General features: G+C 42.8%; 6 protein-coding genes and 1 long non-coding RNA gene across 8 annotated transcripts; 4 read left to right on the top strand and 3 right to left on the bottom strand.

Annotated features, from left to right (window-relative positions):
* Positions 1–49,211: 49,211 nt before the first annotated feature.
* On the top strand, positions 49,212–51,969 carry LOC116353600 (adenosine deaminase domain-containing protein 1). Its single transcript, XM_031790204.1, has 4 exons — positions 49,212–50,611; positions 51,046–51,215; positions 51,355–51,495; positions 51,734–51,969. The coding sequence occupies exons 1-4, from the start codon at positions 50,574–50,576 to the stop codon at positions 51,940–51,942; spliced, it is 558 nt and encodes a 185-aa protein (XP_031646064.1). The 5' UTR covers positions 49,212–50,573; the 3' UTR covers positions 51,943–51,969.
* A 2,733-nt stretch (positions 51,970–54,702) lies between these two features.
* Positions 54,703–76,902, top strand: LOC116353599 (uncharacterized). The gene is made up of 3 exons (XR_004203045.1): positions 54,703–55,077; positions 76,601–76,690; positions 76,765–76,902. It is a non-coding gene; the product is annotated as an uncharacterized LOC116353599 (long non-coding RNA).
* An 11,155-nt stretch (positions 76,903–88,057) lies between these two features.
* On the bottom strand, positions 88,058–104,716 carry LOC109905248 (interleukin-21). Its single transcript, XM_031791399.1, has 6 exons — positions 104,548–104,716; positions 104,200–104,241; positions 101,892–102,002; positions 101,346–101,384; positions 101,029–101,112; positions 88,058–88,183 (listed from the first exon to the last, which is right to left on the bottom strand). The coding sequence occupies exons 1-6, from the start codon at positions 104,674–104,676 to the stop codon at positions 88,058–88,060; spliced, it is 531 nt and encodes a 176-aa protein (XP_031647259.1). The 5' UTR covers positions 104,677–104,716.
* Positions 104,717–114,746: 10,030 nt separating this feature from the next.
* On the bottom strand, positions 114,747–119,892 carry LOC109905246 (caltractin). The gene is made up of 5 exons (XM_020502518.2): positions 119,758–119,892; positions 116,083–116,238; positions 115,815–115,943; positions 115,555–115,692; positions 114,747–115,454 (listed from the first exon to the last, which is right to left on the bottom strand). Exons 1-5 carry the CDS (start codon positions 119,758–119,760, stop codon positions 115,365–115,367), a joined length of 516 nt encoding a protein of 171 aa, XP_020358107.1. The 5' UTR covers positions 119,761–119,892; the 3' UTR covers positions 114,747–115,364.
* Positions 119,893–120,273: 381 nt separating this feature from the next.
* LOC109905247 (fibroblast growth factor 2) lies at positions 120,274–141,348 on the top strand. 2 transcript variants are annotated; one of them, XM_020502520.2, is made up of 3 exons: positions 120,274–120,997; positions 129,960–130,063; positions 138,630–141,348. In XM_020502520.2, exons 1-3 carry the CDS (start codon positions 120,913–120,915, stop codon positions 138,813–138,815), a joined length of 375 nt encoding a protein of 124 aa, XP_020358109.1. In that variant the 5' UTR covers positions 120,274–120,912; the 3' UTR covers positions 138,816–141,348. The 2 variants fall into 2 exon arrangements, with proteins under 2 accessions (XP_020358109.1, XP_020358108.1); XM_020502519.2 differs by lacking the exon at positions 120,274–120,997 and adding an exon at positions 121,035–123,870.
* Positions 139,067–154,934, bottom strand: nudt6 (nudix (nucleoside diphosphate linked moiety X)-type motif 6). Its single transcript, XM_020502517.2, has 5 exons — positions 154,372–154,934; positions 153,769–153,972; positions 143,357–143,412; positions 140,839–140,893; positions 139,067–140,324 (listed from the first exon to the last, which is right to left on the bottom strand). Exons 1-5 carry the CDS (start codon positions 154,637–154,639, stop codon positions 139,936–139,938), a joined length of 972 nt encoding a protein of 323 aa, XP_020358106.1. The 5' UTR covers positions 154,640–154,934; the 3' UTR covers positions 139,067–139,935.
* Positions 154,935–154,979: 45 nt separating this feature from the next.
* Positions 154,980–286,296, top strand: afg2a (AFG2 AAA ATPase homolog A). The gene is made up of 17 exons (XM_020502516.2): positions 154,980–155,243; positions 156,514–156,638; positions 156,835–156,992; positions 157,405–157,463; positions 157,773–158,435; positions 158,580–158,709; positions 158,850–158,906; positions 159,052–159,175; positions 160,137–160,238; positions 161,342–161,495; positions 179,360–179,514; positions 182,355–182,564; positions 185,017–185,070; positions 185,458–185,537; positions 188,098–188,224; positions 267,048–267,212; positions 284,631–286,296. The coding sequence occupies exons 1-17, from the start codon at positions 155,075–155,077 to the stop codon at positions 284,805–284,807; spliced, it is 2,709 nt and encodes a 902-aa protein (XP_020358105.1). The 5' UTR covers positions 154,980–155,074; the 3' UTR covers positions 284,808–286,296.
* The last annotated feature ends 2,062 nt before the right edge of the window (positions 286,297–288,358 follow it).

The raw sequence follows: 288,358 nt of genomic DNA, 5'->3' as shown, positions 1-288,358 counted from the left end.
GTATAGATATTTCATTATATCGTGGTCCATAACATTGTGCTAGTTGTCACCAGTGGCAATGGATTTGTCATTTATGTATGATTAAAATGTAATGCATGTTTTTCACTGTGAGGAAGAAAATGATTTGTGTGTGTGTTTGTGTGCGGGCGACAAGCGAGTGCGTGTGATTGCATGTGTGCATGTTTTATTATAAAACTGGAGATCTTAAAACGTGATTATCATAACTCAGATTAGCTATCTCCAGCACAAGGCCAAAGAGGCAAATAAAGAAGGGTAAGATGGCTTTGTTTGCTTGGCTTCTGTCTGCCACCGGGTGATGTGACGTATGTGAGTGGGGTGTCTGTTTGACTGGGTCCTAGGGCTCCGCTTCACTGGTCTGGTCAATTGATACATGCTGCAGCTATTGATCTAAGCTGGTATTTTAAGTTTGCTGAAGTGTGATCGAGTTTCCATGCACAACTACTCAGTCTGTTGCCTACCCCATCCCTAGAAACCTCTCTGACATTATGGGTCTCTAAATGCAGGGGGATGGGTTAACCCAGGACTCTAACGGACAGAAGTGGAAAGTAGGGAACACATTTAAGACATATTTTACTTACTCATAGAAACACACTTTATATAGAGTAAGGGGAAAATGTAGGACATAAAGACCACAATGCAAGTCAAAATTACGCTAATGCTTACTATACCACACACATTACTGAAAACAATGCATCTTATGTAGCCTATTTAAATTTGATAATAATGTAACTGCATTAGTGAATTCAATGGAGGTGAAATTTAACATGTTATAATTTAACGCGGTAAAGCAACACCTCTCCATATCTACCCTTCAAACAGTAATAGACATACAGTATTCCTCAACACTCAAATGGCAACAAAAACACACGACTCACGTGGGAAATAAGCACCAACTAGCCTAATGATGGAAATGTCTTAATGCACCTAATGCGCCGGCAACATTACCCAGTCCTCCTCCCCGACAATGGCTGCAGTGGTGTGTTATGTCCATTTGGGACAGCCAGCTAATTTACTGCAGCGAGCACTATACCTCTCAGCCATAATGATCACTAAGCCATCAAAGTCTCCCCCTATCACAATCAAACGCTCTCCAGTCACAACTTCAGCACGAGAGAGCTGGATTAATTTGAAACCAAAGCTGAGGTTTGAAAAATGACCTTCCCTGTTGTGGCACATCAGGCTGTCAGGAAATATGTGGATGGTGAGGAGTCCTGACATTAATGAGACACCTTACAGCTGTGGGGACAGCAGCACAACACAACACCGATCCACTGACTTGGCCTCTCTCAGTAGGAACTGTCTATCAGGGTCTCATTCACAACAGACCAGCAGCCCGATAAGGGTCCATTTGACTTACTGAAGCTAAAGTAACGCATATTTCTAATTGACAACAAAAATAGGGGAAATACTGTAGGCCTACATGAAAGGCTGTTCTCCAGTTACAGTGAAACTACAGTGTATTTTGCCGAAAATAAACGTTCCCTTCCAGGACGATTCGGTTGATTATTAAAACCAATATTTTGTTTTATTATGTAAAAAAATGCCATAAACACAACAAAAAGAGTGTCTCAGAACTGGGAACAAACTTAATGAATCAATAGTGATGTTAGTGATGGTTTTTGCTACTTACAGTTGTGGCCAAAAATATTGTCACCCTTGCACATTTTAAAATAACTCACAATTATCCATGAAAATAAGTTGAATTTGACCAAAGTATATGCTCTCCACAATTCTTTATTTCTTTTTTTTTTTATAAAAAAATAGTAATTTTACCCTGTTTTTCTCCCCAATTTCATGGTATACAATTGTTGTAGTAGCCTACTATCTTGTCTCATCGCTACAACTCCCGTACGGGCTCGGGAGAGACGAAGGTTGAAAGTCATGCGTCCTCCGATACACAACCCAACCAAGCTGCACTGCTTCTTAACACAGCGCGCATCCAACCCGGAAGCCAGCCACACCAATGTGTCAGAGGAAACACCGTGCACCTGGCAACCTTGGTTAGCACGCACTGCACCCGGCCTGCCACAGGAGTCGCTGGTGCACAATGAGACAAGGATATCCCTACCAGCCAAACCCTCCCTAAGCCAGATGACGTTAGGCCAATTGTGCATCGCCCCACAGACCTCCCGGTCAAGACAGAGTTGGGCGTGAACCCAGAGTCTCTGGTGGCACAGCTGTAGCACCCTTAACCACTGCGCCACAGAACCTTTGATTTTGATTCAGAACTTCATATATCCATTTAAATCAGAAAATAAACAGATGGCATTGACAAAATTATTGACACCCTAGACTTAATATTTGGGAGCATAGCCTTTGGTTAAAAATGTGCAATCAAGCGCTTCCTACAGCCATTGATGAGGTTCCTGCATCTCTGTACTAGCAGTTTGGCCCACTCCTCTTGCGCAAACTGCTCCAGTTCTCCCAGATTTGAAGGGTGCCTTCTCTCAACTGCTGTTTTCAGATCTCTCCACAAATGTTCAATGGGATTTAGATCTGGACTCATTGCTGGCCACTTCAGAACAGTCAAGTGTTTTGAATTGAACCATTCCTGGGTGTTTTTTGAAGTGATCTTTTGAAGATCCATGACCTCCGACTGAGACCGAGCTTTCTGACACCGGGTCTGACTTAGCCCTCCGAAATGCCTTTGTATTCTCTTAATTTCATGATGCCATGCACACGTTCAAAGGCACCCAGTTCCAGAGACTGCAAAGCAACCCCAAAAACATCACTGAACCTCCATGTTTGACTGTAGGGAAGGTGTTATTTTCTCTGAAGGCTTCATTTTGTTTTCTGTAAACATAGAGATGTGCTTTACCAAAAAGCTCTAATTTCGTCTCATCTGTCTACAGGACATTCTCCCTGAAGGATTGCAAATTGCAGTCGGAGTCGGAAGTTTACATACACTTAGGTTGGAGTCATTAAAACTAGTTTTTCAACCACTCCACACATTTCTTGTTAACAAACTATAGTTTTGGCAAGTAAGTTAGGACTACTTTGTGCATGACACAAGTAATTCTTCCAACAATTGTTTACTGACAGTTTATTTTGCTTATAACACTAACTTGACTGTGCCTTTAAACAGCTTGGAAAATTCCAGAAAATTATGTCATGGCTTTAGAAGCTTCTGATACGCTAATTGACATCATTTGAGTCAACTGGAGGTGTACCTGTGGATGTACTTCAAGGCCTAGTTTCAAACTCAGTGCCTTTGCTTGACATCATGGGAAAATCAAAAGAAATCAGCCAATACCTCGAAAATAAATTATAGACGTCCACCAGTCTGGTTCATCCTTGAGAGCAATTTTCAAACACCTGAAGTTACTATGTTCATCTGTACAAACAATAGTACACAAGTATAAACACCATGGGACCACGCAGCTGTCATACCGCTCAGGAAGGAGACTCGTTCTGTCTCCTAAAGATGAACGTACTTTGGTGCGAAAAGTGCAAATCAATCCCAGAACAACAGCAAAGGACAAATGTACAAAAGTATCTATATCCACAGTAAAACAAGTCCTATATTGACATAACCTGAAAGGTCGCTCAGCAAGGAAGAAGCCACTGCGCCAAAACCACCATAAAAAACAGACTATGGTTTGCAACTGCACATGGGGACAAAGATCGTGCTTTTTGGAGAAATGTCCTCTGGTCTGATGAAACAAAAATAGAACTGTTTGGCCATGATGACCATCATTATGTTTGGAGGAAAAAGGGGGGAGCTTGCAAGCCGAAGGACACCATCCCAACCGTGAAGCACGGAGGGACTGCAGGAGGGACTGTAGCACTTCACAAAATAGATGGCATCTTGAGGACAGAAAATTATGTGGATATATTGAAGCAACATCTCAAGACATCAGTCAGGAATTTAAAGCTTGGTTGCAAATGGCTCTTCCAAATGGACAATGACCCCAAGCACACTTCCAAAGTTGTGACGAAATGGCTTAAGGACAACAAAGTCAAGGTATTGGAGTGGCCATCACAAAGCCCTGACCTCAATCCGATAGAACTTTTGTGGGCAGAACTGAAAAAGTGTGTGCGAGCAAGGCGGCCTACCAACCTGACTCAGTTACACCAGCTCTGTCAGGAGGAATGATAATAACAGATAATAACAGAGAGTAGTGATGTGCTGGGCCGTACGCACTACCTTTTGTCGTGCCTTGCAGTTGGAGGCCAAGCAGTTGCCATACCAGGCAGTGATGCAACGCATCACTATGCTCTCGATGGTACATCTGTAAGACCTTTTGAGTATCTGAGGACCCATGCCAAATCTTCTCAGTCTCCTGAGGGGAAATAGGTTTTGTCGTGCCCTCTTCTTAATGTCTTGGTGTGCTTGGACCATGGTAGTTTGTTGGTGATGTGAATGCCAAGGAATTTGAAGCTCTCAACCTGCTCCACTACAGCCCCGTCAATGAGAATGGGGGCGTGCTCAGTCCTCCTTTTCCTGTAGTCCACAATCATCTGCTTTGTCTTGATCACGTTGAGGGAGAGGTTGTTATCCTGGCACCACATGGCCAGGTCTCTGACCTCCTCCCTATAGGCTGTCTCGTCGTTGTCGGTGATCAGGTTTACCTATGTTGTGTCGTCAGCAAACTTAATGATGGTGTTGGAGTCGTGCCTGGCCGTGCAGTCATGAGTGAACAGGGAAAACAGGAGGGGACTAAGCACACACCCCTGGGGGGGCCCTGTGTTGAGGATCAGCGTGGCAGATGTGTTGTTACCTACCCTAACCACCAGGGGGCGGCCTGTCAGGAAGTCTAGGATCCAGTTGCAGAGGGAGGTGTTTAAGTCCCAGGGTCCTTAGCTTAGTAATGAGCTTTGAGGGCACAATGGTGTTGAACGCTGAGCTGTAGTCAATGAATAGCATTCTCACATAGGTGTTCCTTTCGTCCAGGTGAGAAAGGACAATGTGGACTGCAGTAGAGATAGATCCAGATCCATCATCTGTGGATCTGTTGGTGTGTTATGCAAATTGGTGTGGGTCTAGAGTTTATGGGATAATGGTGTTGATGTGAGCCATGACCAGCCTTTCAAAGCATTTCATGGCAACAGTTGTGAGTGCTACGGGTCGGTAGTCATTTAGGCAGGTTACCTTAGTGTTCTTGGGTATTGGGACTGTGGTGGTCTGCTTGAAACATGTTGGTATTACAGACTCTGAAAGGGAGAGGTTGAAAACATCAGTAAAGGCACTTGTCAGTTGGTCAGCGCATGCTCGGAGTACACGTCCTGGTAATCCATCTGGCCCAGCGGCCTTGTGAATGTTGACCTGTTTAAAGGTCTTACTCACATCGGCTTCGGAGAGCGGGATCACACAGTCATCAAATCAAATTTCAAATCAAAGTGCTGTACAGAAATCCAGCCTAAAACCCCAAACTGCAAGCAACGCAGGTGTAGAAGCACGGTGGCTAGGAAAAACAGTCATCCAGATCATGCATGCTTTGGTGTTACTTGCCTTGAAGCGAGCATAGAAGGTTTCTGGAGATGGACTTGTAGCCTTGAGACTGTCCGTGCTTGGCTACAATCTTGTGTCGGACCTCCTCAGATAATTCTCAGGTTTTCTTTCTTTTCTTCATGCTCATTGCGGTACACACAGTGATACCAAACAGGAGAAAGAGTCCTTTTCTCTATTCAAACTGGTTGAATGAGAATAACCCACAGAGAATAACCCACTTAAAGTCTAATTATTTCTAACTACTTTTAGAAGGTGGCAATAATATTGTTCGGGCCATTTTAGGATTTCTTTGTGGAATAAGCTAACCTTTAGTACATTTTAAAGATTTTTTTGTTTTGTTCAACTGCAAAACAAAGACATACATACAGTATGTGGATACCAAAATGTTTTTTAATTTCAACAGTTTCTCGAGGAAATGGTGCCTTATTTGGAAAAAAAGTGCAAGGGTCCCAATAGTTTTGGCCACGACTGTAAATCAATAAAGACAAATATTAAGACGAATGTGGATCTGACTGTGAAACCAAACCGTTGTAAAGAGAAGATAATAGATACATATGAATCTAAACGACTGCCTTGCTAAGAAGGTGTAATTGATCATGTGAATGGCTAAACCAGAATAATGGGGCATCGGGTGCGTCTCCCAAAGGCCACCCTGGGGAAACATCATCTCCACCTCACCGCTATTGGCCTTCTCCGTAACGCTATCCACATCAGAGACACTGCTGCATTGATTTAGCACTTAGCCCCACCGTCCCATATGAACGCTTATAATTTTTTACTCCCAGCCAATGTCCAGGTGTCAAAGTTACCAATCAATGCTTGGAACTTTGAAGATGGGGGACGGGGGGGACGGTGGTGAAAAGTTGTTTTCCGTTTGATGGGACAGCAATGGGGGTAACAGGAGGTGGGTTACTTTAAAGAAATAAGGTTGCAGATGGTCAAGTCTCTACCAGTCAATCGTCCATTATGATGGTTTTTGGTTCGACACACCAGATACTCCTTCTGTAACGTTGACCAGTTGCATTAGCATTACGAAATGAAAATGGTCCTGACATTACGTAGGAGGCTGCTGGCAAAGAACATTCCCACAAAGGTGGCTGGGACGGTGACCATTTTTACTGAGCTTGATTGGTACAATTATAGGCAACACCTTTTAGTTAACATTTTGGTAACATAGCAACAATGCCTAGAATCTATGGGAGAGTGAGATTAAAGTATATCAGTGGCAGAATCAAATGTTTCCCTGGTAATGGATGTGACCGCAAGATCCAGTTGCATAAGTTATGAATAATACTACATTACTGTACATGTATTATTCAAACCCATTCCTTCAAATGGCAATTTGGGCATCATGGAATTTCAAAATATGGTTAATGCGGTGTATCTGTTCACTGCATTGATGCATTTATGAAATGTACATGCAAAGTATAGTGAAGGGTTTCCTGTTGCTTCAAATGGACAAAACCAGACGAGTCTCTTCTTTACCCTGTCTCACAGATGAACAGATGTATCCTATAATCAAAGTTCAGAAGAACAATAGGTTACATTATTTGAACATAATATAGATCAGACTCGATTGTCCCCAAAGGAAATACAAAATGATGTGACTAGAAATACTATTTGCAGACACGTTTGGTTTTGAGTAGGCTACCTTAATTATCTTCCCACATTGTCTGTAATTATGTTATTATATCCTCATTAATTAGACGTAATAGTTCGTACAAACAAGATATCCTCTCCAGTTCCAGAGAGGAGTAGCCTACCTGTGTTTTTGTTGTGAACCACAAGCGTTTGACCTAAGTCTAGGGAACTGTTCTGAAATTAAAGGAGAGAGGAATTTATTTACAGGTCTACCTGCCAAAGGACAGACAGAAATCCCATTTATAATGTTGCATGTTAACCTAAACCCTGAGCTCTGGCTTTGTTGACTAACACTAAACACTCATTTGTCTCTGCGTGAACAGTGTCAAGCTTTTAACTGAGAAGTTTCGCTGTCATGCTTGATCAGACATTGAGAGCAAATGTTCAACAAATCTCAAAAACATATAATCTGTGATCTTATTGGGGATTTGGCAACAAAACGTTACATCTGACATTGACAAACGAGGCCTGGTGCCAGGATAAAAGCAAATGCATTACAGTACTTTAAAGCAAATGGCTCGATAGAATGAGCTCACAGACCCGGTTTTCTTTTTAGTTTCATATTCAAGCCCATTATAATCCTTCATTGTGAGTGGCATCCATGTTTTATCGGAAAACGGGAGAGTTGTAGAATGTTTATTTATGTGTATTGCTTTTTTTGTTTGTTGTTGCTCTGTGAGCCCAGCCACCTCCAGGCATGAACCCACACCAGCAGGGGAGGAAAGTATTGTGTAATTACAGGAGCTGCAGCAGCTTGCAGGGCAATAATACGTTATGTGACTATTAATCATTTCTGTGACAAATAACAAAATAAAAGCTGGACGTGTAGTGGTGGAGACATGGATTTGATTGATGCTCTAGAGGCAAGGCCGTAAGTCGCCACGACAACTGGAGGTAGATGTTGAAAGGACATCAATGTTAGTGACAATCGTTACGTTAATCTTCATAAGACAATATCCTTTGATAACTCACTTCATTGTTTTGTCATTCATTTTTGAATATACTTTTTTTTGCAAATGAGTAAATGTGAACTAATAGGAGATGGTTCAGTGACCAATGCTCATGTGAGCAACAACCTTGCCTGCGACCTGAAGAGCAGTGTTCGCTCCCAGGGTTAACGCCTCGGGCTTTATCTCCGTAGGCTAATGTGGTCTTGAGGGGTGTGGACAGACAGCCTAAGTACAAAACAGAAATCCCCCTTTCTAAGATTTCATGTTTCGACTCTTCCGCCTTCCCCACTGCCATGGACTATTAAAGCACTCACGCTACACACTTTATCATTCTTATGACCCCCGTCTTTGACAACAGTGCTGAGGCGGGTCTCTGCCTCCACCTCGAATCCATCATCCTTTATAGAGACTAATAGGCTAGAGGTGACACTAGGGAGAGCCAACCATGATTCCGGGTTGCTGGAGTAGGCCTCAAAATCCCGTCAGAGTGTTTTTTTTCTTCTTCATTTGCCTCAGAGACACGGCGGTATTTATTTGCTGTAATGCACCCAATTTTATCATGGCTAGAATGACCTTCTAGGCTAGCTAATCTTTACAGAACGTGGTCCTGTAGTACCATAGTATCATTTGAGGTAGCCGTTGTCCCTGACCACAGATTTAGGATCTGATTAACAGTAGTTAAGAAGGGGCCATCTACATTGATAGAATGTCAATGAAACATTCTAACATTCTAGAAAATACAATTCTGCCAGAAACTAAAACTTTTGCTGGTTTGCAATATAGCAACTGTGGTAACATTAGCTAGAAAGTATAGTTAGCTAGCATCCGTGATATCGACACCTTGGCTGGCTTATCAATGTAAACAAGGCTAAATAACTTTCACCCATCAGTGTATTAACATGTGAATGTAAGACTGACTTATACTTGATTCATTCTCTACATACAGTGTCTAGAAAGTGAATTGACGTCTTTGCAAAACACCCTTTTTTATAATCTCAAACTATATCTCACCAAGTGTACCCTGTACATCCTCCATCACTGGCTGATTAGAGATAGGGGATGACGAATGGAACCAGACACAAGCTCTCTCTGCAGCGGGGCATGCCTCTTCTCAGGCCTGCCTGGCCAAGTCACAGACATCAGGCATGATCCCTGGTGCCCATCACTCCTGACTGAGCGGTGACTGCACAACCTCAGCCGAATAAGACGGGCATCGGGAAAGAAACCTGTTCACACTGACAGCAAATATACCTCGGAGGGCCGTCAAGAGGAAGAGCTGAGCGAGTGGCACAGTTGATGAGCGCCTCCGGACAGGAAGTCAGCATGTGGTGGAGTGTGCCTATGTGTGTCTACTGTAGGAGTGGGTCTATGAGTGTGTCTGTGTGTCAGAGTGCGTCTATGTGAGAGTGTGTCTCTGTGTCAGAGCGCGTCTCTGTGTCAGAGTGTGTCTATGTGTCAGAGTGTGTCTATTTGTCAGTGTGTCTATGTGTGTCTATCAGTGTGTCTGTGTCAGAGGGTGTCTATGTGTGTCTATAAGTGTGTCTATGTGTGGGATAAGCCAGTGAGCAGTCCTTCCCGCACTGTTTCGATAACAAAGTCCATTACAATGCAAACACTATGCAAGTACTAGTTCTGGACTCAAGTCAAATTAAATTAGATGTTATTTGTCACATGCGCCGAATACAACAGGTGTAGTAGACCTTACAGTGAAATGCTTACTTACAAGCCCTTAACCAAAAATGCTTTAAGAAGCTAAGGAAAATCAGAAAAATAGGTGTTAAGTAAAAAATAGATCAGTGGAAAATAGGAAATAAAAGTAACAAATAACTAAACAGCAGCAGTACAATAACAAGCGAGGCCATGTACAGGGAGAGCTGTGTAATTTGACCAAACTCCAGTGAATGAGTTTCCCTTTAACACTGTTTGTGAAACTGAAATAAATCAAAACAATCCGGGTTACCGACAGCTAAGTCATTAATGCCACCAAGGCTACCAACCTGGACATCCTCGTCACTTTCTCTTTCCCAGAGTGAAGAGGGATTTGATTGCACTGAAAGGCACAGTCTGTACTGGCTAGGCAGTGACACCCCAAGATGGATAGCTAGGGAAAGTGAACTGTCAGGCCAGTGGCTTGATCACACACAATCAAACAGCACATTCATCGCACACAAACTACCAAAAACAACGGAAACTGAACTGCATAAGAGGTACTTTTTCACTGCAGGGGAAGTACGCTGTCTGTGACTTACCCCGGAAACCTTGCAACCAGGTTTGATTGAATTGTTTAATGGCAGCAAAAATGCACTCTTTCTCCTTTTTAATACCCCTACCTAACATGTTAAGAGGTTTGTTGAGCTTTGGTAACCTAATTGATGGTGGGATGTTTTTTTAACTGATACTGTCTATTCTTTAAGCTTCAGTGTTTTCCTTCCTCTAGTCTTTCAGAGCCTCAACTGTCAAAACAGCGTATATGTCTATAGAATGAAGATGGATGACTGTGTTGCTGCTGCTGTGTGTGCAGACACTGATGGAACCGTTTCCTCTGTGCACAATCTTTCCTGTAAGGGCTTTTACAACATACTGGTAACTGCCAAAATAAAGGAAACACCAACATTTAGGGTCTTAACAGGGCATTGGGCCACCACGAACCAGAACAGCTTCAGTGCACCTTGGCATAGATTCTACAACTGTCTGGAATTCTAGGGATGCGACACCATTTTTTCATGAGAAATTCTATAATTTGGTGTTTTGTTGACGGTGGTGGAAAATGCTGTCTCAGGCCCCGCTCCAGAATCTCCCATAAGTGTACAGTTGGGTTGAGATCTGGTGACTGAGATTGCCATGGCATATGGTTTACATCATTTTCATGCTCATTAAACCATTCAGTGACCACTCGTGCCCTGTGGATGGGGGCATTGTCATCCTATCAGAGCATTGCATTGGTAGCCCAAATAATGTCCTGCCCAGGATTTTTATACATGACCCTAAGCATGATTGGATGTAAATGATTAATACATTTAGGAACCACACCTGTGTGGAAGCACCTGCTTTCAATATACTTTGTATCCTTCATTTACTCAAGTGTTTCCAGTATTTTGACAGTTACCTGTATATCTAATGCTTTGCTAACCTTGGACTAAAGTGTCATAACAGTCGCAACACCAAAAGAGATATGTACACTGTCTCCGCTATGGGTGAGAGGCATGGCCCTGACTTAAGCCCTCTTTCCTCGGGAACACCATCCATTAGTGATGACCTTTGACCTGACCCCTTCTGATCATGTGATAGTGGAACATAGATGTCATAATGGCCCTGCCAAGCAAAAAGTGTTGAAGGGTGAAAATGGGATAAGCCCATGTTAGTTTAAAATATCTTATCATTTTGGGAACACAGATTGCTTGTTGAAGGTTAACACCTATGTGTCTTGATCAACCCATCTTTCTATAGGAAAAGGGGAAAGGTTGTTTGTAAATCATGAAAAATTCAAAAGAGTTTCTTGTTAAATGCACCATCGAAATATACTCTCTGAGAGCTATTAGCCCAAAAGCCTTGTATAGAGCCATAACGGAACAGAAGTCATAAACACCTGATAGCTCCAATGAATCCTGCAACGTAATCCAATGAGATGTCAGAGCTGCAGGTAATATTTAGTGACGTTGGTAAATAGCAGTTTTATTTAGATATAATTGTGGTCATTGCAAATGTTATTGCTTTCATTATATGTAATATTTAAAACACTTATAGAGCATTCGGGAAAGTATTCAGACCACTTCCCTTTTTCAAAATGTTGTTCCATTTCAGCCTTATTCTAAAATTGATTAAATAAAAACAAATCCTCATCAATCTACACACAATAACCCATAATGACAAAGTTTTAAAAAAAAGTAGAACTTTTTTCAAAAATGCAAATATAACATTTATACATAAATATTCAGACCCTTTGCTATGACACTCAAAATTGAGCTCAGGTGCATCTTGTTTCCAGTGATCATCATTGAGATGTTTCTATAACTTGATTGGAGTCCATCTGTGGTAAATTCAATTGATTGGACATGTCTTGGAAAGGCACACACCTGTCTATATAAGGTCCCACAGTTGACAGTGCATGTCAGAGCAAAAACCAAGCCATGAGGTTGAAGGAATTATATATAGAGCTCCGATACAGGATTGTGTTGAGGCACAGCTCTGGGGAAGGGTACCAAAACATTTCTGCAGCACTAAAGGTCCCCAAGAACACGGTGGTCTTCCTCATTCTTAAATGGAAGAAAATTGGAACCAACAAGAGTCTTCCGAGAGCTGGCCGTCCTTTCCAAACTGAACAATAGGGGGAGAAGGTTCTTGGTCAGGGAGGTGACTGAGCTCCAGAGTTCCTCTGTGGAAACCATCTCTGCAGCACCATCAATCAGGCCTTTATGGTAGAGTGACCAAACGGAAGCCCCTCCTCAGTAAAAGGCAAATGACAACCCGCTTGGAGTTTGCCAAAAGGCACCTAAAAGCACCTAAACCAAGATTGAACTCTTTGGCCTGAATGCCAAGAGTCACATCCAGAGTAAATCATGCACCATCCCCATGGTGCAGCATGGTTGTGGCAGCATAATGCTGTGGGGATGTTTTTCAGTGGCAGGGACTGGGAGACTAGTCAGGATCGAGGGTAAGATGAACGGAGCAAAGTACAGATAGATCCATGATGAACACCTGCTCTAGAGCGCTCAAGACCTCAGACTGCGGCAAAGGTTCACCTTCCAACAGGACATCGACCATAAGCACACAGGCAAGACAATGCAGGAGTGGCTTCGGGACAAGTCTCTGAATGTCCTTGAGTGGCCCAGCCAGAGCACCGTCTTGAACCCAATCTAATATCTCTGGAGGGACCTGAAAATAGCTTTGCAGCGACGCTCCCCATCCAACCTCACAGAGCTTGAGTGGATCTGCAGAGAAGAATGGGAGAAACTCCTCAAATACAAGTGTGCCATGTTTGTAGCGTCATACCCAAGAAGACCTGAGGCTGTAGTCACTGCCAAAGGTGCTTCAACAAAGTACTGAGTAAAGAGTCTGAATACTTATGTAAATGTTATATTTCAGTTTATTATTTGTAATAAATTTGCCAGAATTTGGGGTATTGTGTGTAGATTGATGGGGATGGAGAGTACAATTTAATCCATATTAAAATAAGGCTGTAACGTAACAAAATGTGGAAATATTCAAGGGGTCTGAATGCACTGTAAATCTCAGCTAACTGAAATTCAATCTGAGAAATGTTTTCAGCACAGCCCATCGTCGCGTGTGTACAGTTCAAGAAGCTGCATTTTTGTGATTCAAGATCTGCACAATAATCAATCGTAAATTATGCCTAAAGAGTACAACAGATCAGATCTGTTCAGAGTGGTTTGGCAGATGTTTATGATGTTGGAGAGATTGGATTTGACTGTTAATGACCACGGTAGACAGAGAGACATGAACCCAACCCTAGGCAAAAGCAGTTACTACAGTATGGTACAGTGCCCTGCGAAAGTATTCGGCCCCCTTGAACTTTGCGACCTTTTGCCACATTTCAGGCTTCAAACATAAAGATATAAAACTGTATTTTTTTGTGAAGAATCAACAACAAGTGGGACACAATCATGAAGTGGCACGACATTTATTGGATATTTCAAACTTTTTTAACAAATCAAAAACTGAAAAATTGGGCGTGCAAAATTATTCAGCCCCTTTACTTTCAGTGCAACAAACTCTCTCCAGAAGTTCAGTTCAAGGGGGCCGAATACTTTCGCAAGGCACTGTATATATGTTTGACTCTTTTGGCAATTCTGATGAGAAAAAATAAAACATCCGGGTGAGTCCTCCTCAGACAGACAAGTCTCCCAACAAATCCTGAGGCAGAACCTTTGCGGTGGTTTTAATGAAGGTAGTTGATGCAAACTAGGCAAGTTTGAAATGCACTCATTAAAAATAACCTCGTTGATCTTTGATGTTCAAATCAAATTGTATTTGTCTCCGGTACCGCTTGCCGTGTGGTAGCAGAGAGAACAGTCTATGACTAGTGTGGCTGGAGTCTTTGGATTTTTTTTTTGCCCTTCCTCTGACACCGCCTGGTATAGAGGTCCTGGATGGCAGGAAGCTTGACTCCAGTGATGTACTGGGCCGTACACACTACCCTCTGTAGTGCCTCGAGGTTGGAGGCCGAGAATTTGCCATACCAGGCGGTGATGCAACCAGTTAGGATGCTCTCGATGGTGCAGCTGTATAACTTTTTTTTTGCTAGCAACTATTTTGTGTCAGGGGGATGTGGGCAAGAAGCAGATGCAGCAGTGATGTAGCTCCTCTATGCCACACTGACATTCCATTAGGTGCAGACGTGTACGCTGGAACATTGGACACTTTGTGGGAGGCAACCAGTCTGGAGACTATGAATGACATGACTTCACTCAAATTGTGAGAGCAAATCTAAGCAGTCACTCCAATGTGGTTACTCCTCACCTGCCATTACAAAGCAGTATATGTTTATTGTTGCTATAATATAAGAAGAGTTTATTTCATAGTGGTTCCCCCTGGAAGGAATCACTTTAATCCTGACTCACAATCTAATCAGGTACACCATGACATATAGCATGGTATACTTGGCATACTGCTGCTATACTGAAAGGCTAGATAGGATATCAGGCTGCAAATGTTTCATTTGTTTGCTGATAGATCCACTTTTGTACTTCTTACCAGAGGATTGTACAGTACTGGGACTTTACAGAACATACTGTAATGAAAATGGCGTCACAAATGACCAAAGTAACTCTCGTGGTATTAGGAAAAACCTGCAAGGATAGGTTGATAGGGGAGAGAAGGATGTTGGCAATATATGAAAAAGAGAGAGATTGAAAGGAGAGGGAGAGAGAGTAGCTTTTAAAAGGACTCTGTCAGTTATTGACTGGTTGCACTCTTCTGCTAATAGGCATTTAAAGATTATGGGCCTGCTGGTGGAAATCAAGGCCTCCATTGTTCCCCTTATTGCGTTCTGGCAGATGGGGGCTGACACAACAACATACAGGCTCCCTCAGGCACACTCACTCGCTGCACGCCGACCTCCATCAGCAAATCTCCTATTGAACCGGCCCTAATAACTGCCCATGCATTATTAATCTACATGCGATATTGAAGGCGAAGAAAGCGGAGGGGCGAATGGGATCGTGGGCCGGCTGAACGAGGGAAGATTGGCGTTCAGGTGCCAGTTGGAGGGAAAAGGTCCATCCAAAGAGTCCCAGGGTGACCATTTCTCGGAACAGGGCGGACATTCCGATAACTGGCACAGGGAGATAAAATATATATTCATTAAATGTCAGATTGCTGATGAAATGAGTGCGATCCATTAGCGGGGAGCAGAACGACCGGCTAATGTTTCCCGGACGTTCTTGGGTGGCTTTTAGCGTAGCAGCCGCTGCTGCTTGTGGGTAGAAACTTCTTGACCTGGAAAAGTTGATGGTGGTTACGTAAGAATGGTGATGAATAGGAAACAAAAATGGAAGCTGTGTGGTGATATTGGGTGACTTGATAATTAATCAGCAAAACTATCTTTTGGGAGTCCAAATTCCAAAGTTACAGTGTAATACAGTCTCGGTCAGTTGTGTGATTGAGAACCCATGAATCCTCTCAAACATGTGTGCATGACATACAATAAGCATTCACAATCTTCAGTTTTATAATGTGGTACAACACTTCAGCACATCCTAACATTCACGTGACTCGGGTGTAATACCTGCAGGATAAGCGGTTAACATTTTGAATTGTTTTAGAAAAGCAGCTGAGGCTTCTCTGTGAGGAAAGGGCCTTTGGCGAAGCTCTTCTCCTTTCAGAGGATTCCGAATTAAGTATACGCAGCGTGCGATTAATTTAATTTCCTTTGTCAAAAGGCTCACATTTGAAAGAAAATAATGAACAGTGCCTGAAGAATGCCCTTTCAGATTTCATTATGAAAAAGGGCCTTTAATTGCAAATAAATTACATTCTTTCACTTCAATATGAGTTCTGGAGCAACCACACTATTGATAGGGTGTACTTTTGGGGTGAAAATCCCTGAGCTGGTATCAGGGTTACCACACGCACAATACTGTAGCATTGCAATTACTGGTCATCTGATGAATCTCTACACAATGTGCAAGCGACATCATCCTGTGTCATACTTCCGGGGTCATGTCCCTGGTCTTTTGAATTGGCTATATCATCAAATCTGTGAAAACTAGGGCATTTATGATACATACAGTCCCTTCAGAAAGTATTCACACCCCTTGACTTATTCCACATTTGTCGTGTTACCGCCTGAATTCAAAATGGATTAAATAAAATTAAAAATCTCACCCATCTACACACAATACTCCAAAATGACAAAGTGAAAACATGATTTTAGATGTATTGAAAATGAAATACAGAAATATCTAATTTACTGTACATAACTATTCATACCCCTGAGTACCTTCGGCTACATCTCTAAGTAGCTTTCCACACCTGGATTGTGCAACAATTTGCCCATTATTCTTTTCAAAACTTCTTCGAGCTGTCAAATTGGTTGTTGATCATTCCTTTAACGTTTTGTCCTCGTGCTTCCTCTTGGCTGTCAAATGCGTAGAACACCGGCATTTGGTAAGTTAATTCACTCGAAAACACGAATACAATTGAATATCTTAAATGACTGTGTTTTCATGTCTTTGACGATGCAAATTTGAGCCTTGTTCTTAGCCTACAAAACAAGGAATACGGAAGTAAAATTGATGCGTCACTTGCACATCACAGGAGGTTGGTGGCACCTTAAGTGGGGAGGACGAGCTCGTGGTAATGTTTGGCGCTCAGTATGTGGAATGGTATCAAATACATCAAACACAAGATTTCCATTATTATGAGCTGTCCTCCCCTCCGCAGCCTCCACTGTTGCACATAGTATTCTGATAGGCTAGCATATCAAGGGATAGTAGCGGTAAGGATCTGGCTGCTTCCTCAAACCTCTCAGTAGGTGAACAAAGAGGGTGCAGGTAGTAAGTAGCCTATACCTCGCAGCATGCTTCAACAAAGCATCACTCACTGTCCTCAGATGTCGATGCCCTCCTCGTTTTACGACCCTGCCGTGATGAAAGCTCACATTTCATCAGATGCACAGACAGGAGAGGAAAGGTAAACTGTAAAAAAAAAAAGTTTTGGCGGCGAGCCGAACTAAAGGCAAATAGCCTTGGGTTGTTTCCAGAGAAAACATGCCACCCCACCCGTTGCTTGCATAATCATCATTTGCACTCCTCCATGAGAAAAGAGGAAAAGGAGGAAATGCCTTCTGCATGCATGGAAATGGACATGGGTTGGATGAGTGGTGCTTGAAGAGACTGAGGAGATGGAGGATACTGAAGTGATTCTCAAAGGGCTGGTTTCAGAAACGTTGCCTGAAACACTGATGCTGAGTGGTCCACAGTCTATAGGAGGGTGGCAATAGAGAAAGGGAGAAAGAGAGAGCGGGGGTGATGGTGATGGAGGATTGAGAGTGGGGGAGAGAGAGAGAGAGAGAGAGAGAGAGAGAATCTTTAGCTTGCTCTGTTCTGATTTACTTCAATGGCACGTTGCAAAAAATCTGCTCTTATTGCAACATGGCTGGCGCTAGTTTGCATTCCCTCCCATCAGCTTTCATCATCCAATGGGAAGAACCAAGTTAAGCATTCTGATTGCATTCATACAGTTTGGTTATGATGCAGTAACAATGACTGAGTAACAATAGAAATTGATTTAGATTTTTAGGGGTCCAAGCCTCTCAATGTTATCTACCAATGGATGCCATAGATACTGTACATAGTTCTGGTTAACAAGTGGCTATTTGCAGGGCTGCAGAGCATTTGACCATTGAACAATTATTAGGCTATAGACTACTAAATATACACTGGGACCCCATCATATAATAGCAAAATAAGAACACAGCAGCCAAGTCTAAGCATCCTGCAGCGGCAATTGCAAATGATCTCAAGAACATAGTGCCAAGAACCAATGAGGGGTGTTTATGGAGCAGCTTTGGATGTGCCAGAGAGAGTGAGAGCAAGAGAGAGAGAGAGGGGGGGGGGGGGGGGTGTTAGAGCCTGCAGGCTGAAAATGAATGGATGGGGTTAGTACGGCAGTGAGAGGTCAAAATGAACACCATCTGGGTACATGAAGGGGGGGGAGCGAAACAAACAAAAGCACCAGTGGTGCCAACATGTAGCCAGCAAGCCCCCCAACTCCACTCACCCCTGTCAACATCAGGTGGAGGCCAGGGTGTAGGCCGGCCATCACTCACGCACAGCCCCCCTTATTCCCCCATGGGCACAGATCATTGCCAAAGGAGCTACAGGCCACTTGCCGGCTGACAGTCATCTCCACTAATGGGCCTGGCTGTTTATTTTGTACTGCCTGGAAGTGGATTAGCAGGGGTAATTATGGTTAATGATCTGCCTGCATCACCCCAGTAATCTGTAGTCACCCATTGTTGGCTAGTTGTGTTGTAGCCACCGGTACATGAATATAGTATAATGTTACCCATTAGCTACTGGAGTGTGGTGGACAATTAGGCAGGTAAGAGAGCAGTTCATCAAATTGAAAGGATAAGAATGGGAGTAGTTTAACTCCGAATCCGAATTTTGGTTTTGCAAGGGACAGTTGGCAAAGGTCCACAATTTTCTTGGTTGATCATAGTACATGCTGGTCAATTGTAAAGGTGGGTTTTCTTTCAATTTTTAAGTTGCTGACATTGCTGTCACAACACCTCCGTCGATCTATTATCTGTAAAAGGGTCGGGTGGAAATAGACGCTAGCAGGTTTATCAATACGTCATTGTTGTTATAGTCGGCACACATTTTATATATCCTTACACGTGTATTTATTTGGGACATATTAGCCTACAGTGGTGATGGTTTACTGGGAAAAACAACTTCATGCGCCGACTTTTGATTGATGACATAATTGTGTTGTTTTATGAACAATCAATCAATCAAGTTGATTCTATTTTTCATTCCCCCCTTCTGTATGTACATTTACAGACGAACACACCTATTGTACGGAAAGTACCCAGTAATGTTGAAGGTGGATGTTTCCGAGACATTTTGAGAGTAATAATGAAAACAGGAAATGTTCCTGTAGCTGTAATGTTAAGCTTGAAGCATATTATAATGCAGCCTTATTGGGAACACGAGACGATCACTTGAAAAGCAACATGCTAGTTCTCCTCAGTAGAAATGGATCAATTGAAAGGGACATCCAAAAAATACATTTCAAAGAACCACTTTTTTTTTCCACGTTCATCCGTCTTCAAAATGTGCTAGTAATAGCAACAAAGTGGTTTCTCCCCCCAAAATGAAGTTTTGTGTGATCGAATCAGGGGTCAGAGAAACATATTTTCAAGTGAAAATGACAGGACACATGAGGTTTATACCCATTACAGCCTGTTAAACGGGTTTTAGTGTCTCCATTTCAGACACATTTTCCTGCCATTTCCAGTAATTTTTGAAAGCCTTCAAGCTGTAATAAAATATCACTTTTTGTGCATTTGTGCATTAAACGCTCATGGTCTCAATGCATTTTTCTCATGATAATCACATTTTCCTCGAACCCTCCCTCCCATCTATTCCCATCTCCATTTAAAGCACTTTGCTCTGTTTCGTTGAAGATGACACTAGGGCTTGGTGTATAACTGTTGAAAATGGAAAGCTTTCGGCTGGGGACCCCTCTCTTCCGGATGGAGTCGCGTGTTGATTTGACTGCGCCAGAGAGGAACCGACCTCCTGGGGACCATTGCAAAGTGCTCTGATGCTTCATAATGCAGATCATTACCCATAATGCCGCAGGAGACCCCAGGCCCCCACTTAGACGTGGCTCTCTCGGAGTCCCCACAGTGTTATGTATCCCTGTAGATCTCTCGGATGCTCTGATTGTCCGTTCCACCCCACCGTCGCAACGCCAATGTTGCTGTTTATGACGCAGAGTTGTCCCTGTAAGACTCTTCTAATGTGTTTGCCGAAGAGGTTTTTCCTTAATGCTTCAACCTGAAGGTGCTTATGTGCCTGCCGTTATTGTAACGCGGGGGCTGTTAAGTCGTCAAAAAATATGCCTCAAAATGTGATTGCGTTGGGTGACCAATGGTTGATCGCAATCAAATCATGGGCAATGACTTCAAAATAAGTATTGCTGTCATAAAACGGAAGGGGGCATGTTGCCATGTCGAAACTGGCAGTCTGCTCCGATTCACACACTCATGTACGTGTCTGGCTGCCAACAGGTTTGACATCCTGCAACCATCTCGAGTTCTCACTAGAAACCCTTTCCCTAGACGCCTCTGGTTGAACAGAGATGGTGCTCCAGGTGTTGGAGAGAGGGGCGGAGCTCGTTTAATGAAAGCCCTGGCATCTGGATCCGATTAATCATCAGTCAGCATCACACCGCCCGCCGCCGTCTCTGCCTCTAACGAAACCCCAGCATGCCTTGCAACGAGGCACTTTAATTACTTTCCGTGGCGCTGAATGGCAGTGGAGGAGACACCCTGACCGTGACAGACAGGTGCAGCGATCCTGATTAATTAAAATAATAAAAACTGGGAATAAACTGGAGGACGGCCTTTGAGGCGGAGTCGATGAGATAGTGGCGATTGGAAGCAGGACAGGGGCGGGGTGTTGATTTGCTGCGTGACAGGGGTGGATTTCCGCCTTCGGGGCCTGACAGAAATTTCTATAGAAAGGGGGGCGTGCTGCTTGTCCCATTCATGTCCTCAGGTCTTTCTTCTGGTCCCAGCGAGGGGACAGAATGCTCATGTCTCCGCAGCTGCACTGACTGACTGTCACATGCTAAACAGCCAGCCAGTGCACGGCTGTCAATAGAGAATTAACTTAATAAAGACACTCTCCAGGGATTCATCTGTCTAATGGCCATATACTGTATCTGATATTGATATATTTAATATTTTGTGGTAAGAAATCAAATAATTAACATGAAAAATGTCAATATTGCTAAATGCTGCAACGATGCAAATCTATAACTTCTTCTATTTAAATGTTAATCTTATACCTTATATTCATCCTAAACTTAAATAGCAAACTTTAAGAATGGAAAACACTAGCATTCACCCCTTTGGCAGGATGAAATCTGAGGGCGGTGAATTTGTGTCTTTGAAAGTGGACCTGCAGTGCCCACATCCTGAAGCTGCCACTTTAGAGTTGCCATATCTCAGCTGAGCGTGTAAGAGCAACACAGATGTGGAAAGGACCAGCATGTTTACTACTGTACCTCCATCTGAAATCAAATACCACAAGCTGCCAGAGGACATTATGAAAACCCAGCATAAACTATAGTAAATGTATTACCTAATATTACTGGAGGGAAAAAAATGTTCATTTAAACTAGATAAATTGTAGTTCTTTTGTTATAAATTCATTATTCCATGACAGAAGCGACATCTAGGTTAATTAGAGATCATCCACATATATTATTTCTTGAGAAACCTTTCCATAATCAAGAATAAAATATGAGATTTAGTATCATACTGACAAAACTGACTTCATGTCGTTTAAAATTGAAACATGATCAACATCTGACAACATGGTGGAAAGCTCAATGGCCTATTCGCTGCAATTAACAGTAGGGCAATCATTTCCAACAAGAGCTAAAAAGCCATCAGTCACAATATGAAAATGCATTTGCTTGGATTATTGAGGATATGATCGCTAGGTAATTATCAAATTGTGCGTTAATGACTTTTAATATATTAGCTATCTAATTAGGCTAAGCTGATGCATAGATCTGAGAGGTGTACCAATGGGTGGTTGAAATGTAATTTGACAGAAATTAGTATTTAAAGATTCAGTCAGTCATTATCATGCACGCAGAGAAGGAGAAGACGCATCCACAAGAAATCATTCATAGAAAGGTTTGTTTGACAGCTATGACCTTTAATTCTCTCATTTATCAATGAGGAACAACTTAAAAGGGACTTTTGCCAATGTGGTTTCTTTATGACTTTGCCACAGAGGCAGATAAGGCATAACATGAGATGTTATCTCAGTCATTGCTGTCTTTATGAGGGTCCTTGAGAATCCATATTGTAAATGCCAAGATAATGCAGAAAGGAGAGTCTACTTTACCTAGCAGAAGGCTGTACATGAGAAATGAGAGTGCTACACGCCACCTTATGGACACATTGCATTGTTCTCTCTAATTTTAATAAATGGCACATTAATTGTTGTTTTACATTTACTGGCAGGTAGAGCACCCCCCCTTATTTTAAGTTTGTCATTTAAATGTTTTAAAATTGCAAAAACTTTACTTAATTCAATTCATTTGCATCATGCAACTTCCCAAGAAAAACACCTGGCATTTCTCGAATAGGGATAATTTTAAATGCTGCTTATTTTCTTCTGAATTGTAATTCTGTGTGTTTTTTCGTCAACCACATAATCAAACATGCTTGGCCATAAAACTTTCATAAAGAAGAAAGGCCAAAGTACCTCATCTGCAAAAGTAAATCACTCTCTCCTGCAACAACATTTTATTTCTATGTACAGTAGTTAGTGTGAGGAAAGTAAAACAGTCCTGTAAAAGTCATGTGCCATTTGACGTTTTCACATCTGATGAACAGCGACGCATAACAAACAGGTCTCTGTAGCCATGATGGATTTGACAAGAGACAAAACAGTTAGATTTTTGTTCAGTTCTGAGTCTGTGCCCATCCCCCAAAAAATGCAATTTGAAGACTGCCTCGCCCACTTTCTTATATGAGACATTCCCTCTACTTGGGTCAAGTCAGGCTGGAGTGTCGGTAATATTAGCTCCCACTTTATTGAGAGATCCATTAATTGCAGCTTCTGCCGGTGAACCCTGACCTCCCAGACTGACCCTTTAACATCGTGTAACATCGTGCGGCCCAGATAGCTTCTGTGCCAGTCCCCTCGGCTTTCATGAGTGGCAGACGCTACTTTTGGAGCTAAATAATTAGGTGGCTATGGAAAAGAGGACCAGGGGAAACCTTTATACAAACACTGCAGTAATATACAGCTTCATATCCATGGGCAGGGTTTCACCAGAGCGAAAATGTATCAGGACATAATTGCATTGCTTTTTTGCAGTTATGATAGAAAATAGTCAAAAATGATGACACTTCTTTCATAGGTGATTTCATAAGACATTTATTTCAACTTTACAAGAGGTAATTTAGGAAGTATCAGGATACCTTCATCCACCGCCAAGCACCGCACAGAAAGAGGACTTTCCGCAAGCCATTGTTAGATGGCTACAACAAACTGCACTCTGCCGTTTAAGACAGCCAACCAAGGCCTAGCTCGGACGAGTGTTGAAAGCAAATACCTGATTGTATTAGTGTCTCCCTTTAAGCTGTTGTCACCTAGCTGACCGATTATGGGCAATTACCTGCTCTGTCGGAATCCCAGCCGAATAGATTGAATTCGGATTGATTTCTGCCGAGGAAAGAGGTGGGAATTTAAAGCCTTTTTTAATTGGGTATTTGGTGTGTGCTGATCTGAACACCATAGCCTTCCCAGGGGATACTTTATGGGGCAATAATGGCATTGGGCTGCAGTCTCGTCTGCTGACTCCCTCCCAAGGCCATAACCCTGCATTTGCTCTGAGTGCTTTTCTATTATGCATTGATAGTTGAGCATCAATCAATAAGGGGAAACAAAAAACCCAGCGAAACCAACTTCTTAAGTGTAAAACGCCTCTTAATACTGGGCCTTTCAAACAACTTAACCTGGACACTTTCTCACTTCTGCTCCCTCAGCGCTTTGAGGACACTTACAGGTGCCTGGCGACAGTATGTTTTATTTAGCAGGCTGGGTCTGTGTTGGGGGTGGAAGTTCAAAACCACAACTTCCTGTAGTTTCATGAGTCATAACGCAAACTGTTAGGGTATAAATCTAACATACGTATGACGGGAACAGTAAGTGCCCCATTCGATGAAAACCTGACCATCGGGTTCTCAGTATGGGCCTCATTTTGTTGGTTCCCCCTAATGGTCACGCTTAAATAACAATACATTTTGTAATTGCTCTTAGTTAAATGATTGCATTTATGAATTTGTATCGTTGTGCCATGTTTTGAAATAAAAGCTTCTACAAAATGATGAAATTATCATTCTAAACAGAGGGCATGTGATGCCATTGGTGAAGAGAAAATATATTATTCCACAACAGTCCTCCTTCACATTACCGTTACCATAGTTCACTAAATCGTGAGGATTCCAGGAAAGCAACTGGCGGAGAACTCCGCCTGCCCTACATTATAGATAAGGAATACAGGAGGATCAGACCTCCCACTCAACCCAACCCCAGTGGAGGAGATAAGAGGGAGACGGTCACAGCTATGACCAGCCACATAATACACAAGCCCACCTCCGCCCGTCTAAATCACCCATCAGTCCCGGTCCCCACCGGCCTGCCTGTCACCACTAATGCACCTTTTCCTTTAGGACAAACCTCGAGATGCCCAGGACGCCGTAAGGTTATCTGGTGCTTTGTGGGAATTTCTCGGAATTGGCAAGTTCACCTTTCCCTGTGTCCAGATGATAGGAGATGATAGTCAGAGGGATCGATTGGCGATATTGTTGATACGTATACTCTAGCTCTTGGTCCGACATTTGCAACCACAGACTGTGAAAAAGAAATGAAATCGGCGAAATAGTAATGTGGGGATGGTGTAACCTGGTTAATGCGGTTTGTTGGGTTGCACCATGATATGATGATCACTGCTTAATAGCAGATAGGCCTATACCCTACAATACATGTCCACCATTTCCCCAATTTACTACACACATTACCTTGATTGTTAAACCAAAATTAAACAATTTGTTTAACTAAGTTAAGGTCCCATTTTTAATAGTAAATAATACATCATGGTTATTGATTGGTGGGGTTGAGCTCATTCACTGGGCTCCACCTAAAGAGTGGATCTTATTGGAGTTCATTTACACAGGCCTCAGTGGACTGTAGTAGTGAAAGCGTCAGAGAGATCTTCAGGAAGAATTGTCCAGAAGGTCTGATCAGTGAGAGTGATAAGCCTGCTCTTAGATGGTCTCTAGTTTGACTCTACTGTATGCCTTAGAAGGCTGCCCAAGGAATAATCTAAGTCATCATTAACGCCAGAAGGGCAATTGTGTAGAGACTTACGAACGTTCAATGCATTCCTACTGTAACTTCACTGATGTGGAGTCAGTATTAACTTGTTTAACACCACTGCTACAGTATCAACATTCTGAGTGCTCTTTTCCTTCATCTGCCATTGATTGAATTGGGGCCATGGTTCAGTTTGTGGGATGTAACATCATCACGTCCTAGTGGCCTGTTGTGATATCACCCACCTGTCAATCTATAGAAATGGGTGAGAATTACAGCTTGCACAAAGAACTGTCAAAAAATATAAACAAAGAACAAACCTTTTCTTTTATGCATCAACGTGTCAACCAATAGCTGAGGAAGTTGTATAATCCTACCATCAATACAAACAGAAACACAACCCTGCTCCTGGAGCACTAAAGAAGTAGAGGGAGCTGCCCTGGTGAAGCAACAAGGCCCTCCAAACTACTTTGGTTACACAAACTTTGTTTACAGCCTCAATACATCAGAGCCCCGAGCCCTCTCCACTCCGTCTACCATCTGCTCGTGAAGAATCTGTTTCACTCGATGAGCCAAGCCCAGCCTTTATTGGTCCTAATGGCACTATCAGCTGAGCCGCCTAACCCAATTACTGCTTAAAAAGGGAGGCCACCCCAGCTAATCATGGCCGCCTAACCTGATTTCCCTGTGATGAAGAGAGGGGATAAAGAGCAGTTAATGGAGGGAGAATGATCTCACAAATACAAAAACTCAATTCATTTCTCCAGGAGAGCAATCTGTCCGATTCAGCCATAATGGAGTGGAGTTTCATTAGACCCCAGGCCTTAGTAGTAACGCCGACGTCCCCTTATCAACCAAATGACAAAAAGATTTTTGACATCAAACAAGCCCCTTTCATAAGTGCCATGTTGGAAAGATAATACAGAAACATTTGCAAGAATCCCATTCAATCCACCCCTAGATGGCCAATAAGAAACTGTTTTCAGCAACTATTGATAGGCTATTCCACAGAACCTTGAAGCACTTCAGGTTTCTCATTCTTCACACAAGGAATTTATACTTTTTTGATACAATTCATGCTAACAATCAGCAACAAAGGAATCATATAATCTCAAGCGATATGTCATAGTCCTATCTGCTGACTTACCTGATGTCATATGACTTATCATTGCATCGTACTTAAAATGCGTTATTTTTTCTTTAGCTACATCCTCCCCCCCAGTGTAAGATGGTGAATTATGCCACATTTGTCAAAGCACCTTACATAACGACCTGTTATCTCGTCATTTTAAGCAGAATATAGCTAATTTGCTTGCTTATACAGGATTTATAGAAGCATTACGAAGGCTTTACTCCATTCAAATTCAAAGTGCTTTTATCATTCATCCTTTATCAAGTATTGCAACCTTGGCATGACCAAAATGGAGTCTGCTTTTAAATAGGCCTAACTGACATCACTGCCCCTTACCTGAGGGAGAATTCAAAAGTATTTGACAACATTGGCAACTCAATAGTTTTTACCACATTGTACGTTGTTCACCAGTTACTGTATGCAGGGTCAGCAGCAGGAACGTTGTCTTGGACATTCAAGGGTTACCAATGTTACCAAGGGTTTTAGGGATATGTAAATACATCAAATTTCTTATGGACATTTTTGTTAAAGATAGAATCCTTCAAATGAAAAAAATAACAAAGCAGACACCCTGCCTCTGTTTTGGTATAAAGCTGATGGATGGGCTTGGAGAAATGTAACCACTCTCAAATTCATAGACAGAGCTATGGATGCAAGGACTGACCATCCATAACATCAAAATGATAGTTTTAACCATGGTTTGAGTCTACATGTATACAGTTTTTGTTTAAATGTACTACCAACATTGGAGCAAAGCAAGCTTAAATGTCGGGTTCTTATGGGATACGACAGCTGAACTAAGCTGAACTCATAAGAAATTTTGTTAAGTTACATTCTTCAAGAAGCAATGGGTATATATCATTATTTTACATGTCCAAAAATTGATGGAGCAACTAAGGATTCCAGCTTTAAATGATGGTGACTCTTTTATTCTGAATGCAATTCTGCAACTTGTGTTGGACTAATTGCACTTGGACGATGAAACGGCACTTACCCTGTATTTTCTTGTAAATATCCTTTCCTATTTATTTGTAATTTTTATATGTGATATGTTTTATGACTGCTACAAGATGAATATGCCTCTCTGAGCACGCACACACACGCACACACACACACACACACACACACACACACACACACACACACACACACACGCACGCACGCACGCACGCACGCACGCACGCACGCACGCACGCACGCACCCACGCACGCACGCACGCACCCACACACACACACACACACACACACACACACACACACACACACACACACACACACACACACACACACACACACACACACACACACACACACACACACACACACACACACACACACACACAGATATGATCCAGAGGGCACTGGTTGGCTAGGGCAGAGGGCCACAACCAGGGTCTGCAGACGGACATTAGGCCAAGCCCGAGTTAAAATCCTATTAGTTTGAGTTGGGAATCGGATTATCGTCGTCGAGAATCACTCGTCTGGCAACTAGGGTCTAATTTACGCCAATCAACGGCAATTATTGAGGGGAAGGGAGCTCCTATTAGAGAGCATCATCCACTTAGTCTAATGAATGGGATAGATTCAATCTCTGCTGTGGAGAAGGAGCATTGGGGAGCAGCAGCTGGGGGCGATTGCTCCAGGCTGGAGAGCCAGTGCTGTTATTTATCAATGAGGGGGTACTGTCAGGGCAAACATGAGCTAGGGAGAGGGCCTTCTAGAGTAGGGGGCATTGCAGAGGCTAATGGCATATTTTTGTATTTCTCTGGTAGAAATGTTTTACTCCTAGTCTATGTGGTGATGCATCAAGGCAAAATGAAGATGAATTTGCAAAAACAATTCACAACCATAATAGTTTTCCAACAAATCACATATGTCATGTCATGATATGACTCTAAAAGACAAAAGTCAACCAACTGCAAAATTGCAGGTTGTCAATTACTTTCTGCTGTCCACAGTAAATTGGTACATATAAGCTGTATTGAAAACAGTTTTCAAAAAGGAAGTCATTTAATATTGGTTAAGTATTGCCCTCTAGTGTCAGAGTTGCAAATAGTATGACTTAAAAGCTCTAGAAAAACAAGAGGCCTAATATTTTAACCAGTAGTAACACAAGAAAATCAATAACTTGTCATGACGTGAAATTTTGTTAATCATGTCAATAAAATGTCATTTTCTGAAATGGCAAATTTAAAAATCATACTGGCAGACACAATCTTGCTACGATGCCCACCCAATTAATCAATTAGCCACAGCTGGAATATATGACTAGAGATGAGCATTCGTTTTTCGTGGGTCAAAATGTTTCCATGATGCTACTATTTTTTCCCATGCTGCTAGGGTAAAGCTAACTCAGAGATATTTAAGGCCGTCTTATACCCTGAAACCAGCTGCAAACACCTTCAAATGACCCTTTCTCAAATGCCAACCCAAATCTTTATACCGTGGCATTGTTGAATACTCATTTCTGATTGTCTTGAAGGGCATTCTAGAGTGTGGATTATTTCCCTTTATACCGGGTAGTTTGGATACTGGAAGCTGATTGGCTAAAACAGGATTCAGCCGTGTGTAAGACGTATACAATGACTATGACGTTTTCACCTTGACAATAGTTTGACATGCCCATGTAGAAGTCTAGATGAAATTGAGAGAAACTCAAACAAAAAGAACACAGTGAAACAAACAAAGTGGGCATGTATATACTGCTTCACTGACTGGTGTGCGGAAAAAGGGATCACAAAATCATCCCAAAAATAGAACACGTAAGAATGAACTATAGCCATTGAATTCTACCGTGCAAATATACCATACGTTATTGGGAAATAATGCGCGAGAGAAAGACAATAGTTGAACAGTTTTGAACAAATTATTTTCTTCTTAAATGAAGGAGAAGCGAGAGAGAGAGAGAGAGAGATTTCATATTTCACTGTCCATATGTCATTGTCTCTCACCTCAACATTTGCTCTCGACCTGTGTGCAACTATGTTGTAAACTTTCATTCATAGGCTAGGTTGTAGCAACCTCATGGTGGGTATAGGGACAATTCGACTATCATCTAGTAGTAGCCTAAACCTATCGATGTTACATTGAACTGGGTGAATGGAATATGAATGACAGTCATCCAATATGCTGTAATAGAAATAAGGCCATGCTCATGAAAAAAAAAATGGTCCTCCCTCATCTTAAACGGCACTGACTGCCACTGGGCGGCAGTCCTAAATGCAAAACGTGGGAAGTCTTCTTCTGACGACATTAGTTTTGGAAGAAAACAATCAAACTTTACTCGGAGTGGTGCTGGTTGGGCTGAGTGCTGAAGAAGGGCAAGATAAGTTGTGAGGGGAGCATGGAGGTGAGGAGGAGCATAAAGTGATTCTGAAGTATTAGCATTAAAGACAACTTGAGAGGAGGCATTCTAGTGAATGTTAAAAAATGGCAAGCAACAGTGGATGGAGTTAGGGTAGATAGCCCATCTACTATGCTACACTTCAAGGGTAGGGTATTGCCAAATAAAGTAATCATAAGATTTATTAGTTATTATGTGAGGGCTTATGTACCAAAGCCTTTAAGATGTAACTGCCAGAGGTTTGAGCATGTGGCAACAGTCCGTTAAGAGAAAATGAGGTGTGCCAGGTGTGTAAGGGAGCATGTGTATGGGAATTGTGGGGCTGGTGTACAACCAAAGTGCTGCAGCTGTGGGGGAGCTCATAGTGTGGCATATGGTGGATGTGAGGCAATGAAGGAAGCAGTGGAGGTGCAACAAGTGAGAGTAGAGAGAAAGGCGTCATATGCTGAGACAGAAAGGGTGGTCCAGGGAGATACAGGTTCAAGGGAGAGATGAGCAGGAGCATCTAGACCGGGGATTACGGGTCAAGTGGGCGGCAATATGGTATACATTTATGAGAGAAAGGTGGTGACGTTCATAGTAGGAGCTATCAATAGCACAGCTAAAATAGAGAGGATTCAGCTAATAGTGAAAGTGGCTGGTAGACATGTGAGTATGACAGGGTTGACATGGGAAGAGGTTCGAGATGACCTCAATCAGCCATGTGGAGTCATGTATTACTGGATCTTAGTTATGGTGGTAATACTACAATGAAATGCTCAAAGCCTGTTGGCTAATGGGCAGGAGTTCAAGCAGTTCATTGTGGATATGCCAGCTAAGCCTGATGTGATTTGTCTGCAAGAAACATGACTCCAACCGACTTTGGACTTTATCATACAGGGTTTTAAAGGGGTTCGTAGGGACAGATGAAGAGGAAAGGGTGAGATGTGCCACCTTCAAGAAGCAAGGACTTCCTTACAGGATGCTAGGCAAAGGTATTGAACAGGAATATGTGGTGGAGGAGGTGTGGCTTAGAGGAGGGTGCTACTGGTAGTGGACTACTATAATCCTTGTCAGATATTGGACCTGGTAGTGCTGGAGAGGCTAGAGAGCCAGGATAGAATTAAGGTAATGGCGTTGGGATTTTAATGATTGTTCAAGTGCATGGCTCATCAAATCTGTCAGAGGAGGGGCAGAGGGGGAGCGAGAGAACGAGAGAGGAGCACCCTGGAGTGCTGGATAGAAGGGAGGAAGAAAATGATGTGTTGAATGCACCATTTACCATGGCAGAAATGAAAAGGTCAATAGACAAGACTTGGTTAACTTCACTTGGGAAAGATGAGGTGTGCTATGTTATGTTGGCCCATCTTAGTGATAAGGCACTGGATAAGGTATTGGTGTTGTACAACAGAGTGTGGGAGGATGGGAAACTACCAGGCAGCTGGAAGGAGGCAATAGTTGCACCAATCTGGAAGTCAGGAAAGGACCCAACAAGGCCACAAGCTATCGGCCAAAATCCGATATGTACGGTTGAAGTTGGAAGTTTACATACACCATAGCAAATACATTTAAACTCTGTTTTTCACAATTCCTGACATTTAATCAGAGTAAACATTCCCTGTCTTAGGTCAGTTTGTCACGCCCTGACCTTAGATAGCTTTTTTATTTCTCTACTTGGTTAGGTCAGGGTGTGATTAGGGGGAGCGTTCTATGTTTTCTATTTCTTTGTTTTTGGTCGAGTGTGGTTCCCAATCAGAGGCAGCTGTCTATCGTTGTCTCTGATTGGGAATCATACTTAGGTAGACTTTTTTCCACCTGTGTTTTGTGGGTACTTATTTTCTGTTTAGAACCTGTTACCTGACAGAACTGTTCGCTTTCGTTTTGTAACTTTGTTCGAGTGTTTCTTTGATAAATAAAATCATGAACACTTTCCACTCTGCGCTTTGGTCCACTCATTCTGACGAGAGCCATAACAGAACTACCCACCACCAAAGGAAGCAGTGTGAAGCAAGCAGTGTGGTCAGGAGGAATGGACCTGGGAGGAGATCCTAGACGTGAAAGGACCCTGGGGGCAGGCCGGGGAGTATCGCCATCCGAAGGAGGAGATAGAAGCAGCGAGAGCAGAATGGCGACGTTACGAGGCGTTAAACCATCGAGGCAAGCACGAGACGGTTCTGCGCACGATGCCTTCAGTGCGCATCCACAGCCCCGTGCGCTCTGTGCAAGCTCCCCGCAGTTGCCGTGCTAGAGCGGGCATTGAGCCAGGAGGGATTGTGCCGGCTCAGCGTTCCTGGCCTCCGGTGTGTCTCTTCGGCCCAGGTTATCCTGCGCCAGCTCTACGCACGGTATCCCCAGTTCACCAGCACAACCCAGTGCGGCCTGTTCCAGCTCCCTGCACTTGCCGGGCTACGGGGGTATCCAGCCAGGACGAGTTGTGCCAGCTCTGTGCTCCAGACCTCCGGTGCGCCTCCACGGTCCAGTGTGTCCTGCGCTGGCTCTATGCACTATGTCTCAAGTGCGCCGTCATAGCCCAGTGCGTCCTGTGCCAGCTCTCCACACCCACCGAGCTAGAGTGGGTATCCAGCCAGGACATGTTGTGGCAGCTCCACTCACTAGGCTGCCAGTACGTCTCCTCAGTCCTGTGAGACCTGTTCCAGTTCCACGTACGAAGCCTCCAGTGATGATCCATGGCTCGAAGCCTCAAGTGATAATCCATGGCACGAAGCCTCCAGTGATGATCCATGGCCCGAAGCCTCCAGTGATGATCCATGGCACGAAGCATCCAGTGATGATCCATGGCACTAAGCCTCCAGTGATGATCCATGGCACGGAGCCTCCAGTGATGATCCATAGCACGGAGCCCTCCAGCGATGGTCCAGTGATTAATGTGGGGATTCAGGTTCTCTGTAGAGAACTCAGACTGTTCTTTACTAGGAGGAAGGTGGGAGATGAGGTATGCTTGAGGTTATTTGGGAGAAACTTGTAGAGGGTGAGGGCCTTCAGGTTCCTTGGGTTATACTTTGACACTAGGCTGACCTTTGCAAAACAAATTGAGAGAGTGATGGGAAATTGTAAGAAGGTGCTAAATGTGATGCGCTGTCTGACGGGGAAGGAGTGGGGGGCTGGGCAGTCCTCATTGATGACTATGTATGTTGCATTGATCTGTAATAGACTATGGCAGTATAGCATATGGTTCGGCAGCCCGGACCTCATTGGAAAAGCTTGCAGGGGCAAGGACATTTCAGACCTCCCCAGTGTCTGCACTACAGGTGGAGGTGGGTGATATGCCATTGCAGATTAGGAGACAGCAGCTGGCAATTAATTATTGCTTCAACCTACAGAAACATGGGGTGTGTCATCCTGCAAAAGGAGTTTTACAGACATGCTGGGAACATGAGCGAGAGAAGAAGTACAGTAGATGGCATGTGTCCGAAAGTGATTGATTACCTATTTTATGTGTCACGTGGTTATTCCCACTTATGTACATCCTGTCTGGATGTTCTCATGCTATCGAGTGAGTGTTTATGTAACCTGATAGTGCAGTTGTTTTGGGTAAAGCATGTGTTTGCAATAAAGCTGTCCTTAAGATTGATAACAATGACAAAACCATTGAAGCCATTCTTTGTGATGCTCCTGATTGTTTTAATGGTGTGATGGATATGAGTGACGGACATATGGGGTACATTTTTCAACCGGATGATTCAACGGTGAAGACTTTCACAAACTGCTGCCTCAACACCCCATGGCAAACAAAAACAGGAAGTTTTTCTCCTGTGTTGCGGATGAGAGAATGGCTTATGAAAAGTGCTCTATGTCAGATCGAACAGGCCCTGAGTGGAACATCCTGGCCGGGGTACGCATCGGAAGAGGAAGTCTGTGGGTGAGAGGATTTGAAAGCCATAAGAATCTCTTCAGTGGCATATAGTCCAGACTCCAAAGTGACAATTTTAGGTTGTGCCGAATTCAATAGTTAAACTGGAACCAAATCAGTTAGTTCATATGTATTTTCTAAAGCATGCATGGAAGTCAACTATTTTGGGCCTGTCTTTAGCTTTAGGGGGGAGATTATTTTATTTATTTTGATACAACAAGGCATTGCACCCCATGTAAAAGCCCAAGGTAGTAAAACCCTGTGTTTTCTAGACCCTGCCTTCAACCTGAGATGCATTGACAGTTTAAGTTTCTTACCCATGAGATTGACTCAAATGTCAGAGGCCTTGGGTTATGAAAACTCGGTGAAAGGTTGGTTTCCTCATTTCTTCACATCTGAGGAGAATTTACATTATATTAAATCTGATCCCAGTACTGAAATGTATGGGTGTGATCAAATGTCTCCCAAAGAGCGAGAGAGATTCATGACTTGGTATGAGAGAGTACGTCAAAATACCTTTGATTTCCATAAAGAAATGGAATTCTACTGTGACAATGATGTAGTTATCCTGCGTGAAGAATGCCTCAGATTCAGAGAGGAGGTAATTAAAGATGCCGGCATTGACCCCTTGTAAAGACATTATTCGTCCTCCTCTGACGAGGAGTATGAAATGTCGAACCAATTGTATGTGCTCATGATGTGTTCACTGGGCTGTGCTGGCGAACCGGGGACACCGTGCGTAGTGCTGGTGCCATATACTCCGGGCCGAGGAGACGCACTGGAGACCAGATGCGCTGAGCCGGCTTCATAGCACCTGGCTTGATGCCAACTCTAGCCCGGCCGATACGAGGTGCTGCGATGTAGCGCACCGGGCTATGCCTGTGCACTGGGGACACCGTGCACCTCACGGCATAACACGGTGCCTGCCCGGTCCACCTCTCTCCACAGTAAGCACGGGGAGTTGGCTCAGGTCTCCTACCTGACTTAGCCACACTCCCCGTTTGCCTCCTCCCAATACATTTTTGGGGCTGCCTCTCATCCATGTTGCGCTGCCGTGCCAACTCCTCAAAATGCCGCCGCTCTGCTTTGGCTGCCTCCAGCTCTTCCCTGGGGCGGCGATATTCCCCAGCCTATGCCCAGGGTCCCTCTCCGTCCAAAATCTCCTCCCATGTCCAGGAGTCCAGAACTCGCTGCTGCCCGATACCACGCTGCTTGGTCCTTGGTTGGTGGGTGATTCTGGTGATTCTGGTGGGAAAAGGTTACTTAAGTATGATTCTCAATCAGAGACAACGAACGACACCTGCCTCTGAGAACCATACCAGGCCAAACACAAAACCACAACATAGAAAAAAGGAACATAGACTACCCACCTCAACTCACGCCCTGACCAAACTAAAACAAAGACATAACAAAGGAACTAAGGTCAGAACGTGACACCCCTTGAGTTGTAAACTATTGCATCGGCATGCATGAAAACCCTATCGTACACACTTCTTACCTCCAGCATCTATTGCTATTCCATCGCCTGACATCTACCGCCGACAATTCAAGTCATACTCTAGCGGCTCCATTCAATGGTTGGAGTGCTTGTCCCAGGCTGAAATGGGACAAGCCCAGGCTTGTCATGCTTTGAATAAAGGGGAAAAAAGATTGGACCCTACCATGTAGATGGTTACACACATCTTGACGGTGATGAGGCAGTGTATGAGTACAACGGTTGTTTCTTCCACGGTTGTAAATCTTGCTTTGTGCCCCGGGCCATGTGTGTCTTAACCCAAAATACTTTTGGGGATATGTACCAGGAGTTCCAAGACAAATTGGAATCTTTACAGGCTGCTTATGGGGTGAAAGTTACGGTGATGTGGGAGCACGAGTGGACAGAACTCACAAAGTCTGATCCTCATGTGCGAGCTTTCCTTTCCACCTTTGACATACCCGAACCCTGCCAGGACTTGTTTGGAGGTCGTACCAATGCTTAGACATTACGGTATATAGCACAACCTGATGAAAAAATTGGATATGTAGATTTTACTTCCCTTTATCCTCATGTAATGAGTTCCTCTTGTTATCCTATGGGGCATCCTGACATTATTCACTGGGACTTTGACTTACCGCAAAACTGTTTTGATCATTCAGATCAAGAAAGAGCCTTGACCGGTGTATGGGTCACCGTTGAATTCTCTAAGGCTATAGAGAAGGGGTATTGTGTGGCCAAAATCTTTGAAGTGTGGAACTTTCCCAGGAATTCAGACACTCTTTTTAAAGAGTACATCAAGACCTTCTTGAGATGCAAGCAAATGGCTTCAGGGTATCCTGCATCAGTCACAGATCAAGAGAGCAAAGAGAGATACATTCAGGACTATCATGAAAATAAGGCATATGTCTTGACCCTGACAGAATAGAGTTCAACAAAACCAAAATAAATGTATCAAAATTATTTCTGAATTCCCTTTGGGGCAAAATGGGCAAGAGAAGCAATATGTTAACAACATCGATCATTAAAGACACTGAAGAATTTATGAAATGTGTTTTTTCAGACCAAATTTTTCGTTCTTGAGTCAAGTCATAGCCCTGGTGGAATGGAGACATAACAAGAAGTGGGTTCTACCCCCTGGTAATGTCAAAGTATTTCTTACAGCATTTCCCACTGCCTATAGGCGACTTGAACTATACACCCTCGTGGAGCAGGTGCAGAGGAGGGTTCTTTACCATGACACAGACTCTGTGGCCTATGTAAGCAAACCTGATGATTGGAACCCCCCTCTTAGCAACTATCTGGGTGGTTTAACGAGTGAACTCGAAGATGGTGACCACATCATAGAGTGGTCATCCTGTGGCCCCAAAAGCTATGCTTTTATGACTAAAAACAATCACGTGGTGTTGAAAGCCAAAGGCGTTACACAAAACTATGAAAATGCCCCGCGTGTAAACTTGGAATCAATCACACGCTTAGTCGAGGGGTTCATAAACGACCGGAATAGGGTATTAGAAATGTTGAACTCCTACAAAAAGATTTTTAGGGATAAAAAGGGGTTACATCTATGTAATGCCCCACTTACTAAAATATTCCGGGTAGTCTATGACAAGAGATTGCTTTTACCTGATGGGACCGCCTTGCCCTTTGGTTACTGACTTGTTACAAGCCCTGTGTGTCTTAACCCTTAAGACATCATGGCTGCTGTTGAAGGTTTTGATCCCAGGTTGCAACTACCATTTCCGGCCTTAATCGCAGGCCCATCCAATAGCGGTAAACTTATTTTGTAAAAAGTATTTTTGAGAATTCTGAACATGTATTATCTCAGAAACCTGACAATATTGTGTGGTGTTAGTCATGTTATCAACCTTTGTATGATGAGTTGTAGAAGAAAATTTAAATAAAGTTTGTTGGAAGGAATACCCACATCCCTGTCTGATGATGAACTCTTAATAAAAAACTATCTGCTGGTTTTGGATGATATGCTTTTTGCAGGTAGTGAACATCCTAAAATAGCGCAAGCTTTTACTCAATATAGTCATCATCGAAACCTGTCAGTGCTTTACTTGGTAAAAAATGTGTTACACCAAGGTAAAAATAGACGTACCATTAGTTTGAACGCCAATTTCTTGGTTTTGTTCAAAAACCCTAGACAGACTACAAATAAACATTCTGGCTCAGTAGATGTACCCTGGAAGGAAATCCTACTTTATGGAAAGGTATGAGGACGCTACCAAAGCACCATTTTCTTATTTAATCATGGATTTCAAATCAAATACTCCAGAACACCAGATGCTCCAAGCAGGATTGTTTCCATGGGCGTGGCCGACAGTTTACATTCCAAAAAATAAAAAATGTCTCTAACCGATGTGAAATGGCTAGCTAGTTAGCGGGGTGCACGCTAATAGAGTTTCAGTCAGTGACGTAGTTGACCTTGAAGTAGTTGTTCCCCTTGCTCTGCAAGGGCCGTCCGTGACTTTTGTGGAGCGATGGGTAATGATGCTTCGTGGGAAGCAGTTCTTGATGTGTGCAGAGGGTCCCTGGTTCTAGCCCAGGTAGGGGTGAGGAGAGGGACGAAGCTATACTGTTACATCTGTGTAAAAAAAAAAACGAACAAATCAAATCAAATCAAATTGATTTATATAGCCCTTCGTACATCAGCTGATATCTCAAAGTACTGTACAGAAACCCAGCCTAAAACCCCAAACAGCAAGCAATGCAGGTGTAGAAGCACGGTGGCTAGGAAAAACTCCCTAGAAAGGCCAAAACCTAGGAAGAAACCTAGAGAGGAACCAGGCTATGTGGGGTGGCCAGTCCGAACACTCTTGAGATCCCTAGTTGGGGCTACACATAAAGAACGTAAGGCCATCTTGGGTCATTATTCTTCAGATCTCATATTATCACTATGTGAGATTGCTTTGAATCTTTTCAAAGGACGCATTCCACTCACCCTGACCCAGGGTAAAACAAGGCAAGAGAGACACCAACCATTTATAGCTTTCCCTACAGGAACCCTAAAAGGATGAAGAGCATAGAGAGAGCCATGCCCCTGGACCGGAGATTTTACAGGTTGAAAATCAAATGCATGTTGAAGATAATGTTATCCATGACATGTTGACACATGTTCCAGCACGTAACAGGAAAAATGTTAGATACATTATGAACAAAATAAAAGACTCAATGGGGGCCGCTACTTGGAATGACAAAGGAGAGTTTATCTTTCAGGGGGATGTTGTCAGGGGTCCTCATATGATGGACTTGCTTAAAGGTACCACTGCATCCCACAAGATTGCTGATGATAGAAAACCTCCTGAGGGGTGTCAGTTTCTTAAAGCCCTGGCAGTTCTCAACTCAACTTCCACTCTCGGGTGTACCAAACTATAAGCTTCGTCAACAGATTCAAATTTTAAAACAAAACCCTTCAAAGAGCTACAGCACTACTAAAGATGTTATTGGAACCCCTCCCCCATTTGAAATGGTTAAAAATAACTAATTTATGGATGAGTCCTCACCCCTGAATGCCTCCGGACCTTTTCCTAATCCTGATCTCTCAGGGTGGTTAGACTTTTGAATGACTTTTGATAAAATTCAATACATTTAATTTTTTTAAATAATACAATTTAACATTTGTGACATTCTTTAAACATTTGATATGAGCATACACATTCATTATAGGGTCTTACAAATTCTTAAGGCTAGGGGTTCTGTTAGCGGAACCCCCTTAACCTTCATACATTCACTTAACTTTCATACATTCACAAGTGCAATACACCAAATTAAAGCTTAACTTCTTGTTAATCTAGCCATCATGTCTGATTTCAAAAAGGCTGTACAGTGCAAGCACACCATACAATTATGTTAGGTCAGTGCCTAGTCACAGAAAAACATACAGCCATTTTCCAGCCAAAGAGAGGAGTCACAAATAGCAGAAATAGAGATAAAAGTAATCACGAACCTTTGATGATCTTCATCAGATGGCACTCATATGGCTTCATGTTACACAATACATGTATGTTTTGTTTGATAAAGTTCATATTTATATCCAAAAATCTCAGTTTACATTGGCGCGTTATGTTCAGTAATGTTGTGCCTCGAAAACATCCGGCAAATTTGCAGAGAGCCACATCAATTTACAGAAATACTCATCATAAACTTTGATAAAAGATACATGTGTTATGCATAGAATTAAAGATATACTTCTCCTTAATGCAACCAATGTGTCAGATTTCAAAAAAGCTTTACAGAAAAAGCAGACCATGCAATAATCTGAGTACAGCGCTAAGCCACAAAAACAAGCCATACAGATACCCGCCATGTTGTGGAGTTTAGTAAAAGTCAGAAATAGCGTTATAAATATTCACTTACCTTTGATGACTTTCATCAGAATGCACTTCCAGGAATCTCTGTTCAACAATAAATGTTTGTTTTGTTTGATAAAGTTCATCTTTATGTCCAAATACCTCCTTTTTGTTAGCGCGTTTAGTTCACCAATCGAAATTCACAAGGTGCGGGCAAGTCCAGATGAAAGTCCAGACGAAAAGTCAAAAAAGTTATATTACAGTTCGTAGAAACATGTCAAACGATGTATAGACTCAATCTTTAGGATGTTTTTATCATAAATCTTCAATAATGTTTCAACCGGACAATTCCTTTGTCTTTACAAATGAAAAGGAACACAGCTCGCTCTCACGGCCGCACACGGGACTTAGCTCAAGGCATTCTGCCAGACCCCTTAGTCAAACAGCTCTTATTCGCTCCCCCTTCATAGTAGAAGCCTGAATCAAGGTTCTAAAGACTTTTGACATCTAGTGGAAGCCTTAGGAAGTTCACTATGACCCCATTTACACTGTATATTTGACAGGCAATGAAAAACTACAAACCTCAGATTTCCCACTTCCTGGTTGGTTTTTTCTCAGGTTCTCACCTGCCATATGAGTTCTCTTATACTCACAGACATCAGTCAAACAGTTTTAGAAACGTCAGAGTGTTTTCTATCCAAATCTACTAATAATATGCATATATTAGCTTCTGGGCCTGAGTAGCAGGTAGTTTACTCTGGGCACGCTTTTCATCTGAACGTGAAAATGCTGCCCCCTATCCCAAACAGGTTAAAGGATACATACTTAAACACTTTTGATATTTTCTAACAAAACAATCTACGGTGCTATCATGACTTCTTAAATCATCATTAAAAAGAGACATAACATCTTTAAAAGAAACTCCACGGTGTAAGGGATTTCCTCCTCATCTTCCGAAGAGGAGAGGCGAAACGGATCAGAGGACCAATATGCGGCGTGGTAAGTGTCCATGGTTCTTTTAATATGTAAATTTACTCATGAACAACTGATACAACAAAACAAGAAACGTGTGAAACCCTCAACAGCCCTATCTGGTGCAAAACACAAAGACAGGAACAATCACCCATTTACACACAGTGAAACCCAGGCTACCTAAGTATGATTCTCAATCAGAGACAACTAATGACACCTGCCTCTGATTGAGAACCATACTAGGCCGAAACATAGAAATACCCAAATCATAGAAAAACAAACATAGACTGCCCACCCAACTCACGCCCTGACCATACTAACTAAATACAAAACACAGGAAATAAAAGGTCAGAACGTGACAGTACCCCCCCCCCCCCCAAAGGTGCGGACTCCGGCCGCAAAACCTTGACCTATAGGGGAGGGTCTGGGTGGGCGTCTGTCCGCGGTGGCGGCTCTGGCGCAGGACGCGGACCCCACTTCACCATTGTCTTAGTCCGCCTTATTGTCCGCCTCCGTGGCTTTCTCACCATGGCCACCCCTCTCAATGACCCCACTGGACAGAGGGGCAGCTCGGGACAGAGGGGCAGCTCGGGACAGAGGGGCGGAAGCTCTGGACAGAGGGGCAGAAGCTCTGGACAGAGGGGCAGAAGCTCTGGCGCCTCTGGGCTGAGTGGCTCTGGCGCCTCAAACTCCGGCAGCGGCGCCGGACAGGCGGGAGACTCCGGCAGCGGCGCCGGACAGGCGGGAGACTCCGGCAGCGGCGCCGGACAGGCGGGAGACTCCGGCAGCGGCGCCGGACAGGCGGGAGGCTCCGGCAGCGGCGCCGGACAGGCGGGAGGCACCGGCAGCGCTGGAGAGGAGGGAGCCCCTGTAAGGATGGGCCGGAGAGACAGCCTGGTGCGGGGGGCTGCCACCGGAGGGCTGGTGCGTGGAGGTGGTGACGGATAGACCGGGCCGTGCAGGCGCACTGGAGCTCTTGAGCACCGAGCCTGCCCAACCTTACCCGGTTGAATGGTCCCGGTCGCCCTGCCAGTGCGGCGAGGTGGAATAGCCCGCACTGGGCTATGCAGGCGAACCGGGGACACCGTGCGCAAGGTTGGTGCCATGTAAGCCGGCCCAAGGAGACGCACTGGAGACCAGATGCGTAGAGCCGGCTTCATGGCACTTGGCTCGATGCCCACTCTAGCTCGGCCGATACGCGGAGCTGGAATGTACCGCACCGGGCTGTGCACCCGCACTGGGGACACCGTGCGCTCCACCGCATAACACGGTGCCTGCCCGGTCTCTCTTGCCCCCCGGTAACCACAGGGAGTTTGGCTACCTGGCATAGCCATACTCCCTGTGAGCCCCCCCCCAAGAAATTTTTGGGGCTGACTCTCGGGCTTCCATCCGCTCTGCCGTGCTAGTTCCTCATAATGCCGCCTCTCTCCTTTTGCTGCCTCCAGCTCGGCCTTCGGGCGGCAATATTCTCCTGGCTCTGCCCAGGGTCCTTTACCGTCTAGAATCTCCTCCCAAGTCCATCTCTCCAAATAGTGCAGCCTCTCCCACTGCTGCTGCTCCTGCTGCTGCTGCCTCTGTTGCTTCTCCTGCTGCTGCTTTTGCCGTTGCCCATTACCACGCCGCTTGGTCCTTGGTTGGTGGGTGATTCTGTAAGGGATTTCCTCCTCTTCTTCCGAAGAGGAGAAAAGAAACGGATCAGAGGACCAATATGCGGCGTGGTAAGTGTCCATGGTTCTTTTAATATGTAAATTTACTCATGAACAACTGATACAACAAAACAAGAAACGTGTGAAACCCTCAACAGCCCTATCTGGTGCAAAACACAAAGACAGGAACAATCACCCACAAACACACAGTGAAACCCAGGCTACCTAAGTATGATTCTCAATCAGAGACAACTAATGACACCTGCCTCTGATTGAGAACCATACTAGGCCGAAACATAGAAATACCCAAATCATAGAAAAACAAACATAGACTGCCCACCCAACTCACGCCCTGACCATACTAACTAAATACAAAACACAGGAAATAAAGGTCAGAACGTGACACACGGCCTCTTTGGCATAGGTAGAATTCACAGTGTTTGACCATATGTATAGTCTTTTTAAAGTAAAAATCACAGTCCTTATCCTTGATATTATACCAACTATGTGGGTATGTAATCTCACTGAGACCTACTTCCCAGCTCTCTGATAACTCTATAGGCGTTGGGAAATTGGTTGTATAATTCAGAATTTTGTTATTCCTATATACATCTGCAGACGCATTACTGGGGAGAGTCAGGTAAAATGGAGGTGTTTTTATCATGCATGAGGGCTCAAGTTCACCCCCACTTCTTCCACCACCTCTTCCTTTAATACCAAACTGTTGAACTTTTGTGGCCAGTTTATCCAACGGACCAATACCCATTTCTTTTACCCTCTTTTGATCCAGAATCTCCTCCACCTGTTAGACTTTGTCTTTACCCTTCTTTACCTTCTGGAGTTCCTTCTCATAAAAGGAACCCTCTATAAGCTCCCCATCATAATCTTTTAACTTGTAGACAGAAGGTATACGTGGTAGACATTCAGTAACTGTGAACAGCTCATCGCTGTAACCTTGCTCATATTTGTTGTAAAAAAAAAAAATTGATATACGTACCAAGTCACCCACTATGAATTTAAAATCATTTTTTTTCTTACGGTGAATGGAGAACAAACCATACAGATTTTTAAAGACTTGAAAAGAGATTTCAGAAGAGACCTCGGAGGGTTTCACACGTATACTCTTATGGTAGCTGTAGTTATATAACCAAGTTGGAAGTTTACAGACACTTTAGTTGGAGTCATTAAAATTAGTTGTTCAACCTCTCCGCAAATTTCTTGTTAACAAACTATAGTTTTGGCAAGTCGGTTAGGACATCAACTTTGTTCATGACACAAGTCATTTATCCAACAATTGTTTACACACTTATAATTCACTGTATCACAATTCCAGTGGTTCAGAAGATTACATACACTGAGTTGACTGTGCCTTTAAACAGCTTGGACAATTCCAGAAAATGATGTCATGGCTTTAGAAGCTTCTAATAGGCTAATTTACATAATTTGAGTGAATTGGAGGTGTACCTGTGGATGTATTTCAAGGCCTACCTTCAAACTCAGTGCCTCTTTGCTTGACATCATGGGAAAGTCAAAAGAAATCAACCAATACTGCAGAAAGAAAATGGTCAATTTCCAAATGCCTGAGGTACTACGTTCATCGATACAAACAATAGTACACAAGTATAAACACCATGGGACCACGCAGCCGTCATACCGCTCAGGAAGGAAACATATTTTGTCTCCTAAAGATGAACGTACTTTGGTGCGAAAAGTGCAAATCAATCGCAGAACAACAGTAAAGGACCTTGTGAAGATGCTGGAGGAAAGAGCCACAAAAGTATCTATATCCACAGTAAAACGAGTCCTACATCGACATAACCTGAAAGGCCGCTCAGCAAGGAAGAAGCCACTGCTCCAAAACCGCCATAAAAAAAGCCAGTCTACCGTTTGCAACTGCACAATGGGGACAAAGATCGTACTTTTTGGAGAAATGTCCGAAATGGGTGTTTGTGAGCCATAAATTATTTCCACATCCTCTCCTTCAAAGTCCTAAAGCGTTCAACAACTGAAGCGTTCAAATCTTAACCTGTAGCAAAATGTATGATATTGTGCTTCTTCATGAGTTTCTGAAAATTATTCTTTAAAAAAGTATTTACCACCGTCAGTCTGCACTTTCTTGGGTGCTCCTCCTTCCTCCAAGATAGAGTCAAAGGCCCGGGTCACCTCTGCTCCACTCTTAGTTTTTAAGATCCTTACAAATGCTATTTTAGAGAAAAAACGTTAGCATGTGTCAATTTCCATCATTTTAATCGGCAAGTGCCTGCGTGTCACATACTAAGTATCTAAACAAAACATATGATACATGTTACAATTAAATGATGGTTCATACAAATGAACTAAAATCTTAGACAAGGATGTTTCTAGTTCTTCAGAATCATCCACAAGACGTGATACCTGTTGTGACCAGTGTAGAGTCTCCCCCATATGTCTTACATGACTCAAGATGTGTTTCATTTTTAACACACGCTCTGCATTAACCCCTGTCTTGTTGGATGTGTAGAGCGATACACTGTCCACTTTATTTTCAATAATTTGTTGAATAAGAGTTCTAAATTCTCTCAAAAGAATTTTTTTATTTATTCTCTTTAACATAGCATGCACATAGTTACCCATTGCTTAAAACTTCTTTGGGATAGGGGGGCTGTATTTTGGCGTCCGAATGAAAACCGTGCCCAAAGTAAACTGCCTGCAACTCAGGCCCAGAAGCTAGGATATGCATATAATTGGTAGATTTGGATAAACACTCCAAAGTTTCTAAAACTGTTAAAATAATGTCTGTGAGTATAACATAACTTATTTGGCTGGCAAAACTCCAAGGACAAACCATCCAGGAAAGTTTTTTTTTAGTTCACCGTGTTTTCAATTAGTTTTCTATGGGAATCTAGATTTCTGAGGCATCTGGTTGCAGTTCCTATGGCTTCCACTAGATGTCAACAGACTTTCGAAATTGGTTGATGTTTTTCTTTTGAGAAATGAAGAAGTAGCCCTTTCCTTTCTGAGTATCGAGCCAAGTGGACTGTTTTGTTTGAGGCGCACGACATGGAGCTCGCTCCACTTTCATTTTATCCGCTATTGAACACAATATATTCCGTCTTAAATTTGATCGATAATTTACATTTCAAAATACCTAAAGTTGGATTAGGAAAGTTGTTTGAAATGTTTGGACCAAGTTTACAGGTAACTTATTAGATCATTTGTAGTCATGTTGGGCGAGTTGGAACCAGTGTTTTTCTGAATCAAACGCGCCAAATAAATGGACATTTTGGGGATATAATGATGGAATTCATCGAACAAAAGGACCATTTGTGATGTTTATGGGACATTTTGGAGTGCCATCAGAAGAAGATCTTCAAAGGTAAGGCATGAATTGTATCGTTATTTCTGAGTTTTGTGTCGCGCCTGGCGGGTTGAAATATGATTGTCATGTGTTTGTATGATGTGGTGCTGTCCTCAGATAATCGCATGGTTTGCTTTCATCGTAAAGCCTTTTTGAAATCTGACACGGTGGCTGGATTAACAGGAAGTTAAGCTTTATTTTGGTGTATTGCCCTTGTGATTTTATGAAAGTTAAATATTTCGAATGATTTAATTTGAATTTGGCGCTCTGCCATTTCACCGGATGTTGTAAAATCGATCCCGCTAACAGGATTTGATCCCTAAGAAGTTTTAATATCTAACTTAAAAATAAATAATGTTACTCGTTTTCTTGGGGTTTATTGAGCCAGAAAGTCAGCACATCAGCCACCAAAGCTTCCTTGTATTTGTTGGCGTCCACCATACTTGCCTGATTCCTTTGAGTTTTTCATGGATGAAGATCACCTCCTTCAGTTCATGTAGGAAAGACTCTGTTACACCATAAACCCTAGGAATAGATGTCACAAGACCCATAGATTCCAGGGCTCTGACCATCGATGTTATAAAACGGCCGGACCACTGTTTTTTCACCAGTACTTCAAAGTGGTTGAAGAAGAAGTACTTGGGTGGGTCATATAAACAAGGATGTCGTCGCTGGCTGGGGTGATTGATCTCACAACCGGGGCATTTTCCTCTTATATACTCTCCAATCACCACATCTAAAAGTGAGGCTACAGAGGCCTTGATGGTATCTACAAAAATAGTACTGACCACCCCATCAAACGCATCCTCATGCTGTGTACATGTAGGGGGTGTCGGGATGCATGCCTGGGGGGAGTAGAAAGGAGAGCTGTGAGGCATAGAGTCCTTAGGGTCTGGTACCCACAACGTATTGGAGTCCTCATATGGTATATGAATATCCATGGTATAGGCTGAAATGAAGAATCATAAGAGTTATGGTCACCCCTTTTATTGTTGAAACATTCCTTGGGGATTGGGACGTGGTTAACGTAATACCCACATACTTTGTTTTTTTCAGGGGATGACCCTTCTGGGGGTTCCTTTGAATCAACATCCTTAGGATTCATACGTATAATGCACTTCCTTAGTTGAACAATTCTCTGCCGGCGTTGGCTCTGTACAAAGAGAGCATCCACCAACTCAAACATGTTCCATTATATCCCAACCTTTAAAAGGTATAAGCATAGGCAACCTATAATCCTCGGTCAGTCCACCATCAAGGATGTTACCATTGTGATAAAGAACTCCACGCATATACAACTCCATGGGGTGGCAGGTAGCCTAGTGGTTTGAGCTTTGGACTAGAAACTGAAAGGTTGCAAGATCGAATCCCTGAGCTGACAAGGTTAAAATCTGTCCTTGTAGCCTGTGAACAAGCTAGCTTGAGCTAACTCTTAGTTCAGGACACACCCCCTTGCGAAACACATGCCAGTCTTCAATCCTGTAGTCCACTCTTAAGGTCTGGTCTGTATATTCTTCTCCTTCGGCTATGGTATAGAGTTTCACTCTACGGGCAGGGTAATCAAACATATACCCCCATAGTTGTCCATTAGACATCAACACTTTATCTTTCAGCACAATTACGGGAGGTATTTGGGTTCTATACAAATGTATAAAACTATTTTTTGGTGCGTCGTATATTGCTGATTTATACTTATCTCTTTCTCTATGTTTTAACTGGGGTCCTGCTTCCGTTGTTAAGGTCATCACGGGCGTGTCAGTACTTAACCAATCCATGTTTTATTTCTTACTTTTTTTAGAGTCTTCTGTGGTTTATCTCTCTTGAGATTTCTTGTCGCTCGTTGTGTTCACACCTCTTACTTATACTACGCCATACCTACCCCGGAAATGACTGTTTCATACTCAAGATCACTAATCAGCAGAGACATAAGTTCACTACAAAATTTCCCAACTCATTCAAATGTTCAAACACATTCCACAGTTCAACAAGGTCACCACACACCAATCACCAGGATAGCTTTATTGCAAACACATGCTTTACCCTAAACAGCTGCACTATCAGGTTACATAAGCACTGACTCGGTAGCGTGAAAACATCCGGGCAGGATGTATATAAATGGGCATAACCCCCATGACACATAAAATAGGTCATCAATCACTTTTGGACATATGCCGTCTACTGTATTTCTTCTAGCGAGGAGTGAACACAAACTTTGGGTGGGTGGGTGGGTAATACCCAGACAAGGGAGATGGAATTGTATATGGAAGGGAGTTTAGTCCAACGGTAGCTATTCCTATAAACCCACCATGGCTACTCCCACCTCCAGTAGTTGACCTAGAAGTGTTGGAGAGACTACAGAAAGACAGGGTGTTGATCCATCTGGTTTGTTTAATAGACGTCTGGATACTGTGTATCAGGATTTTCTTCAGATGAAGAGGAGGAAATCAGCCGTAACACCTCTTCTGGCTGTGCCGGGTGGAGATTATAACAGAACATGGCCAAGATGTTCAAATGTTCATAGATGACCAGTAGGGTCAGATAATAATAATCACAGTGGTTGTAGAGGGTGCAACAGGTCAGCACCTCAGGAGTAAATGTCAGTTGGGTTTTCATAGTCGATCATTCTGAGTTAGAGACAGCAGGTGTGGTAGAGAGAGAGTCCAAAACAGCAGGTCCGGGACAAGGTAGCATGTCCAGTGAACAGGTCAGGGTTCCATAGCCGCAGGCAGAACAGTTGAAACTGGAGCAGCAGCATGACCAGGTGGACTGGGGACAGCAAGGAGTCCTCAGGCCAGGTAGTACTGAGGCATGGTCCTAGGGCTCAGGTCCTCCGAAAGAAGAGAGAAAGAAAGAGAGACTGAGAAAGAGAGAAAAAGTGAAAGAGAGAATTAGAGGGAGTATACTTAAATTCACACAGGACACCGGATGAGACAGGAGAAATACTCCAGAAATAACAGACTGACCCTAACAGACTGACACAAACTATTGCAGCATAAATACTGGAGGCTGAGACAGGAGGGTTTGGGAGACACTGTGGCCCTGTCTGACGATACCCCCGGACAAGGCCAACCAGGCAGGATATATTGACAGTGATGGTGCAGAGATGGCAGGAGCAGTGGAATAGAGATACTAAGGGAAGGCATTTATTTCAAGTACAAAGGAAAGTTGGGGAGGGGAGGACAGCAGTAAGGGACAGAAGAGAGGAGGCTATTGTTACAAGATTAAGGGTGGGAGACAGACGCTTGAATAACACTTTAAATGTGATAGGAAAGCATCCAACAGGAAATTATTACCAGGATACAGACCATGGAGAATGTACTGATACAGTGTGGGCAGTATGAGAGGGAAAGAGAGAGGCTGAAATCTAGTATGAGGGAGAAGGGGATACAGGAAATTAGTTTAAATAGTATATTGAGTAGAATGTCTTTAGATATGGTCTCAAATATTTAGTTATATATTTTTTAAGAGAAACGGGGCTCGCAGTTAGGATTTAGTTTCTCCCCGTCTCTGGCCCACACTCTAGTAGATTAGGTGGCAGTAAGGCACCATAACTTTGGGTGCCAACCACCGAGAAACCCCACCGAAGAAGAAACGCAAACTGTAGCTCAACAGAAAGTGCAAGTGTCAGCTGTCATGCTTGCTGTTTCAAGTTCAGCAGCCATACGTGCGAGATCAGGTGCGCATGTCATCTCAATGAAATAGTGTACCCTATATCCCATGCATGGGTGTAGATTCTACGCCGTAGAAGCACCGGTCAGTTATCTTCCCAAGGAAATGTACTTCCTAAATATGATTAGGCTATAGTTTACTACGTTGCCTAGAAATAAATATTGATCACCCATATTTCTCTGCGTAGCCAAAAAAACCGTCATATGTGTACTGTATATCCATCTGTCTAATCCTGCCATAGCGGGACAAGAAAACAAGAAAGAGAGCATGACCGTAGGTGTTGCTATGGTGATTTCAGTAAACAATCAGTGCAAATCAACATCCGGTAGAAAACAACGCTATGGCAAAAGTTTCAAGATTTGAACTTGGACGGCAAGTCCGTCTACCGTGACGGCTATCACCGCCAGCCTCAACGAACGGCATTTACCGTCTTGCTCTCATTTAAAACAATGAGGCAGAGAGCTTCTGTAAAGGAGGGAAATGTGGTGGAAGCGGACGTTGATGTGGATCTTGAACTAGTGGCAGTGGAATCCAGGAGAATTAGACTGTTGTCCAAAAGAATGGAAAAGCGTACAGTGCTGAGAATGTCCCTTATCTCTTCGGAGTAAGGTTTATTTATGAGGAGCAGTTTACCAATCTCGAAGAATCCATTTGAGATATCAAAACTGGTGGAGAGAGTGCTGGGTAAAGTGAAGGCTGTGAGGATCGTGAGAGGCAGCCGTGTTTAGATTTTTTTTTTCATTAGACGTTACACGATTTGAGAAGTTTGACGTGTTGCGTTTGTCTCTTCGGAAACAGGGCACTCCTCAAGGGGGTAAAATCTGGCTTCTCAATGGAAGTCGATGTTACAGAGATGAAAACTTTTCCTAGAGTGATTGATGCACGTTGGATGAATCGTGTGGTGAATAAAGAAAAAGTGAAGAGCATCTGTTCTTTTTTAAAATGTTTATATGGAGTCTCTCCCTACTCAAGTGCAGTTGGGGTATATAAATGTTTGCAGAGGGGAGAAGCTGAGATGTCCAAGTTGTGAAAAAGATCATATCATGTGTTTTAAAAGTGATGAAAATGTGACATGTTGCAATTGTGGTGGGAACCATAAAGCTACTTCTTTGGAATCCTGACAAGGGTAAAAGAGAATGTGACATGTTGGCTAAAGTGGCTAAAGCCAGGGCTGTCCAGAGCATATCATATGCAGCGGGTGTTAAAAGGACTGAGGGTTCGAATGGTATTCCTGAGCAGTCCATGGTGGTGGATAGGCCTTCACTGCAGGCTGCAGTTAACTTGCCTTTCACTAACAGGACCCAGATATTTTAAAAGTTAAGAATCGACTTTGTGACCTTTTTTTTTTATAGCTATAGTGATTAATGGCACTGCCAAGGTGGAGAGGAAGTCCAGGAAAATAGATATTACCATGGCTGTGGCGGAGCGGTTCCTCGGACTGAAAGACTTCTCAGCGGAGGAGTTGCATGGAGTATTGTCACAAGCCGTACCACCCTCTCAGTCCCTAGAGCCTGAGAAGGGAAATACGTTGATTTGAAGGAAGGAATAAGTCTGAGTTTTGTTTTTGTCAACGTACTATTTTTATTTGGTTGCATTCAGTTAGTTTTCCCTATCAAATGGATGTTCTTTTTACCTTGTTTTTTCAACCCTGTCCAGTTGGCAATACACCTTTTTGGGTTGTAGTTTGCCATGAAACCTACAGAAGAAGAAGAAAACAATGACATCAGGTTTGCCGTCTTCCTCGTACCATGTAAACGCTGCATAACGTTACTTGCCTAGTGCTGGCTCAATTTACAACGTTTGTCGTTAGCTAGCTAGCTACCGTATCTCTGCGGTTAGCATGATTTCAATCCACTTTTACTTGGTGATACTTTCTCCTCGATTTGGACGGCTCCAATGTCAAATAGTCCTTTTAAATAGTTCCCAGTGGAACTTCGATAAGCAAACTATTTCTAATATTTTTAAATCCAAATTTTGTGGCATGAAGTAATATGTGGCCATCTATCTTGAAACGACACAACACTCACGTGTCTTGACAGGAAAGAAGAGAAATCGTAGTAACAGTTTTGTACCTAGTAACACTTGAAAAAAAAACATTTTGGGGAAATAAGATATGGCTGCAATCTTAACTATCAATAATAGACTAATATTCTATCTACAGTTTCCAAGATGGCTTGGACGTTTCGTTTCGTGGTTCCAGGGGGGCCAGCTTTGCCCAAATCCTCAATAAAATTATTTGTGCCCCACTTGGATTGGCGGTGGCATACATTTCTCTGGCTGTCTCAGAAGCTAACAACAACCTCCTTGACCCAGCATGTAACACACCCAATGGTAAGCCTAAGTATTCTTGTGAAAGAGATTGTGTTGGTTTCTGTGAGCACAGTTTGTGAGGGCCTGAGCATGGTCACCCATCCCACTTCGACACTAGCACCAGAAGCTGATATTTGGTTGTGTTGTTGTTCTACCACAGGTGGTGGCATCAGACCGAAAAGCATTCCCCAAGAGTTAATTGACTGGTACAAGCGAAGTCAGACCCACGCGGTGTCAGCTCTGTACCTACTTTCTCAGGTTCTACAGTTTCAGCTTGAGTTAAAGGAAACGGTAACCACAGGTAAGTTCTCATTTTACAGGCTTAGAGATCAGTTTACAGGCATAGAGATCCATTCAGGAAGAGACATTTATGGCAAGACATTTTAATTGTTTGATTTCTATGTTTCGTAGTTGTTGGAAAGCACATTGTCATAGTTGCTTACAGCTATTTGATGTTGATCGCAAACAATGACATTTTAAGGGTTGTTTCTGAACATTAAGCAGTGATGGTATTGTTTCCCCCTTTTACTATACTGCAGGGCGTAAGAACCCCATCAACGAACATGTTCCCCAGACAGTGAGAGAGTTGCTGAGTAAGATGATTGACAGCTACCCCGAGTTCTCTGTCTGTGGGAGCACAGTGGCAGCATTTGTCACGCAGTCATGTATGCAAGGAGGCACAGTCTTCTACTATGAGAATTCCAAGAGTGTGCAAAGCTGTCATCAATGCAAAGGGAGGCTACTTTGAAGAATTTAAAATGTAAAATATATTTCAAATTTGGTTACAACATGATTCCATATGTTATTTCATAGTTTTGATGTCTTCACTTTTATTCTACAACGTAGAAAATAGTAAAAATAAGGAAAAACCCTTGAATGAGTAGGTGTGTCCAAACTTTTGACTGGTACTGTATATTGGCTACATTTTCATATTTGAGATACTATTAGTTACATATTATATTCATTTTATTGGTTATGTTTTAAGTAGCTATTATGAACATTGCTGGGGAATGTGTTCTGTGTGTGGCCTATGATATTCCATCCAGCCATGTGAATCCCCGTGGCCATTGGAACACCAAGGAGCGCGCTACACCAAATGGACGGGTTCTTAACGACTCCCATGTAGTGGTAACGGCAAGCAGTACACTGATGCGTTACGTTTATCTCAATTAGTTTATTCATGATTTTAAACAATTAACAAACAACCCTTCAAAACACCTTGAATACTCATTAATATAACAAAGCTTGTTATATTTTACACGACCTCTCTCCCTACACTGTCCCGTGGATATTACTTTTTGATTAATTAAATGAATTCACATCCTCATACAATGTTCCCATACGTTAACCTACACTTTCAAATTACTTTCAGGTGTGTCTACTCCTATGGGGTTTTGTTTGCAGTTATCTGTACAGGCACTTGTTGCTGTTCTTCAGTAAGGATCGCAGGACGAGAACACCAAGTTGCTCAGTCTGAAAAGCAACATCAGGCTCCACCTGTACATGAACCAGGTGCCCAAATGAGCCGCTCAGATCCCTTCCAATCTGTTAGACTGGCACCTCTAAAAGTCCTTATGCACCACCAGTACTCAGCTAAATCAAAAAGGCATACCTCAGCAGGACATATGTGAAAATAATGGGTTGACATGATGCCCTTAAACTACAAGTTATTTTTGCACAGCCTGCAAGGTTGTGTATTTTAAAAACAAAATGGTTCAATAGGTCCCCAGAAGAGGAATTAGGTTTTATTATTTTCAAAAAAAGCTCAGTTTTCTGAAGGTGTATTGCAGAAATATATTTTGCTGATTTGCAATTTAGTTCTGTTTGCAGATACGGAATTGAATTGAAAGAAGAAAAATGTTTTATATCGAAGAAAAATATTTATTTATTTGATAGTGTGCTTTATGACAAAGAACAAAGTTGAAGATAATACTTTTTCTTCTGTAATATAGCCAAGATATTGTATGAAAAAGTCCAGTCAACTCTTGATGAATAAATAAACTGAAGTATGCATGCATCCAAAGCAATTACAAATAATATTCATGAATTTAGACTAAGGATATGCAATGCAACATTAAAGAATTCGATGTGCTCTTATCAAATCAAATTTATTTATATAGCCCTTCGTACATCAGCTGATATCTCAAAGTGCTGTACAGAAACCCAGCCTAAAACCCCAAACAGCAAGCAATGCAGGTGTAGAAGCACGGTGGCTAGGAAAAACTCCCTAGAAAGGCCAATACCTAGGAAGAAACCTAGAGAGGAACCAGGCTATGTGGGGTGGCCAGTCCTCTTCTGGCTGTGCCGGGTCGAGATTATAACAGAACATGGCCAAGATGTTCAAATGTTCATAAATGACCAGCATGGTCGAATAATAATAAGGCAGAACAGTTGAAACTGGAGCAGCAGCACAGTCAGGTGGAAGTTGAAACTGGAGCAGCAGCATGGCCAGGTGGACTGGGGACAGCAAGGAGTCATCATGTCAGGTAGTCCTGGGGCATGGTCCTAGGGCTCAGGTCAGTTGAAACTGGAACAGCAGCATGGCCAGGTGGACTGGGGACAGCAAGGAGTCATCATGTCAGGTAGTCCTGGGGCATGGTCCTAGGGCTCAGGTCCTCCGAGAGAGAGAAAGAAAGAGAAGGAGAGAATTAGAGAACGTACACTTAGATTCACACAGGACACCGAATAGGACAGGAGAAGTACTCCAGATATAACAAACTGACCCCAGCCCCCCGACACATAAACTATTGCAGCATAAATACTGGAGGCTGAGACAGGAGGGGTCAGGAGACACTGGCCCCATCCGAGGACACCCCCGGACAGGGCCAAACAGGAAGGATATAACCCCACCCACTTTGCCAAAGCACAGCCCCCACACCACTAGAGGGATATCTTCAACCACCAACTTACCATCCTGAGACAAGGCTGAGTATAGCCCACAAAGATCTCCGCCACGGCACAACCCAAGGGGGGGGCGCCAACCCAGACAGGATGACCACAACAGTGAATCAACCCACTCAGGTGACGCACCCCCTCCAGGTGAGAGAGCCCCAGCAAGCCAGTGACTCAGCCCCTGTAATAGGGTTAGAGGCAGAGAATCCCAGTGGAAAGAGGGGAACCGGCCAGGCAGAGACAGCAAGGGCGGTTCGTTGCTCCAGAGCCTTTCCGTTCACCTTCCCACTCCTGGGCCAGACTACACTCAATCATATGACCCACTGAAGAGATGAGTCTTCAGTAAAGACTTAAAGGTTGAGACCGAGTTTGCGTCTCTGACATGGGTAGGCAGACCGTTCCATAAAAATGGAGCTCTATAGGAGAAAGCCCTGCCTCCAGCTGTTTGCTTAGAAATTCTAGGGACAATTAGGAGGCCTGCGTCTTGTGACCGTAGCGTACGTGTAGGTATGTACGGCAGGACCAAATCAGAGAGATAGGTAGGAGCAAGCCCATGTAATGCTTTGTAGGTTAGCAGTAAAACCTTGAAATCAGCCCTTGCTTTTTATCAGAAGTAGTCAGAATGCACCTTGACATTGCAATTGAGATGGAAGCAAATTGCATATCGAAGTATTATCAGCTTGTATGAAGCCATGTTATGCGTGTTCTTAGAGGTCCTTACATTATCTCACCTTGTTTGTACCGTCAGTGGCTTTCACAAGTTGGTCCCACCATCTAAGAACTAACACAGTGTCTTTTACTATAGACAGCCACACACAAACAGGAAATGCTATGGTTTCCTGTGCAGGCAATGCAGCCGATATTGCTCATTCTTTTAACGTTTACACAGCCTTGTTGATGTATTAACCTGGCTTCTTTTTACTTCCTTGTACACAGGAAGAGTCTCCCGTACATTAAGGGACCCGATGCGCCAGGATCAAACGCCTGAATAGTATGTATGAACCACTCTAGATTTGAAGTTTGTGCCATGCCTGTATGGGTTATCACAGAAAGCCTTTGATGTAATGCAAATATGGTGCAAGGCTGGATGCAAAATTGTACATGGTGAAAGTGTCAACATGATGATATGAATGACGTTTTAAACATGAATTAACTACTGATTATTATCAAGGCTTTGTTTGGATGCATGGAATTGCACTTTCATGATGATAGTATATAGAAGATACTGTGGTGTTTCATGCATTTGGTTATTGACATATTCAAGTCAAGGTGGTTGTATACACGGGGATGTCCCAAGACTCTGCTTGTACACACAGGGTTGGCCAGAGTGACCCTTTCTCTGATTTCATTATTCATAATCTGATTCTGAAATCACCAACTTCCAAACAACTGATCCAGATATTTGTTATCAGGTGTGTAAATCATAGAATTAGAATACTGGAATGGACATTAACCTTATGGTGGGATAAAGCTCAGCCATTTTGGTGAGGGAGTTGGTAAACCATTGTTTGCCAGTGCTGTGATAAGATATTGTGTAAAATAATTCATTTTGAGGCCTCCCGAGTGGCGCAGTGGTCTACGGCACTGCATCGCAGTTGCTAGCTGTGCCACTAAAGATTCTGGTTTGAGTTCAGGCTCTGTCGCAGCCAGCCGCGACCGGGTGGCGCACAATTGGCCCAGCGTCGTCCAGGTTAGGAGAGGGTTTGGCCAGCAGGTGTACGGTGTTTCCTCTGACACATTGGTGTGGCTGGCTTCTGGGTTAAGCGGGCATTGTGTCAAGAAGCAGTGAGGCTTTGTCGTGTTTCAGAGGACACATGGCTCTCGACCTTCGCCTCTCCCGAGTCCGTTGTATAAAAGTGATAATGCCCTGAAGCCGGTGTTTCGTCTCGGGCCTAACAACACCCGTGCTAATACATCCTTCAAACACCGCCTTCTCGGGTATCATCAATTAAGTATTGACTGCATTGTTTGAATGGAATGTTGGCATATTGGCAGTTCATTTGAAAAAATGTATGGAATCGTTGCTCTAAAACTGGCTGGCTATGGGTTCCCAACATATTCAAATAATGATTGACATATTTTCAAAAAACATTATTTTGATCAATTTATTCCTGACACAAATTTAGAGTTGTTACCCAAGCCAGCTGGTCGTTCGTTCTATCGGTTTGGTTGCCAGAGATACGACTCGGTCGTTCAGTCTTTTTGCTCTGTATCTAAAGAGGCGACCCAGTCGTTTGTTCTAAATGTTCCATTGCCATACTGGCTGACAACATTCTTATCCCTAGCTTGCTAGCTAGCCAACTAATGCTAACTTACAGTCACGTCAAGTGCAGATAGAATAACAGCAAAGTATTTGCATTTGTTAAAGCTGTTTTCTGTGACATTTGGACAAATCCATAACATTTCACCTGGCATAGAAAATGTGCTCAGCCGTCAGGTCTCTGTTGTTCAGAGGAGCTAGCCAACAACACAGAACACAATCACTTCAAACTGAAGCTGGAAAGACTGCAAACCTTTTTTTTAAAATTACATTTATTTGTGTATATATCGATAAAAATGATACCAGCTGATTCAGGATTTCGACTGGCTAAGAAATGCTGCCTGTCTGTCTCATCCCGACTCCCGACATGTTCATTATTATAGGACAGCTGGAGATCGAATTTGAATATGGAAACAATGTTGCAAATGTCGGAGAGACAGACAGCAAAGTTTATACAAATCTCTGCTGTTGAAAACTAAATGTTAGTCTAAATGAAATGTGAGATAATGTCTAATGCTTTTTATAGTGGAGATCAAGTTTAGAAATTGCTTGGATGTGATGATGAAACAGTGGATTGCGCAGTCAGATGGAACAGAGTAAATGGGCCTTTTAATGTCATAGATTTAGCCGGTGGTAACATGTGGTATAGACACCGGCTGGAAAGCGGTTTTAACCAATCAGCACTCAGGATTAGACCCACCCGTTGTATAAACAGCCATACACTGGCCAAAATCAGTTGAGGACTTAGACAAGTTGTAAATGCAACAAGTAATGATATTGTATCATATATTAATAGCACAGCTTTCCAAGAAAACAGAAACATGTAGACATTTATGGTCTGGTTACATGTATTTTAGAAGCTATTTATAAAGAAAATGTGTATAAAACCCTTATAAATGGCCATTACACAATTTCTGCTGTATCACATGCCTTTTTATTTTCCTGCCATTCAATCCAATTAGACTGGTTTAGATTTCTTCCTGACCATTATGGCCGCCATTTTCACCCCATTCAGGGAACTTGAGTGTTTATGTCATAGCCCCTCTAGTAATTGAATAGGAACTCTATGGTGTGAATAAAGTTACACTATATATATAATAACTCTACCTACATGTATAACTAACCGGTGCACCTGCACATTGACTCTGTACCGGCACCCCCCTGTATATATTGTCATTTTTTACTGCTGCTCTTTAATGACTTGTTACTTTTATCTCTTATTCTTATCCATATTTTTTGGAAACTGCACTGTTGGTTAGGGGCTCGTAAGTATTTCACTGTAAGGTCTACACCTGTTGTATTCGGCACATGTGACTAATACAATTTGATTTGATTTATATACAAAAGTATGTGGACTCCCCTTCAAATGAGTGGATTCGGCTATTTCAGCCACACCTGTTGCTGACAGGTGTATAAAACCGAGCACACAGCCATAAAATCTCCATAGACGTTTGCAGCAGAATGGCCTTAATGAAGAGCTCATTGAATTTCAACACGGCACCATCATAGGATGCCACCTTTCCAACAAGTCAGTTCGTCAAATTTCTGCCCTGCTTGAGCTTCCCCGGTCAACTGTAAGTGCTGTTATTGTGAAGTGAAAACGTCTAGGAGCAGCAACGACTCAGCCACGAAGTGGTAGGCCTCACAAGCTCACAGAACTGGACCGCCGAGTGCTGAAGCGCGTAGCATTAAAAATTGTCTGTCCTCGGTTACAACACTCACTACCACTAATACTCCAAACTGCCTCTGTAAGCAACGTCAGCACAATAACTGTTCGTCGGGAGCTTCATGAAATGGGTTTCCATGGCCGAGCAGCCGCACACAAGCCTAAGATCACCATGCACAATGCCAAGTGTTGGCTGGAGGGGTGTAAAGCTTGCCGCCAATGGACTCTGGAACATTGGAAACGTGTGGAGTGATGAATCCTGCTTCACAATCTGGCAGTCCGACCGACTAATCTGGGTTTGGCAGATGACAGAAGAACGCTACCTGCCCGACTGCATAGTGTCAACTGTAAAGTTTGGTGGAGGAGGAACAATGGTCTGGGGCTGTTTTTCATGGTTTGTGCTAGGCCCCTTAGTTCCAGTGAAGAGAAATATTAACGCTACAGCATACAATGACATTCTAGACGATTCTGTGCTTACAACTTTGTGGCAACAATTTGGGGAAGGCCCTTTCCTATTTCAGCATGAAAATACACCTGTGCACAATGTGAAGTCCATACAGAAATGGTTTGTCAAGATTGGTGTGGAAGAACTTGGAAGAACCCCATTGAACACCTTTGGGATGAATTGGAATGCCGACTGCGAGCCAGGCCTAATCCCCCAACATCAGTGCCCGACCTCACTAATACTCTTGTGGTTGAATGGAAGCAAGTCCTTGCAGCAATGTTCCAGCATCTAGTGGAAAGGCTTCCCAGAAGAGTGGAGGCTGTTGTAGCAGCAAAGGGGGGACAAACTCTATAATAATGCCCACAATTTTGGAAGGAGATGTTCGACGAGCAGGTGTCCACATACTTTTAGTCATGTAGTGTACTTGTCACATCAGCTCTGTCGTAACAGATGGAGATGAACAGGATTCACATCTCTTGATGTGGTTCCACACCGCTTTTTAGATCTGCCTCTCACTTGAGTGGCTAGATTTAGGTCATACAGCCCATATCAAAAATAGTACTGTACATTTCATACACTCATGTTTGAGGTGTGTTACGTTCCCCGATAAGCAACCCAAAATGACAATGAGTTTTCTTTTAGGCCAGTTGCAGAAGTCCAGTCCATCTTAAACATGAGTCAGTTGCCTGTGACACTATTTTGTATGAGGTCATTTTCCATCCATGTACTTTATTGGTTTATTGCCCTATAACTGACAGGGAATTTCCCCCTCCTACATGTCACATATAGGAACCCTCCTCTCATCATTGAGACGTCGGCCTGCCGTTCACTCTCAATTCAGTATAGACATGCAAAAACTTAGTATGACACAGTACAACTACCCATAGTACGCAGTCCAATATTTTCATATTAAATTTAAACATACAGTAAGAGAGGGGGGGATGCTCAGTAGAGGTTCATTTAGATGCAATTGAGTCGGGCTGAGAGCCCCAGATCCTGACACCTCAGAATTTTTACCACGTGCCAATAATCAATTTATGCTGGTACAATTAAGTGGTCCCACGAGCCTCATACGCAGGAACCCACCTATGTCTTGGCGATAAGGATTCCAGATTCGGGTGAAAGGGCATCCGACTCGTGGTCACACTGTTCCGGACTCTAATTCACATAAGCAACGGTAAAACAAATACACAGAACAAAAATATAAAACGCAACATGCAACAATTTGTACGATTTGACTGAGTTACAGTTCATATGAGGATATCAGTCAATTGAAATAAATAAATTAGGCCCTAATCTATGGATTAGGAATCTACAGATTCTTTTACAAATGGGCCTCAGGATCTTGTCACGGTATTTTTGTGCACTCAAATTGTCATTGATAAAATGCAATTGTATTCGTTGTCTGTAGCTTATGCCTACCCATACCTTAACCCCACCGCTACCATGAGGCACTCTGTTCACAACGTTGACATCAGCAAACCGCTCGCCCACACGACGCCATACAAATGGTCTGCAGTTGTGAGGCCAGTTGGATGTACTGCCAAATTCTCTAAAACGTTGTTGGAGGTGGCTTATGTAGAGAAATGAACATTAAATACTCTGGCAACAGCTCTGGGGGACATTCCTTCAGTCAGCATGCCAATTGCACACTCCCTCAAAAATTTAGACAACTGTGGTATTGTGGCATTGTATGACAAAACTGCACATTTTAGAGTGGCCTTGTATTGTCCCCAACACAAGGTGCACCTGTGCGATGATCATGCTGTTTAATCAGCTTCTTGATATACCACACCTATCAGGTGGGTTAATTATCTTGGCAAAGAATAAATGCTCACTAACAGGGATGTAAACAAATGTGTGGACAACATTTGAGATAAATAAGCTTTTTGTGGGATCTTGCGTTCATATTTTTGTTTAGTGTATAAATAGTTTACTACATTAGTGCTAGCAATGTTTAACACCTAAAAAAACAGCAGGCCTATTCATTTGAAATACTTTTAAATGCAACTTTATTATCACGGTTTCGGAACAGTCCATGTGCAGAAATGAAAATATAATAAATACGTAATAAATACATAAATAAATAACTTAATTAGAGCTTTTTAGGAGCTTATTTCAAATGCATTCTAATTGAAACAGACATTGAGAACTCTGAAACACTGGCATTCAGGCACAGTATATGGAAATCACATAATGAAACAAAACATAATTAATAACATCCCTAGCACCTTCTTTCATTATGGAGGGCTTGCTATCTCCGGTTAAGGACATTCAGTGAGACATACATGACCAATGAAATTAACTGGTTTTCACACCAAATAATGGGCCTCTAATTGTTAGAGATGATAGATTATACACATTAGAGTATCAGTGCAATGACAAACTTCATCATGTATTTTGTCCCAATTACGTAATGTTCCATATATTACAACAGTCACTCTATTGCCAGCATTTATGGACTTATTTATGCTTTGCAGCATGAGCTTGAGTTAAATGTCTTAGGTTCTGAATGAAGTCCTTGAAAGACTTTTCCAACCGCTTGTCTTCACAGATGCATTCTGAAGTGTCCGTTGTGCTCTGAGGAGGTAATGTGGGATTGAGTGTGATGGCATGTGAAGTGGTAAACAACACTATATGAGCTGTATATGTTTAGTAACAACTAGGCTATTTAGTTATTTTAACTGGAAAGATGCAATACTTACGTTCTCCTTATCAATCGTCTTTTGTAGGTCCGTGGCAGTCATGCTGATGTGGTATTGCATACTTTCCAGATAGATCGCGTTATCGAGGCATTCTACTTTCACAGTGTCCAGTTCCTTAATGGAACAGGCCAATGCTGCAACAATGCAACTATCCTGCAACCGAGAGAGAGAGAACTGTTTGTCCTGGGGCTCTTTTGATTTTGTGACACAGAAAGCGAGGCTGTGGTTTAATTGTAGTGAATTGCATTGCCAAGAGAGGAGTGGGTTTTAGTTGTTCAAAGTGCTGTGTGAAGTGAGAGTTGAAACACTTTCAGCAGCCTTGCTGTGTTTCCTGTACTAGTGGTCTGCTATGTGAACTGTTGAAGCGGAAATAATGCCTTAACAACTCAGAAAAACAGCACTAGGGCAATAGGCTATATGTGAGTGACAAAAAGGTAAAGGGCTACTGTGTTGTCCATACGCAGATAACTGTTGTCAAACATATTTAGTGAGCCTTACCTCTACATCAGTTGGAGTATAGAAGACTGAATCTGGCTACAATAGGGAGAAAGATACATGTTAGTTGATCACGAAAACACAGAAAAATAAATTAAAGAAATTTGAACACCACTTAGCCATGAAGTGACTTACACATGTAATACTTTCTTCTAGATAATCGATGGAAATTGGGTTTCCTTGTAGACAACCGGCGAGAAAAAGCGTCAAAAAGGAAATCCTGTAAAGACAGTCCATGATAATCTGAAGGGTTTGTAGATAGTGTCCTGTAAGGTGTACACAAGGGGAGATCTGTAAATGTTTGTCATCTCAGATTGTTAGCGGTGTTTTATATACCCTGCTGCGTGGAAAATCAAAGGGTGGGCTGAATTAGTCTAGATATTACCAAATGCAAACAGCTGTATTTTTTCCTCTTGATGACTGTTGGGATTTTTCTTGCTACAAGATGGTAAAATCCCTTTGGTGACCTATAGTGGCAAAGCATTAGACTGTACACAGTATTTACAGTGGTATTTACATGTGGTGGATGAGGGCTGTTTGTTGAGCTGGTTGTGGCTTTACTAAGGGGTCGTATGGAGTTTGGTAATTGGTCAGTTCTACGCAACACCTGCAAAAGTTAAGATTTTAACTTCAAGGAGGTGGAGAGACCTCAAACTATCAAATGTTGCTTTGCCCAAAAAAACTCTGGTTAAGTAAAGATGTGCCAGTTGAAAAGGCATTAGAACAAAGAAACTACAACACAATGGTGCATACAGATAGCAAAATGTTTCTGCAAAGTTGCCACAGGATCAGCCGCTATTATTTTCTGCTATTATAATATGATCAGTACATTTTATTGCTGTCAATATGTTTTTAAAGGGGCAATCTGCATATATTTTTAGACTTGCAAATGAATGATATGTACCCATTGATTCTTGAGAATATCCCTCGTGAGCTTAGTTCAACTGTCTTGACCCATCAGAACCCAAAATACACTCCCCGCCATATGTATTTGGAAAGTGAAGTTAACACTTTCAATGTAGCTTTACACTTCCGCATTTTGGATTTGAGATCAAATGTTTCATTAGAGGCGACAGTACAGAATGTAATATTTTATTTGAGGATATTTTCATATCTGTTTTACCGTTAGAAAAATTTAAGCACTTTTAGGCCTCCCCATGTGAGGAAGCCATAAGTATTTGGACAAATTCACTTAAGTAATGTATGCAGCATTTAATCAGATCACAGCCATTACTATTAACATATACACTATTAACATGATCCATTTTACATTTTACATATTGCAATTATCATCTTCAGAATTCAGCGATTCAGACAACTTTTTGTGTACATTCTTACCACTATTCTGTGAATAATTTAACATATTTATATCTGCCACACCTGGCTCATGGGGTTATGTATTCTACATCACTATAAACATTTGAATATTTTGGGGGGGCATACTACAATTGTATTTCATGTACAGTGCATTCGGAAAGTATTCAGACCCCTTCATTTTTCCACATTGTTACATTACAGCCTTATTCTAAAATTGATTGTTCTTTTTTTTCTCATCAATCTACACACTATACCCCATAAAGACGAAGTGAAAACAGGTTTTTAGAAATGTTAACAAATTTATAAAAAATTTAAAACAGAAATACCTTATTTACATAAGTGTTCAGACCCTTTGATATGAGACTCGAAATGGACTCAGGTGCATTCTGTTTTCATTGATCATCCTTGAAATGATTCTACAACTTGAATGGAGTCCACCTGTGGTAAATTGAATTGATTGGACATGATTTGGAAAGGCACACACCTGTCTATATAAGATTTCAGCGTTGACAGGTCATGTCAGAGCAAAAACCAAGCCTTGAGGAATAAGGAATTGTCCGTAGAGCTCCGAGACAGGATTGTGTCGAGGCACAGATCTGGGGAAGGGTACCAAAAAGTTTCTGCAGCAGTGAAGGTCCCCAAGAACACAGTGGCCTCCATCATTCTTAAATGGAAAAGTTTCGAACCACCTAGACTCTTCCTAAAGCTGGCTGCCCGACCAAACTGAGCAATCAGGGGAGAAGGGCCTTGGTCAGGGAGGTGACCAAGAACCCGATGGTCACTCTGATAGAGCTCCAGAGTTTCTCTGTGGAGATGGGAGAACCTTCCAGAAGGACAACCATCAACCAATCAGGCCTTTATGGTGAAGTGGCCAGACGGACGCCACTCCTCAGTAAAAGGCACATGACAACCCACTTGGAGTTTACCAAAAGGCACCTAAAGGACTCTCAGACCATGAGAAATGAGTTCCATCTAATGAAACCAAGATGTAACTCTTTGGCCTGAATGCCAAGCGTCACGTCTGGAGGAAACCAGGTACCGCTCATCACCTGGAAAATATCATCCCTACGGTGAAGCATGGTGGTGGCAGCATCATGCTGTGGGGATGTTTTTCAGCGGCAGGGACTGGGAGACTAGTCAGGATCGAGGGAAAGATGAATGGAGGAAAGTACAGAGAGATCCTTGATGAAATCTTGCTCCAGAGAGCTCAGGACCTCAGACTGGGGCGAATGATTACCTTCCAACAGGACAACGACCCTAAGCACACAGCCAAGACAAAGCAGGAGTGGCTTTGGGACAAGTCTCTGAATGTCCTTAAATGGCCCAGCCAGAGCCTGGACTTGAACCCGATCGAACATCTCTGGAGAGACCTGAAAATAGCTGTTCAGCGACGCTTCCCATCCAACCTGACAGAACTTGAGAGGATCTGCAAAGAAGAATGGGAGAAACTCCCCAAATACAGGTGTAGCGTCATTCCCAAGAAGACTCTAGGCTGTAATTGCTGCCAAATGTGCTTCAACAAAGTAAAGGGTCTGAATACTTGTGTAAATGAATGTGATTTCCTTTATTTATTTATAATATTATTCTTTTTTACATTTGCAAATATTTCTAAAAACCTGTTTTTGCTTCGTCATAATGGGGTACTGTGTGTAGATTGATGAGGAAATAAAACAATTTAATCAATTTAATAATAAGGCTGTAATGTAACAACATTTTGAAAAAGTGAAGGGGTCTGAATACTTTCCGAATGCACTGTAGGTATGGTCATATGAAATTGTCCAATAAGACCCCATTGAACTGTTTGGCAGCCATATTGGAAAATGGCTTCTGTGAGGTTAATGCATGATTTCTTAAAAACAATCACTATGAGACATCATCGGCCCAAGTAAGCCCAACCGTGTGTGGTGGTGACAAAGTGTATAGTAATGGGCCTCAACATCAAGTTCTGACAGGACAACACTATGGGAGATCTTAGTGAATCAGCATAAGTTACTAGCGGGTGAGGTCATATCCAGCCAACCGCTCAGACGAGCTTCAGCTAGCCGTTTTTTACAGTTGTAGCTGGTGCTTTCAAAGTTGGTAACATTATATATAATTTGAAAGGTAATATCATTACCTTTCAGAACCACTTGTCAGACAAAGTTTAAAATGTATCAGGGTTTTCTTTTTGAAGCCATTTATATAGGTCATTCTGATATGTACCCTAGAGGTCAAAAGACAAAGTTCTGTTGACCTGAACATTCTTAAAGTGTATTTGAATCATAGCTATGAATCTAATCTTTCCAGTGATGTATGATTAAAGGGTATAAGTGAGCAATAACTTCTTGTATACTGACGATGTTTGTCTTAGGGGGAAATTAATGAAAGAAAGTGATAACACAGAAAGCTACCATTGCTGCACTGCTATTATACATTTTCCAACTCTAGGGACATAGACCTTAAAAACAATCACTATGAGACATCGTCGGCCCAAGTGAGCCCGACCGTAAGTAGACATTTACCTACTTAGTTCTATTATTGGCTACTGAAGGTGAGGACGTACCAATTCAGTCACTAAAGAATATAGCTATTTTCGGAGTGGGGAATTAAAATTAGAATGAGTAAAAACTGTTAGTGAACTGTCGGTTCGTAACGTGTGAAACAATTTTCTTACCGATTTCATGCACATTTGGATCGGTTTGGCCTCCCGCGGACCAATGTACTCTTATCTAAACATTTGAACCGGATACAGTTCAGCATCAGTGAATCATTACATCCCTGGCAATGTGCATTATGAGACAGGAAACTTCTAATTTTGAAAAACAACAATTGTTTTTAGGTTGACATTTGATTTGATAAAATATATGTATTTTCTGTGTTTCTATTGGCTAGTGCATTATTGGTGATCGGAACCCACACTTGTCACACTGCATGAGCCCTGTCCCAAAAATTCTGTCGTGCCAGACTTTACATTGAGGCGTCTTGGTGTTGTCTGGAGAACCGTAAGGGCATTTAATTGAATGGCGCTGCTCCCGTCGCAGCATATTTTTCACAACGTCCCATTACTTGTCCCCGACCTCGAGATTTTGGCACTATCCTGAAAAATGATCTGGGAAGAGAAAAACAAAATCGTTATATCGTGCTTCAGTGTATTCCCAAATCCTGAAAATGAAATCTTCCCTCTGATATTAATAAAGTACCTATCATCATCATCATCATCATCATCATCATCATCAACAAATGTCCTGGTCTTGGACAATTCGATATTCTTTGTATGTGGTCAAGATATGGATTAATATTGTTTCACTCTACATTTTAGAGTATTTAGATGACTTTTGAATCTGTGGTATCCTTTGGCATAGTAGTCTTATAGGGGAGAAATTGAACGGAAGACGTATAGCATAACTCATGATTTCTGAAGGGAATGAATGAAGTGCAGCATCTTCACACCTACAATAAACTTTGTGGAAAATGGGTTTCCCCTATCAAACCTTGTCAGTTGGGAAACCCATTTACAGATTCAGCGGTGACCTTTTCCTATTCATACCTGCCACTTATTGGTCAGTGTCATTATAGAATAGTCCCTGTGCATGTCCTTATTCCAACAGGTCACATGATGGCTAACCGGTTACATTTGATTGTTGATATTAAGGCACTTGGTATCAGGAAGGAAGAAGGTGGGGGAATTTTCTATCCATTATCATGAATGCATCACATCCTGAGCTTTTGTACCTGTTTCCATGAGAGCATGCATACTCCCCTGTAAAAACACTTACATTTTAGTTAGGTATTTATAATTTGATTGCCAAATTCCAGATTTATTTGGACTTGTGGTTACCATGTTCAGAATCACACTAATGCAGAATATGTCACTCCACAACTGTCTACTTTATGCAGCCACTTTAATCAAATAGAGAAGGAAAAAGTGTTCTGGTCAATGATTCAGTTTTTATCCCTCCCTACGAGCGTCTTTCGATTGGGTGCAGGAAAAACTACCCTCAACACAGCCTTTGTTCAGATATGTATGATTTAAATATATTTTTTGAAGAAATGTCTCTCTGGTCAGATTCAATGGTATTTCAAAACTTAAGGAGCTTCTACTCTCATGGTGGAACCTGATCCCTGTGTCTTTGCACTGAGTCATATTTGCCACACACCCACCACAATAAGCAAAACGTGTCGCCTGTCCACCCTCTGGAACTTCCTTGAATTATGTTTTCCATTCTCGACCTGACTGGAAACCTTGAAGCCCCTCTAGTCCCTAACCGATGATAATTTTTTTTGTTTTAATAGATTGTCTGAAATTGTCATCTACGGCAACTGAGTGATTTGCTTGCGCTATTTTTCTTTTTTTTACAGCCACAGTGGTTGAGTAGTGGTTGCAGACTGGCAGTATCTAATATGTCTTTGCACATATGAGTAGCCACCCTTATCAATCCATGAAAAACACAGTGGAATTGTCACTCACTTTCAAAGCATGCACAATACTCTTCAACGCTACATGATAGTGTCTTGAAAGTTGTTTTTCCTAAGGCTTGCAATGTTTCCAAACAGCGGCATTTTCTAAGATGGCAAAACACTTTTACCCTTGGCCTCCTGCTGGAGTCTACTACTATTACTGCTGGTCTTTGGATGTCTTGTTTCCACATTTATTAGATTCTAAAAGTGGATAGCAAATTGAGAGTTGATTCAGTCATTAATTGAAATCCACAGGCCATTATTATGAGTCAATTGTGAATTATATTTGCTTTGATACTGAGCTGAAAGGCAATTTTGAACGTATGTCCAATATCTTATACACAGACGCAGGCAAAAACAAATTGTTAGTGTCACAGGGGAATAATTCCACCAGTGAAAAGAACAATAAAGCCTACTGACTGTTTTTTGGAAAAGTGGAAAATGTTCCGTTGTGAAGATTAAAGGTAATTTTCAGAGAAATGCCCTTGCAGTGTTTGAGTGGGAGGTGAAGTATCATCGAGATGTGGTTTCATTCAGCATGTCTCGATAAGTAGAAATGCATTTCACACTTTCCATGGATTTGCCTTTAATTGGACCAGGGGTTCTCAAACCTTTTGGGGCTGGGAACTCCTTTTGTGATGGCACATTCACTCAAATAATCAGAACACAACTTGAGTCAGATAAAAAAATAGAGTACAAGGAGTCAATGTTTCCTCTGGAAACAATTGTAGCAGTGGGGGGAACCGGACATGTAGAATTTTTATTTAGAAGGGCTGATTTACTGCTCCAAATTGAATGAAAAAAAAATTATGCTGATTCCATTTAAAACTATTTCCACTTCCAGTAATGAGCCCAATAACATATTGTTAAATGATTTTAACACATTGCACCATGCATGGTCCATATTATCAGGTATGCTTTTAGCAATAAGCCTTATCACCTGTAGCCCAACTGATGCACCATTGAGGCTATAAATAAATAGGCAACCCATGCTTCATCTGCATTTAACCTATTATGTGATATTTGAACTATTTTAGCATCCTATTGATGAATTTTGTCCCCCCCAAAACGTGCATAAACACAGTGAATATAATGTAGGCCTACCTGTTGGGGTAACTTGGGGTAAACCACCACCTGGGATCACACGCCCCCTGCCAGTACACGCCCCCTGCCACAAGCCCCCTGACAGTACTTTTTAGTCATTTAGCAGATGCTCTTATCCCGAGCAATTTACAGTTAGTTAGTGCGTTCATCTTAAGATAGCAAGGTGGGACAACCACCTATCACAGTCATAGTAACTACATTTTTCCTCAATGTAGCTATCAGAAAAGTCTGACCTAGTAAAGGGGGCGAGGGGGGTAGTCATGTGCGAGTGTTTAGTTAATGAAAGGCATCATTTTGTGGGGTGGTGTGTGTACCGTGGGATTATTTAAGATACACTTTGAAGAGGTAGGGTTTCAGATGTTTTCAGAAGATGGGCAGGGACTCTGCTGTCCTAGCTTCAGGGGGAATCTGGTTCCACCATTGGATTGCCAGGACGGAGAAGAGCTTGGACTGTGTTGAGCGGGAGTTGCCCTCCCATAAGGGTGGGAGGGCCAATAGTGCAGAGGTGGCAGAACGGAGTACTCGGGTTGGGGTGTAGGGTTTGTGCATAGTCTGAAGGTAGTGAAGGGCAGTTCCTCTAGCTGATCCGTAGGTAAGTACCATGGTCTTGTAATGGAACCGCTTCATGTCCCCACCCCCAATCTCCCCTATGCACTCAGAGTGGTCATGTGCTTAATCATGCCATTGCCACTGGTAAATGTGGATGGTCAATCATCTTCAAAGTGCACCGTGGCAGAAATATTTTTTCATGTTACATATTTTTTGGGGTGTAGCTGCAGTCCTTTTGCTGTGGCGTTGTGTCACATGTAAATGACTGCAGTGGAAACACTGCAAGGAGTTTTACTGACTTTGGCAGTGCATGTTGCTGGACTAACTAATTCTCGGGCTCTGGGAAGGAACATTTTAAAGTCAGCCTCTTGGCTTCGGAGAAAAAATAATAATTTTTCAATCTAATTATCTGCAATTCTACACAATTTGTCATGTGGCAGAGATTTGTTTTTGTTGCAGATTTGAAGGTAATATCCTGCAATTCTACACATTTTACCATGATGCAGAGAACTTTGCAGTTTTCAAGCTTAAATTACAGTGTATCTACACTGACCAAAAATGTTTCATGAGCTGAAATAGAAAATCCCTGAAATGTTCCATATACACAAAGTGTATTTATCTCAAATGTTGTGCATATACAGTACCAGTCAAAAATGTGGACACACCTACTCATGGATGTAAACAAATAAAAACAAAGGCAAACAAATACAGGAATGTAAACAAATACAGTACTCGTCAAAAGTTCATTTGGACTATTTTCTACATTGTATAATAATAGGTTAGACATGAAAACTATGAAATAACACATATGGAATCATATTGTAACCAAAAAAGTGTTAAACAAATCTAAATATATTTGAGATTCTTCAAAGTAGATTCTTGATGACAGCTTTGTACACTCTTGGCATTCCTTCAACCAGCTTCACGAGGTAGTCACCTTTCACTTAACAGGTGTGCCTTGTTAAAACTTGCTTGGGCGAAGAAACACGAGCAATGGACGTTAGACCAGTGGAAATCTGACCTTTGGTCTGATGAGTTCAAATTTGATATTTTTGGTTCCAACCGCCATGTCTTTTTGAGACGCAGAGAAGGTGAACGGATGATCTCTGCTTGTGTAATTCCCACCGTGAAGCATTGAGGAGGAGATGTGATGGTTTGGGGCTGCTTAGCTGGCGACACTGTCTGATTTATTTAGAATTCAAGGCACACTTAACCAGTAAGGCTATCACAGAATTCTGCAGCGATACGCTATCCCATCTGGTTTGCGCGTAGTGGGACTATCATTTGTTTTTCAACAGGACAATGACCCAACACACCTCCAGGCTGTGTAAGGGCTATTTGACCAAGAAGGAGAGTGATGGAGTGCTGCATCAGATGACCTGGCCTCCACAATCACCCAACCTCAACCCAATTGAGATGGTTTGGAATGAGTTGGACCGCAGAGTGAAGGAAAATCAGCCAACAAGTGCTCAGCATATGTGGGAACTCCTTCAAGATGGTTGGAAACGCATTCCAGGTGAAGCTGGTAGAGAGAATGCCAAGAGTGTGCAAAGCTGTCATCAAGGCAAGCTGTTATTTCATAGTTTTGATGTCTTTGCTATTATTCTACAATGTAGAAAATAGTCTAAATAAACGTCTGACTTGTACTGTATTTGTATACAACCCTGTTAGTCATCCAGACCGAAATCATTGATGAAGGATTTAAATAATATTTTTTTGAGCAACCTATAGTATCTGGTTCAGAGAAGGACATTCTGTGTATGTGAGCATAACTTCTGTCACTAACATGGCTTTTCAGGAGAATGAGATCTGCTGATAATTTAATTGGAATTCCAACTCTTGATACATGTCCTAAACAAAACCCACCTTTAAGTCAGAAACTCAGTTCCCTTAACCAAGGTATTAGACAACATTGTACCATGAAACTTTTTCAAACCGTTAATCAGGATAAAATGCTCTGGCACCCTCGTTCCAAGCCTAGAGGAATATTGGGAGGTCATCTGAATATTAGTAGCAGTATTTCTAAGAGTAAACAGGTAGAACATTTTTTGAACGACTCTCACCTAGATTTTTTGAAGAAATCTTCCCCTATTTCTGCCTTTAATGTCCCTGGATATTCCATGTTCAGGAGGGACAGGGGAGAGGGCAGAGGGAGTGGATTGCTTATGTACATGAAAGATAACTTTAAATGCAATCGTATAATATGGAAACATGCCAATGACATTGAATGTATGGGGCTGAATGTCTTCCTATCCCCTCATATGTCTCGCACTATTATTGGATTATATCGACCACCAACATCTGATATCTCGTTTTATGACCATCTAAATGACATGCTTAAAGAATATGATCATAAGAAGGAGATCCATCTTCATGGGCGATTTCAATATAAACTGGGAAAACAAAACTTGCAGGAAAAAAACTCAGAGATCACAAATTATTTCAACCTGACTCAAATAATACAAGGTCCAACCAGAGTAACACAGTCATCCCAGACTCAAATTGATCTGGTGTTTACTAACAGACCTGATCGAATAATTAGTTCCAGTAACTTACTAACTGGCATATCTGACCACAATGTTACATTGGTGGTTAGAAAGCCCACTAAAAAGAGATTTAAGAACCAGATTAATGTGCAGCAGTACGATATAAAAACCGAAAAGTGAGCAGAGTATCTACGATGCAGCTATGAGTCAAATTGACTGGTCTGATCAATTTAAGCAATGGATGCCCAGAGTCTGGATACAGAACATTTCTGTCAGCTATTGACAAAGTGGATACCTCTTTTACTAGGAAATTTCAACGTAAACCAAGACAGAAAACCTCTCTACCATGGCTCAATGAGGACCTCTGAAGGCTGATGAGAGAACGGGATTTTTCCTTGAAAAAAGCACTGAAGTCTGGTAAAAATTATGACAGACGTATATTTGCATCACTGAGAAATAAGGTGGTTAGGAATATAAAACAAGCAAAAGCAGAGTTCTTTCTTAGTGATCAATGAAGAAAAAGGTATAGGGAAAGTGATTTGGGAAAATCTCAACAAGCTAACAGGGAGAGGAGGTGAAAAGTATCAAATATGGGTTCTTACCCAATGCTTGAAGTTTGCTGCAATGATACCTGTTTTAAGGTCTGGTGACCCAACACTGCTGGAAATTTACTGACCTATAAGCATTCATCCAGTGCAATCAAGTCTGAAGTTTACATACACTTTGGTTGGAGTCATTAAAACTCACTCAACACAATTCTTGTTAACAAACTATAGTTTTGGCAAGTCAGTTAGGACATCTACTTTGTGTATGACAAGTCATTTTTCCAACAATTTTTTACAGACAGATTATTTCACTTATAATTCACTGTATCACAATTCCAGTGGGACAGATGTTTACATACACTAAGTTGACTCTGCCTTTAAACAGCTTGGAAAATTCCAGAAAATGATGTCATGGCTTTAGAAGCTTCTGATAGGCTAATTGACATCATTTGAGTCAATTGGAGGTGTACCTATGGATTTATTTCAAGGCCTACCTTCAAAATCAGTGCATCTTTGCTTGACATCATGGGAAAATCAAAAGAAATCAGCCAAGACCTCAGAAAAAATATTGTAGACATCCACAAGTCCGGTTCATCCTTGGGAGCAATTTCCAAACAGGTGAAGGTACCAAGTTCATCTGTACAAACAATAGTACGCAAGAATGAACATCATGGGACCACACAGCCATCATACCGCTCAGGAAGGAGACTCGTTCTGTCTCCTAAAGATGAACGTACTTTGGTGTGAAAAGTGCAAATCAATCCCAGAACAACAGCAAAGGATCTTGACCTCGACATAACCTGAAAGGCTGCTCAGCAAGGAAGAAGCCACTGCTCCAAAACCGCCATAAAAGAAGCCAGACTACGGTTTGGAACTGCACATGGGAACAAAGATTGTACTTTTTGGAGAAATGTCCTCTGGTCATAATGACCATCGTTATGTTTGGAGGAAAAAGGGAGAGGCTTGCAAACCAAAGAACACCATCCCAACCGTGAAGCACGGGGTGGCAGAATCATTTTGTGGGGGTGCTAGATGGCACCCCCATCTAGCACCCCCACAAAGGTACCACGTTCATCTGTACAAACTATAGTACTTGCGTACTATAGTTTGCACAGATGAACGTGGTACCTCAGGCATTTGGAAATTGCTCCCAAGGATGAACCAGACTTGCGAAGGTCTACAATTTTTTTTCTGAGGTCTTGGCTGATTTCTTTTGATTTTCCCATGATGTCAAGGAAAGATGCACTGAGTTTGAAGGTAGGCCTTGAAATACATCCACAGGTACACCTCCAATTGACTCAAATGATGTCAATTAGCCTGTCAGAAGCTTCTAAAGCCATGACATCATTTTCTGGAATTTTCTAAGCTGTTTAAAGGCACAGTCAATTTAGTGTATTTAAACTGCTGACCCACTGGAATTGTGATGCAGTGAAATAATCTGTCTCCAAACAATTGTTGGAAAAATTACTTGAAGCGGCAAACTTTGTGGAAATTAATATTTGTGTCATTCTCAAAACTTTTGGCAACGACTGTAGATAATAACAGACAGTTGCAGCAGTGTAAAAGAGAGGAGGGGGGGCAATGCAAATAGTCTGGGACACCAATTGATCAGATGTTCAGGATGCTTATGGCTTGTGGGTAGAAGCCTCTTGGACCTAGATTTGGCGCTCCGGTACCGCTTTCCATGCGGTAGCAGAGAGAACAGTCTATGACTAGGGTGGCTGGAGTCTTTGACAATTTTTAGGACCTTCCTCTGACACAGCCTGGTATGGTGGTCTTGGATGGTAGGAAGCTTTGCCCCAGTGATGTACTGGACCATGTTAGTTTGTTGGTTATGTGGAACTTGTAGCTCTCAACCTTCCCCATCAATGAGAATGAGGGCTTGCTCGGTCCTCCTTTTCCTGTAGTCCACAGTCATCTCCTTTGTCTTGATCCTGTTGAGGGAGAAGTTGTTGTCCTGGTACCACACTGCCAGGTCTCTGACCTCGTCCCTATAGGCTTTCTCGTCGTTGTCGGGTGATCAGGCCTACCCCTGTTGTGTCATCGGCAAACTTAATGATGGGGTTGGAGTCATGCATGGCCGTGCAGTCATGAGTGAACAGGGAGTACAGGAGGGGACTGAGCACTGTCACGAACCGGCTCAAAGCCCGTAACAAAAGGGAGCCAACGTGGAGATAAGGAGTAACAAAACATATATTTATTAAATCAGTAACTAAGTACAATATACAATGGTGTGTGTAATCAGTAATCAGTAGTGTAAGTGAGTGTTTTGCATGCATGAATGTGATAATGCAGGGTGTTGAAAGATGCCAAAGCAAACAATCAAAAAACCACCAAGAAACACAACAAAATCTAGAAAGGTGTCTGCATGGAGAGAGTCTCTTCCATGAATGGGGAAGTGGTGTATTTATCCTGGGACACACCGGGCCCAGGTGTTTCCCATTTAGCTGACGACCCTCCCAACTCCGCCCACCAGCATCCTAATAAGGAAACAAGAACAAAGAGAGAATACGGCAGACAGAGTGGGAGGGTTGTCACAGCACGCACCCCTGAGGGGCCCCGTGTTGAGGATCAGCGTGGCAGATGTTGTTACCTACCTTTACCACCTGGGGGGCGGCCCGTCAAGAAGTCCAGGATCCAGTTGCAGAGTGAGGTGTTTAGTCCCAGGGTCCTTAGCTTAGTCATGAGCTTTGAGGGCACTATGGTGTTGAATTCTGAGCTGTCGTCAATGAATAGCATTCTCACGTAGATGTTCCTTTTGTTCAGGTCGGAAAGGGCAGTGTGAAGTGCAATAGAGATTGCATCATTCGTGGATCTGTTAGGGCAGTATGCAAATTGGAGTGGGTCTAGGGTTTCGGGGATAGTGGTGTTGATGTGAGCCATGACCAGCCTTTCAAAGCACTTCATGGCTACAGAAGTGAGTCCTATGGGTCGGTAGTCATTTAGGCAGGTTACCTCAGTGTTCTTGGGCACGGGGACTATGGTGATCTGCTCGAAACATGTTGGTATTACAGACTCAGACAGGGAGAGGTTGAAAATGTCAGTGAAGACCCTTGCCAGTTGGTCAGCGCATTCTCGAAGTACACATCCCGATGCTCTCATGCATGTTTTAGTGTTACTTGCCTCGAAGCAAGCATAGAAGTAATTTAACTTGTGTTACTGGGCAGCTCTCGCCTGTGCTTCCCTTCGTAGTCTGTAATAGTTTGCAAGCCCTGCCACATCCGACTAGCATCGGAGCCGGTGTAATACGATTCGATCTTAGTCCTGTATTGAAGCTTTGCTTGTTTGATGTTTCGTCGGAGGGCATAGCAGGATTTCTTATAATCTTCCGGGTTAGAGTCCCGCTCCTTGAAAGCGGCATCGCTACCCATTAGTTCAGTCCGAATGTTGCCTGTAATCCATGGCTTCTGGTTGGGGTATGTACGTACAGTCACTGTGGGGACGACGTCATCGATGCACTTATTGATAAAGCCAGTGACTGATGTGGTGTACTCCACAATACCATCGGAAGAATCTCGGAACATATTCTAGTCTGTGCTAGCAAAACAGTCCTTTAGCTTAGCATCTGCTTCAGCTGACCACTTTTTTTATTGATCAACGTTCATGACAGCGTGCTCCAGTTCTTGCCAATATCCAGCAACTTCGCACAGCCATTGAAGAGGAGTGGGACATCATTCCACAGGCCACAATCAACAGCCTGATCTGAACTATGCGAAGGGATGTGTCGCGCAGCATGAGACAGATGGTGGTCACGATCCACGCAGCTACTTTTTTTAAAGGTATCTGTGACCAACAAAAACAGCTGATGAATGCTGCCGTGGTGGTTCTCTTATAAACTTTTTTTAGTGAATACCTTTAATTATCTGATTATTTTATCATTTTTTCATTTATTTTATATCTAGTATTTTATACCCAGTTTTTATTATTTATTTTGGATCCAGCGACACGGATAGCCACAGTGCTGGGGCAGCTAGATTTATCCATGGATCATTTTAGTAGCCTTTTAGTAGCCTATTGGCTAGCAAGCAAAATGGCTGAATTGAGTAAAGGGTGTTCTCCTGCTTCTACACAAAGCAGTGAAAACTCCTTTGACTCTATCGCCGACCATAAGGCCATTAAATGTATTTTATGTGAGATGTTCAGTCATCCCAGTGAAGGACTTTTCTGAAAACACCTGTGTCAAATGCCACAAACTAAATGCTGCCAAGAAGAGGATCATTACTTTACTTGAGATAATTAAACATCTGGATGAGCGTCTAATTTTGAATAAGGACGACTGTAATGGAACTTTTATGGACCTTAAGCATTTCCCCACTTTACGGCCTTCTGAATCTAGCCAAAACTCAGATGCTTTCAGCTCTACCCCTGGCAGGGGTGAATGGGGTGGGATTGGATCCAGGAGGAAGAAGAGACGCGCGCATGCCAGTGTTCCGTTTCTTTCTTGCAATGCTGTGATATTAAACTCTCAAATCGTTTTGAGCCTCTGTCCCCGCTGTTTTCCTCAGGGCGTACGGACACTGGGTATGCAGATGCAGTTGCTTCTACACTGACAAGCCACTGTCCCTGCTGTTTTCTTCAGGGCGTACGGACACTGGGTACGTAGATGCAGTTGCTTCTACACTGACGACCACCTACACTACGGGCTACATTTTGACCTCTCTTGTTTTAGGGTGCGAGGTGGCTTGGGACTCCCCCCTGGCAATCAGGATCTACGCAGCCTTCTCCCCAGCCGATTTCTGCGGCTCTTGTCACTGATCGGAGAGATAAGGTAGCGGGGGAATCCGACCGGCGCTCATCATTGGAAGCTCAATGGTAAGGAACATCTCCTTGCCAGAGATTAGCACGCTATGCTATCCGGGTGCAAAAGTTAAGGATATCACTACGCCATATCCTGAAGCCATAAACCAAAATCCACAGACGGCTACTGTTATAGTACATGTGGGATTTAATGACACTAAGTTGGCCAGCTCTGAACCACTTAAACGCTACTTAATAGAACTAATTGCAAAACTGAAATAACTAAACGAGCGCCCCATTATATCAGGCCCCTTAACCACGATGAGACGTGGATACGGTAGATCCAGTAGGTTGCTACCACTTCAGGTCTGGCTAAAGAGTTATCGTAACTCTGTCAATGTGGTCTTTATTGACAACTTTTACACTTTTTGGAAAGAGAAAATATTCTACAAATAATTCACTCACACCATCTCGGAGCTTATACATTGGCAAGGCCATTTTAAGGCTGCTCTGAGAGACTAGCTGGGATATCACTCGCATTCTACCCAGGTTATCCCAACTATCATCACACATCAAACTATTTCTGATGTTAAATACTCTAGTCAAGTCAAGGAAATCTTCATTATCACTGTCTTAATTTCATTAGGATTGAAACAGCCACCAAATACAGTACATGCCGCCTCTGGCCCATCGGGGAACGCTTTGATAACCAAATTTGGATTCCTATGAAATCTCCTGACTGACTTAATGATCAAGTTTATAATGACCTGGTTAGGGTAAATATGGACACCCCTGTTGTTTTTAAGTCTCGCAAAGGGCGTGGTTTGTTACATGTAAAGGTGCGAAGTATGATGTCAAAGATGGACTTTATCAATACCTGGATGGATGGATGAATGACACAAACTCTTGTTTTATCAGAGACTTGGTTAAAAGATTCGATCATGGATAAGGACATTGACATAGCTAATTAGAACATTTTTTTAGATGTGATAGGCAGAGAAAATATGGAGGGGTGCTGATGTATGTGAAATCCATTTTTGTAGCATCATGTGCTCTTAATGTCACTATACCACAGAAATGTGAAATCCTGGTTTTAGACGTGACCATGAGCCAAAACGTGCATGTATTTGTTGCTGGAGTGTATAGGCCTCCTGCTGCTTTAGTTGATGCAATTAGTACCATAGCTGAGAATTTAGAAACATTTCTGTCATCTGAACTGATGGTCTTAGGTGACTTTAACCTGGACTGGCTGACACATCTCGGATAACTATAATCTAACCCAGCTAATCACGAATCCCACTCGGTTAAATGAGAAAAATCTACATAGATCCTAAGTTTTAGATATAATTCTCACAAATAACCCCCACAAGTACGTCTTTGGTGTGTTTGCAAGTGACCTTCGTGATCATTGTCCTATAGCCTGTATTAGAGATACAGTACTAGACAGTATAATTCTGATCCACGTATCATTAGGAAGAGAAATTTAAACTGTTCTCCCCAAGCGTTTATGCATGACTTGTACTTTTCTGAACTTTCCTCCAAGTGTATACCTGACCCCGAATCAGCTCTTGAGCATTTGTCATCCAATTTGATATCACTGGCAGATAAACATGCTTCTGTTAAACGCTATAGACAAAATAATTGATCAAATACCTGGTTTTCTACAGAACTTTCAGATATCTTTAGAACAACAAATCATGCCTGGGCCAAAGCTAGACTAACTGATGCTGTTGTGGACTGGGAGCCTTTCAGGCAACTGAGAAATAAATGCACATCCTAAGTTAAAAAAGCTAAATCAAGCTACTTCCTAAGTTCTATCGCTGACACTGCTGGTGATCCATCTACATTTTGGAAAATAGTTAAAGCTCTAAAGAGTGGAAATCCCTCTCCTTCCCTATCCAAGCAAGTTTTATTGAACTCTGACATTATTTATTTTTTTAATGTACGAGATAGGTCATGCATCAACATTTTATGTTCTCTGTTTTTTTTGTTTGAAAGAAATCTTGGTTTAATAGATCCGGGGCCAGTCAGTAATCTGCTCATCCCTCACCCAGCCGCTAGTCGACTTGAAAGAGGACAAGACAAACCCCCCAGTGAATCATTGTACTCTCTGGAGAAACTGTCTACTTCTGATGTATTGGAACAACTACTTATGATTGATGTTAAAAAAAATCTGATGTGATTGATCCCTTTATGACATCTTTCTGCTCCATTGAAGCATTAACACATATGTTTCACTTGACAATTATATCCAGTACTATCCCTAGAGTTTAGAAGGCAGCCCATGTGCTTCTTCTACATAAAGGTTGCAACCCTAGTGATCTAAATCATTATCGTCCCATTTCCAAACTCTCTTGCCTAGCAAAAAATCCTGGAATCATTGTTCAATACTCAGCTTAGATCCCTTTCAACTGCTACATCTTTTCTGAATGTAAAATAGTCAAGAGTTCAGACCAGGTCATAGTACCGTCTCTGCTACTTCTATGGTTTTAAATGATGTCATAAATAGTTTGGATGTGAAGAAACACTGTGCAGTCCTATTCATTGGCCTGTCCAAGGCATTCGACTCTGTGGATCACACTTTACTTATTCAGAAACTCTGTTCGAATCTTGGTCCAGTTCTTTTCACTGTTTATATTAACAGCATTGGTTTATTTGTACAAAACTGTAACTTTCATCTGTAGCATATGACACTGTTGTTTACGCTACTGCCCCCACTGCAGCTCAGGCTCTGTTGACTCTTCAATCTGCTTTTACTACCTTGCAGAAAGCCTTGGTTGACCTGAAGTTAGTACTAAATGCTGGTAAAACCCAAGTACATGCTATTTTCCAAATCATGTAATAATGTAACTGATGATATGTGCATAAGTAATTTAGATGGTGCTCCCATTTATCGTGTCCGCACCTATAAATATCTGAACATCTGGATTGACAAAAAGCTTTAGAAAGCATGTTGACGAGTTAATCAAGAAATGAAGAATTATGTTGGGCTTCTTCTATAGAAATAGGGCTTGCGCCTTTCATTAAATAGTAGAAAACAGATCATTCAGTCTACATTTATTCCTGTTATAGATTATGGCGATATTATATACATAAATGCAGCTACCAGTGTTTTGAAGCCCTTGGACAGAAATGTATCATAGCACACTTTGTTTTATAACATCTGATAGTTTTGACACTCACGACTGCATCCTTCAACATAAAGTTAGTTGGACCTTGCTAAACACACGTAGGTCACATCATCATTCTGTTTTTGTTTATAAAGCCTTACTCTATAAACTACCAATTTACTTAATTTCATTGTTGAAATATAGAAACTGTGATTACAACACTAGATCACAGGGTTGGTTAATGACGGAAACGTCACATGTATCCACAGAGTTCGCTAAATCTGCCTTTTCCTAACAGGTCCCTGTCATGTGGAATAGTCTCCAAGTAACTTTCATTTGGATGTGTTGTTGTCTCTGGGTCAGTTTAGGAGAAAGGCTAGGGATTTTATATTGATAAATATATTTGAGCCAGCAGCATCCCAATGCTGGCTTGCTTCTGAAGCTAAGCAGGGTTGGTCCTGGTCAGTCCCTGGATGGGAGACCACATGCTGCTGGAAGTGGTGTTAGAGGGCCAGCAGGAGGCACTCTTTCCTCTGGTTGAAAAAATATCCCAATACCCCAGGGCAGTGATTGGGGACATTGCCCTGTGTAGGGTGATGTCTTTTGGATGGGATGTTAAATGGGTGTCCTGACTCTCTGAGGTATTTAAAGATCCCATGGTACGTATTGTTAGAATAGGGGTGTTAACCCTGGTGTCCTGGATAAATTCCCAAGCTGTCCCTCATACCATCATGGTCACCTAATCATCCCCAGCTTACAATTGGCTCATTCATCCCCCTCCTCTCCCCTGTAACTATTCCCCAGGTTGTTGCTGTAAATGAGAATGTGTTCTCTGTCAACTCACCTGGTTAAAATACAAATAAAAAGTGTTTTATTGTGCATATAACATTTGCTATTTATTTAATTTTGTGTTTTAAATTGTGTATAATTTGATTTTCTGTAATGTTCCCAGGACACATTTGCAAATGAGACCTAGGTCTCAATGTGTTTTCCCCTAGATAAATGAAGTGAATAAAACATATCTGTATTGCCAGTCATGAGAAATCCATAGATTAGCGCCTAATGAATTTATTTGACTGATTTCCTGATATGAACTGTAACTCCATAAAATCTTTTAAATTGTTGCATGTTGCGTTTATATTTTTGTAGATTACTAATGCATTAATTCAATGGATAGAAGACATTATTCTGGTCAGCACTACTTTATTTAGTCTTCTGGGGCAACACGTTATGACAGAAGAGAAGTTGTACAGTATGTATCAAACTGTTGTTGACAAACAAATGTCATACCAAATGTCGGAAATTATAATATAGCCTACCAAATTTCGGGAAATTATAAGCAGAAAATGAATGACAAATTTAGTAAATGAATAATAGTAGGTTAAATTATAATTAAAATGTTATGGTGGATTGAACTGCGACAATCTTTTGAAGTGATTTGTTTGCCAATCAGAGGAAAACATCACACAACACTCATGATATGCGAAACAGCCTGCGCAGACCGCAAAACAACAGTAAACGGGATCAAATGTTTATTTGGCACAGTATCCCATTTTAGAGCAGCATATCCCAGGCATATGGGTTTAATATGGGTTTCTCATAACTGGGATACAAGGTTTTTTTTTCCGGGTTATTGTAAATGGGATGTGATGTTCACATGTGTCAACTCAAAAACAGAATACTTTACTAAATAATAGAGGGAAATTGGTGTGCATGTAAACATGGCCAGTGATCATATATACTGAACAAAAATATAAACACAACATGCAACAATTTCAAATATTTAACTGAGTTACAGTTCATACAGTATAAGGAAATCATTCAATTGAAATAAATGACATAGGCCCTAATTTATTGATTTCACATAACTGGGAATATAGATATGCATCAATTGGTCACAGATCACTTTTTTTTTTAAAGTAGGGGCGTGGATCAGAAAACCAGTCAGTATCTGGTGTGACCACAATTTGTCTCATGCAGCGACACGTCTCCTTTGCATAGACTTGATCAGGCTGTTGATTGTGGCCTGTGGAATGTTTTCCCGCTCTTCGAAAGGCTGTGCAAAGTTGCTGGATATTGGCGTGAACTGAATCACGCTGTTGATCCAGAGCATTTCAGACTTGTTCTCAATGGGAGACATGTCTGATAAGTATGCAGGCCTTGGAAGAATTGGGACATTTTCAGCTTCCATGAGTTGTGTACAGATCCTTGCGACCTGGGGCTGTGCTTAATCATGCTGAAACATGAGGTGTCGGCGGTGGATGAATTGTATGACAATGAGCTTCAGGATCTCGTAGATCAAATGCAATTGGGTTCGTTGTCCGTAGCTTATGCCCATACTATAACCCCACTGCTACCATGGGGCACTCTGTTCACAACTTTGAAATCAGCATACCACTCACCCACACAACTCCATACACATGGTCTAAGGTTGTGAGGCAGGTTGTGAAGAACTGTAAAATTCTATAAAATGACGTTTGCGGTGGCGTAGAGAAATTAACATTAAATTATCTGGCAACATCTCTGGTGTACATTCCTGCAGTCAGCATGACAATTGCACACTGCCTCAAAACTTGACATTGTGTGACAAAACTGGCATTGTGTGACAAAACTGCACATTTAAGAGTGGCCTTTTTATTGTCCCCAGCACAAGGTGCATCTGTGCAATGATTATGCTGTTTAAACAGCTTCTTGATATGCCACACCTGTCAGGTGGATGGATTATCTTGGCAAAGTTTAAATGCTCACTAACAGGGATGTAAACAAATTTGTGTGCCAAATTTCAGAGAAATAAGCTTTTTGTATGTATGGAACATTTCTGGGATCTTTATTTCAGCTTATGAAACATGGGACCAACACTTTACATATTGCATTTATATTTTTGTCAGTGTAAATCAGGGCTCTCCAACCCTGTTCCTGGAGAGCTACCATCCTGTAGGTTTTAACTCCACAGCTAATCTAGCGCACCTGGTTCTAATAATTTGCTGATTGATAAACTGAATTAGGTTAGTTATAACTGGGGTTTGCACAAAAACCTACAGGAGGTTAGTTCTCCAGGAACAGGGTTGGAGAGCAGGCTGTCATTGTAAATAAGAATTATCGCTGAACTGGCACGCCTGGATAAAAAAATATATATAGAGAGTTGAATAAGCTAACATTTCTGAAAATACATGTGCTGAATTAGTCAGCTAAGTTGGCCATAAATGTAATATATATGTAGTTTCCCTTCAGGCAAAGGTGAGAGTCAGGGGTGTTCAGCTTTGTCATAGTGAAAAAATATTCCTGCATGGTTACCACAACGTTTGACCACTCATAATGGGTGGACTACTTAATTTGTGTAGGTGTTGTCATTTGGATTGAACATAAAACTGAAAGGTCAGTGTGCGGTGTCCAACCTTCAGTGGACAGTTGATGTTCAATTGAATACAAGAAAAATAGATCTAATTCCAACTGTCTTTAATTTTCTGTTCTTGATAGTGAGGCTTACGAAGAAGAGTTGAGGGAAGCTTCAAACCACAGACCACTGCACAGTCACATACTCAGGTGGTGACTTTGTCGCCGCCACTATGTATGTGTCATTGAAGAACGCCACATCATGAATTAAAGTGTGGGCTGTTGGGTGGATGCTTCCCTCCACGATTTTGTTCAAGGTGCCCACACATTTGCGTCAATCAGTTGTACCTGAAACTTTGTGTCGGTCAGCTATCCTGTCCCTTTTGGGGCCTTTACTTGAAGTGTGGAAGGGTGACGTTTGTAATAATGCTACCAAATTTCACACACAGCTAGGCCAAAACCTTAGAAGTGTTTCTAGCTATAGTGTCATTTCAGATGTGTTACATTCCCCTTCTAATATGGCCGCCAATTAGCTCCATTGGGCCATATTAGACAAGCGTCACATGGCCATATTCCATAAATAATAGATACATACAGCCTAATGAGGGCTTAAAATGTTTGAGGGTGTCTAGAGAACATAATAAGATGGCCCAAATATGCCATTTATATATCCTTTAAAATGTTAGTAGAAGAGTGATGATAAAGTGCCCAAAATCCATTAAAATATATATATTCAATACAATAGTTCAATATTTTACATGTAAACACTGTGTTCCCTGAAGTCTGCTGATTACAATGATGCATAATTTGATAATGCATTCCTATGGGATTTCATGTTACATGTCCAGCAGGGAGAAGGGTAACCCATTTTAACCAAAGGCCTTTGACACCATTCAACCTTTACAAAATGAGATTAAAGGTCCAAATAAAGATGTCTAGCAATAGTGCCATTGCAGATTTAACCCATTATAGTCTAAAGAACCAGTTTTCTAGAATGTCTGGATTCACATTGCCGTATCTCCATAATTAATTTTACATTCAGCCCAATGATGGATACAAATACTGGTGTGGAAAAAATTTATTATGTCCTAAGTATGCCAGATATATGTATCCTTTAAAATATATGCACAATAGTGGTCAAAAGCCGCCATCCAATTGCTGTTTTGTCATTTTCAACTGACCGCAACATTAAGTCTATCGATGGCCACACCAGTAGAAATCCACTTTTTAGAGCTCGAAGGTGGTCAGAGCTTAACCATGATGTTGCACAACAATGTAAGACAAGTTATCGTTTTAGTCAAAGTATGATATATTTCGGGCTTGAAGTGCCAAACCCGAATGTGTCACTTCTGATGTTCTGACTGTAGGCCGTGTCATGTTATTGGGCTACACACAATCCACATCTAGTACATTTAAAAAAAATAAGCTATGATGTTCTGTGGATAAATTATGGCCATTTCCATGGTGTAGTAGGCTATTCTGAATTATTACATTTCTTTCTGAACAGACAGTACTTATTCTATAAATGTATTTCAATTCATCAGGGGTGCCACATCTCCTCCAGAACCCTTCACGTGGCTATGATTCTACAAAGAAATAAATTATTAAGTGCAACGCGGGAGAGATTAGTTGCAGGCTCATGTCCATCAGAGCAGATAGAGGTAGAGAGATCATAGAAAGTGAATCTCATTCTGTGAGAGACAAAGGCATGCTACTCAGACAGCCATGGTCACGCATTGGTCTCAAACATACAGTTGAAGTCAGAAGTTTACCTACACTTAGGTTGGAGTAATTAAAACTCGTTTTTCAACCACTCCACAAATTTCTTGTTAACAAACTATAGTTTTGGCAAGTCGGTTAGGACATCTACTTTGTGCATGACACAAGTCATTTTTACAACAATTGTTTACAGGCAGATTATTTAATTTATAATTCACAATTCCAGTGGGTCAGAAGTTTACATACACTAAGTTGACTGTGCCTTTATACAGCTTGGAAAATTCCAGAAAATGATGTCATGGCTTTAGAAGCTTCTGATAGGCTAATTGACATCATTTGAGTCAATTGGAGGTGTACTTGTGGATGTATTTCAAGGCCTACCTTCAAACTTAGTGCCTTTTTACTTGACATCATGGGAAAATCAAAAGAAATCAGCCAAGACCTCAGAAATAAAATTGTAAACCTCCACAAGTCTGGTTCATCCTTGGGAACAATTTCCAAACGCCTGACGGTACCACGTTCATCTGTACAAACAATAGTATGCAAGTATAAACACCATGGGACCACGCAGCCGTCATATCGCTCAGGAAGGAGACGTGTTCTGTCTCATAGAGATTAACATACTTTGGTGCGAAAAGTGCAAATCAATCCCAGAACAACAGCAAAGGACCTTGGGAAGATGCTGGAGAAAACAGGTACAAAAGTATCTATATCCACAGTAAAATTAGTCATATATCGACATAACCTGAAAGGCCGGTCAGCAAGGAAGAAGCCACTGCTCCAAAACCGCCATAAACAAGCCAGACTACGGTTTGCAACTGCACATGGGGACAAAGATCGTACTTTTTGGAGAAATGTCCTCTGGTCTGATGAAACAAAAATGGAACTGTTTGGTCATAATGACCATCGTTATTGACCGTGTTATTGACTTGTTAATTGTTTACTCCATGTGTAACTCTTTGTTGTCTGCTCACACTGCTATGCTTTATCTTGGCCAGGTCGCAGTTGCAAATGAGAACTTGTTCTCAACTAGCCTACCTGGTTAAATAAAGGTGAAATAAATAAATAAAAAAAGTTATGTTTGGAGGAAAAAGGGGGAGGCTTGCAAGCCGAAGAAGTGGCAGCATCATGTTCAAATCAGTCCACAGGGTTAAATTCTCAGGCCGACTCTCTTCTCTGTATACATCAATGAAGTCGCTCTCGCTGCTGGTGATTCTTTGATCCACCTCTACGCAGACAACATCATTCTGTATACCTCTGGCCCTTCGTTGGACACTGTGTTAACAAACATCCAGATGAGCTTCAATGCCATACAACTCTCCTTCTGTGGCCTCCAACTGCTCTTAAATGCAAGTAAAACTAAATGCATGCTCTTCAACCGATTGCTGCCCGCACCTGCCCGCCCGTCCAGCATCACTACTCTGGACGGTTCTGACTTAGAATATGTGGACAACTACAAATACCTAGGTGTCTGGTTAGACTGTAAACTCTCCTTCCAGACTCACATTAAACATCTCTAATCCAAAATTAAATCTAGAATCAGCTTCCTATTTTGCAACAAAGCATTCTTCACACATGCTGCCAAACATACCATCCTACCGATCCTCGACTTCGCCGATGTCATTTACAAAAGTCTATCACAGTGCCATCCGTTTTGTCACCAAAGCCCCATATACTACCCACCACTGTGACCTGCATGCCCTCGTTGGCTGGACCTCGCTTCATACTCGTCGCCGGATCCACTGGCTCCAGGTCATCTACAAGTCTCTGCTAGGTAAAGCCCCGCCTTATCTCAGCTCACTGGTCACCATAGCAGCACCCACCCGTAGCACGCACTCCAGCAGGTATATCTCACTGGTCACCCCTAAAGCCAATTCTTCCTTTAGCCGCCTCTCCTTCCAGTTCTCTGCTTGGTTGCAAAAAGGGTCTTCCAAATGGATAATGACCCCAAGCATACTTACAAAGTTGTAGCCCTGACCTCAATCCTATAGAACATTTGTGAGCAGAACTGAAAAAGCGTGTGTGAGCAAAGAGGCCTACAAACCTGACTCAGTTACATCAGCTCTGTCAGGAGGAATGGGAGAAAATTCACCCAACTTATTGGAGGTAGCTTGTGGAAGGCTACCTGAAACATTTGACCCAAGTTAAACAATTTAAAAGGCAATGGTACCAAATACTAATCAAGTGAATGTACACTTCTGACACACTGGGAATGTGATGAAAGAAATAAAAGCTCTCTCTCTTAAAATAAAGTGGTGATCCTAACTGACCTAATACAGGGAATCTTTACTCGGATTAAATGTCAGGAATTGTGAAAACTGAGTTTAAATGTATTTGGCTAAGGTGTATGTAAACTTCTGACTTCAACTGTAGGTGACAATGTTATGCAAACCATAAGCCCGGGCTAACCCAACCCAAATCAACGGGGGGGGGGGGGACAATTAACAAAGAGGCATTTTTCATGCCATGAGTGGTACCGGATCCGGATAGGTTCCAGAACAAAACAGTCCAAAACAGAGAAGTGCAGGATCCTGTTCCGGCAAGATCTGGCTCAAATTAAGCACTGGGTTTATAGGGCTCAAATTTCTTGGGAACAGAAATATTTTAAGATTGGGATGCCATGAAATAAAATTTTACATACGGTATTTGTCCTCCTTTCTGTAATCTGTTACATCTAAATACATTATCATAATAATAATTTTCTTCAATGTCTTTATCCGAGACAGAACCATTTAGCCATGTTTTCCGAGAGAACCAGAATGTCTGGACACAAGTCCTATACCCAAATGTCCATTTTTTGTTGTTATCATACGTGGCACATTTACATGCATTAGCCCAAGCCTCCTACAAAATTTAAAGTCAGAGGGGGTATCTGCTCATTCCCATAGGACCTAAAAGGCATACAGTACGGTCATCTGCAGCGATTTGTTGAGTGAGCTGAGACTTTGCCAAGGTCCCTGGCCAACCAGGTGAGAGCAGAGCAGACTGAGCATGATAGACCTCCCTTAAAGTCGCTGGATGCAGGGGCTGGGGCGGGAACTGGGTGAGCAATGTTGGTAGATCTCAGTCCACCCGGGTGAAGCTCCCTCCAAAGGAGTGGAGCTGCTGCAGGGGACCGGAGTGGCAGCCAATGCTCCATTCTGGGTGTACACAGGAGGCCTTGGTGTGGCTCCTGTTGCATGGTTGGGGCTGCCATGGGGAGCAGGAGTGTCCCAAGCCTGTCCTGCGGATGGGAGTAGGGAGGGTAACCAAAACTATCCTGGGAGGGAGGTTGTGGGAGGAATTGAGGAGGGTGGTGTGGAGAGCAGTGTAGCTGGCAAAGCTCCAAACTCTCAAAATATGAGGGCTGATGATGTGAGTGATCCATTGTGTGGACTGCATCATGTGGTGCACTACCCTCAACAGTGTTTTGGTCTGGTAGAGCTCTAATGGGCAGGGTCTGGTTGTGCTGTGCTGTGATGGTCCGGGTCTGGTAGAGCTGTGCTGTGATGTGCTGGGTCTGGTAGAGCTGTGCTGTGATGTGCCGGGTCTGGTTGTGCTGTACTGTGATGTGATGTGATGGCTCGGGTCTAGTAGAGCTATGCTGAGGCGGGCTCAGTCTGGTAACATGGGAGGAAGGTTGTGGGAGGAATTGAAGAGGGAGTGTGGAGGTCAGTCAGGCCTCTGTGAGGCACCACCACATGCAGATCTATTGGAGCGTCTGATTTGTCTCAGGAAGTTGCTAGCTGGTCTGCTGATCCTGTGGGGTGAGGTGGACTGGCCACCCAGAGAAACATTCTTTAACGTCCTGGCAAAGTGTACATTATCATACAGACAGTCGAGAATAATGGTGGGCCAATTTTACATTTTGTCATTTAGCACAGTCCCAGAAGAGGCTCACATCTCTCCTCTGGAGCAGGGTGGACTTGGCCCCTGGCATCTGGGAAGGTGGTAGAGGCCCTTTCCATCACCCTCCTAAGTGATGTGGCCACCTTTTCCTGTTGAGCATGCAGGTCATTGTTTCCAGCATGTAAAATGATTGGTGAGCCAAGCTGGGCCACGGTCAGAAGCTCCATGGCTCTCTCAGATGGGGGGCACCACTCTATTTAACACTAGAACTGCTAAAGCAGTAATTTTGACTGCTCTGGATTTATATTTGTTATTACCCATTTAAGTCATGACCCACACGGTCCTTGACATTTCTTAAAGAAATATATATAGCACACCGCCATTGTCAGAATCTTAATATCACAAACAGAACTGTAGTTATAACCAGTTTTAGGAAGGCAGGTTTACCCTCATTGCCCCTCCTTCTCCCAACAGTAGGGCCTGCTCTGCTCCTCCTTCAGACAGTTGAAAGTGCAGTGCCCAGCTGATAATCACCCTGACAATTGCCCCTAAATTGAACCTAAACTATACCGAAACTATACTGAACAAAAATATAAACGCAACATGTAAAGTGTTGATCCCATGTTTCATGAGCTTGAGTAAGTTGTTTTATAGAATTTGACAGTACATCCAACCGGCCTCACAACCGCAGACCATGTGTAACCACGCCAGCCCAGGACCTCCACATCCGGCATCTTCACTTGTGGGATCATCAGAAACCAGCCACCTGGACAGTTGATGAAACTGAGAAGTATTTTTGTCTGTAATAAAGCCCTTTTGTAGGGAAAAAAACTAATTGTGATTGGCTGAGCCTTGCGCCCCATTGGGTGGGCCTATGCCCTCCCAGGCCCACCCATGGCTGTGCCCCTGCTCAGTAATGTGAAATCCATAGATTAAGGCCTAATAAATGTATTTCAATTGACTGATTTCCTTACATGATCTGTAACTCAGTAAAAACTGTAACTCAGCAAAATCGTTGAAATTGTTGCACGTTGCGTTTATATTCTTGTTCAGTATAACTTCACACAACAGATTCAATAAATTAAGTAAAGGTGATGATGGTGAGAATGGGGGAGTTGATGAGCAGGGGAAGCGAACGATGCATAATGTAATCACGAATTGTGAATAAAGAACAGGCGGCTATTCTATTGTATTGATCCTTTCTAAATATAGGCCTAATCTTAAAATGGTATGTTACCTACATCAGTTCACCGAATCAAAGCACTCTTATCAGTATACTCTGGCCTACTGGGAGTAGGCTACACAATGAGAGCGTGCGTAATTGTACATGCTGAACGGCTTTCAATATCGGGCAGCAGGCGCGAGTGTCGGAGAATGTAGTGATGAGGCTTGCGGTATCTTACCTTCACAAGGGGAGCAATGTCACCGTGGACAATGTCTTCATATCACTGTCATTGGCGAACAAGTTGCTTGCAAAGAAAACAAGTCTGGCCTGCACCTTGAACAAAGTGAAACACCTGCACAGCCGGTGCGGAAGAATGTCAAGACAACGACCAGTGGCGATTTTAGCATGTAAATCTTGGTGGGGCAAACCCATTTTTTTTATGCATGCCAGCAAAGCCACTACACAACACATTAATTGCACTATAATGGTGACAAACGGTGCCCACAAACTGTTAGGGCCTACATAAAGCTGTCCTAACAGCAGAGTCCCAACAGCAGTCCCAACACCTTACCACTGCTACACATGGCTATCAGCGGAGCCTTATATGGCAGCTAAACAGTTCATTCAGCCTCATTTAATGCCTTTTTAAAAAACAGCTGATATAGCTGACTTGCTTAAACAAATGTGGGTTATAGTGACAAACTATGCAGTGGTGATTTTTAGCATGTACATCTTGGTGGGGTAAAAAGTATATATATTTGGGATGCATGCCAGCAAAGCCACTACACAACACTAAATAATACATTCATTTCACTATAACGGTGACAAATGGTGCCCATAAACTGTTAGAGCCTACATAAAGCTGTCCCAACAGCAGTCCCAACACCTTACCAATGCTACACCTGGGTATCAGTGGAGCCTTGTCTGGCAGTTCATTCAGCCTCATTTACTGCCTTTAAAAAAAGATAGCTGATATGGCTGACTTGCTTTAACAAATGTGGTTTCTACTGACAATTGAGATGTACAAACTATAGCAAAAGGGGGTGACAAGTGGAAAAGAGGCAATCCGTAATTTTGATTGAGACATCAATGAGCGATATAGGACGGATGTAGTCAAAATAACTGTTTGTACAACACTTTTGAAATGTACAGCGACATAATTCAGAACATGGGCCATTCTTACAGTATTCTCCCTGTACACCAAGTCAGAACCGTAAGATAAATAAAGGGGCATGTTTTTATTTTACCGTTATTTAACTAGGCAAGTCAGTTAAGAACAAATTCTTATTTTCAATGACGGCCTGGGAAAAGTGGGTTAACTGCTGTCACGGTCTGACCATCGTTCGTATGTGTTTTCCTTGTTTTAGTGTTGGTCAGGACGTGAGCTGGGTGGGCATTCTATGTTGTGTGTCTGGTTTGTCTATTTCTATGTTTGGACTGATATGGTTCTCAATCAGAGGCAGGTGTTAGTCATTGTCTCTGATTGGGAACCATATTTAGGTAGCCTGTTTTGTGTTGGGTTTTGTGGGTGATTGTCCTTAGTGTCTTGATGTCCTTGTTCTGTGTGTATGTGCACCAGTATTAGGCTGTTTCGGTTTTCGTTACGTTTATTGTTTTGTTGTGTTTGTATTTAGATTCGTGTTACGTTTGTTGAATAAACATGGATCGCAATCTACACGCTGCATTTTGGTCCGACTCTCCTTCACCACAAGAGAACCGTTACAACTGCCTTGTTCAGGGGCAGAATGACAGATTTCAGCTCCGGGATTCAATCTAGCAACCTTTCGCTTACTGGTCCAACACTCTAACCACTAGGCTACCTGCAGGCACTGAAAGCTCTTACAATATTCTATGATTACATTTCTCTAAAAAAGGTTATAGGCTACATGTGCGCCACCAAGTCAGAACAGTAGGCGAAATTAAGAGGGGATAATAGACCAATGACATTGAGCCTCCTTGGATGGGCACTTCTAATGTAACTCTATGGCAGCACTAAAGGGGCTTGAATTTTCAAGTTTTACTCTTAGATTTGGCGGTGACGTAGTGTCCCCATGAGTGACAAATATAAAATATATTTGTTTAACACTTTTTTGGTTACTAGATGATTCCATATGTGTTATTTCATAGTTTTGATGTCTTCACTAATATTCTACAATGTAGAAAATAGTAAAAATAAAGAAAAACCCTTGAAGGAGTAGGTGTGTCCAAACTTTTGACTGGTACTGTATACTAACTGCCTAATAACTGGTTATAAAGTAGTGGAATTGTCCTTTAAGTATGTAGTGATATCTGACCCCAGTGGGAATTCTGCACCAACCAACAAGGGAAAACCCACCATCTCCAACCACTACTGGAGAGACCGCTAGGGTTTTACCAAAACCACTTGCAACATGTGGCATGTCAGGCTCAGGCATACTTCTGTGGTCGAATGGATAGTGTTTTTCATTGCTGTGTACTGAAACTATTTGTTAAGTCACATGTACTGTGATGTGACAGGAAAATGAGGCCAGAGATGATGCAAGTTGACCTGCTTCTGCTCATCACAGGACCCTCAGTTGCCACTGAAGACCCCCTTCTATTGACCACTATAGTTTGATAGCAGTAGTATGTTTGAAAAGCCACCTTGGTCTAAGTGTTTCAAGTATTTGAGCTAGCAGATGTGGTGTGGTGCACACCTCATAGAGGTTGAAGACAATTTGGCTGTCTTGAAAACATGAAACTTGAAATCCCCTCCATGGCTGCTGGGAAGTCCACCATGCTGTTGTTGTCATTATAGCTCAACAAGATGCTGCACCTGTTATGAACTTGAGAATTGACAGGGCGACCTGGGTTAACCTCATTGCATGATTTTGCAAAGAAAAGTCAAGTTCATGTTTACTCCCATGTCATGTGTAAATGCATACATTGGAAACCTTGGTAGCATGTTTAAATTTAAATTTAATCTTTTAAATGTGAATAGCCAAATACAAAGAGATGGATTCAATCCTGTCACGTTCTGACCTTTATTTCCTTTGTTTTGTCTTTATTTAGTATGGTCAGGGCGTGAGTTGGGGTGGGCAGTCTATGTTTGTTTTTCTATGTTGGGTTTTGTGTTCAGCCTAGTATGGTTCTCAATCAGAGGCAGGTGTCGTTAGTTGTCTCTGCCTGAGAATCATACTTTGGTAGCCTGGGTTTCACTGTTGGTTTGTGGGTGTGTTTGTCGCCACACGGTACTGGTTCGGTTTTCATTACATCGTTTATTGTTTTGTATTTCCGTGTTCAGTACGTTTTTAATAAATCGTCATGAACACTTACCACGCTGCATCTTGGTCCGATCCTTACTCCTTCTCAGAGGAAGAGGAGATCTGCCGTTAAAAATCCAGTTAATGGATTTAAGGTACATTGGCTAAATAAGGACCAGCTACCACTCAGATGTCGCTGTTGTCAAAGATTCCAGGTATCTTTACATTTTCTGTCAAATTTATTGAGACTTTATTATTGTTCTTTTTATTATTATTTTTTATATTAACTTACAGGAGGAGCTCCTGCGGCCTCTGCTTGTTGCTCCCGATGCTGTTGGAGAGTTGAACCCTGTTCAACACCCGGACTCAGGTCTGTCTACCGTTCCTCAGTGCAACAGTTAGCACTTTAGTTCACTGGGTTTAGAAATGTATAGCTCCACCTAATGCTGGAAAGAGAAACAACCGTAATTTAGGCAATTCAATGCATGATTTCCATAGGCAACTTGGGCTATTTCAAAAGCACAGTTAGAGTATATACCTATTTTTACTCTAATTTAGGACTATAGAACACAGTAGCGGTGCGTGGGTAAAATCACCAGGGCAGCCAATCCAGAAAAATAAATATATTACAACCTATGTGTTGTGATAATTGCGTTGTTTGCTCTATAACCTGTTAGTTCATATGCCTTGACACCATGATATTTAGGCCTAAAGCCAAGAAAATAAGACAGTGGCAGAATAAATTCAACCATACATTTGTTTTATTACAAAACCAGAGAGCAACATCTGTCCGGTGAAGTCCACAAAACATATTTCATGTAACAGCATTGTCAATCAAGGTCATGTTTCTGACATTTTCAGATTACTAAAACAGCTATTGATTTAGAGAGTTACTGCAAGTAGCAAAGAAAACAGGAACTGCCTCCACTGTTCGTGCACAATTTCAGCTTTAACATTTCAACATCATCTATGCTTAGTCTAATACAGTAACTAAAAGATAACAAAACAAATTTAGTCCAATCAACGTAAGCTAAATATGATGTGGCTGTCCATGGTATGGATGTTGACTCACCCTACTTGTAAAGAAATACCATTGCCATCCTCCTTTTTCATGTTGCCTAAACGGTCTGACTGTCCTACAGTACACACTTTTTGTTTTTGTTGTCCTCGGCTACCTGGCTAAAATTCTTGCTCGCTAGCCTAACTTCCTTCTATGGACAACGATACACCAGGCCAGCTAGTTAACATTAGCATACATCCTATGTTGAACCTCCATCCTCTCAGGCCATGGCACAATATATGAGTTCATGGTTAGATCAGAATCTCTGTTATAATCATTGGCCAGTATGGAGAATTAAGCAAAACCATAAGTCCAAATCCCCATCTCCAGAGGGATGATTTTAGCTAGCTAACAATTGAAGTTTTTTCCTGTCAATAATGACATTTGGCTTATGATGTAATTGGTCAGAAGCCAAATCCAAACTGGCTTCCCTTGACACTTTTTTTTTTTTGGTGCGCCAGGACCATTCACAGTTGAGCTCGCTCAGTTTAGTTAACTACTGATGGGCTATTATTTTTTTTAATTATTATCAATGGAGGCCAAATGCTCTCTGGATCCTCTTGAATTCAATGCTACGGGCGGTAACAATGTCATGCCGTCTGGTCAGAAAGAGCATCAGATAGATACGCTACACATACAGAGACAGAGCGGCGCTGTTTTGCTCTCTCGGATGCTTTAACTGGAGAGATACATTCAGCCTCTTGCAAATTGAAGGACGTGTGAAACACAGAGAGACAAAATATACATCCATTTTGTATGTTTGTTTTTTTCTTGGTCAGTTTTTGGTGGAAGCCTGGCTTCCATTGACCTCCATTCCCAGCAGCAGCTAAGGGTTAAAACACGTTCTACCAGTTGCTTGAATTCATGAATGGCCTAAATCAGGGGTGTCAAACATCCATATATATAGTATATACAGTTGCAGTCAAATAAACTCTGCAAAAAAAGAAACGTCCCTTTTTCAGGACCCTGTCTTTCAAAGATAATTCATAAAAATCCACATAACTTCACAGATCTTCATTGTAAAGGGTTTAAACACTGTTTCCCATGCTTGTTCAATGAACCATAAACAATTCATGAACATGCACCTGTGGAACGGTCGTTAAGACACTAACAGCTTACAGGCAGTAATGAAAACTTAGGACATTAAAGAGGCCTTTCTACTGACTCTGAAAACACCAAAAGAAAGATGCCCAGGATCCCTGCCCATCTGCGTGAACGTGCCTTAGGCATGCTGCAAAAAGGCATAAGGACTGCAGATGTGGCCAGGGCAATACATTGCAATGTCCGTACTGTGAGATGCCTAAGACCGCGCTACAGGGAGACAGGACGGACAGCTGATTGTCCTCACAGTGGCAAACCACGTATAACAACACCTGCACAGGATCGGTACATCCGAAAATCACACCTGCGGGACAGGTACAGGATGGCAACTGCCCGATATACACCAGGAACGCACAATCCCTCCATCAGTGCTCAGACTGTCCTCAATAGGCTGAGAGAGGCTGGACTGAGGCCTTGTAGGCCTTATGTAATGCAGGTCCTCACCAGACATCACCAGCAACAATGTCGCCTATGGGCACAAACCCACCGTCGCTGGACCAGACGGGACTGGCAAAAAGTGCTCTTTACTGACGAGTCGCGGTTTTGTCTCAACAGGGGTGATGGTCGGATTCGCGTTTATCTTCAAAGGAATGAGCGTCACACTGAGGCCTGTACTCTGGAGCGAGATCGATTCTGAGGTGGAGGGTCCGTCATGGTCTGGGGCGGTGTGTCGCAGCATCATCAGACTGAGCTTGTTGTCAGTGCAGGCAATCTCAACGCTGTGCATTACAGGCAAGACATCCTCCTCCCTCATGAAGTACGTACCCTTCCTGCAGGCTCATCCTGACATGACCCTCCAGCATGACAGTGCCACCAGCCATACTGCTCGTTAGGTGTGTGATTTCCTGCAAGACAGGAATGTCAGTGTTCTGCCATGGCCAGTGAAGAGCCCGGATCTCAATCCCATTGTGCACGTGTGGGACCTGTTGGATCGGAGAATATGGGCTAGGGCCATTTCCCCCAGAAATGTACGGGAACTTGCAGGGGCCTTGGTGGAAGAGTGGGGTAACATCTCACAGCAAGAACTGGCAAATCTGGTGCAGTCCATGAGGAGCAGCTGGTGGCCACACCAGATACTAACTTTTGATTTTGACCCCCCCCCCCCCCCCCCCTTTGTTCAGGGACACATGTCTGTGGAACTGGTTCAGTTTATGTCTCAGTTGTTGAATCTTGTTATGTTCATACAAATATTTACACATGTTAAGTTTGCTGAAAATATACGCAGTTGACAGTGAGAGGATATTTTTAGAGAGGACGTTTTAGAGTTTATATTGTCACCCTTGCACTTTTTTTTAGATAATTCCCTATAACTTGACATTGAAAACAACTTTTGGTCTCCACACCTTGTCATTAGATTTTCAACATTGCAGAACCGATTTTATATTTGTAAACTTATGTTTAGAATTTTTATCTAGAAAATAAAGTAAAATGGCAAGGAGAAACCTATTGGCACACTGGAGCTAGTACTTGGTTGCACAGCCTTCAGCACTCTTTAGCAGCACACTGTTCTAAATCTTGAACATTTGAGGTGTGCCCTCCACTAACTGCTGTTTTCAGATCTCGCCATAGGTTTTGGATGTAATTCAGATCTGGACTCTTTGCTGGCCATTCCAGAACAGTCCCATATTTATTCTTGAACCATTCCTGTGTGCTTTTTGACGGGTGTTTGGGGTCGTTGTCCTGCTGGAAGACCCACCACCTTCAAAGGAGACCAAGTTTTTGTACACTGGTATGAACTTTGAACTCCAAAACACCTGATTTCATGATACCTTCCACACATTTAAGGTCCCCGGTATCAGGGGCAGCAAAGCAACTCCACAACATTATCAAACCTCACCCATGTTTGATTATATGATGGCGCCGGAGGAGATGGCTGCCGTTTTACAGGCTCGGAACCAATTGTGCTATTGGGTGTTTTTTTTCATGTTATTTGTAACAGCTTCTGGATATCAGGACAACGATTACTCTCCTCGTACTGGACAAAGTTTTTTTTTTTCTTTAACGAGTTGAACGTGAAGGATTTACTTCACCCGACAATGCTCAAATCCCTGCATTGATGTGCCATCCTGGATGAGCTGCACTACCTGAGCCACTTGTGTATGTTGTAGACTCCGTCTATTGCTACCACTAGAGTGAAAGCACCGCCAGCATTCAAAAGTGACCAAAACATCAGCCAGGAAGCATAGGAACTGAGAAGTGGTCTGTATTCACCACCTGCAGAACCACTCCTTTATTGGGGGTGTCTTGCTAATTGCCTATAATTTCCACCTGTTGTCTATTCCATTTGCACAACAGCATGTGACATTTATTGTCAATCAGTGTTGCTTCCTAAGTGGACAGTTTGATTTCACAGAAGTGTGATTGACTTGGAGTTACATTGTGTTGTTTAAGTGTTCCCTTTATTTTTTTGAGCAGTGTATATTTCGTAGCTGTTTATTTACCACCATATACCAATGCTGGCACTAAGACAGCACTCAAAGAGCTGTATAAGGCCATAAGCAAACAAGAAAATGCTCATCCAGAGGTGGCACTCCTAGTGGCCGGGGAAATTAATGCAAGGAAATTTAAATCCATTTTACCTCATTTCTACCATCATGTTAAATGTGCAACCAGAGGGGGAAAAAACTCTAGACTACCTTTACTCCACAGACAGAGATGTGTTCAAAGCTCTCCCTCGCCCTCCATTTGGCAAACCTTACCTCTATCCTCCTATTCCTGCTTTCAAGCGAAAATGTAAGCAGGAAGTACCAGTGACTCGCTCAATAAGGAAGTGGTCAGATGACGCAGCTGCTAAGCTACAGGACTGTTTTGCTACCAAAGACTGGAACATGTTCCGGGGTTCTTCCGATGACATTGAGGAGTACACCACATCAGTCACTGGCTTCATCAATAAGTGCATCGATGACGTTGTCCCCACAGTGACCATACGTACCCCAACCAGAAGCCATGGATTACAGACAACATCCGCACTGATCTAAAGGGTAGAGCTGCCGCTTTCAAGGATTGGGATTCGAACCCGGATGCTTATAAGAAATCCCGCTATGCCCTCAGACAAACCATCAAACAGGCAAAGCGTCAATACAGGACTAAGATTGAATCGTACTACACCGTACTACACCGGCTCCAACGCTCGTCGGAAGTGGCAAGGCTTACAAACTATTATAGACACAAGCCTACTAGATGAGCTAAATAACTTCCATGCTCGCTTCGAAGACAGAAACACGGAAGCATGCACGAGAACATCAGCTGCTACAAACGACTGTGTGATCACAGTAAGTAGGACCTTTAAACAGGTCAACATTCACAAATCTGCGGGGCCAGACGGATTACCAGGATGTGTACTCTGAGCATGCGCTGATCAACTGGTAAGTGTCTTCACTGACATTTTTAACCTGTCCCTGACTGAGTCTGTAATACCAACATGCTTCAAGCAGACCACCATATTCCCTGTGCCCAAGAACACCAAGGTAACCTGCCTAAATGACTACCGACCTGTAGGACTCACGTCTGTAGCCATGAAGGGCTTTGAAAGGCTGGTCATGGCTCACATCAACTCCATTATTTCAGAAACCATAGACCCAATTAGCATACTGCCCCAACAGATCCACAGATGATGCAATCTATATTGCACTCCACACTGCCCTTTCACACCTGGACAAAAGGAATACCTACATGAAAATGCTATTCATTGACTACAGCTCAGTGTTCAACACCATAGTGCCCTCAAAACTCATCAATAAACTAAGGACCCTGGGACTTAAACACCTCCCTCTGGAACTGGATCCCGGACTTCCTGACAGGCTGCCCCCACGTGGTAAATGTAGGTAACAACACATCTGCCGTAATGATTCTCAACACGGGGCCCCTCAGGGGTGTGTACTCAGTCCCCTCCTGTATTCCCTGTTCACCTATGACTGCATGGCCAAGCACGAATCCAACACCATCAATACGTTTTCCTACTACACAACAGTGGTAGGCCTGATCACTGACAACGATGAGACAGCCTATAAGGAGGAGGTCAGAAACCTGGCAGTGTGGTGCCAGGATAACAACCTCTCTCTCAACGTGATCAAGATAAAGGAGCTGATTGTGGACTACAAGAAAAGGAGGACCGAGCACACCCGCATTCTCATCAACGGGGCTGTAGTGGAGCAGGTTGAGAGCTTCCTTGGTGTCCACATCCCCAACAAACTAACATGGTCCAAGCATACCAAGACAGTCATGAAGAGGGAATGACAAAGCCTTTCCCCTCAGGAAACTGAAAAGATTTGGCATGGGTCCTCAGATCCTCAACAAGTTCTACAGCTGCGCCATCGAGAGCTGCATTACTGCCTGGTATGGCAACTGCTCAGCCTCCAACCACAAGGCACTACAGAGGGTAGTGTGTACGGCCCAGTACATCACTGGGGCCAAGCTTCCTGCCATCCAGGACCTCTATACCAGGCGGCTCCTTAATTATTTGTGCAAAGCTGTCATCAAGGCAAAGGGTGGCTACTTTGAAGAATCTCAAATATAAAATATATTTGTATTTGTTTTACAGTTTTTTTGGTTACTACATTATTTCATATTTGTTATTTCATCGTTTTGATGTATTCACTATTATTCTACAATGTAGAAAATAGTAAAACATAAATAAAAACCCTTAAATGTATAGGTGTGTCCAGACAGCAAAAAATGTAATATATTTGAGTGCGACACTCCAGACCTCGGTGAGGACCGAGTGTGTTTGCAGGGAAACATTTATGGACACCTCTGGCCTAAATTGTCTTTGTTATTCAAATGTACTCAAAATAATCAGTGTCAAAACACAAATACAGTATTAGTTATTTAATATGCTCACATTCAATTAAATGTTTTTGATAAAATACAAAATACAAAAAGCAACAGCAATTTCATTACCGTTTCAAGCAATTTAATCTCATTGTGAGATACTTATTTTTGATATAATAAAATGCATAGTTTGGTGTAATGGATGAGATATAGCTTTGAGAGCTAACAATTGTAAATATATAGTATACAAACATACAAATAGGTTCAGGTGAATAAATAAATAAATGTTAAAACATCAATGATAAACTGCATGGATGTCTTTTTTACACTAGGTGGCACCAAAGCAGCTTTCTTGTGGGAATTAAATAATTATTTAGCTTGAGTAGAATAACACCATTTCATAAATAAATATTAAATAAATATTATTATTAAATATAATTAGAACTTAATCAATATGATCATTTCTCTGTCTGTATTGCTTACGTTTGTTTTTCTTTTGAGTGGCAGTCCACAGGTACATGTGATATGAAATGGTATATGATTTGATATGAATATTGTACCTGTAACCCCCCCCCCCCCCCTCCCCCAACAAAATAATGACAAAACAAATATAATCTTGGCCACAAAAATCAAATAACAAAATGCATAGAATAGTAGGATGGCCGGAATGGCCATAGCCATGTCTCTGATGTGTTCACAGAGTAGTGTCTTCTACACATTCCCATGTCTTTTCCCACACGTTGTTCCAGTCATATCCTCACACCAGTCTAGTCATAGCCTGAAAATCATATTTTTTTGTAGTTAGCACACTGCACACTACCACCATTTTCTGTCATTGAAGTGTAGATATTGTTGTTAAAAGTCTGACTTATTCATAATAACCGGTTACCTTTTGAAGAAGAGATTCCAACTTTTTAACAAATTCCCTGCTGTCCTTCATTGGGTAGGAATCACATCCTTGGCAGACTTTGTTCTGATGGAATAAAGGAACACGGAAAATGTTAACTTAGTTGGCCCACACAATGTAACTTTTAAAAGTTCAAATACAAATTTGAAGTTACTCTTAGATTTGGACTGAAAATAGGCCTAGTAAAGTAACTACTACCCCTAACTTACTTTCCACATTCTTTACATAATTCTTATGTGATTATGTTTAATAATGATAACGCTATTAATGTCAATTTGGAAAATAATGGCAAGGCTCACCTCTCTCTCCTCCCGACTGCAGGAGTCCACACCTCCAAACTAAAAAAAAGAACAAAGCAACATGTTCATATTTTGCCACAATCTTGCCATGTACATTTCAAAATATTAAGAACACCGGCGCTTTCCATGACATTGGCTGATCAGGTGAATCAAGATGAACACTATGATCCCTTATTGATGTAACAAGTTAAAGGATTTTTAAGCCTTGATAATATTTTGACATGGACTGTGTATGTGTGCCATTCAGAGGGTGAATGGGCAAGACAAGACTTAAGTGTCATTGAACAGGGTATGGTAGTCGGTGCCAGGCGCACCGGTTTGTGTCAAGAACTGCAACGCTGCTGGGTTTTTCACGCTCAACAGTTTCCCTGTGTGTATCAAGAATGGTCCAGCACCCAAAGGACACCCAACCAAATGTACACAACTGTGGGAAGCATTGGAGTCACATGGGCCAGCATCCCTGTGCGCGCAACTCAATATTAGGAAAGTGTTAATGTTGTGTTCAACTCAGTGTACATTATTCACATGTTTTCTGAAGTGACTCACAGTCAGTGGGCTGAGGTTTTTGATAACTTTGCGCTGCAATTTCTTTTGTTTGGCCTTGAGACTAGGTACCATCTTCCGGAAGCACTCCAAGGCAGATAGGAAACAGCATTCCTGTAAAAAGCAAAATGACACACTAAATGATGGATGTTGGAGTATAGTAAATTAACCCACATACTATATTCAAGATGAGTTAGACATTTGCCACATTTCTACATTTGAGCATATTTCATTAACCTGAACCTCAACCAGAATTCACACAATATTTCCAGTTCATAACAGCCAAATGTATTCTATTGAGCCACATACAACACCTGATTCCCATATAACATGACCCGCTCTCAAGTATGATACTCCACAGAGATTAAGTTGCAATAACTTTTCTTACAATTTATATAACTTTTTAACATTTAGCAGACGCTCTTATCCAGAGTGACTTGCAGGAGCAATAAGGATTAAGTGCCTTGCTCAAGGGTACATGGACAGATTTTTCACCTAGTTAACTCTGGGATTCGAACAGGCGACTATTTGGTTACTAACCGCTAGGCTACCCTCCACCCTATATGAATGGTCTTATCATTTCCTACAAAACTGTGACTCACAAGTCATATTCTGTTTATCAGAGTAAGACTTTCTCATTCTACTCACTAGCAGGTCCAAAGCCCAAGTGATCAAGACACAATGTTTCCACCAACGTATCTAATACAGAAACATGTCTTTCCCCGCTTAACTGAGATGAGGATTTTCACTGTTTTCACTTGCTGCCTGTTTCCAGTTTCCCCACTTTGACTGGGCGTTTCATAGAACAGATAGAAAATTACCTCTCTCTTTGACGTGACAACACATTTTCCAGGTTGAGGCTTTCGTTTGCCTCTACCTTTTAGGCAATGATATTTTCCCCCCCCCATGCTTGTGGGCCTCAAACTCTTGAGTTCTCAAACAATAACTGACCAACGTTAGTTAGACGGCTAGGGTAAAAACGAGAGCATGGCAACCTTTGATCAAGTGTTCACCCCGTGGAATATTGGTAACAGACTGGTTCCATGGTATACTCATGAATTATTTGGTCCAGTTTAGGACAACCATGTTCAACTAACTTGAAGATATAGTCAAACCATTTTCTAAAGCAGTAGCACAGTTTGTCTCTCGGGTAAAAGCCACAGAGACGTGAGTGCGATTACTCATCACATTTCTCCTAAATGTGCACAAGTAACTCCAATAGACATGGAGATCACTTTCACGTTGACTCATTCATGCACAGAACTCTGACAAAAACACATGCCAAACTGGATTGACTGTTAGTGCAAACTGATAAATAGCTGAAAGAAATACTCTTCTTTTATCAATGTTTTCTTAAGTTACATCTATAATGTTTTTTGTTGTTGTTGATGAAAGAGTGATTCTGACGAGTGTGTGGCCCTCTACTTGCTACAATCATCCTGTATTAACACTGTAAATGTACTCCACCTACTAAGATAAAACAACAACATTTAATTAGGTAGACTGTCCATTAAAGTAATTGTCCAGTGTTTCCAGATTTCTATGAAATATGACCTAATAATTAATTACAATGAGTGAAATCGTTTTCCTTCCCCCTTTTTTAAAATTAAGTATACTAAAAGCAGTTTTTCTGTGTTGGAATGGTGGTGAGTGTATACATGTCATTACAAATATTCATGTGAGTAGAACACTGGTTGGCCAGATAACAACATGATTTGGGTATGAGTTAGTAGGATATGAACTTTTAAAAGTGAAATTTTCACCAGACGGTTACTTTAATGCCGTCAGTTAGTTTATTTGGTTTAGTTTCAAGTAATTCACATATTGTCAAATCAATTGGCCCTACCCATGCTAGTAATTTAGCTGAAACTATTTGTAGTTCCACAACTTCATTTTGCGTAAAAAACAAGTGATAGGGTGTACCTTTCCTTTCTTTAATGACAAAAGGATTACTGAACATATTCATACAAATGAGACTATATTAAACAAAGTATTTACTAAGTATTGGCGATATAAACAATTAACTATACACATAATTTATGCAACTATATTACAAATGTAATTGCTTTATACTATTGATGATTATATATATATATTTTTTTTAAGATCATTATTTCTTGACGTCACAAGACCCCATTCGCCGGCTATGGTACTAGCGTGCTACATTATGCGATATACAGTACAGTAGGTGTGAGAGCAAGACTAACCACCACAACAGAGGTCATTCCTTGTCTGTGACTTTTCTGACAATGATTCTTTTGCTTGTAGAGTAAATAAGGTATAGTAGATTTTCTTTCGAAAAATCGCTTACCTCTATATCCAGGGTAGGAGTATTCAACATCATGCCGTTGTGCTGCAAGAACAACAAAAAACCAGAGGTGTTGGTACTGAGGTTGCATCTCATATCAACCCCCCCCCCCCCCCCCCCCCAAAAAAAATAGAGGGGTGAGAAATTGTGGTAATACTTTCTACGAACCATTTACAGCCTTCATAAATGTAAAAAGACGCATTGCATCACAAAGTTAGTATAATGCATAATAAAACATGCTATGATCATTAGTAAAAGCTCATGGTTTCTTGCAAGAACCCATCAAATACATAAGCGCTGACAACGCATAAGCTTCGGAAAAGGTGTCCAATAAATTGCAGATTGACCTACCGCCACACTTTTGTTTAGTTCTCTTAACTCCTTTAGTACTTCAGTCAGCTTCATTGTTCTCTTGACCTTGTCGACATTCGCCAAAACACAACAGGTGATGGCTAGGAGACAACAAACAAGCAGCTTCATCTTTTCTTAACCTGCTTTAACGATGGCACAAATTACCCAAAGGATGCTGTTCAAAACGCTGACTGGTAATGTGGACAGGTGTTTTAACTTACCTATATATTTGTCCATCAGGACACAGGAAAACCACGTTTGAGAGATTGGAAAACTGCTGAAAGTATGAATGGATGAGTAATGACTTTTTCTTTTCCACTGGCCACTACGTGAGCTCAGAGTTGTGCATGCGTGGGGTGTAGGGATGCAAGTGCGTGAACGAAAACATACTTTCTGCACACAAGGCAGGAAACTACAGAGCACCGTTAGTTCCCATTTTCACTTTGAATCAGAGGACCTATAGCTGGCTATACATTATGTGCCATTGGTTTATTTTATTTTACCTTTATTTAACTAGGCAAGTCAGTTAAGAACAAATTCTTATTTTCATTGACGGCCTAGGAACAGTGGGTTAACTGCCGGTTCAGGGGCAGAACGACAGATATGTACCTTGTCAGCTCGGGGGTCTAACCACTAGGCTACGCTGTGACAACCTGAACGTACAAAACATTATGAACACCTGCACTTTCCTTGACTAACCAGATTAATCCAGGTGAAAGCTATGAAACCTTATTGATGTCACTTTTTAAATTCACTTCAAGCAGTGTAGATGAAGGGGAAGAGACAGGTTAAAGAAGGATTTTCAAGCCTAGAGACAATTGAGACATGGATTGTGTATGTGTGTCATTCAGAGGGTGAAAGGGCGAGACAAAAGATTGAAGTGCCTTTGAAGGGAGTATGGTAGTAGGTGCCAGGCGCACCGGTTTATGTGAAGAACTGCAAAGCTGCTGGATTTGTTTTTATGCTCAAGTTTTTGGTGTTTATTAAGAATGGTCCACCACCCAAAGGACATCCAGCCAACTTCGACACAATTGTGGGAAGCATTGGAGTCAGCAAGGGCCAGCATCCTTGCGGAACGCTTTAGACGCCTTGTAGAGATGCCCTGACAGATTGAGGCTGTTCTGAGGGGAAAAGGAGGGGTAGGGGGATGCAACTCAATATTAGGAAGGTGTCCTTAATGTTTTGTGCCCTCAGTATATCTACAGACACACCAAAGAGATATTTGTGTGTGTGTGTGGTTGGCTTCCTACACGAACATAACCTGTAAGAACAACAGGAAATTCTTTGAAGGACTACAGCAATGACAGTACAAAGGCCAAGGGCACTTCGCAATATTTCCCTCTTCTGGGAGGATATCCTTTTGCACCAAATCAGAAAGGAACCCTTGAAACCAAATTCCGGTGACTCCCACCTGAAACCTATCCCGAGACTGAGGCCGGCTGTGAATTACTCCTGAAACCTAATTAAAATTCAACTTATATGAATTCAGTTTCTGCCCTTATAGTATTGCTCATTTTGGGAATTGTACAATATTTGTAAATTGTGGGGAAATTCTGCATCAGTCTCAAACTAACAATTGAATAGGTACCAGTCAAAACTGGAGACGGAGCTTTGCAGGAGACCGTTGATTTCAATTAAAGACAGTGGGTGATGGTGATGGGTGTGGGTGATTTTACCAGTGTGTGTAGGTCCCGAGCTAAAGTTCAGCAGCAACAGTATTTTTACTATGTATTGTTATCTGTAATGATTGCATCTTTAGGTTGGTGTTGTGGTTCGCTGAATCATAGACTCACTAGTCAATGAAGATGAATAGCAAGTAATGAAAGTAGTCTTAAAACATCTGCGGTGGCTGAGTTGTATGTCAAAACTGTAATTATAATCTATCTAGGGCACTTAATTCATACATTTGAAATGGAACAAATACAGAGTATACAAAACATTAGGAACACCTGCTCTTTCCATGACATAGACTGACTAGGTGTAATTCAGGGGAAAGCTATGATCTGTTATTGATGTCACTTGTTAAATCCACTTCCATCAGTGTAGATGAAGGAGAGGAGACAGGTGAAAGAAGGATTTATAAGCCTAGAGACAATTGAGACATGGACTGTGTATGTGTGCCATTCAGAGGTAGAATGTGCGAGACAAAATATTTGAGAGCCTTTGAACAGGTTATGGTAGTGGGTGCCTGGCGCACCAGTTTGAGTGTGTCAAGAACTGCAAAGCTGCTGGGGTTCCCCCACTCAACAGTTTCCCGTGTGCATCAAGAATGGTCCACCACTCAAAGGACATCCAGCCAACTTGACACAACTGTGAAAAGCATTGGAGTCAACATACAGTAGGCCAGCATCCCTGTGGAACGCTTTTGACACCTTGTAGAGTCCATGCCCTGATGAATTGAGGATGTTCTGAGGGCTTAAAGGGGTGCAACTTGTCTGGTCACAAATCATACCTTTTCATTTGATAATCAAAAAGGGGAAAGTCATTTTAATGAACACTGTTTTCCATTATCTTAGCGCTACTTTTAACACTTCACGTGTTCTTTTTAACCTCTGTGTCATCTTATTTAATTATTTCATTCCAAACAGTGTCATAATAATTCCCTTTTTTTTGGGGGGGGGGAATCCTCCCCATGATTTCATTTGATATAACCTCTCGTGTTAGTCAGACAGGAAGCAGTGTAGTGGCCAAGTGTACTGAACCCGGTTTCTGCAGCGTCAGCATTCTTAGTTCACCTAAGGAGTTCCATCCTCTCACGGAGCGGAAGCTATACGTCTGGCTTCTATCTTGAGAGGAGGAAGTGAGCTTGTGACAGATTAGAGAGAACTCCTCCTTCTGTCTCCCTGGTCATTGTTTCAGCATAGAGGAAATAGTGGGTGGGGGACTGTGCCTACGAGCTGTGAAGCAGCGAACACTAGTACTACAAATAGTGTCACCGTATAGGGGAAAGGCCCTCACGAGCCTCCCTTATCATCCTGCGGTAAGGTGTATCTCTGTGGAACTGGCTATTCCATTACTAAAGCAGTCTGAGAGTTGGTTATGACACATGGAAGGGATTTGTGTCCTCAGGTAGATGTGAGACGAATCAGAACTTTCCTTGTCCAGTCATATACCAATACGACCTGGTGTGATAGTGTGGGATATGCCTGTGTGAGCCATTTGGCATTGAGTAAAGGTTGGTGTCGGGGAGAACTCTGTCACTGTGAAATCAGAAAGGGAGAGTTGTTTGCTGTGGTGTTAAACACAGTGCAAGACATGTGGCTAAATTACAGCTGTACAGATATTGTTCCTTAACTGTAATAATGAACTAAATAATGATCTACTTTAATTTTGTAATATTTTATTTTCTTCTAGTTCACGTTCAATAAAACAATCCAAATTTGGGGGTTAGTATACAGTGCATTCGGAAAGTATTCCGACCCCTTTACTTTTTCCACATTTTGTTATGTTACAGCCTTATTGTAAAATTGATTTTAAAAAATCCTTATCAATCTACATACAATAACCCATAATGACAAAGCAAAAACAGTTTATTTTAGTTTTTCTGTAGATGTATAAAACAGAAATAGCTTATTTACATAACTATTCAGACCCTTTGCTATGACACCCGAATTTGAGTTCAGGTGCATCCTGTTTCCATTGATCATCCTTGAGATGTTTCTATTGGATTGGAGTCCACCTGAGGTAATTTCAATTGATTGGACATGATTTGGAAAGGCACACACCTGTCTACAGTATATAAGGTCCCACAGTTGACAGGTCATGTCAGAGCAAAAACCAAGCCACGAGGTGGAAGGAATTGTCGTAGAGTCTGAGACAGGAAGCCGGAAGCCACTCCTCAGTAAAATGCACAACAGCCTGCTTGGAGTTTGCCAAAAGGCACCTAAAGACTCTCAGACCATAAGAAACAAAATTCTCTGGTCTGATGAAACCAAGATTGAAATCCTTGGCCTGAATGCCAAATGTCACGTCTGGAGGAAACCTGGCACCATCCCTACTACGGTGAAGCTTGGTGGTGGCAGCATCATTCTGTGGGGATGTTATTCAGTGGCAGGGACTTTGAGACGAGAGCAAAATGCAGAGAAAGATCCTTGATGAAAACCTGCTCCAGAGTGCTCAGGACTTCAGACTGGGGCGAAGGTTCACCTTCCAACAGGACAATGACCCTAAGCACACAGCCAAAACAACGCAGGAGTGACTTCGGGACAAGTGTCTGAATGTCATTGTGGCCCAACCAAAGCCTGGATTTCAACCCGATCGAACATCTCTGGAGAGACCTGAAAATAGCTGTGCAGTGATACTCCCCATCCAACCTGACAGAGCTTGAGAGGATCTGCAGAGAAGAATGGGCACCCCAAATACAGGTGTGCTAGGCTTGTAGCGTCCTACCCAAGAATACTCGAGGCTGTAATCGCTGCTGAGTAAAGGGTTTGAATACTTATATAAATGTGATATTTTTAATATATTTGCTATTTTTTAAAACTGTTTTTGCTTAGTCATTATGGGGTATTATCACAGGGTTATATCCTTCCTGTTTGGCCCTGTCCGGGGGTGTCCTCGGATGGGTCCACAGTGTCTCCTGACCCCTCCTGTCTCAGCCTCCAGTATTTATGTTGCAGTAGTTTATGTGTCGGGGGGCTAGGGTCAGTTTGTTATATCTGGAGTACCTCTCCTGTCCTATTCGGTGTCCTGTGTGAATCTAAGTGTGCGCTCTCTAATTCTCTCGTCTCTCTCGGAGGACCTGAGCCCTAGGACCATGCCCCAGGATTACCTGACATGATGACTCCTTGCTGTCCCCAGTCCACCTGGCCGTGTTGCTGCTCCAGTTTCAACTGTTCTGCCTTCTTATTATTCGAACATGCTGATCATTTATGAACATTTGAACATCTTGGCCATGTTCTGTTTTAATCTCCACCCGGCACAGCCAGAAGAGGACTGGCCACCCCACATATGCTCTCTCTAATTCTCTCTTTTTTTTTCTCTCTCTCGGAGGACCTGAGCCCTAGGACCATGCCCCAGGACTACCTGACATGATGACTCCTTGCTGTCCCCAGTCCATCTGACTGTGCTGCTGCTCCAGTTTCAACTGTTCTGCCTTATTATTATTCGACCATGCTGGTCATTTATGAACATTTGAACATCTTGGCCATGTTCTGTTATAATCTCCACCCGGCACAGCCAGAAGAGGACTGGCCACCCCACATAGCCTGGTTCCTCTCTAGGTTTCTTCCTAGGTTTTGGCCTTTCTAGGGAGTTTTTCCTAGCCACCGTGCTTCTACACCTGCATTGCTTGCTGTTTGGGGTTTTAGGCTGGGTTTCTGTACAGCACTTTGAGATATCAGCTGATGTACGAAGGGCTATATAAATACATTTGATTTGATTTATTGTGTATAGATTGATGAGGAAAAACATCTATTTAATCCATTTTATAATAGAAATGTAACGTATCAAAATGTGGGAAAAGTCAAGGGGTCTGAATACTTCCCGAATGCACGGTACCATTTTCCTTTCAAAAGAATACCATCATGTCTGTGTATTGACAAATTAATTCAAAATACAACTGTATGGTTCTTTTTCCAGGGATAACATGTTTTGTAATCTGTTATTATCAGGTGCTTTTATGTAATCTGCCGGGGACTACAGATGGAAATTAGAGGTTAGCTAAATCTGGTTCAACGCATAATTTCTCAGTTTTCTGAGACTTATATTTTAGTTGTAAATTGTCCCTGTACAAGTAAAAGTATACAATTTTATCCCTGAAGGGAGGGTATAAAATAAGTGACCTGTTACTGAGAAGTATTAAGTACCACTTTCTTGACAATCGACCCTTTGATGGTAAAATAATTGTAAATGTTATTTATTATTTGAGCTTTATATCAACTAAAGACTAAGTAAAGGAGTTTATGGTAGATTTAAGCAACCTTAAACCGAATAAAATCTAACAGCTAAAATCAAACTTTCCAAATTTGAAGTTTAAATCAATGGAATTCACTGGAATTGGAATCAATGGAATTCACTGGAATTGGAATCAATGGAATTCTTTAAAAAAAAAATGTATATCGGTTGCATTGGTTAATCATATCATTGGACGAGGACCGGCTGTTTCATTATCTTCTACATAATGATCATTCATGAAATACAAAACACTCGATTGTGACAGATACTCTGTACACCCACCTACGGTGTTGATATTTCCAACACTGCGGTCTCCTCGCTGTAGAGTGTTAATAAGCATTTCCGGAGGGGCTGACGATAACTCTCAACACACTGGGCATGTAGCCAAGTTGATTGTTCAAGATTGTTTATTTGTTTCTTTTGTTATGAATACTCTGAAAAGAGAAAATTGTCACGGTTTGAGACATTTGATTCAATTAAATAACAGGACTATGCAATCTGGAACTGTGTTGGTTAAAGGTGGCGTAGCTGCTTTTAGGATGATTCAAAATGAGAAAACAGAACAACAAATTGACAATAATACGGTAAGTATACATGCAGGAAGAAGAAAGGCCGTGGGTGGGGGATCGCCTCTGTTGGTCCTCCACATCAAAAGGGAACCATTGATTCAACCCATTGTTGTGACAATGTCAATCTGTTACTGTAAAATTTAACTCAGTAACATACATTTATTGACATAATAGGCACATTCGAGTGCCCCCAAAAAGGTTATCAAGATGAAGGCTTGTTTGACTAAGATCAAATCTGAAAGGCAAACATATCTAAAATAAATAAAACATTTGACCTGAAACAAATTGTATTACTTTGAATAAGTAGAAGTAACACGGTCTACTACAGCCTACCTTGTTTGATCACATATTGTTGTTGTTTTCCTTTATGCTCAACAGTGTCAACTTCTTTTCACCCTAAACTGAACATTCATAAATTACATGTATAGAATATTTGTGATGATTTGTGATATTATACAAAATATTATATGAACACGTGTCCTAAAATTGTTATGCTTCCTTTTACTTACTGTAATCTGATTTTTCTTATGTTTTATTGTGAAAGGAAAGAGTGAAATTCACACAGTTTAAACAACACATCCATAAGAAATCCATCATGGGAGACTCTTTAAAAATGTTTTAAATAGCTGGATCATGTATGTTTTAATTCTGTAATGTATTGATTGTTGCTGCCTTCTTGGTCAGGTCTCCCTTGAAAAAGAGACTCTGGGTCTCAATGGGCTTTTTCCTGGTTAAATAAAGTTTAAATAAAATAAAAATGAAACATGATACATTGATAAACCTTTATTGATTAAAGATTTATATTAATAAAATCTTTGTTCAACCTCTTGCAAAAGTGGTTTGATAAACACCTCAAACTACACTGAATTCTACCGATTTTACAATTCCAAATCTGTTTCTAAATACTTTAATTCAGCAATTTTTATATTTTCAGAATAACGATAAATCTCCAATGTCTTAATACAGAGCTTGTAAGTAACCATTAAAATCACCTGGTGCCCTTCAAGAATATCACATACCGTACTTTCTATTTAAAAGACTTAATTCAGCTACTCTAGGAGGTTCAAATAGAGATGTACATACCATTAAGGTAATCAACCTTCGTAAACCAACCAAGACCAATGTGATCTCTTTCACTTTAACTTATGCTTAGACCACTGATTAAATAATGGCACCTTCTAAATAGTCATAGCAATGACACATACTTGACCTTTGGAGTCAACGGCTACCATCTTTAACAAGCAAAGATGAAAGGGCATTAAGAGCTTTGGTAATTGGTCGATTTATGGGAATAGAGCAAAAGCAGCCTGGGTGTGGGAGTATTTCAACAAATGAAGACAAGTTTTCTGAACAGATCTTCAAGCACAAGAATAGGGGAATAACACTCAATGGGGGGCTGAGTTCAACCAGCCTTGTGTATCGACAGTATAATGGTTCTCGTCAGGGGTGTTAAAAGGCTGCTTTCAAGATATTTTACCGTCTAATACTAGCTATTAGGCCGATATCTCCATTTATCCACTAACTAGACATTTTTATGGGATAACAACAAGATATGGCTGAGGCCATGGTAACTGTTCACTAAACACTAGACGGTGATGTTTACTTTCTCAATCTCACCTTGGTCAAGTTGAGAAAGTGGACTGACTAATTTGACTCATGGACCTATTTCTGAAAATGTGATATTCTCTGCTGGTTTGTTATACATTTAGGTTACTTGATTAATACACATAATTAGATCACATAATTAGATCCTAGGTACATTTCCTAAGATATACTATAGTGCCATCAGAATGTATTCAACTTATTCCACATTTTGTTGTTTCAAAATAGATGGAACATTTTTTTTCCCGCACCCATCTACACACAATACCCCATAACGACAAAGTGAAAACGTGTTTTTAGAAATGTTTGCAAATTTATTGAATAGTCAATACTTTGTAGAAGCATATTTGGCAGCGATTACAGCTGTGAGTCTTTCTGGGTAAGTCTCTAAGAGCTTTCCACACCCATTATTTTCAAAATTATTCAAACTGTCAAATTGGTTGTTCATCATTGATAGACAACCATTGTCAGGTCTTACCATAGATGTTCAAGTAGATTTAAGTCAAAACTGTAACTATGCCACTATGCCAGCAACATTCACATTCTTCTTGGTAAGCAACTCCAGTGTAGATTGGCCTTGTTTTTTAGGTTATTGTCCTGCTGAAAGGTGAATCCATCTCCCAGGGTCTAGTGACTGAACCTGGTTTTACTCTTTTGCTTGTACTTAGCTCCATTCAGTTTATTTTTTATCCTGGAAAACTCCTTAACAATTACAAGCATACCCATAACATGATGCAGCTACCACTATGCTTGAAAATATGGAGAGTGGTACACAGTAATGTGTTGTATTGGATTTTCCCCAAACATAACACTTTGTATTCAGGACAAATAAATGTATTCCTTTGCCACATTTTTTGCAGTATAACATTAGTGCCTTGTGGCAAAGGATGATTCAAAATCAGGGTGCATGTTTTTGAATATTTATATTCTGTACAGACTTCATTGTTTTCACTGTCAGGTTAGTATTGGGGAGTAACTACAATTTTGTTTATCCATTCTTAGTATTCTCATATCACAGCCATTTAAACAAACTCTGTACCTGTTTTAAAGTCACCATTGGCCTCATATTGAAATCCCTGAGCCGTTCCTTGTTCTCCAACAACTGAGTTAGGAAGGACGCCTGTATCTTTGTAGTGACTGGGTGTATAGCTACACCATCCAAAGTGTAATTAATAATTACAGCATGCTCTAAGGGATATTCAATGTTTTTTATTTATATATTATTTGAAAGCCATTGGAAAACCTCCCTGGTCTTTGTGGCTGAATCTGTGTTGGAAATTCACGGCTCGACTGAGGGACCTTACAGAAATTGTATGTGTAGAGTATAGAGATGAGGTAGTCATTACAAAAATCTTGTCAAACACTATTATTGCACACAGAGTGAGTCCATGAAACTTATTATGTGACTTGTTAAGAAAATGTTTACTTTAGGCTTGTCATAACACATTATTTGATTATTTATTGACGCAAGACATTTAAGCTTTTCATCTAAATTCATTAATAAAAATGTCAAAACACATAATTCCACTTTGACATTATGGGCTATTGTGCGCAGGCCAGGGACAAAATAAATCTAAATGTAATAGATATTATATATAGGCTGTAACACTTGGAAACTTGGGAAAAGGGGTGTGAATACTTTCTGAAGGTACTGGATGTTTACTAATGCAATGCCATGTTAGAGGCTTGAGGCACATTTAATATAAATTGCTTCCATTCATGTTTTCCATCTGATTCTCTCTGAATCAGGTTATCAGAACTTTAACGATAAAAAGCATCGTCAAAATAATACAGTTGTACGAGGCTCGGAAAAATACGTCAGCATTATATCCTGTTTATTAGGGCAGAGCAGAATGGTACATTTTCTTAGACTCCTACGTGTCATGCTTTATCTGAGTGCCTGATCATCTCATCTCTCGTCTCTGTGTTACCATACTTGTATTCATGTCATTCAAACTTTGTTGTCCCATGTTTCGGTTTTAATACTATCGTCGTGTTTTTGGCATGAATATTTACATAAGTCAAAAGGCCAAGACCCTGTAAATGTTCCAAGTCAATGTGATGTTATGCGGTCAATACACGAGGAAGCAGGATGGCAGTCTGCCATTGGCAGAATAAGCTTGATCAAATTAATTATGGTTACTGACTCACCAAGTGATCACTTTTACTGACAGTCATCTGAAATTCAACCCAGTCATTTCGTATACCATGCATTTAGTTATCCGACAGTGACTTAGTCATAACACATTCAGCCAGTCTTAGCATATGTTCATCTGATTTCTTGGATTCAGAGCAGTGAGTCTGTCTCTAGATAATGTGAAGGGTATAATCAAAATATATTTGGATGATCAGACTGTTTTAACTGAGCTTGAGAAAAAGGCTAAATCATGTAAGTAAAGACAATTATAGCTGCACTTCATTTATGTGTCACAAGAGGGAACCAAATAGCCATACAGTAATGTTAGGTGCAAGGGTGTTTGAATAAACATGATAATTTCACTTCCATGGTAAATAGGAGACATTAACTTAGATAAAAGCTATGATTAAATTGAAAAAGTCTAGATACATTTGAAATGATTAAATGTTTTATTTTTTCTCAAATATCATACAATCAGTGTATAGAGCTGTTATAATAATTTACAACGCATATGAAAAAAGCCACTATGTCACTATATCATAAAGTACCCTTAAAAGAATCAAAGACATAAATTCCAGCAGTGGAAAAAATAAACATTGGGAAACATAAGACATTCAATATAGACTTGTCTTTTTCATTATCCTTAGAAACTCCTGCTCGTTGATCTCTCCATCTCCATCTCGGTCTGCTTCGTCAATCATTTCCTTTGAAAGATAGATTGTTTTAACAGTAGGATTGCTGCAATGAATATGTTTAGGAGGTGATAAGGAAGATCAACAAGTTACAAGTTAGGATATAACATACCTGCAATTCCTCATCTGTCAAGCTTTCGCCTAGCTCCTTGGCAACTCTCTTGAGATTTTTGAAGGAGATTTTGCCCGTGCCGTCATCATCAAATAAGCGGAAAGCCTTCAGAATTTCTTCTTTTGAGTCTTTTTCACTCTAACAAAACAAAAAAAGAGAATAAAAATCTAATGAAGTCTATCAAGATCGTTTAGGGGAGACCAAGTCCAACCAAAGATCAGCAAAAGATTGAATCTCTTCTCCACTAAGAAAATACATACCATTTTCTGTGTCATCATACAGAGAAAGTCATTAAAATCAATGGTCCCAGAGCCCTCCTTGTCAATGTCTGCAATCATCTTCTTGATCTCTTCTTTCTTTGGTTCAAAGCCAAGGGCACGCATGGCAACCTGGAGCAGCAGAAATACATGAATTGGTTATATTCAAAAGAAAGAAAAACGTTTTCACAAAAAAATGAAGCATACTCTGAACCAGTAGTTGGCATTATGGTGACTAGTTGAGTGTCGTGTTCATATTGGTATAGCCTACCTTGAGTTCCTTCACGTCAATTGTGCCCGACCCATCTGTATCAAACAAGTCAAAGGCCTCTCTGATCTCCTGCTTTTGTTCCTCTGTCAAGTCTGGTTTAGGACCTGCCTTTTTCCTCTGGTTGGAAGTGGTGTTGGGTTTTCTGTAGCCTGAAGCCTGTAACATAACAACAAGCCGACAGTTTAACTTTGTAAAGCTGAACATGTGACAAACATGAACTAGAATCACTATTATCTACACAGTTCATTGTAGATGGCTAGCTGTTGTTATACCCTAGCTGTAGATAAGGTGCAGGTCCTGAAATTAGTCTAGTGGTAACTGGTCAGATTTAGCTAACACCTTTTATTCATAGCAGATTTAGCTTGATGCACTGTTTACAGCATTTAAATCAAATCAAATCAAATTTTATTTGTCACATACCCATGCTTAGCAGATGTTAATGCGAGTGTAGCGAAATGCTTGTGCTTCTAGTTCCGACAATGCAGTAATAACCAACAAGTAATCTAGCTAACAATTCCAAAACTACTACCTTATAGACACAAGTGTAAGGGGATAAAGAATATGTACATAAAGATATATGAATGAGTGATGGTACAGAGCGGCATAGGCAAGATACAGTAGATGGTATTGAGTACAGTATATACATATGAGATGAGTATGTAAACAAAGTGGCATAGTTAAAGTGGCTAGTGATACATGTATTACATAAAGATGCAGTAGATGATATAGAGTACAGTAAATACGTATACATATGAGATGAATAACGTAGGGTATGTAAACATTATATTAGGTAGCATTGTTTAATGAAGTGTTTATGAAGTGCATATACATTTCCATTAATAAAATATGTTCGCTACCTATTTAGCTAAATACCCTGTGGCAGGTCAAAATGTATGGATTGTTCGTTTTGGGCCCTGCTTAGTGAGATGTAACACATTCTTCTTCCTAGCTAAAACTGAAGATAGTGCATGGAGCACATGGGACATTTTTGAATTTTTATTTAACCTTTATTTAATCAGGCAAGTCAGTTAAGAACAAAATCTTATTTACAATGACGGCCTACACCGGCCAAACCCGGACGACGCTGGGCCAATTGTGCTCCTCCCTATGGGACTCCCAATCACGACCGGTTGTGATACAGCCTGGAAATCAGCCACTGTAATCTTTGGGTGGGCCGTCTTAGTGTTTTTTCTGGTCGCCTAAGTTCAAACGGTGTAAATATACAGTACCAGTCAAAAGTTGACATACCTACACATTTTTTCTTTATTTTTACTATTTTCTACATTGTAGAAAAATTGTGAAGACATCAAAACTATGAAATAACATATATGGTATTATGTAGTGTTAAACAAATCAAAATATATTTGAGATTTTTTAAAGTAGCCACCCTTTGCCTTGATGACATCTTTGCCTACTCTTGGCATTCTCTCAACCAGATTCATCTGGGATGTTTTTCCAATAGTCTTGGAGTTCGCACCTATGCTGAGCACTTGTTGGCTGCTTTTCCCTCCCTCTGTGGTCCAACTTCTCAATTAGGTTGAGGTCGGGTGATTGTGGAGGCCAGGTCATCTGATGCAGCCCTCCATCATCTCCTTGCTCAAATAGCCCTTACACAGCCTAGGTCATTGTCCTGTTGAAAAACTAATGATAGTCCTACTAAGCGCAAACCAGATGGGATGTCTTCACTATTATTCTACAATGTAGAGAATAGTACATATGATGAAAAACCCTGGAATGAGTAGGCGTGTCCAAACTTTTGACTGGTATTGTATATAATTAATTGTATACATTTTCATGAGAGAAAAACCCTTTAAGTGTAAACTTAAACAACTAAAACCAGATAACGTACGCAGAAAAGATAATGGATCTATATCTTTTTATGATATAATCTTTGAGAACTAACAATTACCAAAAAAAAGCTAGACAGTAAGGGAGAACAGAACATTCCAAAACAATACATTTAGCAGTATTCATGTTTGTTATTATGTTTAAGCTAAAGAACACGGCATTATCCATGGCAGAATACGTCATATTGCAGGAAATTTGCTTTAACAATGCAACACTGTCTTTCAGCTGCATGGCAAAATGTGTAGCATTGCAGGAAATTAGCTGTAAAAAAAGCTCCATGGAGAAATTGGCTTTAAAATGCTACAATTTCTCTACGGAGCACCAAGATGGGGGGGGGCCTCTAAAATGTTCTCTAAAATGTAGCCGCGCCGAATGCCGACCGCACACATTGCCACAGCCCCTACCACACCCACCACCTAAGCCCCTTTTGAATCCAGAAATAAACTTGGTAATATCAAGAAATTAATACCATGACCTAGCCCAAGTCAATGAAGCTAACTTAGATACATAGAAAAGTTAAGCAAGCAGCAACATCGTAGCTGGGCATTCCACCACTTAGGTGCCTTGTGAGTAGTGTAATTTTGTGAGAGAAAAAAAAAGTTCACCTAATTTTAACATTGTCACAAAGAGCACATGTTCAACTTAATAAGCACAGGTTCAACTTAATAAAAAACATATTTTCCCATCTCATTGGCGATTTCCTCTTAAATCATCCATAAATCCCCTTCAGACAGGCGGAATGGAAGCTTGTTGTGTGAAACAGGGAGGGGGCAATAGCAGAGGTGCATAAAGATGACAGCCCCCCTGTACCTACAAGAAGTTCCCCGTATTGTACATTGCTCTCAGTTATCCTGTTTTTTTTTTGTATGGTCATTAGCAAAGTATACATGATCCCAATTTTAGCTTCAAGACGCAGGCAATTTGAAAACTGAAAAATGTATTGTACTGATTTATTGGAACATTGAACCATATTGTGTGCCATAGTTTTAAAACTCTGTGGATAGAGCTTAAACAATTGTCATATCTGAATTCTGCAATCCTTATGCATGTCCGCCATTGAATGCAAGCTCACCCCCCAAAATATTTGTGAAAACATTGACCAGCTCAGTTTTCCACCACGAAACACCAGAACATTTTTTACAAAACAGTAGAACCACCTCACCTGCTTTTACACCATGATTTGACTATTAGATGTTCAATGTTTCTTGAGGAGAAATATATTTAAAAGGGAATAGTTTCACCATATTAAAAGTAGAGTTCAGTTCATGTAGCTGGGTTGACCTCAAAATGAGGGACAGGTTTAAAAAAATAATACAATTAATCACATTATATGAATAATAATCTTCAAAAATGACTCTGTCAAAGCAAAATAATACTTTACAACGATGGTGTAAACTATCAAAAAGCTGAATTTTGGTACTTCTTCAGCAAGTCTTTATTCAAACAAATGTATTGAATTTTTCATGTGGTCTAACATCATAATTAAAGGGCACTTAATTTAATATGGAATTCAATATGTGCACAATTTCTAAATACAATATCAAAGTGACGCAAAAGGTACTAATTTCGTGGAACGACCCAGCTAAACCCTGTGAATGTCATCTTGAAAAGTTACAGCTATATTCCAGCTACGTCAGCTAGCTAGACAGATGAGTTTCTAGCTAACGTTAGTAACTTAGTGAAAGTATCTGTTTACTAAGATAGCTCGTTAGCTAGCTACAGTACCTAACGTTAGCTACCTTGAAATCCATCTAGCTAGCTCAACTGAAAAAATATTAAACTGACTAGAAAGCTATAGATATTAGTTAGTAAAGCAGAGTTACATACCATCTCGAAATATCAACCCTGGGACGAACACAATTGATTTATTGCAACTTGAATTCAACAAGGTAAAGCTAGAACAGTATCAGGCGGCAGGTAAACAAAGGTTGCCTGAAACTACAGTAGGAGAGTATTTTAAATGACAAGGGAACAGTCCAATAGAAAATGAGTAAATCTTGAAGAAAACACGGAATGGCTTTCTTTGGCCAATAGTGGAGTACGTGGGTGGAACATTAGCGCTGGGGTTCGTATGGTTCTTTTCCTGTCTCCTAGCAACAAACGTGCAAACCGGCGCTTGTTTGAGCACGCGCTCACACATACTGGAACAGCGTGAGCTGTTAAAACGGGAGAGTCGTCCTTGGTGTGTGCACATGTTTCAGGGTCACATTTATTTAACTAGGCAAGTCAGTTAAAAACAAATTCTTATTTACAATGACGGCCCTAACACGGACAGGTGCTGGGCTAATTGTGCGCCGCTCTATGGGACGCCCAATCACGGCCGGTTGTGATACAGCCTGGAATCGAACAGCCAGGGTCTGTAGAGATACCTCTAGCACTGAGATGCAGTGCCTTAGACCGCAGCCCTATTCTGCTTTCTGCAGAGCAGTCTTCCCTTGTTCATCACATGAAAGAGCAGAGGTGGCAAGTTGTTCTCATTAATAGAGATCTCTGTGAAAAATACCGCCATCTTGGTTTCAATAATAAAACTGACATCAGCCATATGACCGACAAGTTGGACTTGAACAGTCTCAGCAAGGAAATGATTGGCAAAACAAAGTTTTAACAACTCTGTTGAAAAACAATGTGAATCTAGTTTTGGTCAATGGTGAGGCAAGTGAAAGACTAACCCAGCACTGCTTTAGACACTGTATACCTGTGGTTGACAGGGTGAAGCCCGCCGTTTTGACGGACTTTGCATGAAACAACAGGAGCTGTCCCTGTCACCTATGCCACACAACTGAGTAAGAACTGCGTCGGCACCAGAGTAGAAGTCTCCATGTGGAGAGACTGTAGTAGCAACGGAAGTAGAGCATCAATGGCTGTGAACATCTTTGCTGATTGCATTGCGCTGGTCACAGTGGTCCTCACAAGCTCTGTGCACAGCAAGCTGCAGGCCTTGGACTGGTTCTGGGGCTGTGCATATCGTCTATACACCACACAATGAAAGACATTAATCTGCTCCCCGGTGCTGGATCAACTGACTTTCTTTGCGTCCATCACGTTCAAAAGCACATTGAAGATAATGGTGAGTAAACAACAGGATTAGATTAACAAGAGCAGGAAACCCATACAGGTCTGATGTGCTTGAACTCATGGTGCTTGGATGACAATTAGCAGCTGAAAGATTTGAATGGAGGATTATCTCTAGATGCTAATTTCTCAAGACTGCTATTGAGAGATGACGCAGAGGATGGTTTAATGTCCCAAGATATGAAGCACAGTGCTGGGAAAGTCTATGCCAATGTGACGTTGAAGTTGGAAGCAGGGAGGAAAGCCCTGGATTTGGTCTTTCTTGTGTTGCAGACAGACAGAGATTATTACTGGTATATATCCTAAACAAGTGGAAGGGCAATCGAATGTTATGGCGCTATGATGGTTTTTAATTGAACAGTTTTGTCTACTATAATTTTTTATGTATTGAAAACAGTGTGAAATGCATATATATTGTTTTATTCTTTGAATCCAAATATGCTGAAATGAAGTTATTAGAGCTTGTTAGCTGGCCTGGCAGAATTTTACCACATGGTGGAGACAAAGGATATGAACATGGCACTCTGTCACTTCATGGTTTCTTTGTGTGTTGAGCTCAGTAAATGTTTTCATGATTATCCCCATCCTAGAATTACATGTTGATCGTCTCACATCACACCTCATGCACATTTTATATGATACATTCCACCCAGATCCAAAGTTACAGAACAAGCATAGAATGTGTGACATCATTTTATCAACCTCATTACTGACTACAAAGTGAGCATTATAGGCTATTGAGGTGATGCTCGCGGTATTCAACATGAAAGATTAAACACAGAGTCCAGTGTCGGCCCTTTAACATCTTGCCACCAATGACATGTAGGCTACTTCAAAGATGAGCTCATCTTCTAAAACCCAATGAATAATGTACTGTTGAAGTGTCACTGAAAAAGGAAAATGTATTTTTTTTTGTTGTCCATGTTTACATGAGTCTCGATTTGCTTCCTATGTGTCTCAACTTTGAACACTGCCTAAATCCCAGCCAACAGGGCATGGTTTCATGACTTGCTTGATCCTGTTTGTCATAACATAGCAAGAGTTTGCAGAAAAGGAAATTTCGTAGACAAAGTAAATGTCTCAGGTCTGACTAATCCAAAACCCTGCTAAAAAGGTTAAAGAAATATCAACATTTCTCACTAGGTCCCAGAAGCTGTCTTGATTTTATTTAACAGTGAACTTAATTATGAACTAGAACTTACCATTTTTATTTCCATTGGTCATATTCTAACAGACTGTGATGGCTGTATTTTGGAATCCAAGCTATTTTAACTGTAGCATCACTCAGTGGTTGTGTTTATGTGAATTGGTTGGGGTGTGATGATGACCAATGAAAACATGACAACTGAGAAGGAAATGGGTAAGACCAAACTAGGGACACATTTGGAAGGTCAAACTAGACACTTTAAAAAAATTATTGTCTGCTCACAACCCAACTTATGTTTGAGGAGTGTCTGGAGGAATCCAAGGCCTAATACTTCGTCATGGCAAACAGAGTTAGAAAGTGTACCTGGAATTAGATGAAAGCATTTGTATCTGAAGTACTGTGTGAAAATTATGTCCATGGCACACAAAGCCCACACAAGACCTACTGTTTCAACTCCGTATGATTCTAAAATTATCATCAGTCCATGTGAGGATAGTCAAGTGAACAGGAAGTATTATTTTGTGCTGAGTCATTGTTGTCTGACTGTGGTTACATTTTTCATTGATATGCATGCATCCAATTACCGTGATATTATCAACCATAATCTGAGTTTTAGATGTGTGAAGCTCTGTTCTTTCTAGTCTGTGTCCAGTGGTTACTTTGAAAACAGACATTAATGGCTTTGACTCAGATTAAAATTGATTAGACAAAACATCTAAATGGCATACTTCATAGAAACAGCTTTTATGCAATTCACGACTTAACGCAGAGTTTCTGTTTGAAGGGGCCATTCAAATAGTCAATTTACTTTTGTTAAATTAGACAAGCCCATTGTAATTTACTCTGTTGTACTTTCTGCTGCATTTTTGTTGTTGTTCTTCAATAACATAGCACAGAATCACTGAGTCTGCTCAAAAGTTCTTCCAAGCTGTGGGGCTAAGCTGAAGCCTCTACTGGTCTCAGGTTGCACCAGCCCAGGGTCTTTTATGACGCAGGTCTGTCAGTAAGCCCAGTCTTTTCTCTGCTAGTGCTGTGCAGGGTTGGCTGGTTCAGTTACAACGTCAAAGTGGGCTTGTGCAAGTGTCGGTGTGTCTGTACTCGCATTGGAGGGCGCATGTTATCTGAGGCCCACAGGGGAAGCCTCTCCAGATTTCAGCCAGCTGCCCTGCTATAAACTTTTCAGAGTGGAGGAAGAAGACTATGGAGGGGGGAACACGCAAATCTCCATTCAAACTACTTTCGAATATCAACTCTTAGGCTTTCTTAAAGGAACGAGAAGAGGCCAGAGAGGGGTGGACCTTGCCATCGGGGATAACACGCACCTTTCCAAGTGTTGTTCGCGCTTAATTTCCTCTCGGCTTGAGAGTAGGCGGCATGTTGCACCAGAGGGGGGGTTCTCAAACAAACTATCTGACCCTGGTGGTTAACTGAAATCAGGCTCTGTGAGGCTTGCTGGAGGAGGGAGGGAACAGCAGTTAGCGTGAGGCCACCGTAGGGCTGCTGCACTGCGAACACACAGCAGCAGCAGGGAAAAAGGGAAGAGATGGCTACAGGAGAAATCACCACTCTACCCGCCACACCTGAAGATGGAGGCAGTGGCGGCTTCCCTCCAGGAAACTTTAAGGAGCCCAAGAGGCTGTACTGTAAAAACGGGGGCTACTTCTTGAGGATAAACTCTAATGGAAGCGTGGACGGGATCCGAGAGAAGAACGACCCCCACAGTAAGTGGTTACAGTCCATTGCATGGCAGACAAAGCTTCTTTATGCTTTGTAAGGGCGACAGTGAAGTAACCGGGAAATCATGGAGGACTAAAGTGAATTTAAATGCATGCGTTTATGGCTTCTCCAACATTCAAATAAGTTTGTCTAGTTCTTGTACATTAGCCTTTGCAAGTGCTTTCATGAATGTGGTAAGTGTATATTTTGATCTCATTCAAGTCACCTGGGTGTGTAACACTGCCATACATTAAAAAGGCACTGCTATTACGTCACTTGTAATTGAAATGTCCAGAAATAAAATGACATAACTTTCATGTGAAATGTGTATTAATACATAGACCAACTCGAGTTCACATAAGGAAAGGCCATTGATAGTAATTGAGGATCTAGGTTTGTGTTTTTATCACTTCAGTATAATATATATTGGAGTGTTATTAATTAGCTTTAAATGTAACATGCAACAAGTAATATGTAAGGTTTGCCCTTGACACATTTAAACCACCTCATCACTCACGATCTAGTTGTTTTTTTTCTTCAATGTATGTATCTCAGAATTCATCAGTAATTGGTAGGAGGAGAAGGGGCCCATGTCGAAGAAGGGGTTTTCATCACACGAAGCACTGCTCAGTAGATCCTTGGGTGATAAGGGATGGGACATGGAACAGGTGCACTCAAACAGCTGTCCAAAATCACAAGCAATTAACTACTAAGAGTGGAGACGACAGACATTAGTCATTTCAATTACTGCCCAAAAATTGGCATCATGTGCTTTACAGTACCATTTATCTTTACTCAATAAGGCATTATTCTATAAGTGTATGTAATAACAAATACATGAAACTGGAAGAGAACCTAATTTTCTGTTATGACCATTCATTCAAATAGAACACTGTTGACATACCAATTTGCATTCTCCATATGATTTAAAGCAAGGGATGATGAAATTAACCATGGCTGAAAGAGAAAGTTTCACTTAGAGATGAGATCACGAGACCTATTGCACAGATGTTTAGTAAACTTTCATGCTCCCTTGCACGTAACAACTACTAATTATGTATTTTTTCAGAGAGGAATGGATCTTCATGACATTAGTCATTACACAAACCCTAAGTGCATACAGATGCCTCTGATATACTATATATATTTATCACAAAAGTGAGTACACCCCTCACATTTTTGTAAATATTTGAGTATATCTTTTCATGTGACAACACTGAAGAAATGACACTTTGCTACAATGTAAAGTAGTGAGTGTACAGCTTGTATAACAGTGTAAATTTGCTGTCCCCTCAAAATAACTCAACATACAGCCATTAATGTCTAAACCGCTGGCAACAAAAGTGAGTACACTCCTAAGTGAAAATGTCCAAATTGGGCCCAAAGTGTCAATATTTTGTGTGGCCACCATCATTTTCCAGCACTGCCTTAACCCTCTTGGGCATGGAGTTCACCAGAGCTTCACAGGTTGCCACTGGAGTCCTCTTCCACTCCTCCATGATGACATCACGGAGATGGTGGATGTTAGAGACCTTGCACTCCTCCACCTTCCATTTGAGGATGCCCCACAGATGCTAAATAGGGTTTAGGTCTGGAGACATGCTTGGCCAGTCCATCACCTTTACCCTCAACTTCTTTAGCAAGGCAGTAGTCGTCTTGGAGGTGTGTTTGGGGTCGTTATCATGTTGGAATACTGCCCTGCGGCCCAGTCTCCGAAGGGAGGGGGATCATGCTCTGCTTCAGTATGTCACAGTACATGTTGGCATTCATGGTTCCCTCAATGAACTGTAGCTCCACAGTGCCGGCAGCACTCATGCAGCCCCAGACCATGACACTCCCACCACATGCTTGACTGTAGGCAAGACACACTTGTCTTTGTACTCCTCACCTGGTTGCCGCCACACACGCTTGACACCATCTGAACCAAATAAGTTAATCTTGGTCTCATCAGACCACAGGACATGGTTCCAGTAATCCATGTCCTTAGTCTGCTTGTCTTCAGCAAACTGTTTGCGGGCTTTCTTGTGCATCATCTTTAGAAGAGGCTTCCTTCTGGGACGACAGCCATGCAGACCAATTTGATGCAGTGTACGGCGTATGGTCTGAGCACTGATGGGCTGACCCCCCCCCACCCCTTCAACCTCTGCAGCAATGCTGGCAGCACTCATACGTCTATTTCCCAAAGACAACCTCTGGATATGACGCTGAGCACGGGCACTCAACTTCTTTGGTCGGCCGTGGCGAGGCCCGTTCTGAGTGGAACCTGTCCAGTTAAACCGCTGCATGGTCTTGGCCACCGTGCTGCAGCTCAGTTTCAGGGTCTTGGCAATCTTCTTATAGCCCAGGCCAGCTTTATGTAGATCAACAATTTAGTTTTTCAGAGCCTCAGAGTTCTTTGCCATGTGGTGCCATGTTGAACTTCCAGTGACCAGTCAGTATGAGGGAGTGTGAGAGCGATGACACCAAATGTAACACACCTGCTACCCATTCACACCTGAGACCTTGTAACACTAACGAGTCACATGACACCGGGGAGGGAAAATTGATAATTGGGCCCAATTTGGACATTTTCACTTAGGGGTGTACTCACTTTTGTTGCCAGCGGTTTAGACAGCAAATTTACACTGTTAAACAAGCTGTACACTCACAACTTTACATTGTAGCAAAGTGTCATTCCTTCAGTGTTGTCACATGAAAAGATACACTCAAATATTTACAGTGAGGGGTGTACTCACTTTTGTGATACACTGTATATACGTTTACAATGTACTGTCTTGCCATTTTGCCTTATGAGGCCAGTTTGATAGGAACTCATTTTGTTTTTTGAACTATGCTAAAAATATGTTGTTGAAATATGCTCCGTTACCACAGCACATGTAGGCTTATCTGACTCTACAAAAAGTATTATAATCTGGGTGCTTCTCTTCAACTAAATACTTGACTTTCAATAAACCATTACTGCAATATAAAAATATTGTTACATCATTATTTCGTTTTTATATTTTTAGAACCTCCTCCCAGCTGCCCACTGCACTGAGGCTAGGTAACACGGTCACCACCGATAAATCCATGATAATCGAAAACTTAAAGTGTTTCTCAGCGGCTGGCCATGCCGTACTCTGGGATACTCCAACCTCGGCCAACAGCTCCGCCCCCCTGCAGCTACTCGCCCAAGCATCCCCAGCTTCTCCTTTACCCAAATCCAGTTAGATGTTCTGAAAGAGCTACAAAACATGGACCCATACAAATCAGCTGGGCTTGACAATCTGGACCCTCTATTTCTGAAACTATCCGCCGACGTTGTCGCAATCCCTATTAACAGCCTGTTCAACCTCTCTTTCGTATCGTCTGAGATCCCCAAGGATTGGAAAGCTGCCGCGGTCATCCCCCTCTTCAAAGGGGGAGACACCCTGGACCGAATCTGTTACAGACCTATATCCATCCTGCCCTGCCTATCTAAGGTCTTCGAAAGCCAAGTCAACAAACAGATCACTGACCATCTCGAATCCCACCGTACCTTCTCCGCTGTGCAATCTGGTTTCCGAGCCGGTCATGGGTGCACCTCAGCCACGCTCAAGGTACTAAACGATATCATAACCGCCATCGATAAAAAAGACAGTACTGTGCAGCCGTCTTCATCGACCTGGCCAAAGCTTTCGACTCTGTCAATCATCATATTCTTATCGGCAGACTCAGTAGCCTCGGTTTTCTAATGACTGCCTTGCCTGGTTCACCAACTACTTTGCAGACAGAGGTCAGTGTGTCAAATCGGAGAGCATGTTGTCCGGTCCTCTGGCAGTCTCTAAGGGGGTGCCACAGGGTTCAATTCTCGGGCCGACTCTTTTCTCTTTATATATCAATGATGTTGCTCTTGCTGCAGGCGATTCCCTGATCCACCTCTACGCAGACGACACCATTCTGTATACTTCTGGCCCTGTATACAAAGCCTCCTTCACTCACGCCGCCAAACTTACCCTAGTAAAACTGACTATCCTACCGATCCTCAACTTCGGCGATGTCATCTACAAAATATCTTCCAATACTCTACTCAGCAAACTGGATGCAGTTTATCACAGTGCCATCCGTTTTGTTACTAAAGCACCTTATACCACCCACCACTGCGACCTGTATGCTCTAGTCGGCTGGCCCTCGCTACATATTCGTCGCCAGACCCACTGGCTCCAGGTCATCTACAAGTCCATGCTAGGTAACTCTCCGCCTTATCTCAGTTCACTGGTCACGATGGCAACACCCACCCGTAGCACACCTTTCCTTCCAGTTCTATGCTGCCTGTGACTGGAACGAATTTCAAAAATGAAGATGAGATTTTATCTCCCTCACCAACTTTAAACATCTGCTATCTGAGCAGCTAACCGATCGCTGCAGCTGTACATAGTCCATCGGTAAATTTTCCACCCAATTTACCTACCTCATCCCCATACTGTTTTTATTTACTTTTCTGCTCTTTTGCACACCAGTATCTCTACCCGCACATGACAATCTGATCATTTATCACTCCAGTGTTAATCTGCTAAATTGTAATTATTCGCCTACCTCCTCAGGCCTTTTGCACACAATGTATATAGACTCTCTTTTTTTTCTTCTACTGTGTTATTGACTTGTTTATGGTTTACTCCATGTGTAACTCTGTGTTGTTGTCTGTTCACACTGCTATGCGTTTATCTTGGCCAGATCGCAGTTGTAAATTAGAACTTGTTCTCAACTAGCCTACCTGGTTAAATAAATGTGAAATAAAAAAATTATTAAAATCCTGCTTATTTGATATAATATATGTTTGCTATATCTGTCTCTTTTCAACACCATTAATAACACTGAGTGTACCAAACATTAAGAACATCTTCCTAATATTGAGTTGCACCCCCCCCTTTTGCCCTCAGAACAGCCTCATTTTGTCAGCGCATGGACTCTACAAGGTGTCAAACGTTCCACAGGGATGCTGACCTATGTTTACTCCAATGCTTCCCACAATTGTGTCAAGGTGGCTGGATGTCCTTTGGGAGGTGGAGTTTTCTTAATATACACGGGAAATTGTTGAGCGTGAAAAACACAGTAGCGTTGCAGTTCTTGGCACAAACCGCTGCACCTGGCACGTACTACAATACCGCATTCAAAGGCACTTAAATATTTTGTCTTGCCTATTCACCCTCTGAATGGCACACATACACAATCTATGTCTCAAGGCTTAAAAATACTTCTTTAACCTGTATCCTCTCCGTCATCTACACTGATTGAAGTGGATTTAACAAGTGACATCAATAATGGATCATAGTTATCACCTGGTCAGTCTGTCATGGAAAGAGCAGGCGTTCTTAATGTTTTGTACACTCAGTGTATTACATCTATTCTATACTGAACAAAAAAATAAACGCAACATGTAAAGTGTTGGTCCCATGTTTCATAAACTGAAATAAAAGATCCCAGAAATGTTCCATATGCACATAAAGCTTATTTCTCCCAAATTTTGTGCACAGGCTTATGTATATCCCTGTTAGCAAGAATTTCTCATTTTCCAAGATAATCCATCCACCTGACAGGTGTGGCATATCAAGAAGCTGATTAAACAGCATGATCATTATACAGGTGCACCTTCTACTGGGGACAATGAAAGGCCACTCAAGACAATGGCACAGATGTTTTCAAGTTTTGGGGTAGCGTGCAATTGGCATGCTGTCTGCAGGAACGTCCACCAGAGCTGTTGCCAGAGAATTGAATGTTAATTTCTCTACCATAAGCCGCCTCCAATGTCCCTTTAGAGAATTTGGCAGTATGTCCAACCGGCCTCATAACCGCAGACCACATGTAATTATGCCAGCCCAGGACCTCCATAATCTGTCTTCTTCATCTACGGGATTGTCTGAAACCAGCCACCCAGACAGCTGATAAAACGGAGGAGTAAAGCTCTTTTGTGGGGAAAAACGAATTCTAATTGGCAGGTCCTGGCTACCATGGCTGCACCCTTACCCAGTTGTGAAATCCATAGATGAAGGCCTAATGAATTTATTTCAATTGACTGATTGTTCAGTATAGAGTAAATGGAGTTTACTGTGACACTAAAACATTTTCCTCTCCTCAGTCAAGCTTCAACTCCAGGCAACCTCAGTGGGGGAGGTAGTGATCAAAGGGGTCTCAGCCAACCGTTATCTGGCCATGAATGGAGATGGAAGACTGTTTGGAACGGTGAGTGAGCCTCACCTTCCTTTGAGCAGCACCGTTCACAAGGAAACTCCATTCCATTTGCTTTGATATTGTCACGATCAACAACTCATGCTTTACTATAACAAGGACATTATCATGCCTAAGATAAAGGGTTTTAATTCAGTTATGCTGAAAGCAAATATTATGTTGTCATACTGTTACAGGTTTTGGTTTTTCCATTTGTGTTATGAGGTTGGACTTTTAGCACATTAGCACGTAGGATGCACCGATTGGTGTCACCTCACTATAGTCAGTATGTGTTTCACCTGTGCTGGCCCAGGTGCCATTTAACAGTGGCTGGCTCAGTGCTCCAGTTGTCTTGAGATGTGGAGGTTTAACACCTTTAGTTTACGCTTCTGATTTGATTTCTAGACAAATCATTTATCTGATCTTCCCTGTTTTTGTTCTGCTCTACTTTTTGGTTTGATTCCTGTCTTTAAGCTTGGTGTGTGTTTTATTGTTAGCCTGTTCTTGGGCAAATTTAGTGGGCACTCACTATTGGTCTTTAGGTTCCAGTTGTTTTTGCTAGTCAACTTTCGGTGGACACCCCCATGAGTGTCTTTTGTTTTAGTTTTTGTCAGTGACTCTTTGTTAGTTCTCTTTTCTGTTTGAGCAACAATTTTTGGTTTTCTTACTGGGGAACGTAACAAAATTTGAACCCAGGACCTCTCGCACCCGAAGTCATTTAGAGATTCTGTCTTTTTGGCACACTTGTCTCCGGCGAAAAAAGGCGACATTGTTGCACTGCTTTTAGAATATCAGGGTTTATTCTCAATGTGCCAACTCAAAAGTGGTGGAAAAAGTACCCAATTGTCATACTTGAGTAAAAGTAAAGATACCTTTTTAATAGAAAATTCCTCAACTAAAAGTAAAAGTTACCTAGTAAAATACTACTTGAGTAAAAGTCTAAAAGTATTTGGTTTACAATATACTTAAGGATCAAAAGTAAATGTAATTGCTAAAATATACTTAAGTATAAAAAATGTGATTATTTCAAATTCCTTATATTAAGCAAACCAGATGGCACCATTTTTTTGTTTTTTAATTTACGGATAGCCAGGGGCACACCAACACTTGTGTTATTCTGTTGATAAGTGTGTGAATTGGACCATTTTCCTGTCCTGCTAAGCATTCAAAATATAACAAGTACTTTTGGGTGTCAGGGAAAATGTATGGTGTAAAAGTACAATATTTTCTCTAGGAATGTAGTGAAGTAAAAGTAGATGCCTATCGAGTGAACCCTGAAATGAGAGAGAAACTCTGCAGTGAGGTACAGTATATTCATGAGCAAGGCATTGCACAATATGGTAACAGTCCGTGGAGTTCGCCCTGTATATTAGTACCTATGGCGGATGGATCCTGTCGTTTTGTTCTGATTTTCGGAAACTCCACGCCGTTACAAAGTTGGACTCGTACCCTTTGCTCAGGGTCGACGTGTGGACTGTGTTGGCGCTGCTAAGTACGTTAGCAAGTTGGATCTGCTAAAGGAATATTGGCAGGCCCCAGCACCTTCAGGATATTGAGTCTATTGAGTCTGTTTCGCAGCTGCCAACCTGACAGTTATCCTGACAAAGAGCAAAATTGCCTGAGCAACAGTTAAATATCTCGGGAAGGTGGTGGGGCAAGGGAAAGACCGACCGGTCCTGGTAAACGTGGAGGCCATCAATAACTTCTCAGTGCCAGCTTCTTGCCAGGAACTATGCTGATTCTTGGGAATGGCTGGCTACGACCAGGCTTTTTGCAAGAACTTTGCCAAGGTTGTTGCGCCACTTACAAATTTGACCAGTCCGATAGTCGTTTTCTGTTGGAGCCCCGACTGTCAGGAGGCTTTTGAGAAGAAAAATACCCGTTTGGTCTCTGCTCCGGTGCTATCGGCTTGCTCCGGATTTCCAGCGTCTGTCTTGTCTGTACACCGATGCCAGCGGTGTAGGTGCAGGGGCTGTGCTCCGAGAGAAAGACGATAACAATGTTGAGCAGCCTGTGGGGTACTTTTCAAAGAAATTGGCCTCATATCAAAAACACTACTAATGAGAATGAGATGCTCGCTTTGGTACAGGCTCTTCAGCACTTTGAGGTTTATGTATCGGTCCCTGCACCTCTGGTGTATACCAATTATAACCCTCTCCTTTTCCAGCAAAAATGATTTATGTTTGTGTAGAATAACATTAATCGACCAATCAATACAAAAACACAGAAATTGAAACAAACAATTCTGAAAATCAACCTGCAATAGAGCATGCTGGGAAATATGATGATGGGCATGGTTTTGAGTGTTTTACTCTCACGCTTAACTCGGCTTATTAAGACCAAGACTGGAGTTCTTTAACACCGCTGAGTCAACGAGTGTTAATTTAACTCCTGAATCACTAGAAATGTTACACTGAAAAAAACTAGGTAAACTAGGACTGGCCAATTTGCTGTGTACAATACACTGTTGGTTCACTCAGACTCCCTTCTACTCTCTGCTCAATAAAATCACAAATATTAATTTGAAAGACAGTTGATATCTTTGCCATGATTTCTATGTCAGTACGCTATGTAAAATGCATTTGGAAAGTATTCAGACCCCTTGACTTTCCCCACATTTTGTTACGTTACAGCGTTATCCTAAAATTGATTCAATCGTTTCCCCCCTCATCAATCTACACACAATAATAAAATTATAAAGTAAAAACAGGTTTTTAGACATTTTTGCAAAGTTATAAACATTGTATTTTTTGAATTATCACATTTACCTACGTATTCAGACACTTTACTCAGTACTTTGTTGAAGCACCTTTAGCAGCGATTACAGCCTCGAGTCTTCTTGGGTATGACGCTACAAGCTTGGCACACCTGTTTTTGGGGAGTTTCTCCCATTCTTCTCTGCAGATATTCTCAACTTCTGTGAGGTTGTATGGGGAGCGACGCTTCACAGGTATTTTCAGGTCTATCCAGAGATGTTCGAGGCCGGGCTCTTGCTGGGCCATTCAAGGACATTCAGAGACTTGTCCCGAAGATACTCCTGCATCGTCTTGGCTGTGTGCTTATGGTCATTGTCCTGTTAGAAGGTGAACCTTCACCCCAGTTTAAGGTCCTGAGCACTCTGGAGCAGGTGTTCATTAAGAATCTCACTGTACTTTGCTCCGTTCATATTTCCCTCGATCCTAACTAGTCTCCCAGTCCCTGCCACTGAAAAACACCCCCACAGCATGATGCTGCCACCACCATGATTCATCGTAGGGATGGTGCCAGGTTTCCTCCAGACGTGACATGTGACACTTGGCATTCAGACCAAACAGTTCAATCTTGGTTTCATCAGACTAGAGAATCTAGTTTCTCATGGTCTGAGAGTCCTTTTGGTAAACTCCAAGCGGGCTGTCATGTGCTTTTTACTGAGTAGTGGCTTCCGTCTGGCCACTCTACCATAAAGGCCTGATTGGTGGAGTGATGCAGGGATGGCTTTCTTCTGGAAGGTTCTCCCATCTCCACAGAGGAATTCTGGAACGCTGTCAGAGTGACCATCGGGTTCTTGGTCACCTCCCTGACCAAGGCACTTCTCCCCCGATTGCTTAGTTTGGCTGGGCGGCAAGCTCAATGCTGCAGACTTTTTTTGGTACCCTTCTCCAGATCTGTGCCTCGACACAATCCTGTCTCCGAGCTCTACGAACAATTCCTTCGACATCATGGCTCGGTTTTTACTCTGACATGCACTGTCAACTCTGCAACCTTATATGGACCAATCATGTCCAATCAATTGAATTTACCACAGGTGGATTCCAATCAAGTTGTAGGAACATCTCAAGGATGATCAATGGGAATAGGAGCTCAATTTCGAGTCTGATAGTAAAGGGTCTTAATACTTAAAACAAAAGTTTTAGAACACCTCATTCAAGGGTTTTTCTTTATTTTTTAAACTTTTTCCTACATTGCAGAATAATAGTGAAGATATCAAAACTATGAAATAACACACATGGAATCATGTAGTAACCAAAAAAGTGTTAAAGCTGCTTTGATGACTGCTTTGTACACTTTTGGCATTCTCTCAACCAGCTTACCCTGGAATGCTTTTCCAACAGTCTTGAGGGAGTTCCCACATGCTGAGCACTTGTTGGCTGCTTTTCCTTCACTCTGCATTCGGACTCATCCCAAACCATCTCAATTTGGTTGAGGTCGGGGGATTGTGGAGGCCAGGTCATCTGAAGCAGCACTCAATCACTCTCCTTCTTGGTAAAATAACCCTTACACAGCCTGGAGGTGTGTTGGGTCATTGTCCTGTTGAAAAACAAGTGTTTGTCCCACTAAACCCAAACCAGATAGGATGGCGTATCGCTGCAGAATGCTGTGGTAGCCATGCTGGTTAAGTGTGCCTTGATTTCTAAATAAAGCACCATCCCCCCATATCATAACACCACCTCCTCCATGCTTTACGGTGGGAAATACACATGCAGAGATCATTCGTTCACCAACATCGCATCTCAAAGACATGGCGGTTGGAACCAAAAATATCCAATTTGGACTCCTGACCAAAGGACATATTTCCACTGGTCTATTGTCCATTGCTCATATTTCTTGGCCCAAGCAAGTCTCGTCTTCTTATTGGTATCCTTTAGTCATGGCTTCTTTGCAGCAATTCGACCATGAAGGCCGGATTCACACAGTCAACTCTGAACAGTTGATGTTGAGATGTCTGTTACTTGAACTCTGAAGCATTTATTTGGGCTGCAATTTCTGAGACTGGTAACTCTAATGAACTTGTCCTCTGCAGCAGAGGTAACTCTGGGTTTTCTATTCCTGTGCCGGTCCTCATGAGAGACAGTTTCATCATGGTTTTTGCAACTGCACTTGAAGAAATTTCAAAGTTATTTAAATTTGTCTGAAAGTAATGATGGACTGTCGTTTCTCTTTGCTTATTTGAGCTGTTCTTGCCATAATATGGACTTGGTCTTTTACCAAATAGGGCTATTTTCTGTATACCACCCCTACCCTGTCACAACATAACTGATAGGCTCAAATGCGTTAAGAAGGAAATTAATTCCACAAATTAACTTTCAAGAAGGCACACCTGTTAATTGAAAAGCATTCCAGGTGACTACCTCATGAAGCTGGTTGAGAGAATGCCAAGAGTGTGCAAAGCTGTCATCAAAGCCATGGGTGGCTATTTGAAGAATATGTTTTGTTTAACATGATTTGAATGATTTGTTGGTTACTTTTTTGGTTACTACATGATTCCTTGTGTTATTTCATAGTTTTGATGTCTACACTATTATTCTACCATGTAGAAAATAGTACAAATAAAGAAAACCCATTGAATGAGTAGGTGTTTTTAAACTTTTGACTGGTAGTGTACGTAAATAAGGTATTTCTGTTTTTAATAAATTTGGAAAACAAAAAAAACACTTTTTGCTTTGTCATTATGGGGTATTGTGTGTAGATTGAGGAATTTTTATTTAATCCATTTTAGAATAAGGCTGTAACGTAACAAATTGTGGAAAAAGTGAATGGGGTCTGAATACTTTCCGAATGCACTGTATATAAAAAAGTATGTGGACACCCCTTCAAATTAGTGGATTTGGCTATTTTAACCATACCTGTTGCTGACAGGTGTTTACATGGCTGTGTGCTCCATTTTAATCTTCATAGACAAACATTAGCAGAGAATGGCCTAACTGAAGAGCTCAGTGACTTTCAAAGTAGCACTGTCATAGGACGCCACCTTTCCAACAAGTCAGTTTGTCAAGTTTCTGCCCTGGTGAACTGTAAGTGCTGTTATTGTGAAGTGGAAATGTCTAGGAGCAACAATGGCTCAGCCACGAAGTGGTACACCACACAAGCTCACAGAATGGGACCGCTGAGTGCTGAACTGCGTCCTCGGTTGCAACACTCACTACCGAGTTCCAAACTACCTCTGGAAGCAACGTCAGCACAACAACTGTTCGTCGGGAGCTTTAGGGAATGGGTTTCCATGGCCGAGCAGCCGCTCACAAGCCTAAGATCACCATGCTGGAGTGGTATAAAGCTCGCCACCATTGGACTCTGGAGCAGTGGAAACACGTCACTGGAGTGATGAATCACACTTCACCATCTGGCAGTCCAACGGACTAATCTGGGTTTTGCGAATTCCAGGAGAACGCTACCTGCCCTAAAGCATAGTCCCAATTGTAAAGTTTGGTGGAGGAGAAATATTGGTCTGGGTCTGTTTTTCATGGTTCAGGCTAGGCCCTTTAGTTCCATTGAAGATAAATCTTAACACTACATTATTGACACAATGACATTCTAGACGATTCTGTGCTTCCAACTTTGTAACAACAGTTTGGGGAAGGCTCTTTCCTGTTTCAGCATGCCCCCGTGCACAACGCGAGGTCCATACAGAAATGGTTTGTCGGGATCGGTGTGGAAGAACTTGACTTGCCTGCACAGAGCCCTGACATCAACCTCATCAAACACATTTGGGATGAATTGGAACGCCAACTGTGAGCCAGGCCTAATCTCCCAACGTCAGTGCCCAACATCACTAATCCTCTTGTGGCTGAATGGAAGCAAGTCTCAGCAGCAATGTTTCAACATTGAGTGGAAATCCTTCCCAGAAGAGTGTAGGCTGTTATAGCAGAAAAGGCGGGACCAACTCCATATTAATGCCCATAATTTTTTTATGAGACGTTCGAGCAGGTACCACATACTTTTGGTCATGTAGTGTACATGCACAAATATTCCAATAATATAGGTACAGTTTCAAACATTCTCGCACCTACCGTTTTAAATTGATCAGATTAGCTAAACTGCTGATGTTAAAATGTAAACACTAATACTCATGCACTATTTAAAAGGGGGGTGAGAAACATCTTTCCTTCCAAATAATATTTATTGGTGTCTAAAGAATCCGCAAATAACATTGTCTTCCCAAAATGATTTTAGGATGAAAAAAGGCCCTAGGTAAAACTCTGTCTTACAAAGAACCCTCGTTCTTCAGATAAAAATGCTTTTGGTAGAACATCTTTTGGAACCCTTTTTTTCCAAGTGTGTGTGTTAGCAGTGAACGGAGGTACTTCTGGACTACTGTAGAAGTGTGAGCAGTGATGACTGACTTACGTGGTTTTGTGGTTCAGAGGGCTCCTCTACAGTGTATTTAAACCCCAGGAAGTGTTTCCTGTCACTTCCTAATGAGTAACCAGGCTAGCCGCTGGGCACTCACTGGTAGACACATTACAGGCACTGCACCGTCACTGATGTGGTCAATCACTCAGAAGCTGCTCGCAGGGTGAGGGAAAGCTCCAGTTTAGTTGTAGCCTGCTGGAAGTAGGTCGCTATGTGTTTGGGATTGTATTATTTGTCCTTAGCCACACTCACCAGTCTTATGTACAGGGTCACAAGCTGCTGTATAAGCATTGTTCTTTTCACCTCAAATCTCTTCCCCCTAATAATAGATCTAATCCTGAGCAAAGTTTCCATGATATCACTGTCATATGTCACTCTTTGGATAGACTATATTCATACAATATATTTAGAAAATATTAGGTCATGGGGATTGATTTGAGTTAAACATAAATTAATACAGTTACTGTTTCCCTAACCTCTGAATTGAACTTCCTATTGGATTCTCCCATGCCTGTTGTAAGTGCCAGGAAATGCTTCTTTGTAGGGTTGGTTAAGGCCATAACACTTCTCCTTTATAGGTAGCCATGGTTGAATGGAAAACAGGCCCCCTCTTGTTGGATAGGACATGGGCAGAGAACTCAGCTGGCAACATAGATTTGAGACATGTGATTGATGTCATCAGGTCTTCCACATTGTGGAAACAGTGTGAGTTTTCCCATTCATACTCATGTAATGAAAAAAACTATACAGGAAATATATTATTGAACACTGAATACGGATTTGTCCACTTGAAATGAAGTTACTTAAATAAATTCACCTCTTTGGCTTGGCAAGATTTTTGTTGAACTACTGAAGAATATCTTCATTAGTGTGTGACATTAAACAGCAGTTGACTGTTCTGGAGTCTCCACTGAAACAATGGGGGTATTGAGGTCTGAGGTGTTTTACAGAGTAAATCAACGTCATTAAAATGTCAACATTACAAGCTTTTCCTCTTTCTCCACAGAGCATGTAACAAGGAACTATATGAAATGCTGTCATCATTAAATGGCTTATTTTCATTAAATGTCATAAGGACCGAGACAGAGCTTTGATTAAACATTTTGTTAACATTACAACTATTAGTATTTCCACGTTCCCCCCCTGGTAGCTAGGACCTAGGCTAAGTTATGTACATGACATTAAATGAGTTATTGTTTAATACTATGAATAAACATCATAGCCCAAAGCTTGGCACTGGTGGACATTCCCTATTGAACATGGCTTTTAATCCAAGCGTAGATTTATTCATCTGGGTCTGGGAAACCGGCCCATTGTGTTTCATTGCATAAGACAAACACAAACAGTGTTTCATTGACATTCATCATTGGTTCAGTATACAATATGAAACTAGATCAAGCGTATCCACGAATAACACAACTGGACCAACAAGTGTATTAAATTAATGTTTTTCCTTCGTTCTCTCCCTCTTCAGAGACGGACAACAGATGAATGCTACTTCATGGAGAGGTTGGAGAGTAACAACTACAACACCTACCGCTCTCGGAAGTACCCTGACATGTATGTGGCGCTGAAAAGGACTGGCCAGCACAAGTCAGGATCCAAAACTGGACCGGGCCAAAAAGCCATTCTCTTTCTCCCCATGTCAGCCAGACGCTGAGCTGAGCTCACCTTGTTTTACTAATCTTAAAACTCAGCCTGGCTGCAGTGCAAACAAACAAACGAGATATGAAAAAGACAAAGCTCCCTCATCCTCAGTGACATCATCCCTGCAGTTGGGTTCTTCAATGGCAGGCATTTCAATCAATGGTGAATGTGCATAAAGTTGGCGGCCCCCATGTATTTAAAAAAATGTTTTTGCTGTCCCTCCGTGTACTTACAAACACCTAATATGCTAAGTTCGCCGTATTGTACTCTCCATTACTATTTATTTTTTTATATCGGCATTAGTACAAGTATACACGATACCAATTCTAGCTCCAAGAAGGCTACAATTTGAAAAAACTAAAAAGTAGATTGTGCTGATTTATTGGCGCATTGAACCATGTCACGCACCGTAGTTTAAAAACTCTGGATAGTGCTCAAACAATGTCATATCTGAATTCCTCCATCTTTATGCACCTTTGCCATTCAGCTATATAAATGTGAGTTTAACTAAGGCTGCTTCAAATATTGTATCGTACTTTGATAATCTGCTTATTTTTCTTCATTTAACAATTTTGAAATACATCATTTTAGACAAAAGTGAAATCCTACTTAGTAGTTCTGGGCTTTAAAAAGTAAAGTTTTACTGCACGGCAGTTAAGGTTAGCTTTTATGCCCAGAACTTTACTTGATAAAACCTTCAAATAGAACATTGGGTTGGCAACGCTAAATCAAGCACACCATTACACTAAACTCATTGCAAGACAAACAGTAGACCTAGTATATATTTTACTTCTCTATCTTAAAATATAAATTAGTTGTTTGATTTTAGAACTTAGTGGCCCTGAGGTTCTTCCCAAACAGAGTTGCCAATTTCTTCAAATTGTGTATTTTTATTAGATTTTTTACAGACGAGGAACATTTTGTGATTTGTGCAAAATGTCCTTTACAGTGATCATCATCGGTACCATTTGCTACACCCTCCTTCCCTAGTAACAGTTTATAAAAACATATTCCAGTCTGCCATAAATATACACTTCCAAGTATGGTAAAACACCATCCACACGCTAATATGACAAGCACTGACTGCTAGTGCAATTAGCATCGTTGTGCTAGGCAAGGCCGGAACCCTGTCCTCAGGCCTTGTGTTTTAGCACCTGCGGCAGCTCCCTGTGGTACAGCTGGTAGAACCTCCCTGAGTAGACAGCCGGCAGCTCCTCCATAGCCAGATCAATCTGGTCAAAGCCCTGGTTTAGGCCGTGAAGCAGGAGGCTGGCTAGGCGGCTAGTGATGGGTGTTGTGGCGCATGTCTTGGCTAGCTCCGTTAGCTCCAGCCACTCGCAGCGCAGGCACTCCTGGGTGCAGAAGTTGATGTCATGAGTGAGAGGGCTGAGGCGGCAGATGATGTACATGTCGGACATACCAAAAGCACCCGGGTGGTTGTGCTGCTGTCGGATGCTCAGAAGGGACTTGAACTCAGAGCGTACTCCAGTCTCCTCAAAGACCTCTCGGACCGCAGTGGTGCCTTGAAGATAATGAGGGGGGGGGGGGGGGGGGGGATGAGGATACATGGATTTAATGTTTGTACTGTTCTTTAAAAAAAATATCTTTGTCAAGACACCTCCAGTACTGTATATCTATCTGACTGTATAATGCTCACAGAATAACTGACATTTCTGTATCAACATTTTTGTATGATATGCATGCGAGTACAAAAATGGAACGTTAAGTCACGAAAATGAAATGGTTAAAAATAAAGGGAAATCAATTTGTATGTATTTTAGTCACATACGCTGCTTCAGAGGGTGGGTCTATGTTTCAAAGCTGCTTCAAAAAGTTAAACAAGTTGAACAAGTTGAACTTGTAAAAGTTTTATTTGAAGTCGTTGTTTTAAGTCAAATTGTTTAGATACTGTATATACTTAAGTGTAGCTCACGTGAAGGTCTGAGATGGCAGTTTCTCTGTGTATGGTATACCTTAATGTATTGTGTACAGTCAGTTACAATACAGGATTATGAAGTTGTGGTTGCGTCACTCACCAACGTTTTCTCCTGGATCCGAGAGCCCTCCAGGGAACTTCCATGCATTTACTGTCTAAAATAAAATCACAACAACACATTTTGTATTACGACTCAAATTTGGGCTGCATTCAAGTAGTTTATTTTTGAAAGTGTACTTCAGCATTAATAAGTATTTTACAACTATATGTGCATAGGGCCAAATCCAAACTTAAATCCACACTTTGGTAAAATGTATGCATTGATGTTATAAGTTAGGCACTCGGATATTCCCTATGAGTTTAATATTCATTTTGATGTGATTGTATGTTATTCTTGAAAAAAAAAATCTAAGCAATTAAGTTTGGTGTTTTCACCACTCTTTAAATATATTTAAAGACAGATCGCTGCTGGTTAAATTATGTCGTTGTTGAATACATTTATTGTAGTTTTTGATTAATTTTTAATTCAAAATATACTTTTGCTATTGAAAAACAATTGTTTTATTTTTGTTTTACAAAAATGTAAGAATAAACTTATCATTTAACAATATACACCATGTTTTGTGTGGTTTACCTAAATGTGCTCTGGCAATGTGGCTGTAATTCTATATATGGGTCATCTGATACAGTCTAGGCATTGAATTAATCTGGAGAGTGTGGTCACGAGCAGATAAGTAAAAAAAAGAATAACAACAAATGGAACAAATAGCTAATAAGAACCATGACTAACTTGCACTCGTAATTCTTAAATCGCAAACAGCCAATGACTCCTATTGTTCTAAAAACATACATCAACCCATTACACATTACTTCATCACGACAAATGGTATCTTGTTTCAGTCACAAATCACCTAGCTACAAAGCAATTACCCAGCATCCCTTTCATTTGCTGTCTTGGCACAGGCGTCAGTGATAATGAACCAGAGGGGTTCACTTTCAGGAAACACAACCCCAGAGCGGCTCTGGATGGGCTTAGCCTGCCAAACTTTGCTGATGGCCAAAGGCCAGACAGAGTGCAAGAGGCCCTCTTCCAGTAAATGACGAGGAGACAGGAGATAAAAAACACTCCTCTCACTTCCCAAACACTGACTGCTCGCTGCTGTTTCCTAAAAAAAAAAACGAACACGCAAGACAATGTGCCATAAGCACCACTCTTTATCTATTGTAGTGATTGGGAACACAAAAATATTCAACCAAAGAGTTACCATTGAGTGATGTTTTGATACTTCCACACTGAAAATTGCTTTAGAAATACAGGGGAATTCTTTGCGACCACACTTTATTGTAATGTAGGAAATGTTGTGTGGCGTACTCGGCATGGGTTAAGAATGTTTGCTTGAGGTTGCATAATGTTGTGAGGAACTATGCTATGTGAGATGGTGCCGCAGCAGAAGTCAAGGTAAAGTCTGAGAGGAGAGTAATTCTCCCCATGGAGAGGGACAGACAGAGGGGCAGCAGACGCCAGGAAAACTGCCTAAATAAAGACATAACGAGAGCCATTCATAGCAGTGGGAAGGAAGGAAACAACTACTGCCATTCACCCCTGTGTCGATTGAGGATTATGAGAGTTAGATGAAGCACATTGAGGTCCAGAAGTTGGACTGTGACTGAAACGTTTTATTTTTCCATAATATATCTTACAATGGTTTAGCTTTGCTTCCCTAGATAGACACTTTTTAGATCACTAGAATGCAAGTCGATTTTTCTTCTGCAATGGTGAACTAAAACTTTTTTTGTTGCCTTATATGGACATTTTAAAAGCAACTGAAGGTAATAAATAATTTCTGGTAGAAAACGGATTATGAAACATTTAATCTAGAGTCCAAATTTACAACAAAGTGTAAATAGGATATGTTTGGTCATAAAGTCAGTCTCGTCAGTCTTTGCGAGATAATTAGGAAAGAAATGGGATACCGTAACAGTTTTCCTTGGGTTGGGTTTATTTAATCCTGCCCAAAGTAATAATCAATTTGGAGCGCAGCTGCACACGACCCAATCATAATGCCCACGGTCAATTTGGTTTGACATTCAATATCCCTATGGGGGCTAGTTAGGGACCATCAAGTAAATTACACAATATACATGGGAAAATATTGTTAAATGTCAATTGCTCTAATTTTCAATGACATAAAAACATCAAACACACTATAAATTATAGAAATTCACATACAAATACTGAAAGCACTTAATGAGACAACTAAAAGGTGTGCAACATGAAAATATTGTCCCATTTACAAAGTGTAATTTATTGATGGTCCCTAACTAGCCCCGGAGATACGCTATCCAAAGTCAAACCAACAAAAGACCTGGTTAGACTGTTTCAAGTTCTCTAGAAGGGTGAGTGACTAACTGTGTACTGTTTTGGCTGAGAGAATGTACAAACGCTTGCCACATGTGAACATACACACAAGAGACACCCACATTAAACCACACACCCAAGACAACTCGTTTGGCTTCAGCCACGGCCGCTGCATTTCGTCAGAGAAAGCTAAGTAAAAACGAGGCCAATCGGGAAGTTCAGTCCCCCTTTGATAAAATACAGAGAAGCAGTACAATACCTTGTTTTTGTCTTGAACGACGAGAACCTTTCCATTTGACTCATCAACGACTGCACCTTTATAGACAAAATCAAATAAGTTACTAGCCAAGAAAATACAGACATAACAGCATGATAATGAAAGTGTTATTAAGCTAATTATTTAATCATTGCTGGTGTGTAAGCCAAAGAACTTTGAAGACAGCTTCCAGAAAACTGACTAGAAACCAGTTGGCATTGAGTTGAGCGGTAATTATTGGGTTTGAGAGAACATGAAAGGTTTCATTAAACTGACCCATGTGGAGTGAGCAGTGAGTGGCCTGGGGCCGGGCTTTAGCCATGCTGCCAGAGAGGCCACCACCACAACTCAAAAAACAAATTGGAGACTTGAGAGAAATGTTGACTGTATTCTATGAGGCTACATTTTTAGCAATTTAGACAACAAAAAACCTGCAATGATCATGAAATGATTGCGCTTGCTGTGAATGTGTTATGCTGTACCAACTCTCGCTCTAATTTGGCAAGGAGGACAATCCATTCCCCTATAGTGAGGTAGCACACCGATAATTCTGGACCATCATAAACCACCGTGGCTTGCGATTACAGACTAAAAGGTCTCTTTTGTAAAAATAGATTTTTCTGATTAAATAAAAGGTGAGATACAGTTTGTGTGACAAAGTTTTCCAAACATCTACTCTGAATTAAGATTCAAAGATGTCTGCAGAAAGAATGGGGTATCAGCTATGACATGACACCTTGAGTTTAAAAAATAATAATATTTTGGTTAATGAAATACAGTAAGTGAAGTGAATTAACACCCAGTAACAGAATGCAAGAGAATGACATCATGGGTCTCTGATCTGTACTATACAGAAATGCATAATTACAAATGTCATTCTCTTCATGGTGATTTATCCTAAATAAACTGTCAACTGCGTTCCTTTTCAGCAAACTTAACATGTGTAAATATTTGTATGAACATAACAAGATTCAACACCTGAGACATAAAATGAACCAGTTCCACAGACATGTGACTAACAGAAATGGAATAATGTGTCCCTGAACAAAGAGGGGATCCAAATCAAAAGTTACAGTCAGTATCTGGTGTGGCCACCAGCTGCATTAAGTACACCAGTGCATCTCCTCCTCATGGACTGCACCAGATTTGCCAGTTCTTGCTGTGAGATGTTACCCCACTCTTCCACCAAGGCACCTGCAAGTTCCCAGACATTTCTGGGGGGAATGGCCCTAGCCCTCACCCTCCGATCCAACAGGTCCCAGATGTGCTCAATGGGATTGAGATCCTGGCTCTTCACTGGCCATGGCAGAACACTGACATTCCTGTCTTGCATGAAATCTCGCACAGAACGAGCAGTATGGCTGGTGGCATTATCATGCTGGAGGGTCATGTCAGGATGTCTTCCCTGTAACACACAGCATTGAGATTGCCTGCAATGATAACAAGCTCAGCCCGATGATGCTGTGACACACCGCCCCAGACCATGACGGATCCTCCACCTCCAAATCGATCTCGCTCCAGAGTACAGGCCTCGGTGTAACGCTCATTACTTCGACGATAAACGCAAATCCGACCATCGTCCCTGGTGAGACAAAACCGTGAATCGTCAGTGAGGAGCACTTTTTGCCAGTCCTGTCTGGTCCAGCGACGGTGGGTTTGTGCCTATAGGCGACGTTGTTGCCAGTGATGTCTGGTGAGGACCTGCCTTACAACAGGCCTACAAGGCCTCAGTCCAGCCTCTCTCAGCCTATTGCGGACAGTCTGAGCACTGATGGGGGGATTGTGCGTTCCTGGTGTAACTTGGGCAGTTGTTGTTGCCATCCTGTACCTGTCCCGCAGGTGTCATGTTCGGATGTACTGATCCTGTGCAGGTGTTGTTATATGTGGTCTGCCACTGCGAGGATGATCAGCTGTCCGTCCAGTCTCCCTGTAGCGCTGTCTTAGGCGTCTCACAGTACGGACATTGGTGTTTTTCAGTCAGTAGAAAGGCCTCTTTAGTGTCCTAAGTTTTCATAACTGTGACCTTAATTGCCAAAGCTGTTAGTGTCTTAACAACAGAGAGTAGCAGCAGTGTAAAAGAGGGGGGGGGGGGGGTTATGCCAATATAGATGTCCTCGATGGCAGGTAGTTTGGCCCCAATGATGCCATTCTCACTACCCTCTGTAGTGCCTTGTGGTCAGAGGCCGAGCAGTTGCCATACCAGGCAGTGATGCAACCAGTCAGCTCTCGATGGTACAGCTGTAGTAGAGTAGAGTTCACAGTAGAGTTCAATACAGTACACTACAGTAAGTTATACTGTACTGACCCTATATTTGACTTTTCTGTATTGTACTGTCCAAAGTTATGAAATAGACGTCCAAGATTGGTTCAGATTTAGACTGACCAAATTGCAATGGTCTGTGAGGGGACTGGTTACAGTAAATGGAAAGAGGGGACTCATGGGTAGGTGTCAGTAAGAGCCAGGAGAGGTGACATAAACTGGAGAGAGCGGGTAGGGGTTTCCAGACTGTTTTCACAAACCTACTATGATTTCCCATTGTAGCCAATTCAGTTACAGTCATATTGTCACAGATTTTTTGGTAACTCTGTTGCCAATTATTTTATAAAGACTTCCTCATATGCACTCTCCTGTTCTATTGGTTTTAAACTTTAATTAATTGTCTAGCAGCCAAAGGCACTATCTTGTTCATATTAGCAACCCATGATAGTTGTTGCATAGATCTCCCCTTTTCTACATTTCTAACCAATATTTCCATCTCTGTCCATGAATTTGCTCGCATGTGCAGTGTGCATTTTAGAACGGTGTTTCCTGCTAATTGCATTTTTGAACACTTGTGCATAGGCCTGCGCCGTATCCCTGGACACTTTCATTCCTGTCCTGCAGCTCAGTTCAGAAGGACAACTGTGTATTTGATGAGTCTGGGTGGTTTAATACATTATCCACAGCATAATTATTAACTTGAACATGCTTGAAGAGATGTTCAATGTCTGTTTGTTCAATGTCTGTTTTCAATTTGTTATTGGTTACCCACCTACCATGTTACCCTTCTTTATGAGGCTTTCGAAAAGCTCCCTGGTCTTTGAATCTGTGCTTGAAATTCAATACTTGACCGAAGGACCTTACAGATGGAAAGGGGACAGAAGAAGGGTGTCATTCCAAAATCATGCCAACCCCTATTATTTCACACAGTGAGTCCATGTAACTTATGTGATTTGTTAAGCCACATTCTATTCCTGAACTAATTTAGGCTTGCCTAAACAAAGGGTCTGAATACTTATGCAAGGACTATATTTTAGTTATATATATTTTAAAGATAAATAAAAAAAAATGAATATCTTAAAAATGTATCCCACTTTGACATTGAGTATTTTGTTTAGATTGCTGACCAAAATTACAATTAAATCAATTTTAATCCCACTTTGCAACACAACATTTTAAGAAATCTAAGGGGTCTGAATGCTATTGCAAGGCACTTTATGTGGGTTTTTGGTAAGAGAATGACAATAGGCAATCATTTCTGCCAAAAACAAAATATAAAATGTTGATATTAGTTGGCAGGGGTCTTTACTTTGCTGTATTTCTAACACCTTTTAGACTGTTGCTGCTAGATGTTGTCTAAGACCCCCTTTCCATCTCTTTGACCAGCAATCAAAGCCTTTGCTTATATGTGTGCCTCACTTTCTCAAAAAGTTTAGCTTTCAATTTGACACCAAATTTGATGTGTTCCTACGAACTTCACAGTGCTTATGAGGCCTTTTACAAGGAATTAACAAGTACAGTCTATAGTGAAACAGAAAGGATGACTCAGCAATAGTTGTGGAATGTTTGCCATCCCATTCGGCCTAGTGGGAGCAGTCTTTTTTTGACAAATAAATCACTTTTTCCCCCAACAGGTTGTGACTAAGACGGCCAACTATTTGCTTCTGTTGACAGCTCCGGGGGGGAAGGAAATGGGCCCTTATTTTTCCGTCTGGCGTCTCACCAGGACACCATCCAGTCCTTGAATGAATTTCCCAGATGTGTGGCGAGGGATGGGTTGTCTAATCCTCAACTTGGCCTTCCGTGTGGAAATTGATGTCATCCCCAGCCAACCACATCACAGGAGATTGCCCGGGTACCAGACTGAAAAGCCATCATTAGGTTAGCCTGTGGAGAGGAAAAGTTTCCTGGGTCCGTTCGTTAACTCGGGAATGAGGCAGCAGACCAAGTAAATCAACGGAGGGGAATTGTGGGTCATGTAAAATTATTGGCTGCTGCAGTTGACAGCTTGGATATTAATATACTCGATGGGTGAGACTGTTCTTCTGAAAGGGTAGGTTGGTGTGGAGTCACTGCACATGCGGGGTGCGTGTGTTACGCCTACGATGAACAAGTGGTCTGACATACAGTTCCTACCAATTATATGGGCACCCTTGTACCTTTATTGAATAATTCCCCCATTTCTTCTAAAAAAAAACTTAAGTTTAAGTAAACTTAAGTTCACAACTTAAGTTCACAATTTTAATTGAGAAAATAAAGACAAATGGCATGGACAAAATTATAGATACCCCCAGAGCAAGCACTTGGTTACACAGCTTTTGGCCAAGATAGCTGCAGACAAATGCTTCTTGTAGCCATCAATGAGCTTGCTGCAGCTTTCTACTGGAAGTTTGTCCCACTTTTCATCAGCAAACTTCTTTAATTCTTCAATGTTTGTCGGGTGCCCTCCAACTGCTGTTCTCAGCTCTCTCCATAGGTTATGGATGTGATTCAGATGTGGACTCTTGACTGGTCACTCCAGAACAGTCCAGTATTTATTGTTGAATCTTTCCTGGGTGGTTTTTGATGTGGGTTTGAGGTCGTTGTCCTGCTGGATGACCCACAGCCTTCAAATGAAACTGTTTTTGGACAATGGGTTGAACATTGGACTCCAAAACACCAGATAATCTGCTGATATCATGATGCCTTGCACATATACACAGGCAGTTAGGAAAACTAAGGCTAGCTTTTTCAAACAGAAATTTGCAATCTGTAGCACAAACTCAAAACAGGTCTGGGACACTGTAAAGTCCATGGAGAACAAGAGCACCTCCTCCCTATAATTGAGAATTTCAATAAGCATTTTTCTACAGCTGGCCATGCTTTCCACCTGGCTACCCCTGCCCCGGTCAACAGCCCTGCACCTCCCACAGCAACTCGCCCAAGCCTCCCCATTTCTCCTTCACACAAATCCAGATAGCTGATGTTCTGACAGAACTGCAAAACCTGGACCCCAACAAATCAGCCGGGCTATACAATCTGGACACTCTCTAAAATTATCTGCCAAAATTGTTGCAACCCCTATTACTAGCCTGTTCAACCTCTCTTTAGTATCGTCTGAGATTCCCAAAGATTGGAAAGCTGCTGCAGTCATCCCCCTCTTCAAAGGGGGAGACACTCTAGACCCAAACTGCTAAAGACCTATATCTATTCTACCCTGCCGTTCTAAGGTCTTCGAAAGCCAAGTTAACAAACAGATTACCGACCATTTCGAATCCCACCGTACCTTCTCCGCTATGCAATCTGGTTTCAGAGCTGGTCATGGGCGCACCTCAGCCACGCTCAAGGTCCTAAATGATATCATAACCGCCATCGATAAGAGACAATTCTGTACAACGGTATTCATCGACCTGGCCAAGGCTTTCGACGCTGTCAATCACCACACTCTTATCGGCAGACTCAACAGCCTTGGTTTCTCAAATGACTGCCTCGCCTGGATCACCAACTACTTCTCTGATAGAGCTCAGTGTGTCAAATCGGGGGGCTGTTGTCTGGACCTCTGGCAGTCTCTTTTGGGGTGCCACAAGGTTAAATTCTCGGGCCGACTCTCTTCTCTGTATACATCAATGATGTCGCACTTGCTGCTGGTGATTCGCTGATCCACCTTTACACAGACAACACCATTCTGTATACTTCTGGCCCTTCTTTGGACACTATGTTAAAGAACCTCCAGAAGAGCTTCAATGCTATACAACTCTCCTTCCTTGGCCTCCAACTGCTCTTAAATGCAACTAAATACATGCTCTTCAACCGGTCGCTGCCCGCCCGTCCAGCATCACTACTCTGGACGGTTCTGACTTAGAATATGTGGACAACTACAAATACCTAGGTGTCTGGTTAGACTGTAAACTCTCCTTCCAGACTCACATTAAGCATCTCTAATCCAAAATGAAATGTAGAATCGGCTTCCCATTTCGCAACAAAGCATCATTCACTCATGCTGCCAAACATACCCTCGTAAAACTGACAATCCTACCGATCCTCGATTTCGGGGATGTCTTTTACAAAATAACCTCCAACACTCTACTCAACAAACTGGATGCAGACTATCACAGTGCCATCTGTTTTGTCACCAAAGCCCCATATTACTACCCACCACTGCGACCTGTACGCTCTCGTTGGATGGCCCTCGCGTCATACTCATCGCCAAACCCACTGGCTCCAGGTCATCTACAAGTCTTTGCTAGGTAAAGCCCTGCCTTATCTCAGCTCACTGGTTACCATCGCAGCACCCACCCGTAGCACACGCTCCAGCAGGAATTTTTCACTGGTCACCCCCAAAGCCAATTCCTCCTTTGGCCGCCTTTCCTTCCAGTTCTCTGCTGCCAATTACTGAAAAAAATAAAAATAAATTCACTGAAGCTGGAGACTCATATCTCCCTCACTAACTTGAAGCACCAGCTGTCAGAGCAGCTCACAGATCACTGCACATAGCCCATCTGTAAATAGCCCATCCAACTACCTCATCCCCATACTGTATTTATTTATCTTGCTCCTTTGCACCCCAGTATCTCTCCTTGCACATTCATCTTTTGCACATCTATCACTCCAGTGTTTAATTGCTATATTGTAATTACTCCCTTATCTTACCTCATTTGTACACACTGTATGTAGACTTTTTCTACTGTATGTTTGTTTATTCCATGTGTAACTCTGTTGTTGTATGTGTTGAACTGCTTTGCTTTGTCTTGGCCAGGTCGCAGTTGTAAATGAGAACTTGTTCTCAACTAGCCTACCTGGTTAAATAAAAGATTAAATAAATAAATAAAATGTTCAAGGCCCCCAGTACCAGAGCTCTAAACCACTAGGCTGCCTGCCGCCCCAGAGCAGATGGTGGAGGGCACCCCTCAAACATTGAAGATTTAGAGCAGTTTGGTGCTGAAGAGTGGACCAAATTGCCAGTAGAAAGGTACATGAATTCATGTAGCCCCATGAAATGAGTCTCAATTACTCAATGTATGCACACACTCCTATTGAATATGCATTCACCTGTATTGTGGATAGGCCTAGGCTACATCTTGATTTACCCAGTTTATCAAGAGATTTACCATTCAAGTAAATTACCATTATTCGGTTACGTAGTTAGATTGTTTCTACCAAAGTCAAATTTATTGTATGACTGTATAATTGATTCAGTAATGCATACATGGCTGTCTCAGAAAATGTTTGAGGCAAAACAATTCAAATGTAAGGATATTAAACTCAAAAGATTCCCAATGATTGACAAGAGCCGTAGTACTGCATCAAGTGCCATTGTGACTTTGGCTAATATGCCTTTTCTTTCGCCGTGGTATCGTTTTAGTATAGAGTATCGTGACGGTATCGCGTATTGTGATAGTAAACCTGTATTCAGTCTTGAAGTCCAAATTCTGGTATCATGAGAACACTAACACACAATAGGTGGATTTTTTCACAGTTCAATTGCTGTTTACGTGAGGTAATGAAGGAAACATACTTGAAAGTACTAAGTTGTTTTTTTGGGGTTATTTTTACTTTACTATTTATATTTTTGACAACTGACTTCACTACATTCCTAAATAAAAGAATGTACTTTTTACTCCATACATTTTCCCTGACACCCAAAAGTATTCATTCAATTTTTAATGCTTAGCAGGACAGGAAAATGGTCAAATTCATACACTTAATCAAGAGAACATCCTTGGTCATCCCTACTGCCTCTGATCTGGCGGACTCACTAAAACACATGCTTCGTTTGTAAATGATATCTGAGTGTTGGAGTGTGCCCCTGGTCGATCCACAAGAAAATGGTGCCGTCTGGTTTGCTTAATATAAGGAATTTGAAATGATTTATGCTTGTACTTTGATCATGTATATTTTAGCAATTACATGTACTTTTAATACTTAAGTATATTTAAAACCAAATACTTTTAGACTTTTACTCAAGTAGCATTTTACTGGGTGACTTTCATTTGAGTCATTTTCTATTAAAATGTATCTTTACTTTTATTCAAGTAAGACAATTGGATACTCCCCCCCCCAACAAATACTAAAGAGTATTTGTTGGTACAAATACTCTTTAGCAGTCCAAAAACTCTTCAATTTGTGGAAGAAATAAATGGTGGGTTATTCAAAGTCACTGTTGGAAACATGCCATCAGACCAGGTTTTTGCCATCCTCCTTCCACAGACATGTTCTGACATGCTTGCATCCACTTTGGGGGAGGAATAAAGTCAACAGCATGCCACCTGGTGGTTGACTGGTGATGATTTAACAAACTCTGCCATCAAAAATGTTCTCTATCACAGACATTGTTTGCAAGTCAAACACAAACTAGATTTGTAGTTCATCCAGTGACAAGTGGAAATAACTGATGGTTTGCCTTACCTGTATTTTTACACAAGTAAGGCATGAGTGTGTGTGCAGAAGGCTTCAAGAAACCTGAAGCAGACCTGACCCAGAGGTCTGAACCTAACACCTGATCCTGAGCAGTATGAATCTGTGATATACAGTGCCTTGCGAAAGTATTCGGCCCCCTTGAACTTTGCGACCTTTTGCCACATTTCAGGCTTCAAACATAAAGATATAAAACTGTATTTTTTTGTGAAGAATCAACAACAAGTGGGACACAATCAAAAACGACATTTATTGGATATTTCAAACTTTTTTAACAAATTGAAAATTGAAAAATTGGGCGTGCAAAATTATTCAGCCCCCTTAAGTTAGTACTTTGTAGCGCCACCTTTTGCTGCGATTACAGCTGTAAGTCGCTTGGGGTATGTCAATCAGTTTTGCACATCGAGAGACCGAATTTTTTTCCCATTCCTCCTTGCAAAACAGCTCGAGCTCAGTGAGGTTGGATGGAGAGCATTTGTGAACAGCAGTTTTCAGTTCTTTCCACAGATTCTCGATTGGATTCAGGTCTGGACTTTGACTTGGCCATTCTAACACCTGGATATGTTTATCTTTGAACCATTCCATTGTAGATTTTGCTTTATGTTTTGGATCATTGTCTTGTTGGAAGACAAATCTCCGTCCCAGTCTCAGGTCTTTTGCAGACTCCATCAGGTTTTCTTCCAGAATGGTCCTGTATTTGGCTCCATCCATCTTCCCATTAATTTTAACCATCTTCCCTGTCTCTGCTGAAGAAAAGCAGGCCCAAACCATGATGCTGCCACCACCATGTTTGACAGTGGGGATGATGTGTTCAGGGTGATGAGCTGTGTTGCTTTTACGCCAAACATAACGTTTTGCATTGTTGCCAAAAAGTTCAATTTTGGTTTCATCTGACCAGAGCACCTTCTTCCACATGTTTGGTGTGTCTCCCAGGTGGCTTGTGGCAAACTTTAAACTACACTTTTTATGGATATCTTTAAGAAATGGCTTTCTTCTTGCCACTCTTCCATAAAGGCCAGATTTGTGCAATATACGACTGATTGTTGTCCTATGGACAGAGTCTCCCACCTCAGCTGTAGATCTCTGCAGTTCATCCAGAGTGATCATGGGCCTCTTGGCTGCATCTCTGATCAGTCTTCTCCTTGTATGAGCTGAAAGTTTAGAGGGACGGCCAGGTCTTGGTAGATTTGCAGTGGTCTTATACTCCTTCCATTTCAATATTATCGCTTGCACAGTGCTCCTTGGGATGTTTAAAGCTTGGGAAATATTTTTGTATCCAAATCCGGCTTTAAACTTCTTCACAACAGTATCTCGGACCTGCCTGGTGTGTTCCTTGTTCTTCATGATGCTCTCTGCGCTTTTAACGGACCTCTGAGACTATCACAGTGCAGGTGCATTTATACGGAGACTTGATTACACACAGGTGGATTGTATTTATCATCATTAGTCATTTAGGTCAACATTGGATCATTCAGAGATCCTCACTGAACTTCTGGAGAGAGTTTGCTGCACTGAAAGTAAAGGGGCTGAATAATTTTGCACGCCCAATTTTTCCGTTTTTGATTTGTTAAGAAAGTTTGAAATATCCAATAAATGTCGTTCCACTTCATGATTGTGTCCCACTTGTTGTTGATTCTTCACAAAAAAATACAGTTTTATATCTTTATGTTTGAAGCCTGAAATGTGGCAAAAGGTCGCAAAGTTCAAGGGGGCCAAATACTTTCGCAAGGCACTGTAGGTCAGGGCAGTAGACCTGGCATACCTGCCACTCCAATCTGATGAGTAGCAAACCCAGGCAGCCTGCTCTGCCCATCTCCCAGCCACAGAGCCAGAATGGCTTGGTCCTGTTTGGCATGATGGTAGGTGAAGCCATGAGCAGAAGCTGCTGCGGCACAGCGGCTCAAAGAGATGGGCACATGAAGCCAGACAGCCACCCGGCCCTCTGTCCTCCACTGAGCCAAAGAGTCTGAAAAGCAAACAAAACATCACAGTCAGAGGGTGTCAATGAGCATGTCTGACTAGAGTCATCATTCAATGTCCGTGTAGATTTATCAAAGTCTAATATTAATTAGAATGAATCTGAATCTAATATATATTCAGAATTATTTGTATTAGTTTTTAACAAGTGCCATTGAGTCATTGATTGTTTCCCTACTGCTGGTACTGTGCATCATCACTTATTAACCAGGATATCTGTCTGCCCTCTTTGGCCCTCAAACTAGCTGGGCTATAAGGCAATATGCATTGTTTTATGCATTTTCAAGGTTCTTGCATGTCATGCATGTTTGCTTCTTTTCTGTCCAAGTCCAGAAGGTGCCTGCATGCAACACCATACAGTCGTGTCCATCTATCTATCTATACTAACCTCGCAGTAGACTACTAAATAATCCTTCGCGGATATCCGACGGGAAATCACTGTCACCGAGGTTCACTGTCACTCCGCCGAATCTGTCCACTTTCCCAGTCAAAACATGGACATTTGTCCCATGCTCATTCTGTAGTTGTAACAGGCTTGCTGAGCATGTGAATGCTCGAACAGCCCTCATTGACCCTGTATGTGCGTATGCGAGGCGCGTTTGATTTGAAAGCGCGTTTCTTACAAGAGGTAATAGTTTGCGAGTAAGCGTTGCCATGTTACCAAAGCCTTTAAATATATTTAGATGAAAACGCGTCCGTGAAATATGAATTTACTCGCCGGTTACATAAAAGTCAACACTCTGAAGTTGCATAAACACCGTAATACACTTGTACTTCGAATTTATTTGGACATATTTGCTACATGCTGTGTTATAGTAAGCTGCTAACAACTAAAAGTATACTATACAAAGCTATATAATAATATAGCTATATATAATTTTCTAAATATATATTTCAATACATCGTCCTTTTTTGCGCAAAATTGTAAACAGTGGCAAAGCAGCATTTACTACGTCATTTAACTATACGCTTTACGGTAAAAGAGGAGGAACTGAACTTTAACCAGGAAGTGTATATTAGCGGATTCACCCATGCTTGTGATCAAAGTTGTTATACACGTAGCTATGCTATTGCAAAATTGAGTTAGAGAAATGTCTTCAAAGAAAAACAAAAGCAAAGTTAGGAGAGTCATTGAAGGTGACAACTCAAGCGGACTGAGAGATGGCTCCAGTGACTCAACTAGCTTGCAAAGCTCGGGGCACGAGGGGGGAGGCAGCAAGAATCCCAACTCGTTCACTGTCATTGAATTCATTGAGAAAGGTAGCCAGCTACTGTATCTTGTTAGCTAGTTTTGCTGCACTTATGATACTATCATGATAACATGTCTGAATACAATGGAAATGTCATTTACCATGAAGATTGTTCACCAATGAACAAGAGCTCTAGCACTGCGCATGCACTTAACAGTTACCTGATGGATGTATGGTGTAGCTCAGGGCTCGCCAACCCTATTCCTGGAGCGCTAACGTCCTGTAGATTTCCCCTCCAACCCAAATCTAGCGCCCCAAATTCTAAAAATGAGCTGGTTTATAAACAGAATCAGGTTAGTTACAACTGGGATTTAAACGAAAGCCCACAGGAGGGTAGTGCTCCAGGAACAAGGTTAAGAGGGCCCTGGTGTAGCTTGATACACAGACCCATCTTTTGGTTAAGTTGCATATGGGTACACACAGCCCAATAATGGACTAAAGGAGCCTAACGTTACTCCTAACTGTCCAAGGACCATACCTGTTCCGTTTGAAGGCGAATTGGCTCTGAAAGCCAAATACTCAATCTAAACTAAAATAGTTTATTAACTGTGGTATGTTCTAGAAATCTAAATCCCTCTACTTTCATATCAGGTCAAAAATATTTTTACAAATGGAAAATACACACTTTTATAAGGTGGCACCTTATTTGGGGAGGATGGGCTTGTGGTAATGGCTGGAACAGAATTAGGGGAATGATATCAAATACGTCACACACACAGTTGCCATGTGTTTGATGCCATTCAATTTGCTCCGTTCCGGCCATTATTATGAGCCCCCCTCAGCAGACTCCTGTGCAGGACACTGTTTTAACCGGTTTAAACACAGTTGTAGCCAACAATATTCTTCCGTGACATCAAGTTTGTGTTGTCCGTTTTCCCATTTACACACATGTTAGGAGACACAGATAGTTATATAATTAGCACAGGTAGTCAAAATTGTTTTCTGTAAACACGCACCGTAACTCGGAGATATGGCCGTGTGGGAACACAAACCGTATAAAGGTGTGCATCAATTTAATATTTTGTAAAAAAAAATTTAAAAAAGATTTCTCGCTCATATGGAAGATAAGGTGCTTCCAAAACCATACCGCAGGTGATGCGTGTTAATGTTCAGACTGAGAGTCGGGGCGTTTAACAAAACTCCCTGGTACAAAAGACGCCTTCATCCAATGACTTATGTGTAATGTGGTGGAACTAAGAGTCATGATCACACGGCTTTTGCCATGCGTGTTACCCTCTTATTGTCTTACATGTCACCCCCATGTCAACATTTGTATACAGCGGATGATAAGCTTTCCAAAAGATGCAGAGCATTCCTTGTCCAGCTGAGCATAAATGCAATGAAGTCTGGTAACATTTGCATTGGAAGACCAGTCCTATTGTCGAGCAATACTGGGCAACAAGAGGTATGTCAACAGTGTGTTCATCAACGTAATAGGTATATTGTATATGTGCATTTACTTATTGACTATGAATTGAACAATGGGGAGACAATATCAGCAGTTGACCCAGAAACAGTCGATCTTGAATAATATTAGACTAACCCAAATGCTGTCGGATCATTTCCAGGCCAAGTTTATATGAAGATTTTTTTTCTCCCAGGTGTGTCTGGCCTGGCCGGCAGCGTCTTTCCCTGGCGGTAAAGTTGGCCTATTGAAAAGTACTCAGAACAGCCTGAAAGTGAAGCCTGGGGATGGAGTTACTGTTCATCCCCTGACAGGACCTGTGCTACAGGCAGAAGAGTTGCTTCTCTCCACCAGGTAAAGCAGTAGAGCTAAAGCTACTTGTGAACCCATAAATATGATAAACAATGATGTATTTGTCTGCCATTGCTGTCGTATTCCCCTTGGGTCTTTAGAGGTGTTGGTACATTGGGAGGAAGGACAACTTCAAGACAGGAAATATTTGTTTTTGATACTCCCATTAAGTCAAATATGTCTGAATCCTGCTTACAAAAGGCACATACACCCATGGCAGCACAAAGTAGACCAGTTTCCTTGCTGTCAGGTGATGACGTTTTATACTATAGGTTAATGTCGCCATCTGCTGTTGAGGCACGTGCAACAACAGTTTTATAGTCAATTCAGTGATGAGTCAGAAATTCCTTCACAGTTGTGTTAATTGCATGATGAATATTACATTTTGTCTTTTGCTTTTCATTTATCAATGCAGACTAAAGGATGATGCGCTCAATTCGGAGGAATTCAGTAACTTCTTCCTCCGATCTTTGGGTAAGCCAGTTTATTTTTCATGGGGCTGCTGCAGGGTAGGTCCTATTGGTTAGAGCGTTGGACTAGTAACCGGAAGGTTGCAAGTTCAAATCCCCGAGCTGACAAGGTACAAATCTGTCGTTCTGCCCCTGAACAGGCAGTTAACCCACTGTTCCTAGGCCGTCATTGAAAATAAGAATTTGTTCTTAACTGACTTGCCTAGTTAAATAAAGGTAAAATAAAAAAATATAGGAGTGATATGCAACTTTTCAATGTAAAACGTTGCATTGCATTACCTTAATAGTAAGTGTCCAAATGGTTATATTTTAGATGGAAAGATCCCACTCCCTGGAAACTCCCTATCCCTGACGTACTTTGGGCGAGCGTGCAGTCTGCGGGTGGAGCGGGTGAAAGGGGTGGACGGCCTCTTCCTAGAGAGACCCCCGCCTTCCCCGGGACTGGAGCCTGACCCGGAGGACACCTCTCTGATGAGCTCCGCACTGCGCTTTACCTCCGCCCTGGGCTCCACCTCCATGGACCTGTCTCTGCAGCTCAGCTTCCTGACCATGGAGGAGCAGGCCGGGGATCCGGGGGAGCCTGGTCCTGCAGCCAGTACCCCCTGCAGGCCCTTTTGTGTGCCATGTGTCCCCCCAACTCCCCCCTGCAACCCCCAGACTTCCACTGAGCCCAAGGAGGGCAGCCTCAGTCTGGAGATGGAGGATAGGAGTGCCCTCAGCCCAGAGCAGACCAACACAGACAAACACTTGACTACTCCCCCTGGTGGAGCTATGAGCACTGACACCTTCTACTGCCTCTCCTTTTCCACTAAAGTGAAGTTCAGAGACAGATACAAAGAGGAGCAGATGGAGGATACAGCGGCCCAGAGGTCAAAGGTCACATATAGTATGATTGGGGGCCTCAGCAGCCAGTTGAACGTCATCCGAGAGACCATTGAACTGCCTCTCAAACACCCAGAGCTCTTCTCCAATTACGGTACGCAGATATGTTATTCCTTTCAAGGTGGCACTCTGTACCGAGTTGAATTGGAAAATTCTTAATTAAAAACAATTTGCTGTAGCTCAAATTCATGAAAACTCAACTCTGATTTTATGCATTTTTGTGCTTTTGATGATACAGGAATCACACCTCCTAGGGGAGTTCTCCTTTATGGCCCCCCAGGAACAGGAAAGACTATGATTGGACGAGCCATAGCCAATGAGGTCGGTGCACACATGACTGTAATCAACGGTCCAGAAATCATGAGCAAGTATGGTCACATTATTCCTACCTAATGAAATGTGGTTGGGTACCAAGTATAAGTTCAAGATCATATATTGAGGGTTAGTGATGCTCATACAGCCAAACCAAATTACCTTTGTTTATTTTGTGTTCAACCTGTCTTTACAGGTTTTATGGAGAAACAGAGGCCAGACTGAGACAGATATTCACAGAAGCCTCTCAAAGGTAAATAATGAAAACAAGTGTCCCGTATTTGTGCCCTTTTTGTATGTGTTTTTCTAAATCCTATCATCAATATACATTTCACTACACAAAAAGTAGAGTATTCTAAGAAGTGTTCAACAACTAAGGCTTTGCATTGTTTACACAGGCAACCTGCAATCATTTTCATCGATGAGTTGGATGCGCTGTGTCCCAAGCGAGAGGGCGCTCAAAACGAGGTGGAGAAGCGCGTTGTGGCCTCCCTCCTCACTCTCATGGATGGGATTGGTTCAGTGAGTGCAATTACAGAGTATACACACAATCTCTACAGTGATACTTTTATTTTATAAACACATCAACCTTGGAAGTGCAGACTGACATCCAACACATCCCGCTCTCTCCTGGACATCCTTCAGATATTCTCTCTGTCTGTATCTCCTGAGTGTCTGCTGAATCTTGAGTGTTCTGTCAGCGAATCAGGCTAATGAGAAAAAGAGAGCTCAGGCCCACGATCAGAGATGGCTCGACAGCCGCCCTCCTCCCCCTTAGAGAACACAGGGAGCCTAGGAAACCCATCACCGCCGGTCTCCATGACGTGCCAAATTAGCATCACGTTATCGCCAAGTACATCTTCATCTCCCCAGCCCAGCTCCACGGTGCAGATGGTGCACTGAAGCAGCTGCTCTCCCTCCTGCTGTCTGTTTTCCAGACCAATGCTAAGGCTTGTTGTATAATCCAACCACCATGGGCCTGCTGCTGTGGAATGTGGAGAAAGCACTTCCTGCACCCACACGGAATTCCTCTCTCACTGTAATTTATTTGTGTTTTGGCCCCCCTGATAGCCCTGTGGTATTGGAGGGAGGTCAGCGGGGAAGGTGGAAATGGAATCATTTTTCCTCTCTCAGCCGGACCACCCTCGGAAAACACAGCAGCGTGTAAACTAGCTAGGGACGTTCATTTTCGCATATAGCACAAGGAGCTCTGTTAAAGTGTAAATGTTGCATTGCCAGATAATGCCTGATGGTTTCAGAAGATGTAAACTATAGTAAGTTATTAAGCCTTAGACACATTTACAGTCTGAAAATGTTTTTCATGTTTGATGAACTTTTAGTGCCGGTGTCATCGGTTAGGGCTATGATTAATGATTTATTACACCTACTGTTCCAATCCCTCTCTTACATTCAAACACCTCGTTTATTGATTATCAATCTATATTATTATTTATTCCCTGACCTGGTTTGTCTCTTCCTCCAGGAGGGCCACTCAGGCCAACTGCTGGTCCTAGGGGCCACCAACCGGCCCCACGCCCTGGACCCCGCCCTCCGCCGGCCCGGACGCTTCGACAAGGAACTGGAGGTGGGTAATTCAGCTTAGCCAGAGTGAAGAGGTTATGCAGGGGTCAAAGTTCTCAGTCACTGCGACAGATTTCTGTCATATGGATTCTGGTGAGGTTGTTTTTGAGATTATTGTAGAATCACTACGAGAGCGTAATATTCCTCTCGAGGCGCATTCAAGTTGGGAGAGCTAAGCATGTATTCTGACCAGAAGTCAATGCACAACAATTCTTAATGCAATCGCGGGGGAAACACTTTTAAACAGTTTTGGCAAATGTATTTTGAAAGAAGTTTTGGCCTCTGATCCCAGTTTTCCATTGATACCATGTTTATTTCTCTACTCCTTCAATTGCACACGTGGCATCGTTTTACAAATGCAGTTTTGTACAGCTGCACAACAGAGCTCTTAAAGGGGCAATGGCGTCTTAAAAAGGGCAACGACTTACTTTGCAATAGAAACAAAAAAAGTATATATTATTTTAGTAAATAATAACAATCAGGATGTTGTGTCCAATGGGGTAAATGCAGATGGAAAAACCCCATGCTTCAGCCCATGTATTTAGTCTACAGGTGATAATGCTTATTGCTAAATAGCACATCTGATAATATAGACCATGCATAGGCTAGGCTATATGCATGGTCCAATATGTTATTGTGTCCATTTCTGGAGGTGGAAGTTATATTTTAGATGGTATCAGCATGATTTTATTTTCATACATTATGGAGTAGAATTTTTCAGTCACCAGAACTGAACTTCTCCATCCTTCTACGTAAAAATATTCCCGGGGAGGACCCTGCACCCCCTAAGCACGGGGACTGGAATTGGTCAAACTCGCAGTTTAATACATGTACAAAATTATCCTCTTTCCGTAAAAGCTTGATGGTCATGACTTTCTTACATGAAATGGGATGTTAACTTGGCCTCTGAAAGCAGAATCCGCCTCATCAGTAGTCTGACACCATTGAAGCATCTGTTGACAGAGAAACCCAACCTCCATTTTTGTTACTACGCAAGATGGCTGTTAGTGGTCGTAATTGCTCTTGCTTATCAACACTTCCTTGTATTTCAATCAGGATTAGCTAGCCGATGCACTATAAACTCGCTAAACTAATGTACGGTTACAGGTGGGCGTACCAAGCGCGGCAGAGCGTGCGGACATCCTACGGAAGCTGCTGACCTCTGTGCCTTGTAGGCTGACCCCAGACGAGGTAACCCAGCTAGCGGACGGCGCTCATGGATATGTCGGGGCAGACCTGGCCGCCGTCTGCAAGGAGGCAGGCAAGTAACGCTAGGCTAACCGCAAGCAAAGGCTATGTGATGCTTCTGTATGCTTGGCCCAATCCAGGAGCAACGGCCTAACCCACCTTAGCCAATGGGAGGCCTAAGAATTGAGGTGAGGGCTTGGTATATGATACCGTTCGTTCGTTATACTAATGTCCACCAATGTAGCTATCACCATTTAGCTGGTTACGCTGTGAAAAAGCCATTTTTCTCACCACTGTATTGTAGCTTCTCATTATCTGAAACTGAGTGGCTCACCACACCAACCCTCTGAGACTCTCCTGACCTAAGGATGTGGGCTTTTACTTTGGCTTGTGGATCCCATTGAGAAAACTCTTTTTAAAGTAAAAAACAAACTTGTTGTGAAATTCCTCATGGCCCACATAGCCTTAACCCTGCAACCCAATCCCCCTAGCCGGTAAACAGTGTCAGGATAACAGGATGTTGGGGTGATTCTGTGGCCGTCGGTTAAGAGGCTCTGTTGTGTGTGTGTTATTGTGTGTGTGTGTGGTGTGTGTGTGTGACCCTCAGAGCCTCTTGGGTGGTCTCGGGGACGTGGCGTATTGCATTTCCAGTTGAGGAGGGCTACTACTTCGGCTCACGGAAGCGCTCTGGTGAAGAGAGTGATTTACTGTCCGCAGAGGCCAGACATGACTGGCAGTGTTTTCAGAGAAAACCCCTGGAGGGAAGATTCCCCCCCCCTTTCTCCGATGCTGAAACCCAAATCACTAGACAAACACAGAACCTCACATGTGCACCACAGGAAAAACTAACCGTCTCCAGAGAAGATTGGATCTCTCTATCCGACCGTATCAAGGCTATCAATGCTATGGATCCATACATAATGGTAGTTCAGATACAGTATCGGTCACATAAACCCATTTCAACCCATTCCACATCTCCACTGTCCACACTGTGTGTGTGTGTGTTTTTATGTTTGAGTTAAGGGACAGTCAACTCTAATAGACCCTGTCCAGCACCACAATGTTGATGTGTGTTTTTTCCTCTGTTGCCGTCTGCGACAACAACATACGGTCATGAAAACTTCTCAAGGAACCCCAGTTGTTTCCCCCAATTCCCAGTCCTCTTCAGGTAACAATGACCTGCGAGGGGGAACGTGGCTCGCTGCATCGTCTCTTCCTGTAAATAGAAGGGCAGTGAGGGTGTCATGCACACGAACGGACCGACCCCACGACCAGCTGCCCCCCCCCCCCCTGCCTTTCCCTTCTCACCCCAGGACAGGGTCAGGGGCTTCTGACATCCTTCCCCCAGTCCCCAGCAGTACAATGGTGCCCTGCTTGCTGTAGGCTAGACCAGACCCGGCTGCAGAAGGCTATTTGTAGCTTCTCCTGGTCTCTCTCTCTCTGTCTCTCTCTCACTCTTTTTCCTTTTTTAAAATTCTTTGTTTCTCACCTGAGACGGACACTCTGTAGACAAAGGGAAAGATGACAAGGCCAAGACGGCCGTCTGCACATTTGTGTGCTTCTGTGTTTGGTTAGCATGAAAAGCAGATGGGAATAGGGAAGTGAGTTATTTTTGTGTGCATCGAGTTCAATATGTTTTTGTCTAATTTAACGCGGCAATCAGCAGTTGCTACATCAATTCTGATATGTCCCATTGTGTCTTGAAGGATATAATGTATAAATGCCTCATGACCTTAGGTCAACTGTCGTACCCCATCGGAACCCAAAATATAAGCTTGTTTTACTCCAATGTTTCTAAACAAATTAAATGTAAACAAACACCGTAAAGCCTTAACATGGTTAAAATGATACTTTTTTTGATATCATGGAAGATCAGTCCTTGCAGTCAAGTGTGATCAAACCCACATCCTTTAAGTGGGGTGGAGAAAAAAAGTCGGTATCAACCACATACTTCCATGACTATACAAACAACGTTTCCATCCTGCAAGGATCTTCGTCAGGTCATTTCACCGGGAGTGTACCACACCCATATTTATAGACATAAGACAAACGCCAATTAGAGCAGTCTATACATTATTCTCTTTGCAATGCAAGTCTATCGATGTCCCCCCTTCGCCTCAGGACTTTGATATACTCGATACCCATGTACTTTAATGAGGCAACATTGTGTCTGGCAGTCATAAAGTGCATAGCGACTGGACTTTTGGGGTCTTGGTATCTGATTCTACTCTTATGTTCGGATATGTGTTTCTTGAGTGCCCGGCGCGTCTTGACCACATAGGCCAGGCCACAAGTGTATTTCAATAGGTAGACTACATTCTTTGTAGCGCATGCTATGATATCTTTAATTTCAAAAGGTTTTCCTGTCATAGGATGGTCTAATGTGTGGCATTTGCTCGTGAAATTCCACTGTGTGCACCTGTAATTCCCATGCATACTAAATGTTTACCTATATTGCATACTCTATGAATATGACCATAGTGACATTGTGAGCAGTTAGGTTTGAGTTACATTTCCATAACGACAAGGGCTGTAGCTTTCAAATGATATGTCGCTTTTTATTTTCGGACAAAATATTTTTCTGGGGGTACCCTTAGCTCAGAGTTGAACAGGTTTTAAAAACGCGTAAAGGGAGAAATCAATGATGGTGAAGAGTTAATTGTGTATAGTCATTTAAAAGGGTGTTTTTTTTCACACTATAAGGTCAATTTAACACTCAACATGATGATAATGCCCTTTTTGTGCAAAGGCTTTTTTTTGTTTTTTTTAATTGCTTGGAATTTTGACATCACAATGTGATCTGATTATAATAGATCAATGGCTGTTCATCTAGGTAAGGGGGTGAGGTCGTGACCATCCTGTCATCCAATCAGGGCTGTGTATGTAAATACCTGAAAATGTATTTCCTCATGCCCACTTGATCAGACTGAGCATTTCAAGGGCCAAAGGAAGCGTGATTACAAATATATTTTGGAGTTATTTTTGTTCATGAAATAAACACACAGTGATTTATTATAGATGTTTTAAGAATTAAATTACAAAGGTAGCCTGTTGTAGACCTATTGATTTTAATGTCAGTTTCTACAAATATTACTCTGTTGTCCCCATCTGTGATCAACCCTAGGTGTTTTTCACTGTTTTGAATGGAGTCCTGACGGCCTGTCCCGGCATGCTTTCTCTCCCAGGGTTTTTAGGCGTCTTTATGTTGTCGTTATGATGGTGAACTGATCCTAGTGGTGGCAGATGAATCATTTCCTCAGTCTAAACAGTGTAAATTGCTGTGTGCCTCATCCGGATCAACTATTTACAAAGCCTTCTAAAACAGGGGAAGCCCTTTGGAAAATGCAGGAGAATAGAAGCCTGTACTGTTCTTAAAATGTTGCTTTTTAAGATATACATTTATTTAGCCATGTATGCATTTTTTTTTTCTTCCTAAAAGTAGTTACATTGTGTGTTAAGCTTCATGTTTTACTAGCTAGCTTGGTTGATGCCTCAATTTAATCCATTTTGGAATAAGGCTGTAACGGGAATGGGTCTGAATACTTTCCGAATTCACTGTAGATTTGATGTGCTATGAGTATTCTTTTTGTAACTGTAGACCTTTTTAGTTCTAAACTTTGGAATTCATTCTTTGAAGATCGTTCATTTGAACCTTGCTGACCAAAGAGATGGCGTACAACAGACAAGGACGCCCTGGTTTTAGCTCCTAGCCCGCTTTGTAGTATTTCGTTTTTTTCATTGTTATTTCTTACATTATTTGCTCAGAATGTTTCTTGTATTATTATCTACAGACGTAAGTAACTTTTGGATATTAGATTGGCGGACACTCACCAGAAATTCAAGCAGAAATTAGGCTTCCCTGACCTGGATCCTTTGTTTGAACTTCCGAGGCAGCTCTATTCATCCCGAGGGCTGCACCGAAACGCAAATGCTGGATAAGATGTAGGAGTAGGGCCCTAGTAAAACTTGGGCAGTGTTCATACCATCCATCGCTTCAGAGTATAGTATTCGCTAACACTCAGTCCCTGGACAATAAAGTAGACGAGCTCAGGGCGAGGCTCTCCTTCCAGAGAGACATCGGGGACTGTAACATAGTTTTACAGAATCATAGCTTTCTCTGGATATATTGTCCCTGTCCATTCAGCCAGCGGGGCTCTCCATCCATCACACGGACAGAAAAAAAGAACTCTATGGAAATAAGAAAGGCGGCGGGGTTTGTTTCATGGTTAACAACTCATGGTGTGATTGTGGTTACATTTAGGAATTCAAGTCTTTTTGTTCTCCCGATCTGGAATACCTCACTATCAAATGCCGACCCTATTACCTTACGACCTCCATAAGGCAATCAGAGGTCAAACGACAATACAGGAACAAAGTGGAGTAGCAATTCAACGGCTCAGACACAAGATGTATGTGGCAGAGACTCCAGATAATCACAGATTACAAAGGGAAAGCCAGCCACGTCGCGGTCACCGACGCCTCACTCCTGGAGGATCTAAACACCTTCACCCGCTTCGAGTAAAACAACATCGAGCCGCTGACTGTCATGAGGACTGTGGGCACTCGTTCTCCATGGCTGACATGAGTAAGTCATTTAAGTGTTTTAACCCTTGCAAGGCTGCCTGGCCCAGATGGAATCCCAAGCCGCATCATCAGAGCATATGCAGACCAGCTGGCTGGAGTGTTTTACTGACATAATCAATCTCTCCATATCCCAGTCTGTCCCCACTTGCTTCAAGATGTCCGCCATTGTTCCTTTACCCAGGAAAGTGAAGTTAACTAACAAAATGACTAGCACTCACTTTTGTCATCATAAAGTGCTTTGAGAGGCTAGTTATTGATCATATCACCTCCATCTTGCCCGACACCTTAGACCCACTACAATTCACATATCACCCCAACAGATCCACGGATGATGCAATCTCCATTATACTGCACACTGCCTTATCCCATCTGGACAAGAGAAATACCGATGTAAGAATGCTGTTCATCGACTACAGCTCAGTTTTCAACACAGTAGTGCCCTCCAAGCTCATCACTAAGCTCATGGGCCCTGAGTCTGAACGCCTCCATGTGCAACTGGGTACTGGACTTGCTGAGGAGACGACATCAAGTGGTGACGGTATGCAACAACACCTCCGCCCCTATGATCCTCAACACAGGGCCACCTAGTGGTTAGAGCGTTGGGCCAGTAACCGAAACGTTGCTGGATCGAATCCCCGGGCTGACAAGGTAAAGATCTGTCATTCTGCCACTGAGCAAGGCAGTTAACCCACTGTTCCCCGGGTGCCAAAGATGTGGATGTCGATTAAGGCAGCTCCCCACACCTCTCCGATTCAGAGGGGTTGGGTTAAATTTATTTATTTTATTTTTTATTTTATTTTACCTTTATTTAACCAGGTAGGCAAGTTGAGAACAAGTTCTCATTTACAATTGCGACCTGGCCAAGATAAAGCAAAGCAGTTCGACAGATAAAACGACACAGAGTTACACATGGAGTAAAAACAAACATACAGTCAATAATGCAGTATAAACAAGTCTATATACAATGTGAGCAAATGAGGTGAGAAGGGAGGTAAAGGCAAAAAAGGCCAAGATGGCAAAGTAAATACAATATAGCAAGTAAAATACTGGAATGGTAGTTTTGCAATGGAAGAATGTGCAAAGTAGAAATAAAAAAATAATGGGGTGCAAAGGAGCAAAATAAATAAATAAATTAAAATTAAATACAGTTGGGAAAGAGGTAGTTGTTTGGGCTAAATTATAGGTGGGCTATGTACAGGTGCAGTAATCTGTGAGCTGCTCTGACAGTTGGTGCTTAAAGCTAGTGAGGGAGATAAGTGTTTCCAGTTTCAGAGATTTTTGTAGTTCGTTCCAGTCATTGGCAGCAGAGAACTGGAAGGAGAGGCGGCCAAAGAAAGAATTGGTTTTGGGGGTGACTAGAGAGATATACCTGCTGGAGCGTGTGCTACAGGTGGGAGATGCTATGGTGACCAGCGAGCTGAGATAAGGGGGGACTTTACCTAGCAGTGTCTTGTAGATGACATGGAGCCAGTGGGTTTGGCGACGAGTATGAAGCGAGGGCCAGCCAACGAGAGCATACAGGTCGCAATGGTGGGTAGTATATGGGGCTTTGGTGATAAAACGGATTGCACTGTGATAGACTGCATCCAATTTGTTGAGTAGGGTATTGGAGGCTATTTTGTAAATGACATCGCCAAAGTCGAGGATTGGTAGGATGGTCAGTTTTACAAGGGTATGTTTGGCAGCATGAGTGAAGGATGCTTTGTTGCGAAATAGGAAGCCAATTCTAGATTTAACTTTGGATTGGAGATGTTTGATATGGGTCTGGAAGGAGAGTTTACAATCTAACCAGACACCTAAGTATTTGTAGTTGTCCACGTATTCTAAGTCAGAGCCGTCCAGAGTAGTGATGTTGGACAGGCGGGTAGGTGCAGGCAGCGATCGGTTGAAGAGCATGCATTTAGTTTTACTTGCATTCAAGAGCAATTGGAGGCCACGGAAGGAGAGTTGTATGGCATTGAAGCTTGCCTGGAGGGTTGTTAACACAGTGTCCAGAGAAGGGCCGGAAGTATACAGAATGGTGTCGTCTGCGTAGAGGTGGATCAGGGACTCACCAGCAGCAAGAGCGACCTCATTGATGTATACAGAGAAGAGAGTCGGTCCAAGAATTGAACCCTGTGGCACCCCCATAGAGACTGCCAGAGGTCCGGACAGCAGACCCTCCGATTTGACACACTGAACTCTATCAGAGAAGTAGTTGGTGAACCAGGCGAGGCAATCATTTGAGAAACCAAGGCTGTCGAGTCTGCCGATGAGGATATGGTGATTGACAGAGTCGAAAGCCTTGGCCAGATCAATGAATACGGCTGCACAGTAATGTTTCTTATCGATGGCGGTTAAGATATCGTTTAGGACCTTGAGCGTGGCTGAGGTGCACCCATGACCAGCTCTGAAACCAGATTGCATAGCAGAGAAGGTATGGTGAGATTCGAAATGGTCGGTAATCTGTTTGTTGACTTGGCTTTCGAAGACCTTAGAAAGGCACGGTAGGATAGATATAGGTCTGTAGCAGTTTGGGTCAAGAGTGTCCCCCCCTTTGAAGAGGGGGATGACCGCAGCTGCTTTCCAATCTTTGGGAATCTCAGACGACACGAAAGAGAGGTTGAACAGGCTAGTAATAGGGGTGGCAACAATTTCGGCAGATAATTTTAGAAAGAAAGGGTCCAGATTGTCTAGCCCGGCTGATTTGTAGGGGTCCAGATTTTGCAGCTCTTTCAGAACATCAGCTGAATGGATTTGGGAGAAGGAGAAATGGGGAAGGCTTGGGCGAGTTGCTGTTGGGGGTGCAGTGCTGTTGTCCGGGGTAGGAGTAGCCAGGTGGAAAGCATGGCCAGCCGTAGAAAAATGCTTATTGAAATTCTCAATTATGGTGGATTTATCAGTGGTGACAGTGTTTCCTATCTTCAGTGCAGTGGGCAGCTGGGAGGAGGTGTTCTTATTCTCCATGGACTTTACAGTGTCCCAGAACTTTTTTGAGTTAGTGTTGCAGGAAGCAAATTTCTGCTTGAAAAAGCTAGCCTTGGCTTTTCTAACTGCCTGTGTATAATGATTTCTAGCTTCCCTGAACAGCTGCATATCACGGGGGCTGTTCGATGCTAATGCAGAACGCCATAGGATGTTTTTGTGTTGGTTAAGGGCAGTCAGGTCTGGGGAGAACCAAGGGCTATATCTGTTCCTGGTTCTAAATTTCTTGAATGGGGCATGTTTATTTAGGATGGTTTGGAAGGCATTTAAAAAAAATATCCAGGCATCCTCTACTGACGGGATGAGATCAATATCCTTCCAGGATACCCCGGCCAGGTCGATTAGAAAGGCCTGCTCGCAGAAGTGTTTCAGGGAGCGTTTTACAGTGATGAGTGGCGGTCGTTTGACCGCTGACCCATTACGGATGCAGGCAATGAGGCAGTGATCGCTGAGATCTTGGTTGAAGACAGCAGAGGTGTATTTAGAGGGGAAGTTGGTTAGGATGATATCTATGAGGGTGCCCGTGTTTAAGGTTTTGGGGAGGTACCTGGTAGGTTCATTGATAATTTGTGTGAGATTGAGGGCATCAAGTTTAGATTGTAGGATGGCTGGGGTGTTAAGCATGTTCCAGTTTAGGTCGCCTAGCAGCACGAACTCTGAAGATAGATGGGGGGCAATCAGTTCACATATGGTGTCCAGAGCACAGCTGGGGGCAGAGGGTGGTCTATAGCAGGCGGCAACAGTGAGAGACTTGTTTTTAGAGAGGTGGATTTTTAAAAGTAGAAGTTCAAATTGTTTGGGTACAGACCTGGATAGTAGGACAGAACTCTGCAGGCTATCTTTGCAGTAGATTGCAACACCGCCCCCTTTGGCAGTTCTATCTTGTCTGAAAATGTTGTAGTTTGGAATTAAAATGTCTGAGTTTTTGGTGGTCTTCCTAAGCCAGGATTCAGACACAGCTAGAACATCCGGGTTGGCAGAGTGTGCTAAAGCAGTGAATAGAACAAACTTAGGGAGGAGGCTTCTAATGTTAACATGCATGAAACCAAGGCTATTACGGTTACAGAAGTCGTCAAAAGAGAGCGCCTGGGGAATAGGAGTGGAGCTAGGCACTGCAGGGCCTGGATTCACCTCTACATCGCCAGAGGAACATAGGAGGAGTAGAATAAGGGTACGGCTAAAAGCTATGAGAATTGGTCGTCTAGAACGTCTGGAACATAGAGTAAAAGGAGGTTTCTGGGGGCGATAAAATAGCATCAAGGTATAATGTACAGACAAATGTATGGTAGGATGTGAATACAGTGGAGGTAAACCTAGGTATTGAGTGATGAAGAGAGAGATATTGTCTCTAGAAACATCGTTGAAACCAGGAGATGTCATTGCATGTGTGGGTGGTGGAACTAATAGGTTGGATAAGGTATAGTGAGCAGGACTAGAGGCTCTACAGTGAAATAAGCCAATAAACACTAACCAGAACAGAAATGGACAAGACATATTGACATTGAGGAGAGGCATGCTTAGTCGAGTGATCAAAAGGGTCCGGTGAGTGGAGATGTTGGTTGGTGATTTAGACAGCTAGCCAGGGCATCGGTAGCAGGCTAGCATAGGATGGAGGTCTGTTGTTAGCTACCTCTTGCGTCAGTAGATTAGTGGGGTTCCGTGTGGTAGAGGGGATTAATCCAAATCACACAACAACAACAAAAATAAAAACAATAGATATAGTTATAGAGGCCCAAGAAGAAAACATAATAATAATAATAATAAAAAAATAAAAAAATAAAAATAAATATATTTAAAAAAAAATGTCCGATTGTCTATTCAGATAGCAGCCGGTAAGACAGCTAACGGTTAGCAGGCCGCAGATGGGCGTTCAGGTAACGTCGCGACGGAGGAGCCAGCCAAATAACTCCTTCGGGTAGATAACGTCGGCAGTCCAGTTGTGAAGGCCCGGTGGGGCTCCGCGAAAGCAGTAAAACGGGTCCGGATAGGTGACTGCAGCCCAGGTGTGATTGATGGAACTCAGGAGTGATTGACGGAGCTTGCTAGCTCCGGAATAATTGATGTTTGCTCCGGAATCGACGAAGGCCGATAGTCACACGGATAGCAGCTAGCTAGCTGTGAGATCCGGGTATGAATGTCCAGAGAGCAGTCGAAATCCAGGGACATGGAGAGAAAAATTGGTCCGGTATGTTCCGTTCCGAGCCGCGCTGCGCCGTACAGAACTGGCGATAGATTTTCGAGCTAAAGGATAGCTGATGACCACAAACCGTGGTTAGCTGGATACTAACGATTTGCCAGTAAAGGAGCTAACTAGCTTCTGAACTAGCTTCTGGATTAGCTTCTGGCTAGTTTCAGGCTAGCTTCTTGGAGTTTCTGGCTAGCTTCTTGGAGGATTACAGATCTGAGGTAAATAATACTTTTTTATAAATATACATTGGTGAGGCGGGTTGCAGGAGAGTGTTTTGAAGATGAGTTGATGGAAAATAAAAATAAAATGTATGTGAAAAAGTTGTAAATATATATATATACAGGACACGACAAGACGAGGACAAAAGACGTCTGAACTGCTATGCCACCTTGGAGAGTTCCAGAAATGCGGAAGACACATTTCAGTTAAGTATCCCCCTTTCCCACAGGGGTGCGGGCTCAGTCCCATCCTGTACTCCCTGTTCACCAATGACTGCATGTCCATGCATATCTCCAACTCAATCATCAAGTTTGCTGATGACACAATAGGGGTAGGCCAACTGCCTACAGGGAGGAGGTGAGAGCCCTAGCGGAGTGAAAATAACCTCTCCCTCAATGTCAACAAAACGACAAAGCTGATTGTGTATTACAGGAGAGCAGAGAGAGCACACACCCCCCAAAAGTTTAAAGTTTCCCAAGGACCTTGTGAAGATGCTGGAGGAAGCAGGTACAAAGGTATCTATATCCACAGTAAAACGAGTCCTATATTGACATATCCTGAAAGGCCGCTCAGCAAGGACGAAGCCACTGCTCCAAAACCGCCATAAAAAAGCCAGACTATGGTTTGCAACTGCACATGAGGACAAAGACGGTACTTTTTGGAGAAAAGTCCTCTGGTCTGATGAAACAAAAATACAACTGTTTGGCCATAATGACCATCATTATGTTTGGAGGAAAAAGGGGGGGCTTGCAAGCTGAAGAACACCATCCCAACCGTGAAGCGCGGGGGTGGCAGCATCATGTTTTGGGGCTGCTTTGTTGCAGGAGGGACTGGTGCACTTCACAAAATAGATGGCATCATGAGGTAGGACAATTATGTGGATATATTGACGCAACACCTCAAGACATCAGTCAGGAAGATAAAGCTTGGTCGCAAATGGGTCTTCCAAATGAACAATGACCCCAAGCATATTTCAAAAGTTGTTGCAAAATGGCTTAAGGACAACAAAGTCAAGGTATTGGAGTGTGCTTCACAAAGCGCTGACCTCAATCCTTTAGAAAATGTGTGGGCAGAACTGAGAAAGTGTGTGCGAGCAAGGAGGCCTACAAACCTGACTCAGTTACACCAGCTTTGTCAGGAGGAATGGGCTAAAATTCACCCAACTTATTGTGGGAAGCTTGTGGAAGGCTACCCAAAACGTTTGACCCAAGTTAAACCATTTTAAAGGCAGTGCTACCGAATACTAATTGAGTGTATGTAAACTTCTGACCCACTGGGAATGTGATGAAAGAAATAAAAGCTGAAATAAACCATTCCCTCTACTATTATTCTGACATTTCACATTCTTAAAATAAAATGATTCAACTGACCTAAAACTGAATATTTACTAGGATTAAATGTTAGGAATTGTGAAAAACTGAGTTGAAATGTATTTGGCTACGGTGTATGTAAACTTCCAACTTCAACTGTTCATACATACATACAGTACCAGTCAAATGTTTGGACACACCTACTCTACTCAAGGATTTTTATTTTCTTTTTACAATTGTCAACATTGTAGAATATTAGTGAAGACATCAAAACAATGATATAACAAATATAGAATCATGTAGTAACCAAAAAGGTGTTAAACAAATTTGAGATTCCTCATAGTAGCCACCCTTTGCCTTGATGACAGCTTTGCACACTCTTGGTATTCTCTCAACCAGCTTCACCTGGAATGCTTTTCCAACCGTCTTGAAGGAGTTCCCACATGCTGAGCTCTTGTTGGCTGCTTTTCCTTCAATTCTGTGGTCCAACTCATCCCAAACCATCTCAATTGGGTTGAAGTCGGGGGATTGTGGAGGCCAGGTCATCTGATGCAGCACTCAATCACTCTCCTTATTGGTCAAATGCCCTTACACAGCCTGGAGCTGTGTTTTAGGTCATTGTCCTGTTAAAAAACAAATGATAATCGCACTAATCTCAAACCAGATGGGATGGCGTATCGCTGCAGAATGCTGTGGGAGCTCTGGTTAAGTGTGCCTTGAATTCAAAATAAATCACAGACAGCGTCAGCAGCAAAGCACCTCCACACCATCACACCTCCTCCTCCATGCTTCACGGTGGGAACCACACATGTGGAGATCATCTGTTCACCTACTCTGCGTCTCACAAAGACACGATGGTTCGAACCAAACATCTCAAATTTGGACTCATCATACCAAAGGACAGATTTCCACCGTTCTAATGTTCATTACTCGCGTTTCTTCACCCAAGCAAATCTCTTCTTCTTATGGGTGTCCTTTAGTAGTGGTTTCTTTGCAGCAATTTGACCATGAAGGCCTGATTCACGGAGTCTCCTCTGAACAGTTGATGTTGAGATATGTCCGTTACTTGTTCTGGGAAGCATTTATTTGCGCTGCATTTGGAGGTGCAGTTTACTCTAATGAACTTATCCTCTGCAGCAGAGGTAACTCTGGGGCTTCCTTTCCTGTGTCGGTCCTCATGAGAGCCAGTTTCAGCATAGCGCTTGATCAGTTTTGCGACTGCACTCAAAGTTCTTAATGTTCTGGATTAACTGACATTCATGTCTTCAAAGTAGTGATGGACTGTCGTTTCTCTTTGCTTATTTGAGCTGTTCTTGCCATAATATGGTATTTTACCAAATAGGACTGGAAACCTGGCACCATCCCTACCGTGAATCATGGTGGTGGCAGCATCATGCTGTGCGGATGTTTTTCAGCAGCAGGGGCTGGGAGACTAGTCAGGATCGAGGCAAAGATGAACGGAGCAAAGTACAGAGTGATCCTTGATGAAAACCTGCTCCAGAGTGCTCAGGACCTCAGACTGGGGCGAAGGTTCACCTTCCAACAGGACAATGACCCTAACCACACAGACGGTGCAGGAGTGGCTTCGGTCTGTGAATGTCCTTGAGTGGCCCAGCCAGAGCCCGGACTCCGATCGAACATCTCTGGAGAGACCTGAAAATGGCTGTGCAGTAACTCCTGACAGAGCTTGAGAGGATCTGCATTGAAGATTGGGAGAAACTCACTATATACAGGTTTGCCAAGCTTATAATGTCATACTTAAGAAGACTCAATGCTGTTATCGCTGCCAAAGGTGCTTCAACAAGTACTGAGTAAAGGGTCTGAATACTTATTATGTATTCAGTTAAAAAATATCTAAATTAGCAAAACAATTCTAAAACCTGTTTTTGCTTTGTCATTGTGGGGTAACCTGTTTTTGCTTTGTCATTGTGGGGGAATTTGTGTAGATTGATGAGGAGAAAAAAAACATTTTAAGCAATTTTAGAATAAGGCTGTAACATAACAAAATATGGAAAAAGTCAAAGAGTCTGAATACTTGCCGAAGGCACTGTATGTGTATGTATGTATGTATCTGACTTTGCTCGTTAAACTTAAGAACAAATTCTTATTTACAGTGACGGCCTACACTGGCCAAACCCGGACGATGCTGGGCAAATTTAGCTTTGCCCTATGGGACTCCCAATCACAGCCGATTGTGATACAGCCTGGAATCAAACCAGGGTGTCTGTAGGGATGTCTCTAGCACTGAGATGCAGTGCCTTAGACCACTACACCACTCGGGAGCCCAAACCTTAAACTTTGATTTGATTTAGTTTTTGGAATGCCGATTTATTTTATTGCACAAGTATGAGTGGAAAAAAATGTCAGGGAAAAATGAGGCGAGTATTGTTTGACATAAATCTTGCTGCAGAGACATGAATGAGATCAACAGTGGTAAATGCTTGATGTGTGTTTACAGAGGAAGCCTTCCATATAAAGCACTTTTCCCGACTCCACAGTCCTTTTAAAGGCACTTTTGGAATTTTAGGACAGGCTACATAAATATTGCCAGATCAGTATGTGACGTTTATTTGCCGGCTCTGTTTATAAAATCCGGAAATGTTCGCCTTGTACTATTTATTCTCGGTCCTTACCTTTATTAATGGCAGCTTGCGCGCTCCTTCCCTCCCTTTCCCCAGTGTGTGTGTTTAAGAGCACATATTATTGCAGTCTTTCAGTGCTGGAACAGATGTTGGGTATTGTAAATACAGGTGCAAAGAGCGTTCCGGAAGCCCCTCAGAGTAATGAAAACGTTCCTGTTTTTTTATTATGGTGTAGAGCCAAAAGTATTTCACAATTCATTTGAGGACAATGTCGCTCGAGACCCACACAGCTCTGCTGACAAGTGCCCCGGTACGGGACGGGACGGGGGGTGAAGGTGTTACGGAGGTGTTTTTCTTGTCTAAATAAGTTTTGAACATGTTGTAGGAGTGCAGATGGACACCCACAGATGGAGTTCCATAAATGACCTACCCACGGTTGTTGTTGACATATCAAGACAATAGAGCTGTATAAGAAGCCCATGAATTTGGCAGGGGGAACTTTTACTTTACCTCGACTAGAGTTACCTCAGTGTCCTCTGCCTGTCTTTGTAGCAAATTTGTAAAACTGCCCAAATTAATCCAAGCTAGTCGTTTTTGAAGGTAGTTATAGTAGGACGCACCGGTGTCTTAGATATGTTGGTCTGTGGACTTGGCTCACATTCCCTTACAGATTCGGGCTGGTGGAGGTGGCCCCGGAAGAAGAGCCTCGAGTCGGGGAGGGCCTGTTTTGGTGGCAGATAATTGGGAACATCCCTTCTTCTTACCAGCCCACAGTCCCCTGCTTTCACCTTGTCTCTTCCTCCCCAAGCCAGGGGCACCCCATTCTCAATTTCCCGCAGATTGCTGGTAAATGTGAAGCATTCGGGAAAGAACAAGTGAGGGAAAAAAAAGAATCCACATAAGGTTCAGATTAAACCTTGTTGTGTCGCTCCTTTTTTCTCTTCTAACAGTGCATCGGATGTTTTCATAACTAAACCAAATGTGTGCTCGGATCGAGCCAAGCCTAGCCAGGGGATATCATCCCTGAAGCGGAAATGCTGGAGTCGCATTGTTGAATTACATTTCCTTTTGCCTTTGGGCTATCCAGATTCCAAGCTGGATACTACATTAATCTGCTTCATGAATGTACTTGCTAACTAAGCATTTGCTTAGGTTGTGTAGACACCCATCAGTTGCTCATACGGACAATGGGTCGTGAGTTGGTCCGACTTTCATTAGGTCAATTTTTGTTCTGTAGGTTAATTCCTCAGCAACTGTAGTGTTTTGTGTCCAGCGATTGGTTAGAGAAAGATCCTTTAGCTGGACGAACGTTTGTCAATCCAGGAAGACAGCTTTTTTTTTTTTTTTTTGAGCTCTTCAGCCTTATGAGCGCACACTTTTCTTTCTTATTCTGTCTAGAATTCCGGGTTAACGCACCACAGCCAAACATCGTTTTTACTACGATGCACTGGAACAGGTAAGAAGGCTGTCACGGTCGCCCGACTGTCAAGTGTGGCTTCTTTTTCAAAGGCAAATAGACTAGGGCCGGGAATTCCCAGGGACCTCACGGTACGATATTATCACAATACTTGGTTGCCGATGCTACATGTATTGCGATTCTCGCGATTTCTGTATGTATGCGATTCGATACTGTGATTTTTATTGGGATTCCATGGTCCTAACATATTGCTCACCATATGTCTGCTGCAGAGGGACAAGAGAGAGTCACGAGAAAAACGAGTTTTGTTCAGTCAGGGAAATAAAAGTGCTGAAAACAAATTGTTTCCCTGTTTAAAAAGAAGATGGAGAACAAGCTATGAAGGTACAGCCACCTAGCGCAAAAATAATATTGCGATATTGTCAAAACAATACGATTATATAATCCAAAATAATATCCAGATGTTTAACTATATAGATTTTCTTCTCCCCCATCACTGAAGTAGACGTTGCCTGACGAACCAGAACCAAGCCCTAACCTCCATTACCCTTTGAACATCCCTCTATCCCTCTTAATGCGATGAGGAGGCTGAGCAGTGGAGAGGAGGAGTAAAGAGTCCCTCTGATAGCACATGTGGTAGCCCCTGTTCCCCCCCTCTCCCCAGAAAAATATGCTTGCCCCCTCCCCTCCTTCCTACCCTGTGCATGGTCTCAGGCTCCAGGCTGAGGCAGATGTTTTTGTACTGCTAGTCGAAGAGCCCTGGAGCTTTGAATGGAGAAGAGATGTCCATGTCATCGGGCAGGGCCAGGTCAGGCGGGATTGATGTGATGTGGTGGGGGACTCTGGGGAGAGGAGACGGGACACAGCGAGAGCAGAGCCCAGGACCTTAGAACACACTGACCTTGGCCTGATCCGCTCACGGACGCTCGCTCGCTCTCTCTCTCCACATTGTGCTTTTCTTTTTTTCCTCTGTCCCTTTTTTCAGTCTTCTCAAATCCTGGAAAATATAAACAGGATGCAGTCTTGTCTGATCGTAAATCCCCTCTTGTCTGCCCTGGCCCACAGCCCCCCCCCCCCCCCAACCCCCCCCAGTCCCTGGCCCCAGCTCGGAGGAGAGGTGGAAGCCTTCGGTAATCATGCGCTCAGCCACTGTATCATTTGTTCATCAAATGCCTGTTATCCTACATGCATGGCTTGAATCTATACAACTGGATATGAGCGGTGGCTACTCTGGTCAAGTGCAGGTTTTTCTGCAATGTCATGCGGTAGGGTTCTTTAAAAATGAGGCTGATTTACTCCTAGCAGCAGCTTTTCATTCAGGATTTTCCCGTTCATATTTGTATCTACTATCTATTGCACAGAGTTCAACCAGCCTCATTCAGAATTTTCTTTGCCCTTGATCCTTAAACATAATTTGACTTATCTTTTATTGACTGGAGACGTGACATGTTTATCTAGTCTCAGAGATTTATCTATTTCCTTTTGTATGATGTATTTGACAGACTGTTTAAGACAAATTACACATGACAAATATGCCACAACCCACAGGAAGCCCAATTTCTCCTTTGTATTAAACACTCACTGTGAGGATTTTTTTTCTTCTTTTTTTTCTCAAAACCATCTTCAAGAAAATTAAATTCAGAATTCTAATGCCTTAGTATTCCAAGAGACACACTCTTGGAAAACAAGGCTTTATCCTTGTTCTAATCCTTCCCTGTCGGTGATACTGATGTAGGCCGTAATCCCTATTCTTGCTCCCTTCCTCCTGTGGTTACGCCTTCTAGCGTGCTCCCTGTCCCGTCACCAGCGCCGATGTGGCCTATTCATGAGCTATCATCACCCCGGCCCCTTGGAATGCTGATTGTACACCGGCCTATTTCTCTCCGTGGCTCACTCTTTTTGTGGCCCTGCTCTGCAAGGCCCAACACGAACTCAAAATCCAACACCAATATTAATGCACAGATTAAGTTATTTGTACCGTTGTCCTTTTTAATACTCAGCCGGTAACAGAATCGCCTCTAGTCACGAGAGAGTTAATCTCAAACACAACGCGTCAATTACAGTTCCTCTGCAGCTTTTCTTCTTGGCTATGTGTGTCCAATGTGCCCTGTTGAATTGAAAGAGTGAAGGGAACTAGTGTTCATTTGGAGATTTAGGCATTCGCTAGGGATTCGTCATCACGACATGTAGGAGCCTGAGAGGTGAGGTGAAAGTTCTACTGTGTGAAAGTAAGTGTGTGTTTGGAGTCGTGGAGCGGCTGCCAAGGATTTATGGGAAACTGTCCATCACTGTATGGCCTGTCGTTTTTGAAAAAAGGAGGAAAGTGAGGCTTAGCCTATTGTTGACATTTTGACGATGGCGTGTTGCTGAATGACAAAGTATTGATTTTCAGAAAACATGACTTGTTTTGCAGCTTGGGGCATCTTTCCTCCTAGTAACTGTACACGTCATCAACTCATCTTAGACTTGCAAAATGTCCATCCTGTGTGAATTTTGCATTTCTAAAGCGTCTCTAACGTGACAATGTTCTTTTATCAGAATGTTCTACCTCTTATTACCCACCATGCACTATTCGCCAAAATATCACCCTACAGGAAATTGTCAACTAAACCTAGACATTTTGAAAACCTGTACGTTTAACAAATAAGTTTATCAATCTGGTCTTTTTTACAGGGCTGCATGCATTAAGGCATGCTCTCGGGAGTGGCTCCCAGCCATCAGACCTCCAGTTGATGGGGACAGTGACGGTCACCCTCCAGGACCTCCAGTGGGCCATGTCAGAGGTCAAACCAAGTGCCATGAGGGAGGTCGCCATCGATGTCCCCAAGGTATGTCTGGATTATAGTCCCTTGGACTCCTTTTTGAAGGTCGGCATGAAAATTGTCGGCATGTGAGGTCGGCATACAAACTGTCATTTGATTTATCGGGTGCCACCAAAGATGGAACAACAGCTCTGCTGATGTCACCGGCACAACGGAAAGTGTTTTCTAGTCTCATGTTCTGAAACGTCAACAAATCTTCTCAGGAGCGCAAATCGCTTAATTACTCATTGGACAACCAGTCAACAGTACGGTGAGTAATCAAGTGAGGCATTAAGTATTTTGTGCATCGGAGAAGATACTTTCAGATCCCCAGTTACTTTTGTTGACGTGCGGTTTTCACTGAGGGTTCAAACCGAGGAAGCGTCGGATGGAAATGACCCACAGCCATACTGCTGCCCTCCCTGAAACGGAGATGAATCACACACTCAGTGTGTGGGGGGGGGGGGGGGGGGACAGTGGTGAGACTCCAGGATGTTTTGGAGTTTGCATGTGCAAGACATAACGGACAGGAAGAGGCTAACATCATCTCCAGCACTAATTGGAAGCAGATCGGGTCGACATCGGTTCCTGCCAGAGAGCGAGAGAGGGAAAAAAAAAAGAAAAAAGTCCGTTCTCCTTCCTCCTAATGCTCCTCTGCACTGAGCTCACCCCGAGACATTCAGTTCTTGCGGCCAGTTCCTGGAAACAAAAGATGGGCTCGAGTTTTTTTCCTTCCCTCAGTGCACTGCAGCTGAAGGGTCGGCCCGCAGAGCTCCGACTTGATTATATCCATATGAGTGCAAAACATTTGTTTCTAATCCATTTATATAAGAAACTTTCAGTGGAGCCAGGCCTGGCGAGAGCAAGAGCAGAGCACACCTCTCTCTCTCAGGCCGAACGGACCTTTTAATGTTTGGATCTGGCAGCTGCAGCCGAGAGCTCCGTTCCCCTTTTTCGACTTCCTCTCCTCTCCAAGTTCTTGTCTGGAGAAGTACCCACCACAACTACTGTCGCACCCGCCCTCCTCTCCCACATCCCAGGCAACCCCATCAAAGCCCGGGCCCTAAGAGGCCCCTTGTAAACTTCAGACAACAACAGTAAAAGATAATAACTGGGTCTCGGAGAGAGAAAAAGAGGCAGGGGGAGTAAAATCAACGAAGCAAGGTGTGACTCAAACGGCACCCTCTAATTCTACATCCGCCGTGTTCGTGACAAAAGCACCTTGCAATTATGCGTATTTTTTTTTTTTTACTGTCATTCACGCCAGCGCCATGTTCATTTTGTCTGCAGAAAACTTGAACAGAAACACAAAAAAATAGGTTCAGGGGGAGAAAAGGGGTATAAATCTTTGCTGTGCACATCTGCTGCTAGCCTGGTAGGGTAGAGGCACCTGAAGCTGCCTGATTGATTTACACCCGATAGATTCTGGCAAGGGGAAGCTGTGCCTCTCTCTTTCTCTCGCTTTCTCTTGTCTCTTGCTCTCTCCTTCCACGCTCTCTTCCAGTCTCCCTTTCACCATCCATATCTCTCTCTCTCTCTCCTCACCCACCGTCCTCTCTCCTATCTATCTATCTATCTATCTATAAATTGTTCAACGTGTGGTATTTACAGTATGTGGCCGGACGCCAAGTTTCCATTGGGTGCTCTGTTCCTGGGAGACGGCGCCGGTGGCCTGGGATGTGTTACTTCGGGCAGAGAAAGGAGGGAGGGAGAGAGAGGTGGAGATGGAAGGAGAGAGATGGTGAGAAAGAGAAGGAGAGTGAGAGAGGAAAAGTCATGCTGATGTCATGAAAGGGGGAGGAAAGGGTGGCTTATTGCTCTGTCCAACCCCTGCTCTCCTTATTGCTCTGTCCAACCTCTGCTCTCCTTATTGCTCTGTCCAACCCCTGCTTTCCTTATTGCTCTGTCCAACCCCTGCTCTCCTTATTGCTCTGTCCAACCCCTGCTCTCCTTATTGCTCTGTCCAACCCCTGCTCTCCTTATTGCTCTGTCCAACCCCTGCTCTCCTTATTGCTCTGTCCATCCCCTACTCTCCTTATTGCTCTGTCCAACCCCTGCTCTCCTTATTGCTCTGTCCAAGCCCTGCTCTCCTTATTGCTCTGTCCAACCCCTGCTCTCCTTATTGCTCTGTCCAAGCCCTGCTCTCCTTATTGCTCTGTCCAACCCCTGCTCTCATTATTGCTCTGTCCAACCCCTGCTCTCCTTATTGCTCTGTCCAACCCCTGCTCTCCTTATCGGTTTTATCTCCCTGGAGTCGTGCGCCTCTGCCCATCATCCGTCAAAGTGGCAGCTGCTGTCCGGCTCTCTGTGTTGTCTGCTGAGTCACTCTCCACCCAGATCTGGCCCAATGCTTTTCCTGTCGTGTATCTCAACTAGTTCTTGTACTGTATTATTCAAAATAATTTGCCCAGAGCAAAAATACAAACAGTATTTCAGTGATTGATTAATTACAGCTGTAGAGAGAAATAAACACTGCACACAGAACCCACAACTTTCTTGCCACAATAAGGATGTTACTTTTGACTTGGAAAACTTTTTATCCTCTCAAACCTGGGTTTTCTTGAAGCTACCATAACACCGCTAGATACCAAGCCCCATTGAAACTGCCATCCCATACAGCCCATTAGGGACATCTCTCTTTCCATTGTCTATAAAACTTCTGTATCTAGAAACACATATTCTTGCAGACTGTCTCCCTTGCAGACTGTCTCCCTTGCAGACTGTCTCCCTTCCCTTGCAGACTCTCTCCCTTCCCTTGCAGACTCTCTCCCTTCCCTTGCAGACTCTCTCCCTTCCCTTGCAGACTCTCTCCCTTGCTGACTGTTTCCCTTGCTGACTGTTTCCCTTGCTGACTGTTTCCCTTGCAGGTTCGCTGGTCGGACGTGGGAGGCATGGAGCAGGTGAAGCTGAAACTGAAGCAGGCGGTGGAGTGGCCCCTCAGGCACCCTGAGGCCTTCACCCGCATGGGCATCCAGCCCCCTAAAGGGGTGCTCCTCTACGGGCCCCCAGGCTGCTCCAAGACCATGATCGCCAAGGCTCTGGCCAATGAGAGCGGACTCAACTTTCTCGCCATCAAGGTGATGGTCATTTAACATTGGATTGTTGCCTGCATTCTCTCCAAATGGTCAATGTATGGGCAGGGAGTTCCCATAAATCCCACCCCTGTAATGCATACTTTTGTAATGCATCAGTTTTGCAGTTGCATCGCCTTTAAGCACAGTTCCTTTAGTTATGGCTGACCTAGCATGGACCTTTGTCGTTTCCACAACATTAAGTAACTAATGCTACAACTATAGCTAGTAACATTTTTCTGTTGTCCCAAAAATACTTTGCGGGTCTCCCGAGTGTCGCAGCGGTCTAAGGCAATGGGGTTGGATCCCAGGCTGTCACAACCAGCTGTGAACGGGAGTCCCATAGGGCGGCGCACAATTGGCCCAGCGTCTTCTGGGTTTGGCGGAGGGCTTGGCAGGGGTGGGCTTTACTCGGCTCATCGCGCTCTACTGACTCCTTGTGGCGGGCCGGGCACCTGCAAGCTGACTTCGTTCAACGGTGTTTCCTCCGACACATTGGTGCAGCTGGCTTCCAGGTTAAGCGAGTGCGCGTTGAGAAGCGCGGCTTGGAATGTCATGTTTCGGGGGACGCTTGACTCGACTTTCGCCTCTCCCGAACCCGTTGGGGAGTTGCAGCAATGAGACAAGATTGTAATCACAAAATTGGGGAGAAATACTTAGCCATGCCTATTTACATATACCAGCAGCCATTCCCTTGGCTTTAACCCAGTTAAAAAACAAAGGGATATGTCCCTGATTCTCTCAAGGACCTCAGACTCTCTGGCTTCCTCGAAGGCTGACCTATAGGCCTCCTCACTTGACCCCTCCGACCCTGTCTTTGTCCTCTTCAATCATCACCCCATCCTCTCTACCCCCCTCTCCCTCCACCCCAATTCAACACTCGCCCCTACACCTTCCTTCTCCCTACCTCTCGGCATGCTCTGTCCAGGCCTCTTGATGGAGATTGATTGATCAGCTCAGCAATCGTTGATTGGCGCTTATTTTGGAAGCTGTTGCCAGTGCAATGGGGTCGTGACAGAAGCTGTCAGCCAGCCTGATTTAGAGGGGGTCAGTGGTAAAAGATGGTGGATAGGCTGTTATATTAGCAAGAAAAGACAGACTGTAAAAGTCTATCATAAGGGGCTATTTTTCTCGTAGATGTTGTTTGGGAATAAAGTCCAGGCTAGTACTTTTACAATTACAAAATCATGACGTACTTTCCCCTAGTGTGTTGGTAGCTTTGACTCTGACAGTAAAACCCTAACACTTCATTATCATGTTGTCTCACACACCGATTTTTTTTATTTAACCTTAATTTAACTTGGCAAGTCAGTTAAGAGCAAATTCTTATTTACAATGACGGCCTACCCCGGCCAAAGCTGGAAGACACTGGGCCAATTGTGCTCCGCCCTATGGGACTCCCAATCACGGACGGTTGTGATACAGGATCGAACCAGGGTCTGTAGTGATGCCTCTAGCACTGAGATACAGTGCCTTAGACCCCTGCGCCACACGGGAGCCAATAGAGGCATTTATCTAATACATAGCTACATAGAAATGTACCTACACTAAACAAAAATATAAACACAACATGTAAAGTGTTGGTTTCCATATGCACAAACACCTTATTTATCTCCAATATTGTACACAAATTTGTTTACATCCCTGTTAGTGAGCAATTCTCCTTTGCCAAGATAGTCTATCCAATCCACCTGACAGGTGTGACATATCAAGAAGTTGATTGTATTTATTTTATTTAACCTTAATTGAACTTAAACAGCATGATCATTACACAGGTGCATCTTGTGCTGCGGGCAATAAAAGGACACTTTAAAATGTGCTGTTTTAGCTGGTAAAATAAACACACTTCATACATTATCAAGCCCAGACCCGGCCTGGCCACACCACCACAGAGGAACTGGGGATAAATGAGTCAGTCTCCACAACGCTGTTGTGTTCTGAGGAGACAAAAGGGCTGCCGTTTAAGTGTTGTGTCCCTGCCAGCTCAGAGGTGTTGAAAAGGGTGGATTGCAGGGGAAGGAAGTGCGTCCTGACGGCCTGAGGGGATGTTTATCTGCCTCGGATGGAGGGTGCAGAGTGGCCACAGCAGCTTTACTTACCCTACCTCCTTGGTCCTCTTTGCCTTCCTTCTCAATTATTGTTTTTCTTTTTTTTTTCTCCCTTCCCCTCTATCCCTTAAATAACTATCCCTTTCATGTCTGAAAGATTTCTTGGCGGGCTGTTAATAACTTCTCAGTGGTTTGTTCATTGTTGTTTTGGTGTGTTCCTGTCAGAAATTAGTGGTGAGGCTAGCTTGTAGTTAGCTAAACAGTGTTATTAGGTGTATCATTAGTGTTTTATATTGATATTAATAGTTGTACTGTATAACTACGGTCCAAGGTTTTCCCTCGTATGGAACACTCCTGGTCCTATAATGAATCACTGGACAGGAGAACCAACTTCCCTCTGTCTCTTTCAGGGTCCAGAGTTACTGAGTAAATATGTAGGGGAGTCTGAGAGAGCTGTCAGAGAGGTGAGTACCAGGCCAACTTTCATTGTCTGTCATACAGTACACCCAATACACTGAATATGTGGACTACTTACATTTAAAAATAAATTGATTTAATATTCTACAGATTCTACAGAGGTGTCAAACTCATTCCACAGAGGGCCGAGTGTCCGCAGGTTTTGGGTTTTTCCTTGCAATTCAGACCTAGACAACCAGATGAGGGGAGATTCTTACTAATTAGTGACCTTAATTCATCAGTCAAGTACAAGGGTGGAGCGAAAACCCACGGACACTCGGCCCTCCGTGGAATGAGTTTGACACATGTTCTACAGTACAATGTATATGCAGAATCGGGGTCTACTATATATTAATGCGTGTCTCTCTATATATGTTGGCATATGTCAATACCAGTTGTTTAGGAAGGCCAGAGCTGTCGCACCCTCCATTGTGTTCTTCGATGAGATTGACGCTCTTGCTGGAGAAAGAGGAAGGTAGGTATTTCTTCTCAGAAATGAGAACAATGACTCTTTGAATGACTGACTGTCTATAGTCCCCCAAGTCTGTACAATAATTACACTGATAAAGCCGGCTGTAGAGTTCCCATGGCGACAGTTCACTAGCGCACGCACACCCGCATGCACGTACACACTGACAAACAGAAGAGCCAGTCTGTCCGGAGGCGCCTCAATGGGATGGCACTGGGAACATCTGTGGCTTCAGGAAGAAGAAAAAAACGGACAGAGAGAGGACACAGGCCGCGGCAGACAAGCGCTTCATTGTGCACGCCACAGCAGATGGGGGAAGCTAAATATGAGGCCAACTTCCCGATAAACCCCGACTGAAAGTCAGTGGTTTAGGACCAGACAAAAGACCACTCCAGATATGGTTCAAACATGGCCTTCTCTCAAGCCTAATTGGACAGAGCCTGGGATGGGTCACAGTGTCTATTCTTTCCAAAACCATTTTGCCATTTAGTGCATGTAGGGTGACATTTTGTGTCTGCTGACGTACTTGCAATACTTGTAGTGGGATTTAGCTCCAAACTTCTCTTATGATGTCCATGAGATCACAAAACTAAACAGTGTGCATAACTCATACATGCGATTCAACTGCGACCTGCAGTGTCATATGGCCCATGTCGGAAGTCGGAAGTTTACATACACCTTAGCCAAATACATTTGAACTCGGTTTTTCACAATTCCTGACATTTAATCCAAGTAAAAATTCCCTGTTTTAGGTCAGTTAGGATCAGCACCATATTTTAAGAATGTGAAATGTCAGAATAATAGTTGAGCTTTTATTTCTTGAATCACATTCCCAGTGGGTCAGAAGTTTACATACACTCAATTAGTATTTGATAGCATTGCCTTTAAATTGTTTAACTTGGGTCAAACGTTTCGGGTAGCCTTCCACAAGCGTCCCACAATAACTTGGGTGAATTTTGGCCCATTCCTCCTGACAGAGCTGGTGTAACTGAGTCAGCTTTGTAGGCCTCCTTGTTCGCACACGCTTTTTCAGTTCTGCCCACAAATTTTTTATAGGATTGAGGTCAGGGCTTTGTGATGGCCACTCCAATACCTTGACTTTGTTGTCCTTAAGCCATTTTACCACAACTTTGTAAGTATGCTTTGGGTCATTGTCCATTTGGAAGACCCATTTGCGACCAAGCTTTAACTTCCTGACTGATGTCTTGAGATGTTGCGTCAATATATCCACTTAATTGTCCTTCCTCATGATGTCACCTATTTTGTGAAGTGCACCAGTCCCTCCTGCAGCAAAGCACCCCCACAACATGATGCTGCCACCCCCGTGCTTCACCGTTGGGATGGTGTTCTTCGGCTTGCAAGCCTCCCCCTTTTTCCTCCAAACGTAACGATGGCCAAACAGTTCTATTTTTGTTTCCTCGGACCAGAGGACATTTCTAGATTAAGTACGATCTTTGTCCCCATGTGCAGTTGCAAATCGTAGTCTGTCTTTTTTATGGCGGTTTTGGCGCAGTGGCTTCATCCTTGCTGAGCGGCCTTTCAGGTTATGTCGATATAGGACTCGTTTTACTGTGGATATAGATACTTTTGTACCTGTTTCCTCCAGAATCTTCACAAGGTCCTTTGCTTTTGTTCTGGGATTAATTTGCACTTTTCATACCAAAGTACGTTCATCTCTAGTAGACAGAATGCGTCTCTTCCAACAATTGTTGGAAAAATTACTTGTGTCATGCACAAAGTAGATGTCATAACCGACTTGCCAAAACTATAGTTTGTTAACAAGACATTTGTGGAGTGGTTGAAAAACAAGTTTTAATGACTCCAACCTAAGTGTATGTAAACTTCCGACATCAACTGTATATATCAGCTTGGGGGTCAACTTAAGTCAACTCAGGATTCGACCTGACAAAATGCCCCACATACACTCAAGATGTTCTAATTTAACTGCATGCCCGAATTGACCGGATTGTAATGCAATTCTTTGACCCCTGCCTTTCAAATTTGCTTGATGCAGGGGCGTCTGTCGGGATGAGTTTTCTGATACTGAGACAGAGAAAAGAAGATAGAGAGAGGCCGTTGGAGACAGGCGCATAAAGAGAAAGGGGAGAGGGGGAAAAGAAGGGAGGCATTGGGTCCATAGAGAATGAAAGAGAAAGGTGGAAGCAGCATGGCAGATTTCTCTCTTAGTCGCAAGGCCTTTTTTTCTCTTCCTCCCAGGGTCATAACACAGTGACAGGTCTCTTTTGTGTTCCTCTGAGGCCTTGTCTGTGGTAATGACGTGTGGCACTTCCGCCGGCCCTGTGAACAGCGACAGAGAGAGAGTGTGTGTGCGTGTGTGTGTCTGACAGAGGTGGGGAGCAGAAACGGGAGGGAAAGACACTACACTGTGCTATGGAAAATAAACACCTTACTATTTCTCAGTGCAGGGACTGGGACATGACAACTTGAACAGACACATTTTTGGTTAAAGGTCTTTTCATATCTCCCTTCTCTCCTCCCCCTGTCACCCCCCCACCCACCTCTCCATTTGTACTCCCCCTCCTCTCTCTCCCCTTCGCTCTCTCAGCTCCTCGGGGTCTGGTGGCGTAGGGGACCGGGTCCTGGCCCAGCTCCTGACCGAGATGGACGGCATCGAACAACTCAGGGACGTCACCGTGCTGGCCGCCACCAACCGTCCCGACATGATAGATAAGGTAGATCCATCAGAGTTCCTGCTCCCTCTCCCTCCCTCTCTCTCTCTCTCTCTTTCTTTCTGCTTCCCATCCTCCTTATCCTCCATCTGTCTCTTAATGAAACTTCATGAGTGCTGATCAAAGACAGAGCCTGGGCCCTGTCAAAACACACCCAGGAAAAAGGGCCTGGCTCTTCACAGGCACTATATGCTTTTACAGCTTGCTCTATCTCATTCTCGCTCTCTGTAGCCTTCCCTCATCTCCCTCTTTTCCGTCTTCCTCTCTCCTCCATTTATGTATGCACATACTCTGCTTTCTGAAATGTAATCGTCTCTCTGCTCTTATCAGAAAGTAAGAGTGATTAGGAGGGGGAAAACTTAAAACTGAAGATATCCTTTAGTCCAGTGCCGAGGGGGAACTTCCTCCTGCTCCCACTTTGCCAGGTGGCTGTTGGGGCCCCATGGTGGGATAAACCCTCATAGTGCTTCCTTATGGACAGCTGAACAGCTGGAAGTCTCCTCCAGGGCCACTGGTGGAGAATTGACACATCCCTGGCCTGCCTAGCAACTGAAGACCATTTCCTTCCTTCCTCCTCCCCTGCTACTGCCTGTCCTGCCACTCTAAGCTCTGTGGGCAGTTGGGGGTCGAGCCCCTGGGAGGGGTGCATGAGAAACCCCAGGCATCCTCAGCAGCCCCACCAAGCCAACCCTGCTACTGCTGTCAGGAAGTAGGGATCCCAGACAGCTGAGAAATCAGATTAGCCTGCCCCCCCCTACCAAGGGGGTAGTAGGGGGTGCTATTTGAATGCAAAACACATTAGGCGTGATGGGAAACGCAAGCCGCCAAATGGAGCGGCACTTTCTATGGTCCCCCTTCCCTTGGTCTGGCACCCTACTTACACACCACCACCCCCAAACTGTCAACACACAGGAATAGGCGGCCATTTCCATGAGAATGGCAGGATATGATGAGACAAATGAAGATTAATGGGATGTTTGGGTGTCAATGAGGCACATTGTCGGCAGATTGATGGAGCACAGGGACTTCTTAGTTTGATATACCGAGTGGGGGGGGGGGGAGAAAGACAGGGAGTATGCATGTACTTATGGGGCATAATGTAGTTTGGGTGGGTCTGCTTTTGTCTCTCAGCCACTAACCGAGTCAAGTGTCTACTTCCTCCTTATCTACCTCCTTAAGCCAGCTTTTAGAACTGGCTCCACCGTGGAAAGGGAGCTCGCCTTTCTCTCACAAATAATTCCAACAAATACAGCTTAGACTGTTTACACAACCTGTTTGTGTTAAATAACTATCACTATTTCATACCGATAAATATTCATACAGAATTCCCACAGTTCAACAGGCGATTGTATTGCACCAATCGCCCCATCCCGCCTTTGACCCATTTTGAGTCTCCTGTGACGATTGATGAGTGGCACTATTCTATTTACCCAGCCTGCTTTGGAGAAGAGCCCCCTAGCCTTGTGTCACTCTGTTTTTGTAGCAGCTGTCCATCTAAAACAGCCCCCCCCGACCCACCCCTTCACACACACGTGCACACTTTTTCCTTGAGGAAGGATAATGTTGGTTTGTTGTTCTACTGAATAGCCTATTTATTTAACATAATATGTGTCGAGCTCCCACCCTTCTATCAGGAGGTGGGAATGCTACAGTATATGTGATTACTGCCAGATGGAGTTTGTTTTTAACCAGAAGTTACCGACTGGGCTCTTATCAGGTCTGTGGATAACAGATGTGTGGTGTTTCATGCTTCTTTTAATAATCCCCTCCCTCCAATCAACACAGGGCTTGTGTAGTTTATTTTGTGAACAGGAGATGGCGCCACATCAGGTACTGTTCCGCCATAAACAATTATGTCGAGCTATTAGTCCTGTGGACTTTTGTTTGACATATTTTATTCTAAACATGTTAGCATTTTGCTGGTTCCATTGGCTATTAGGTTGTTCTACACAATGACATTTAGCATTCTACAATGGCAAGAGCGAAGGCTAAGGCCTATGAGTGCAAAAATAAAGGCACACATGCAGGAGATTGCAAAGTTATGCTCGAGGTTGGAACCCCAACACATACTGCCCTCAGACACATTTAGTTTTCTCTGAACACTGTACTTTTACACAGTCTGCATGTCACCATTGGTAATTGGTATGCCTCCCTTGTGCATCTTGAAAGAGTCCTTATAAGCGTTTTAATCTGCGGCCTAATACTTGCAGCTTCCCAAAGAGCAGTGTTTAAACCTCCAAAATGGACCAAACTACCTCCCCCCAGTAATTTAAAATTTGCCACACAAGATTGCAAAATGACGGAATCTGACCCCTCTCACCTTTTCTTCTCAGAACTTTGTTAATAACCGTAGGGTGGAAAAAAGGTTCATAACTAATTGCATGTTTCCTAGTGTCTTTAAGGGGGAACGAAAAAAACTGAAATAAAAGCAAAGGTTTTTAATTTGAAAACTCCACCACCACATCTCAACATTAGTCATGCCTTGTGTTTGCTAATGTTTTAGAGGAGCTGGACTTGAGCTATTGATATTTATATGCAAACAGACACACGACTGCAGAATATGAGATCACTGAACATCTGTCAGTATTTTTCAAGCCAATGGTCAACGTTGGACATTTCTAATCGTAATCAGAGTCTAATTGCCCTAGTCTGTAATTTGTGGGCCAGTTTGTAAATATGTGAATACAAGCCTTTATTTCTAGCTCCAGGTTCCCAAGCCTATAAAAAGCCCTTAGCCACAAATGTGCCTTGACCTTTTTAATAACGTTTCTTGTAGTCTTTGGTGTATCGGTGAAAAGGATTGTATCACAGAGTTGCCTGCTGATGCCAATTTTGTTTTGCCTTGGAAACCTACCACACCGCCAATCACCATTCAACCAGATGGCATTCCCAGACATCCCATCATAGACTTTGCTTTTAAGTGCCATTGTTTTGGGTGACAGAAGTGCATTTAGTCTTTGAAACAAGAACAGTCTGTTGTGAAAATGTGTCTTCAACTCTTCATTGACCTTTGACCAGACGTAAACATTCTCACGTTTTATAAATATGTCTCCTTTGGCTCTTCACTCCAGCATGGGGAACTATCAACTATATCCACCTAGCACACTGGTCATGGGTGACTTTCACTGTTTGAATGATGCACTCCTCCTGTGTTGCCACTCATCCAACAGAAGCCTACCTGGGCCCAACCTTGACCTGGCAAGAAATCAATATTAGCTAAAAGAGCGCAGTAATAAGCCCTCCAGTCAAAACAGGCCATATTTTATTGTGTTTTGGTCTTCCCCGATCTTTACCTATTTTTCTATCCGTTTCTCTTTCTTGTTCTATCCCTCTTTCTCTGCCTCACTACCTCTCTCTCACTCTATCTCTGTCTCTCACTCAAGGTGAGCCAACCATGATGGAATTTCTATTTGTGCTGTCTTAAAGGATTAGAGTTCATTCACTGTTTTCCTGACTGTACACTTCTCAATAGGGTGGTGCTGCACAGCACAGGATGTCTCTCTGAAAGCTTGGCTGTCAGTGTTATTTCAAAGTATTAGTATCTCTGTTTACTGGTAAATGATACAGCATTTTACCCCAATTCTCACTCTTTTGCCTGTCGAAATCAGTTACGTGAAAAGACACCAGCTACAGATGTAGCTCAGTGGCAAACGAAAACAAATGGGAGATTTTGCTTGCTTGTGTGTGTGTGTGTGTGTGTGTGTGTGTGTGTGTGTGTGTGTGTGTGTGTGTGTCCAGGCAACGGGATACCAGCAGGGGAGGGATGAGCTCTGGGAGGAGAGGGGTGGGGGTGGGGTTTATCCCCAGGCAAGTATCAAACTTCAAGGGCTGTATTAGTGTCAGATTACACAGTGTACGTTTTAGAATACCATCAAGCAAATCAACAGAACCCGAGCAAATCAGCGTCTTTTCACTGTAGTAGAACTGACAACATCAGTCAAGCCCCCGCCAGGATACCAAAAACTCTGATCACGCCATGCTTCAAATTACGCTGATTTAAATGTATAATTATGAGGACAGTTTAATGCGATTCATCACATTTTGCTCCTTTTCATGCGGTGGCAGTGTATTAAACATAGTCCTGGTCGTTGCATGCTTCTTTTCAACTTGAAAGGCGGTTGATGATTTGCTCTCCACATTGGGAGTAGCAGAGCATGCATAGATAATATAAAATACTAAATGACAATGAACTAATACGCACATTCCACTTCCACCGGCTGCTCCTCTGTTTTGGTGAGCGAGAGAGCGGGAGGGTGAGGGAGACATCTCCAGCGTGTGTCGTCTTGCCTCTTGGCGAGCAGAGACCACCAGGGCCTTGGAATGCTTTCAGTTCAGGAAATCTCGTTTATTCTCATAAATGCTGTGCCTAAACCCCTCCACAATCCCACTGGAGAGCTTCTCTTCTCTTCCCCGCTGTCTCATTGGAGCTTTGTTGAGTCTAACGGGAAATGTATAAATCAATGTACTCATTGAGGTGTAGGTTTTTTAGGTTTAAAGTAGATATACCATGGTACATGTTGAGGTGAAGGTCTACATCTTTTGCTGTGAAGTCTTGAGGTGACGAGTGGAGAGCACATCCTTCTCTTGCAATTGGTGTATTTGTGCATAGAAGAGAGCTTCTTGTTGTCCCATTTAATTCACTTCACTTTAAGCCTCAGGAGTGCAGTGGAAGTTTGGGCTTGGTATTTTCAAGAGGGCAGGGACCTTATTTGACTGCACATTTGAGACGTGCAAAGACAAAAACACCTAAACGACCCCACTCTTCCCTACTTCCCAGTGCTCCCCACTCTAACAGCCAGGGAGCTGGGAGCTGCATGACTCATCAGTCCTCACCTCCATCATACAGCCATAGATCCAGGTCCACAGCAGCCCAACAGGGGACCTGGGAGGGGCTACCTCCTAATAACACCGCCTTTGTGTTTCTCCAAAAGCCCCCCAGAATAGATCACCCTGGCCGGGGGATCCCGACACCACATTAAGAGGCGCTTACAGGTGGATTAGGTGTAAGTTTGGGGGATTTAAATGGGAGCGGGGTATAGTAACATGCGACTGGGGGTATTGCTGTCCATTCATAAACGGAACAGGTTAGTGCTAGTGCTGTTTGGGCAGCTAACAAATGAGCTATTATCTGAGCGACGATTTGGAGGCGCTGCCGGAGAGATGGTAACGGTATCCCAAAGTATATCCTCAATCAGCCCAGTCATCTTCATCAAGATTTATCATCAAGATTTAAGTTACCCATTGTAAGTGAAATTAAATCAAACCAAGCCTCTTCTGCGAGGCCCATTTGGCTGTCAGAGCGGGAGTAATGTTTCCGTGTTCTGGAGCTGTATATATCTTACTGCTGGTTAACTACACTCTCCTTCATATGTATTTGGACAGTCATCTTTTATTTGAGGTTATTCTAATCTGTTTTACCATTTAGAAATAAACACTTTATGTATCTAAGTCCCCCCATTTGAAGAAGTCAACAGTATTTGGACAAATTCACTTAGTGTATTAAAGTAGTCAAAAGTTTTGTATTTGGTCCCATATCCCTAAATCAAGCGTGTAACTCTACAAACTTGTTGGATGCGTTTGCGGTTTGTTTCGGCTGTGTTAGGGATTATGTTTTGCCCAATAGGAACCGAATAGTGAATCATGTGTTTTTATTGTAAGAAGAAGCTGTTTCTGAACACTTTTACATTCATGTGGATGCTACTATGATTATGGATAAGCATACAGAGGCACAAAGATACTACTCAAAAAAATGCTGACCTGCCCTGTTATTGGTAATGGTGAGTGGTTAACATGTTTTGTTGTAGCCTCTGAACGGCATCTCACTCATCATCATTCCTGATTCATTCCTGATTTTTCTTAATCATGGCATTGTCAGGATTCATTTAGAAGTGTTTAGAAACATCTTATCTACTCACTTAGAAAGAAAATGACTTCAGTCATCATTCGCCATTCAGTTAATATTGGGGCAAAACATAACACAAGCTAAATCTAGCCTTTTGGGATCCTAAGTGAGATTTGTTTGGGGGTGGGTGGTGGTTAGTTGTCCCCGTCTTGACGGTGGAGAAATATTAAAGGTTTAAAGTTATTTTCGTGCAATTCTACACATTTTGCCATGGGCTGTAGAGAAAATGGAGCCATTTTAAAGCAAGTTTGCGGCAATTCTACAAATTTCCCCATGGGGAGGAGAGAAGAAATGTGCAGTTTTACAGCTTGATATAGTCATTGCGTGCAAGGAATATGGGACCAAATACAAAACCTTTCGCTACTTTGATACACTATAAGTGCATTTGTCCAAATACTTATGACTTCTTCACATGGGGGGGGGGGACCAGATACATAAAGTACTTTAATTTCTAAATAATATGTATGTATTTTCCCTCAAATAAAAGGTAACATTCTGTACTATCACCTCGTATGAAACATTAGATCTCAAATTCATAATGCTGGAATATAAAGCCACATTTGTATGTTAGTTTCACTGTGAAAATACATTGGGAAAAACATATTGGGGTTCTATGTGTTTTAGCATGTTTGCAGAGGAAATGGGGACAGTTGTGTTGCTTTTCTGACGTGAGGTTAAATCCATGTTCTGACATGGGTTGTTCTTGTAGTGCAACTATTGCACAAACTGCTTTTTGACTTTTTCAAGTGCGGATTTTCCTGAACGTTTCGTATGAGGCGACAGTCCAATCTGTGCAATTTGACATCAATTTGAGATTGGATCCTGTGGTCATAGATTGCTTACTGGTAGTTTTCAATATCCAAAGTTTCAAGAAAGAATCCCGTCCCTTTAAATGCTTTCTATCAAATTAAATGCAATGTGCTTACATAGCTTAGCACTGTAATTAATTATTTCCTTGAGTCTTAAAACAACAGACTAGTTTTTTTAAAGGAACATTTCTTTCCATGAAATTCCTCAGTTCGGTGCTAGTGTCCACTGGCAGTGGCTTGTGAAGGGTGGAATCATCGTTAAATCATCTTCAAAGTGGGGGAACCCTGGGGTCAGGCGTGGCAAGGGCCAGTAATAAACCACGGAACAAATATGTTGGAGGTCTTTCCCAAATGCTGTTGCTGGGACTTTGCAGCCACACTGGAAAGAGGACATGTCAACACATGTACTCTCTTAAAGGGAGTGTATCACTTATTTCTTAATGCCAGAAACACATATAATAGGAACTTAGAGCACCCCAAGAAAAAGTTCCCAAATTATAAACTCTTAAATCAATTGTTACATTATAATGTTGTTCTAAAAGTTGGGTCTGAGGTTTTCTCCAAATCAACCCTTATTTCGGAAAATGTAATTCCACAATGACCCTCGGTCAGCATCACATTGTGTATTAAAAAGGTTAAAGAAATACATTTGTGAGAATGAGGTGGTCAAATTGGTCCTTTTAACCACACTGCTAACATTATGCCTTACCTTAAATGTGGCTGTGGTAACTAGTGGAAACTGGGTGAATTGGGTATCTACTCATCAATCTGCAGGGCACATTTCATCCCTGAGAACTTCCATGGCTATCAACAATGGAAGGAGTGCTTCCTTTGGTCTGATGAGTCCAAATTGTCCACATGTGTGGTTCCCACTGTGAAGCATGGAGGTGGAGGTGTGTTGGTGCGCTTTGCTGGTGACACTGTGTGTGATTTATTTAGAATTCAAGGCACACTTAACCAGCATGGCTAACATAGCATTCTGCAGCGCTACGCCATCCCATCTGGTTTGTGCTTAGTGGGACTATCATTTGCTTTTTACCAGGACAATGACCCAACACACCTCCAGGCTGTGTAAGGGCTATTTGACCAAGAAGGAGAGTGATGGAGTGCTGCATCAGATGACCTGGCCTCCACAATCCCCCGACCTCAACCCAATTGAGATGAGTTGGACCGCAGAGTGAAGGAAAAGCAGCCAACAATTGCTCAGCATGTGGGAACTCCTTCAAGACTGTTGGAAAAGCATTCCAGGTGAAGCTGGTTGAGATAATGCCAAGATGTTGCAAAGCTGTCATCAATGCATAGGGTCCCTACTTTGAAGAATCTAACATATAAAATGTAGTTAACAAAAAACATGATTCCATATGTGTTATTTCATAGTTGATGTCTTCACTATTATTCTACAATGTAAGCATAAAGAAAAGCCCTTGAATGAGTAGGTGTGTTCAAACTTTTGACTGGTACTATACATTAGGGCTGAACCCATTTAGTCAACTGGTCAATTGTTTTGTCAATAGGCTGTTGATCAACCATTTGTCTGAGTGGACTAATCCATTGTGCGGGCCATGGAGATGGCTCAACAGTAGTACATTTAGCCTTCATCTGATTGTCTTAACCCACCGTCACTGTAAAGTTATTTAAAGTAATTTTTTCTTCGTCTCAAACAGCAAGGTAACAAAGTCTGTTTTTACTTCCATTGAGAATGTCAATAGTTCCTCAATGTAGCCTATTTGAAAAAATGTTCCAGCTCTCTCCCTTTCAAAAAAAAAAATTCATGCTCTGATCCGGTGGATACGTAATAAAATAGGGCTACCTGATTACTTATCTTTTGTGCAAATAACCTACAGGTGTTTCTGTCTGTCTGGAGCTCACTGGTGTGAAACTCTTGAGGACCCAGAATATTTTATATAATGTTGCAAGTGTGCTAACACTAGCTTTGGGCCAGACCAAATTAATAGTTGATACAATGTGTCAAGTTCCTTGCAGATAGGCAATACGTAGCAAATTTTATAGGATATTTATTTTCAGCACAATATTTGTATTGATGAATGTTGATGAATATTGATGAATGTTGATGAATATTGATAAATGTTTCCACAACTGTGGACTGCAATGTTTTTCTTTGTTGGATTTTTGTAGGCTATTTTTACATATTGGCAATGGCAATATAAGTTACTTTAACATTTGTATCATGTTCATTTAGATACAATTTTGATTAACCACATGTCATTGATTTTGAGATGTTACGATTTTATTTTAAATTAAACTGTTCCATGAAAATATGAATGTCATAACTGCCACGCAGAATTGTAGAAATGGTATGATAACTTGTCACTTCAAATGGAAAAGGTTGTCAACCGCTGGTGTAGTCTATTACCAGCAACTTCAGGAGCATAATGGCAGAATCTGCGAAGGCCAGCAGCAGCGGGCAGTGGGAGGAGTTTTTTTCTTCTTCTGGTTCTTCTTTAGCTCCCTCTTTTTAGTATTTTGTGTGTCTTTTAAATTTTTAATTGCAGTGCTTAAAGCATCAGACAAGCTCAGTAGCCTACATATAGTTGATTTTATTCAAACATAGTGTGTCTATATATGGAAAAATACCCGTTTTAATATTCCGGCCAATCAATTGGTTCGAAAGAACAGACTCTCAGTCTGTTCTTTTTTACATTGCGGACAGCCCTAAACTACATAAATATCTGTTGGGGGGTCCATTAGCTGCTACCTGGACTTTAACTTGATAAATGGTCCTGTGAAATGTGCCTGGGTCATAAGTGTGTGTGTGTGTGGGTGTTCACTCTCATATGTGTACAGTATGTGTGTTCTTTTCTCATCGCTATTTCACTGTTTCATGTCTCTGTGTAAGCATTGGTTTGTCACTTTTCTCACTAGTTGCATGAGCACCAATTGGTATAGTTTGGCCCCAACTTCTTATTTGTCAAAGAGGTTTCATGTAATCTGTTAAAGTTTTACCTAGCTGTCACACAAACAGTCCGTGTCAGACTTCAGGTTGAGATGGCTTATAGTTTGAGAAGCTCCTTGGAGTCAGTACCGAAATCAGAATATATATATTTTTTCATACATCTTCATACAAATTGTGTATGCGCGTGTGCACGCGTGTTCATGTTGACAGGTTGTGGGTGGAGTTTCTTCCAAAACACATGTAAACTCTGAGTTAAAGTAATTTACGGTTGGCTGGAAACACCAGAAGTTGTCTCATGCACCAAACCCCCGACTTGGACAGTGCCCCGCAAAATATTTTCATGTATTTACCACCTCTAAAGGACATAGGGTGCCATCCTAAATCCTGTTGTCTGAGAAATGAAGCATTTCAGATGTTCACCAGTCAAAAACTGTCCTCCGGGCCAGACCCAGAACTAATCTCTTTCATCTCTGGTTGCTGGGGGGGAGAAAGTGGAGAGCGCACTTCCCTCCTCCAGGATCTCTTCTGTTAAAGACATCACCTCGGGGGGATGCAGCTGAGCCCTCCTCCCTCCCTCCCTGCCTGGGCCTCTGAGCTGGCCTGCCTTCCCTTTGGCTTTCCCCTTTTCCTTCCTTCCTCAATTCCTCCACTAATAGCTCCCTTGTTCCTGAGGAGTCAGTGCTGCCAGTTAAGCAGTCATTCGTGGAAGATTCATTAGTGGCTGGGTAATTGTGAACAGACCGAGAAGAGAGGCGGGCTAACATTCGCGTTCATGCTCTAGGGCAAAGTGGTCGCAGACAGCAGGCACAAGGAGGAACACAGAGAGCCTCTATCTTTCCTCCCTCTCTCTTTATGTCTTTCTCTTTTTTCTGTCTCTCCCGCCTTTACATCCCTCTTATTTTCTGCTTCTTAATAATTGAGCCCTCTCTTTTCAATGGTGTTTGGTGTCATGTTTCATTGATAAATGTTGCATGGAATTGGCCTACCTTCAAACTCAGTGCCTCTTTACTTGACATCATGGGAAAATCAAAAGAAATCAGCCAAGACCGGAGGAAAAAAATTGTAGACCTCCACAAGTCTGCTTTATCCTTGGGAGCAATTTTCAAACGCCTGAAGGTACCACATTCATCTGTACAAACAATAGTACGCAAGTATAAACACCATGGGACCCCGCAGCCGTCATACCGCTCAGGAAGGAGACGCATTCTGTCTCCTAGAGATGAACGTACTTTGGTGCCAAAAAGTGCATATCAATCCCAGAACAACAGCAAAGGACCATGTGAAGATTCTGGAGGAAACAGGTACAAAAGTATCTATATCCACAGTAAAATGAGTCCTATATCGACATAACCTGAAAGGCCGCTCAGCAAGGATGAAGCCACTGCTCCAAAACCACCATAAAAAAACAGACTACGATTTGCAACTGCACATGGGGACAAAGATCATTATTTTTGGAGAAATGTCCTCTCGTCTGATGAAACAAAAATATAACTATTTGGCCATATTGAAGCACATCTCAAAACATTAGTCAGGAAGTTAAAGCTTGGTCGAAAATGGGTCTTCCAAATGGACAAGGACCCCCAGCAAATATTGTGTGCGAGCAACGAGGCCTAATATCCTGACTCAGTTACACCAGCTCTGTTAGGAGGAATGTGCCAAAATTCACCCAACTTATTGTGGGAAGCTTGTGGAAGGCTACCCAAAATGTTTGACCCAAGTTAAACTATTTAAAGGCAATGCTACCAAATACTAATTGAGTGTATGTAAACCTCTGACCCACTGAGAATATGATGAAAGAATTAAAAGCTGAAATAAATCATACTAAGTACTAATATTCTGGCATTTCACATTCTTAAAATAAGGTGGTGATCCTAACTGACCTAAAACAGGGAATTTTTACTCTGATTAAATGTCAGGAATTGTGAAAACTGAGTTAAAATGAAGTTGGCTAAGGTGTATGTAAACTTCCGACTTCAACTGTACATCCAAGGGTACACCTCCAATTGACTCAAATGTCATTTAGCTTATCAGAAGCTTCTAAAACAGTGCCATCATTTTCTGGAATTTTCCAAGCACAGTCAACTTAGTGTATGTAAACTTCTGACCCACTAGAATTGTGATTAAGTGAAATCATCTGTCTGTAAATAATTGTTGGAAAAATTACTTGTGTCATGCACAAAGTAGATGTCCTAACCAACTTGCCAAAACTATAGTTTGTTAACTTCTTATGGCTAGATCCCTCTAACGGGATCGATATGACAACAGCCAGTGAAAGTGCAGGGTGCCAAATTCAAAACAACAGAAATCTCATAATTAAAATTGCTCTGACATACAAGTATTTTACACCATTTCAAAGATAAACTTGTTGTTAATCCCACCACAGTGTCCGATTTCAAAAAGGCTTTACGACGAAAGCACACCAAACGATTATGTTAGGTCTGCACCTAGTCACAGAAAAACACAGCCATTTTTCTAGCCAAAGAGAGGAGTCACAAAAAGCAGAAATATAGAACAAATTCATCACTAACCTTTGATGATCTTCATCAGATGAAACTCATAGGACTGCATGTTACACAATACATGTATGTTTTGTTCGATAAAGTTAATATTTATATCAAAAAATCTCTGTTTACATTAGCGCGTTACCTTCAGTAATCTTTTGCTTCCAAAACATCCGGTGATTTTGCAGAGAGCCACATCAATTTACAGAAATACTCATCTTAAATGTTGATGAAAATACAAGTGTTATACATGGAACTTTTAGATAAACTTCTCCTTAATGCAACCGCTGTGTCATATTTCAATAAAGCTTTACCGAAAAAGCACACCATGTAATAATCTGAGTACGGCGCTCAGACACAAAAACAAGCCATACAGATATCCGCCATGTTGTGGAGTCAACAGAAATCAGAAATAGCATTATAAATATTAAATTACCTTTCATGATCTTCATCAGAATGCACTCCCAGGAATCCCAGTTCCTCAAGTGTTTGATTTGTTCGATTAAGTCCATCATTTATGTCCAAATACCTCCTTTTTGTTTGCTTGTTTAGTACACAATCCAAACTCACGAGGTGCGGGCAAGTCCAGGCGAAAGTTTAGACGAAAAGTCATATTACAGTTCGTAGAAACATGTCAAACGTAGTATAGAATCAATCTTTAGGATGTTTTTATCATAAATCTTCAATTATGTTTCAACCGGAGAATTCCTTGTCTGTAGCAATTCCCTGTCTGTCTGTAGAAATGCAATGAAACGCAGCTAACTCTCACGTGAGCGCACGTGATCAGCTCATGGCACTCTGCCAGACCCCTGACTCAATCAGCTCTCATTCCCCCCTCTTTCACAGTAGAAGCCTAAAACAAGGTTCTAAAGATTGTTGACATCTAGTGGAAGCCTTAGGAAGTGCAATAGGACCCCAAAGAGACTGTATATTCGATAGGCAATGACTTGAAAAACTACAAACCTCAGATTTCCCACTTCCTGGTTGTTCCATGTTTTTGCCTGCCGTATGAGTTCTGTTATACTCACAGACATCATTCAAACAGTTCTAGAAACTTCAGGGTGTTTTCGATCCAAATCTACTAATACTATGCATATATTAGCAACTGGGCTTGAGTAGCAGGCAGTTTACTCTGGGCACCTTATTCATCCAAGCTACTCAACACTGCCCCCGGACATAAGAAGTTTTTAACAAGAAATTTGTGGTGGTTGAAAAACAAGTTTTAATGACGCCAACCTAAGTGTATGTAAACATCCGACTTCAACTCAATATCATTATACGCATGCTAATTGCGTCTGATTTCTGTTTGAAGCATCCCCACAGTATTTCCTGTAGCTTTGCTTTGGTGCGCACACACAGTGTTTCCCCTAGGATTATTTTCTTAAAGGCCCTCTTCTTGGCCGCAGAGACTAAATTCATTTATCCTGTTGACTAGTCACTTTACACCTACCTACAGTACATTCGGAAAGTATTCCGACCCCTTGATCTTTTCCACATTTTGTTACATTACAGCCTTATTCTAAAATGTATTAAATAAATAGTTTTCCTCATCAATCTACACACAATACCCCATGATGACAAAGCGAAAACAAAGCGAAAACAGTTTTTTTTACAAATGTATTAATTCTTTTTACATTTCTTACATAAGTATTCAGTCTCTTTGCTATGAGACTAGAAATTGAGCTCAGGTGCATCCTGTTTCCTTTGATCATCCTTGAGATCTTTCTACCACTTGATTGGACATGATTTGGAAAGGCACACACCTGTGTGTAAGGTCCCACAGTTGACAGTGTATGTCAGAGCAAAAACCAAGCCATGAGGTTGAAGGAGTTGTCCGTAGAGCCTCGAGACAAGATTGTGTCAGATCTGGAGCAGGGTACCAGAAAGTGTCTGCTGCATTGAAGGTCCCCAAGAACACAGTGCCCTCCATCATTCTTAAATGAAAGAAGTTTGGAACCACGAATACTCTACCTAGAGCTGGCAACCCGGCCAGCAATCGGGGGAGAAGGGCCTTGATCAGGGAGGTGACCAAGAAACCGATGGTCACGAGCTTCAGAGTTCCTCTGTGGAGATGGGAGAACCTTCCAGAAGGACAACCATCTCTGCAGCACTCCACCAATCAGGCCTTTATGGTAAAGTGGCCAGATGGAAGCCACTTCTCACTAAAAGGTACATGACAGTGTTTCCCAAAGGGGTCCTAAAGGATTCTCCGACCATGAGGAACAAGATTATCTGGTCTGATGAAACCAACATTGAACTCTTTGGCCTGAATGCGAAGTGTTACGTCTGGAGGAAACCTGGCACCATCCCTACGGTGAAGCGTGGGGATGTTTTTCAGCGGCAGGGACTGGAGTCTAGTCAGGATTGAGGGAAAGATGAACAGAGCAAAGTACGAAAAGATCCTTAATGAATATCTGCTCCAGAGTGCTCAAGTCCTCAGACTGGGGCGAAGGTTCATCTTCCAACAGGACAACAATCCTAAGCACACAGTCAAGACAATGCAGGAGTGGAAGTCTCTGAATGTCCTTGAGTGGCTCAGCTAGATCCCAGACTTGAACCTGATCCAACATCTCTGGAGAGACCTGAAAATCGCTGTACAGCGACGCTCCCCATCCAACCTGACAGAGCTTGAGAGGATATGCAGAGTAGAATGGGAGAAACTCCCCAAATACAGGTGTGCCAAGCTTGTAGCATCATAGTCAATAAGACGTGAGGCTGTAATCTCTGCCAATGGTGCTTCAATACACTTTCAAAATGTTGCTCCGTCATTATGGGGTATATTGTGTAGATTGATGAAAAAACAACAACAATTGAATCGATTTTAGAATAAGGCTATAATGTAACAAATTGTGGAAATAGTCAAGGGGTCGGAATACTTTCCGAATGCACTGTATATGTACATATTTACCTCAATATATGCGTTATAAGTTCTTATCTGAAATGGTACACTGTTAAGACATCATATAATATCACTTTGTTGAATTAATCTTCCAATTTAATTAAAATAACTTGTATAATATGCTAAATTTTTTTGAATTTGAACAGTCATTGCTGTGTTTAATGTCAAGCATCAGATAGCACATGTAATGGTAGTTGAAGGATTGTGAAGTCATCTGATATCTTGTTTCTGTGCAAATTTCTTGAAAGTTGCCCTGGCAACTGGAAAACGTGGTGTTGATTATGAGTTACAGTAAACAAGGTGGGCAGGGGGGGGGGGGTGTCCCAGGGGAGACGCGGGGGGAGAAGGGATAGTCACGTTCCAGTGTTACCCAGCAGCACTGGGCAACCAGACCTGTCTCTGACCTCAAAAGGGTTTGCCTTTTTATGATGGAGTCACAAGCCAGGCTGCAGTCAACACAAACCCTCACTACAAAGGCACGCTAACTCGCTTCCTTGAGCTGCCTCTGTTTCTGTTTCTCTCTCCAACTCTGTCTCTCGCCATCTTTTTCCTTTTACCTCCTCTCTCTGTGACAGTTTGACAGCACCTTGTCAAGATACACACCATCTCTTCAAAGACTCAACGTGCCAAAATTGATTATTATTATAATTTTTTTTAACTCAACAGATCTACTAGCTTCACTTGCGTCATTTCAACCCACAGAGATAGCTGCTACTTCGTTTATTTATTCAACCTTTTATGCTCAGTGAAACTTTCTCATTATCTATCTTTATCTCCCTTTTCCTCCGTCTCTGCTTTCCTCCTCCGTCTCTGTTTCTGTCTCTCACTTTTGGTTTCCCACAATGTTTGGTCTAGAGAGCCCGCGTTGTTTAGAAACAAATTTGATTGGAGTTATCGACTGGCCATGTCCACAACCAATGGTTTATCTCCCCTTGTCAGCATCAATAAGACAGAGGGAGATGCGATCCTGGTCTGTTTTTATTTCTTCAGCGAGGGAACACACAACATTAGTGGGAAAGATCCGGAGAAGTGTACCATTTAGTTTGCATACGTCCTATGTCATGGAGAAACAACAGCACCAACAGAACAGTTGTTGTATGCAAAGAACGTGGCTCGGTTGTAAGGTGGACTGTAAACATTTGTATTTGAATAATAGACTTTCCAGCAGCCATTTTGCATAGCTGTTGTCGTTAGCTTTTACACAAATTAAGCTCTACTTGTTTTCCCCTTGCAGCAATAGTGTCCAGTAAATGCACCCATCAGCTATGAATGAAATGTTTTTTTATCAGTTACAATTGCTAAACCAGAAAAGTGCATTTTAAATCTGAGGTGCTGCAGCAGAACTGTTTTCCACCAGAGGACCTTGAGACTGCACAGTAAAAATAACTTTGACTGAGGTCGTGTTTGCTAACACAGATTGCTTGTGTTGCCCTTTAAAACGTTCATTCCGGCCCTTGATTACGGTGTACGGTTTCTCCTAAGACCAACAAAGCCTGCTAAATACAGCACAGCCAATTGGTCGGATCCTAAATTAGGGTGGGGGAATCTTAGAGAAACCAATTAGGAGGCGGAAGCCACTAATTAAAAGCTACATAGTCTACAGATTGCATCGATTTAATTTTCTTTAGCGATGGCGAGGGCCATAATTTCAGAGCTTGGTTTGTACACCAGTGCATATTCCAAGACTGCTGCTGCCTCTGTGTTTGGAAAGTCTATAACAACATACCAGCACTAGTATAAATGTCTATTCTCGTACAGAATCGAGAATTTGACAAATCTCAGAGAATATGCAGCGTTTTGAATCGACAAGAACCATTCACCCAAATTCCTCAGCAAAGGTTTGTTGTAGTATTTTCGTTCTCTGACTTGGATTTGTGTTGTGGACAGCTGCCAATACGTTGTGAGTGTTATGAATAGAAGATTGAATTATGCTCAAGTGGTTAGTTGGTTAACCAAAACGGTTGCTTCGGAGAACTCGCAGGGAATACTGAGCACCTGAGGAAAACCACAGGTTGCCGGGCCGACTCAAGGATCAGGGCCTTTTTTATGATCCAATTTCCTGATTGAGCTTGTTGCTCTATGTCTCGGTGGTTACCTAACCTCTTGGCAACAAACAAATAACCTTTTGCCTCAAGCTGTCATACAGTCAGACTTCCTCTCCCTTTTAAAGTGGCTCACCAGCCAAAACAGGTTAGTGCAGGATGAATGTGATCGTCCAACAATGTGTGACTGACATTGGCAGTTTTTGTTTTGTCGTAATGATAGTCGAAGCACCCCATGCAGATTCAAGGGGTCTGATTCCTGCAATCACTGAGAGGTTGTCTTTATGTTGTGGATTAGTATGTTTTAATGTGTTAACACACATTCAATTAATGCTTAGAAGGTTCTGGTTGGTTTTTAGTGTTTATTTGATCGTCTTGTTTGCATTTTTTCGCTTAAGTCAAAACTCAAGAAATTAAATAAAGTTTTTATCAAGAGTAGTTATGGGACACACAGACACACACATGCGCATGCACGCACACAAAGGTTCACCTCCGCTCTCTGGCCTTGGAGCCAGATGCACATAGCCTTGGGGTATTGTATGGCACACCAGTGTGTCCTCAGCCCTTGTCATTGCTTCCTGTCCACGAATGGTAGTACTCACACTGCAAGAAGGAAAAATGACGTTTTTCCCCCTGCAAATGATGAAAAGAAAAGAAAAAGAGCGGAAATAACTTAGACCTTGTAACTTCCCTCTCATTTCAACTAATGTTTTTTCCAGACTGGGAGAGCTGAAGGCCGTCCATCCCACTCCTGTTTGATTTTTCCTGTACCTTACACATTGGGTTTCAGGAAATGTACAAAACAGGATAGCACAGCACAACATATATCAACATTTTTGAAGAACTTGGAAGGGACTAGGCCGCTCCAACAATCCAGTGAATGTGTCAGTTTATGGGAAAATTATATAAGAATGATGTATATTTTATGTATTCTCCGGTGACGGTATTCTGTATAAATGTCTGTGTGATCGCTTGTTGGGTTGTTTGTTGGTCTTTGTATGAGTCTGTGACTTACATACAAGCAGATAGCAGATTTCAACCACCTCAGGAGGTTGAAAAGATTTGGCATGGGCCCTCAAATCCTCAAAAAGTTATACAGCTGCACCATTGAGAGCATTTTGACTGGCTGTATCAATGCTTGGTATGGCAATTGCACCACTCTCGATCACATGGCGCTACAGAGGGTGGTGCGGACAGCCCAGTAATTCACTGGGGCCGAGCTCCCTGCCATCCAGGACATCCAAATCAGGCAATGTGAAAGGAAGGCCCGGAAATGTTTTGACTCCAGCCACCCAAGCCATAGACTGTTCTCTCTGCTTCTGCACGGCAAGCGGTACCTGAGCATCAAGTCTGACACCAACAGGCTCCTGAACAGCTTCTATCCCCAAGCCATAAGACTGCTTAATAGCTAACAAAATGGCTACACATCTGTTTTGACCTTTTCTATTTTGTTTTTGCACTCTCTCTATGCACACTCACTCACACTTAATTTTCTCACACACAAAAGGATGGGCAAAAATGTCAAAATACCATTTAAGATCAATGTATCAAAAATCATCTCCAAAATACTTTTTTGAAATGTATTTAATTAAAATAAATGTGTTTTGAATTTTAACATACAGAAATACATTTGCAAGTAGCCAGCCCGAACAGCAACCACATTCTCAGTAATGGTTACAGAAACGTTTTACTTGCTCTGACCAGGTTTTCATCCACCCATTTAATGCGGATGAATGAACTGATGATTGAAGAAAAATCATATATGCATATCAATATGATGAACTTCACAGGGTGGTAAAAGTGCAAAAGCTTGATGCTCTTTTCCAATAAATATCTTATTGGACATGATGATTGACGCTTGGCTGCCGTTTAACCCCCCTAAAAATGTAACGCTCTTATCCATAATAATCTAATAATGCAGGTAGCTTAACCTCACTTTCTGTGAGCTGACGGCTAGAGCGCACGTACCAAAACCAGAGTGGGCACAGATCGCTATATAACACAACAGTGTTTGTGACAAAAACCATCAGTAGAGTTGAAAATGCGATGGAAACCCATTTAACTTTTATTTTTTTATTTGGTACATAAAAATTACTTTTGTGGTAAGATTTCTATGTGCATAACGTCATCACACAGTCTTTTATCCACATTAAGTCAATTTGATGGAAACATATCTCTGGTGGGAAAATGTGCCTATTGTTTTATGCAGATTTTAGAATATTCGCATGAAAATCTGTCACAAATTGGATGGAAACTTTAGTTTATGACTGTAATCTGTGTTGTTTATCTACCTAAATTGTTGGCACTGAGTGTAAATCACTCTGGATAAGAGAGTCTGAAACTTTTTGGAAAAATAACATTCCCAAAGTAAACGGGCTATTTTGTCAGGATAAGATGCTAGAATATGCATAAAATTGACAGCTTATGATGGAAAACACTCTAAAGTTTCCAAAACTGTAAAAATATTGTCTGTGAGTATAACAGAACTGATATTGCAGGCGAAAGCCTGAGAAAAATCCAATCAGGAAGGGACTCTTATTTAGAAAGCTCTGCGTTCCTATGCGTCCCTATTGAGCAGTGAATGAGATATCAACCAGATTCCTTTTTCTATGGCTTCCCTAATGTTTCTAGTGTCACAATACAGAGTTTCAGGCTTTTATTTAGAAAAATGAGCCTGAACGACAACATTGTATCAGTGGTCAGCTGGAGGCTCTGAGTGTTTTGTGCGTAAAAGACAAATGCGGCCATTGTTTCTCTTTCCTACGAAGAAGCCACCTGTCCCGGTTGATATATTATCAAATAGATATTTGAAAAACACCTTGAGGATTGATTATAAAAAAAAGTTTTCCATGTTTCTGTCGATATTATGGATCTAATTTTGAATATTTTTCGGCGTTGTCGTGACCGCAGTTTCCGGTGGATTTCTCAACCAGACATGAAGTACAAACGGAGGTGTTTCGGCTATAAAAATAATCTTTATGGGACAAAATGAACATTTGTCTAACTGGGAGTCTCGTGAGTGAAAACATCCGAATCATTTAATTTGATTGCTTTTCTGATTTTCGTGACCAAGCTGCCTGCTGCTAGCTAGGCATAATGCTATGCTAGGCTATCGATAAACTTACACAAATGCTTGTCTTGCTTTGGCTGTAAAGCATAATTTAAAAATCTGAGATGACAGAGTGATTAACAAAAGGCTAAGCTGTGTTTCATTATATTTCACTTGTGATTTCAGGAATATGAATATTTTCTAGTAATATTTTTTGTCCGTTGCGTTATGCTAATTAGTGTCAATTAGTGTTAGTGTCAGTGCCCGGATCCGGGAGAGGGAGTTCCAAGAGGTTAAATGACCAAAATGTGAATGTTTATGTGAAAATGAACACACCAAAATTAACTGCAAAGCACACTGGGTATTATTATTGGCCTTGTTTTGGGGTCATGTCTAGATTGGATACAGTTTCTCCTAATTCTTCTAACCTGCTATGTTAATTATCCTATCCTGCTGCGTAAATTCTCCTGAACCTGCTACGACAAGTACATTTTGATCAAATCTGTAACTCTTCTACACAAAACCTTGTTTTGGGGCGGAGCTCAGACTAATGCTCAGCAATTGTCTATTTTTACAGTATAGTAGCGCCGACCGGTAGGGGTTGATTGAAGCTCAATGTTCATTTCAAATCTAAGCCAATATAACACCAATGTCGATGAAAATTCGCAAATCAACTTCATTGGAGGTACGTACACAACACACTCCCCGCCTCACGTCATGATCTGTCCAGCGTTTACCAAGAACCACTATGCCGGATTTTTGACACGGTTATTAGTGTTAGGGTTATCAAGAGTTTTCTTTACCCAAACCTAGCCAAAATTATAGACATCAGATTAAAATGAGGCTACAGCGTCAATAAGGTGACAATTAGACTTGGATCCATTTGGACTGAATTTGTTGGTGCAACAGTTTGTTTGTTGGTGCAACAGTTTTTAGAAAATGTATATTTTATCGCTTTTCGCGTGTACATTTCAGAACCAATGATTTACTACTTTTTTATCGCATTTCTGACCATGCTAAAATCTTTTTGGGACCAACAACTCCGTTGCTGCGCAACAGCAGCAGCTAGCTAGGAGCATACTAGCAGGTAGCTAACACCAGTAAATGAGAAGCAAGCTGCAAGAAAAGGAATCTAGCTAGCTAGGTATATGCTATTTTGCTAAGTCATCTGTGTAAACTAAATCCTAGCACAAACAAATAATCTAGTGAAAGTCCTTGGCTGCTATTATATCCAGTTAGCTAGCCAACTAGTCAGTAGTTACAAGCCAACGAGACTGTACCATAGCTGTATAGATTGTGCACCAACCACAACTCAATTTGACAATATATCATAGCTTGCTACATTCATCCATAAAGTGTAGCTATCTAGTTGGCTAAGTAAAGTTAATACCAATCTTTGGGAAACTGCCACACTGCTAACATATAACACATGCAATGTTCTGGGCATTGCCCATCTAGCTACTCCATCATGATAGCTACGTGTGCGGCCAGATGCCAGTTTCATCACAAACCATGCTAGCTAGCCTACATTTCCTCAACCAAGACCAGCCTCTCACAACACAAACTGATAAAAACAAATTGCCTTGATAAGGAACAGTTAGCTATGTTTAATCTAAACTCTGCCTATGCACATGCAAGTAGGACATCAGCTGTGCATTGCAGTGAATGTACACATGCTAGCTAGCGAATTAGTTAGATCAACAAACGAGCATCCAGAACAAATTCCAGCCCTTGCCTTATGATGCATTCATTCAGTACACCGTCCTCTGTCAATGCAATTTTCTTCATGTCATTTTAACCCACATTTTGCTGACCAACAGTGTCTAGTTAGATTTCAGTGTGTTTCTAAAGATCTGAACCCAGTAAACAAAATTACGTTTAAAATACGTATTTTCCAGACGTTGAATTTTAGGTTCTGAATGAAAGGTGAAAATAAGTAATACATGTTTAAAACATGTATTTTCCGGACGTTGAAAATACATATTTCTTTGGATGTCAATAAATACGTATTTTCCAGACGATTTAAAAAAAAAACATTCTGGGCATTCAAATTAGGTTAATCTTTGGTTCTGAATGAATTTTGAAAATACTTTCTGTAATTGTTTGTACTCTAATGTACTGCAATCTGCTGTGCTCTACTGAAGTGGTTCTCAAACCTCTCCTCGGGGATCTACAGATATTTCACAATTTTGATGTAGCTCCGAACTAGCTATTGGAGAGCATGAGGATTAGTTGACACGTTAAATCAGGTGTGCTTGCTCTGGAATAGATCAATTACATGGAATGGCATGGGTTTCCCATGGAGGTTTGAGAACCACTACTCTACTGTGTTGCTATGTACTGTGCTTTCCAAACTGGTGAACCATAGATCTCTATGATTGGTTCAGATTTGGTCCAGTCCGGACAGGACCAAAACTGAAGCAAACATTGTTTGGGCCAAATCAAGGTCGGTCCTAAACCAAACAGACGTCTATGATTGGTTCAGATTTTATCTGGAAGAGAACAAAAATCAACGTCCGTGAGGGCCTCCCGGGTGGCGCAGTGGTCTGGGTTCGAGCCCAGGCTCTGTCGCAGCCGGCCGCAACCGGGAGTTACATTTGGCCTAGCGTCTTCCGGGTTAGGGAGGGTTTGGCCGGTAGGGATATCCTTGTCTCATCGCGCACTAGCGACTACTGTGGCGGGCCGGGCACAGTGCACGCTGACCAGGTCGCTAGGTGTACGGTGTTTCCTCCGACACATTGGTGCGGCTGTGGTAAGAAGCAGTGCGACTTGGTTGGGTTGTGTTTCGGAGGACGCATGGCTCTCGACCTTCGTCTCTCCCGAGCCCATACGGGAGTTATAGCGATGAGACAAGACAGTAACTACTAACAATTGGATACCACAAAATTTTCTATTTCTTGTGTGTTTCTTGCTTCACAGGCCAGACGCAGGCCTCTGCGAGGGAACTAGGACTGCACAATATGGGCAGATAATATTATAGGGTTTACATTTTTTTAATCAAATATTGCGATTTTTACTCACGATTTCGATCAAAACACTTGGGGGAACTGTTGGAATCATAGAAAAATAAATGAGTATTCTGATACAATGGTTAGTATTGTTTGGCATGACAACTAATGAAAAAGCCATGTACATTAGAAGTTGTTGTAACACGGTAGGAACCACAGTGTTGGACAGAGATTCCCAGGGAACCCTTATCACATTTGAATGTTACATTAATGGCGTTGAAAGAAACTGCAGCCTCTTGCGATATGGATATTGCACATGTCATTATTTCAATTTCGATTCAAACTGGATTAATTGTGCAACACTATAGGGAACCATTGAAGCTTGAGACAGAGGTGACTCGGTTCCTGTCGCAGTCACAATCACAGGCGGCTATTGAGTGGCTGCCCGGTCTGAGATCAATGTTCTCCTTTGACCATCTTGCCAAATGTTGTTTACATACCTTTTTATGTAAACAAGAAAATCATACAGCTGCATAACCGAGACCAACAGTCAGGAGCAGATGATTAGCCAAACACATTTTATGCACACTATTTGTACATTGTTTTCACTTGCAAGATGAGGATGCAGTGAGTTTTGTGTCTACTCAGGACTACATGTCATGCATAAGTAGAGGACTACATGACATATTTTAGTTGTTGGACAATCTAATTTAATTGTCCTATGGCGACGAAGAAAGTAGATGGGTGCAAATATCTTGTGCACCTGTCGTTGTTCACGTCAAGACGTAGCATGTGCTTTTGTGCCCTGTGCACCAACCATATTACTTTTTGAGACTCGTTTGTTGCCCTGCAATGTTAGCTTCCTCTGTGTTTTTTCTTCTCCACAATCAACATGGAATTATCTACTTTCCGGAAAAAGAGGCAGCAACTAATTTTAGATTGATTTGATTGAGCCTGGAGGCCAAAGGGATCAAACCCACATCCGTTGAAAACCAAAGATGCTAATTCTAACCATAACACAGCTAACATATGTTTTGCTCTCCCGGAGCACTGATTGGAGACCTGCTCTGAGTTGCGCTGCGGGCCCTGTCTCCTCCTCCTTGGTCTCTGTAAGGCCACTCTTTCTTGTGGCATGTTCTGTGGCCATTTGGACTGGATGTGTGTATTTATAGAGTCCTGGCCCACACTACACAAAGACTGGCTGTTCTCTGGTTAGGACATGGAGAGTCCACGCTAGAAAATGTTCAATGTCTTAACACAGTACTTTTGGTGATGTTGAATTGTGTACACATCTTACCACTGTACTCTTAGGGTCCTATTATTAAATCAAACTACATTCAGTACCAACATTATTCTTCTGTGTAAGAATGTGCGCCTGGATCCATATACTCAATTAAACATTGTTTACAATGTGAAACAAAAAAAACAATCACAACATGCTGTCTTGCTGCGCTGAAATTATATTGTTTTTTGGACTTATCTGAAGAACTGGTTTTGATTCTGACCTGATGAGAACCGACTGAATCAGACACGTTAACTAGCAAGCGATATTGATGGGATATCGACTGACCTTCACCAATAACAAAGAAGTGGGAAGGAGAGAGTGGGACTGAAGTTTGGTTCTTCAAAGGCAGTGTTTTAATGACAGTGCTGAGCTTGTTGCTCCCTGTCACCTAGGGTCACTAGAGACAGCTGTCAGTGGCTAACTACCAGTCCACGTCTGACAAAGACGACCCCGGGACTAGAAACTCGACTCCGCTGTCTTAGGAACACGGCTTCCCGTCTTTGTGAGGAGTGGCTCCAACTCCAAAGCCTGATCAACTGGAGCAGTTGCCTCCGGGCTATTCCAAATCCCAAATCCAGATTCCCACAACTCTCTTCCTGTCATGGCTATTCTGGCCAGCTTTAGTTTGGGAAACTAGATTTTTGACTGTTTAATTTGCTAAGTTTGACATATCGTTTTTTTTTTTTCTTGCGAACTGTGAGAACAATTTTTATGTTTCCCATACGGTGTGTGTACAGGGTCTGGAGGAGGCGATTGCTTGTAGACAGGAAATGGTTCATTACATTAAACATCCGTCATGCATTTTCCTTAACCAATAGGAGTTGGGTTCACCACTAAAAGCAGTTCAGTACAGTTCATGGCTCTCAATTTATCAGAGAATGCCCTTGTATTTTCTCAGATTCATATTCCTATTATTCTTCAAAAATGGGACAAATATTTTCTATACCTGAAAATAACAGTTTAGTTTTGTGATGTTTGTTTAAACCATGACACAGTGATTCTGGATCTATCACCTCACTGGTCTTCCCAAGGCAAGCAGGGCAGTGTGGGCGGGATTACACACATTCATAGTGAATCAGGAAAGGGTCTGGGTAGTATTCACTCTCTAAAGCGCTCTGCCAAGGAGACTACACTGAGGCTGTTCACCAGCTCCAGCCGTAGGCTCATTCCTTGAGTCCTCCGCAATCCATAGCTTAGCCTCCATCTGGGCAGCGAATCCGTACTAAAGCCTGGAGATGCGTAGCCCCTAATTCCTACATGCTGAAGCATTACTGTCCGTCCACCCCAGAGACAAGATGGTCGCCAGGTGTCTTCCTGTCTTCAAAGTGTCGGCATCGTTAATCATCAGTGCCCCCCTTCCATTTGGCGTCGCCTCACATGTTTTATTTTGCTTACCCCCCTCCTCCTCAACCCCCCCAACCCTCTCTCTTTATTTTTGGACAGTCTGTCACCCAGCTGCATTTCCTGTGGGTTTTATTTACAGTTTACCCCGATTAGAACCACATTGGCAACAGCGCGCCATCCTAATGAAATCACTGTGATCCGGCCGGGTGGGTAATGCGAGAAGCAGCCCCCGCAGGGCCAACGGACAGTAAGCCCCCTATACCCCTCATCCCCCGCTCTCTCCTCACCACACTCCACAGTTCTAATGTGGCCACTTTTATTCCACCACCCCTTCAAAGGCAGATTCATCTTTCATCTATCTTTGCTAATGGTATTAACACTGCTCGAGCTTGTGAACACGGCCCGTGCAGCTGCTAGCCCTTAAACAGTTTGAGAGTAGAATTACTACCAGAAAGGCCCACTTTTCTGATGTTGTAATGTTTCCAATTGAAACCAACTGAAGGTAATTATTTAATGGGCGGGGCAATAGTGCTAGGTGGGGGGCATCACCTAAGTAGTGGCAGGGGAAAGACAAAGCATTGATAATCAGGCGTAGGGCTGTGACTGTCATGGAATTTTGGATGATGGTAATTGGCCAGCCAAATGACCGGGGTCACTGTAATAACCGTTCGAATAACAAAAATGTTGTGTTTTTAAGCACATTTTGTCCTCTCTGCCTGTGCTGCCATAGACATAGAATGAATAGAACGGGAAATCCCCATTCAAGTCAATGATGGCATAATTGGACTGGCGGCCATTTTGAGTGTACCCAAAGGAGTAAAGCAGGAAATTGATGATTCAACTCAACTGAAAAATATATTCCATTGCATGAACCACATCAGATTTATGAGACTTGGAGCGGCTCTGGACTGGTTCCGACTGACATTTTATTGTACAGAGCACTCTGTGAATGTCGCAGGGTCCAGTGCCTTAAGCATGAAACACACAGAGAATCTGACTGCCGATAGGTACTTATCACAGTAGGAGGCCGTTCCTTATCTTGCTAGAACAAAATAAGTATCTGCTGTCTACTGACCTGGCACTGACGAAACTGGCGTTTCTACTTGTACGTATCGCAAAGTTCGGCAGTGGCTGACAACTTGACTTTGAGCCCATCAGAGAGCAAAACCCTCCACATGGGGGAGCCGACAGGACTGACAAGAATAAGAAACAATCTGGCCTAATCCTCCCTTTTCATCAGAATCGGAACTAAAACAATAAAGCATAATATTTTTTTTCTAGAGCAAGTCTTTACATTGATTACATCTAGCTAAGGAGTTTTGTGCTTTTTGTTAGGTTTGATAAGGTGCACTAGCTTATTAGCTAGCAAGCTAGTGTTAGCTTGCTAACTGAGCCCGGCAGTCACACACACTTCATGTGAAAGAACGTTAAGTGCAGCACAATGCACACAACACGTAATGCTTTACCAAGCTAGCTATCTGGCCACTGAGCTAGTAACATTATAATAAATCACAATGGATTAGTTGCTGTAGCTGCCTGTAGCTGGCTGATGAGAGTCAATGCAGTGTCTTTACTTTGCCTAGCTAGCATAACAGCTAGCTAGCTAACAAATAATGCTAACAATTTAACTAACGTTAGCCAGCTAGCTAAACATGTACAGTGGCTTGTGAAAGGATTCACCCCCTTGGCATTTTTCCTATTTTGCTGCCTTACAACCTGGAATTAAAATGTATTTTTGGGGGGTTTGTATCATTTGATATACACAACATGCCTACTACTTTGAAGATGCAAAATATGATTTATTGTGAAACCGTAAAACAGAAAACTTGAGCTTGCATAACTATTCACCCCCCCCCCCCCCAAAGTCAATACTTTGTAGAGCCACCTTTTGTCGCAATTACAGCTGCAAGTCTCTTGGGGTATGTCTCTATAAGCTTGGCACATCTAGCCACTGGGATTTTTGCCCATTCATCAAGGCAAAACTGCTCCAGCTCCTTCAAGTTGGATGGGTTCTGCTGATGTACAGCAATCTTTAAGACATACCACAGATTCTCAATTAGATTGAGGTCTGGGCATTGACCAGGCCATTCCAAGACATTTTAATGTTTCCCCTTAAACCACGCAAGTGTTGCTTTAGCGGTATGCTTAGGGTCATTGTCCTGCTGGAAGGTGAACCTCCGTCCCAGTCTCATATCTCTGGAAGACTGAAACAGGTTTCACTCAAGAATTTCCCTGTATTTAGTGCCATCCATCATTCCTTCAATTCCGACCAGTTTCCCAGTCTCTGCCGATGAAAAATATCCCCCACAGCATGGTGCTGCCACCACCATGCTTCACTGTGGGGATGGTGTTCTCTGGGTGATGCGAGGTGTTGGGTTTGCGCCAGACATACCGTTTTCCTTGATGGCCAAAAAGCTGACCAGGGTACCTTCTTCCATATGTTTGGGGAGTCTCCCACATACCTTTTGGCAACACCAATCATTTTGCTTATTTTTTTCTTTTAGCAATGTCTTTTTTTCTTGCCACTCTTCCATAAAGCCCAGCTCTGTGGAGTGTATGGCTTAAATGTGTCCTATGGACAGATACTCCAATCTCCACTGTGGAGTTTTGCAGCTCCTTCAGGGTTATCTTTGGCCTCTTTGTTGCCTCTCTGATCTATTCCCTCCTTGCCTGGTCTGTGAGTTTTGGTGGGCGGCCCTCTCTTGGCAGGTTTGTTGTGGTGCCATATTCTTTCCATTTTATAATAAGGGATTTAATGGTGCTCTGTGGAATGTACAAAGTTTTGGTTATAACCCAACCATGATCTGTACTTCTCCACAACTTTGTCCCTGACCTGTTTGGAGAGCTCCTTGGTCTTCATGGTGCCGCTTGCTTGGTGGTGCCCCTTGCTTAGTGGTGTTGCAGACTCTGGGGCCTTTCAGAGCAGGTGTATATATACTGAGATCATGTGACAGATCATGTGACACTTAGATTGCGCACAGGTGGACTTTATTTAACTAATTATGTGACTTCTGAAGGTAATTGGTTGCACCAGATCTTATTTAGGGGCTTCATTGCAAAGGGGGTGAATACATATGCATGCACTATATGCTCAATTTGTTTCTTAAGAAGTTCTTTTTTCATTTCACTTCACCAATTTGGACTATTTTGTGTATCCATTACATGAAATCCAAATCAAATTCAATTTAAATTACAGGTTGTAATGCAACAAAATAGGAAAAATGTCAAGGGGGATGAATACTTTTGCAAGACACTGTATCCATGGCTGTATGTGATTATGGAGAGTGCCTAATATCAACAAGGGCTTTCTACAACAATAGCTAACATTGACTAGACCATAAAGAACACACACAGACATGCATTGTCAAACAACGCTAGTGCCACCTTATGGTTTGGAGTATTTTAAGTCTGAGTGAAAAGAGATTGACAAACGTGAACACAATAGAGATTGGCAAATGTTTGCCAATCCTACCGGTGTGTCTGAGCTCTTATAGTGCCAGAAAGCCCATATGTCTGCTTTTGTCTGCTTTCTGCTACTCCTCTGTCAGCAAAGCTGACTTGAAGTGTCAGGTTTCACACCCTACATTTGCATTGGGAGTGACATGTCACATTTTCTGACCTATCCAGTAGGGATACGCATTGGTACCCAGTTCAAATGTTCAAGATACAACTGCATCGGTCCGCGGACACCAAACCGATACAAATGTAGCATGCATCGGTCAGAAAATCGATTCAAACGTTGCTAATCGCCGATTTAAATGATTTTTTGCTGCTATTACTTTCTTTCTACCTTCCGAAAATACCTCATCTTTTGTGACAACTTGATGCGTCCCCTCCTTCAGTGTTGAACTAAGCATTTAACTGTGTTGACTGTCATTGACCTACATGTCATTTTTGCATGCCAAACAACCATAGGGAATATCAGTAGCCTAGTCCATTGGTTCCCAACTCCGGTCTTTGAATACTCCCAACTGTACATATTTTTGTGGCCCCGGACAAGCACACCTGATTCTACTTGTCAACTAATCATCAAGCCTTTGGTAAGTTGAATGGGGTGCTTTTGTCCGGGGCTTCAACAAAGAAAATGTGTGCTGTTGGGGGTACTCGAGGACCATTGTACTTGGAATAAAAGTAAGCTAGACACAACTCTCATTCCTCTGTGTCCAAATCAGTAAAGACTTACAATGGTCCAAACACACGCGCACAGTCCTGAAGGTGTGACAGCGCCTCTTCCCCCTCAGGAGGTTGAAAAAGTTTTGGCATGGGGCCTCAAATCCTCAAAAGGATTTACAGCTGTACCATTGAGGCCATCTTGACTGGCTGCATCACTGCCTGGTATGACCATAGCACCACCTTGGCGCTATTGCATGGCGCTACAAAACCCCTTGCCATCCAGGACATCTATATCAGGTGGTGTAGAAGGAAAGCCCAGAAAATCGTTAAACTCCAACCACCCAAGCCATAGACTATTCTCTCTGCTTCTGCACGGCAGGCGGTGCCGGTGCATCAAGTCTGACACCAACAGGCTCTTGAACAGCTGCTGTCCCAATACAATAAGCTCCATCAGCAGCAGATTTTAAATTAGAATTGAAAATGTATATATTTATGCAACAACTGTTAGTACTTCGTATCGCATCAAAGCGAATCACATTGATTCGTTCTCTAGTCAAACTGTCGTCAGTTATATGAAATGTGGTCAAATATGTACTGTTACTAAATATGATCATTTTTATTTAACAATTATTTCACAATTATAATAAGTTATATCTTATAGTAAGTCGTTTATAATTTGATTGTTACTATATTTAGAAAGCAATTTGTCATTTCAAGCCCACTTTCGTTGAATAAGAAAATAATCATATGATATTTTTGTACTGTGTACTTGAGCTTGTGTTCTCAAAAGTGAGTACATTGCTGCAATTTATGACTATTTTTAGCAGAAAGGTGAGATCCAGACCTTTCTAGAACTATACAGCATTTTTTGTTATTGTTTATGGCCATCTCATGAAAAGTAATTACTTTTAGGCGTAAATATACATTTTTCCAAAGCGTTCAAGAGGTTTTAATATCATTTAAATTAACATTCTACATCACCATGGAAATGATCATGTCACAATACCAGGCAGCCATTGCAAGGGTACCCATGAGTTTACAAGTCAAAATGCCAGGGTTAGAGGTTCCAAGCCCATTCTATTCATTATATTTCTATGTGTGCTGCTACTGCATTTTTGTGGTGTGTTGCCTAGGCAACCCAAAGGCTTGTTTCAGCAAGGACTGACAAAGTTTCATCACATTGTTTAGAGTCCGTGTTACGGCCGAAACGAACACAATCGCACAAATGCCCGGCCATCCCGTCTTCTGTCAGCTGTTCAGTTTTTTTTATTTCCATGACGGTCTTTATCCATAACTGTCGGTTACACGGTTAAAGTCTCTGCATGGTCAATCCAGCATCTGAAAAGGCCATACATTATTTACTGTGATGCAGCCTCTGCAGACTTCAGGACTTTCATACTTCTTGCACTTAGTGGAGCAGAGCAGAGCTATTGTGAAGGAAGTTTTCAAGGAAATTAATTTGTGTTTATACAGGACGTACCGCCCGCACTTACTGTCAACCAATCATGTCAATGCGGATCTATACAAAGCCCTCCAGCATTGTTACAAAATTTGAGAGGGGCACGGCGATGCGGTACACTGCTTGATTTGGCCTTTGCATGCCACTTGATTTGGCCTTTGCATGCTTTCAGATGCTTCGCAATTGCAACACCTCCCTCCGACCACATTTTCCGATCAAGCATAAATGGTCTTTTATATGGTAATTGTGCCAGCCCTAATCGGGCTTCCTTAAAACCCCAAACAAAGCAAGATGATACAGTCTCTACCTTGCATTGGCTTGATTATCAGTGTTTGTGTTTGCTTCTCCTAATGTGTTTGCGCTGGATTCTTTTGGGGCTGTTGGCTGTCGAGGCCCCATTTTTATTAACGGTTTGGTGGGTTCACTCTCCGTGCCCGCTGATGCAAAACTGAGAAGGGAAAACATTTAATTTCCTCTGGAAAAGCACCACGGTGAGTATTTATCTTTTAAATTGTTAGGAGGGGATTGGGGGGGGACTTTGAGCGGCGGACAGTTTGACGTTGCCAGCTCTGTAATGTGTTCCTTTGCTCTGGGAACGTGGAACCCTTGGACAGCCAAGCTCCAGGATGAAGTCCCAAGCCTGGGGAGCTACAGACATCCTGTTTTGGAACAGCCTGCGGCCCGGGTATCGCACGGCACCTGCGGACGACGCCATCGCGTCTGCCAGCGCCGGGGACAGCGTCGGGGACCTCCAGTGTTTTGACTTGGCTGGCCTCTTTCGCTCTTCACCAGTTGCATTGGCTCCCCAAGCCCCCTGTGGATTATCTTGTTTCACCATGCAAGAATGCGTCTTGGTGAAGCAACAGAGAACTTGCCGTATCTGAAAACAAATGTATGAAAAAGTTTTCTATCAGAAATAATATTTTGTTGTACAATATCTTTATCCCTTCACTCTGTTGTCTGGCGTTTTGATAAGTACTGGCTCAAACATGCACCTATACACACACCCATGAATCCATTCTGCTCTAACCTTCTGTTGTTCACTTGACTGTGATTATAATACTTCACTATTGTCCAAAGTGTTGCCAGTGACATGCTGTGCTGTATATTTATTTTCTTTCCTCCTACTCCACTAGTCAGATTTTCTTGAGAAGCTGATATAACAGGAAGCTTGGGAGATGGCGCTCCCTCGTTTGTTGCTATTTAGGACAACAGGAAGGAGCCTGCGTCTGTCACAACCTCCTCCGGATTGCCCAGTCTGATTCTGTTCTCACCAAGCAGCCTGGTGGAGTGGCCTGTTTTGTTGTCTAAATGGGCTACCTGTGAACCGTGGAGTCCGCACACTGTCACTGTGTCTCTGGACATCAATCACTCTGAATTAAATACATGTTTTGCCAGGGGAGTGTCCCCTCAATTTTGCAGGATTGCATTTTCCCACTATATGTCAATAATGTTATTTGATTTACAATGTTATCAGGGCCCAGGTTTGACCACTACTACATCCATTGCTCTGACAGGCAGCAGGCCTAAAGCAATATATTGTTGACGGTTTGTCCATGCAGGCTCAAAATGGTGGCCATTTCATTGTTATCGCCCATGAAGAAGTGTTTTGAGGAGGCTTTAGTTTGCATTAAGGTGTTTATTTATGAAACTCCTTGGCTAGTGATTGGGATTGTTGTCCAGGAAGGAGACCTTGATTAGTTTATGAGAGACGTCGTATCGTCGTACAGAAATATAAAGCATTGCCAGTCAAAATCAAACATGGCATTCCTGCAGGTCTTCTTATAGAGGGACACATGCACACATAAACACATTATAAAAATAAATGTCTTCTCACTGTAAACTGTGTTTGTTTTCAGCAAACTTAACATGTGTAAATATTTGTATGAACATAAAAAGATTCAACAACTGAGACATAAACTGAACAAGTTCCACAGACATGTGACTAACAGAAATGGAATAATGTGTCCCTGAACAAAGGGGGGAGGTCAAAATCAAAAGTAACAGTCAGTATCTGGTGTGGCCACCAGCTGCATTAAGAACTGCAGTGCATCTCCTCATGGACTGCACCAGATTTGCCAGTTCTTGCTGTGAGATGTTACCCCAAGTTCCTGGACATTTCTGGGGGGAATGGCCCTAGCCCTCACCCTCCGATCCAACAGGTCCCAGACGTGCTCAATGGGATTGAGATCTGGGCTCTTCGCTGGCCATGGAAGGACACTGACATTCCTGTCTTGCAGGAAATCACATGTGGCATTGTCATGCTGGAGGGTTATATCAGGATTAGCCTGCAGGAAGGGTACCACATAAGGGAGGAGGATGTCTTCCCTGTAATGCACAGCTGTTGAGATTGCCTGCACTGACAACAAGTTCAGTCCGATGATGCTGTGACACACCGCCCCAGACCATGACAGACCCTCCACCTCCAAATTGATTCCGCACCAGATTACAGGCCTCGGTGTAACGCTCAGTCATTCGACGATAAACGCAAATCCGACCATCACCCCTGGTGAGACACAACGTCGACTCGTCAGTGAAGATTTTTTGCCAGTCCTGTGTGCTGCAGCGACGGTGGGTTTGTGCCCATAGGCGACCTTGTTGCCAGTGATGTCCGGTGAGGACCTGCCTTACAACAGGCCTACAAGCCCTCAGTCCAGCCTCTCTCAGCCTATTGCGGACAGTCTGAGCACTGATGGAGGGATTGTGCGTTTCTGGTGTAACTTGGGCAGTTGTTGCCATCCTGTACCTGTCCCGCAGGTGTGATGTTCAGATGTACCAATCCTGTGCAGGTGTTGTTACACGTGGTCTGCCACTGCGAGGACGATCAGAAGTCCGTCCTGTCTCCCTGTAGCGCTGTCTTAGGCATCTCACAGTACGGATGTTGCAATTGCCTGCCCACATCTGCAGTCCTCATGCCTCCTTGCAGCATGCCTAAGGCACGTTCACGCTGATGAGCAGGGATCCTGGGCATCTTTCTTTTGGTGTTTTTCAGAGTCAGTAGAAAGGCCTCTTTAGTGTCCTAAGTTTTCATAACTGTGGCCTTAATTTCCTACCATCTGTAAGCTGTTAGTGTCTTAACGACCGTTCCACAGGTGCATGTTCATTAATTGTTTATGGTTCATTGAACAAGCGTGGGAAACCATGTTTAAACCCTTTACAATGAAGATCTGTGAAGTTATTTGGATTTTTATGAATTGTCTTTGAAAGACAGGGTCCTGAAAAGGGGACTTTTCTTTTTTTTGCTGAGTTTACTACTGGCACTCACCTCCCATATTCCCAGATGCTGGATACTCATCTGGCATCCTTTACCAGCCTTGCACAAGTTATAAATGCTATGGGCTCAACTTCTAACCCTTGGAAAAGACCAATAGACCCTAGGCTGACATCAAAGGACCTGGACATCAAACAGAAACCAAGCGCATAGATATTCATTCAGGATAAAACGAACATGAACCCCACCATTTGTCAATACCATGATTTATTGGCATTTGTAGAAGAAGAAAAAAGCCATTGTGTTTGGTCGGGTTTTGTGGAGGTCAGGGATAACACAAGGATTCTGTCATTGTGCTGATAGTTTAGTTTGTTTAGAGTGAAAATTAGGAGAGTACAGTGCTTTTGGTGGCATTTTAGGGTTGTTGAGAATAACTGAAGTATTCTGTGGGAGCCTTGGAGATTTGAAATGTTATGTCATGAACAGTCCTTGCTCCAGAGATAATCAGGGACATGTATTATCTCTCTCTCTCTCTCTCCCTCACCTCCCCCTGACGCTAGCCTGTCTGAGTGGCCTTTTGCCATGCATTCCTCCCTTCCCTATTTGGCCCCAGCTTCAGGAAGTGGCCCAATTAGTGCATAAACAACATGAAGGGGGGGAAGCACCAATTAGTGCTCTTTGAGCTCTGTCCGTCAGACCCACAACTGTGCTGTGCAGACCCGCTCACAAGGCCCTGCAAACGAGGAAGAAAAGGAGGGGGAATGGTGGGGCGGCAGGCAAACAAATAAACAAATAATGAAAATTCCAAAGTACAATGGACCTGTGCTATGACACTTGCAATGCTCGCCTGCGTTTTTGAAAGTGACTTGTATACAGTGAAGTAGGCCAGGATGCAAACAAATTAGCAACCAAGGCTAGGCTAACGTTGTAGGCTCACATGCCAGGTGAAAAAAAGCTCTGGGTTGTTATGGGATGTGGATAAAAGCGTCCACATGCTTCCCAGACTAATAGCTTCTCAAAATGGACAAACCCTTATCGTCGCTTTTTTCTAATTTTTCAAGCAAAGGTTTTTTTCAGGGAATATGCAAGCACACTTGTTCGGTTTGCCTAGCCGACTTCGTTAACCGCCAGCTGAACTAAAGCACACTGACTGCCTTTGACCAGTGTTTATTTGTAAATCGGGAGGTGCTGGAATAAAAAAGTGAGAGCAAGAGGGGGTTGATCGGAACGCGTAAAAAAAAAAAATCTCCTTTAATCAAGCATTGCATGTATATCATGGCATTTGCGTAGTGGCATAGAGTAGAGCAGAGGTGCTTACAGAATTTGCACACATGGGGAAAATGTTTTTTATATTGCATTTATTGCAATTCTACGTCATTTTACATGACTGGAGACTTTAGCAGAATCAATTTTAATACCACACAAATTATCAAAATGTCAGGCTACTCTGACACTGACAGAGATCAATAAGAACAGCCTCATCTTGAATGCAAACAGTAGCCTAGGCCAACAAAAAGAGTGGAGTGGAGAGAGATGGTAGATCAAACATGAGGAGGACATTTTCCAGTGTCACTGACTCACCCAATGATGCGCAGCGCACTGACCGGCGTTTTACTTTTTAAAACGATTTATTTTATTTTTATTTATTTTACCTTTATTTAACCAGGTAGGCAAGTTGAGAACAAGTTCTCATTTACAATTGCGACCTGGCCAAGATAAAGCAAAGCAGTTCGACAGATAAAACGACACAGAGTTACACATGGAGTAAAAACAAACATACAGTCAATAATGCAGTATAAACAAGTCTATATACAATGTGAGCAAATGAGGTGAGAAGGGAGGTAAAGGCAAAAAAAGGCCATGATGGCAAAGTAAATACAATATAGCAAGTAAAATACTGGAATGGTAGTTTTGCAATGGAAGAATGTGCAAAGTAGAAATAAAAAAATAATGGGGTGCAAAGGAGCAAAATAAATAAATAAATAAAAATTAAATACAGTTGGGAAAGAGGTAGTTGTTTGGGCTAAATTTTAGGTGGGCTATGTACAGGTGCAGTAATCTGTGAGCTGCTCTGACAGTTGGTGCTTAAAGCTAGTGAGGGAGATAAGTGTTTCCAGTTTCAGAGATTTTTGTAGTTCGTTCCAGTCATTGGCAGCAGAGAACTGGAAGGAGAGGCGGCCAAAGAAAGAATTGGTCTTGGGGGTGACTAGAGAGATATACCTGCTGGAGCGTGTGCTACAGGTGGGAGATGCTATGGTGACCAGCGAGCTGAGATAAGGGGGGACTTTACCTAGCAGGGTCTTGTAGATGACATGGAGCCAGTGGGTTTGGCGACGAGTATGAAGCGAGGGCCAGCCAACGAGAGCGTACAGGTCGCAATGGTGGGTAGTATATGGGGCTTTGGTGATAAAACGGATTGCACTGTGATAGACTGCATCCAATTTGTTGAGTAGGGTATTGGAGGCTATTTTGTAAATGACATCGCCAAAGTCGAGGATTGGTAGGATGGTCAGTTTTACAAGGGTATGTTTGGCAGCATGAGTGAAGGATGCTTTGTTGCGAAATAGGAAGCCAATTCTAGATTTAACTTTGGATTGGAGATGTTTGATATGGGTCTGGAAGGAGAGTTTACAGTCTAACCAGACACCTAAGTATTTGTAGTTGTCCACGTATTCTAAGTCAGAGCCGTTCAGAGTAGTGATGTTGGACAGGCGGGTAGGTGCAGGTAGCGATCGGTTGAAGAGCATGCATTTAGTTTTACTTGTATTTAAGAGCAATTGGAGGCCACGGAAGGAGAGTTGTATGGCATTGAAGCTTGCCTGGAGGGTTGTTAACACAGTGTCCAAAGAAGGGCCGGAAGTATACAGAATGGTGTCGTCTGCGTAGAGGTGGATCAGGGACTCACCAGCAGCAAGAGCGACCTCATTGATGTATACAGAGAAGAGAGTCGGTCCAAGAATTGAACCCTGTGGCACCCCCATAGAGACTGCCAGAGGTCCGGACAGCAGACCCTCCGACTTGACACACTGAACTCTATCAGAGAAGTAGTTGGTGAACCAGGCGAGGCAATCATTTGAGAAACCAAGGCTGTCGAGTCTGCCGATGAGGATATGGTGATTGACAGAGTCGAAAGCCTTGGCCAGATCAATGAATACGGCTGCACAGTAATGTTTCTTATCGATGGCGGTTAAGATATCGTTTAGGACCTTGAGCGTGGCTGAGGTGCACCCATGACCAGCTCTGAAACCAGATTGCATAGCAGAGAAGGTATGGTGAGATTCGAAATGGTCGGTAATCTGTTTGTTGACTTGGCTTTCGAAGACCTTAGAAAGGCACGGTAGGATAGATATAGGTCTGTAGCAGTTTGGGTCAAGAGTGTCCCCCCCTTTGAAGAGGGGGATGACCGCAGCTGCTTTCCAATCTTTGGGAATCTCAGACGACACGAAAGAGAGGTTGAACAGGCTAGTAATAGGGGTGGCAACAATTTCGGCAGATAATTTTAGAAAGAAAGGGTCCAGATTGTCTAGCCCGGCTGATTTGTAGGGGTCCAGATTTTGCAGCTCTTTCAGAACATCAGCTGAATGGATTTGGGAGAAGGAGAAATGGGGAAGGCTTGGGCGAGTTGCTGTTGGGGGTGCAGTGCTGTTGTCCGGGGTAGGAGTAGCCAGGTGGAAAGCATGGCCAGCCGTAGAAAAATGCTTATTGAAATTCTCAATTATGGTGGATTTATCAGTGGTGACAGTGTTTCCTATCTTCAGTGCAGTGGGCAGCTGGGAGGAGGTGTTCTTATTCTCCATGGACTTTACAGTGTCCCAGAACTTTTTTGAGTTAGTGTTGCAGGAAGCAAATTTCTGCTTGAAAAAGCTAGCCTTGGCTTTTCTAACTGCCTGTGTATAATGATTTCTAGCTTCCCTGAACAGCTGCATATCACGGGGGCTGTTCGATGCTAATGCAGAACGCCATAGGATGTTTTTGTGTTGGTTAAGGGCAGTCAGGTCTGGGGAGAACCAAGGGCTGTATCTGTTCCTGGTTCTAAATTTCTTGAATGGGGCATGTTTATTTAAGATGGTTAGGAAGGCATTTTTAAAAAATATCCAGGCATCCTCTACTGACGGGATGAGATCAATATCCTTCCAGGATACCCCGGCCAGGTCGATTAGAAAGGCCTGCTCGCAGAAGTGTTTCAGGGAGCGTTTTACAGTGATGAGTGGAGGTCGTTTGACCGCTGACCCATTACGGATGCAGGCAATGAGGCAGTGATCGCTGAGATCTTGGTTGAAGACAGCAGAGGTGTATTTAGAGGGGAAGTTGGTTAGGATGATATCTATGAGGGTGCCCGTGTTTAAGGTTTTGGGGAGGTACCTGGTAGGTTCATTGATTATTTGTGTGAGATTGAGGGCATCAAGTTTAGATTGTAGGATGGCTGGGGTGTTAAGCATGTTCCAGTTTAGGTCGCCTAGCAGCACGAACTCTGAAGATAGATGGGGGGCAATCAGTTCACATATGGTGTCCAGAGCACAGCTGGGGGCAGAGGGTGGTCTATAGCAGGCGGCAACGGTGAGAGACTTGTTTTTAGAGAGGTGGATTTTTAAAAGTAGAAGTTCAAATTGTTTGGGTACAGACCTGGATAGTAGGACAGAACTCTGCAGGCTATCTTTGCAGTAGATTGCAACACCGCCCCCTTTGGCAGTTCTATCTTGTCTGAGAATGTTGTAGTTTGGAATTAAAACTTCAGAATTTTTGGTGGTCTTCCTAAGCCAGGATTCAGACACAGCTAGAACATCCGGGTTGGCAGAGTGTGCTAAAGCAGTGAATAGAACAAACTTAGGGAGGAGGCTTCTAATGTTAACATGCATGAAACCAAGGCTATTACGGTTACAGAAGTCGTCAAAAGAGAGCGCCTGGGGAATAGGAGTGGAGCTAGGCACTGCAGGGCCTGGATTCACCTCTACATCGCCAGAGGAACATAGGAGGAGTAGAATAAGGGTACGGCTAAAAGCTATGAGAATTGGTCGTCTAGAACGTCTGGAACATAGAGTAAAAGGAGGTTTCTGGGGGCGATAAAATAGCATCAAGGTATAATGTACAGACAAATGTATGGCAGGATGTGAATACAGTGGAGGTAAACCTAGGTATTGAGTGATGAAGAGAGAGATATTGTCTCTAGAAACATCGTTGAAACCAGGAGATGTCATTGCATGTGTGGGTGGTGGAACTAATAGGTTGGATAAGGTATAGTGAGCAGGACTAGAGGCTCTACAGTGAAATAAGCCAATAAACACTAACCAGAACAGAAATGGACAAGACATATTGACATTAAGGATAGGCATGCTTAGTCGAGTGATCAAAAGGGTCCGGTGAGTGGAGAGGTTGGTTGGTGATTTAGACAGCTAGCCAGGGCATCGGTAGCAAGCTAGCATAGGATGGAGGTCTGTTAGCCACCCCTTACGTTCCGTCAGTAGATTAGTGGGGTTCCGTGTGGTAGAGGGGATTAATCCAAATCACACAACAACAACAAAAATAAAAACAATAGATATAGTTATAGAGGCCCAAGAAGAAAATATAATAATAATAATTAAAAAAATAATTAAAAAAAAATAATAATAAAAAAATTGTCCGATTGTCTATTCAGATAGCAGCCGGTAAGACAGCTAACGGTTAGCAGGCCGCAGATGGGCGTTCAGGTAACGTCGCGACGGAGGAGCCGGCCGAATAACTCCTTCGGGTAGATAACGTCGGCAGTCCAGTTGTGAAGGCCCGGTGGGGCTCCGCGAAGGCAGTAAAACGGGTCCGGATAGGTGACTGCAGCCCAGGTGTGATTGATGGAACTCAGGAGTGATTGACGGAGCTTGCTAGCTCCGATGGTCACACGGATAGCAGCTAGCTAGCTGTGAGATCCGGGTATGAATGTCCAGGGACATGGAGAGAAAAATTGGTCCGGTATGTTCCGTTCCGAGCCGCGCTGCGCCGTACAGAACTGGCGATAGATTTTCGAGCTAAAGGATAGCTGATGACCACAAACCGTGGTTAGCTGAATATTAACGATTTGCCAGTAAAGGAGCTAACTAGCTTCTGAACTAGCTTCTGGATTAGCTTCTGGCTAGTTTCAGGCTAGCTTCTTGGAGTTTCTGGCTAGCTTCTTGGAGGATTACAGATCTGAGGTAAATAATACTTTTTTATAAATATACATTGGTGAGGCGGGTTGCAGGAGAGTGTTTTGAAGATGAGTTGATGGAAAATAAAAATAAAATGTATGTGAAAAAGTTGTAAATATATATATATACAGGACACGACAAGACGAGGACAAAAGACGTCTGAACTGCTATGCCACCTTGGAATGAATGCTGACGATGCTGTTCGTCAACCAGACTATTTGGGAGTTGATACAATATTTTGGTATCTACAGACAGATTAGAGTGTTCTGTTAGACAGATTCGTTTTTCAGCAGGAGCCATTTGCTTTACAACGTGTGGTTTTCCCGGGATTGTATTTTAAATATTGTGAAAAGCCTGTTTTGACTGCCGATTGGTAGCCTGTTGCCGCGCTTTCCCGACTGTAGGCTATTCTTTGTGATTGGGCTACACTTTTTACATGATCCACAGCTATGTTTTAAAAGAAAGGGAGGGATACCTAGTCAGTTGTACAATGCCTTCAACTGAAATTTGTCTTCTGCATTTAACCCAACTCCTCTGAATCAGAGAGGTGCGGGGGCCTACCTTAATCGAAATCCATGTCTTCGGTGTCCAGGAAACAGTGGGTTAACTACCTTGCTTATGGGCAGAACGACAGCTTTTTACCTTGTCAGCTCGGGGATGCAATCCAGCATCTTTTAGCTAGGCTATTGATCCTCTGTGACTAAATTATAGACCTACTTTCTGGTGTAGTATTTTGGATTTCATTTATTCATGTAGGCTACAGGCAGGAGTAGCTAATTCTATAATTTTAGCTAATGTATTTAAACGCAGCAATTCCACGACCCTTGCACCGGCTACAATTCTGTATGATTTTGCATATTAAATAACTTTTAAATAAATGATGAAGTGCAACTCTGGAGAGATGAGTTGCAGGCTCATGTCTATGAGAGCAGAGTGTGGTAGAGAGAAGAAATTGAATTTCATTCTACACTGAACCAAAATATAAATGCAGCATGTCCCATGTTTCATTAAATAAAACATCCCCGAAAATGTTCATTCACACAAAAGCATTTTTATCTCAAATTTAAAGCACAAATTTGTTTACATCCCTGTTAGTAAGCATTTCTCTTTTAACAAGATAATCCATCCACCTGACAGGTGTGGCATATCAAGAAGCTGATTAAACAGCATGATCATTACACAAGGGCACCTTGTGTTGGGGACAATAAAAGGCCACTCTAGAATGAGCACAGGTGTCTCAAGTTTTGAGGGCGCATGCAGTTGGCATGCTGACTGCAAGAATGTCCACCAGAGCTGTTGTCAGATAATTTAATGTTAATTTCTCTACTATAACATGGTGACCAGACTACTAGCACACATGTTGAGTTTGTCCACCCACACCAGATGCGATCAGGACACGCAGGTTGAAATATCAAAACAAACTCTGAACCAACTATGTTAATTTGGGGACAGGTTGAAAAGCATTAAACATTTATGGCAATTTAGCTAGCTAGCTTCCTGCCAATTTGTCCTGGGATATAAACATTGGGTTGTTATTTTACCTGAAATGCCAAGGTCCTCTAAAAGGGTAAACCAAGTTTGTTTCTAGTAATCTCTCCTCCTTCAGTCTTATTCTTATTCTTTGGACTTTATATGGCAGTTGGCAACCAACTTTAAAGTGATTACCACTCCCAACTGGAGTGTGGACCTCAGTTCATCTTTCAATCACCAACATGGGTATTTGCTCCTAAAATCCAGTGAGGAGATGGGAGAGGCGGGACTTGCAGCGCGCCAAGCGTCAAAAATAGAACCAAATTCTATTTTAGCGCCTGGCTATGTAGACACGCGTGAGCAGTAAGGGTGCAATGATTGAATAACATGTATGTGTTATATTATGCGCGAGTGGTTTGGTCAGCATGTAAGCCGCCTCCAACTTTGCTTTAGAGAATTTGGCATTACGTCCAACCGGCCTTGCAGACCACGTGTATGTCGTTGTGTGGGCAAGCGGTTGGTGGTGGTGGGGTTATGGTATGGGCAGGCAGGCATAAGCTACGGATGACAAACACAATGACATTTTATCGACTGCTATTTGAATGCACAGAGGTACAGTGACGAGATCTTGAGGGCCATTGTCGTGCCTTTTTTTTTTAAAGGTATTTGTCAGCAACAAATGCATATCTGCATTCCCATTCATGTGAAATCCATAGATTAGGGCCTAATGAATTTATTTCAATTGACTCATTTCCTTATATGAATACCAAAACATACAAGTAACTACTAGTTCTACAACCTGTGTACAGATGGAGGAATAGTTGTAGTCAGAATTGAAGTTCAAAAGTATCTGTAGTACATCATTGTATGAGAGAATGCCATTTCAAAAGTTAAACGTTGACAAATATATTGCATGTAGCATTTATAGTTCCATGTATTCTTCCAAACTCCAAGACGGTCGCCACTTCTGGGAAAATAAGAACTGGTGCTCAATGAGATTCAGGCTCGGCTTTGACTTTGGAAATATGAATCACTCAGGCCTGAATTCTGACTCAAGATGCATGGAGCTCCAACTGAAACTGTAAATCATATCACACCCTCGTGTCAATGGAGAATTTGTGTGAAAATGAGTAAATGAAAGGATAATTGTGGATTTCCGCTGTACAATTGGTCTCCCCCGCTCTGAGCCTTGTCATTACTTTATTGGTTTGGATTATGTGGTGCTAGCCATTACCAGCAGAAGTTTCTGTGGTTAATGGTTTCAACCAATGATGAAATCCAGGCTAAGAACACCAGGGTTTAACTGTGTAGGCCAATGTTTCCACTGGGCGGCTATTTAATAAAAAACAATTTAGCCCCAAACTCCAGCCTTTCACTGGTAAATCTTAGTAAAATTATAATGTGTGCACTGCTGCTTAATGGTATTTAGTGAGGTATGATTTACAGGTGACACCTCTGGTGTTTGCACATGGCCAACTCAAGGAAGCACTTCTATGGCTGACACATACCGTTAAAGTCGGAAGATTACATACACCTTAGCCAAATAGATTTAAACTCAGGTTTTCACAATTCCTGACATTTAATCCTAGTAGAAATTCCCTGTCTTAGGTCAGTTAGGATCACCACTTTATTTTAAGAATGTGAAATGTCAGAATAATAGTAGAGAGTGATTTATTTCAGCTTTTTATTTATTTCATCACATTCCCAGTGGGTCAGAAGTTTACATACACTCAATTAGTATTTGGTAGCATTGCCTTTAAATTGTTTAACTTGGGTCAGACGTTTTGGGTAGCCTTCCACAAGCTTCCCACAATAAGTTGAGTGAATTTTGGCCCATTTCTCCTGACAGCTGGTGTAACTGAGTCAGGTTTGTAGGCCTCCTTGCTCGCACACACTTTTTCAGTTCTGCCCACAAATGTTCTATAGGATTGAGGTCAGGACTTTGTGATGGCCACTCCAATACCTTGACTTTGTTGTCCTGCCACAACTTTGGAAGAATGCTTGGGGTCATTTTCCATTTGGAAGACCCATTTGCGACCAAGCTTTATCTTCCTGACTGATGTTTTGAGATGTTGCTTCAATATATCCACATAATTTTCCTACCTCATGATGCCATCTATTTTGTGAGGTGCACCAGTCCCTCCTGAAGCAAAGCACTCCCACAATGAGTGCTGCCACCCCTGTGCTTCACGGTTGGGATGGTGTTCTTCAGCTTGCAAGCCTCCCCGTTTTTCCTCCAAACATAACGATGGTCATTATGGACAAACAGTTATTTTTTGTTTCATCAGACCAGAGGAGATTTCTCCAAAAAGTACGATCTTTGTTGCAAACCGTAGTCTGGCTTTTGGTTCTGGTATGACGACTGTGTGGTCCCATGGTGTTTAAACTTGCATACTATTGTTTTTACAGATGAACGTGGTACCTTCAGGTGTATGTAAACTTCTGACCCACTGGAATTGTGATACAGTGAATTATAAGTGAAATAATCTGTCTGTAAACAATTGTTGGAAATATGATTTGTGTCATGCGCAAAGTAGATGTCTTAACCGACTTGCAAAAACTATAGTTTGTAATAATTTGTGGAGTGGTTGAAAAATGAGTTTTAATGACTCCAACCGAAGTGTATGTAAATTTCCAACTTCAACGTGAGATATGACAATTTTATTTGGCGGAGCATGGGCATTTTTGTTAAGAAAATGGCACTGGCATAGGGCAGGGAGATATATTGAATTTTAGTTTTTGCGCAATATTCCAAATGCCTGTATTGCAAGAATCAATGTTGTTGTTGTTTTTCCCTTTTATTTTCGCTTGTTCTCATGTTGTTTTTTTGGTCTTGTTTTCTTCACTCCTTTTGTGCTGTGTGCACCTTCCCCTTTACAACAGAGATCTGTATATAATGATGAATTGCAGATGTCTCCGCTCTGACAATGGGAGTCGTTCCAAAGGCAGGAAGTCAGGCGACAAGCTTAGGTCCAAAATAAGACCATAAAAACGCATTGGGCTTGTTTTGGACAGATTTTGTTGAGTGTGAAACCTCTCGCTTTGCCTCATCCTCTATGGTTTACAGAGACTCCCCATGCCCTTCCCCCTGATCACATCTTCCTCTATTTGCATTTGAGGTCTGGTCCAACAGAATCAGAATCATTATTTTACTGTAATATTTTTATTTGACCCCCTTTTTCTCCCCATTTCGATCTTGTCTCATTGCTTGCGTACTTCTCTTGCGTACTTCGCCTCCTGCACCTCCCCATCGGGCGCAGGAGGCGAAGGTCGAGTCATGCGTCCTCCGAAACATGACCCGCCAAACCACGCTTCTTAACACCTGCCCGCTTAACCCGGGAAGCCAGCCTCACCAATGTGTTGGGAGGAAACACCATTCAACTGACGACTGAGGTCAGCCTGCAGCCACCAGTATTGCCACATGGAGTCACTAAAGCGCAATGATCCAAGTAAAGCCCCCCTGACCAAACCCTTCCTAACCCGGAAGACGCTGGGACAATTGTACGCTGCCCTATGGGACTGACGATCATGTGATACAGCCTGGGATCGAACCCGGGTCTGTAGCGATGCCTCTAGCACTGCAATGCAGTGCCTTAAACCACTGCACCACTCGGGAGGCCCATAAGTTAAACTTTTAAACAATATATTATTTATGTCTCAACTACTCAAATTGCGCACAGAGAAGACACTACTAAAACAAGAGTATCAATGAACATTGATTCTAGAAAATGCTCAGTTTGTCGGGCTACCAAGTACCGCTAGCAGCATTTTAACCAAAGATGCCTGCTACAAGAAGTTAAACATTATTAGTGAATGTGCATTCATGCATGGTTTGGTAAAATTTGTAACAAACAGGGTATTTTCAAAATGTTCTAAATAAAATAATTAAATTATTAGTGGGTCTTATGGTTGTGGAAGGCTTATATTTAGTCTAGGTGTAATTTCACAAGCCCTGAATTAATTAGGTTATTGTTGACTGTTTGAAGTGCAGTGTGTTTGACCTTTAGTTGTACAAATCTTATTTAGAGAAAACATTTTTTTTTAAATAGAGAAGTTGTGAATCGCCCCATAAGTTTGAAAAATGTCAAGAAATTATTTTTAGACCATAACGCCCAGACCTACGCTGGAATGTATAGCAGCCATTTTACGGGCTCCTGACCAATTTTTGTTTTTATGTACATAATGTTTCCGCCATCGTTTCCTATGACCAAAAAGAGGTTCTGGAAATCAGAACAGCGATCACTAACTTCAATTAGGATGAAGATTTCTACTTCAACGGGTTGGTGGCGCAGGACATACTTCTCACCAGGACCAGGCCCTTATTCCCGACACTCGGAAGAGAATGAGAGGCCAATGTGCAGGCACCCTGAAGAAACTGCGGCACAAATAAACTGCCTCTACTGAAATCCGTCTTAATTAATTTCTACCAGCATGTCACCTGAGGTGAAAAAAGTCTAGATGACCTTTACTCCATAAACAGAGACACATACAAAGCTCTCCCTCGCTGTCCATTTGGCAAATCTAACCATAACTCTATCCTCCTGATTCCTGCTTACAAGCATAAACTCAAACCGGAACTAACAGTGACATGTTCGATATGGAAGTGGTCTGATGAAGCGGATGCAAAGCAACAGGACTGTTTCGCTACCACAGACTGCAATATGTTCCCGTACTCATCCGATGGCATTGAGGAGTTTACCACATCAGTCACCGACTTCATTAATAAGTGCCGTTGTCCCCACAGTAACCGTACATACATATCCCAACCAGAAGTCATGGATTACAGGCAACATCTCCAGTGAGCAATAGTTTAGGGCTACTGCTTTCAAGGAGCGGGACACTAACCTGGACGCTTATAAGAAATCTCGCTATGCTCTCTGACAAACCATCAAACAAACAAGCAAAGCGACAATACAGGAATAAGCTCATACTCATACTCAAATCAAATCAAATTGTATTTCTCACATGTTTCTGAATACAACATGTGTAGACCTTACAGTGGAATGCTTACTTACGAGCCCTTAACCAACAATGCAGTTTTAAGAAAAATCATTGTTAAGAAAAAAATCATTAAAGAGCAGCAGTAAAATAATAGTAGCGAGACTATATACAGGGGGTACCGGTACAGAGTCTATGTGCGGGGGGGCATAGGTTAGTCGAGGTAATTGAGGTAATATGTACATGTAGGTAGAGTTAAAGTGACTGGGCATAGATCATTTAAAAAAGAGTAGCAGCAGCGTAAAAGAGGGGGGTGGACAATGCAAATAGTCTGGGTAGCCATTTGATTAGCTGTTCAGGAGTCTTATGGCTTGGGGGTAGAAGCTGTTAAGAAGCATTTTGGACCTAGACTTGGCGCTCCGGTACCGTGCGATAGCAGAGAGAACCGTCTATGACTAGGGTGGCTGGAGTCTGACAATTTTTAGTACACCAGCTCTGACGCTCGTCAGATGTGGCAGGGCTTACAAACTATCACGGATAACAAAGGGAAACCCAGCAGCGAGCTGCTCAGTGATGCGAGCCTACCAGATGATCTAATTGCCTTCTATGCTCGCTTCAGGACAAGCAACACTGAACCATGCATGAGAGCACCAGCCGCACCAGCCGTTGTCGATGTGAGTAAGACCTTTAAAGAGATTAAAATTCACAAGGGCACAGGTCCAGAAGCATTACCAGGATGCGTACTCGGAGCGTGGCAAGTGTCTTCACTGACATTTTCAACCTCTCCCTGACCCAGTCTGTAATACCTACATGTTCAAGCAGACATCATAGTCCCAGTGCCCAAGAACGCCAACGTAACATGTCTAGATGACTATCTGTAGCTTTGAAAGGCTGGTCATGGTTCACATCAACACCAACATCATCTCTGACACTCTGTAACTACTCTAATTCGCATACCGCCCCAACAAATCCACAGATGACGCAATCTCTATTGCACTCCACACTGCCATTTGCCACTTGGACAAAAGGAGCACGTACGTGATGTTGTTCATTGACTACAACTCCGTGTTCAACACCATAGTGCCCTCCGAGCTCATCACTTAGCTAAGGACCCCAGGACTAAACACCTCCCTCTGCAACTGGATCCTGAACTTCCTGACGGATGCCTGTATCAAATCAAATCAAATCAAATGTATTTATATAGCCCTTCGTACATCAGCTGATATCTCAAAGTGCTGTACAGAAACCCAGCCTAAAACCCCAAACAGCAAGCAGAAGAAGCACGGTAGTGAGTCTAGGCAACAACACATCTGCCACGCTGACCCTCAACACTGGGGCCCCTCAGGGGTGCGTGCTTAGTCCCCTCCTGTACTCTGTTCACCCACAACACCATCATTAAGTTTGCCAACGGCACAACGGTGGTAGGCCTGCCCCCCGACGACGATGAGACAGCCAATAGGGAGGAGGTCAGAGACCTTGCGGTGTGGTGCTAGGACAACAGCCTTTCCCTCAGTGTCAGCAAGACAAAGGAGCTGATTGTGGACTACAGGAAACGGAGGCCTGAGCATGCCCCCATTCACATCGATGGGGCTGAAGTGGAGTAGGTTGAGAGCTTTGAGTGTCCACATCACTAATGATCTATCATGGTTCAAAAACACCAACACAGTTGTGAAGAGGGCACGACAACACCTTTTCCCCCTCAGGAGGCTGAATGATTTTGCATGGGCCCTCAGATCCTCAAACAATTCTACAGCTGCACCTTTGAGGACATCTTGACTAGCTGCTTCACTGCTTGGTATGGCAACTGCTTGGCATCCGGCCGTAAGGCGCTACTGAGGGTAGTGCGTACAGCCCAGTACATCACTTGGGCCGAGCTCCCTGCCATCCAGGACCTCTATACCAAGCAGTGTCAGAGGAAGGCCCTAAAAATAGACTTCATCCACCCAATTCAGACTGTTTTCACTTCTACTGCATGGCCAGTGGTACCGGTGCACGAAGTCTGGAACCAACAGGACCCTGAACAGCTTTTACCCCGAAGCCAATAGACAGGTAAATAGATAGTCCGGGTAGCTATTTGGTTAACTATTTAACTATCTGTATATACCCCTTTTGCTCTAACTTTTTTCGACTCATTACGCTGCTGCTACTGTTTACTATCTATCACGTTATTCCTATTTATATGTACATATCTACCTCAATTATCTCGTACCCCTGCACATCGACTTAGTACTGATACCCCTTGTATATAGCCACGTTACTGTTACTCATTGTGTATCTATTATTACTTTTGATTTGACAGTGATAGGGGACAAACCTAACAAGGAGTTAGACGAGTCAGTATAGACAGGAGATGAGGCTTGAAAAAGATTAGTCGTAATCAGGATGTGCTCAGTAGAAAGAAATCCCAAGGCTGATTTCAATTTTTTAAAGATGTAATCCACAGTAGGTGGAACCTGCGCCACTGGCCGCCCCACCACCGTTGTTATTGTTTTTGTTGCCAAGCTGAGGAGCATGGTGCAGCATGGTAAAACAAATCGCAGAAAACAGTGTCAAGAAAAAGTATGTCAACCCTTTGGAATTTCCCAGATGTCTGCATAAATTGGTCATCAAATTTCATCTGATCTTCATCGAAGTCACAACAATAGACAAACCTAGTGTGCTTAAACTAAAAACCCACTAATTATTGTATTTTTCTAGTCTCTATTGAATACATAATTTAAACATTCACAGTGTAGGTTGGAAAAAGTATGTTAACCCCTCGGCTAATGACTCCAAAGTTAATTGGAGTCAGGAGTCAGCTAACCTGGAGTCCAATCAACGAGACGAGATTGTTGGTTAGAGCTGCCTTGCCCCATAAAATCACTCACAAAATTTGAGTTTGCTATTCACAAGAACTATTGCCTAATTTGAACCATGCCTCGAACAAAATACATCTCAGAAGACCTAAGATTAAGAATTGTTGACTTGCATAAAGCTGGAAAGGGTTACAAAAGTATCTCTAAAAGCCTTGACTTCTGTAACCGTAAAAGCCTTGGTTTCATGCATGTTAACATCAGAAGCCTCCACCCTAAGTTTTTTTTCTCCACTGCTTTAGCACACTCCACCAACCCTGATGTCCTAGCTGTGTCTGAATCCTGGCTTAGGAAGGCCACCAAAAATTCTGAAATTTCCATCCCAAACTACAACATTTTCTGCCAAGATAGACCTGCCAAAGGGGGTGGTGTTGCAATCTACTGCAGAGACAGCCTGCAGAGTTCTGTCATGCAATCCAGGTCTGTGCCAAACAGTTCGAGCTTCTACTTTTAAAAATCCACCTTTCCAGAAACAAGTCTCTCACTGTTGCCGCTTGTTCTAGACCCCCCTCAGCCCCCAGCTGTGCCCTGGACACCATATGTGAATGAATCGCCCCCCATTTATCTTCAGAGTTTGTACTGCTAGGTGACCTAACCTGGGATATGCTTAAAACCCCGGGCGTCCTACAATCTAAGCTTGATGCCCTCGATCTCACACACATTATCATGGAACCTACCAGGTACAACTCTAAATCCGTAAACACGGGCACCTTCATAGATATCATCCTGACCAACCTGCCCTCCAAATACACCTCTGCTGTCTTCAACCAGGATCTTAGCGATCACTGCCTCATTGCCTGCGTCCGTAATGGTCCGCGGTCAAATTACCACCCCTCATCACTGTCAAACGCTCCCTAAAACACTTCAGCGAGCAGTCCTTTCTAATTGACCTGGCCCGGGTATCCTGGAAGGATATTGACCTCATTCTGTCAGTAGAGGAAGCCTGGTTATTCTTTAAAAGTGCTTTCCACACCATCTTAAATAAGCATGCCCCAATCCAAAAAAATTGCACATCTGAAGTTTGCAAAAGTGCACCTGGATGTTCCACAGCGCTACTGGCATTCTGTGGACAGATGAAACTACAGTTGAGTTGTTTGGATGGAACACACAACACTACAGTATGTGTGGAGAAAAAAAGGCACAGCACACCAACATCAAAACCTCATCCCAACTTTAAAGTATGGTGGAGGTAACATCATGATTTGGGGCTGCTTTGCTGCCTCAGGGCCTGGACAGCTTGCTATCATTGCCGGAAAAATGAATTCCCATGAACTAAACAACTGCATATGGATTCAAACTTTCATCCTCACTAGCAGGAAATCCTCCTTTCTGTTTTGATTGAATTACAGTTATATAAGCAAATATAAGGTAAAAATTTACTCTTACATTCCACCTCCGCTGGTGACACCAGGACACGCTGTGCTACTCCAGCTTAGCACTCACTTACCAACAGTACAATTATGCTCTGCCTATCCCTAAACAGTGTCAAAATTGACAGTCAGACAAACAAATGATTACTGTTAGGTATAAATTAAGTGAGCTGTTCACTGTTTCCAATTTCGTGGGGCAACTGTAGAGAAACCCATATTTCAAACTTCTGGTCAATATCTGCGTATGTCGTTTTCCAACGTGTCTCAAAATGTTTGCATTGTTATTGAGATACCAGAGGAAAGGCTCACCGGGGTATAAAAAAAAAAGAATGTGCTTTGTGGCTATGATTTTGAAGTGTGTTTTGCAGAGCAAAGCAAGAGAGAGCATTATTCCATATGGTTGTCAATATGCATGAGTTACTGCACGAGGTCCCACCGAGAAGTGTAGAGATGCATACTGTCAACTGGAAAAACAGCTTGCTCTGGGTCCTTTGATTGAGGAATATTTTGCTGTTTTTTTTTTTTAAAGGGAAATTAGTTATTTGAGTTTGTTTTGGGGGAAAATGGATATGTACACTTGATATCTGCTATATAGATATAGGGCTAAAATGTCTTAAACAGTGCAACAGCAACCGGCCATTGAGAGTTTTTTAATGATAGTTCTAACTACTTTGTGTAAAGAGTAGCAACAATTATACTGTAGGTAGCTAGTGTGTCGTGAAAGAATAAAGTCATCTGAGTGGTTGATGTTAGACGCTAAGATTTGGAGAGTGAACATTGACTTTGAGATGACAAAGTCAGAATTTTTCCTCACAAGAATATATATAGACAGGTGTGTGCTTTTCCAAATCATGTTCAATCAATTGAATTTACCACAGGTGGACTCAAATCAAGTTGGAGAAACACCTCAAGGATGATCAATGGAAATGCACCTGATCTCAATTTAGAGTCTAATAGTAAAGGGTCTGAAAACGTATGTAACTAAGGTATTTCAGTTTATTTTTATTTTTATATATATATAAATGTGCAAACATTTCTAAACCTGTTTTCGCTTCCCAGTATGGGGTATTGTGTGTGGATTGATGAGGAAAAACACTGTAACATGACAAAATGGGGAAAAGTGAAAGGGTTGAACAGGCTGTTGATTTTGGCCTGTGGAATGTTGTCTCACTCCTCTATAATGGCTGTGCTAAGTTGCTGAATATTGGTGGGAACTGGAACACCCTGTCGTACACGTCGATACAGAGCATCTGAAACATGCTCAATGGGTGACATGTCTGGTGAGAATGCAGGCCATGGAAGAATTGGGACATTTTCCGCTTCCAGGAATTGTGTACAGATCCTTGCGACATAGGGCCGTGCATTGTCATGCTGAAATATGAGGTGATGGCAGTTGATGAATGACACAACAATGGGCCTCAGGATCTCATCACGGTATCTCTGTGCATTAAAATTGCCATCAATAAAATGCAATTGTGTTCGTTGTCCGTAGCTTATGCCTGGCCATACCATAAACTCACTGCCACCATGGGGCACTCTGTTCACAACATTGACATCAGCAAACCACTCACCCACACGAAGCCATATATGTGGTCTGCGGTTGTGAGGCCAGTTGGACGTACTGCCAAATTCTCTAAAACGACGTTGGAGGCGGCTTATGGTAGAGAAATTAACATTAAATTGTCTGGCAACTGCTCTGATGTACATTCCTGCAGTCAGCATGCCAATTGCACAATCCCTCAAAATGTTAGATATCTTTGGCATTGTGTTGTGTGACAAAACTGCACATTTTATAGTGGACTTTTATTTTTCCCAGCACAAGGTGCACCTGTGTAATGATCGTGCTATTTAATCAGTTTCTTGATATGCCACATCTGCCAGCTGAATGGATAATTATTTATACACAAAAGTTGAGAGAAATACGTTTTTTGTGCGTATGGAAAATTTCTGGAATCTTTTATTTCAGCTCATGAAACATGGGACCAACACTTTACATGTTACGTTTATATATTTGTTCAGTGTATGTTAAACTACAAAACAATAAAATGGGTGAGTTTTTATGAGTTTTATGACAGGGCGGCAGGTACCCTAGTGTTTAGAGAGTTGGACTAGTAACCGGAAGGTTGCAAGATCGAATCCCCGAGCTGAGAAGGTAAAAATCTGTCATTCAGCCCCTGAACAAGGCAGTTAACCCACTGTTCCTAGGCCGTCATTGAAAATAAGAATTTGTTCTTAACTGACTTACCTAGTTAAATAAAGGTAAAATAAAAAAATATAGAAATGTTGGTGATTTGTTGGATGTGAGTATTGTAGTTCCATCTGCCACTGAGGCTATCAAAAGATAGTCAGCTTGAAATAAGAGCTCAAATGACTTGTTTTTGGTGCTCCTATAGCCTAGCCGTTTCTGTATTTTGTTCCTCTCACAGAAAATTATATAACTAACCGTGAAAGTAGAACTGTACACTGCACTCATTCCTTTTCTTCAAACACAGTAAAAGCCACCTCGAGTCAAAACCGATACCCAAGATGAATTTTGACAGGCAAATAGCCACTCTCAAGTCATGTTGGCTCCTCTGCTGTTTTAGCAGACGTAGGAAGTCCTGGGTTCCCTTTGAGAGATTTACAAGCCCACAAATGCTTTAGTATTACAGTACAGCGGGGCCCAGCGCAGAAAGAGCCCAGAGTGCAGGTAGGGCTGAAGCAGGGGCTCTAAAAAGGTTGTAGGTTATAAATACTCGACGGGGCGTCCTTCCTGAAGCACAAAACGCCGGGCTTTGAACAGGGCCCATCTGCTGCGACCTCCTCCTGTCTCTTTTACCATCCCTTCTTGTCCTCACTCCCCCTGCCCCCTCTCTTTGGCCTAACAGCAGTTTGCCTACTGGGTAAACAGGAAGTTTGATGGTGGAGGCTGTACCTGTCTGTCTGTCTCTCACTTACTCACACACACACACAGAAACACACAGTCTCTTCTCAGCAGACCTGCATGGGGGTCATCACATGATGGCGGTGTGCAATTTGATGCGCCACGTTGATAGCTTTAATATCAATAGGTCTGGGGGCATTGGCTTACAACAACATCCTGGCTTTTACAAAGGATTAGAGAGGAGGGCTGCTTTTTTTCTAGTACAGGTACCTGTATTGGTGTGTGAAAGGAGCTTCATCATCTTCAATGCTCACCGTGTTCTGATGTTCTGGTCCTTTCCTCCTCTTTTGAATGCACCAGAACAAAATGCCTTTCTGTTTAGTCATTTTCTCATGTTTTCTTTCTTTTATGATTATCATTTGAAAAGCCAAAGGAAGAACTTTGCACTTTTTGGCATCTGTGATTCCTCTGAATTTTACCTCAGTTCACTATAACAATGGCTGAGGTACGCATCTCTGCGTGCCTGATAAATATCTCAACTTGGATGTCTGCCCACCACCTCAACCTCAACAAGTCGGCGCTGCTCTTTCTCCCGGGGAAGGCCTGCCCGTTCCAAGACCTCCATCACGGTTGACAACTTCACGGTGTCCCCCTCCCAGAGTGCAAAGAACCTTGGCGTGACCCTGGACAACACCCTGTTGTTCTCTGCAAACATCAAAGCAGTGACTTGCTCCTGCAGATTTATGCTCTACAACATCCGTAGAGTAGGACCCAACCTCACTCAGGAAGGCTCCCATGTTGAGGGTCAGTGTAGTGGATGTGTTTTTGCCTACCCTCACCACCTGGGGGCATCCGTCAGGAAGTCCTGGATTCAATTGCAGAGGGAGGTGTTCAGTCCCAGGGTCATGAGCTTGGAGAGCACTATGGTGTTGAATGCTGAGCTGTAGTCTATAAACAGCATTCTCACATAAGTGTTCCTCTTGTCCATGTGGGAGAGGGCAGTGTGGAGTGGCATAGAGATTGCGTCATCTGGAGATCTGTTGGGGTGGTATGCGAATTGGAGTGGGTCCAGGGTGTCTGGGACGAAGGTGTTAAGCCTTGACCAGCCTTTCAAAGCATTTCATGGCTACAAATGTGAGTGCTATGGGGCAATATTTATTTAAACCGGTTACCTTGGCGTTCTTAGGTACAGAGACTATGGTGGTCCGTTTTAAACATGTAGGTATTACAAACTGGGTCAGGGAGAGGTTGAAAATATCAGTAAAGACACCCGCTAGCTGGTCAGCACATGCTCAGAGTATGTGTCCTGGTAATCCATCTGGCCCTGCGGCCTTGTGAATGTTTACCGGTTTAAAAGTCTTAGAAGGCGTTTAGCTCGTCTGGCGTCACTGGGCAGCTCGCGGCTGGGTTACCCTTTGTAATACGTGATAGTTTGCCAGTCCTGCCACATCCGACGAATGTCAGAGCCGGCATAGTAGGATTCGGTCTTAGTCCTGTATTGGCGCTTTGCCTGTTTGATGGCTCGTCAGAGGTCGTAGCGGGATATCTTATAAGCGTCCAGATTAGGGTCCTGTTCCTTGAAAGCGGCAGCTCTAGCCTTTAGCTCAGTGTGGGTGTTGCCTGTAATACATGGCTTTTGGATGGGATATGTACAGTGGGGCAAAAAAGTATTTAGTCAGCCACCAATTGTGCAAGTTCTCCCACTTAAAAAGATGAGAGAGGCCTGGAATTTTCATCATAGGTACACTTCAACTATGACAGACAAAATGAGGGAAAAAAATCCAGAAAATCACATTGTAGGATTTTTAATGAATTTATTTGAAAATAAGTATTTGGTCAATAACAAAAGTTTATCTCAATACATTGTTATATACCCTTTGTTGGCAATGACAGAGGCCAAAAGTCTTCACAAGGTTTTCACACACTGTTGCTGGTATTTTGGCCCATTCCTCCATGCAGATCTCCTCTAGAGCAGTGATATTTTGGGGCTGTTGCTGGGCAACACGGCCTTTCAACTCCCTCCAAATATGTTCTATGGGGTTGAGATCTGGAGACTGGCTAGGCCACTCCAGGACCTTGAAATGCTTCTTACGAAGCCACTCCTTCGTTGCCCGGGCGGTGTGTTTGGGATCATTGTCATGCTGAAAGACCCAGCCACGTTTCATCTTCAATGCCCTTGCTGATGGAAGGAGGTTTTCACTCAAAACAGCCCCAAAGCATGATGTTTTGGTGTGGTGTGGTGTTCTTTGGATGCAACTCAGCATTCTTTGTCCTCCAAACGTGACGAGTTGAGTTTTTACCAAAAAGTTATATTTTGGTTTCATCTGACCATATGACATTCTCCCAATCTTCTTCTGGATCACCCAAATGCTCTCTAGCAAACTTCAGACGGGCCTGGACATGTACTGGCTTAAGCAGGGCGACACGTCTGGCACTGCAGGATTTGCGTCCCTGGCGGCGTAGTGTGTTACTGATGGTACGCTTTCTTACTTTGGTCCCAGCTCTCTGCAGGTCATTCACTAGGTCCCCCCGTGTGGTTCTGGGATTTTTGCTCACCGTTCTTGTGATCATTTTGACCCCACGGGGTGAGATCTTGCGTGGAGCCCCAGATCGAGGGAGATTATCAGTGGTCTTGTATGTCTTCCATTTCCTAATAATTGCTCCCACAGTTGATTTCTTCAAACCAAGCTGCTTACCTATTGCAGATTCAGTCTTCCCAGCCTTGTGCAGGTCTACAATTTCGTTTCTGGTGTCCTTTGACAGCTCTTTGGTCTTGGCCATAGTGGAGTTTGGAGTGTGACTGTTTTGAGGTTGTGGACAGGTTTCTTTTACACTGATAACAAGTTCAAACAGGTGCCATTAATACAGGTAACGAGTGGAGGACAGAGGAGCCTCTTAAAGAAGAAGTTACAGGTCCGTGAGAGCCAGAAATCTTGCTTGTTTGTAGGTGACCAAATACTTATTTTCCACCATAATTTGCTAATTAATTAATAAAAAAGTATCATTTTGTCTGTCATAGTTGAAGTGTACCTATGATGAAAATTCCAGGCCTCTCTCATCTTTTTATGTGGGAGAACTTGCACAATTGGTGCCTAACTAAATACTTTTTTTGCCCACTGTATGGTGTTGTGTGGGAAATCGGTTTGCTAACGTCAACGTTGTGAACAGAGTTCCCCATGGTGGCGTTGGGGTATGGTATGGGCAGGAATAAGCTACGGACAACAAAATCAATTGCATGTTATCGATGGCAATTTGAACGCATAGAGATACAGTGGCTTGCAAAAGTATTCATCCCCCTTGGCATTTTTCCTATTTTGTTGCTAACAACCTGGATTTAAAATGGATTTTTGGGGGGTTTGTATCATTTGATTTGCACAACATAACTACCACTTTGAAGATGCAAATTTGTTTTTCTTGTGAAACGAACAACAAATATCACACAAAAACAGAAAACTTGAGCGTGCATAAATATTTACCCCCCCAAAGTCAGTACTTTGTAGAGACACCTTCTGCAGCAATTACAGCTGCAAGTCTCTTGGGGTATGTCTCTATACGCTTGGCACATCTAGCCACTGGGATTTTTGCCCATTCTTTAAGGCAAAACTGCTCCAGCTCCTTCAAGTTGGATGGGTTCCACTGATGTACAGCAATCTTTAAGTCATACCACAGATTCTCAATTGGATTGAGTTCTGGGCTTTGACCAGGCCATTCCAAGACATTTTAATGTTTCCCCTTAAACGACTTGAGTGTTGCTTTAGCAGTATGCTTAGGGTCATTGTCCTGCTGGAAGGTGAACCTCCGTCCCAGTCTCAAATCTCTGGAAGACTGAAACAGGTTTCTGTCAAGAATTTCCCTGTATTTAGAGCCATCCATCAATTCTGACCAGTTTCTCAGTCCCTGCCGATGAAAAACATGCCCACAGCATGGTGCTGCCACCATGGGGATGGTGTTCTCGGGGTGATGCGAGGTGTTGGGCTTGCACCAGACATAGTGTTTTCCTTGATGGCCATTTTTGGAGCAAACATGAGCAAAAATGAGCAAACATGTTTGGTGTTTGCCAAAAGGCATGTGCGAGACTCCCCACAAATATGGAAGATCGTACTCTGGTCAGATGAGACTAAAATTGATATTTATCAATTTTAGTCTCATCTGACCAGAGTACGATCTTCCATATTTGTGGGGAGTCTCGCACATGCCTTTTGGCAAACACCAAACATGTTTGCTCATTTTTTTCTGGCCACTCTTCCGTAAAGCCCAGCTTTGTGGAGTGTACGGCTTAAAGTGGTCCTATGAACAGATACTTTACTAGATATTTTCCTATAACCAACCCTGATCTGCACTTCTCCACAACTTTGTCCCTGACATGTTTGGAGAGCTCCTTTGTCTTAGTGCCGCTTACTTGATGGTGCCCCTTGCTGAGTGGTTTTGCAGACTCTGGGGCCTTTCAGAACAGGTGTACATAGACTGAGATCATGTGACAGATCATGTGACACTTAGATTGCATACAGGTGGACTTTATTTAACTAGTTATGTAACTTCTGCAGGTAGTTGGTTGCACCAGATCTTATTTATTTTTGTATTTTTCTAAACAAGTTATTTTTTAATTTTTTTCGTTTCACTTCACCAATTTAGGCTGTTTTGTGTTTGTCCATTACATGAAATCCAAATAAAAATCCATTTAAATTACAGTTTGTAATGCAACAAAATAGGAAAAATGCCAAGGGGGTGAATACTTTTGCAAGGCACTGTACCATGACTAGATCCTGAGGCCCATTGTCATGTCATTAATTCGCCACCACCATTCATGTGCCACCTCCATGTTTTAGCATCATAATACACGGCCCCATGTCGCAAGGATCTTTACACAGTTCCTGGAAGGTTAAAATGTCAATTTCTTCCATGGCCTGCAAACTCACCGTACATGTCACCCATTGAGCTTTTTGGGGGGGGGGGGGATGTTCTGGATCGACGTGTACGACATTGTGTTCCAGTTCTTGCCAATATCCAGCAACTTCGCAAAGCCATTGAAAAGATGTGAGACAACATTCCACAGGTCACAATCTACAGCCTGATCAACTCTATGCTAAGATGTGTCGTGAATGAGGCAAATGGTAGTCATACCAGATAGTGACCGTTTTTATTACACCCCTACCTTTTCTTTAAAGGTATCTGTGAGCATCAGATGCATATCTGTATTCCCAGTCATGTGAAATCCATAGATTAGGGCCTAATTTATTTATTTCAATTGACTGATTTCCTTATGTGAACTGTAACCGAGTAAATTCTGAGATTGTTGCATGCTGTGTTACGTTTTTGTTCAGTATTGGTTCGAAATAGTTTGTAGAATGCTTTGGAACGTCAAGATCCAATCTTTATTTGCTGTATGTTGACGGTTTGTGCATCAGGTGTCTTTGACATACCTTCCTGGACTCTGAGGGACTAAATATCTAGGCTCTTGCACATTTTAATTTAAGGTATAGTACATCTGGTCCTTAGAATGTTGTGTCTGAGGAGTTGGTGAATCATGACTGTTCCGTAGACCTGGATGCATTGACTTTGCTCAAGGATAAATAGTAGACCGAACAGTTGTCAGCTGAGTTCTACAATTCCTTCCATCTCATGGCTTGGTTTTATCTCTGACATCCACTGTCAAATGGGGGACCTTATATAGACAGGTGTGTGCCTTTCCAAATCATAGCAAAGGGTCTGAAGGCGTTTTTGTTATTTTATACATTTGCAAAATGTTCTAAAAACCTGTTTTTTGCTTTTTCCTTGTGGGGTATTTTGTGTAGATTGATGAGGGGAAACTAATATGTTAATCAATTTTAGAATAAGGCTGTAACAAAATGTGGAAAAGGTGAAGGGGTCTGAATACATTTCCTGAATGCACTGTATATCCCTGTTTCTCTCTTTCCTCTCCCTACCTCCCTCCTTTTATCCTCCTCCCCTTTTTTATCTCTCTTTCTCCCATTCTGCCTCACTCACTCACACACATTCACTCACTCACTCACTTTTTCACCCAGACGTAGATGTTTCTGGAGGAGTGAGTGGGACATGTAGATGCAGCTCCTGGGTCTGAATGCCACTTCCTGTCGTGTGAAAGGCGAGCCTGGGGAGCCGGAGCCCTCCTGAAAGTCTTGTTTGCCATTCCTGTGGCTGTGGGGCCGAGCGCCTCTGAAAAGGGAGTCGGAGGGGGTGGCTACATCTGTGTTTGCCAGGTGTTCCTTTTGTGATCCTCACCTTGCGTCGAAGTACAGAGAGAGGGAGGAGAGTAGGTGCGGGGGGGGATAGGTAGGGGGGGGGAGAGGGTATGTGGTTGGAAGGAGGGTAGGGGGGTGGAGAGGGGGAGAGAGGGATGAGGGTAGGTGGGGGGGAGAGGAAGGAGGGTAGGTGGTTGGAGAGGGGGATGAGGGTAGCTGGAGGGGAGAGAAGGAGGGTAGGTGGGGGGAGAGGGAGGAGGGTAGGTGGGGGTGGGGAGGGGAAATGATTCTGCCATTCTTCTCGTGAGATAATCTGCTGCCGGAGCAGGAAATGGGCTGTGAGGTGTTGTGTAAAGGTGTGTGTGTGTGTGTGCGCGCGTGTGTGTCAAAGGGTGTTGTACTGGTTCTCTACCTGTTTACTTTGTGCAGGTTCATGGGTTATGTGCCTGCTGTTATGCTCAGGTGGTAAAACACCTGCAGCCCATCAATGCTGCATTATCAACACTGTATTATCAAAGTCATCATCATTCCACAGTATAACAGCCCTCCCTGCAATAGCATGTAGGAGTGTAGACTACATCCTATTTTTCACATGTTTAATTGTGTACACTAGTGTCTTTTCCATGTATTAGTGCACCATAACAGAATGTTGCTCACACTATGGGTGCAGCTCAAGAGAGATTCAAAGAGGATTAATATTACTGGATAAATTCACAACTTTTGGGTTTGTTTGTTTTGAGATGAAGCATTTGACAGCATGCGAATAGACCAGTTTATCTATCTTTAGAAACGCAGGGTGTTTTTTTTTATGCCGAAAGGAATCACCTAGATCCGGAGTGTTACACAACTGGAGGCGCGGTTAGCTGGCAGAGTTTTAAATGAGCGTACTTGACAGAATGTCAGACGGCAAGTGCTACTGCACTTGCACCATTAACCCAGCCATTAGCAACCAGAGCTGGCCACCACACAGATATACAGTTAGGCTGTAGCTTTTAGCTAGCCACTACCTATCTAATTAAAAATCATTTATAAGCCAGTTCCTTGTACATTTCGATAAGCATCTACTTTTGTGTCTGTATACACCACTATTCATGGCACAGTCCAGGAGTGTATCATTAAAATCCAAGGAGCTTACAGTAAGACAAATACAGAAATAGACTTGTGTATGATGTTGTATTTCACGCACAGTGCCCAAGGTCAGGAAAGTTTCAACTAATATCCTCTTGTAAAATAGAAAACAGGATATACGACTATTACTGATTTGAGTCTAGTGTACTGAGAGTGAGTGTCTTGGAAAGAGCAGTGTCAGATTATTCCGATGGTCCTGGTCGGTCCCTGGATTGGAGATGCTGATGGAAGTGGTGTTGGAGGGCCAGTAGGAGGCACTCATTGCCCCAGGGCAGCGATTGGGGACATTGCCCTGTGTAGGCTGCCGTCTTTCGGGTGGGATGTTAAACGGGTGTCCTGACTCTCTTTGGTCACTAAAGATCCCATGGCACTTATCATAAGAGTAGGGGTGTTAACCCCGGGGACCTGGCTAAATTCCCAATCTGACTCTCATACCATCATGGACACCTAATCATCCCCAGCTTCCAATTGGCTCATTTATCCCCTCTTCTCTCCCCTTTAACTATTCCCCAGGTCATTGCTGTAAATGAGAATGTGTTCTCAGTCAACTTACCTGGTAAAATAATGGTAAAATAAATAAAATACAAATCAACATTGCATTTCCTTAAATAACCATACAGTATGGACAATTGTATGCTCTACAACATTGGTTATGTTCATAATGGTGGTATTCCATAGTTTTTTTTAGTCCAGCACTGAAAGCGAGATCTACCACAGGCACATATTGATTAGGTAATTAATACCAAAGTAAATTAATATGGATTAGAGGGGTACTGGTATTAGGTCAATGGCACAATATGAGTGTTTCGGTTTGTATTGTAAATATGCACTATTTCCGCTATGAGTTTTACTCTGTTGTAAATCCAATATTGTCTGTCTGGCTTAAAGAATGATAATGCTAGTTGGGATGATTGACCTTGCGGCTGGAGTCTGTTTTGTAGCTTGTGGCGCAGTCTGTCACTATATCTGTTGCCGGGTCCACTCTCTCCTGCGTTGTCCAAGCTTGCCCCCTCAGTCATCACCATGGCGACAGACAGTCTGATCTGGAATGTTGCTCAGCATTAGTGAGGCTTTGCTACCACCACCACCACCCAACCCCACCCCTAACCCCTGAAAAGTATCTGAAAGTAAAAATTAGGGCCACCCTCTACCCGCCTCCCCTTCACATAACTCATGCGATCTTAACTCGGAACACACCAATTCGACCAGATTCCACTTTCTCAAATTGCAGAAAAATGCTTCTCTGACGGGCCTCCTCCTCCTCTTGATTGGGGCTATTGTTTCACGCCTTAACCCTCCCTCCTCCCTGTGCTGTCTGCCTATCTTTGCCATTGCTTGACAATAAACACACCTTTCTCCAAGCCAGAGTCCTTGGACAGGTAACTCCCTGGCAACACTGCAGAAGTGCTTTGTCTCTGTATGTCTAGACAGAGATAAAAAAAATAAAAAATGAAATGTGCTCTATAAAATGAAAAACGTTTATTGGATCGTTCTTCCATTAGATGGAATGATGTGGTCTGGACTTCCACTATCCAGATGCACATATACAAGAGTTTACTACGTTTCTTCATATTGCTACTTTAGATGGAATGACATATGCTTTTTAATTGAACGACTCCTGATATTTTTTGCAATGAATGACCTTGTAATCTATGTATCGGAATATGCTGGTCATGCTAGCCATGTTATAAGGAAAACTCTCTAATGCCATCGAGTTGTCCTTGATGAAAAGAAACGTTGGTGACAGACGGTTTGGTTTAGGATAGACAGAAAGGGAGGTGGAAGAGAAGTGGAGGAGCGAGAGGGCAAGTAGAGAGTGAAGGGGTATGAAATCAAGAGAGCGAGAGGTGCAAATCACTCTGAATGACAGGACACAATTAGAGAACAGCTGGTGCCGCACACCCAGTGAGGCTCTTTAGTGCCCTACTCCCCTCAGCTGTGATTCAGCATTGCCTTCCTGATCCCCACATCCATGGTCTCCGTGCCCCACCATCCATGTCCTTTCCTCATTGCGCACTTTTCCTAGACCCATCCCAATTCCTGTTCCAACCCCCATTCTCCTCACTGTGGTATATATCTAGCACCAATCCCAGACCATATTTTACATTTGTTTCACAGGGCTCTTTTCTGTTAACTCTTCTGTTTGCATTTGTATCCTTACTCTTAGTCTACTTCAAAACGTTTCGGGCTGGAGTTTTCCTCCAGACCTTGAAGTCAGTAGTGTAGAGATGTAGCAATGGCATCAGTAAAACACTGTCAAGATCCTGTGAACTCGTATTGTGCACATCAAATTGTTAAGGAATTCTCTTTTTGTGCTCGTAATCGTCTCTGCTCACCAAAAGACTAGCCAAGTATCTCAGCTCATCTTAGCTGCATTATATTTCAATGGGAAGTTCCTAAAAAAAGATCAATGATTTAGGAAAGAGGTCAATGATCACCACATAAATCATGTTCCACTGCAAAGGAGGGTTCGGGAGCAGATGTGTCTTCAGCACTTGGCAGAGGGTTGCTTACCCGGATCAAAAAAGGCCCAACCCTCCGACCATAAACATGTCCTCCCTCAACCCCAAACGGTGGCTAAACAGGACCAGCCCTGGTGCACAGCACGCCTCCCCCTCCTTCCCTCTCTCTCTCTCTCTTTCAACACATCCCTCTCTCAACTTCCTTCCTGTCCCGCCCTCTGGATTTTAATACCTGCCTGTCATGTTTTCTTCCCTTCACCAGACCCTTGCTGCGCATCTAGTAATTACCACAGCACCAAGAAAACCCTTTCATTTAAAGGATTGGCAATTATCTCAGAGAACACAATGAAATTGCTTCCCCTTTGGAGGAAGGGGATGTTTGAACCCGTACGGTGCAGAATGTTGCGTCGCCTTGCTCTTGAAGCAGAGGAGCGGAGGTGGAGGCAGGGAAAAGGGCTTTGTAGATGCTTTTCTTTTTCACATGCTCAGATATGTGATGATCACAAAGAGGCTGGGATACAACGAGGGTCAAGTGTTAGGCATTTATTGCATTTATTTGTTCCTTGTTGTAAAGTCACAGGATGGCCCGTTCCTGGCCGATATGCCGCTCTAGGCTAGACCCCCCCAAAAAATTGTCCTCCTATCCCCAAAAAGTAGAATAGTAACCTAGGCTATACAGTGTCGCCTCGCAATGCACTTTTATGAATGTCTATCCGTGTGGTTTGTAGTTGCATTGGCTATGTAGTCCTGATACCTGACAGAGCATGCATGGCAATAGGCCTAGCTGATTGAGTTGAGGCTGTCGGTGAAAAGCATCTAAAATATGTGTAAAGATAATGTGTCTTGACTATAATTTGAAATGTTGAGACAAGAAGAAAGGGAGGGATGGGTGGCGACATTATAGACGCATATCTCTTGCTAATTCATAAAGTAGGATTCCTGGCCTGTTGTGCGCAAAGTGCCCATTTGGGGATGTCTGATTTCTGACCACCTCTACTGAGCTTCTCAGTCATTTTTTCTTCACCTCACACAGTAAGTTTAACAAAGTCTGTTTTTTTAACATCCATTGCGAATGACAGGCTAATTGTTCCTCATAGTATTTGAAAAATCTTTCCCACACTCTCCCTCGATAGTCATCAAGCCATGGTGTGAAAGAGCAAAATATCATTCTCTGAGGATCCCATATATCCAGTGGAAATGTCATAAAATGGCTGAACAGTTTTCCATAGCGTAAAAACAGCTGTATGTCCCGAGCTCACTGGCACAGGAAACTCTGATTGCCAGGAATAGGCAAGTTGATACAATATTGCAAGTTCACTATTGACAGCTTTGGGATTAACCCAGTTGATTGATTTGATACAATGTTGGACTTCACTAACAATAGCTCAAGTCAAGACAGATAGAAAGGGAGGCAGACAGGCGGAGTAGATAGATGAATGTGATTGAAAGAACCTGAATTTTCATCAGGATATTTTCTACTGTTTTTATTTGTCAGCTTAATGCATTTTTTCTTTTTACTTAGTTGACGATAGTCTATAGGCCAAGTAACTTCTAACTCTGAGTTCCATGCGCTCATTTCTTTAGCTGCAAATGGCTCACGGTGGAGGCCTATCAATGTGTCCATATGATAGAGTCCGGTGTACTCGCATTAGTTGAATTTTACAGTGCCTTGCCAGATTTCTTCACAATCGATTATACTACAAAGTGGGATAAAAAGTGATATAATTGTCTTTTTTTATCTACAATCTGCTCAAAATACTCTGTCAAAGTGGAAGAAAACATTTTTTAAAGATTAATAAAAAATATATCACTCAAATATAGTCGTTGCATAATTATTCAGCCTCTTTGTTTAGGCAAGCCTAAATTAGTTCAGGAGTAAAATATGGCTTAACAAATCACATAATAAGATACATGAACTAAGATTAGGGGTCGACTTTATTTTTTAAAAGTTGTACAGATCAGCCTCCCGGGTGGCGCAGTGGTTAAGGGCGCTGTACTACCAGAGACCCTGGGTTCGCGCCCAGGCTCTGTCGTAACCGACCGCGACCGGGAGGTTCGTGGGGCGACGCACAATTGGCCTAGCGTCGTCCGGGTTAGGGAGGGCTTGGCCGGTAGGGATATCCTTGTCTCATCGCTTACTCCTCCTATGTTCCTCTGGCGATGTAGAGGTGAATCCAGGCCCTGCAGTGCCTAGCTCCACTCCTATTCCCCAGGCGCTCTCTTTTGACGACTTCTGTAACCGTAATAGCCTTGGTTTCATGCATGTTAACATTAGAAGCCTCCTCCCTAAGTTTGTTCTATTCACTGCTTTAGCACACTCTGCCAACCCGGATGTTCTAGCTGTGTCTGAATCCTGGCTTAGGAAGACCACCAAAAATTCTGAAATTTTAATTCCAAACTACAACATTTTCAGACAAGATAGAACTGCCAAAGGGGGCGGTGTTGCAATCTACTGCAAAGATAGCCTGCAGAGTTCTGTCCTACTATCCAGGTCTGTACCCAAACAATTTGAACTTCTACTTTTAAAAATCCACCTCTCTAAAAACAAGTCTCTCACCGTTGCCCCCTGCTATAGACCACCCTCTGCCCCCAGCTGTGCTCTGGACACCATATGTGAACTGATTGCCCCCCATCTATCTTCAGAGCTCGTGCTGCTAGGCGACCTAAACTGGAACATGCTTAACACCCCAGCCATCCTACAATCTAAACTTGATGCCCTCAATCTCACACAAATTATCAATGAACCTACCAGGTACCTCCCCAAAGCCTTAAACACGGGCACCCTCATAGATATCATCCTAACCAACTTCCCCTCTAAATACACCTCTGCTGTCTTCAACCAAGATCTCAGCGATCACTGCCTCATTGCCTGCATCCGTAATGGGTCAGCGGTCAAACGACCTCCACTCATCACTGTAAAACGCTCCCTGAAACACTTCAGCGAGCAGGCCTTTCTAATCGACCTGGCCGGGGTATCCTGGAAGGATATTGATCTCATCCCGTCAGTAGAGGATGCCTGGATATTTTTTTTAAATGCCTTCCTAACCATCTTAAATAAACATGCCCCATTCAAGAAATGTTGAACCAGGAACAGATATAGCCCCTGGTTCTCCCCAGACCTGACTGCCCTAAACCAACACAAAAACATCCTATGGCGTTCTGCATTAGCATCGAACAGCCCCCGTGATGTGCAGCTGTTCAGGGAAGCTAGAAACCATTATACACAGGCAGTTAGAAAAGCCAAGGCTAGCTTTTTCAAGCAGAAATTTGCTTCCTGCAACACTAACTCAAAAAGGTTCTGGGACACTGTAAAGTCCATGGAGAGTAAGAACACCTCCTCCCAGCTGCCCACTGCACTGAAGATAGGAAACACTGTCACCACTGATAAATCCACCATAATTGAGAATTTCAATAAGCATTTTTCCCGGTCAACAGCACTGCACCCCCAACAGCAACTCGCCCAAGCCTTCCCCATTTCTCCTTCTCCCAAATCCATTCAGCTGATGTTCTGAAAGAGCTGCAAAATCTGGACCCCTACAAATCAGCCGGGCTAGACAATCTGGACCCTTTCTTTCTAAAATTATCTGCCGAAATTGTTGCCACCCCTATTACTAGCCTGTTCAACTTCTCTTTTGTGTCGTCTGAGATTCCCAAAGATTGGAAAGCAGCTGCGGTCATCCCCCTCTTCAAAGGGGGGGACACTCTTGACCCAAACTGCTACAGACCTATATCTATCCTACCATGCCTTTCTAAGGTCTTCGAAAAGCCAAGTCAACAAACAGATTACCGGCCATTTCGAATCTCACCATACCTTCTCTGCTATGCAATCTGGTTTCAGAGCTGGTCATGGGTGCACCTCAGCCACGCTCAAGGTCCTAAACGATATCTTAATCGCCATCGATAAGAAACATTACTGTGCAGCCGTATTCATTGATCTGGCCAAGGCTTTCGACTCTGCAATCACCACATCCTGATCGGCAGACTCGACAGCCTTGGTTTCTCAAATGATTGCCTCGCCTGGTTCACCAACTACTTCTCTGATAGAGTTCAGTGTGTCAAATCGGAGGGTCTGCTGTCCAGACCTCTGGCAGTCTCTATGGGGGTGCCACAGGGTTCAATTCTTGGACCGACTCTCTTCTCTGTATACATCAATGAGGTCGCTCTTGCTGCTGGTGAGTCTCTGATCCACCTCTACGTAGACGACACCATTCTGTATACTTCCGGCCCTTCTTTGGACACTGTGTTAACAACTCTGACTTAGAATACGTGGACAACTACAAATACTTAGGTGTCTGGTTAGACTGTAAACTCTCCTTCCAGACCCATATCAAACATCTCCAATCCAAAGTTAAATCTAGAATTGGCTTCCTATTTCGCAACAAAGCATCCTTCACTCATGCTGCCAAACATACCCTTGTAAAACTGACCATCCTACCAATCCTCGACTTTGGCGATGTCATTTACAAAATAGCCTCCAATAACCTACTCAACAAATTGGATGCAGTCTATCACAGTGCAATCTGTTTTGTCACCAAAGCCCCATATACTACCCACCATTGCGACCTGTACGCTCTCGTTGGCTGGCCCTCGCTTCATACTCGTCGCCAAACCCACTGGCTCCATGTCATCTACAAGACCCTGCTAGGTAAAGTCCCCCCTTATCTCAGCTCGCTGGTCACCATAGCATCTCCCACCTGTAGCACACGCTCCAGCAAGTATATCTCTCTAGTCACCCCCAAAACCAATTCTTTCTTTGGCCGCCTCTCCTTCCAGTTCTCTGCTGCCAATGACTGGAATGAACTACAAAAATCTCTGAAACTGGAAACACTTATCTCCCTCACTAGCTTTAAGCACCAACGTCAGAGCAGCTCACAGATTACTGCACCTGTACATAGCCCACCTATAATTTAGCCCAAACAACTACCTCTTTCCCAACTGTATTTAATTTATTTATTTATTTTGCTCCTTTGCACCCCATTATTTTTATTTCTACTTTGCACATTCTTCCATTGCAAAACTACCATTCCAGTGTTTTACTTGCTATATTGTATTTACTTTGCCACCATGGCCTTTTTTGCCTTTACCTCCCTTCTCACCTCATTTGCTCACATTGTATATAGACTTGTTTATACTGTATTATTGACTGTATGTTTGTTTTACTCCATGTGTAACTCTGTGTCGTTGTATCTGTCGAACTGCTTTGCTTTATCTTGGCCAGGTCGCAATTGTAAATGAGAACTTGTTCTCAACTTGCCTACCTGGTTAAATAAAGGTAAAATTTAAAATTAAAAAATAAAATTGCGCACCAGCGACCCCTGTGGCGGGCCGGGCGCAGTGCGCGCTAACCAAGGTGCACGGTGTTTCCTCCGACACATTGGTGCGGCTGGCTTCCGGGTTGGATGCGCGCTGTGTTAAGAAGCTGTGTGGGTTGTGTATCGGAGGACGCATGAATTTCAACCTTCGTCTCTCCCGAGCCCGTACGGGAGTTGTAGCGATGAGACAAGATAGTAGCTACTAAAACAATTGGATACCATGAAATTGGGGTGAAAAAGAGGTCAAATTAAATACATAACATTTTTTTATTAATTGTACAGATCAGGGTTGGGTTATAAAAAAATATCCCAAACTTTGAATATCCCATGGAGCACCATTGGACCAGGCAAGGAGGGCATTGAACAGAGTGGCAACAAAAAGACCAAAGATAACCCTGATGGAGCTGCAAAGCTTTACAGTGGATATTTGAGTATCTGTCCATAGGACCACTTTAAGCCGTACACTCGACAGAGCTGGGCTTTATGGAAGAGTGGCCAGAAAAAAGCCATTGCTTAAAGACAAATATAAGCAAACATGTTTGGTGTTCGCCAAAAGGCATGTGGGGGACTCCCCAAGCATATGGAAGAAGGTACTCTGGTCAGATGAGACAAAATTTTAGCTTTTTGACCATCAAGGAAAACGCTATGTCTGGCGCATACCCAACACCTCGCATCACCCCGAGAACACCATCCCAACATTGAAGCATTGTGGTGGCAACATCATGCTGTGGGGATGTTTTTCATCAACTGGGACTGGGAAACTTTTTGAAGAACTTTCAGAATTGAAGGAATGATGGATGGCTCTAAATACAGGGAAATTCTTGAGTAAAACCTGTTTGTCTTCCAGAGATTTGAGACTGGGACAGAGGTTCACCTTCCAGCAGGACAATGACCCTAAGCATACTCCTAAAGCAACACTTGAGTGGTTTAAGGGGAAACATTTAAATGTCTTGGAATGGCCTAGTCAAAGCCCAGACCTCAATCCAATTGAGTATCTATGACTTAAAGATTGCTGTACATCAGAGGAACCCATCCAACTTGAAGGAGCAGGAGCAGTTTTGCCTTGAAGAATGGGCAAAAATCCCAGTGGCTAGATGTGCCAAGCTTATAGACACATACCCCAAGAGACTTGCAGCTGTAATTGCTGCAAAAGGTGTCTCTACAAACTATTGAGGGGGGGTGAATAGTTATTCACGCTCAAGTTCTGTTTTTTTTGTATAATGTCTTATTTGTTTCACAATAAAAAATATTTTGCATCTTCAAAGTGGTAGTTAAGTGACATCAATAAGGGATCATAGCTTTCACCAGCATTCATACCTGGTCAGTCTGTCATGTGTTCTTAATGTTTTGTACAGTAGATGTATATACTCTTTCTAACGTATAGGCTACGTGATTCATGTTAGATGACGTTGACGGAGCTTTGGTGGAGCGCCACAGCCCTGCGGTACTCCAACCGCACCATGTAGTGGCGGCGCTGGGAATGGATGAGATGCATATTTTGCGCCCCTGCCTTTGGCAAGGTGGGCACTTCTTATCATGGGACGGCATCAACGCTCACCTTAATAGCCCATATACCACTTGGTGAGAGAAGTTTTCATTGTTTTGGGGCAGAATTATTTAAAGTGTTGTTGGAGGTGCGTCTTGGTCAGTTTAGCTCTGGGCGGCTGCCTAATCCTGTCTAATGGGCGGGCCGGCCCTGAGTCTCAGCTCTTAAAATATGAATGTGGTTGGGAGAAAGAGGCTGAAATAGCTACCTTTGCACAGCTTGATTTAGTGGCATGGCCTCCTGTTAACCTCAGCGGGAACCTATATAGTTGTTAAGGCCATTGTAAATAATAGCTTTATGGTATCATGGGCCACTCAATGGATGCCAACCAAACTTGATCCTTACAGTGCCATGACATTCGGCTGCTACCCCACGCACACCGGAGGCAAATCGACAAACCTACTACTCTACGATTGGTGTTGTCTTTTCATACGTGTCAGTATGTAGAAGGGTTGGGGAGCTGAATGCATGAACTGTCGGTCGCAGGCTTGAGCAACTTTAACCAACATTATTTTGTACAAAATGGAGCTTAGCACAGTGAAAAATAGAGGAAAGAAATGAAGATGTAAATTGTACCTTTACTGATATTCATTTTTGTTCTCCGTACTTGATATGACTACAGGAGTAACATGGCTAGTATAGCAAGGCACTGTGCTGGATGGGGTCTTCAACTTATTCTGCCTGCTGTATGTTTTGCCCCACCATCACCACCACCACCACCACCACCACCACCACAGTGTTCGGTTTGTGAGGTGCCCCTACTGTGCCTGTCTGGAAGTTCCACCTGTTGTTTTTACGCCTCCTGCCCTCCCATCTGTGGGGAGAAGAGTTTGGCCGGAACACCCGGTTGCCTCGGCAACACTGCAAGCACACACTGCTACCGCAGCGGATTGGAACAGGAACCAACCTATCTATGTCAGTCTGCAGGCAGGATCTGGGCCATTCCTTGTGTTAACAGATTATCTGGTTTCCATTCAAACGGGTCGGGTATCGCAGCTTGGCTTTCTGGGAAAGCGACCCCAGCCAGCCTGCTTCTTTTTTTCTTTTTCTTTTTACCCCAGAGCTCCCTCTCCTACCATATCCTGTCCTAATTATGCACTCTTTTGTGCGTACATTTTTTGTTGTGCTTCTCTCTCAATTCACTCTCTCCTTCTTGCTCTCTACTTGAAGAGATGAGGAAAGAGATTTTGAAGTTTGGAGTCTGTCAAGGTGCTGTCCTTGATCCCCCCCCCCCTCCCCCCTCCACAACACACTCCCCCCCCCCCCCCATCCTCTCTGTGTCTGAAAGGGAATACTGTGTTCTCAGTGCATAAAAGGCTTGGCACTGTCAACAGGGTGTATCCACCGGGGCCCGTTGAACACACTTGGAGTGGAGCTTCAGTGTTTCTGCAGTACGGGGGGAGAGAGGGTTGGAGTGGGCCATGAAAAACGGGGGAGGGAGGGAGGCAGCTGGTAGGGATTACCAGCCGGAATGATAGGGTACACAATTACAAACATACTGAGTGTTGTACGGATGTACGGAGCAACACTCTGCCAATAATATTGCGCGGTTTTGGAAAGGGGGGCAGGTTCTCTGGTTGGTGGCATGGGGTGGGATGGTGTGTGGTGGGGGAATAGCTAGACAGGTAAGTGGGCGGTTTGTTCAGGCGTCAGGTGGAAGACGGAGGTTGGTGGGGTGTGTTTGGGAGGAGCATGGGGGGGCAGGAGAAGGGCAGAGGTGTTGTGTACACAATGGGCATGTAAACCAAGTGGGCACTCCGTTGTGACAAAAACAGGTTTTGTCGCCCTCGCGCAGGGTCTGATTACGGGGCCAAGCCATTGAAAAAAGGGAGATGATGACCTTGTCTACCTCGAAATCCAAACACAGGTCTTCACATGCAGGGGGATTTTTTTTATCTCTTTCATTCTCTCTCTCCCTCTCTCTTTTTCTGGGTGTTCAAACACTGGGGCAGCTAATTGCTATTTTGAGAGCTAGATATAGCCCAGATATTCTTTTTTCTTAATTAAGCCTGTTGACAGGGTTTCCCGGTCTAGTTGCCCCCACCCACCCCCTTCTGCCTCCTACATCCACAGGTACACACCCCTTTGGATGCTCCCCCTGTCCCCCCGTCCACCCCTGTCCTTGCCTGGTGCTCATGGGCACCTGCCAGACCAAAGGAGGGTGACAGGATGGCAGGATTATGGAGAGGGAGAAAGAGTACTCTCTATGTCATCTCTCACTCTCGCACTCTATCTCACACACACTAGCCCAGGACTCCCTCCCCACCATCGTCTCAGCTTGGGATAAAGCAGTGATATTCAAAGCCGGGGTCATGACCCCTGGTGGGGTCGTGGGGGAACTGCAGTGGAGTCGCCAAAATAAAATACATGTTTGTTTTTTAAGAAACAAAAATTGAAGAGTACAGATTATTGTGTGGGACAATATACAAACGTTTTTGAGAAAAGACCAGGTTTATGGAGTAAATGTATTTATTTGTTTCTTTTAATTTGATAAGAGATGGAAATATAATGAATTGAATGTTATTTGTTAATGTAAAAATCCAAATGAACCAATTTTAATAAGGTTGTGCCATTAGATTTGGGGTGGGGTCGCGAGAAAGTCTTGCTAAAAAAATTGGTTCCCCAGAAATGAGTGCAGAAAAAATGGGGTCCCTGCTGAAAAAGTTTGAATCCCACTGGGGTAAAGGGTAAACAAGCTAATGTTTATATTTCACGGAAGTGGAAACTGATCCGACTGAGTCAGCCTCGTCACTCAGCAATGTGTGTGTTTATGTTTGTCTCTCTGTGTGTATGCACGTAAGTAGGCCTCGATGTGAGTGAGAGCGCGTGTGTTGCAAGTGCGTGCCTGTGTGTATGTGTGTGTGTGTGTGTGTGTGTGCAAGCTTGAGGCTGTGTGTGTTTTACAGGTATGTTTTCGAAACTATTGAGTGTGTGTGTGTATTCAGGAAGCTGAGGTGATTCTTTCAGCACCCTGCCAGCAGGCTGACCTGTGTCTGATGCCGGTGATTACTGTGACGATAATGGCGTCTGGGAGCATGAGGGAGTGCTGGTGTGAAAGACAAAAACAAATGCAAACCAAGGTGATAGCCACCGAGACTACAGAACACCTGAAGCCTTCATATTAAAACACCAAATGAAGAAAAAGAAAACCCCTTGAACTCCTACTCTTAAAAGTCCTTTTTTTCCATCACTCCTACATGACAGAGAAGGAGGACAAGGGCCGCCAGAGAAACACAATGCGCTCAGGGTTGCGTGTTAGGAGGGGGGGGGGGGTGGCTCACTCCCACTTAACCCACATGTCCCTTTATTTCTGTGTTTAATGTTTGTCTTGGCTATTTTTGTGTCCTATCCAAATAAATGTAGACACTTTTTGACAGCGGCCATTTTGTGTGAGTGTTGCAAGAGTTGTGAGGTGCTCAGGGGGTTGTTTTAGAGCCTGGCAATTTAACTACACACCCAGCAGCTGTGGCCATATTAGCTCGGACCTCCCCCGTCCCCCCCTAGGAGGCATCCCCATAAGTGGGATGCAGCTGCTACCATCCTACCAGCCCTCCCTCTCACCTGGTCCGCACCCGGTATGTGACAGTGAACCGCACCTGTCACACACACACACCTCCTAAAAGAGGGGCCTATGTTAACGTGGTGCTTCCGTTAATTCCCAAACACTCTACGACAGACCAAGGAACATGACAGGTGTTTGTGGTCAGCTGTGAACCAACGCGTCCTGTGGTTTTGGTCCTGCAAGATCTACTCACAATGGCTAGATGTAAACATTCTGCAACAGACTGTGATTGGGGCAGCAGGTGCCATAAGGGGTGTTAACAGGTACCAGAGCAATCCCTTCTTGGACATCGAGGCCTCGCCTGTCCCAAACAAGTTTGACTCCAGGGCAAAATCAGACTGAAAGCCTCAAATCAGACTAAAAGCCTCTAATATTTTGATCTGATCCCAATTCTCCCTTCCTCTGCCTCTCTCTCTTTTGTAACCCTCTCCACAATGTTATTGGGTGGCACCAACTCCTACCGCCTGCCCCCCACTCCTGTCCCCTGCCCTCCCTAAAGACACCATCTCCTATGCACCCCCCTGGTCTGATGGTGTGGACCAGCTGCACGGTGTGCGTTGTTGTGCTCCCACTTTATCTCTGTAGTGTCCCCGGCCAGCATAGTTGCAGGGTGGCCCATGTATCTCCACCGTGGAAGGGAGTGAGTCACCGGGGCCTCTGCGGATTGCAGACTGACAGGTTTAGGAAACCACATAGAGCGGATGCCTTTGGGGCAGGGAACAGACTCCACTAATGTCTCAGCCAGCCATACTCCCAGCCAACCAGCGTGGGGAAATGTCCCTTTCAAAGAAGAAGATAACAATCGAGCATAAAAAAAGGATGTGGCATGAAAAAAGGATTCTGTATGTGGATTTGATGGCTCAGTTGATTGGAGTATGATGCATGGTAGCACCAGGATTGTGAGTTTGATTCTGGCAATGGACCACATATAAGCCTACTGAACCACATATAGGCCTACTGAACCACATATAGGCCTACTGAACCACATATAGGCCTACTGAACCACGTATAGGCTTACTGAACCACATATAAGCCTACTAAACCACGTATTGGCCTACTGAACCACTTATATGCCTACTGATCCACATACAGGCCTACTGAACCACTTATAGGCCTACTGAACCACTTATAAGCCTACTGAATCATATATAGGCCCACTGAACCACTTATAAGCCTACTGAACCACATATACTGTGGGTCTACTGAACCACATATAGGCCTGCTGAACCACATATACTGTAGATCTACTGAACCACATACAGTGCATTCGGAAAGTATTCAGACCCCTTGACTTTTTCCAAATGTTGTTACATTTTTTAATAAGGCTTTAATGTATTAAATAAATAAAAATCTTCATCAATCTACACACAATACCCCATAATGACAAAACATTTTTTTTTTGATTTTTGCACGTTTATAAGTTTTTAAAAATGGAAATACATTAGTTACGTAAGTATTCAGACCCTTTGCTATGAGACTCGAAATTGAGCTGAGGTGCATCCTGTTTCCATTGAGATGTTTCTACAACTTGGACTCCACTAATCGTAAATTCAATTTCTTGGACATGATTTGGAAAGGTTCAGTATGCCTACAGTGCATTTGTTCAACACTTTTTTGGTAACTACATGATTCCATATGTGTTATTTCATAGTTTTGATGTCTTCACTATTATTCTACAATGCAGAAAATAGTAAAAGAAAGAAAGAAAGAAAAACCCTTGAAAGAGTAGATGTGTCCAAACTTTTGACTGGTACTGTATGTCTAAAGAAATGTTACAGAGTGGTAGTGGCCTTCAGAGATAGGAAGTCATCTGTCGTTATAGCGTAATCACTTCTCGAGGAGGATCGCAATCCCTGGAATGATTACTGTTGTTATCGGCAGTGAAACTTGGCTTGCAGCGAGCGGGCAAGGCTTTTTTTTCAACCTGTTTTGATCAGGCGGACTGGAGCCACTATACTGTATCCTGACTTTTTTTCTGCGATTGCAAAGTATTTTGAAGTATTTGGTGGAACGTTCCCATTTGATGTCACCATGTTGAGATGCAGAGGTTCATGATCAGTGTGACTATTTCTCTTCATAGTTAACTCAGAGAAGAGTATGGGCTACTGTGATAACCTGATACTTTGAATATAGGTGACTTATTCAACAATAACTGCAGTGTTTCTTCTCTGTGACGTTTTGAGAGTTGTTAGCCTGAGGTTATAGTGGGTTTTGTCAGTGTCCTCTGCTCCAGCTGTCTTTATACCTCCCTGCCTCTGTCCCGTCCCCCCTCCATCACTGTCTTTCTACTGTCAAGCCAAGGCTTCAGGTGGAAGGATGGCGTTACGAAAGAGCCCGTCAACGCTTGCCCGACATGCCAAGCCAAGTATTTTTCTTTTGGGGTCCTTGAAAACAGGAAGTGTATCTTGTTAAGTGATGGATGGGCCCCTGCTCTTCCTGAGTGGACCAGAAAAAAAGACCTTTGCCTCCAGGGAAGTCAAATGAGTTTAGCAGTCTCAAAAGCCCAGAGTTGGGTCTGTTTGTGTGAGCACCTGGATAGTTGGGAGTGTGCATGTGTAGCTTTTTGTACACGCGTGAATGTGTGTGTTTTTACAGTAGAGCAAGCGTGCAACTTTGCTTGTAGGAAATACCCAGATAATCTGTTGCAAGCAACATCTAGGGTTAACGAACGTAAATGGATTTAGCATGTTGAGCTCGATCATCTTAACACTCAGTTCTCCCTAGTTGTATTGTGGAGGCTGTGTGTGTGTGTCTGTCTGCCTGTGTGTGTGAGGGGTCGGCAAGTTTGCTCTGGCATGCGGCCGCCACATACTTCCAGGGAGATCAACTCCGGAAGTGTCCCTGGCACGTCCACAGTGGAGCGGAGTATGCACTTCGGCGACAATCAACCACAGCCCCCCCCCCCTCCTCTGTCCCCCCTGTGGGAAGAGCGATGACAAAGAAGAGACAGCCTCACGTGTTTTTGTTCCAGACACACGTTGTCAAGCTACTCTGGCCCCTAGCCAGCATGGACCTTTATTATTTTCCTTTGGCAGTGGCCCTGGGGCCTGTTCATCTCCCCCATCCTAATCACAGTGACATTGTTGTCTTCCTATTCATGTTGGTAGCGCATAGCAGGGCGGATCCAAGTGGAGGAATCTGGACAACCCAACAACAACAAAAAATGATCCTCTCGTGATACATCGTTAATTTGTCAGCCAGACTGTTATGGTTACGTCAACAACAACAAAAATCTCCCCCCATTTGCAAACGTTCCGCACAGGGAAACGCAGACAGATTTTAAATATGTACATATAGGAAGGAAGTCTCTGAAAGTCCTTTGTATATCCAGAAGGTTATAGCAGGGGATGTGACGTGGACGTAAACAAAAACTTGAAAGGCTGTGGGCTAGGTCACTGCTCACCAGAGGCACAGACATTACTTCCACCTCTGCAGGCCCGTCTGTCTGTCTGTGCTGAGCAGCCAACTGTCCCTCTATGACATCAGGGAAGAGAGTGGTTGGAGGGATATTTTTGGGTCGGCAACATATTTTATATATTTTGGGGGGGATTTTAGTTTTTGGTAAAAGAATTGGAATTTAGCTTTGAGTTTAATTTAGAAAATCTGTTCCCAAGTATTCCCACAAATAAAAAAGAGATGTGATCTTGTCACAATGTAATCGAGATATGAAATGTTTGTTATTTTCAAAAATAATCTCTGTTGAGGATTAGTTGTGGTCAATTTGCAGTGTACAAATTATTATAATTATTTTCCAGACCCGACTATTCGCTCCAAACAAAAATTGACCCGCAGCTAAATCTAGTTGCCTACCGGTGCACTAGGTTGTGGGGAGGAAAGCTATTCTGTTTGCCCCCTGCGACTGATGATCCGGCTGTGTTTAGCCATGTTAACTTCCTTTCCAAGAGCAATGACGGCCTTCAGTCAATATTGAAGGACTTAAATGCCTTCCTAACAAACTAGTTCAGAATAGTTCCCTTCATCTTTTCTTTCTCGGAGATAAACCAAAACAGTATTCTTACCTCCTGCAAGACGACGTGTTAGAACGAATATTCACCTGCGATTTCCTTCTCTTTCACATGGTAAACAATAGTTGAAATGTGCATTCTTTCATCCAGTGTTGTTTTTCTGTGCCTTGGAAACCGGCGTATGGTGTGGACTTTGATTGGATATGGTCCTCCTGAGGCTGCACACGGCCTCCATTTGGAATAATAATCTTCACCCTTGATTTGAGCTGAGGTCAATTGTGCAAATCAGGTCTTGCTTCTGGGCAAGTTTACCACACCTGCAATCAGTGCTTGGAATTTTTCTCGTCTCAGGTTCCTAACAAGAGAGATGGAGGGAGGGAGTAAGAGAGAAGGATAGGTGGAAAGATGTATTTATTGATTGATTGATTGATGAAGACTCCATCCTCAAAGGCATGTTTGTCACCCAGCAGCAGAGACAATCACACACACATGACTAACAGCTCATTTCCCTCACTTCTGTTGCCTAGGCCCTGATGCGTCCGGGTCGACTGGACCGGATAGTGTACGTCCCTCTACCGGACGGCCCCACGCGACGGGAGATCTTCGCGCTGCAGCTCCGCAGCATGCCCGTGGACCAGGACATGTGTCTGGATGACCTGGTGACCCGAACGGAAAAGTACTCCGGAGCAGAGGTGAGACAAACAGTACTGATTTATGGTTGCAAATAAACAACACGTACTCTATAATAAGTCATTTTACGGTAGAATACATAGAAGATGCATGATGTAATACACGTTGTAATGTAATAACGATTCTGAGGCTCATCTCCCATTGACATCAATGCGTAGTTTACGCAAAAATCTAAGTTACACATATGCAGATCTCAAGTTAGGATTTCACCCCATTGTGATTAGTATTGAGAATGTGATATTGAATGTAAGAATATCAGCACTAGTGCCCGTATGTGTTTTTATATCAAATGAAAAGGACATCGTCCAGGAACAATTCTACCCTTTAGTCATGGATGGCGGCAAAAAAAAAATTTATTAGACAAAATGATCAAGGATTTTAGTCCAGGTTTGAATCAATTCCTTGAAGTGAGATTTATCGAAGGCATGCTACCTGATTCATGGTTGGCCACCCTGGCAAGAGTCAGACTGTCAGAGAAAAATTGGCTAAGACAAACCCAACACGGAGACCGTAAAGTCAAGTTCAACATGGGGAGAAAAATATTGAGGTGAAAGACTCTCTCTCTCTCTCTCTCCTCGTTGTTATTGTTTTAAGGCTACCTTTTAACGATTACAGGAAATAAGAGAGCGGTGGCCAGCGTTCGCAAGGAGATGTTGTTCGCCTTCCACTGTCTGTTTTATGTCTGTGCTGTGTCAAGGGCCTCGTGATCGCACAGCTGGCGGACTCGCAGCGAGCACACAAACACTCCATTGTGTGACAGGCTTGTCTCTTGACGTTGGGCTGGGGTGTGAATCACGTTGTCTTGACAGAGAAAAAGTGCGGTGCCGTTGAAGCCCTGACAAGCCCTACTACCTGTCAAGATGTTTTTCATGCTCTTGGTGGTTTAATGATGACACATCCTTCAGTGGCTATGAAATCAACTCCAGTTGTCCAAAATGTTCCAGTCGATCAAAATGTGGTTGCAAGGCCACATGGGTATTATGAAGAGGATTTGTCAATTCTGTGTCTAGGACCTTTTGGCCACTAACTTTTCTCTGGCTATTCTCCTGGAGATCTGATCAGAGGAACACAGCTGTCGAGGAATTTGCTTCTCTACATGACCTTTTAGGGATTTGAAGAGATCTGTTGAAAACATGTACCCCCACCCTCCTTTCTCCTCCCTCCTTCCCTCCATAGTTCCCCCACCCAAAAGCAGCTTAGAGCAGGCACCTGGAGAAGGTATGCGCTGGAAACCGATCCCTCGGTATCAGGTGTTGCGTCTTACATCGGGGTGTTTGGGATAGAGCTTTCACCTCCCAGTGGAAAGTTTGCTATCTCTGTTTTCATGTTCATTCTCGGTAACCCCCCCCCTCTTGTGGTCCAGTGTCTTTTGGTGGCCATAAGGTGGGATATATAGGTGGAATGGAGTGCTTAAAGGCATCTTGTCTATACTAAATATACTATCGCTCTCCTGAGGGTACGTGAATACTCCTGGCATGACAGGTCATAAAAGCCTGCCGTGGTGCTATGCATCTGTTTGAAATGCCACTGAGCGGGGGTATTTGTCTTGGCACGGCGGGATTTCTGCAGAGGGCGGTGAGGCGTGCCATGGCAGATGGGCATCGGTCGTGTATCAAGCCCACGCTTCAGGGGAACAAGCTCGATGAGGGGCCCTTGTAAATCGTCCGGGCTCTTATTGAAATTGGAGGCCGGTTTGCCGAGTCATATTTCTCTCGCTCACACACAGCCTTCTCCCCCTCTCTCCTCTCTCTGCCAACTGAAGTACTAGGAACTCTTAAGAGAATGAGCAAGGACATTACTAAGCATTGAGTCTTGCGTTAGTTGTCAGACTTTGTGAGGAGAGAATATGATTTTGGCTTACACTTCACACAAAGTTGCAACAGTGTCATTAATGTGAAGTGTTGCCTAATTTTGTGTTTCTCATCTAAAGACCCTTTTGCATCCCAAGTCTTGATAGGGTAAGGTTGAATGGACTGGTAGAGTGACAAGACTGGCAGTTGTTGTCTTGTCAGCTCCGAGCCAGAAGCCTTGTTAAAATCACATCTTCCACCCGGCAGGTTCCTGCCCAGAGTGACATCTGTTTTCCCCAAGTTTACACCCCCTAACCACCATACCCGTCCATCAGCACTGCTCCTGCCTTCACCATCCGCCTTCAGCCGTCCAACAAAGTAACATTCGATACTGTAATTGCATTGTGTTGTCATAAAGAGGGATTGCTGCTAGTCCGGAGGGAAGGGTGACGCGTTTATTTTTCTCTTTTTTTATGATCAAGCCCTGACAGGAAGAACCCAAGGATTTATGTACTCCATCACATGTCCCGAGTCAGAGAGAGGCCAACTCCTTCAGCCTGGTGGAGACCTGTTGGCTCATTTAGCTTTGATAGAGGAGGCTTCTTTACTAGGAATCAGCATTGTTTCCCATGTTAGCCTGCGGGAGATTGCACGGGTGTCACGGAGAGGACGCACGTCAATAAGGGGATCTCAATTTTCCAGAGGACTCTGTGAACTTGGTTTACTCATAAATGGGCAGAGGTACATTGTGTGGACATCATATATGCCCAGTATGGGGACATTGTGGGGACATCACATAGGCCCAGTATGGGGACATTGTGTGGACATCATACAGGCCCAGTATGGGGACATCATACAGGCCCAGTATGGGGACATCATACAGGCCCAGTATGGGGACATTGTGTGGACATCACATAGGCCCAGTATGGGGACATCATACAGGCCCAGTATGGGGACATTGTGTGGACATCATACAGGCCCAGTATGGGGACATCATACAGGCCCGGTATGGGGACATTGTGGGGATATCATATAGGTCCAGTATGGAGACACTGTGGGGACATCATATAGGCCCAGTATGGAGACATTGTGGGGACATCGTATAGGCCCATTGTGGGGACATCATATAGGCCCAGTATGGAGACATTGTGGGGACACCATATAGGCCCAGTATGGGGACATTGTGGGGACATCATATAGGCCCAGTATGGAGACATTGTGGGGACATCATATAGGCCCAGTATGGGGACATCATATAGTGTGGTTGATTAGGTGAATCCACATTTCATAGTTTTCCTGTTTACAGAAGGTAATTTATCCACAAAATTCCCTGCTGTCAAAATATCCACCATGTGTTGTGGACGTTCTGATGGCGCCGACAGAGATGGTCGCCTCGCTTCGCGTTCTTAGGAAACTATGCAGTATTTATTTTTTTATTTTTTTATTATTTCTTACACTGTTACCCCAGGAAATCTTAAGTCTTATTACATACAGCCGGGAGGAACTATTGGATATAAGAGCAACGTCAACTTACCAACATTACGACCAAGAATACGACCCGAAGCGGGTCCTCTGTTTGGACCACCACCCAGGACAATGGATCGGATCCCAGTAGGCAACCCAAAACAATGGCGCCGCAGAAGGGGCAGACGGAGCGGTCTTCTGGTCAGGCTCCGTAGACGGGCACATCGCTCGCCGCTCTCGAGTATACTACGAGCCAATGTCCAGTCTCTTGACAACAAGGTAGACGAAATTCGAGCAAGGGTTGCCTTCCAGAGAGACATCAGAGATTGTAACATTCTCTGTTTCACAGAAACATGGCTCACTCAGGACACGTTATCAGAGTCGGTACAGTCACCCGGTTTCAGAAACAAACATCTCTCTGGTAAGAAGTAGGGCGGGGGTGTATGCCTTATGATTAACGAGTCGTGGTGTGATTATAACAACATACAGGAACTCAAGTCCTTTTGTTCACCTGACCTAGAATTCCTTACAATCAAATGCCGTCCACAGACGACGCAACCACACTGCCCTAACCCATCTGGACAAGAGGAGTATGTTTGAAGGCTGTTCATCGATTACAGCTCAGCATTTAACACCATAGTACCCACAGTGCCTCTTCAACCTCAGGAGGCTGAAGAAATTTGGTTTGTCACCAAAAACACTCACAAACTTTTACAGATGCACAATCGAGAGCATCCTGTCGGGCTGTATCACCGCCTGTTACGGCAACTGCTCCGCCCACAACCGTAGTGCACTACAGAGAGTAGTGCGGTCTGCACAAGGCATCACCGGGGGCAAACTACCTGCACTCCAGGACACCTACACCACCCGATGTCACAGGAAGGCCAAAAAGATCATCAAGGACAACAACCACCCGAGCCCCTGCCTGTTCACCCCGCTATCATCCAGAAGGCGAGGTCAGTACAGGTGCATCAAAACTGGGACCGAGAGATTGAAAAACAGCTTCTATCTCAAGGCCATCCGACTGTTAAACAGCCATGACTAACATTGAGTGGCTGCTTCCAACAAGTGAAATTGTTAGATTACTTGTTAGATATTACTGCACGGTCGGACCTAGAAGCACAAGCATTTCACTACAATCGCATTAACATCTGCTAACCATGTGTGTGCGACCAATAACATTTGATTTCATTTGATTTTGATTTATTTCAGGAAACGATAAAGATTGCTTAACATTACCAGCCATCCAAAACCAATGTATGACTTCGAAATATCAAAATGCCTCGTATACTCAATCTGTAGGTGGAAAGACTTTGAAATAACGTTGATGTTATGGAGGGGGAGAAAGAAAACCACAAAAAACACCATAATAGAATTTGTTTTCCAAGCAGGAAGATAAATGGCTTCCTCTTAACACCTGTTGTGGTTGTTCTTCTGCCCTGTTCCCCACCAAAGATTTATGACCCCATACTTGTTGTTGCAAAGATGTTTTATTATCAAGGACACCCAGAAGAATGCATCAACAAAGCTGTTGCTATTTTAATAGCATTACGATTCAATGTAAACACTCAATGACGCAAGTGTACGTCTGGCCTCTGCTGATCAGAGATTGATAGATTAAATCACAATGTTGCCCAAGAAAATATGCATATGTTGCGTTTGTTCGAGGCCAAAACGTAGGTGAGTTTTATAAATCTGTGAGCTTTTAAATGCACAGTATAATTTTGCCACCATGAACCACTATTGTTTTGACATTTTCCGACCATAGGAAGCAGGAAGAGATTGCCAAAAATATGTGCATATAATATTCAATTTACTACCCCGGCAAGTATGTCAGATTGTCTGGAACGAATAGCTGTTTTACCGCTCTAATTCTTGTTATAAAGTCATCTTTTTCCTTTTCATTCAGAGTCCTGGCTGTCAAAATGGGAGATGTATGAAAAGGAAAGACTTCCAGCTCTGCCTTTTTGCATTTATATATAAAGACCTTGCTGTGGTCTCGGTCCAAGTACACGCGTGGCACAAATGACATTTTTCCTGGGAAATATCAACCACTCAAGTGTACTCATTGTAATGTTTCTCTTGGCTTGGGGTAGAGGCAGGAGGGAGGGAAAGGGCGGAGGGAGAGCAGGAAGGATAGAGAAGGATGTTTACCCCTCCAGCATTAAGGAACCAGTAAAAAAAAAAAATCCTAGGGCCTTTTGGATGGGAGAGGAGGCAAACTACAGTGAGCGAGAGAGAGATTGAGAAAGAGCGAAAAAATAAGGAAAGAAGAAGACCAGCGCTTCAGCAATAGGAACTCCAGGAACCTGTAAAAAAAGTTTATTGAGTTGGCCCCCCGGATCTTCCTCTCCTTACCCTGGCCTTAGGCCCCATAGGCCACTGTCAGGGGGAGGTGTGCCTGTTTCAGAGGCCCACACGGGCCGAGAGGTCAGGGGTCTGTAGTTAAACGCTGCACTGAGCAGCCCCCAGGAAGGCTAGTCTCTCGTTTAACACCTCGCAAACAGCTGTGGATTGGCCACTCCTTTGCCTTAAAAATCCTTCTTTGACCCCTGTCTCCTCCCCTTCATCTACACTGATTGAAGTGGATTTAACAAGTGACATCAGTAAGGGATCATAGCTTTCACCTGGATTCACCTGGTCAGTCTATGTCATGGAAAGAGCAGGTGTCCTTAATGTTTTATACACTCGGTGTATGTCGACAGTCCTTCCTCCAAAGGGCCATTACATTTTGTGAAATTCCCTAAACACATGGTATTTTCCTTGTCCTGGTTTCATGAGGAATTGTGAGAATATTGGTGATACTGTTGACTCTTCCTTTTGTAGGGTGTTCCAAAATGGAAGGTGTTCCACTTAGCCATTGCTTTGAAAATGTTTGTGTCTCTGTGTGCCAACATGTTCCCATTCAAAATGTAATTGTACCCTTATGTCTATGCCTTTTAGCCATACTCGTATTCAGCTGTACTGGCCAGAACAATTGGGATCAAATGTCTTTTTCAAGGGCCTCGTAATTAACTCTGTGCTATCAGTCTGGAATTGATAGCATTGAAGCCGTTTTGGCCAATGGGCGTTGCGCATAAGAAATTCGAAAGCAATTGGATCACCTTTGACAACAAAAAAATCCGAAAACAGAAGCCGCAGCGTGACATTTTCTAGGTTTAAAGAGAAGTTGTCATCTTCAACCTAGGGCATTTTGAGGAACTAAGACATGCACTTGTTGTCTTTCCAGAGAACGGCATATCGAACACCAGGATAATGAGCCCCCCAAAAAAGGGCAACAAAACATTATATAGTACCAGTACCAGTCAAAGGTTTGGACACATCTACTCATTCCAGGGTTTTTCTTTGTTTACTAATTTATACATTGTAGAAGAATAGTGAAGACATCAAAACAATGAAATAACACATATGGAATCATGTAGTAACCAAAAAAGTGTTAAGCAAATCAATATATAGATTCTTCAACGTATGATGACAGCTTTGCAAGCTCTTTGCATTGTCTCATCCTGCATTTCAATTAACAGGTGTGCCTTGTTAAAAGTGATTCCATATTTGGTATTTCATAGTTTCGATGTCTTCACTATTATTCTATAATGTAGAAAATTGTTTAAAAAAAAGAAAGAAAGAAAGAAAGAAAAACCCTTGAATGAGTAGGTGTGTCCAAACGTTTGATTGGTACTGTACATACATGCATAACGTGCTGTGTGTCAACGTGAGACTAACAGAAATAAAGTAACCTACTAATGTTTTTGCCAAACCGTAGCGATGATAGAGATTAGCCTACTACATCGAATTCAATACAGTGATCGTCTTGCTACAGTAACCCCTGATTGCCTACAGTTTATTGAACCTTCTTGTCATTTATATGCTGTGGCATAGAATGGAGCATGTATGATAGGGAGCAGAGTCTATTTTTGCAACTTTTTAACTTTCATGTAAAGCTTTATATTTATCGATCACCTCGTAAATATGACTCCTACTGTTAACTGCCTGTCAACAACGGAGCTTCGCGTTCGCCAACGCCATAGTTCATCAGAGGAAGCAGCGGTGATGGGACAAGGCGGGGCTAAGAAGCATGCCTTCTCAGCCCTACCAGACTGATATCCATGCAGCGTTTAATGTAATCTTGTGGGATTAGGTGGCTTGTGAGGCTACCATGTTACCTATACGATTTAAATAGAATAGAGGATGGGCACGGACGTTGTGATTTTTGCTTACCATGTGATCAGGACTGTGTAAACATGTGAGCACAACACGCTCAGGGACATAGTAGTGCACAATAATACACACACACAGAGCCATAGAGAGCTGTCTCCAGGTCGCTCCAGTGTGAGCATGTTTAGTAAATATGCCATCTCTTCCTTCCCAGCGCTGGGGAGAATGTGCCGCTTTCATTCGCCTGAATGAAGGACAAATATGCCCTTAAAAGTGAGGCCCTGTTTACCCCCTTACACGCTACGGCCGCCTCGTCCCAGAGCCTCGACACAGGTGCTATTCCACACGGGCCTTTCCTAAACAGTGTGGAGGTGAGGAGGGGGCGGGGGGGGGGGACCCTTCTGAAAGAGTTTCGTAATCTCAACTGATTGGTCAGCATCAGCTATGACAGCTGTTTTATAGGTTCTGGATTAGAGCGATTGATGTTATGGTGGTAGTAATGCGCTAGGGATGGACCTCATAACAGCCAAGTCACCCCTGCTTTGAAAGTTATTCTGGGGGGCGAAAGAGAGAACCAAACACTGTGTGGTCTTGAAACGAGCACCGGTCCCATTTTTCAGCCATGTTTTCTATGGAATCTGAATCCCGTGACTCTTCTCCTTCTCCTTTATGGTTGTGCGGCATGTTTCCATTCACGCCCCCCCACCCCCCCCACGTAACTCTATAACCCCCCCCCCCCCCCCCCCCCCCCAACACATACACTCCCCACCACTCTCCTCCCCCCTATCCTCAACTTAACCAACACCCCCCCTGCCTTTTAATCTTAAATACTGTAGGTTTCACATGGGTTGTGGACAGGCCTTGTTTCTCTTGGCAGCCTGCTGTCACTGCACACTTCCTCTTTGCCTTCTTGGAAAATCAAATATTTTATTTCTGGTCGGGGCGTGACGCTGTTTGATTTCTATATTATTTAATTTCCTCTCCGAATGTCGGATGCAGTGGGGACTATTTTTCTTAAAAGGGGGAGTCAATATTTTTGGCGTTGGCCTAAGAACTTCTTCATGAGCCAATAACATCACTGTGTGTGTGTGTGTGTGTGTGTGTGTGTGTGTGTGTGTGTGTGTGTGTGTGTGTGTGTGTGTGTGTGTGTGTGTGTGTGTGTGTGTGTGTGTGTGTGTGTGTGTGTGTGTGTTCGATCGCAAGAGAGCTGGTGCAAGTGTTGGTGTAATGCAGAGCCTAAGGACACAGGGACCGCTCGATAGTTACTACGCTGCCTGGCCTCGTTGATATACTACAGGAGCAGGTAGCCACCAAACCAGCCCCTAATTAAGCCTTTTTGATACTGGGACTGAGTGGCTTTGTTGAAGTAGGAAGCGACGGCATACTGGGTGGGTTTGACCTGAGCCCGTTGGTATGCGCTGCCGGTTAGCTTCTTCATCTAATCCTGAAAACATTTCTGTGCACACTTGTATTACTGTAACTGGAATGGAAACTAAAAATGTTGTTGAATGTTATTAAAAGAAATGGAGAGAGTTTTTCGTACAACTGACACATGACAAATATGGGAATCCGCGAGGCCACATTTTCTATGTAAAAGAACACCGACAGAATCCCAATGAATACAGTCTGTAGTGTGTGTGTACATAAGTGTGTGTGAATGTCTGTAAGTGTGCACTGAGTGTTAGGCAGGTGTTACTTCCATTACAAGGCAGGGAATCGGATGGGGATAACACAGCCAATAGCCAGTGGAGGAGGGATTCGGATGGGGATAACACACACACACACAGCCAACAGCCAGTGGAGGAGGGAATCGGATGGGGATAACACACACACAGCCAACAGCCAGTGGAGGAGGGATTCGGATGGGGATAACACACACACACACAGCCAACAGCCAGTGGAGGAGGGAATCGGATGGGGATAACACACACACAGTCAACAGCCAGTGGAGGAGGGAATCGGATGGGGATAACACACACACACAGTCAACAGCCAGTGGAGGAGGGAATCGGATGGGGATAACACACACACACAGCCAACAGCCAGTGGAGGAGGGAATCAGATGGGGATAACACACACACAGCCAACAGCCAGTGGAGGAGGGAATCGGATGGGGATAACACACACACAGCCAACAGCCAGTGGAGGAGGGAAGCGGTTGCAGGAGCATGTCCAGAGGCCACTGAAGTATCTGGGGCTCGTGTTGTGGCGGTCTGACTCCAAGCAAGGGAAATGAGAAAAGCCTCAAGCCTGAAGGAAAAATGCCCGTGCGCGTGCCAAAGCTGATGTCATGGCGTTAAACAGCTCCTCACAACAGCACTGAGGGCCGGCCGCCCTCCCTGCACTGGGCTAAAAAGACCATGCTTAGCCCTATGCCGTTTAAGCTGGAGATCCAAATTGCTTTTCCTGCCCCTTCCAATTAAATGACCAACAAAGAACCAAACTAAATGTGACTACCAACCTGCAGCAACGTATCATTATGGTCTACCAGAGGGCCCCCCCCCCCTCTCGCCTCTCTTACGGTCGGGAAATATGATGACAGATTGTAAATCGTCTGCGTAATCACTTCTTCGGATCGCATTTTCCTTATTTTCGCGCACGGCAAGCATCATTCGCAAAGAGGGGTTTTGGGAGCAGCGGAGGAGGAGAAAAAAATCAGCTGAACGAGTGGAAACAAGGATGTGGTCGCAGTTCAATCAGGCGGTTCTGTGTCTTTTCCCTTTTCCAGTGTCCTGTCTAGATCACTGGGGTCCAGGCCACTCGAATGGCTTCTTTATTCATCACTTTGACCGACGTGGAGAGTCCCAGAGCCTCCCTTAAGTAGAAGTACGTTGTGGTTGGTATTCAAACATGGCTGCACAAGACTGTATATGTGCGTTACACTCATAAGGTGATTGTTGTGAGGCCACGACTACGCCAAATGAACGGTCTTTCATCAGAAATAAATATCTGTTGTGTGTGTGTGGAACACAGGTTTCATGGAAGCGATATTAACGAAGGGTTATTAACGTCATTGTTACAGAAAGTGTATATTTAGGTTGTGATCTAATAGAAGAACGAGAACTTGTGATTGGACAGATACAAGTATATAGGCTACATTTAAAACTAACGCATTGGCTCACTCTGCATCGAATACTCTTTACTGTTGTTTTTTTTGTGGTCATAACCTGTTTTTGGAAAATGCTACTAAATAGACCTGGTCCTAGGTGGTCTTTGATGGCTGTTACTGCACCGCCAGCCAGCCAGATATCCAAAGTACTCGCCACATCTCCAACGAATGGCTGCTGCAATGCATCAGTTTAGTCCCTCCATATATTTAAGTGATTGCTGACATAATTTATGAAGGGAATGAAAAATAAAGTCTGCATTGCAATAAAAACTAAAAAACGATCCATAATTTAGCCTGGGCTGCCACGGCCCCCTTCATTTCATTGCTGTGCGTTTGCAGCTTTTTTTGTCCCTCTCTCTGAAGGCGGGGGGCCCAGCTTTAAGGGGTTGTGTTGGCTCGGGGCCTGGAATTTCTTCACGTTTACAAACAAACTGCTTTTTGCTCACCCTGTTTGCCTTTGTGGCTTTTCAAATTGCGCATGGTAAACAAAACTGCCGCGTTCAGCAGCATATAGAGACCCCTCCTAAATGAGAGAGATGAATACGTCAGTGTGTACTGCTATTGCTACAGTATATACTTGTTAGCACCTCTGTTGGTTTATAGCCAAATTATTTGTTGTTGAGTAATGGGATTGAGACGAGGCCCTTAACATGTCCCCTATGTCGGGAACAAAGTAAAAAAAAGAAAGAAATTTAAGACAATTGAGTTTGTGTTTTTGGGTCCATGTGTTTGTGCGTGTAGAAACTTCCTTCAATCATGTTGTTGAAGTCTCTCACACCCCCCTCTTCCCCCTCTCTCTATTTCAATGTCCTCCCTCCTTAATTGAGGCCTGTGTTGCAAACTTTCATGGTTTCACATCACCATTGACAACAAGCTAAATGATTTGAATGATGGGAAACTGTCAAAGACATTTAGTCCTGGACGCTGTTTACAGTGTCTGAATCATGTTGTTCGGCTGACCCTGAACAAAGAAATCGCTCACTTCCTGACATCTGCCTAGCACCTGCCTTAGCCAAGTGAGCTAGCCCTGTCTTACACAACCGACATACTTCCTTGTACATACTCATCTCGAAAACTCCCCTTCCTGTCTTAAGACTCCAAACCATCCTATCCCCATCAAATATGTCAAATCAAATTGTATTGGTCACATACACGTGGTTAGCAGATGTTAATGCGAGTGTAGCGAAATGATTGTGCTTATAGTTCCGACCATGCAGTAATATCTAACAAGTAGTCTAACAATTTCACAACAACTAACTTATACACACAAGTTTAAAGGAATGAATAAGAATATGTACATTTGAAAATATATGGATGAGCGATGGCCGAACGACATAGGCAAGATGCAGTAGATGGTATAGAGTACAGTATATACATATGAGATGAGAAATGTAGGGTATGTAAACATTATATAAAGTGGCATTGTTTAAAGTGACTAGTGATACATTTATTACATCCAATTTTTATTATTAAGTGGCTAGAGATTTGAGTCACTATGTTGACAGCAGCCACTCAATGTTAGTGATGGCTGTTTAACAGTCTGATGGCCTTGAGATAGAAGCTGTTTTTCAGTCTCTTGGTCCCAGCTTTGATGCACCTATACTGACCTCGCCTTCTGGATGATAGCGGGGTGAACAGGCAGTTGCTCGGGTGGATGTTGTCCTTGATTATATTTTTGGCCTTCCTGTGACATCAGGTGCTGTAGGTGTCCTGGAGGGGAGGTAGTTTGCCCCCGGTGATGCGTTGTGCAGACCTAACTACCCTCTGGAGAGCCAGAATTTGTGGGCGGAGCAGTTGCCGTACCAGGCGGTGATACAGCCCGACAGGATGCTCTCGATTGTGCATCTGTAAAAGTTTGTGAGCGTATTTGGTGACAAGCCAAATTTCTTCAGCCTCCTGAGGTTGAAGAGGCGCTGTTGCGCCTTCTTCACCACGCTGTCTGTGTGAGTGGACCATTTCAGTTTGTCCGTGATGTGTACGCAGAGGAACTTAAAACTTTCCAACTTCTCCACTACTGTCCCGTCAATGTGGATAGGGCGGTGCTCCTTCTGCTGTTTCCTGAAGTCCAAAATCATCTCCTTTGCTTTGTTGACGGTGAGTGTGAGGTTATTTTCCTGACACCACACTCTGAGAGCCCTCACCTCCTCCCTGTAGGCCGTCTCGTCATTGTTGGTAATCAAGCCTACCACTGTAGTGTCGTCTGCAAACTTGATGATTGAGTTGGAGGCGTGCATGGCCACGCAGTCATGGGTGAACAGAGGGTACAGGAGACTGCTGACAACGCACCCTTGTGGGGCCCCAGTGTTGAGGATCAGCGGGGTGGAGATGTTGTTTCCTACCCTTACCACCTGGGGGCGGCCTGTCAGAAAGTCCAGGACCCAGTTGCACAGGGTGGGGTCGAGACCCAGGGTCTCGAGCTTGATGACGAGTTTGAAGGGTACTATGGTGTTAAATACTGAGCTTTAGTCGATGATCAGCATTCTTACATAGGTATTCCTCTTGTCCAGATGGGTTAGGGCAGTGTGCAGTGTGATTGCGATTGCGTCGTCTGTTGACCTATTGGGGCGGTAAGCAAATTGGAGTGGGTCTAGGGTGTCAGGTAGGGTGCAGGTGATATGGTCCTTGACTAGTCTCTCAAAGCACTTCATGATGACGGAAGTGAGTGCTACGGAGCGATTGTCGTTTAGCTCAGTTACCTTAGCTTTCTTGGGAACAGGAACAATGGTGGCCCTCTTGAAGCATGTGGGAACAGCAGACTGGGATAGGGATTTATTGAATATGTCCGTAAACAACCCAGCCAGCTGGTCTGCGCATGCTTTGAGGACGCGGCTAGGGATGCCGTCTGGGCCGGCAGCCTTGCGAGGGTTAACACGTTTAAATGTTTTACTCACGTTGGCTGCGGTGAAGGAGAGTCTGCAGGTTTTGGTAGCGGGCCGTGTCGGTGGCACTGTATTGTCCTCAAAGCGAGCAAAGAAGTTGTTTAGTTTGTCTAGGAGCAAGACATCGGGGTCCGCGGCGGGACTGGTTTTCTTTTTGTAGTCCGTGAATGACTGTAGACCCTGCCACATACATCTCGTGTCTGAGCTGTTGAATTGCGACTCTACTTTGTCTCTATACTGACGCTTAGCTTGTTTGATTGCCTTGCGGAGGGAATAGCTACGCTGTTTGTATTCGGTCATGTTTCTGGTCGCCTTGCCCTGATTAAAAGCAGTGGTTCGCTCTTTCAGTTTTGTGCGAATGCTACCATCAATCCACGGTTTCTGGTTGGGGAAGGTTTTAATTGTCACCATGGGTACAACAACATCAATGATGCACTTGCTAATAAACTCGCTCACCGAATCAGAGTATTTTTCAATATTGTTATTCGACGCTATCCGGAACATATCCCAGTCCACGTGATCGAAGCAATCTTGAAGCGTGGAGTCAGATTGGTCAGACCAGTGGTGAATAGCCCTGAGCATGGACTTTTCCTGTTTTAGTTTCTGTCTGTAGGCTGGGAGCAACAAAATAGAGTCGTGGTCAGATTTGCCGAAAGGAGGGCGAGGGAGGGCTTTGTATGCGTCGCGGAAGTTAGAGTAACAATGATTCCACATTTTTACAGCCCAGGTCGCGCATTCGATATGCTGATAAAATTTAGGGAGCTGTCACGCCCTGACCATAGTAAGCTGGTTTTTCTCTGTGTTGGTAGGGGCGTGATGGTGACTTGGGTGGTCATCTAGGTGAATTTGTATTTCTATGTTGGCCTGATATGGTACCCAATCAGAGACAGCTGTTTATCGTTGTCTCTGATTGGGGATCATATTTAGGCAGCCATTTCCCCTTTGTGTTTCGTGGGATCTTGTCTATGTTTAGTTGCCTGTCAGAACTAGTTGTATAGCTTCACGTTTCGCCTTGTTAAAATCCCCAGCTACAGTATATGTGGCCTCACGATTTTTGGTTTCCAGTTTACATAGAGTCCAATGAAGTTCTTTCAGGGCTTTCGAGGTGTCTGCTTGGGGGGGGATTCTTGCCAGAGAGATGTTCGGCGCGATGCGTGAAGAAACCAAGTGGCTATACCGACTCTGATAACGTATCCTGAGTGAGCCATAAGACCGCTCCGTCAACTATGTTGAGTAGAAGTTGAACTAGCAAAAACAGGCAAACAGTGCACACACAGATCTTTAGTGAGTCGACTGAGAAGTGGATACTGATGGGTTATTACCATACCTGAGCGAATATGTGATCCTGGTGGTAGCTGGTACCACAACTAATCTGTCAAAGTAGAAATAGTCTTACAGTACTCACTGTTAAACAGACACACACATTTTTTACATTATATTTTAGTAAATTAGCTAAAAGTAGCAATTAGGGTTAAATGTTTTGTTCAAGGGCACATCAACATATTTTTCACCTAGTCGGCTCTGAGGTTCGAACCAGCGACCTGGCCCAATATAAACACAGGCAAAGTGGCTAAAGAGATTCTCCGGGTACTTTTGTATACTTATTAGCCGGTAGTTCTGAAAGTTGAGCTCACGAGCCAAAAGTGGGCCCCGATAATTGCCTACCACGTCACAATTACGCAGATATATGCACAACATCATTGCTGTCTCTCTCTCTCTCTCTCGCTCTGCTGTGTATGCATCTTACTAGCTGCCACTCAAATGGTGAGGCGCTGAAGCCCAATGGCTAGAACTCAAATTGCAGAGGGCTGGCCCACATGAGGGAAAATGCAGGGGAAATGGTGCAGCACATCTTCCCAAAATGTTTGGGAGGGGGTTTCTTGGCTAATTGAGGTAAGACAGTAATTATACTCATAGTGCATGTATGAACTACACATTGACACATTCAGTCCAAAGTGGGAGGTTTAAAAAATGATTAGCAGTCACCAAAGTTCTGGAGCATGTCTTTAAGCAGCTATGGAGCTATTTTGCTACGAATTCACTTCAGCTACAATATAAATAAATCTTCTCGTTGGCTGTTGCAAACCTCCTCCATTGTTGTTTTTCTGATCTAAGATCTGTTTTGTGGTTTTCTCCATAATGGTTAAGATTAGGAACGGAGATCTGTACCTTTCGCCGACTTCTACCCGGCAATATCTGTCAATGTCAACAGTCTGCCATCTTGTTGCCAGCCTCTGCCCCATGGATGAGCTCAAGGGGAACCACTATTTTTATTTTCTCTTCACCCTTCCCATTACAATAAGGGGGTTATTCCTTTTAGGAATACTTTTTTTCGCCTCTTTAAGTTCTTTGAATCCTTAATTGTAGGGTACCCATTTGTGCTGTCCCCTTCTTGGAATGGGGAAAATATGCCAAGGGAATTTGTGAGGTCACCTTCCAAATGGTTCAGTTTCCTCCACTTGAAATAGATTGAATACATTCGCAGCCCTTGCAGGTGTAATTATGCCCTCAACGTTTCAGTTCTGCTGTTCTGGACCGTCCGGATTTACAAAGCACCTCATAGTAGGAGTGCTGATCTAGGATCAGGTCCCCCCCATGTCCTTATAATCATATGAATTATGATCTAAAAGGCAGAACTGACCCTAAATCACCACGCATACACTGAGGGGCTTTATGAATATGGCCCCAGATGGTTTGTGGAGGAAACCAGGACACCGTATAAGCCTAAATTTAGAATCGGGACGGGCATATCTGGTCCTGTAGGGCCAATGTGCACACAGGCTTTTGTTCCAGCCCAGCACTAACTCGCCTCCAGTGAGATTTCCATATATAGGTCTTGTTATCCAAAACACATTGAGCCCTCTGTGGTTTCCCCTGGCATGGAGGGAGGTGGCGGTGTCAGCAGACCCCCCCCTCTCCCACCTACCACATCTGTTTTATAATTTCCCACTGAATTTACGGTGATTAGACTAAGGCCCGGCGACTTTTTGAGGAGATTCTGTACACGCCGTGGGAGTGAGTCGTTTCCGAAAGTCCAGAAATGGCTGATGAACGCCAGACACCTTCTTCCCCACCCATGCCACCCTTTCTTCCAGAACTAGCGCTCTGTTCTACGGCACGACCTGCTCCAACGGAAACCAATCCGTCTTTCCAGTGACTGATAGCACTGTGTTGAGATTTGCAGGATATGCGCACCGTCAGTTCGCTCCACGGAACGACCCAAACCCTGAGCAACGTAAAGAATGTAAACTGCTGTGACTGCAAGAGAGGGAGGTTCAGGATTGGGAATATGTATGTATGTTTTCAATTAAACAGAATGAATTGCCCTCTTAAGTCAAATGTTATTTATTGCAATAAAATGTGCAATCTGAATTAATACAAAATTATGGTATGTGTGTGTTCTGCATATCAGATACTTTTTCTACAGTGTGTGTGTGTGTGTGTGTGTGTGTGTGTGTGTGTGTGTGTGTGTGTGTGTGTGTGTGTGTGTGTGTGTGTGTGTGTGTGTGTGTGTGTGTGTGTGTGTGTGTGTGTGTGTGTGTGTGTGTGTGTGTGTAACCCTGTAATAACCGTAGGCTAAGCATAAAAAGCTTGTAGCTATTGTGTAATATTACACATGGCTTAATACAAACTGTTACAAATGTGTAAATTCAACTATTAGATCACAACCTAAATTACATTTTTATTCCAATGGTCATGATTTGGTCAACCTCGTTTTGTCGAGATTCATTATTGACCTGTTCACCACAGCCTAGGGCGCTGTTTCCCAATTCCAGTCCTCAAGTACTAATTTTTAGTGTAGCCCTGGACAAGCACACCTGAATCAACTTGTCAGCTACTCATTAAGCCCCAAATGAGTTGAATGAGGTATGTTTGTCCCGGCTACAACAAAAAATGTGTGCTGTTGGGGTTACTCGAGGACTGGCGGTGGGAAACACTGGCCTAGTGGCTGTGGATGCTAGCATGATTTTAAATAGTCGTAATCTGGCCGTCTGACAGCCCTGTATCTGTTTCCTGTCGCAGATAACGGCAGTATGCAGAGAGGCTGCCCTGCTGGCCCTGCAAGAGGACATCAAAGCACAGCTCATCATGGGGAGACACTTTGAAAGCGCCCTGAAAACCGTGAAGCCTCGAGTTCCAGACTCTCTCATCCAGTCATATATCAACTATCAACAGCAACGCGGCCTGCGCTTCTTCTGACGTCGGCGTGGAAAAATTCCAAACCTGCGAGAGGAGTCTTTGCTAGAATAAGCAGTAGGCCTACAGGACCGACTGCATGTGGTTACTGTAAATGCAGTTATCCACTGAAGTCGCAAGGGTTTCCAAATGGACATTACATCAGTGAATAGGCGGCAGCGTTTCCCAAACTCGGTCCCGGGGACCCCAAGGGTTGCACATTTTAGTTTTTTTTGTTCCATAGCACTACACAGCTGATTCAAATAATCAACTCATCATCAAGCTTTGATTATTTGATTCAGCTGTGTAGTGCTAGGGCAAAAACCAATATGTGCGCCCCTGGGGTCCCCGGGACCGAGTTTGGGAAACACTGGATTAGGGGGAAACAATAGGCGAGAATAGCCCATGTGATTGAACCATTATGCTACTTTGTAATGTGCTCATTTATTCTTGGTCACCAAAAATAACCTAAATTCTCTACAAAATTGTTATTTACAAACCTGTGCTCCCTGAAATGCAATATTAGGCTACAATGGAATAAATTAATTGTTTCTCTATATGCTTGTTAATGCTTTTTATTATCTTATCCTCATAAGACAAATTGAATATATTAGGCATGGGTACACATTCAAAAAGATTACCGTGCAGAAAAATAACCAACATTTATACATTTTTCAAAGGCTCTTCCTTGTGCAATTTTCAAAGAAAAAGTTATGGGTCTAAATCAATGTGTCACAAAAAATTTTACAAAATATTAAAATACATGCCCCTCCCTCCCCCTCTCCACAAAGTTACAAATATTTTCACATGACCCTCCCCTTGTACTGTGAAGTAAATTGAACACCCTCACACCTCATAGAATTAACTCAATAATGTTAACGACCGCAAATAACAAATGTAGCAATCCTGTGTTTATAAACGTGGATATGGACTGGGCCTCTTCAGCATGCTTTTGTTTCACAGTTGATGCCATGCAGGGCTACGGGCCAGAAGGTTGAGGGTTCGCCGACCACCACAGATGAGCTCACTCTCCCTGCTGCCTGTTTCATTATTTTACGATCAGAGCCGGCTGCAGACAATGATCAACTAGGGGGAAATTAGATTTTCAACATATTTACAATTATATAAAATAATACATTTTTCACCAACAGGTTTCTGTGCCAATGCAACACAACCAATAAACAAAGTATACCGACTACGAGCACTTCAATGTCATGGTGTGCGTTTTCAACACCACAATAAATAGACTATGTCAATCTCGACAAAAAGAACATACATCCGTCCCTACCTTGTAGGCTTACCCAGTATTGAAGGCTTGGCTTGACAATGTCTGAATGTCATTGAACATTGTGATGTTTTGTAACAGATGTCTCTTTCCATTCATCAATTGTCCACTGCACAGTTTGGATTGGTTGATTGTTATTATTCGTCATTTAAAAAAAATACATATGTAAACACAAATACTTTTTTTTTAAGTGACCGTGATTGCATAATAAAGTCAGACTTATTTCCATTGTGGTCCTTATTCTTTTTTACATAAATACATATACAACTACATAGATATAGACACATTACAGAGATAGAGATGAAAAAATGATCAACCTCTCGATGAGTATGAGGGGCGGAGTTTAAGTACAATTCGTACAAGCTTGTTTGGCTGGTAGCTTATTCTTTAGATGCTTGGGGCTGCTGGTGAACCATGATGTGCAGCATAATCAAAGTGGCACTGGACTAGCACACTTGCCAGAGTCTTTAGGGCGCCTACAGCTAGATTTCTGTACAATTGGTGACAGATTTTCATGTGAGTATTCTAAAATCTTCATAAAAACAATATGCCATTTCAGAGTTTCCTTTAGGAAAATTTGGTGCCGGACAACGTGACAGGGAGGATTTTAATCAACCGGACCTTTGAGAAATGTAATGGACATCCATCTGCATTTAAGATCCAATCTGGCACAGTCAGCGCCATCAATAAACGAGGGATATTGGTCAAATGAGCCACATTAACATGTCCTTAAAAACAGCCTTAAAACAAATTCCAAAAACACTATTCCAACCACTCCATAAATTTCTTGTTAACAAACTATAGTTTTGGCAAGTCGGTTAGGACATCTACTTTGTGCATGACACAAGTAATTTTTCCAACAATTGTTTACAGATTATTTCATTTATAATTCACTGTATCACAATTCCAGTGGGTCAGAAGTTTACATACACTAAATTGACTGCCTTTATACAGCTTGGAAAATACCAGCAAATTATGTCATGGCTTTAGAAGCTTCTGACAGGCTAATTGACATCATTTGAGTCAATTGGAGGTGTACCTGTGGATGTATTTCAAGGCCTACCTTCAAACTCAGGGCCTCTTTGCTTGACATCATGGGAAAAACAAAAGATAGTGTGCAAGTATAAACATCATGGGACCACACAGCCATCATACCACTCAGGAAGGAGACGCGTTCTGTCTCCTAGAGATGAACTTACTTTGGTGCGAAAAGTGCAAATCAATCCCAGAACAACAGCAAAGGACCTTGTTAAGATGCTGGTGGAAACAGGTACAAAAGTATCTATATCCACAGTAAAACGAGTCCTATATCAACATAACCTGAAAGGCCGCTCAGCAAGGAAGAGGACACTGCTCCAAAACCGCCATAAAAAAGCCAGACTACGGTTTGCAACTGCACGTGGGGACAAAGATCGTACTTTTTGGAAAAAATCTCCTCTGGTCTGATGAAACAAAAAATAACTGTTTGGCCATAATGACCATCGTTATGTTTGGAGGAAAAGGGGGAGGCTTGCAAGCCGAAGAACACCATCCCAACCGTGAAGCACGGGGGTGGCAGCATCATGTTGTGGGGGTGCTTTGCTGCAGGAGGGGCTGGTGCACTTCACAAAATAGATGGCATCATGAGGACGGAAAATGATGTGGATATATTGACGCAACATCTCAAGACATCAGTCAGGAAGTTAAAGCTTGGAGTCAAATGGGTCTTCCAAATGGACAATGACCCCAATCATACGTCCAAAGTTGTGGCAAAAAGGCTTAAGGACAACAAAGTCAAGGTATTGGAGTGGCCATCACAAAGCCCTGACCTCAATCCCATATAATGTTTGTGGGCAGAACTGAAAAAGCATGTGCAAGCAAGGAGGCCTACAAACCTGACTCAGTTACACCAGCTCTGTCAAAATTCACCCAACTTATTGTGGGAAGTTTGTGGAAGTTTGCTACTCGAAACGTTTGACCCAAGTTAAACCATTTAAGGCAATGTTACCAAATACTAATTGAGTGTATGTAAACTTCTGACCCACTGGGAATGTGATAAAATAAATTAAAGCTGAAATAAATCATTCTCTCTACTATTATTCTGACATTTCACATTCTTAAAATGAAGTGGTGATCCTAACTGACCTAAAACAGGGAATTTTTACTAGGATTAAATGTCAGGAATTTTGAAAAACGGAGTTTAAATGTATTTGGCTAAGATGTATGTAAACTTCTGACTTCAACTGTATGTCAGACGCCTACTGCGTCTGCTATACAGATATAGACAACAGACAGGAGGGTAATTCGTTAA

Source organism: Oncorhynchus kisutch, linkage group LG15 (genome assembly GCF_002021735.2).
Source record: "Oncorhynchus kisutch isolate 150728-3 linkage group LG15, Okis_V2, whole genome shotgun sequence".
NCBI lineage: Eukaryota > Metazoa > Chordata > Actinopteri > Salmoniformes > Salmonidae > Oncorhynchus > Oncorhynchus kisutch.
Note: the sequence above shows the minus strand (reverse complement) of the source record. Positions and strands in the feature narration are given on the sequence as shown.

Excerpts from the sequence above, each read along its gene's own strand:
- LOC116353600 (XM_031790204.1), top strand. The coding sequence starts at position 50,574 with ATGAAACCTACAGAAGAAGAAGAAAACAATGACATCAG. Across the intron at positions 51,216-51,354 it reads AGCATGTAACACACCCAATG|GTGGTGGCATCAGACCGAAA; the intron begins GTAAGCCTAAGT and ends GTTCTACCACAG. Across the intron at positions 51,496-51,733 it reads AAAGGAAACGGTAACCACAG|GGCGTAAGAACCCCATCAAC; the intron begins GTAAGTTCTCAT and ends ACTATACTGCAG.
- LOC109905248 (XM_031791399.1), bottom strand. The coding sequence starts at position 104,676 with ATGAAGCTGCTTGTTTGTTGTCTCCTAGCCATCACCTGTTGTGTTTTG. Across the intron at positions 101,385-101,891 it reads AAAACCTCAGCCCACTGACT|TTTGGAGGTGTGGACTCCTG; the intron begins GTGAGTCACTTC and ends TCTTTTTTTTAG. Across the intron at positions 88,184-101,028 it reads TGGAATCTCTTCTTCAAAAG|CCCCAACCATGCAACAGGAG; the intron begins GTAACCGGTTAT and ends TCCCCATGGCAG.
- LOC109905246 (XM_020502518.2), bottom strand. Across the intron at positions 115,944-116,082 it reads TTGACGTGAAGGAACTCAAG|GTTGCCATGCGTGCCCTTGG; the intron begins GTAGGCTATACC and ends CTGCTGCTCCAG. Across the intron at positions 115,693-115,814 it reads GTATGATGACACAGAAAATG|AGTGAAAAAGACTCAAAAGA; the intron begins GTATGTATTTTC and ends TTGTTTTGTTAG.
- LOC109905247 (XM_020502519.2), top strand. The coding sequence starts at position 123,693 with ATGGCTACAGGAGAAATCACCACTCTACCCGCCACACCTGAAGATGGA. Across the intron at positions 123,871-129,959 it reads AGAGAAGAACGACCCCCACA|TCAAGCTTCAACTCCAGGCA; the intron begins GTAAGTGGTTAC and ends TCCTCTCCTCAG. Across the intron at positions 130,064-138,629 it reads ATGGAAGACTGTTTGGAACG|AGACGGACAACAGATGAATG; the intron begins GTGAGTGAGCCT and ends CTCCCTCTTCAG.
- nudt6 (XM_020502517.2), bottom strand. The coding sequence starts at position 154,639 with ATGGCAACGCTTACTCGCAAACTATTACCTCTTGTAAGAAACGCGCTT. Across the intron at positions 140,894-143,356 it reads TCGTTCAAGACAAAAACAAG|ACAGTAAATGCATGGAAGTT; the intron begins GTATTGTACTGC and ends ATTTTATTTTAG. Across the intron at positions 140,325-140,838 it reads GGATCCAGGAGAAAACGTTG|GCACCACTGCGGTCCGAGAG; the intron begins GTGAGTGACGCA and ends ATTATCTTCAAG.
- afg2a (XM_020502516.2), top strand. The coding sequence starts at position 155,075 with ATGTCTTCAAAGAAAAACAAAAGCAAAGTTAGGAGAGTCATTGAAGGT. Across the intron at positions 158,907-159,051 it reads TTCACAGAAGCCTCTCAAAG|GCAACCTGCAATCATTTTCA; the intron begins GTAAATAATGAA and ends TTGTTTACACAG. Across the intron at positions 182,565-185,016 it reads TCAACTTTCTCGCCATCAAG|GGTCCAGAGTTACTGAGTAA; the intron begins GTGATGGTCATT and ends TGTCTCTTTCAG.